We start from the raw sequence: 288,358 nt of genomic DNA on the forward strand, positions 1-288,358 counted from the left end.
GCTTCCCATCTGTTTCATTCCCTTGTTGTTATTTAATTTTCTTCTCTTGAATTTGCCACTGGGAAGATTTCCACCTCAGTTATGATTTCGCATCTTGTTAGCTGTTAATATTACTTAGCGTACAGTAGCTCCACTCGATACGCAGTTGACTATAATAGGCAATTCACTTTCACTGAAATATATTTCGTTTTCCGTCACTTTTACTTTCCCCTTGACCCACTCTAATCAGTATGCTGTCGCATATGTCTCACTATCAACTATATATACCTGTCTAAGCTGGAATGTATCCCCATCACAACGGGGTAATGGAACATCCTAGAACATTATCGAACATCCTGGAACGTTGTAGAATATTCTGTAAGATTCTAGAACTTCCTTCTAAGTTCAATAAAATTATCGAATCTTCGAACCTTCCGTAGGAAGTCCATTGGCGCAAAGACATGACAGCCATATATTTGAACCTAACCCCTACACTTCCAATGCGAAAACTTCTTCATGGATTGAGGATGGTATGGTGCCACACGATCCATAAAGCAAATCTTCAAATGAGTGTGAATTCCTAAGGGATCAAACTGCTGTGGTCATCGGTCCCTAGACTTACACACTACTCAAACTAACTTAAACTAACTAATGCTAAGAACAACACTCACACCCATTCCCGAGGGAGGACTCGAACCTCCTGCGGGAGGATCCATAAGGCTGTGACCTTGAGTTGAGAGCTATAGCGGCACTCACAGATAAATACCACGCTATGTATATTATACATATTGGCTTCAATATCAGGTGAAACAAGTGATATGATTACCGGTTTTCTTACAAAGTTACCATAAACTACTTGCTCAAATAACAAGGAAATTGAAACAGAGAACTACCAGGATAGGAAAGTACTGTACAAATTAACTTCCATACATTATCACATGTACTTGGATACGTTAATAGTATCTCGTTAACGGAAAGGTCCAGAGTGGTGGCAACAATGTAAACATTAAATACACATTACTAGTATTGTTTGAACTAAAGACTACAAGATCAACATCATTATATCTGTCACCATGTTCCCTAGCGACGCCACTCACATGCACTCGAACAGTTTGAAAGTTTTCGTGTAAAAAAATTATCTTCATCAGCAGTTAAATGAACAAAGCTGTTTTGGAAGTATTTTTTGATGTTTTATGATGTCTCTTCCCCAAGTTGCTCTCTAGGCATTCGCTAAACCTCGAGACGATACCAGAGAAGGCAGTGGTGTTGAACGCTGCTGTCTGAAGTCGACGTTCTAGCTCATCTCGGAGGTGCCTATTGAGTTATGGGCTGGCCAGTCCATTTCAGGAATATTATTGTCCATAAGCCATTACCCCACAGAACCTACTTTATGGCATAGTGCATTGTCATGCTCATTCAGTTATCATCTACAAACTGTTCCTCATTTGTATGCACTAGAAATTGCTGTGAAAATGTGTACATATCCTTTTGCATTTAGTGTTTCCCTATGGGCAACGAAGGTACCACACCATAACTACAAAAAAGTCATGTCATAACGGTACATTGTACGTCCTATGCCACCAGTGTTAAATTATCGAATTTTGGGACCGATTACCTTGGAAACTTTTTAAGATACCTGCTTAAAATTTTTCATAAATATTAAATGCACCTTTCTAGATACACTTAACAAGAATTATAACTGAGATAGTATTGTGCGGCATGTTATCTTCATTTTTTTTGAAATACTCAATTTTATGACAATTTTGTAAATAAATGAACATAAATACAAAACAACTCAGGATATTTTAATTATTATAGTTCCATATATGTTGAATCTTATACTTGGTATGCTGCGAAAATTTCATGTCTCTATCATCAGCAGTTTTTTAGAAGACATGTCATTTATTGCAAAAAATGTTGTTCAGAGATATTGAGGTTTAAATTTTTTTAATTACAAATTCTAATACAGACTTACATTTCTGCGTCTTTTATGCACTAGAATTGACCTGGCCCATAGTCTGTGTCTTCTTCAATGTCACATCAGCCCAGTGCTTGCCTCCTCCTTTTCTTTCTTGTTTCTTTTGTCATTTACTAAGCAGCTAACTCTGTTTCACGTACACGAAGCTCATCCAGTTCCTGCAGACCTTCAGCTGTGTTCTGTCCAAATCTTACCCTTAACTTCTCCAGAACCTTAAGTCTTTCCTAGTTCCCATCATTAAAAGTTATTACAGTATCAGACACTGCTAACTTTAGAGTCATAAGGCCAACCACTACATTTTTAGGTCCATGGCACCACACAACGTTTTTGAAGGATTCATTCACATTCTGGGTTTTTCCATGTAAACACTTCTTTAGTAGCTCAGGATTTGCCAAATCTCTGTAAATATGTTTGGCTGCCTCCATTCCTGCCAAAGGAAAAGAATGTCACCCGTTTCTAAAGTTATTTTTCTTTTCGATACACTAGGGGGCATGGTCACTTCAGAAACATCATTGTGGTTTCCTTCACTGCTGGCACACGTGTTTTCAAGTACTTTAGAAGACAATGCAGGTCTCACATATCTGTTACACGCAGATTTGCTTTTCTTGAAGCTACTTTTACGTTTAGTCATTTTATTTACATATAAAAGGCAATAGAAGTTAACTTACTAGAAAAATAGCCGATAATCACACTACTTTCAACAAAAACTAGTATCAAAAACTAAGGTCTGATTTGTTTATTCGTAATGCCAACTTCTGAGACGTAGCAGTAGGCACAAAATCAAGCAATTCACAGCCTTCTTGACTGTGTAGTTCCCAAAGATATGACTGCTCAACTGTGGCAGTATATGCGTAGCCACGATATTTGACATTCACACGTCAACATTCAAAATATTATTTGAAGTTCTCACAATTATCTGATTTTAATGTATTGTAAACCCAAATGTTCATAAAAATCCAAAGCATAGTATTGAGTAGAAAACAGAAAACGTAAAATTTCAACGAATTTCAAGTACAATGTCCCCTTAACACCACTTCCATCGTACTTCACTTTTGGCACTACACACGGTGGTTGGTAGCGTCCTCTAGGCGTTAGCCAAATCCTGATTCTTTCATCGGTTTGCAACAGGATACAACATGATTCAGAGATTCAGATCATTTGTGCCCAGTTATCCAATGTCCAGTAAGGTGACTTAGCATTGACTACAGAAATATGTTGCTAATGAGGAGCATCTCGACAATTGTTCCTCATTCTTATTCACACCACATGCACAGTCATTATGCTAGCTACACTGCTAGCAGTACTCTGGAAACCATGCGTGTTTCCTTTCGCTGAGTTAATGAGATATTTTACTACAACCCACCAACTATTATGCTCGATGGTCTGTATCTGTTATTAGATGAGGTCTATCTGGCCTTGGTTTATTGGATTTTCTTTCGCGTTTGCACTTTGCAACCATATCACCAAAAGTCGGCATAGGTGAGTTTAGATGAGTTGAAATGTCCCTGATGACTTTGATACTCTGGTGACATCCACTGACCAGTGCTCGTTCGAAGTGTATGAGCTCTAATGACGAACTCATTCTGTTATTACTGGTTCTCTGCCGGTAACACAATGCTCCCAACCTCCTTTTATACTGACGGATACAGCTCTCTTGACATCTAGTGGTGAGTTCCGCAATAGGGTACCCGGGTTCTTTTGTACGTCCAGCGTACATAATAGTGGGATTCCTCGAGATGATGGTCAGACGATTAAACTCGTTAGAAACTAATGAGAAAGTTAGTGAAGAGTCTGACAAATGGAGGATCTGGATTGGATGTTGGAGACGTAGATACGTACGGTAATCCTTTCCGTAATAGCAACTAGTATAATTACAAGAAAAAATACCGACTTCGCAACCACCAAGAAACTACCGACACTTTCTACGGGTTTCTGCATGTAGTCACTGTTGACAGATGAAAATACCAACGATGACTATGAACTCCCTGAACACACCTGAAGTTCAGAAGTAAATTGCTAATTAGCTTTACACTGCATATATGTCAGACACTCAGTCCAAGAAATTTGCTAATGTTGGTAACTTGTTGATGGCAACACAGCACAAACAAATCGAAACTGCTGAAGGTATATTAACAAAAGGCCTAAGTATTATGGGGCAATATTTTCGCAAATGGGGATTTCCAACGAACGCTGACAAAACCGATAACCCTGCTTTCATCTAAATACACTACTGACCATTATAATTGCTACACAAAGAAGAAATGCGGATGACAAACGGGTTTTCATTGGACAAATACATTGTACTAGAACTGACATGTGATTACATTTTCACTCAATTTGGGCGCATAGATCCTGAGAAATCAGTACCCAGATCAAACCACATCAAACCGTAATAACGGCCTTGATACGCCTGGGCATTGAGTCAAACAGAGCTTGGCTGGCGTGTACAGGTACAGCTGCACATGCAGCTTCAACATAGTTCATCAAGAGTAGTGACTGGCGTATTGTGACGAGCCAGTTGCTCGGCCACCATTGACCAGACGTTTTCAATTCGTGAGAGATCTGGAGAATGTGCTGGCCAGGGCAGCAGTCGAACATTTTACGTATTCAGAAAGGCCCGTACAGGACCTGCAACATGCGTTCTTGCATTATCCTGGTGAAATGTAGGGTTTCACAGGGATCGAGTGAAGGGTAGAGCCACGGGTCGTAACACATCTGAAATGTGACGTCCAATGTTCAAAGTGCCGTCAATGAGAACAATAGGTGACCGAGACGCGTAACCAATGGCACCCCATACCATCACGCCGGGTGATACGCCAGTATGCCGATGACGAATACACGCTTCCAATGTGATTTCACCGCGAGGTCGCCAAACACGGATGCGACCATCATGATGCTGTAAACAGAATCTGGATTCATCCGAAACAATAACGTTTGCCATTCGTGCACCCAGGTTCATCGTTGAGTACACCATCGCAGGCGCTATTGTCTGTGATGCAGCGTCAAGGGTAACCGCAGCCATGGTCTCCGTGCTGATAGTCCATGCTGCTGCAAACGTCGTCGAACTGTTCGTGCAGATGGTTGTTGTGTTGCAAACATCCCCATCTGTTGACTCAGGGATCGTGACGTGGCTGCACGATCCGTTACAGCCATGCGGATAAGATGCCTGTCATCTCGAACGCTAGTGATATGAGGCCGATGGGATCCAGCACGGCGTTCCGTATTACCCTCCTGAAACCACCGATTCCTAATTCTGCTAACAGTCATTGGATCTCGACCAACGCGAGCAGCAATGTCGCGATACGATAAACCGCAATCGCGATAGGCTACAACCGGACCTTTATCAAAGTCGAAAACGTACGCATTTCTCTTCCTTACACGAGGCATCACAACAACGTTTCACCAGGCAACGCCGGTCAACTGCTGTTTGTGTATGACAAATCGGTTGGAAACTTTCCTCATGTCAGTACGTTGTAGGTGTCGCCACCGGCGCCAACCTTGTGTGAGTGCTCTGGAAAGCCAATCATTTGCATATCACCGCATCTTCTTCCTGTCGGTGTAGCAATTTTAATGGCCAGTAGTGTAATACCTGGCCAACCGTGAACAGCATATCATTTGTACTCATGAGATTCAACTGAAATGATTTCCTACCTAGTTATGGCCGCATTATGAGAATTAACAAATTTCGAACGCGGTACGGTAGTTGGAGCTAGACGCGCTAGACATTAAGTTTCGGAAGCATCAATAGTGTACTGAGAATCCCAAATTTTACTCTGTTGCCCTTGGTGTGGAAAACAGCCCCTGAAGGCGAAAGAATCAGCAATGGTCTACGGCGTCGGTGAGGCATGAGGAGGTTCTGCGTAGAATTGGAGAGGAAAGGAGCATATGGAAAACATTGACATGAAGACGGGATGTTAGGACATCTGTTAAGACACCAGGGAGTAGCTTACATGGTGCTAGAAGGAGCTGTGGAGGGTAAATACTGCAGAGGAATACCGAGATTGGAATACACTCAGCAAATTATTGGGGGTTTAGGTTGTAAGTGCAAGGCTGAGAAGAAGAGGTTAACACCGTGAGCCGTGCTGGCCCCAGCTTATGCGTTGGTTTAAACCTTGACTGTTACTCAGCATTTGGTTTCTCGCGGTTATTGTGGTTATTTTTTTCTGTGGTTCTTCCCCTTTCTACGTGTGGCAGCAGCAGTGTGTATCGATATTTGCACCTTGTACTTTCTTTTGTCTGGTGCTAAGGTTTCCACTAGCCAGTGTGCGGAGTCGGTTGGTTTGTGTGGATCGGCCAGGAAATCTCTGCGCGGCACAGTGGGCCAGGCCCGCTGGCAGTCTCTACACAGTGTCGGAGTTTGTGGGAGCTGTTCTCATTGCTACAGGGTTCGTGGCTCACCGACCAAGGACATCAACGTTGAGTGGTGATTTAATTACCGAAGCCAGACTGTTCAAATTGTGCCGTTGGTTTTCATGGTTGGCTGCTGGGGGTGTTCTTGTGAGCAACAGTGACTGTTCGATTTGGCGAAAGTTTGGCCACCATTTGGTGGAGCTTAACTGTATTTTGGTTATTTGAAGTCCAAGTGCACCAGCGGAATTTTCTGCCTTGCGGCCGTTAGCGTTCGTGTTACCTGCCCTGGCCGCTGACGTAAAATTCAGGCATTGTCCTTTGCTCACGATGTTGTCGCTGTCCAACACGTGTGTGTAGTTTTGACGGTTTATGCATACTTGGCTGTGGGCGGCTAGGCCTTTTACGTTTTGGCTTTGGAGTTCCTTGTACATTGGTTGGGTGGAAAGCAAGTCGTCTTATTGGTGGGTCCGTTGGCAGTCTCTTGGTTGAGTTGCCGGTGGATCGGATATAGTTGGGCGGACTACCTGTCTCCCCTAAGCGAACGTTGATATTCCAAGTGCAGACCGACAGCCGGAAACTTCTGAGAGCCGCTGGCTGTACTGCCTTTCTTATTGGTGTGTGATTGTTTATTTTAATGGCTTATAGACGATGATTTGAATTTGTATGCTTTTAGTTGCGTTTTAAGTAATGTGCCTTCAGCGGCTTTGAAATCGGAAGTTCCTTACATGTCAAGTCTTGCACTGTTTGGGCCTTCAGCCTCATTTAAAATATTTTTTTGGATAAAGCCTTGGACCTTCAGCCTTTTGAAAATTTTGTTGTTGTGGTTTTCAATAATGGGCCTTCAGCCGCCTTAAAATTAAAATTCCTTACTTGTTAAATGTTAGATTGTTTGGGCCTTCAGCCTGTGTAAAATATTGTTTAAAGATTAGGCTTTGGGCCTTCTGCCTACTAAAAGTTATTTTAGTTATTTTAAGTAATCGGCCTTCAGCCATTTTTTAATTAAAGTTCTTGTCTCTCAAGTATCAGACTGTGTGGGGCCTTCAGCCTAATTAAAGATAAGGTCTTCTGCCTTGTGTATTTTTTAAAATAATTTTACCTGCAGTCTTAAATCATGGGCCTTCAGCCGTCTATAAATTAAACTTGTTTGCCTTTCAAGTGCTAGGTTAATTGGGCCTTCAGCCAAGTTACAGAACTTACTTACGTGAGGCCTTCTGACTTCTAAATATTCTGTTTTGAATCTGAATTTTAAGTTAATGGCTTTCAGCCGTTTTTAATTTAAATAGTTGTGTTCCTAAGGCATGAGATAGCGTGGACTATTCAGCTGATAACTAAGTTCTAAATTGTTGCTGTATTGTTTGGACAACTAAATAAAGTTATATGCGTTAGAGTAACTGACAGCCCCCTTTTCGCCCCTTTACATAATTCCAGCTACCTGTTCTGTCCTGCGGACTGAAGCATGGCGTTTCACACCGGACGAAAAAATAAATCCTGTCATCACGGAAAAACGGATGGTCCCCACTTGACGTCCAAGAGCAGCGGTGTTTGCGTAGAGTTATCATTGTTATAATACAAGAAACAAACCGTGAAATAACCATAGATACCAATGTCGGATGTACGACGAAAGTATCCATTGGGACAGAGCTTAGAAATTCGGCGTTAGTGGACTGCGGCAGCAGACAGCCGACACCTCCGCCTTACCCAAAAATACGACATCGCCTGCAGCGCGTCTCCTGCGCTCATGAACTTATCAGTTGCACTCTAGGCGACTAAAATCTATCAAAAGTTGATAGTAGGGATCGAGTGTAGCGCAGATCCCTCGGAGCCACGGCCCAATGTTGTCAACAAGGCAATGTAGGAGCCGGTCCGGGTCCATAATGTTGTGGGATTGTTTACATGGAATTGACTAAGCCCTGCGATCTAAATAAAACGATTATTCACTAGAAATGTTTGTGTTCGTCTACTTGGAGACCGTTTGTAGCCATTCATGGTCTTCGTGTTCCGAAAAAATGTTGGAATTTTATGGATGACAATGAGCCACGTTACGAGTCCAGAGCTGTTCGTGATTGGTGTGAAGAACATTCTGGACAGTTCTAGCGAATGATGTGGTCACCCAGATCACCCGACATGAATCCCACCGAAGATTTTTGAGATATAATCGAGAGGTAAGTTCGTACTCAAAACCCTGCACCGTAAACAGTTTTGCTATTATAAACGGATATAGAGACAGCATGGCTCAGTATTTCTGCAGGGGACTTCCAAGGACTTGTTGAGTCCAAGCCACGTCAAGTGATTGCACGATCTCGGGCAAAAGAACGCCCGTTACGATGTAAGGGGAGATGTGGCTCAAGTTCAAGTGGCTCTGAGCACTATGGGACTTAACATCTCAGGTCTTCAGTCCCCTAGAACTTAGAACTACTTAAACCTAACTAACCTAAGGACATCACACACATCCATGCCCGAGGCAGGATTCGAACATGCGACCGTAGCGGTCGCGCGGTTCCAGACTGAAGCGCCTAGAATCGCTCGGCCAAGGGGGAGGTGTCCCATGGCTTTTGTCACCTCAGTCGACTTGAGAGAAAGCTATAATTTAAATACCGTCTAACGAAGTACGCAACTAAGTTGAGGACAAGAACTAATACTGTGCAAAAATTTTGTGGTACGTCAGGAGGCTCATCCTTACAATCATCTGCTGTGGCCTTGTGTACTCATCGGTAGAAAATTGCAGCCACGTGTGGATAAAGTGCAGCAAAACGACGCTGGTAGATACTTGTACAGGCAAAACCACTTGTAAGTAGGCTGTTTAGGTTTTTATGTTGGTAACGCCACGTAGCGCTCTGTATGAAAATCACTGTCTGTGCTGTTTGCAGTCTGTGGCTGTTTGGCATTGTTGGAATATTCGCTTGTGTAGTGTTGGGCATCTGGATGGGAACAGCGCGTAGAGTTGCGCAGTTGGAGGTGAGCCGCCAGCAGTGGTGGATGTGGGGAGAGAGATGCCAGAGTTTTGAGAGCGGACGATATGGACGTGTGTCTGTCAGAAAAAGGAAATTTGTAAGACTGGATGTCATGAACTGATATATATATATATAATGACTTTTGAACTCTATTAAGGTAAATACATTGTTTATTCCTATAAAATTCTTTCATTTGCTAACTATGCCTATCAGTAGTGAGTGCCTTCAGTAGTTACAATCTTTTATTTAGCTGGCAATATTGGTGCTCGCTGTATTGCAGTAGTTCGAGTACGAAGATTTTTGTGAGGTAAGTGATTCATGAAAGGTATAGGTTATTGTTAGCCACGGCCATTCTTTTGTAGGGATTATTGAAAGTCAGACTCCGTTGCGCTAAAAATATTGTGTGTTAGTTTCGTGATGATCAAAATCAGTAAAGAGAAAACTGTGTGAGTACCTTCAGTTTTGCTCAGCTGTTTGAAAATCAAATAAAGTAAGAAGTTTTCCAGCGCTGTAATTTTTAAATTTTTCTAAGGGGACGTTTCACACTACACTATTCTGGTTACCTGCACTAAGCCACTTTCCACCACCTGTCACGAGAAGCAATACTGTCCTTTTGAGGAAACACAAAAAAAATTGCAACGAGCAGCAGGGACATACCTGTTACCCGAATCAACATACTCCTCGCCAAACATTGCTCACTCAGTACAGCTAGGATACCCGTGAACCGTAACTTCAATCCCCACAAAGCTTGGACGAAAGAATGGTATAATAACGTCCAACCAGAACTGCGTAGTTTCCTCCAAACCATCTACAATCCATGGGAACTTTATCTGTGGCGGAAGATATGGAGTACAGGTAACGGGATACGGACTAACGATAGGAGAGGCTGTGACCTGCTATAAAAATGGGCTAAAACTACGATTGCGGTCAGCACATGTGGCTTCCCAGGACAGACTGTCAGAAACACACAAGTTTCGTCAAAATTAACATCCTGGAAACCCCTTGGACTTTTTGTACACTTCAGCATATGTGGTAAATGATATAAGGTATACGCCTCTAAATTCGTAGATGATGCACAAATTCGATTTGTATTTATAAAGTGATATGTCAATGGTATACGAATGCTAATAATAATGAATATCTGGTAGCAGGTCTGAGAAGGCGAAGGTCTCAGACAGGGTCAACCATTGCAACTCTTATTTGGTAAATCACTTGTATTTAACTTGGTGGTAATTTGGATCACTATATCACAGTCTTAAGAAAACACCCCTACGGCTCGTAACACACATTGAACTTAAACTTGATGGGATCCGTAGGGAAAAGAAAATTGGTTATTTTTCATCAGCATATAAGGGGCCTGCAGACGCTTATATATCGAGGAATCGACCAGAGAGACTTTCACTCTTTGCGTTTATGTTCTCATAAGGCGAACGTCCTTCAAAAACGTGAGGCTGGTCGAGCGTCAAAGGCAGTGGAATTCTAGATACTAGTCTCCAAGTCTCCGTGTCTCCGTTCAATGCGATGACCTCAGGCCACCTTATTGAGAGGGCTGCTTGCCCTCACGCTAGCACTCTACTGGTCGACGTCAGAACCTATGTCTTGCTGCATTAATAGCCAAAAACCTCCGTATCTCCCATGCACTACATCCCCCGGAGTGCGTTTTTCATTGGAGCAAACAGATGGAAGTCCGAAGGTGCGAGGCCCGAGCTTTAGGGAGGATAATGAAGAGCTCCTCTTAAGTGCGTAGACCTGCGTGATGCCTTGGATAGTCACGGGGAAGAAGAATTTCGTTAGTACTTTTGTGGCGACGAACACGCTGGAGTCGTTTCTTCAGTTTCCTAAGAGTAGCACAACACAGTTTAGAATTGATCGCTGCACCATCAGGGAGGATAACAAACAGGATAACCCTTTCAGAGTCCCATACGACCGTCGCCATGATTTTACCAGCTGAGGGTGCGACTCTGAACTTTTTCTTCGATGAAGAGCTACTGTGGCGCCTCTCCAAGGATTGACGTTTTGTTTCCAGTTCACTGGTTAAATGAAAATCATCGCTTGCCTCCATTAATACTATTCACTGATGAGGCCATGTTTATACGAAATGGAATCAAAATTAAACAGTTGTAATAGTTATTGATGGTCGTAGGACGCTTCAGAGGAGACCATTTTCCATGTTCGTTTTCTAATCTATATTTCGTGCGGCATGAGGCGTAGCGATTTTAAAGACCCAGTCACTTTAGAAGAGCGACTCGCAGGACGGAATTACCTGCATTCTTTTAAGAATTTCGTTTGTTGGACCCCTTGACGATGTTCTTTTGGCTACGGCATGACTGCATTGTCCCTCCAGCACGAAGAAGACCCTCCAAATTTTACAGGACTTGTGAGGAAAGGTGTCGATGACACTTACCCTAATCGCTGGATTGGTCCTGGTAGTGATTTTTCTTTATCAGGTTGGATGATATCCGAGGTGAACAAACGAAAGGTGAATACGTGAGATGAACTGCTTGGTCGCATATTGGACGCTGTTTCCCCCATTAAATGGTTCAAATGGCTCTGAGCACTATGGGACTCAACATCTTAGGTCATAAGTCCCTAGAACTTAGAACTACTTAAACCTAACTAACCTAAGGACATCACACACACCCATGCCCGAGGCAGGATTCGAACCTGCGACCGTAGCAGTCCTGCGGTTCCGGACTGCAGCGCCGGAACCGCACGGCCACCGCGGCCGGCGTTTCCCTCATTATATAAGGTACAAAGGCGCTCAGACAAGCATAACTAAAGATTCTCCCAAAAGTCATCCAGGAATTAAAGTTATGTGAACAGTACGGCAGCGACAGCTGCAATGTGATGTGTAAGTTAACACTTACAAGTGAATGTGTTAAAACCACAAATTTTTCAACAGATACGTTGTTAAAGACATGTTGTAAAGATTGTACCCGTGAACATATGGAAATCTGACAAAGCCGAAAATAAATAACAATGAACATTAAATGTGTGATGGCTCGAAAAGCATTCGCAATAAGTCGTATGTATGTATTAAGCTTTGTGCTTCAAATAATCGTTCCTGTCATGTTCCTGATTATTGAGCTTTACTCCACGGAAACCTGTGCAGTACACTAGCTTCCATGGAATGCTGGGAGGAATGGATTGCATATACCCACACTCAAATCGGCAGCGATATAACTCATAGTAGTATATCTCGCCGGATGCAATGTGTCTATCCGGATGAAACGTGACATCCAGTTGTCAAACTCTTGTGGTCGTTCTGCGCGCGTTAATGTGTGTGTAGACTGTGTCACAAATACAAATCACTTACCTGTGGTGGTATGGCTACATGGAGAATGTGAAGAAATCGAAATGATGCGGAGAAGGAATGACGCAGCACACAGAAAAGCCTAAACAAACTTGGTTTAAATTAAAATCAGGGGTTCTAACATTCAGAGTGGAATGGGAATTAGACTGTTAAATGCTGAGAAGAGATCAGATGGATGAAAAGATTACATGGAAAACCTCTGTGAGGGGAAAGACTTGTTTGACGTGACATAAGAAACAGCAGAATCAGAATTCGAAAGAGCTTCGGAACACTTAATATCGAATAGGGCAGAAGGGGTGGATCGCATAAGGCAGAAGAGATCGATAACATTCCATGAGAGTTTCTAAAATCATCGGGAGAAGTGAAAACAAAACAACTATTCAAGTTAGTGTGTAGAATGTATGAGTCTGGCGATATACCACCTGACTTTCGGAAAGATATCATGCACACAATCCTAAGACTGCAAGAGCAGATAAGTGCGAGAAATATCGCACAGTTCGCTTATCAGCTCAAGCATCAAAGTTGCTGACAAGAATAATATACAGAAGAATCGAAATGAAAATTGAGGGTTTATTACACGACGGTCAGTTTGGCTACAAGATAGCTGATAATTAAACCAAGAGTAAAGAAAAATCAAGTACACAATATTTGTCGATCTGGCAAAACAGTTCGACAATGTCAAACGGTGCAAGATGTTCGAAATTCTGAGGAAAATAGGGTTACGTTAAAGGGAAAGACGGGTAATATACAATATGCACAAGAACCAAAAGGGGACAATAAGAATGGAAGACAAAGAACGAAGTGCTTGGATTGAAAAGGGTGTAAGACAGGGACGTAGTCGTTCATCCCAATGTTCAGTATGTACACTTAAGAAGCAATGATAGAAACAAAAAAGAGATTCTGGAGTGCGATTAAAATTCAGAGTGAAAGGATATCAATGATACGATTCGCTGATGACATTGCTATCCTGAGTGAAGTGAAGAAAAGTTAAATGATCTACTCAATCGAATATGGAGAATTCTGATCACAGAATATGGATTGAGAATAAATAGAAGGAAGACGAAAGTAATGAGAAGTAGCAGAAATGAGAACAGCGAGAAAATTAACATCAGAACTGAAGGTCACGAAGTAGATAAAGTTAAGGAGTTCTGCTACCTAGGCAACAAAATATCCCATGAAGGACGGAGCAAAGAAGACATCAAAAGCAGACTCGGACTGCCAAAAAAGCATTCCTGGTCAAAAGAAGTCTACTAGTATCAAACATAGGCCTTAATTTGAGAAAGAAATTTCTGAGAGTATGCGTTTAGCGCAGAGCATTGTATGGTAGTGAAACAGGGAGTGTGGGAAAACCGGAACACAAGAGAATCGAAGCACTTGAGATGTGGTGCTACAGAAGAACATTGAAAATTGAGTGGACTGATAAGGTGCGGATTAACGAGCTTCTACGCAGAACCGGAGAAGAAATGAGTATATGAAAAACACTAACAAGAAGGGACAGGAGACAGGATGATAGGACATATACACATACGAAAAACGTTTTGCATCACCGCAGTTCTTTAAAAAGTAGTATGAAACTTCGCTGTTTCTGCCACTTTGAGTTTTCAGGACTTTTTCCTTTTTGTGCTGTTTTGTACTTATTTATCGTACTCTTTTCGATGCCAGCGTTTTCATATGTGTCAAATGAGAACGATTCTCGCTAACGTACTCAAGTAAAGAACCGTAAGACTTTACTACAGTACCAATATCGGTATGAACACTTTGTAATAACTTATTGGTAGCATTAAATCTCTCCAATATCGCTAACCGAAAATTTGTCATTATCCCAGTTTCCAGACTACGGAGACTACGCACCATTCCCATAGCCTACGATCTTAGAGAAGCCTATTTAGTTTCATCATCCTGAATATCTTCCAAAGCTGATATTACTACACTGTTAACATTAAGCCTACAGCAGAGATCGTGGCCTAATGGCCAGAGTGTTTCCGAAGATCGTTTAAAGAAGATTTAATTATTTAATTTTGGGTGCAAAATTTTGCAACGGCTCGCCAAAGGATAGAACAGAGTGTAAATTTGTTGCAACAAACGGAAAAATGAAGCCGTTTGACGACATTCTTCTGCACACCATCCTTCTTAGTTAATGGAGCGTGCTGCATGTGGAATACGCACAGAGCTGATTGGTTTAATTCTACTTTGGAGACCAGAGTAAGAGTCAGCCACATTTCTTGCATTACCGTATGAATAGGTTAGAAAATTTAAAAAGGGAAATGGATGGGTTAAAGTTAGATATAGTGAGAATTAGTAACGTTCGGTGGCAGGAGGAACAACACTTCTGGTCAGGTGCATAGAGGGTTATAAATACAAAATCAAATAGGGGTAATGCAGGAGTAGGTTTAATAATGAATAAAAAAATAGGAGTGCGGGTAAGCTACTACTAACAGCATAGTGAACGTATTACAGTGGCCAAGATAGACACGAAGACCATGCCTACTACACTAGTACAAGTTTACATGCCAACTAGCTCTGCAGATGACGAAGAAATTGAAAAATGTATGTATCATACAAAAGAAATTATTCAGGTAGTGAAGGGAGACGAAAATTTAATAGTCATGGATGACTGGAATTCGACAGTAGGAAAAGGGAGAGAAGGAAACATAGTAGGTGAATATGGATTGGGGCTAAGAAATGAAAGGGGAAGCCGTCTGTTAAAATTTAGCACAGAGCATAACTTAATCTTAACCAACACTTGGTTCAAGAATCATAAAAGAAGGTTGTATACATGGAAGAACCCTGGAGATACTAAAAGGTATCAGATAGATTATATAATGATAAGACAGAGATTTAGGAACCAGGTTTTAGATTGTAGGACATTTCCAGGGGCAGATGTGTACTCTGACCACAATCTATTGGTTATGAACTGTAGATTAAAACTGAAGAAATTGCAAAAAGGTGGGAATTTGAGGAGCTGGGACCTGGATAAACTGATTAAACCAGGGGTTGTACAGAGTTTCAGGGAGAGTATAAGGGAACAATTGACAGGAATGGGGGAAAGAAATACAGAAGAAGATGAATGGGTAGCTCTGAGGCATGAAGTAGTGAAGGAAGCAGAGGATCAAGTAGGTAAAAAGACGAGGGCTAGTAGAAATCCTTGGGTAACAGAAGAAATATTCAATTTAATTGATGAAAGGAGAAAATACAAAAATGCAATAAATGAAGCCGGCAAAAAGGAATATAAACGTCTCAAAAATGAGATCGACAGGAAGTGCAAAACGGCTAAGCAGGAATGGTTAGAGGACAAATGTAAGGATGTGGAGGCTTATCTCACTAGGGGTAAGATAGATTCTGCCTACAGGAATATTAAAGAGAACTTTGGAGGAAAGAGAGCCACTTGCATGAATATCAAGAGCTCAGATGGAAACCCAGTTCTAAGCAAAGAGGGGAAAGCAGAAAGGTGGAAGGAGTATATAGAGGGTCTATGCAAGGGCGATGTACTTGAGGACAATATTATGGAAATGGAAGAGGATGCAGATGAAGATGAAATGGGAGATACGATACCGCGTGATAAGTTTGACAGAGCACTGAAAGACCTGAGTCGAAACAAGGCCCCGGGAGTAGACAACATTCCATTAGAACTACTGACGGCCTTGGGAGAGCCAGTCCTGACAAAACTCTACCATCTGGTGAGCAAGATGTACGAGACAGGTGAAATACCCTCAGACTTCAAGAAGAATATAATAATTCCAATCCCAAGGAAATCAGATGTTGACAGATGCGAAAATTACCGAACTATCAGTCTAACAAGTCACAGCTGCAAAATACTAACACGAATTATTTACGGACGAATGGAAAAACTGGTAGAAGCCGACCTCGGGGAAGATCAGTTTGGATTTCGTAGAAATGTTGGAACACGTGAGGCAATACTGGCCTTACGACTTATCTTAGAAGAAATATTAAGGAAAAGCAAACCTACGTTTCTAGCATTTGTAGACTTAGAGAAAGCTTGTGACTAGGTTGACTGGAATACTTTCTTTCAAATTCTAAAGTTGGCAGGGATAAAATACAGGGGGCGAAAGGCTATTTACAATTGTACAGAAACCAGATGGCAGTTATAAGAGTCAAGGGACATCAGATCGATGCAGTGGTTGGGAAGGGAGTGAGACAGGGTTGTAGCCTGTCCCCGATGTTATTCAATCTGTATATTGAGCAAGCAGTAAAGGAAACAAAAGAAAAATTTGGAGTAGGTATTAAAATCCAGGGAGAAGAAATAAAACCGCTGAGGTTCGCCGATGACATTGTAATTCTGTCAGAGACAGCAAAGGACTTGGAAGAGCAGTTGAATGGAATGGACAGTGTCTTGAAAGGAGGATATAAGATGAACATCAACAAAAGCAAAACAAGGAGAATGGAATATAGTCGAATTAAATCGGGTGATGCTGAGGGAATTAGTTTAGGAAATGAGACACTTAAATTAGTAAAGGAGTTTTGCTATTTGGGGAGCAAAATTACTGATGATGGTCGAAGTAGAGAGGATATAAAATCCAGACTGGCAATGGCAAGGAAAGCGTTTCTGAAGAAGTGAAATTTGTTAACATGGAGTATAGATTTAAGTGTCAGGAAGTCGTTTCTGAAAGTATTTGTATGGAGTGTAGCCATGTATGGAAGTGAAACATGGACGATAGATAGTTTGGACAAGAAGAGAATAGAAGCTTTCGAAATGTGTTGCTACAGAAGAGTGTTGAAGATTAGGTGGGTAGATCACATAACAAACGAGGAGATATTGAATAGGATTGGGGAGAAGAGAAGTTTGTGGCACAACTTAACTAGAAGAAGGGATCGGTTGGTAGGACATGTCCTGAGGCATCAAGGGATCACAAATTTAGCATTGGAGGGCAGCGTGGAGGGTAAAAATCGCAGAGGGAGACCAAGAGATTAATACACTAAGCAGATTCACACAACAACAACAACCACATGAATGACCCCGGGATAAAGAAGTGTCCAAATCACATTTACTTAATACATTTATTAATGGATCATCCAATCTTTCGATTTTGTGCCCTGAATTTGGGGCATAATGGATATTGTTTCAACAGGTAACCCATCTTTTGATAAACACCTTACAACAAAAGACAGTTAATCCACATGTGTAATATCAGAGTGTAATATGATGAAAAAATATTTAGTTTCCTTTCCTTTACATACAATATACTGCACCATCCTTTCTTCCGGAATTGATATAAACTCTTCACACACTTGGAAAGAAAGATATGATGTGATTCCCTTTACTTTGTTCCCATAGATTTAAATAAATTTAGCTACAAAAGAACTGAATACATCAGCTCTAGTGCCATCTCTAAATTTGAACAATGTGCCGACTCAAACCCACAGTTGTAACGCCTGAAAGATAGGCCTTCTGTGTAAGAGTTTCTGATCACAGATACAACTCGTAGACGTTAGTTTCTTGTTGGTTCTCCTCGTCTTTTGTAATCTAGCTTTTAAAGTTATCACAGTTCTCCAATGTTGATCTAAACTTCCAGGGGTAGTTAATTAACACTGTCAATTTCTCCAGTCATTAAATCCTTCATTAGGTTTTGCAGACTGTAGTGTTCCATTAAGCAACAAACATGGGATCAACATACACTACCCTTGCTTTGACAATGTAGGAAAAATATTCTTGTTGGTTTCTCGCAACTCCTCATAATTCCGAAAAACTAAACTTTATTTATCTCGGAAAGTCAGTATACTGCCTGCATGAATTACTCAAACCACTATCCTCTTTCTGTGCCACATGACCGTGTTTAGCGATATAATCGCAAAGAATTTGATTTATTACGCATTTCGCACAGTCCTCAGAAGCTTAATCGCTATCATTATATACTTCGTATGTGTCATCTGGACTAATGAAGTGATTGATTCCGCGCAGTTATCGCTTCTCATATTGGAAAAACCAGGCTCTGATAAACGTCACGCTACAGCATTTTAGAATCTGTTCACCACATTATTACATTCCACGTTATTACGCTCTGATGTTTCTAGACTCGAGTTCGGGCTTAAAGTAGCCGACAGTGTCCTATTTTAAAGTAGAGCATGGATTTTAGCAGTGTTTCTCACAATTTCCCCTTTCTCTGCTGCCTTATCTTTCGTGAGTTTCTGGTATCGAGCACCACTTACTCTTCCCCAACTGTCACTCGCTTTAATTAATGGTAAAATGAAAATCGCACACACTAAACAAGTGCACTCTCTACAGTTTCAAACTAAGCTGAACGACCAGCTAATCAGCCGGCTGTTGTAATGACTGCATTTAGAGTTCAAATGGACATTCCTGAGTGTTGACATTGGCTACTCCTAGCCACTACTGTGATAATGTTAGCGGCGTCTCCCAATGAGAGCGACGAGCAACGAGATTTGTCTTCCTAAGGTATACCACGCGAGAACGCACGACACTGAATAAAGTGAACAATGGTCACATAGTCAAGAGGTAACGACATACTGAAACAAAACCTGCCACTTTTCTGTTTCCTTACCAGACCGTTCATGATATTTCAGCTGATCCTTGCCACTGTTGTTCATATCCATTTCATTCTGAGTTAAGTTCGCAATCTTTTTTCAAGAACCGCGAAGAAAAGTTTAAAAAGATAACATCTAAGCTTTTCCTTAAAATCTGCCGCCCTCGGCAGCTGCCTAGTCTGCCTAGGTCTAAATACGTCTCTGCAGAAGACGTAATGAAACACTGACTGTACAGAGAGGTATGTAAGTTAAATTTCTATGTTTTTCACCTTTTAACTTTATTTTCATGAACAATATTTGCTGTTGCGAATATGCGCAACAATCAGCTGCATAATAGGATCATGAAAATCTGTGCCTGATCGCGACTCCAACCCGGGTTTCCATTTGGCTATCCGTGCACTACTCACGGCGAGACCAAAAATTCCACATGTTACCAGTCATGTATCAACAACCAGCACTCATACATCTATCATCTACATTCCTAAACAGAAGAGCTATTTTAATCGAAAGTCGCCTGCCCAGTTTCGACGGATAAATACGATATTGCAGTGCTTGTGTTATTCCGAATTACATTTCATGTATTTCATAACGACTGTAGACGCTGCAGCGCCTGTTCCTCGGACATGAATGCATGTCCGAAGGAACATTACATCGTCATTCGGAATAACATAGGCACTGCAATATAGAATTTTATTTTCATAATAATACATATCCCTACAGGCATTTTCGCCAGTTATAACATCCATGGGACATAAAAACATAGTACTTTCTTCGGAAGGCCTCCTGAGGCTCGTGATGAACACGAATACACATATAGTTCACGTATAGTTCACGTACGTACGAAAATGTGAAGCTTCATCCCATAAAATAGGTTTAGAATCCTCAATAGAGCAAATGTTGTGGAAGCTATTGACAATTACGAGTATATTCCCAGAAACTCTGCCCCAACTAACCAACTGATACGCTTCGGTGTAATGTGATGTTACGGAAGAATTCAATACTCAGGAAGATCAAAGAGCCAATGAAGACATACTGAATCCAATCAGGGAGATAAGTGCTTTGTGACATAACAATTAAGTGCTGACCTGCCCTCTACTTCAACTGGATATTTCAGTGGGCTTCATTGCTGTTATTCCTGCGATCAACCCATCACAGTTGCCTCTAGTAGCATTTTAATTCATTTTACATCGAAATCTACATTTGTATCTATCTCTGTATTCCAAAAACCACCTTATTTGGTTGGGGGGGGGGGGGGAGGTATTTCTGGTATCACTATCTTTTCTCCCCTTTCCTGTTTCCTTCACAGGTGCCAAGATTGATGCCATCTTCCTGCTTTTTAGGAAGGCGTTCGATACAGTTTCGCACTGCCACCAAGTGAACAGAATACGAGTGTAATGAATACCAGACCAACTGTCTGACTGGACTGAAGAGTTTATAACAAACAGAACACAGCATGTCATTCAGCTCGGAGACAAGACTTCTAACGTAAAAGTAACTCCGGGCGTTCCCTAAGGGAATGTTATAGGGTAATTAATTACACAACATATATAAATGATGTAGTCTATGATGACGGAATCTGCATGAGATCTTCTTCGCACAAAGCTGATTACAATAGTAAGAATGCAACGCCACAGGACTTTAACGGCTGGAAGACCTTCAGAGTGTAATCTCCTCCTTCTTCCATCTATTGTTCATATTAAACAATGTCTACTTCAAATAAATAATAAGAAATGACCTTTATGAAGATTTAAGAGGAGCGAAGACTACAATAAACTTTCGAGTTTAATTAGCTTGTCATGTCGACATGGCTCCAGTTCTTCTTGTCTAACGGTCTCATTCTTAAAGCTGAAAATCTCTCCTCAGGTCCTCGCGACTGGTTTGGACTAATAAATTTCAAGATTGTTCTTGCAGCATTTTTTTGCGTATATATATTTTCTCACATTTTAGTATATCATACTATATTTTGATTTTTCACATTAACAAAGTCGAAATTACATTGTTCGCACAAAAATAGAAAAATACGTTCGATCACATTGAACAGGCAATCTTACGACTCACACACTCTGCGGGAATAACAATATTCCATAGGATTTACAATTTTTCTTAACAGATGAATTTCTTCTAGTTTCCGATACATTATTATTTCATAAATGAATTCCGAAATAAATGTAGTAAACAGTGCCGGTTTGCATGATTAATAATAGAAAGTTCAAGTGTGCCAATAATTCGTAATTCCAAATGTTTCTAAATATAAGAACGTGTCTAACAAGTGTTTCGAGTGTTTTATAAGCCTCTCATTTCGTAGATGAATAATGAGGGGTCTTCAGTAAGTAACGCAGCACTTTTTTTTTCGCAATGAAAGTTGCTGTTATTCAGAATTCTCCAGTCTTTTGGTTACAGAACTCATTTCCGTTCAATGAGACGGCCTTACGCCAGTGTACTGGGAGGGCTTATACGACCATATAGCACCGCTCTTCTGGTAGCCGCCTGGCTGCATCAATAACGTCGCTATCATCTCAATAACGTCCGTATCATCCACGTACTGCTTCCCGCTGACTGCATTCTAAACTGGGCTGAAAAAAGTCGGAAAGTGCGAGATATGGACTGTAAGGTAGATGAGGAACAACAGTCCAATGTAGTTTTGTGAGCTCCTCTCGAGTGCGCAGACTTGTAGGAGGTATTGCTTTGTCTTGTAGAAGGAAAAGTTCGTTTGTATTTTTGTGGCGATGAAGACGCCGAAGTCGTTTCTTCAGTTTCCTGAGGGTGACACGACACACTTCCGAGTTTGTCGTTACACGATGAGGGATGACATCAAATGGAATAACAACTTCAGAGTCCCTGAAGGATGATTGAAGGGCTTTGAACTTTTTCTTCGGCGGAGGGGTGATATGTCGCGCTCGATGGCTTGCCATTTTATTTCCCGTACTAACTGATGAACTCATGTTTCATCGCGTGACGATGTTCAACAAAAAATTGTCACGATCAGCCTCCCAAAGCGCAAGAAATTCTACACAGATGGTCCTCCGTTGCTGTCTATGGTCTCGTGTAGGTGGACAGGAACCCAGACGTCACAAATCTTAGAGTACCCACGTTGGTGGGCCAATGTGTCAGCACCTCGAACAAAACGTCCAGCTTTGCAGCTATGTGTCTGATTGTGCTCCGTCGACCACCTAGAGTGAAAGTGTCATCACGTTCTAACAATGTAGGAGTCGTAGGGTACGCTAGAGATCGGACAGTTTATCTCGACCTTGCTGCGATGACACAGAATCCTCGCCCAACGACTCACCGAATTTTTGTTCATTACCAGGTCTCCGTACACATTCAGCAAGTTCTTCTGAATATCTACTACGCTCTGGTCTACACCAAAAGAAACACAATGACAGCTCTCTTCTTGGAGCGCACCTCCGTTGTAGTTCTTGGAACTTCATGAAGATATATGGGCTGCTGTGACAATGTTCCACCATATCCCGCAAGAAATTCTGCTTCTTTTCAAACGGAAATAAACTAGAAGAAAAGTGTTACCTTACTTACTGAACGACACTCGTACATTGCCCTAAGATTCTCCCTCTCAATCTCAGTCTGGCATCTGCTTTTCCTACAATTTATAAAGTGCTTTTCCCACTTTAGGTCTCTTACGAATAGTCACTCTTAGGTCTTTTACGGTACCCACTGTTCCCAGTGATTTGTTGCCTATCGTCCGTAGCGTAGTCGAACAGTGTCAGATCATTTTGCCTAACTTGAAATACATTACAATTATTTACCGAACTTTTAGTTCCAACTACAGTAATTGCCTACTGCTTACTTACGTTTGTTTGTCTGTGTGGTTAAGTTTGTGTGTGGGTGTGTGTGTGTGTGTGTGTGTGTGTGTGTGTGTGTGTGTGTGCGTGTGTGTACATGTTTTAAGGCATGACCCATGACACCTGTCGTGAATGAGAGCGTTTTCGTTCTTCAATAAACTCTTTACCACTGTCAGTTTCATTTACGCGCACGTGTGGCAGACTCGTCTGGGTGGAACGAGAAGAAAGCTTTACAGCCAGGAACACTCTGTGATTCCCTGTTATCAGGTTTTATCTATAGACGTTGATTCCAGCGGTTGTGGAAACTCCGCTTCACATCTAGAGGTACGAGAAGTGTACAGAAATTATAGATTTAATTAATTCATGACCCATTACATAGGGACATTTCTTTCGGTAGTTTATTTATGACAAACGATACAGCCTTTCGCCAAGACATTATCTACTCACACTCTTTAACATAGCTACCCATGTTTATACCGCTGAACAGTATATGCTAACACTATATGGAATGAAGAGTGTGGAAGGAACATTAGTTGTGGTTTCGGAATGTTTTGAATTAACTTTAATGCCATAGTAACGTATCAATACGCCCGTCACGTAATGACTATGAAATGATACTTATACTGTTGTTTTCATCCAGATAAAGGAGCGTGAGTGAAATTTTGCATGTACTGCAAATTCAGAGGTAATGTCCGAATGCATACGAAAACTGTACTTATAATCGTTGTTAACGATGAAAACAAATTTCTTACTCCACCATGTGGCTAGTACTGTGCAACAAGCTTATTTAATAATATCACATATGTCAGGCCGATAAAAGTGTACAAACTATTGGCATGATACGGGAATATCGAGGCAGTTGCTGTATGCTCTGCGTACATCTTAAACGCAACGCTGACTTTACTATGGAACTAGGAAAATGCGGTGTTTAGATAAATTCTTTCACCAGCCAACGCAACTACAACATGTGAAGTTCTGCAGGCAATATTGCGATTACAGGAGTATGAATGTATATTGAGGTAGCCGAAGGTGGAAGAAAATTGGAAAATTGTCATGGAACAAATAAAGTTTAGAAAAGCTGTTAGCATATTCATCCAGTGACTTTTCCTTCTTTTTGATAAACTGAGACAAATGGAATGGCAGTCGGCCAGGAATGAACTGTTGGCATTACCACAGACCGGAAACGAGACAGAAGAGTATAATTAGAAATCGCAGGTTTCATAAAAAGTAAACTGAAAAATTTGGTTCACACCAGTGTATAAACAGTTCTCCAAAGTCAAAGACGGCTAATATTTTGAATTCAGTCTTCTTTCATTTCTGTAGAAATTATTAAATTCAGGAACATTTGGGACACTGAAAATAAAGAGTGAAACAATACAGACCACTTTAAGATATGATACTTTCCTTTGTTGTTTGATTTTGGTCCGTATTGTTTTATGTTTTTATAATTTTGGCTTTTTTATTTGGATTATGGTTTTTTAAAGAAACGAGCAACTATAGCTTAAATTATGTCACATATGGTAAGATACTGGAAAGGTAGGAACTGTGTCTACACACGTCATGACACAGGTTCCCAACATACGAGGTAATTTACTAGTGCAGGAGGAGTGTGTTATACCTGAAAGATGGAGTACGTGGCAACACATGCTTTTTCCTGGTCGATGTTTCAATCTACTGACCTATTTTAGAAGCACATGAATGAATGAATGAGCGCTAGAAATTTCAGTAGCAGTTACAGGCGTTTTCTATGGTTTTTCGTGCTGTGAGACGTGAGGTTGTGTTCTGACAAGCATTTACAAATATTTTTACTTCTACACGATTAAGCGCTGTATAACGTGTTATAGCACGTGGACGATATTGGTAATTCTTCACCTGTAGAATTAATTATACGAGAGGCGTTCTACAGTTAATGTAAGTTGGGTTTATTCAGAACCCCAATACACCGTATCAATCCCCCCCTTTTTTAGCTACGAGACGCTATTTTTCAACATAATCTCCACTCAGTGCGACACACTAACGCCATCTTACTGGGACGAGCCTGTCAGGCCGGCATGGTAGTATTCTACTGGTCGTCATCGGAGCCGTCATACTACTTCAATAACCTCTTCATCACTCTCGTATTGTTTCCACGGAGTGCATCCTTCATTGGGGCAAAGAGATCGGAAGTTGCGTGATCCGGGATGTAGGGTGAATGAGAGGTAGAACAGTTTAATGAAGTTTTATGAGATCGACTCGGATTCGCAGACTTGTATGAGGTCTTGCGTTGTCATGGAAAAGGAGAAGTTCGTTTGCGTTTTTGCAGCGACCTACACGTCGAAGTTGTTTCTACAATATCCTGAGGGTTTCGCAGTACAGAGTTCATCGTTGGACCATGAGGGAGGATATCAGAATAACCTTTTCAGAGTCGCAGAAGACCGGATGAGCATGCGGCTTCGAACTTTTTCTTCGGAGGAGAGTTTGTGTGGTGCCATTGCAAGGAATGCCGTTTTGATTCCGGTTCGAAGTTCAAAAATGTTCTAATGTGTGTGAAATCTTATGGGACTTAACTGCTAAGGTCACCAGTCGCTAAGCTTACACATTACTCAACATAAAGTATCCTAAGGACAAGCACACACAGCCATGCCTGAAGGAGGACTCGAACCTCCGCCGGGACCAGCCGGACCGGTTCGAAGTGATGAACCAAAGTTTCATCGCCCGTGTCGACGTACGAAACCAATTGTAACGGCCAGCCTTGCAACAGGTCGGTGATTTCGTTCAGATGGTCCTTCGTTGCTCATACAGTTTTCTGTTCGGCGGCGACGAACAGAGCAGGCACACGCCTTTGAGTGCCCCAATTGTGGGGCGGGGAGGGGGGGGGGGGGAGTGATTCGGCACTACCAACAGAGACTTGAGAGCTGAGCAGTTAAGTGTTTGTTTGTAATCCGCCGATCTCTTCGAATAAGAGTATCCGGGAGTTCCAACATTGCAGGAGTCACAGCAGTGTACGGTCGGCCGACATGCGATAGATCTGGACAGGTTTGAGCGACCTTCTTACGATGATGACAGACGCCTCAGCGTGCATTTGTTCAGCCAAGTCTCTGAAGCATCCATGAATAGCTCAGATGCTCGGGTCCCCCCCCCCCCCCCAAAAAAAAAGCTATGTACAGCACCCCCACCTGTCGGAACTTCGTGAAACAACAGGGGTTGAAGCGGGAGTATAGCACGATGTTCCACAACAAGTTCCGCATTTTATCAACCGAAATCGGTCGAGAATGAAAGTGTTGTGTTACCTATTGAAGGCCCCTCATATGTAGTGCTGATATTTAAGCCGTTATTCGTCGTTCATCCACCTGCGTCTAGCTTGAAACAGAATGTCGTCTTCTATCAGGGATAATGTGGTATTTGCAAATAAACTGAGTGTTTTAGTATCGTATCGTTTCACCTTTATCGAAAATGAAAATTTACTTTAGTTTCCAATAGCTTCTCTTTCAAACTTGTAACTGGTTTTCAATAATACCTGCATTTAATTTGATTTAACTTACTGATTATTGATGTCTATTAGAGTAATAATGCAAGAAATTATTAAATACAGCATTGGAAACGTTTTTCTCAATTGCAACACTTTCAACTTTCATTAAAATTTCGTTGCCAAGTACATTATCAATTGTACCTTGCATCATTGTTTTCCCATGCGGAAAAATCGTATTTTTATGTTGTAATTTTTGTAATGTCAGAAAAAGGTTGCAGCTCACAAGAACTGGAAAGTGTTATTTGAAAATGGAATAAGATTATACACTCCTGGAAATGGAAAAAAGAACACATTGACACCGGTGTGTCAGACCCACCATACTTGCTCCGGACACTGCGAGAGGGCTGTACAAGCAATGATCACACGCACGGCACAGCGGACACACCAGGAACCGCGGTGTTGGCCGTCGAATGGCGCTAGCTGCGCAGCATTTGTGCACCGCCGCCGTCAGTGTCAGCCAGTTTGCCGTTGCATACGGAGCTACATCGCAGTCTTTAACACTGGTAGCATGCCGCGACAGCGTGGACGTGAACAATATGTGCAGTTGACGGACTTTGAGCGAGGGCGTATAGTGGGCATGCGGGAGGCCGGGTGGACGTACCGCCGAATTGCTCAACACGTGGGGCGTGAGGTCTCCACAGTACATCGATGTTGTCGCCAGTGTTCGGCGGAAGGTGCACGTGCCCGTCGACCTGGGACCGGACCGCAGCGACGCACGGATGCACGCCAAGACCGTAGGATCCTACGCAGTGCCGTAGGGGACCGCAACGCCACTTCCCAGCAAATTAGGGACACTGTTGCTCCTGGGGTATGGGCGAGGACCATTCGCAACCGTCTCCATGAAGCTGGGCTACGGTCCCGCACACCGTTAGGCCGTCTTCCGCTCACGCCCCAACATCGTGCAGCCCGCCTCCAGTGGTGTCGCGACAGGCGTGAATGGAGGGACGAATAGAGACGTGTCGTCTTCAGCGATGAGAGTCGCTTCTGCCTTGGTGCCAATGATGGTCGTATGCGTGTTTGGCGCTGTGCAGGTGAGCGCCACAATCAGGACTGCATACGACCGAGGCACACAGGGCCAACACCCGGCATCATGGTGTGGGGAGCGATCTCCTACACTGGCCGTACACCACTGGTGATCGTCGAGGGGACACTGAATAGTGCACGGTACATCCAAACCGTCATCGAACCCATCGTTCTACCATTCCTAGACCGGCAAGGGAACTTGCTGTTCCAACAGGACAATGTACGTTCGCATGTATCCCGTGCCACCCAACGTGCTCTAGAAGGTGTAAGTCAACTACCCTGGCCAGCAAGATCTCCGGATCCGTCCCCCATTGAGCATGTTTGGGACTGGATGAAGCGTCGTCTCACGCGGTCTGCACGTCCAGCACGAACGCTGGTCCAACTGAGGCGCCAGGTGGAAATGGCATGGCAAGCCGTTCCACAGGACTACATCCAGCATCTCTACGATCGTCTCCATGGGAGAATAGCAGCCTGCATTGCTGCGAAAGGTGGATATACACTGTACTAGTGCCGACATTGTGCATGCTCTGTTTCCTGTGTCTATGTACCTGTGGTTCTGTCAGTGTGATCATGTGATGTATCTGACCCCAGGAATGTGTCAATAAAGTTTCCCCTTCCTGGGACAATGAATTCACGGTGTTCTTATTTCAATTTCCAGGAGTGTATATACTGCTTCTATCACATAACTTATTGGTGGTGAAAGTCTGATGTTATAATGTAAAACGCTTTCTCCCAATATCAACATTTAACAAAAAAATAAAATTTCTAATATACAGGATGAGTAATTAACTATTGCCACCAAGAATAGCTCCGAAAGTATGATAGGAGGCAAAACGTTTGTGGGACAAAAGTTGCATGGGACAACGGGGGCCATAATATGAGGTTAGTTTTTTGTTGCTAGGTGGTGTCGCGTCAGAGAGATCGTCAACTGTGTTTTTAAATGGGATGCTATACTTTGGTACTTATTTTCTGATAGCGGCTGTCGAGAAGAATCCAATGATGTGTCACACTAAGGTCTTAGAAAGCCAACGGAGGTCACGAAGGTGGCATGAACGTACATATCCACAAGGTGTTCGAAGTGATGACCATTGATATCTTGCAATGATTTTATCACATCAGCGCTTATCGAAGCACATGCTCTGACAGTTCTCTCTCGCATATCCTCAGCTGCAGTTGGAAAGTCTTTATAAACAATGTCTTTTACGAATCCCCACATTAAAAAGTCCAGAGGCGTCAAGTCTGGCGAACGAGCCGGCTACGACAAATCTCTTGTGCATCCAATCCAACGATTCGGAATTGTCTCTGCAACTTATTTCTAGCCATCAGCCAAAATGTGCCGGACACCCACCGTGTTGATACCACGTTCTGTTCCTTGTCAAGAAAGGTATTTTTTTTCCAATAACGGACTTAATGTTTCTTGCAGGAACGAGGTGTACTTCTAGCCATTATAATTTCCTTCGATGAAATAGGGACCTATAATTCTGTCCTCCAGAATCCTACAGCATGCATTAACCGACCACGGGTTTTGGAATGCGACTTGCCGCGGGCAACATGGATATTCAGTTGCCCAATAATGCATGTTATGTAAATAAACATTTCCATGGTTCGTCAGCAAATCAAATTAATAAATGTGTCATCCCTCTGTATGTGAAGTTGAGCCCATCGGCAGAATTCAATCTGACGCATATGATCCGTACCAGTTAATTCTTGGTGGAGACTGGTATGGTAAGGATAATATGTATGGCGTTGCAGAACACAAAGAACACTACTCTGATTCATGACAGATTCCCTTGCGATCTGACGCGAACTAACACAGGGACTCGAACCACAGTGGGAAGAGCACCAATTTCCGTTTCCTCGTTAGTAACTTTCCTTTGTCGGATATGTTTCAGATGCGTTAAAGATCCAGTTGTTCCCAATTTATTACACACATATTTAAGTGTACGACGTGTAGGGTGAGTATGTTGAGGATATCTTTCAGCGTATAAGTCTCCAGCTCTCACCGAATTTCGTAGGCATCCTCTGTAAATGAGAAGTATGTCGACTCGTTCTTCGAAGGAATACACCATTCACATTTGCTTGATTCGATGATACTAGTCTTACCGTTAATGTTAAGTGTTGTATTGAGAAACGATCGAATGGTGTTTACATGTCAATGGCACGTTAGATGGATACGCCGTATTTGGCGAATAATTACTATTTGCACGATATAGGAGAGAGAATTGTCAGAGCATGTGCTTCGATAAGAGCCGAAGTGATACGGTATACCACTCAATCCAAGATAAAAACATCGCAGCACTGCAACTTTACCAATGGTCATCACTTGTAACACCTTCTGTAAATGGACGCTCATGATACCTTTCTGACCTTCGTTGACATTCAAAGACCTTACTGTTACACATAATTGGATTCATCTCGATAGCCGTTAGCGGAAAATAAGTACCAAACTATAGCATCCCATTTAATGAAACGAAGTTCACTGTTATATCTCTGACGCAACCGAACCTGGAAACAAAGAACCAACGTCATATTATGGCCCCCGTTGTCCCATGCAACATTTGTCCCACAAAATTTTAGCTACTATCATACTTTCTGAGTTATTCTGGGTGGCAACAGTTAGTGATTCACGCTGTGTAGCAGCAAACTACAACCAGCTGACTGTTGCCAGTAACCAATACTGGAGAATTAGTCGTCGAATTTGAAGATGGTGCTCGATATATTTATGTGAACACTGGCCTGAAAAAGTAAAATAATACTCGTATATTGTATTCGGCTTCATCAGATGTTATGGTTGTTTACCTTCAGTTTAATAGCCTTGCCTCTTAATCACCAAGAAGCTACGTTTCACGTAGAGTAAAAGATGTGTGACGGCTCATTCATTGCCTCTTTACACCCCAGACAAGGACGACTACCATAAATAACTCCTTATTTTTCGAGCACTGTACATAATAGAAGGGTGACTTCATGGCTTCATCTAGCGTGTATTGAATATTCATAAGCCCACGATCCTAACGACCCTCGGCATTTATATTACTTATGTCTTAGTCTCGCATAGAAAGAGGTGCCAACATCTGTGTTCCAGATGACCTGCTGGGTCAAAGATTCTCTCGGCTGGCAGGCCTTTCACTGCTAATGCAGCCGACAGCTCGCGAGAAGTGGCACCTCTCTTGTGGACGCGGCTCGATTCAGTTTTGTTCCTTCTGCTCTCTTACGAGCTCTTTCGTTGAAATGACCTCTAGTTTCATTTATTTCAAGTACTGAAGTAGGTCGCTGGCCTTCCGAGTTAATTCTCAGCGTGTCTTTCGGTGACACAGGGCATCTAGAGTTCTGATTTTTCTTAAAATGTTTAGACGCGATACCCTACCATGTGGATAGCAGTTATGCTATAATGTTGGCCTAAGGACAACAAATATCTTCGTGATATATCATAATTTGCTTTTAAAATCTACCTATATGTTTAAATAGTTTACACAAATGAAACTAAAAATTTTTAAACCTATTTAGAAGGCCATTGTATTGCATGTTAGCCTATAATTCATTATTCAGTGCCGACTGTATTACAATTATGAGAACACTACATAATTCACTGGATTTTTCACTTAACTCACACTGTAGTACATCAACTGTAATAATTCGCAAGCAAGTTTTGCCAGTGATACCTACGCGATTACAACCATTTAGTCGCATCACAACAAGTCTCTGTTTCCATTCCGTTAAATTTCGCCAATCGCTTCCACATCTTCATCTACATCATACTCTTGAAGCCACTTAATGGTGTGTGGTGGAGGGTACTTCGGTACCACTATCTGATCCCTCCATCCCTGTGGGAAGAATGATTGTCAGTAAGCCTCTGTATATGCTCTAATTTCTCGAATTTTCTCCTCATGGCCAATGCCCGAGATGTATGTGGGAGGAAGTAATATGTTGCCCAACACCTCCTGAGAAGTGCTATCCCGGAATTTCAATAGTAAATCTCTCCGTGATGCACAACGTCTCTCTTGTAATGTCTGCCAGTGGAATTTGTGTAGCATCTCCGTAACGCTCTCTCGCCAGTTAAACGATCCCGTGACAAAACGTGACGCTCTTTGCTGGATCTCCTCTATCTCCTCGATCAGTCCTACCTGACAAGGATCCCAGATAGACGAACAATACTCAAGAATCGAGCGAACAAGCACCTTATAAGCGACTTCTTTTGTAGATGAGCTACATTTCCTTAAGATTCTTCCGATGGTGTCTGCTTTTCCCAGTATCTGTTTAATATGGTCATTCCACTTACGGTCGCTCTGGATAGTTACGCCTAGATATTTTACGCCAGACGCTGTCTCCAGCTGTTTGTCATCAATAGTGTAGCTGCACAGAAGTGAATTTCTTTTCCTATGTATGCGCAAGATGTTACATTTATTTACGTTCAGGGTCAACTTCCAGAGTCTGCACTATTCATCAATTCTCTGCAGGTCGTTCTGCCAATTCTTACTATGTTCTGGCTTTGCTACTTTGGTATAGACAACTGCATCATCTGCGAATAGCCATGAAGACCATCTTACGCCTTCCACTACATCATTTATATATGTGTTGTAGACTGCAACGGTCTTATAACAGTTCCCAGTGGTACTCCGGATATTTAGCTTTACATCTATCGCTTTAGTTCCGTTATCATGTAAGTTTACCCTTTCTCTCTTCCTGTCTCCCTCTCTCTCCCTTCAGATTACACACTTTCTAGAAATTTGTAACATTTCGTCAAAGGGCATACACATATTGGCTTTATTCACCCCTCTTTTGCCGAAAGTGTTGCTAAGGAGTGTGAGGAACAATGGATTCTTAACGTTCAATATCTATTTGCCAGTCTGCCTTTGTGCTGATATTACCCGTGAGCTTGAGCCAATTTAAAAAAAAATTTTTTTTTTACTGTTTAGTGGATTTTATTGCTAGCAAGAAAGCCGTTTTATGAGTGCATTAACTACACTGCCCTACAAAAGGCCGCATAAGGTATTATTAAATGAATGATAATGACGGGAGGGGGAGGGGGGGCCATGCTGCCAGAGATCTTCCAGTCGTGCACAGAAAGTTGAACGTCACCTGCCGTAGGACAGTGTGGCAATAGCGCCGTGTGGCGCTGACCCCCCCCCCCCCCCCCCCCCCTCCTCCCCTAAGATGAGGCAGTTGAAAGAAAGCACCTGGGTTGTGTTCTGAACGACAATGCCTGTGAACAATATCTGGATGACTTCTCACGGAGAAGAATCATCGGGAAACTGAAAGAAGGACGAAGTGTGACGAGTGTATCCCTGGAGTTTAGTATTGCTCAGAGCATCGTTTGACGCGCATCGGAAATGTTCCGAACCAGAAGCACTGTACCCCGGAGGAGAGGAGATGGTCTACTACCGTCGGCTGCGGCTCCACATGACCACTGCACTGTGCAGCAGGCAAGAAGCGAACGGCGTCAAACACTCAAAGGAACGTTGTCCTACGTGTCTGCTGCAAACACAATTAAATAGTTGACCACTCTATGGCGATATGGTACAGCAACTAGTACGCGGCTCCATATGACCACTGCACTGTGCAGCAAGCAAGAAGCGAACGGCGTCAAACACTCAAAGGAACGTTGTCCTACGTGACTGCTGCAAACACAATTAAATAGTTGACCACTCTATGGCGATATGGTACAGCAACTACTAGCAACTACTAGAATGAGAAGAACAAAATAGTCTTACTTGCGATCTTCCGGTTACTGTTTATTTATTCACTGACGAATAAATAAACAGTAATTTCAATATCGCAATTTCTTCTCCTGAGAATTAAATAGATATCAAGGCACGTAGTCTCACGTTCCGCAGTGGCACGACAAAAGCATGGAGGAGGTCTCTTTCCTCGAAGACCAGAATGTTGTGGTCCGTTGACAACCCCACACCGGCCGCACCGTATTCGACTGTGTGAAGAGCATAGCGACTGTGCGCCTCATTTGGCGGAAGTGCACTAAGGAACATTGTCCTTCATGATTGTTTTGGCGGGCTACTTATTATACACTGAAGCACAAAAGCAACTCCTGTAGGTATGTATACTCAAATACAGAGATATGTAAACAGGCAGAACAAGGCGCTACGGTCGGCAACGCCTATATAAGACAACAAGTACTGGCGCAAGTGTTCTACATCTACATCTACATCCATACTAAACAAGCCACCTGATGGTGTGTGGCGGAGGGTACTTTGAGTACCTCTATCATTCTCCTATTCCAGTCTCGTATTGTTCGTGGAAAGAAGGATTGTCGGTATGCCTCTGTGTGGGCTCTAATTTCTCCGATTTTATCCTCATGGTCCCTTCGCGAGATATACGCAGGAGGGAGCAATATACTGCTTGACTCCTAGGTGAAAGTATGTTCTCGAAACTTCAACAAAAGCCCGTACCGAGCTACTGAGCGTCTCTCCTGCAGAGTCTTCCACTGGAGCTTATCTGTCTCCTCCGTAACGCTTTCGCGATTACTAAATGATCCTGTAACGAAGTGCGCTGCTCTCCGTTGGATCTTCTCTATCTCTTCTATCAACCCTATCAGGTACGGATCTCACACCGGTGAGCATTATTCAAGCAGTGGACGAACAAGTGTACTGTAACCTGCTTCCTTTGTTTTCGGATTGCATTTCCTTAGGATTCTTCCAATGAATCTCAGTCTGGTATCTGCTTTACCGACGATCAACTTTACATGGTCATTCCTTTTTAAATCACTCCTAATGCCTACTCCCAGATAATTTACGGACAGAACTGCTTCCAGTTGCTGACCTGCCATATTGTAGCTAAAGGATAAAGGGTCTTTCTTTCTATGTATTCGCAGCACATTACACTTGTCTACATTGAGATTCAATTGCCATACCCTGCACCATTCGTCAATTAGTTGCAGATCCTCCTGAATTTCGGTACAATTTTCCATTGTTACAACCTCTCGATATACTACAGCATCATCCGCAAAAAGCCTCAGTGAACTGCCGATGTTATCCAGAAGGTCATTTATGTATATTGTGAATAGCAACGGTCCTATGACACTCCCCTGCGGCACACCTGATATCACTCTTACTTCGGAGGTCTTCTCTCCATTGAGAATGACATGCTACGTTCTGTTATCTAGGAACTCTTTAATCCAATCACACAATTGGCCTGTTAGCCCATATGCTCTTACTTTGTTCATTAAACGACTGTGGGGAGCTGTATCAAACGCCTTGCGGAAGTCAAGAAACACGGCATCTACCTAGGAACACGTGTCTATGGCCCTCTGAGTCTCGTGGACGAATAGCGCGAGCTGGGTTTCACACGAGTGTCTTTTTCGGAACCCATGCTGATTCCTACAGAGTAGATTTCTAGTCTCCAGAAAAGTCATTATACTCGAACATAATACGTGTTCCCAAATTCTACTACTGATCGACGTTAGAGATATAGCTCTATAGTTTTGCACATCTGTTCGACGTCCCTTCTTGAAAACGGGGATGACCTGTGCCCTTTTCCAATCTTTTGGAACGCTACGCTGTTCTAGAGACCTACGGTACACTGCTGCAAGAAGGGGGGCAAGTTCATTCGCGTGTTGCATCGGTTAATGCTGTTAAAATGGCAGGTTATCAAGATTTATGTGTGTTTCAACGTGGTATTGCAGAGGATGCAGGAGCGATGGGACACAGTATTTCTAAGGTAGCATTGAAGTGGGGATTTTCCAGTACGACCGTTTCACGACTGTACCGCAAATACCAGAAAGCGGATAAAACATCAAATCTCCGATATCGCTGCCGCCGGAAAAAGATCCTGGAAGAACGGGACCAACGACGACTGAAAATAATCATTTTATGTGTCAGAAGTGTAATCCTTCCGCAAATTGCTGCAGATTTCAATACTGGGCGATTAATAAGTATCAGCGTGTGAACCATTCAACGAAACATCATCAATATGGGCTTTCGGAGCCGAAGGACCACTTATGTACGCTTGATGACTGCACGAAACAAAGCTTTACGCCTCGCCTGGGTCCATCAACAAGCACTGACATTGGACTGTTGATGAATCGAAATATGTTCCCTGGTAGGGCGACTCTCTTTTCAAATTGTATGGAGCGAATGGACATGTACGGGTATGGAAATAACCTCGTGAATCCATGGACTCTGCATGTGAGCCGAGTACTGTTCAGTCTGCTGGAGGCTCTGTAATGGTGTGGGGTATGTACAGTTGGAGTGATATGGGACCCGTGATGCTTCTAGATGAGATTCTGGTAGTTGACATCTACGTAAGCACCCTGCCTGATTACCAGCATCCATTCATGTCCATTGTGCTTTCCGACGGACAGAGCGACATCCGACATGTACAGAATTGCTGCATAGTGGTTCCAGGAACACTCTTCTGAGTTTAAACACTTCCACGAACCACCAGACTCCCCAGACATGAACATTATTGAGCATATCTGGGATGCCTTGCAACGTACTGTTCAGAATAGATCTCCAACCCTTCATACTCTTGTGGATTAATGGATAACCATGCAGAATTCATGGTGTCAGTTCCCTCCAGCACTACTTCAGACGTCAGTTGCGTTCTCGCAGAGACCCTATATGATATTAGGCAGGTGTACCAGTTCCTCTGGCTCTTCAGTGTAGTTTTAGGTGACATAATATTGCATGAGCTTACTAACCTCCGAATCTTTAAAGACAGTACACTCACCGATCAACGCTATCGTGACAGAGCACTCTTTTTCCAGTTACGACTTTTCAGTGTTGCATTCGCCCCCGGCTCGACTTTTACGTATGACAATGTGCGGTCGCAATAACAGTGCAAGTGGAGGAGGTCTTGGAAGGAGCAGATATTCGAAGAACTGACTTGTCTTCCCGTTCCCGCGACATATATGCCACTCTGCACATGTGGGAGTGTTGCACCGAAGACCATTCAGCAGCTGTCAAGCGCGCTGGTATAGGAATGGAGTCCTCTGCCATAAGAACTCCTTGCCAATCTTGGGGCAATCATGAGAGCACGTTACAGAGCATGCATGCCGTCTGTGGTGATCATACATGCTATTAAGAAACATGTCCAGGGAAGAACAAACCGCGGTAAATTTAGTGCCGTTATTGTCTTTGAATAAAAGTGTCTTGTTTGTTCGTCTCATGCGTATTTCTTTCAATTACTTTATCTGCTATACGGTATTAATGGGGCATTGTACGTGAAATTCGTTGAAATTTGGCATTTTCTGTTTTCTACTCCATAATGTACTTTGGGACTTTCCTGAACATTTTCGTATAACAATACATTAAAATCATACAACTGTGAGACCTTCAAATAATATTTTGGATGTTGACGTGTGACTGTCAAAATTCGCCGCTACACATATACTGCCACAGTTGAGCAGTCATAGCTTGGAAACTACACTGCCTAGAAGGCTGTGAATTGCTTTGTTTTGTGCCTACGGCAACGTCGCAGAAGTTGGCATTACGAATAAACGTATCAGTCCTTTGTTTCTGATACTAGTTTTCGTTGAAGGTAGTGTGATTATCGGCTACTTTTGTAATAAGCTAACTTCTATTGCTTTTTATACGTAAATGAAATGACTAAGCCTAAAAGTAACATCAAGAAACGCAAATTTGCGGGTAACAGATATGCGAGCCCTGAATTTTCTTCTGAAGTACTTGAAAACACGTGTGCTATCAGTGAATGAAACCACGATAGCGTTTCTGAACTGACAACGCTCCCTAGCGCATCGAAAATGAAAGTAACTTTAGAAACGTGTGACAGCGATAAACATTCTCTTCCTTTACAGTAATGGAGGCAATCAAACCTATTTACGGAGATTTAGCAAATCCTAAGGTACTAAAGAAGTGCTTACATGGGAAGACCCAGAATGTGAATGAGTCCTTCAATAACGTTGCGTGGTGCCGTGTGCCTAAAAATGTATTTGTTGGCCTTATGACTCTAAAGTTTGCAGTGTCTGATGCTCTAACAATTTTTAATGGTGTGAAATATGAAGTTAGGGGTAAGATTTGGATAGAACGCAGCTAAGGTACTGCAGGAACTGGATGAGCGCCTCGTACGTGAAGCAGAGCTAGCTGCTTAGCAAATGACAAAAGAAGTAAGAAAGAAAAGGAGGAGACAAGCACTGGGCTGTTGTGATGCTGAAGAAGACAAGGAATATGGGCCAGGGCAATTCTACAGCATAAAAGACGCAGAAATGTAAGTCTGTATAAGAATTTGTAATAACAAAAATTGTAACACTCAATAAATCTGAAGCACATTTTTTGCACTAAATGACCCATTTTCTAAAAACGTACTGATGTTAGAGACATGAAATTTTCACAATATGCCAAATGTGGAATTCAACACATATGGACCTAGAATAATTGAAATATCCTGAGTCTTTTTTTATGTTCATTTATTTACAAAATTCTGTTAAAATTGAGTGTTTGCAAAAGGAAAGAATAATAACATGCCCCAGAATACAATTTTAGTAATAATTCTAGTTCAGTGTATGTAGAAAGGTTCATTCAATAATTATGGAAAATTTTAAGTTGGTGTCTTAAAAAGTTTCCATAATCTAACATTGGCGGCATAGGACATAAAATGTCCCCTTAATTAATTCTATGTGTGGTCCAATTGTCATCGAGCTACATTAGTTTGCAGTGAGACATGACGCGAAAGTTATTTCAGTCCTTAAATTTTGCACACCAGTGCATATCCAGAAAAAGGTAAAGTAGTTATCGAAAATCACATTGTACCACTGTCAACTATTAAAACCTTTATTACTGCTACCAGTTTCGACTGCTACAAACTATCGTTAAACATATGAAATTTTTCAAACACAGTACTTGTGTAAGGGCGGCCAGAGTGGCCGAGCGGCTCTAGGCGAGAAAGTCTGGAACTGCGCGACCGCTGCGGTCGGATGTTCGAATCCTGCCTCGGGCATGGATGTGTGTGATGTCCTTAGGTTAGTTAGGTTCAAGTAGTTCTTAGTTCTAGGGGACTGATGACCTCAGAAGTTAAGTCCCATAGTGCTCAGAGCCATTTGAACCAATATTCGTGTAAATACATAAGTGACATTTCAGCCCCTGATGCAAAACGTTAAAATAAGAGCTGAACAACAGAACTCAAAGTTTTGACGTTATTTAGAGTGGAATGGAACAATATCCCTGCATATTCAGAACACGTTGGTTGAAAAACTTCTTATACGTGGTGAATTGTAAGAATCAAAATTGTTTGTGATAATAAAGGATTTGATAACGGCTGGTGGTGATACAAAATGATTGTTGGCATATATCTGCAAGTTCTGTGAAAAATAGCATTGTTTACCGTAGCAAAAAAATGGTGACTGTAAAACAAAACCCATTTACTTATCAGGCAAAATCAGTGATAGTTATCGAAGTATTCCATTATATTCTGCTTGTCTTGAGGGAACTGTACTTTCGCCGGATGTTTATTATTACTGCAAATTGAGAAACAGTCGAGCCAGTGTATTACGTTTGCAGTTGGTTGTCCAAGAATGACGATTTGTAGTAAAAATATAGTTTCTGAATCTCATCAGTTTCCGACGCTCAGTTTAAAATACTTTATCTGAAGTTCTACGAATTGTTAGATTTGAAGTCAAGTGGTATTAATCTGTTTCGCTGTGTAAGAGTAGCCAGATTGATCAAAATCCAGAATTACTTGTATGGAGTCAGTGCTGCATCGATGTGACACCTTATTCACGTGTAATTAAAAAAATGTTATTCCAGTATTTTATGATAGAAATAATACCATCTTTTGTATCACAGTTTCCATTCAAGTGAAAGTATTTGTCAAGATTCAGCTATCCTGCATGCCATATTGCAACTTAAAATATGTAGTGAACTTTTCAGCTTGTAAGAACTTTTCAGTATAAATAAAACTATTTTTTTCGAAACGATAAAAAGTAGCTGAGCTATGAGAATATCTTATTGTCATTCAGAGGGTCGAGATTCAGCTCCTGACAGGGATTTGTTCTTGTGAGATGACTTTGGAACTGAATGCACTCAGCTCCTGAGTCCAACTGGGGCGCAGCTTCAAAGAGAAGCAGCGTCTCTTCTTCGTTCGGAAATGCGGCAATGGGAGATCGGCGTGCTGAGCTCAGGATCCTTCATACAGGATACAAATGACACCGCTTAGGAGATGAGTAAGATAGCAATAAGATTCTAACCTCATTAGTTTCCCATTCTACTAATAATTACAATAAACTAGTATATTTGTCACTTATACATTGAAGAAGAAAGTGTATTACTGGTGTCTAGAGCGACATGTTTTTCATCATGCCTCTTCAAGTCTTCGAAAGCACGACTACTTGACAAAAACAGCGAGGAATTTATCAACGAATAAGGACACAATCCTCCACAATTCTGCTTGTTGCACACTGTATCAGTACAGATATACAGGGTGTTACAAAAAGGTACGGCCAAACTTTCAGGAAACAGTCCTCACACACAAATAAAGAAAAGATGTTATGTGGACATGTGTCCGGAAACGCTTAATTTCCATGTTAGAGCTCATTTTAGTTTCGTCAGTATGTACTGTACTTCCTCGATTCACCGCCAGTTGGCCCAAATGAAAGAAGGTAATGTTGACCTCGGTGCTTGTGTTGACATGCGACTCATTGCTCTACAGTACTAGCATCAAGAACATCAGTACGTAGCATCAACAGGTTAGTGTTCATCACGAGCGTGGTTTTGCAGTCAGTGCAATGTTTACAAATGCGGAGTTGGCAGATGCCCATTTGATGTATGGATTAGCACGGGACAATAGCCGTGGCGCGGTACGTTTGTATCGAGACAGATTTCCAGAACGAAGGTGTCCCGACAGGAAGACGTTCGAAGCAATTGATCGGCGTCTTAGGGAGCACGGAACATTCCAGCCTATGACTCGCGACTGGGGAAGACCTAGAACGACGAGGACGCCTGCAATGGACGAGGCAATTCTTCGTGTAGTTGACGATAACCCTAATGTGAGCGTCAGAGGAGTTGCTGCTGTACAAGGTAACGTTGACCACGTCATTGTATGGAGATTTCTACGGGAGAAACAGTTGTTTCCGTACCATGTACAGCGTGTGCAGACACTATCAGCAGCTGATTGGCCTCCACGCGTACACTTCTGCGAATGGTTCATCCAACAATGTGTCAATCCTCATTTCAGTGCAAATGTACTCTTTACGGATGTGGCTTCATTCCAACGTGATCGAATTGTAAATTTTCACAATCAACATGTGTGGGCTGACGAGAATCCGCACGCAATTGTGCAATCACGTCATCAACACAGATTTCCTGTGAACGTTTGTGCAGGCACTGTTGGTGATGTCTTGATTGGGCCCCATGTTCTTCCACCTACGCTCAATGGAGCACGTTATCATGATTTCATACGGGATACTCTACCTGTGCTGCTAGAACATGTGCCTTTACAAGTACGACACAACATGTGGTTCATGTACGATGGAGCTCCTGCACATTTCAGTCGAAGTGTTCTCAACAACAGATTCGGTGACCGATGGATTTGTAGAGGCGGACCAATTCCATGGCCTCCACGCTCTCCTGACCTCAACCCTCTTGACTTTATGGGAGCATTTGAAACTCTTCTCTACGCAACCCCTGTACCAAATGTAGAGACTTTTCGTGCTCGTATTGTGGACGGCTGTGATACAATACGCCATTCTCCAGGGCTGCATCAGCGCATCAGGGATTCCATGCGACCGAGGGTGGATACATGTATCCTCGATAACGGAGGACATTTTGAATATTTCCTGTAACAAAGTGTTTGAAGTCACGCTGGTACGTTCTGTTGCTCTGTGTTTCCATTCCATGATTAATGTGATTTGAAGAGATGTAACAAAATGAGCTCTAACATGGCAAGTAAGCGTTTCCGGATACATGTCCACATAACATATTTTCTTTCTTTGTGTGTGACGAATGTTTCCTGAAAGTTAGGTCATACCTTTTTGTAACACCCTGTATTCCGAGCAGTGGATTAAGAGAATCTGAATATACGTATTGCGATTTTTGAACATGGACAAAAACACGCTGAGAACCTACCTACAGAAAACGTATGACAGCATTTTCGCAACGCCATTCACACAACGAAGATTGTGACATTTTGTAAACAAGAATTGCACTTCTTATGCACCATTCATGAGCAGGCGGCTGTTGGTAAGAACCAAATTCTCCGATGCGAAGATCACTAACACACAGACGTATTTGTATGAAAAAATTCTTGTCATGAATGGCTCAAATTGTGGTACTGAGAATGAATACTTCTTTTGCAGAAGTCAGTGGTGTGACCAATAAAAAAACGTTTTTTTGGATACTAAAGGTGTCTCGTCAATCAATTTCTTGAATTAGTGCGATGAGAAGACTTTACATCATGTATTTTCGTAAGTGCAGATGGACTTTATAGCCGAGAGGCATCTTTCGCCATAAGAGGACGGTATTCGCTAGGGACGACCCGACTTTCCTTGACACGCATATGTCTGCCGGAGAGCGACATGCGGTAACTGTTACTATTCTCTGCGGTCATTGCTCAATGCGCCAGCCAGCATTCACTCGGGGTGACTAGCAGTGAGGCTTCAGCAGCTGTCTGGCAAGCGCTGCGGGTGATGGAGCGATGTCTTCGCTCGCATTGGCGGAATAGCGCCGGCCGCAGGTGTGGTGAAGGAGAGCGCTGGCTGGCGGCCTTCGCGTCTTCTCGGCTGAAGAGACGTGGGAGCACGATCCGCCGTTTAGGACTGAATAAGGCACTTTGCTGACACAGATGAAAGGAGCCGGACCGCCGCCTCCCACGCTAAATTCCAGTGCCTACACAGGCGGCGCTCTAACACTCACCCTGCTGGCACACGGGCGTTCTCGTCGGCCGAATCATCTGCCTGAGTACGACTCATTTTGACTCACTTAGCACAGTCCACATTGCACAATAGGTGGTCTTCTCTCGCAACAGCGTGCAAAGTGCACTGCTGGCGGCAGTCTTTAATGTATGCCTCTTCCCATATCGACAGTGTAGTCCTTGTGTTACGCCGGAGAGCAATTCCTGTGTTGCGAGGCGAAACAGGATGTACCGCCTACGAAACGGATTAACACTGTTGCTCCTTGGAATGTGAAGGTGGCTGGGATGTGCTAATCGGACGCCTCATTTACACTGCTAGGACTGTAATGTGAACGGAGTGAGATTCATTACTTGGCACAAAAAAAAAGGACAGAAGAAGCAACACCTTTTACCATTTTATTGTTATGCTGTTGGCGCACGTACGAATACAAGAACTGAGTGTGTCTCAAAATAGTCCAGTGGAAACGAGACATGTAAAAAGTACGTGACAGTTTATCATTTCAGCAATAACGCCATAACTTTTAAGATAAGGCGAGCGGAGTGGCCGCATGGTTTGATGCGCCATATCAAGGTGTGCGCGGCCCCTCCCTCGGGAATGGGTGTCTGTGTTGTTCTTAGCATAAGTTAGTTTAAATTAGCTTAAGTAGTGTGTAAGTTTAGGGACCGATGACCTAGGCAGTTTGGTCTCTTAGGAATTCACACACGTTCGAACATTTTTTTAAGACAAGACGCACAATACCTTTATAGAATAATGTTTGGGTTTGCATACGGAACCATGATTGTAGCCAGGTGCCGGAAATAATTTTTTCTTGAGGGGTCAAAAATCATACAAATTGCGTTTGGTGAGATCGTGACTGTATAGAAGGCGTGTAACGACTCCCAGAAGACTACAAAAACTGACGAGTGAGAGAATTATCATACACTCGGTTTAACAGCTCATGCAGCCAGGTTGCTGACAAGAGTAATACACTGAAGAATGCGAAAGACAATTGAGAACATGTTTGGTTTTAGGAAGGCACTAGAGAGACAGTTCCCACGTTTAAATTGATAATGGAATCAATACTGAAGAAAAATCAAGACACGTTTATACGATTTGTCGACCTGGAAAAAGTGTTCGAAAGTATCCAGTAGTGCAAGATTTTCGGAATCCTGGGGAAAATAGGCGTAAGCTATAGGGAGAGGCGGGGAATATGCAATATGTACAAGAGGTGACAGGGAATGGCAAGACTGGAATACCAAGAACGAAACGTTAGAATTAAAAAGCGTGTAAGACGTAGACGTGGTCTCTGCCCTTTTGCTCAATCTGTACGTCGAGGAAGCAATGATGTGAACAGAAGAAAGGTGGAGAGGTGGATTTAAAATTCTAGGTGAAAGGATATTAGTGATATGATTTGCTGATGACATTGTTATACAAGTTAAAGTGAGGAAGAGCTACAGGATCTGAAGAATGGAATACACAGGCTACTGAGTATAGAATATAGGCTGATAATAAATCGAAGCCAAACGAATGTAATGAGAAGTAGCTCTGCCACCGCGGCCGGCGGTTATTAATACCCAAGATGAATAAAATAAATGTTTCAGAACAAAATCAGTTTCGGTTGGAAAATTACTTTATGTCAATAACGCGTTTCACCCTTTCGAAGCATCATCAGATTCTGCAAAAATAGCTGGATACGCAACCTGATGATGCCCCAAATGGGTGAAACGCGTCATTTACATTACATAATTTCGCAGCCGAGCCTCTTTTTCGTTTGTAACACTTTTAAACTGATTACTGTTACAACCTGCCACGATCAAATGGGATTTTTTTTAACTGCAGAGTAATAAGAATAACTGCAGAGTACTAGGAGCAACACTACAGACGTTCCTCTGGAAGCCCTTACATTATCCTCCACGAAGTATCGATCCCTCAATATGCGATTTCCATAGCTTTGGAGCCCTAAAGAAAGACATTCGTGGTCATCGACTGGCTTCAGACGAAGTGGCGCTCGTCGGGGTACGACTATAATTCCGTAGGCAGCCGTAAACATTTTTCCATGAAGGCACTGACCGTCATGTCTCACAGTGGGATACGTGTATTAACTGCTATGGCGATGACTTTTGAAATAATAAACAGTTCACTCGTTTTCCTTTTAGTGTCCGTTGAACAATGGTTTCGATGTATCGGACAAACTGTAGCAACTTTGTAAAAGCAAATACCTGGCACACGAAACGTTTCATTTGTAAAACCTAAGTGGATAGTAATGTACTAAATGAAAGCAAACTATATGAGCCGGATTCAACTAAGATGGAGAGTTGAATTGGGAACACAACCAGATACTGTTTAGAGGATTGTATATTTGAAGTCTACAGAACATTTCACTTTCCCTCAACACTTTTTGTTCTTATAGCTCTACTGTTACAAGTCATTTCATTTCCATGATGACGAAATGTGAAATACTTCGTCGCTCTCTTTCGGCTATTCTGGTGTAGCGATAGAGGTTTGGGATCTATCAATCGTAAATGAATAGCGCGACGCACATTTAGATCATTCTTCTATGTAGTCTCGTAACGAAGTTGTGATACCTTGTTCTGTAAAATGGCTACCCACACTCTCCCAAAAGTCCACGCAAAAATATTTGGCTTATCTCAAACATTTTACATTTTCTCTGAAGCCAGATGGAAGCACGATTAACAAGCATGAAACCAAATAGATCTATAAAAAAACTAGCGCATTAAGGCAAAACAACACCAAAATATAGGCTATAGGACTTCAGCGGGACTCAACATGGATTAAGACGAAACGAAACGAGGAGAGGGACATACTAGAAGGAATACTGCGTCGCGAAAAAAAAAGAGTGCAGCGGACAATAGACCAGTAACTGTATTGGTTCAAACTATCACATATTCTCCAGCGACGTCGGAGAGGAAAATTTCCTGCGATGTATGGATCGACGGACTAACTATTTAAAGAACAGAATGACGCAGAGATATAAACTTCACATTCTGGGTTCCCTATGCTCGAATCGAAGATTACCCAGAGGGGAGGGAAAGACCTCTAAAACATACATGAAGTGAAATACTGATTTTAATGAGTTCTTTAAACTGTTTGTACTGGACTAGCGCAATCACTAACAGAACTGGAAAGAGTGCTGCCCGTTTCCCAGAAACTATATCGAACATAACTTCCTTGAACGGACCGTAGCAGATGTCTCCTCCCCATGAAATCTTGCTTTTGTTCACCTGCTACCCTTAACGAATTTTAACAAAGAAGACTGCTGCTCCCAACAGGATTGGTGCCGCATCACTTTCACGTAGACGTGAAGACATTTCTGAGCCGCATGTTCCCTGGATACGTCAAGTGGACCATCTGAGACGTCATACTGATCTCCGGATTTACCCTTTCCTAGAATTTCTGATTTTGGAAAAGAGTAAAGAAAATAGTGTGCACCAATAAACCTCGAACACATTACGAGAGAGCTAACCCTTTAGGGTTATGATACTATTCGTTTAGAAACGATATAGTCTGTGTCTTGATTTTTTTTACGCATCCTCGTCTATGATGCAGTGTAATGGAAGGAAGACATTTAAACATGTCATGTCCTGTGGTATATAAAGCCAGTAAAGTGAAAGTGCTGAAGGATAAGGCCCGCGAATTTTTATGTGAAAACAGTTAAAGCTTAATACTCAGCATCTGAATTCTTCTTGTAAGTAAAATATGTCTGCAACCCTCGGCAGCCAGAGGGCTCCGAAATGTAGCATGTAACGTGGCAATGTGGAAGCGTATATGGACAGAATACACGAGAATATGCTGAAAAGTAGTGCCTCCGAATTTTTAAAGATTAATCTCTCAAAACGCTTTAAATAAAGCACGTGTTATTATCATTCTGCACCTTTATTCTTTTTGTCTGAAGGCAAGTCGCTCTTCTAATTCGTAACTCCATTACAAGGCGCTGTTTCTCACGCACCGACAAAGTTACGTTACTGTATAATTCGGAGATGTCTAACGGCAGAGGGATGCAGAAATGTAGATACGAAGAATAAAGACGTAGAATGTTATTTATAAAGCTTGAAGAGTTTTCACATAAAAATTTCGGAGACCTTACTTTTCAGTATGCCCTTGAGTTCCGGACGTCCATCCTAAGAATCGTCATATGCATTTTCTCTTACGTTTCGGCAGATATTTCGTTTTTATAATGTGTAACTGGAGACATTGCAGAGAAATACGAGTGTTGCTCATCGTATTTTTTTCACACGATGCCAGCTGTCGACGGAAAGCATCGGTTCGTTTCCCTTTGCAAGCAAAATCATTTTTAAAGGGCAATTTTACGCGGTCATTCTATAAAGTGGTCCCCAGTTAGTCTAGTTGATATTCGCTTCAGCGATATCTGGTAACAGGAGCGATAAAACACGAGGAATAACTATTCCTCCAGCAGAGATTGAGCAGCAATTCTGCATTACGGTAGCAGTCAGCGCAGTCCAGGACGCTGCTCAGTGGGTGCTGGGGGTATTTTTATTCTACGTATTGAGTGTGGTATCGTGCGCTATCGATACCACGCCACGCTAATGCACGATTAGATGTTGACAGGTTGGCAATAACCAGAGTGAATGGCGATGCAGTCTGTAGCCGGCTGCGAGACATATCCTCTTGACCAGCGCCGCCATGGAGTAGTCTGAAAAGGAAGCCGCGCAGACCTATAATCATAGTTTAGTTCTTCCTCTGTAGTCGAGGCGTCAACATTTAGTCTCTGTTGTTATTGCGGATATCGGACCGATTTCAAGGACCTGCTTTGACTGTGCTCTGGACTTGCTGCCTCTCAAAAAGTTATCATGCTCTATCAATACATCTCATTATTTTGCTCTTAAAACCTACCGACTACTTGTCATCCGTAACCAGGATGACCAAAAAGTCTACTGCCCCCGTTAACATCATACTAGTCTGTTTTGGGGCTCCTTTATTAATATTATTAACTGTGTGGAAATTATACATCACTTTGGAAATATAAGTAAGATATGTAAATAACTTACAGATTTACATTTATGTCAGTCATGTAATTTATGAAGAAGTACGAGACCTTCCCAGAATAAGAATTCTGAGAGAACTTTTCAGTAGTATGTCTAATTTTGGAGATCTAAGGTGCATTCCTAGTGGCAGTCTTACCCCATCTGTATACCACTTCACTACGTCTCCCATGGCTTGTCCGGATCCTGTTGAATATACCGCTGTGTAAAATAGGTACGTGATATTCCGCTTTAAAAAACTTTTTGTTTCTAACAGGAAACAAAACTACGCCTTCCATCACCAGCAGGCGTTGCATGCAAGACTTGATGCGCATTGGAAAACGGCATTGCGAACATCTGCCGAAACACCAGAGAGAGAATGCATCTGACGCCTCTAGGAGGAACCCCTTGTATCTGTCCTGTAATTAGCGAGATATTCTGTGCCTAAGAGCGGATGCATAATTTCTTGAGACTATGTACAGCGAAAACCTCCAAATCAACTAAAAATTGTTCGACTGTAGTTCAAGGATACTTTATGAATATTTTGGTACGATGACTTTTGATTTCCGACGGTTCATTACCAGGTAACAAAGTCATTACGCTTTTTTTTCTTTTGTTACCTCAGTTGTCGTTATGTATGCGAAAATATCTCCACGAAAATGAGGAAAGAACTGACACACATTCCACACACAGATGTAAAATTGCAGGGACAGGCTCGCTGTCGCTGCGAGAGCGTTGGTGTGCCGCTTGTGTAAAACTCATGACGGAAATATATCGAGAAAGCTACCTCTTCTTGATGTTTTTGTTGAGAGTAGATGGATCCCGGGAACACAGTGTCTACGGGTTGTTCACACAAGCCTCAAGCCATAACCATCCACCACAAAGTAGTTTTAGCAATACAACGATGAAAGCCCTGCAGGCATACTGAGTGGAATGACATAATTCGAACCATAATTTTTATGTATTGAAGTGACTATCCGTGAAAAACCTGAACAACAACCTTATGCAGAGTGGACCACTGGGAGACTTGGGTGAAGAGAATCAGTGCCGTTTCTGACGGAACCGACTGGAATGTGCAGTCATTCCGACTCCTCTGCCATGGTCAATTGCACTACGTTTCCCGGTTGAGGATCCATGCGGGAACAGTCCGATCGATGTGATTCGACAGGGTCTCGATTGCGTTTAAATATAGGGTGTTTGGTGGCGAAGGGAATACCGTGAACTCATCCTGACGCTCTCTGAAATGCACACGTACACCTGTAAGCCGAGTGATACGTTGTACGGTGCTGCTGGTAGACGCTTTCATGCCGAAGTAAGCAAATTGGATACAGGAATAGAAAAGGTCCACAAAGAGAAATGCATTCTTTTGAATGCGCCTTCCAGAATGACGACAGAACCAAGGGAATGCCAAGACAACAATCCCCAGAGCTTAATGATCGCTTCTCGTTGCAGGTTATTTGCTTTCAGACGTTTAACACCGTACACTCCAACGCTTATCTGTCCAGTAGAGCATAAAAGATTCACCATCAGCCCCCACTCAGTGGTCGTCCAGTTTCTGTATTGACGTGGAAGTTCGAAGCTTCGTCGCCGATGCATAGCAGCATGGGAGTGTGAAACAGGCGTCTACTGTGGAGGCCCTTACGCAGCAGCGTTCGGTGAACAGTTCTTGATGAGACACTGTTGGTATCCCCTTGAATCACCTGGGCGCTCAGATGCTCAACAATTGCAAGTATGAAACTTCCTGGCAGATTAAAACTGTGTGCTCGACCGAGACTCGAACTCGGGACCTTTGCCTTTCACGGGCTCGGTAGCTCAGATGGTAGAGCACTTGCCCGCGAAAGGCAAAGGTCCCGAGTTCGAGTCTCGGTCGGGCACACAGTTTTAATCTGCCAGGGAGTTTCATATCAGCGCACACTCCGCTGCAGAGTGAAAATCTCATTCTGGAAACATCCCCCAGGCTGTGGCTAAGCCATGTCTCCGCTATATCCTTTCTTTCAGGAGTACTAGTTCTGCAAGGTTCGCAAAATAGCTTCTGTAAAGTTTGGAAGGTAGGAGACGAGATACTGGCAGAAGTAAATCTGTGAGTACCGGGCCTGAGTCGTGCTTCGGTAACTCAGATGGTAGAGCACTTGCCCGCGAAAGGCAAAGGTCCCGAGTTCGAGTCTCGGTCGGGCACACAGTTTTAATCTGCCAGGAAGTTTCATATCAGCGCACACTCTGCTGCAGAGTGAAAATCTCATTCTGAATTGCAAGTATGTTCGTCCGTTAATATTTCCGTAGCGTCGTTCAGCCCTCTCATCAATGGCCCACGGTGCACCACAGTTGCCTCTGCGCCGGTTTTTGACAACGTCAATTTACCTTTCACGGTATGCTTTAACTAGGTCGGCTCGCGAACAATTTACAAACTTAGCCATTTCAGAAATGCTTCCACCCTTGGCCCGAAAGCCAATGATCGTGCCCTCTTGGACGTGAGATAAATCGCTCCGTTTCCGCATTACGAGAACGACTGCACTGTTTTTCCTCATCCCCGGACACACTTTATATACCCTCCACGGCTACTTCTACCGTCTGCCTTCTGTGATTGGTTATTACACGCCGACGTCGTACATAATGTAAATGAACTGTGTGTACTGATTGCTGAGTACCCAGCGTGGCCCAAGTTTGTATTTATTCCACTTTTCTTTTAGTCCATCTCCTGCTTCCCTCCCTCTCTGTCCACCTTCCCCTTACCGATGTCGCCATCCATCTCCTCAGCCTCATTTCTGTTCATCTGCCCCACCTCCTTCACTCCCTGTCCATCTCCTCCTACCTCTTCATCTCCTGTTACTGCTCTCTGTGTTTATCTCCTCCTCCTCCACACCTTATCCATCTCCTCCTCCCCCTCTCACTGTCTACGTCCTCCTCTCACCTCTCGCTATTCAATTCCCATTTCTCTCTTTGTCCATCTGTTCCTCCCATTTGTCCATCTGCTCCTTCCCCCACTGTCCATCTCCTCGTGCTCCTCGTTCCCCGCTAATTCCATCAAATGACTCTTCCTTTCTCCATCTCTCCCTCCAATTTCTCTCTGTTCATTTACTTCCCCCTCCTTTCTCTGCCCATATCCAAATTTTTCTTTTCTCTGTCCATTTCCCCATCGCTGTCTCTTTGTCCACAACCTCTTCCCCATCTGTGTCCATCTCCTCATTCCCCGACTCTATCTGCCCATCTCCTCCTCCCCATTCTCTTCACATTATCACCCTTAACCCAAAAGACATTGATGGTTCTTCCCCCACAGTATGTCTTTTTATATAGTAACTAATAGGTGTACCAACTTTGGTAGAAATCATTTTACAGGTTTAGGACGAACTTTTTACCCATGCATTTGCCAATGTAGGCACATATGAAATATATTTCGCATATATATAACATATTCCACACATATTTGTACATATATTTCATAGTACCTCCAGCGAATTTCACCCTGCGGTTTTATATTCAAGCGGCTCATTATTTATGATATCGTATCTCCTAAAACATGCGTCGTAGAATAATGTAATTCGGCAAGTACATCTAGTGTCCTTAGTGGATACTGTCTGCGAAATGTGTTGCCAATAGAATTAGTAGAAAAGACGTGAAATATTTAAATGTATTTTATGACGTGGCTGTTTTCATCTCGCTGTTTATTGCATCATATCTCTTGCACAATGTGTCGTAGAGTGATATAATTTTACTGGTACATTTGGTGCTATATGTGAATGCTGTCTGCAAAATGGGTCTTGAATACCGTTGACAGTAAAGAAGCAATAAATGAAAATGTTTACCTGACCAATTAAAGCGTCATGCTTGGTGCGGCAGTTTTACTGCTTCAGCAGCAAAGTAATTGATAAACTTCTCCCTTTCCATCACTTTGTGAGGTGCGTGAATGAGAAACGGTCATATAGGTTTGAAATTATGTATAAAGATTCTTGCAAATCATCACACACGTTCTTAAATCCAAGATGATTAAATTGGGGGTATCCGTACGTCATGGGCTACATTATTCTCCATTCGCACTCCCAACCACTTTGATAGGTATGTGGCTCGTACCCGCTCAGCGATTATTTCTTGACAGTGATATATGATCAAGTCTGATTAGAATTGGTCGAAAACTTTAGGAGGAGATGTCGAACATACATACGTAGATACGCATAAAAGGGTGACCAAAAGGTTTCCGTTTGAGGGCGTTGCTGCGGCGTGTATGTAACGTAGCACGACTCCGATGCGTATACACAGGGTGAGTCACCAACTATTGCCAATCTCAATAACTCCGGAAGTATGATAGACAGTAGCTAAAAAGTTTGTGGGAAAAATGTTGCATGAGACAACGGGGGCCATAATATGACGTTGGTTTTATGTTGCTAGGTGGTGGGCAGGTGGTGGGGTCGCGTGAGACATATGAGGGTCAACTTCCCTTTTTTTTTTTTTTTTAAATATTAGGTGCTGCATTTCGGTACTTATTTTGTGATAATGGCTATCGAGACGAATCCAATAATGCGTAACAGTAAGGTCTTTGAAAGTCAGCGAAGGCCAAAAACCTGGCATAAACGTCCATTTACAGAAGGTGTTTGAAGTGAGGAGCATTGGTGTCAATGCAGAGCTGCAGTCTTCTTATCATGGGTTGAATGGTATTTCCTATTACTTCAGCACTTATCGAAGCACATGATCTGACAATTCTCTCTCGTATATCGTGCAAATAGTAAATATTCGCCGAATACGCCATATACATCTAACGTGCCATTGACTTGTAGACTCCATTCGGCCGTCTCGCAATACAAAAGTAATAGCAACGGTAGGACTAGTATCGTCGAATCAAGCTGATGTGAATGATGTATTCCTCGAAGAACTAGTCGATATGCTTCTCATTTACGGAGAATGCCTACGAATTTCAGTGAGAGCTAGAGACTTATATGCCGAAAGATATCCTCGACGTACTTACACTATACGTCGTGCATTTAAATATGTGTGTGATAAATTGAGAACAACCGGATCTTTAACCCATCGGAAACATATCCGGCAAACGAAAATTACTAACGGGGAAACGAAAAATTAGTACTCTGGCCACTGTGGTTCGAGATCCTTGTGTTAGTTCACGTCAAATCGCAAGGGAATCTGGCATGAGCCAGAGAAGTATTGTTCGTCTTCTGCATCACCATAAATACCATCCTTACAATATCAGTCTACTCCAAGAAGTAACTGGTCCGGATTGAATGCGTCGCATTGAATGCTGCTCAACTTCAGATTGAGAGGAAGGACACATTTATTAATTTGATTTTATTTACTGACGAGGCTACATTCACGAACCATGGAAACGTTAATTTGCATAACATGCATTAGTGGGCAACTGAAAAGCGATGTTGATTGCGGCATGATGCACACCAATAAATGTATGGTGTGAGATTCTGGAGGACAGAATTATAGGCCCCTATTTAATCGAAAGAAATATTAATTGTAGGAAGTACACCACATTCCTGTGGGAAACATTAGGTCTGTTATTGGAAGAAATACGTTTAGGAACAAGCAATAGAGTATGGTATCAACACGATGGGTGTCCGACGCATATTTTGCTGATGGCTAGAAACGAGTGGCAGAGGCAATTCCCAAATCGTTGGAGTGGACGCGGAAGAGATGTGTCGTGGCCGGGTCGTTCGCCAGACTGGACGCCTCTGGAATTTTTCTTGTGGGGATTGGTAAAAGATATTGTTCATTAAGACGTTCCAACTACAGCTGAAGATACGCGAGATAGCATTGTTTGAGCATGTGCTTCGACCAGTGCGAATATCAATCAATCCACGATAAGAAGATTGCAGCTCTGCATTGATCCAAAGGTGATCACTTCGAACACGTTCTGTAAATGGACGTTCATGCCGTCTTTGTGACCTTCGTTGACCTTCAAAGTCCGTACAGTTACACATCATTGGATTCCTCTCGATAGAGCTGTCAGAAAATAAGTACCAAACTACAGCAACCAATTTAAAAAAACGAAGTTGTCTTTCATATCTCTGACTCGACCCCACCTAGCAACAAAAAACCACCGTCATATTATGGCCTCCGTTGTCCCATGCAACTTTTGTCCCACATACTTTTCAGCTGCTATCACACTTTCGGAGTTATTCTTCGTGGCAATAGTTAGTGACTCATCCTGTATAAGCCCCGACATGTTGGCAAATGAAAAGCGTGGCGTTTGCGCCCGACCGCCGCGCACGTGGTAAATACGGAAGCGTCAACTATGGCGACGTTATTACTAAATGCCTCCGAACAGGACCGACGTGCTGTTATTCCTATCTTGCTGAAATACTGGTAGACATCCATCAAAGAACGAAGAATGTGTACGGGGCAGCAAACCTGTCGAAAACCAAAGTCATGGAACGGTGTGCCAAGATCCGTGCTGTTGCTTCACGATTAGAAACGTTCCCATATCGCAACTGCTACAACGCAGTAGTTACGCCAGCTCAAGTGGCAGGCACTTTATCCCTGCTGTATAGTGCCGATCGCTCTTCATATGATTTCGTGCCTTTGGTCCCTTAAAAAGGTCCTAGAAGGAACAACGATTCCTGTAGGACGAGGATCTGCAGCAGGCAGTATTGGACTTCTTCACGCGGCTGCATACTGTAATTAACCAAACTTGTACACCATTCTGATTCTGTAGTCGAATGCCGGGAAGGTATTTAGGTGGCCGCTGACACTTATCAAAACTTACTTTTAATTTATTTTAACAAAGCATTTGGCATGGTCAGTCACAGTTTCTTGATACAAGTTCTCAATGCGACTGCTTTCAGTCACACTGCTAGTCAGTAACTATTCAATTTTTTTACTGATATTAAAATATCTATCGTAGTGAATGGGCAACTTTGTCTCCAGATAACCATCCGATGGCGATTACCGCTTTCTGTTTTGCCCCTAGATTCTCTGCTCCGCCGTATCGCTGAAAAATACCATATCCTTCCTTAATGACATATTATTTTCCTTTTGTTCTCTCACTGAGGCCCGCATTAGTGATCGGAAATGCACCTTGCTACCATAGCGGATTTTTTATCAAGCTGTCATTCCATGGGCGACTGTGGTTGCTCGCCACAAATCGTTACTGACTGCCGTGGATCGCTGCCCAAGTAAGACCGGTGCACTCAATTGGCGGAAGGTGACAGACTGAATTAAAGTAGCTATCCTTGAACAAGAGCGTCGTTCCTTTAACCTGCTTCATAAAGTACCCATCTTAGTTTCCTACCTTTTCAGTGGAGTGTGTTTGATGCACAGATATTCCCGTTCCCGGTGATGATGTTGCGCAAAATGACGCAATTATCCGACACTTTCGTATCGAGAAGTCATTTTTTTCGACTCCGATATGAACTGGTTGCGAGGTCGCGTCCCGTTTGAAAACTGGGAGTTCCCATTATCAAAGTAAAGGCCTCAGCACTATTTATATGGAGTAAAAAATGGTTCAAATGGCTCTGAGCACTATGGGACTTAACATCTGAGGTCATCAGTCCCCTAGAACTTAGAACCACTTAAACCTAACTAACCTAAGGACATCACACACATCCATGCCCGAGGCAGGATTCGAACCTGCGACGGTAGCGGTCGTGCGGTTCCAGACTGAAGCGCCTAGAAACGCTCGGCCACACCGGCCGGCCTATACGGAGTAACGCTTCAACATGTACTCGAGCAACACAATCCGTTACATTTCGCTTATTTTCGTGTCTTCGAGCGGCCAGTTCGACTTCCCTTGCAGATGTTGACCGGATCAAATCTAAATTGGCGTACGTTTTATCTGTAACTCCCCTTAGGACCAGGTCTTCGCTTTCTCATTGGCGAGTACAGTCACCCCTCTTCCCGGTTGATGGGCCGTTGATATCCCGGAAAACAGTGTGGCTTACGTGCGACAGATGTCGTCAACTTGATACAGTAACACACAGGCTTGTCTTTTGCGCACAAGAACATAGGCATTGGATTCGCCGACAACTGGCTTTCCTTACCCGATCACCTGATGCTGCTTTCTCGGCTGAAATTCTTCTCTGTTCGGACTTTTTCGCATACCCTCGGACGAAAACTAGTTCGATTGTATTGCTCCTCGGACACTACACCCACTATGATGTCGGTTGTGGCAACAAGACTGAGACCCCCCCCGGCGGGTATTCGAGTCCTTCCTCGGGCGTGCGCGCCTGTGTTATTCTCAGCTTAAGATAGTTTAAATAGTGTGTAAGTCTAGGGACCGATGACCGCAGAAGTTTGGTCCCTTAGGAGTTCACACCCATTTGAACATTTTTGAACAAGCCTGACTCCCGTGTTTTTCGCCAATATACGGCGAGCGCGCATTGTAAATCGCAAGGGCATGCTACTATGCTTCATTTACAAATGAAATGCATCTTTTGTTTCATCTTAAAAGTAATGGGTGGTTATTTTATCCTTGCTCTGGAGCCATCTCTCATTTTGTTCTTCCTAGAGATAAAATTTCTTTTCTTTTGAGTACCGAAATTGTAGAATTTATGTCCATCAAGCTATATTTTCACAATAAAGGAAGTAGAAAATAAAAAAAATAAAATAAAAAACAGGCCAGTACCAAGGTACCATCATACCATCTGAGGGACCATCACAGTCACAGTGAGATGCGGGATAGTGGTTGGAAAGGGGGGAGGGGGGAGGGAGCAGGCCTCGGGAGTCTGCCCTGCCCACCATGTTTCCATCCCTGAATGTCTATTCTTTCCTGAAATACGACATAAAATTGAAACATAGCTCTAGTTTTGTAGTTAATCTATTACTACGTTTTGTGACCAACAATCTATTTATTTGTAACATAGAAAAAATGTGGTAAGCATCATACATTATAGAAATAGTCTCTAGTTCGAGTCTACGCAATTCGTTTGTTTTTGTAAAACAAAGAAAGAAAAATTCCTGCTGCTGTTAATATTACCCTATACCCGCCTGACCAGAAACCGTTCTTTCCATTTCACTACAATGCCCCCAGCTATATCTAGAGTTGAGCATTTGTATTTCTGTTTTCAAAGTTTCTAGTTTCCCTACCAGCTCTTGGTCGGTGAGCATATGAGTTTCTATTGGACACGCAATTAGATTACGTCGAGGTGCGTCTAGTGAGTTAGGAAGTCAGTAAACTCGAAAGCATCAGCGTTACCTTATCGCCCTCTAAATTCTTTCCGTATTTTCACGCTCATTTCGTGTGAAATTCTCTGAGCTTAGAGCTGCATTGAACTTTGGGTTAGAGCTTTGTCCTTTGGTCACCTTTCATACATGTACCATACATGGCACCCACGTTAAGTAACGCCTATCACGTCTATTTTGACAGTTTTGTCCCTGTCTGTTCTCCACCCTTCTCTGTAATACGTGTGCTAACTGCATATTTCCAAGTTAAAATTTTTAATGTGACAGAATCTTGTCGCTTTGTGCGTGAAAGCCTGAGATCACGTGGCGAGTGGTTGTCTCTTTGCGATAGCAACAGTAATTGTGCATTTAAATAATCCTAGAATCGTGCGATGAATTTTCTTTTACGTAAGATGATGACGGGTGGCCGTTTTGTCCTTTCGTCCGTTGGCTAGCTAGTTATTCGTCAGGCTATCAGTGTACTACGCAAGCCAATACACTTTAAGAATATAAACGATGCATTACGAAGAAATTATCCGAATGGGACGGAAATCGGTGAATGTGATGTACATTAGAGATAAATGCATGATTACAGTTTCAGAAGAAAATGGGATAATTTATGTAAGGCAGATTCACAAACTGACCGAGTCAGTAACGCTTTAGTTCACCTATAGCCTTACACAAGCAGTGAAACTTCTTTATTTAAATTTTTGTACTTGGACTGAACTAACTCTGAAGGTGAAACTTCTAAATATGATTTTACTTAAACTGCTGAAGGCTTACTCAATGTTTTTAAGCTGTTGAGTGAAACTGAACATACTGTCTCTTTGCTATTCTATCAATTCAACACTGACCCACAACTTTATAGCGCAGTGCAATCTGACTGTTTTAAAAAAATTTTAATCTTACTTCAAATAATTAATACAAAAGAATGATCCTGAATTAGTAGAAATCCTAACAATAACCAATACGTTTCATAAGTCAATTACCTCACCAAAATCTTCATTACCCGAACTACAGCAATTCCGCAAGCACCAATACTGCCAGCTTAATAAAAGATTCTAACTACTGAAGGCTCTAACTACTGATAGGCATGTTGTTAGTAAAGGAAAGATTTTGTTGCAGAGCAAACAATTTATTTATCTTAATAATGTAACAACCAGTTCAAAAATTATGCAATCATCCGTGACATCCAATTCCCAAAATTAGATAATCATTGACAAAATTAAATTTCCATGAAGGACACACGTCTAGACCGTCCACTCGCGATAACACTTCACATCTCCAACCTCCAATACTGCCAACTGTTAACATTCAACCTCCATCATATTGGCCAGTACATAAAATACATAACTAGACGAGTAGGTCAGAAGCATAACTCAAATGCTCCAAAAACATAAATTTTCACAAATGACTAAAAACGTGTTTTACATGGGCCGTGCGCATGTCCCATACATTGACATCAGTATGTGCAAGAACAATGGCTATATATCATTATGTATATCTTTGCTTATTGAGAATTTACAATTATTTAAGGTTATATTATGGATCATGTCAGTTTTGTTAATGAGCTATGGAAAATGTAAGTTTTGACAATCCCCATTTTTGATCTGGTGAGTTTTGGTACTGGGCTGCTTGGACGATGTAGGTTTCGTGGGAACTATCGTGTTGCGACTCGATATGCAACACTTTTTGGTTCCAGCTGCAAGCCACGTTCTCTTCTACAGTGTATATATAATATTACATTCCGATGTTAATCGTGATAAATACCAATGAATCATATTTTATGGACTTTGCTTGTGTTAGTTTACAAAAGATATTCTGTAGTTTGGAATACCGTTTGCAATTTCATAAAAGAAATGTCTACCGTGCACATTTCTTCAATTTAATGATCAAATAAATTTACAAATTTTCCATTCAGGGGAACTAATTATTGATCATAAAGAAAGGTAGAATATTATAATCAGGAAAATAATTCAAACTTGTTAAGCATTTTTTGAGAAGAAAGAAACTATCAAATACCAAAAGAAAATAAGCTACCAAGATAAAACTGAAGATTTGAAGGGGATTCACTTCTAAGACTGAAAATAATTTTACTCTTCTATGTCTATATTACAACATTAAATTCCTCTTGAATCATGTCACACATACACTCATGATCAGTTTGACCCTATTTATTCTCATCAATGACATGCTTATAAAACTTGAGCTCCTCAATTTCTCTGCAGTTTTCCCCATAATGGGCAGTCAAAAGTTTTTCAACATCCCTCCTTTTCTCTAAAGAGATTGAATTCTTTGGTTGGATGAGTTTGGGATGTGTAAGTGTATTTACTCCAGTTTTAAACACAGATCTAAACATTCCAAGGTCATTTTGTACGTTTGTTCACCACGCACAAGAATTTTATTTCCCACTCCGCGTTTTATGTAAATGCGCTTACATTTTGAAATTGAAAAATGTCATGATCCTGGATTTCGTAATGCAATTCTCACACAATTCTTGAAGTCGGCAACACTGGAGTCTCTTCCTACCAGTTTCAATGTTGACTGACTCGAAATTATCTCATACACTTGTTCGGGCTGTACTATTACTTCCATTGTTTTCATTTTCCTTTCTATATTTCCAAACACACGGTCTGGAGGAATGTAACTGTGACCGGTGACTGGAAAAATCATTTTAATTCCATCGATATGTGGGGGGGGGGGGGGGACTTTACGGAAAGCCCAAACATACTCATCACAACCAAAGTAGAATTCTTATTTTGTTCAGCACACCCATCACATACCAATCGAGTTTGTTTGTAATGGGACATGTCTACGGAGTTTAATGTATCAAACGCACATGAGGCTATAGTGTTTAAATCTCGACTGAATTCATTTTCTGTCGAACAATAAGAAGTGGCAGTGGAACGGTTTAACTCAGATTTACTGTGACCTTGAACAATGGTAAAATTTTGGACATAAATTTGTCTGCTATAGTAGCATGACTGATCTGGAACTATAGGGCAGTGGAATATTCTTCTCACAATCAAATGAAAGAATTAACCTTTCAACGTCTTTGTTCTTCAACGTTTTAAAAATGCCATATATTTTAACTTGTGACCCTTTTTTCAGTAATTAATTAAGTTTTCTTGTTAGGGTCTCTCTCATGTTTTAAGTGTTCAGCTAGGCTTAAGCATGTAGAACATACATCAGTTCTCGGTGTACCAAAGCCTACGTTGTATTTTGTGTTAAAGATGTACCTGAAGTAATATAGCTTCACAGGAATGTTTTTGGGCTTGGAAGAATAAATCCTCCATAACATTTTACAGTTCATATTCGCAGGCAGATACCGTCTTTCTGATCGTCCTCTACAGTAGTTTGTCTCTACACACTTTAGACTATTGATAAACTTCATGACACAGTCTCTCTTGGGTTCATATTCCGCCGCCCTCCTGAAGCCGCCTCTCCGGTCTTGTACAAAACCTTGCTGATGAAACTGCTTAGTGATATTACTTATTCTGAATCGTGACACTCCCAATACATTTATAAAGGTTGACATGCTTCGTATAAAATATTTCGTCGTTTTAAGCAGCTGCGACTTTTGGTTTTGACTTGATTTGTCTTTTCTAGGTCGACGTCTGATGACGTTGCGAATTTCCACATACTTCAATATGAACTGATTTTGATAATCTCTTTCCGGTGTTTTATAAAACATATAATGAAAGTTTTTAATATCGTTCATAGAAAGTGAACAGCAATTACATGCTCCTCCACGGTGTTGACATGTTGGATACTGGGGCAGCACTGAAGGTTTGTACCTAAAATGATAGAACAAACTACACTGTGAGGTTCGGTTTATTTTTGAAGAATGCACTTAAAATATTGAATTTGCGATTCCTCACTGTAAAGTTCCAAAGAAATAGTCCTATACATTCTTACGTGAAGGAACAAATCAAGCCAAGAACAAGAATCAGTTTCATTTGAAAACAATGAAGAAAACACGATATTCTAACCTCATTCGTTTGGCTTCCTGACTTTTCCACATTTCTGGATACTGTGAACGTTTCCTTGGACTTCCTCTATCTCCAACGGGTGAAACGTTTTCCTCCATGACTTGTGCCTCAAATCAGTTTTATTCCAACCACTATATTGAATTATATTCCCCAAAATAACTGAACAGAACAGAAAACACACTCCACTGGCATCAATATTTACTACTACACAAGAAAATGGCGCCGAGTGAGCTAATCGCTGATTGGTCAAGATGAGGTACGGGACAAAACTCACAAGTTCCCGCGGATCATGAGACTTTTGAAACTAACCATGAAGTTTAACACCGGTTTTCTCAGGGATCTTGTGCCACATGGGAATAACTGTTTCGTGAATTATGTTCTATGTATAATGCTATATGAGAATATGCCGGCATCTCACTTTTCATTATTTTGGAGCATGTGAGTTATAACTCTAACCTACACAGTTGTCCGTCAATAATTGACTACGCGCGGGACATTTACACTGTCGCGCTATGTGAATATTGACTTATGTTCTATGTATAAAGCCATATGAGAATACGCCGGCATCTCAATTTTCATTAATTTGGAGCATGTGAGTTATAACTCTAACCTACACAGTTGTCCGTCAATAACTGACTACACGCGGGACCTTTACACTGTCGCGCAATGTGAAAATTGACTTAGAAGAGATCTGTTGTACTTGTAGAAGAAGACAAGACAAGAAAATTCGATCTCCGGTTACTGGCGTAGTACCAAATGTTCTAGTCAGTGTAATGCTACCAAATTCTGATGAGCTACAAAGAGATTACTGTTAATAGTTATCGGTAGGATACAGTGTCAAACTCCTTGAAGTAAATCCAGTTATTATCTGAATGAATTATTATTGAACTAATGAAACAACACTAGTGGATTAAAGCGGATGCTTACATGCTTGGCTCTAGATACTGAAGAAAAGAGAACAACAGTCGGTAGTCGCCTTTTATCGTCCTTCAAAGATATTATCCATCACTGATATTAGAACAATCACATCCTTCCTTTGATTTTTATAGACTTACTTGTTTGGGAAAAACGATAAAACTTATAATTATCCTTTACTGCTTGAGCAAGCAGTAAAGGAAATAAAAGAAAGATACGGAGTAGGTATTAAAATCCATGGAGAAGATATAAAAACTTTGAGGTTCGCCGATGACATTATAATTCTGTCAGAGACAGCAAAGGACTCGGACGAGCAGTTGAACGGAATGGACAGTGTCATGAAAGGAGGGTATAAGATGAACATCAACAAAAGCAAAACGAGGATAATGGAATGTAGTCGAATTAAATCGGGTGATGCTGAGGGATTAGGTTAGGAAATGAGACACTTAAAGTAGTAAAGGAGTATTGCTATTTGGGGAGGAAAGTAACTGATGATGGTCGAAGTAGAGAAGATATAAAATGTAGAGTGGCAATGGCAAGGAACGTGTTTCTGAAGAAGAGAAATTTGTTAACATCGAGTATAGATTTAAGTGTCAGGAAGTCGTTTCTGAAAGTATTTGTATGGAAGTGAAACATGGACGATAAATAGTTTGGACAAGAAGAGAATAAAAGCTTTCGAATGTGGTGCTACAGAAGAATGCTGAAGATTAGATGGGTAGATCACATAACTAATGAGGAGATATTGAATAGAATTGGGGAGATGAGGAGTTTGCGGCACAACTTGACAAGAAGAAGGGACCGGTTGGGAGGGCATGTTCTGAAGCTTCAAGGGATCACAAATTTAGCATTGGAGGGCAGCGTGGAGGGTAAGAATCGTAGAGGGGGACCAAGAGATGAATACACTAAACAGATTCAGAAGGATGTAGGTTGCAGTAAATACTGGGAGATGAAGAAGCTTGCACAGGGTAGGGTAGCATGGAGAGCTGCATCAAACCAGTCTCAGGACTGAAGACCACAACAACAACAATTATCACTGACCAATGCAGTACTCATGAACTATGCTTCTGTAGACAAATTTTTTATTCCATCTGGTGACGTTAACAGATCCCGGCTATGAAATGAATTGGCCCCCCAGGTCAACAGTACTGTTTGTAGGGCCTTATGGCAGGGTGCAGTCATGTTGGCAGCCCACCACTGTCCGAGACGTCTCCAGATACGTTTATGTTGGTCATCGGGACTTACTTAGATGCGGGACTCGTCACTGAAGACACTTTAGTCCAATCGATGAGATGTACAATAGAATGTAGAGAGAGAACCGCTGGTCAGTTTGACATCAAGCCCGAACAGCATATTATTGACCCAGGGGGAAACGCCATGGAACAAATAATTATAATCATAATTTTACCAACTGCTGGCGACCCAGAGGCACAACAAGATTGTTTCCATGAAGGGTCGCGCACTGCTGGTGAAACTCTTTAACGGTGACTGTGCGCCACTGGCCCTGCAGTAGCTCAGGATAGTCGAGGGATGAGTCAAGGCATTAGTCCATTGCCTGATGAGGATCTGGTGAAAATGGTTGCAAAATAGGAAAGTACAGATTCTTTAAGAGTGCAGTGTGATAGAGGGAAGAAAGCAGTTGAACCGCCAACTGTCAAATATGTGGCCACAGCATCGCAGTGGCGGGTGGGGGGGGGGGGGGGGGGGGCGAGCAGTGACGCCCTAACATGCCTGCGAGCACGGTGCACAAAATCCTACGAAGCATCATGCATTGTCCATTCAAAAATCACACATGTTCAGGAGCTGATTCCTGTTAATCTGCCAGCATGATAAACGCTCGTCCTGGTATTTCTTGCATGGATGTGGACGATGAATAGCCATGAAACATATTAGAACAAATAAGCCCTCGGTCGCAAATATTAAGTCAAAATTGTCCAGGTTTCGACGTTACTATTAGCGTCGTCTTCAGAATTAAACCAACTGTTCTAAAACATAATAGGTATATAAGACATTAATAAACTAAAGTGTGTACTGAGTGAACACGGGTTGCAACAAAACTGAGGTGCCCACGTTAGAAAGTGTGGGCAAGTAAACATTGTGTTGCAAGGAGCGCCATCTAGTAGCCGCAGAAACAACTAGGCTACTGTACATTCAAAATTAAACACATGAAATTGTAATGAAGCTGATTCAGGCATAACGTAAGCACTAATAATAATAAGATAAAGTTACATATTTATCTGCTTTAAACAGAGATATATTTTGTAACGTAAAAAAAACGCCAGTTATGACATACAAGAAAACAGCAAAGACGCAGCAGGAAAATAACATTCCGGCAAACCGCATGAGGAAATCTGAATCAAAGATCAAGCAACGGCTTTATAGAGTCGAAAAACTTTTTATCTCGCAGCTGCAGCTGTTCGTTGAGAACGAGGCCATCATGACGAGATAGATGTTTGAATATCTCCAATTCCTCTAAAACATCTAACCTACGCCCCTTCTTTTCGGTAGCCGTGAAACATACTGGGCACAGACAAAGCTCATTTTCATCGCCAAAGACATGTGAATATGCATAATTGCAGAATATGAGCAACGGAAAATTGTCACTCACATTAACCGGTACCACTTCATTCTGCAAAGGTGACTGTGTGATAATGGTTGCCGGCATCGTTTACCGTAAGGCCGTATTTTTCCGAGGAGAAAAGTCCTGCGGATATTGGTACCTGTACCACCACTGGTAAACGCTGTGGTAGTCTTTTGCACACCCACGTCATTCCAACCCTTCAACAGCGTGCATGTGTGTGTAGGTCCATTTTTATGTTAGATGGCGCTTCTCTAGACATTGCGCAGCCAGTGAAGCAGTTGCTGCAGAGGAATTTCAGAAAAGGCTACGTTATCAGCCGTCATTTTCCTACAGCCCAGCCGTACAGATCACGTAATATTAAACCGTGTGACTTCTGGCTGCGGAGTTATCTGAAGTTGTGTTCAGTGCTCCAATTACGAACGTAGAGGAATTTAAGGCAAGCATTGCGCAAAAACGCATTCTGACCGTGATCCCTGAGAAATTCCCATCTGTCGCGGAACAAGCTGTTTCTCAGTTTCAACTGGTGTCTCAAAACGGTGGACTACTTGTTCAATATGTTTTGAACAAATGGACACCGCCGTCATTTTATTGTTAATGTGGTTTTTGGCGAGCAGTTGAACGGAATAGTGTCTTGAAAGGAGGATATAAGATGAACATCAACAAAAGCAAAACGAGGATAATGGAATGTAGTAGAATTAAGTCGGGTGATGCTGAGGGAATTAGATTAAGAAATGAGACACGTAAAGGAGTTTTGCTATTTAGGGAGCAAAGTAGCTGATGATGGTCAAAGTAGAGAAGATGTAAAATGTAGACTGGCAATGGCAAGGAAAGCGTTTCTGAAGAAGAGAAATTTGTTAACATCGAGTATAGATTTAAGTGTCAGGAAGTCGTTTCTGAAAATATTTGCATGGAGTGTAACCTTGTATGGAAGTGAAACATGGATGATAAATAGTTTGGACAGGAAGAGAATAGAAGTTTTTGAAATGTAGTGCTACAGAAGAATGCTGAAGATTAGAGAGGTAGATTCCGTAACTAATGAGGAGGTACTGAGTAGAACTGGGAAGAAGAGGAATCTGTGGCACAACTTGACTAGAAGAAGGGATCGGTTGGTATGACGTGTTCTGAGGCATCAAGGGATCACCAATTTAGTATTGGAGGGTAGCATGGAAGGTAAAAATCGTAGAGGGAGACCAAGAGATGAATACACTAATCAGATTCAGAAGGATGTAGGTTGTAGTAGGTACTGGGAGATGAAGAAGCTTGCACAGGATAGAGCAGCATGGAGAACTGCATCATACCATTCTTAGGACTGAAGACCACAACAACAACAACAATAAAAACTCTATGACATTTTGCTTTTTACGTGGCTTTCGGCCTCTGGACAATTAACACCCGAGTTTTACCATCCGATGTGGTATGACCTTACCGTAGTGGATGGGCTTACCTAACAGTGCCACAACTGTTGACGGCCAAACTTGTGCGGTCACGCACATTGAACAGTACGGATGACACAACGTACAACTAAGACCATAGCAGTCGCATTGCGATTCGTCTGCCATTTGTAGCCGAACCCATTTACATTAGAACTCCAACAGCATCATATATTGGTATAATTTTCTTTAAACTTTTTTATTCCATGATGTTTCCCCCTGCTTCAAGGATTTGCTTAGCGCTTTGAAATTGGCACTTGAATTATGAACACCCTGTATCCATACAACCCATTTTATATACACTTTTTATTTACTAAAAAGTTCGAGTAATGTGCAGTGTGGACTCAAGCAGACGGCGTCCTAATTGGGAAGATCTTCGACGGGATTTTTATTTTGGCATTTGCCTCGCAAGACACCTCCCGGTGACCTCGTTCAGAAGTACGCTATTGGAGCTCATATTATTTTATTTCTGTTGAAATGCGTCCTACACAAAAATGAAAGCCCATTATATGTTACATACTTGCTGATGAATATACGGAGTAAAGTTGACTTGCCAAGTGTGTATAGTGTATCTATGTGTACGTGTCCATCATTGTTTCATCAAGGAACTACTAGCTGTGACAGAATGGTTACGCACGTGAAAAACACAGCAAAATTTTTTTCTCAACTTCTTCGATACTGTGAGATTTCATGTAAACTTAACGGAAAATGACAAAAATAGGACCAATAGGGTGATGAAAAATCTAATACTTCTATATAACACGATTACTTTGTCATTTCAGAGCTCCTCGACTAATGTTTGCCCAAATCGTTTAAGGCAAATACCCAGATGCTTCACTTCAAAGGACACGATCGATTTCTTTCCCTCTCCTTGGAACAGTACTAGTTTTTCTCCGTCCATAATGACCTCGTTGTAGACTTGGCGTTAAACCCTAAGCTTCCTCCCTTCCTCACCTGTTCTTAGCTTAATGTATATCAGCAATGAAATAATCGTTATACTCTGCTCAGTTAAATAGATGGCACTATTACGTGTTGTAAAATCTTCCAACGGATTAAATGTTCCCTTCGTAAGGAAGGAAAAGTCAGACAGACAGCAGATCTCTAACGGCAGCACATCCTTGAGATAATAATCTGTCGATGCCAGCCTCAATTCTGAGACCCCACAGTACTTAAAGAGGTCAGCAGATGGGTTTCCTTCCCCTCCTTCGGGTCTCGTTAAGTGTTCTTCAAGTATACTCGTCTTCATCGCCCAACTGCGCCTCTAAAGCGCCCTGTGTTCCTTCCCAAGGCGAGTGAGGTGAAGGAGCTCCACTGCTGATTGTTTCGAAGAACCACAACCACAATTACGGCAATGCTATTGCTACACTGTGTCTTTGTCAGAATGAACTGGCGCCAAAGCCAGCTCTTCTGATAGCCATCACCGCAATAACACTGCGGCGGAACAACACGGACGCTCCTTTCGCCACAAACCGCAAGGTTGGCTGGTAATTTTTTGTTGCGTCCGGTGGAATAGTTTAAACATGACAGTCCATCTGTTTCATATGGTGAAACGCCGTTAGCACTGTCTGACGAATGCAGTGAAGTATGCAAAACTGATTCATTATTTTAACTAAACCTTACCCTTATTTTGTTGTTCGAGGAATGCTTCATAAATTCAACTAATGTCTGTACGACAAATAAGGTAAATTTCCTCGTTCCGTTAATTTTTTTCGCTTTGAGATAAACTTCTATATTTTACTGCAGATGTAACAATACTTCGTTTATTAAACTACTGTCATTGCGATATTTTAAAAACAACGTTCACCTCATCTGTTCACCGTTTCCGTCGTCAATTCTGGATAACATTTGACACCGTCCGGCACTGCCGTTTAGTAAAATAAAGAAATACGAGCATATAGTGCATCGGACCAGATTTGTGACTGGATTAAGGACTCCCTCGCAGACACAACTGAACACAATTTCCACACATGATTTCGGGAGTACCCCTAAGGAACTGTTTACAGCATATATAAATGACGTAGTGGAACGTGTGGAAACCATAGGTGGAAGCATAAGCTACCAAAGACACTGCTAGCTATGGCATAACCACCTATGGCCGGCCACTGTGGCCTAGCTGTTCTAGGCGCTTCAGTCCGGAACCGCTACGTTGCTGCGGTCGCAGGTTCGAAACCTTCCTCGGGTATGGCTGTGTGTGATGTCCTTAGGTCAGTTAGGTTTAAGTACGCTACTGGCCATTAAAATTGCGACACCACGAAGATGTGCTACAGAAGCGAAATTTAACCGACAGGAAGAAGATGCTGTGATATGCAAATGATTAGCTTTTCAGAGAATTCACACAAGTTTGGCGCCCTTTGGTGACACCTTCAACGTGCTGAAAAGTTTCCAACCGATTTCTCATACACAAACAGCAGTTGACCGGCGTTGCCTGGAGAAACGTTGTCGTGATGCCTCGTGTAAGGAGGAGAAATGGGTACCATCACGTTTCCGACTTTGATAAAGGTCGGATTGTAGCCTATCGCGATTGCGGTTTATCGTATCGCGACATTGCTGCTCCCGTTGGTCGAGATCCAATGAATGTTAGCAGAATATGGAATCGGTGGGTTCAGGAGGGTAATACGGAACGTCGTACTCGATCCCAACGGCCTGGTATCACTAGCAGTCGAGATGACAGGCATGGCTGTAGCGGATCGGACAGCCACGTCTCGATCCCTGAGTCAACAGAGGGAGACAACAACCATCTGCACGAACAGTTCGACGACGTTTGCAGCAGCATGGACTATCAGCTCGGAGACCATGCCTGCGGTTACCCTTGACGCTGCATCACAGACAGGAGCGCCTGCGATGGTGTACTCAACGACGAACCTGGGTGCACGAGTGGCGAAACGTCATTTTTTCAGATGAATCCAGGTTCTGTTTACAGCATCATGATGGTCGCATTCGTGTTTGGCGACATCGCGGTGAACGCACATTTGAAGCGTGTATTCGTCATCGCCATACTGGCGTATCACGCAGCGTGATGGTATGGGGTGCCATTGGTTACACGTCTCGGTCAGATTTTGTTCGTACTGACGGCACTTTGAACAGTGGAAATTACATTTCAGATGTATTACGAGCCTTGGCTCTACCCTTCATTCGATCCCTGCGAAACCCTACATTTCAGCAGGATAATGGACTACCGCATGTTGCAGGTCCTGTACGGGCCTTACTGGATACAGAAAATGTTCGACTGCTGCCATGGCCAGCACATTCTCCAGGTCTCTCACCAATTGAAAACGAGTGGTCAATGATGGTCGAGCAAGTGGCTCGTCACAATACGCCAGTCACTACTCTTTATAAGATGTGGTATCATGTTGAAGCTGCATGGGCAGCTAGCTTTACCTGGACACGCCATCCAAGCTATGTTTGACTCAAATGCCCAGGCGTATGAAGGCCGCTATTACGGCCAGAGGTGGTTGCTCTGGGTACTGATTTCTCAGGATCTACGTACCCAAATTGCGTGAAAATATAATCACATGTCAGTGCTAGTATAATATATTTGTCCAATGAATACCCGTTTATCATCTGCATTTCTTCTTGGTGTAGCATTTTTAATGGCCAGTAGTGTAGTTCTGAGTCTAGGGGACTCATGACCTCCGATGTTAAGTCCCTTACTGCTTAGAGCCCTTTGAAACCATAACCACCTACGGCACGATAACAACACCAACAAGCGACAAACGTCGGCAAGCCCTAGTATATCAGCCACGCTGTCTGGAAATACCAGCTGCTACTAAAGCCGACCAACAGGCTACAACAGGGGAATCGATGAGCTCGCCCACTTACGCACAACCAAATTACCAACGTCACTCTACACTATGCATCCGATATATGACCTATCGGACACAAAACGATGATGAACCGAACTATTACAGTTTTGCTGACGCTGACCGAGAGATCAACACCGGCACCCAGCGGCAGGCGCTGGGTAACAGCACCGCACAACGTCAGAGGTATCGACATGCATGATACCCATTACTAACAAAGCCTACCCTCGCATGACCTGTCGCAGGCAGTGAGACATCCGCTACTGCTTTTTCCACCCTACCTTACTATGAGGTTTTTCCTCCTTGGCTCTTGCCTCGGCGCTTTTTTTCCTCTGCCCTTGAAACGTCTACCCTTCGTTCGACTTTCGACCCAATCTACCTCCAGATGAGCGCGTATTAATGGTTACCCTTAACCAGACGTACGCAAACATCGCAGCACCCACACCCTGCGACACCTCACTTTAGTGATCACTAACCCTTATGCAGAGATGGCAATCGAACTTTTGAGTTGGCCATCATGCCGGTGTGGGCTTGGAGGAGCTCCAACTCCTGTGAAAAAAAGCGTCGAAACTCTTTAGGATTGTTCACAAATGAAGAGGTTGTTTGTTGGTTGGTTGGTTGGTTGGTTTGGGGAAGGAGACCAGACAGCGTGGTCATCGGTCTCATCGGATTAGGGAAGGATTGGGAAGGAAGTCGGCCGTGCCCTTTCAGAGGAACCATCCCGGCATTTGCCTGGAGTGATTTAGGGAAATCACGGAAAACCTAAATCAGGATGGCCGGACGCGGGATTGAACCGTCGTCCTCCCGAATGCGGGTTGTTTGTAGCAGCGCCAGAAAACAGTACAGATTTGCAAACTGTTCTATAGAGGGTTCATGAATGGTGCAGGCTCTGGCAGTTGCCTTGGACTTTAATAAATGTAATATATTGCGCATACATAGGGAAAGAAATCCAGTACTGTGCATCTACAAAACAGATGACAAATTGATAGAAACAATATCTACCGCAAAATATCTAGTAGTAACTGCCCAGAGTGACCTTAAGAGGAATGACCATAGAAAACTAGTAGTACGAAAAGCAGATGCCAAACTGAGATTCATAGAAGGCACCTTAAGGAAATTTAACTCACCCACGAAGGAAGTGACATACGAGCTTGTTCGGCCTATCCTTGAGTACTGTTCATCAATATGGGATCCTTAGCAGGTAGGACTGACAAATTTTTAGAGAACATAGTTGTATGGAGATAAACAGCGATTAATTTACTTATAATCAATTACTCAAAATGACAGTCACAATCTCATTGTTTATTTTGCCGCCAACCGGTTTTAACACGCGACGGAGTCATCATCAGGGCAATTTACACCATTTGGTCGCTCTCTACACAGGCAGGGTGAAGACTCCAGCTAGGGACCAAATGTGTAGCTTTCCCTGAGGATGACCCCATCGCGGGTTGAAACCGGTTGGCGGCAAAATAAATAGTGCGATTGTCACTGTCATTTTTAATAATTGATTATAGGACTGATAGAAGAGATAGAAAAGATCCGCCGACAAAAGATGCGTTTCGCCATGGGATCGCTTAGTCCGTGTGAGAATGTTACAGAGGTGAGACTTCCTGGCAGATTAAAACTGTGTGCCCGACCGAGACTCGAACTCGGGACCTTTGCCTTTCGCGGGCAAGTGCCAGGAAGTTTCATATCACCGCACACTCCGCTGCAGAGTGAAAATCTCATTCTGGAAACATCCCCCAGGCTGTGGCTAAGCCATGTCTCCGCAATATCCTTTCTTTCAGAAGTGCTAGTTCTGCAAGATTCGCAGGAGAACTTCTGTAAAGTTTGGAAGGTAGGAGACGAGATACTGGCAGAAGTACCGTGCGTGAGTCGTGCTTCGGTAGCTCAGATGGTAGAGCACTTGCCCGCGAAAGGCAAAGGTCCCGAGTTCGAGTATCGGTCGGGCACACAGTTTTAATCTGCCAGTAAGATTCATATCAGCGCACACCCCGCTGCAGAGTGAAAATCTCTTCTGGGAACATCCCCCAGGCTGCGGCTTAGCCATGTCTCCGCAATATCCTTTCTTTTCAGGAGTGCTAGTTCTGCAAGGTTCGCAGGAGAACTTCTGCAAAGTTTGGAAGGTAGGAGTCGAGATACTGGCAGAAATAAAGCTGTGAGTACCGGGCGTGAGTCGTGTTTCGGTAGCTCAGATGCCAGAGTCGGCCCTCGGCGGCCGTAGCGAGCGGACGCGCGCTGGTGTTTACGTCACCGCTGCTGCCGGCTGAGCGCTGTTTACGGTGAGTTGACGCTCTTGTAGCGTACACAAATAAGTGTTATTGTGTGAAAAATGACACGAATTGACTATGAATGAACTAGCTCGAAAAGATACTTTGAAATTACGTTTCGATCCGAAATATGCACGTCCTAAAGCTTACGAACTCGAAGCATGGATTGAGAATGTTTTGAAACGATCTTTTGAAGAAATAATTGGTGTACATCTTTCGATCGTTAACAGTACTGCGCACATGAAATTTATAACTGTAGAAATATGCGATCAAATTGTTCAATCATGTGGTGGTAGCCTTAAATTTACTCACAGGGATGGGAATATTGGTGAAGTTCTGGTATTTCGTGCAGGATTTAGTGTCCACACAGTTAGAATTTTCGAACTACCTTTGGAAGTTCCTGCCGACGAAATAAATGTAGTGTTGAAAAATTATGGCACGGTGTTCAGCAATAATGTGGAAAAGAGGATGTCTTTCAAAGTTCCTGTCTTGAAAGGTGTTCGACAGGTGAAAACAGAATTGGAGAAACACATTCCATCATATATTACGATCTGTGGATATAGGGCCATTGTTATATACGATGGTCAGCCTCGCACTTGCTCTGGGTGTGGTGCAACTGATCATGTTCGCCCACAATGCGTACAGAAGCGAGTGACGCAGTTGCCACCAGGCGAAAGTATTCCTAGTAACAACATGTCATCAATGCCTCTAACTTACGTGGCGGCAGTCCGTTCGATCATGGCAGCGACGGAGGTCACTCACATGGACACCACTGTCAACACCACCGAAGCTGACCAGACACCAGTGGAGATTGCCACCCCAGAGGTCAACGCTGACACCACCCCCGACGTGACGATGAAACTGAACGATCCGGAGGCTACGTGTTTGGTTAGCGCCCAGGTTGGCGAGAAAACCCAACATGTCGAGAATGATCCACGCAACGACAATGGAGTGGATTCTAAATCAATGGGAAGCGACGACAACACCGGATTACCAGTCTGCAGCTCTTCCTTAGTGCCTGTGGCAAATGAAAGGACGGATGTTTCTCCTAAAAAACACAAAAAGTGACGGATCGCTCACAAGGATGCCGAGAAAACAGCTCCACTGCTGCGCGAAAAAGGTGCGCAAATTGCCCGTGAATTAACTGATGCAACTCTTGGGAGGACCGGTGCGAAGCAATCGAGTAGCCACGACCAGGCGATAACAGTGACCACGCCGAACTCTGGGGTTGGAAATCATGCTGCAGCAGACGAGGATCGGGTCTCTCAGCAGCTTCTGAGAGAGGGGCGAAAAGAACAGTGTCCAACGGGAAAGGGTTCAGATCAGAAGATGGGCATGTCCAATGCAGGCAGCTGGGCTGATGATATCGAGGACATGTCGGTGGATCGAGGACTGGCTACGTCTGAACCACCAAAGGAGGCTATGCCAGGGAGAGCGGAATTAATTGTGACACGACAGCTTTCAACGAATCTGAGAAAAGATGATGATTCGGATACGTATTAATTTCCTCACCGACATAATGCTTGTGCTAACTGCTCAGCGACTTTTAACATAGAGAACTTCATGCCTCCTTTTCAGGACTACAAGATAGTCACTGTAAACATCAACAAAATAACTTCAGAGCAGAAGATACACAGTCTCCGCAATTATTTGTATAGCTGTGATGCGGACATCGCGACGCTGCAAGAGGTGGCACACCATTTTCTACCTGACTTTCCTGGGTATGACGTACTGACAAATACCATCCCAGATAGCTCCTCAGGCACAGCTCTGTTATTTAAAGATGGAATTATTGTATCGGACGTGGAAAGACTAGAGTCTGGCAGAGGAATCTCGTGCCTTATTAATGGAGTTCGATTGATAAACATCTATGCTCCCTCGGGGAATCAAAATAGAGCTGCCAGAGCACATTTTTACGCTACTAACTTATTGTATCTTTTACGGAGGAATGAGGAGGACGTGGTCGTCGGCGGGGATTTTAATTGTGTTTTAAAGCCTAAAGACCAATGGCCGAATTTTAACGGTTGTGCGACACTTGCCGAAACTGTCCGACTGATGGACCTAGAAGACACCTGGGAAATCCTGAATGGGGACCGTCAGTGTCTTACGTATTTTACCGCTCAAACTTCCAGCCGATTAGACAGAATTTATGTAGGAAAACACCTGAGGGACAAGATCACAGCAACGGAGACATGGCCGTTGTATTTCTCCGACCACGAGGCATATCACTGTAGAATCCGAATGGTACGGCAGGGAACGTACCGTGGCAGTGCAGGTTGGAAGCTGAATGTTTCAGTACTGAATGATCAAGGTCTAGGAGAACGGGTGCAGGAAGTATGGGACCTCTGCTCGCGGCGCCAACAAAATTTCCCGTCGGTCACGCTGTGGTGGTGCCGCTGCGCAAAGCCTACACTTATTAATTACCTGAGAGGTTACAGCTATGAAAGGAGCCAGCAGCAGAAAGAGCTTTTCGAATTTTATTTTCGATGTCTCCGTGAGCTGTATTCTGCTACTCATGTCACACAGGAGAACTTTGTACAGATCAAAAGGATTAAGGCGAAGCTGATACTATTGAAACGAAGACGGACTTAAAATACGTTCTCGCGATGGTAACAGCGCCTATGACGAAAGCCCATCCTCCTTCCATCTTGACAAAGAGAAACGCCGCGCAAGACAGAAATTGGTTCACAGATTAAAAAAAGAAGATGGCAGTGTCGCCACAACCCAGAATAAGATAAAGGAATATATAACCGCATATTACCGACGGCTATACATGTCAGAGCCCACGAATGACGACGCAATTACGACCATGAAAAACTACCTTACAGCGACCCTCGACGAGACGGACAGACAACTATTAGTGAGTGATGTCACTGAGGAAGAACTTCAGGAGGCTTTGAGGAAGGCTCAGGGTAATAAATCGCCCGGGGAAGATGGACTACCCACTGAATATCTACAAACAATTTTGGTACTTACTCGGACATTGTTTTCTGAACATATATAATGAAATTAAAGCAGGTCGGCCACTACCAGCAGGCTTCAGTGATAGTCTAATTGTACTCGTCCCCAAAGAATACCCACCAGATGATGTCAATAAATTTCGTCCCATTTCCCTCCTCAACTCCGATTATAAAATTGTGGCCCGCGTTCTAGGAGCGAGAATTAAACATGTTTTACAGAAAATCATACATGACAGCCAGACAGCCGCCGTCCCTGGTCGAACGATCTTTAAAGGTCTCGCAGATTATAGAGAGATCATCTCCTTTAGTGCTATTACCCAACCGGAAGCAGCAATTTTAGCTCTAGATCAATGCAAAGCCTTTGACAGGATCTCGCACAGCTACCTTTTTCAAATTATGAACTTTAGGTTTTGGTGACGGTTTTGTTACGATAGTCAAAAATATGTACACCTCTGCTTGTTCTAGGATCGTCGTCAATGGGCAACTCTCCCGGCAAATAACTACTGAGCGATCTGTACGGCATGGGTGCCCCATGTCAATGCCTCTTTTTGTCACTGCCATTGAGCCACTTGTCCGTTTGCTGAACCGTACACTTGAGGACTTAACCTTGTGTACACTTGAGGGCTTAACCTTGTATACGACGACTGTAAAATGTGTGGCATACACGGATGACGTAAGTGTCATCGTACGTTCGGAGCGAGACCTACAAGAAGTCACTAATAGTGTACGGGAGTATGAACGAGCCTCATGCTCAAAGCTCAACTATGGAAAGACTAAACTAATGCCGATCGGCAGAGGGTTTAGAATCGATGACAGCTGCCCATATGTAGTACACGACAGTAAAAAGCTGTTGGGAATACGAATGAGTCGCTGCCATCTGAAAACTACTACGGACAACTGGCAGGAGCTTCTATGACGAGAGGTTGTCTCCAGCAAAATAAAGGCAGGGAACAGGACCTCATACAAAGAGTACAGTTTATCAATAAAATGATACTTTCTAAAATATGGTATGTAGGGCAGACAATCCCTGTGGTCAACAGCATTTCCAAGCAAATAATGACGGCAATTGGTTGGTATATTTGGAGGGGCGAAATATTCAAAGTGGGAATTAATGTTATTACTCTCCCACCAGAGAAAGGCGGCCTAGGGCTAATAGATGTTGACATTAAATGCAAGGCTCTTCTTATACGGAGAACTATTCAGCTGTGTCAAGACTACCCAGACAGCGCGCTCTATATGGCCCTACGGACATATACACCCACTAATATGGCAATACCGATAAACCCGGGGGAAAACCCACTACAAAGTCAACCACATCCGGATGTTTCTGCTCGAAGTTAGTTACCTCCGAGCGAAACTGAGCGCACCACTACAGGACCTTAAACCGCTCAACTCTGCCGGATAATGAATACTGGTGGAAGAGTAAACCGCATGGAAACGAAATATCCCCTATGGGATTGGGATCAAATCTGGAAGAACATCCACAACAAAGTGCTCGGAACAAATATCAGATCAACGTGGTATAAAGTGGAGACCATACCTACGAAAGAAATATTACACATAATACGATTGTCGGCAACTGACAGATGTGGGGAGTGTGCCCTCATAGACAACTTACAACACAGATGTGTCTGCGGAGAAAATAAATTGGTCTGGGAATGGTGCAGAATGAACCTTGCCTCTATCTGCAGGATAGCTAGACAGACATCGGTGTTGCATCCTGATGGTACTTACAATCCCATCACGAAGAAAAATACATGGACATGGCTGAGAGGACATACTCTGCCGAAGATGCGCCATCTTACCGGGGCCACACAGTATATCTATCCACACAAGCACAACTGCTGACGAAGGATGACAAATACAGACAAAAGTTCGCGAACTATATACCAGCATTGAGAATAACGACACTATGAAAGACAAAGACGATGAAAAAAAACGAACAAGGAACGACGAGGTAGATGTTGGCACTGCGTCCGACTGTTCATAACGTTGATGGCAGTATGTTATATATTTTTTTTCCTTCATTTCCATATACTCCACATCACAACCAGTGTGTGGCATCCGGCAATTGGGCACTCAGTGCTAAGAGAAGACAACTGCTGACATAGGAGATAACATACAAATGCGGAAAATGGAACGAGAGCAAGCATATGCTTTGGGTATACTATAATAGGCAACCCTCGAGAAGACGAGCGTTGAGTGCCGTCAATAAGCCGAGATATCTCACGCAAAGAATAGTGGAAACAAAAAATTAAAAAAACCTTTTTTGTATATTAAAAAAGTTAAAAAAACAAAAAAACAAAGAAAAGAAAAAAAGATGAAAATAAAAGCTTTGCAGCAAAGAATCATCGACAGAAATGAAACTCTTCCTTTGCTGCAGAAGCAATGCACCTTGAAATTTCCACTTCAGTGACAACAGTGTTACTTTCCTTGATGCAGAAGAAACATCCTTTGTATTAAACGTTCTTTTAACGGCATAGAAGCCAGGCCGAGAAGGCAGAGATTGGCGAGCGTAAGGATGGGTTGTCGGGAGGAATCAGACCCCCCAAAAAAAAAGATGGTAGAGCACTTGCCCGCGAAAGGCAAAGGGCAAAGGTCCCGAGTTCGAGTCTCGGTCTGGTACACAGTTTTAATCTGCCAGGAAGTTTCGTATCAGCGCACACTCCGCTGCAGAGTGAAAATCTCATTCTGGAAACATCCCCCAGGCTGTGGCTAAGCCATGTCTCCGCAATATCCTTTCTTTCAGGAGTGCTAGTTCTGCAAGGTTCGCAGGAGAACTTCTGTAAAGTTTGGAAGGTAGGAGACGAGATACTGGCAGGAGTAAAGCTGTGAGTACCGTGCGTGAGTCGTGCTTCGGTAGCACAGATGGTAGAGCACTTGCCCGCGAAAGGCAAAGGTCCCGAGTTTGAGTCTCGGTCGGGCACACAGTTTTAATCTGCCAGGAAGTTTTATATCAGCGCACACTCCGCTGCAGAGTGAAATCTCATTCTGCTACAGAGTTGCTCAACAAACTGCAGTGGTAGACGTTGCAAGAGAGGCATTGTGCACCACGGAGAGGAGAGGTTTAGTATTGAAATCTCAGGGAATACTTTGCTGGAAGAGTCAGAAAACATTTTGCTTCATCCTACGTACATCTCGCGAAACGCCCACGAGAAAATTAGATAAATTAGAGCTAATACAGAGATTAACCGACAGTCGTTCTCCCACGCACCATTAGGGAAGGGGATCAGTTAGTGACATCAGAAATACCCTCCGCTACCCACCGTTAGATGGCATGCGGAATACTGATGTAGCTGTAGGTACCTTGCTTGTGTCCATATTTTTTAGTTGTGGCACTGAATTTGCAGTTAGTTCTGCATTCGCAATGTTACACACTTGCCAGAACTCTTTCCAGGGTTACATGAAGATAAACATCTGTACACAGCAGTGTTCAGCAATTCATTTCTTATGCTAACTATGGCATTCATAATGCTACCAACTTACCGGCTAGATCTCAGTACGCAATCTCTCAAGTGGGACGTGTACAAAAGTGACAAAAAATGTCATGTGTCGATTTTGTTTGTATTCAATAGTAACATTTATTGACTACTATTTCTCGAAGGTTGATTTTCGAAATTGTGTGGGAAGAGGTGAAAAAACATCTATGTTTTTTGATGTTTTCCGGCCATGTTCCCTTTATCAACCGTCTGTGGAGTAATAGCTAATACACCCACACGAAACGCACTCCTGAATGCGTAGTGAATGTTGCCTAGCCCAGATTTAGGTTCCTGCAAATCCTGACCTTCTAAGGACATGTTCGTGGCAGTAACCATAACTTAAAATCCAAATGAGTCTCTGATTGCGCTTACCTGTAAACTGTTGCCCAGACAACATTTTCTGATCTACAGTTCTAAAACTTGCAACGTATCGTTACATAACTGGTCTCAGATGGGGAGATGTGAGAGAGTAAAAGTGTTACAGAGTTCGAGTTTCAGGTTTGGTGCATTCACTCTTGAGGAAATAGATCGTCGTCGCGTGCCAAGAGATGAAATATCTATTGAGGATCTAGGCAGCAAAGGAATCAAGACAAAAGACAAGAAGTTGCAAGTCTCGATCAGAAAGAGGATGTTGAATACAGTTGTGGGGCATTCTCAGAAGCTATAACTAAAGAAAATATATTTAATTTTGAAATTCATTTTTCCAGAAGCTACCTTTTGTCACACTTATGTACCTTTTCCTCACGGCATCACAGGTTCCCGAAAAGGAGTGAAATAGAAATATCTGCTCTAGGCGACAGAACGACCGCAGAAGCCGTTTCGCGGCTAGTAACGCCATAGCAGTATTTCTATATGCGAAACTGTATAGAGCACTACAGTGCTTGACTAGACATGACCCAATCGAAGGCATAGTTATAACCATAAAACTTGTTCGAAACTGGAATCCCTGAGCATTAAATTTACGATTCTTTGTGTATTTTGTTACTTCAGATTATATCTTTTCACTACCTATTCTTTTCAGCTACAGGTCTAAATTATATGCAGTGTACCTTCCAGAACAAGAAATTTTCACGCAATATTTATATCAGGAGTTACACTACGTGATGAAAGGTATCCGGACACCTGGCTGAAAATGGGTTACAAGTTTGAGGCGTCATCCATCGGTAATGTTGGAATTCAATACGATGTTGGCTCATCCTTAGCCTTGAAGACAGCTTCGACTCTCGCAGGCATACGTTCAGTCAGGTGCTGGAAGGTTTCTTGGGGAATGGCAGCCCATTCTTCACGCAGTGCTCCACTGAAGAGAGGTTTCTATGTCGGTCGGTGAGGCCTGGCACGAAGTTGGCGTTGTAAAACATCCCAAAGGTGTTCTATAGGATTAGGTCAGGACTCTGTGCAGGCCAGTCCATTACAGGGATGTTGTTGTAGGGTAACCACTCCCCCACAGGCCGTGCATTCTGAACAGGTGATCGATCGTGTTGAAAGATGAAACCGCCATCCCCGAATTGTTAATCAATAGGGGGAAGCTAGAAGGTGCTTAAAACATCAGTGAAAGCCCGTGCTGTGACAATGCCACGCAATACAACAAGGGGTGCAAGCCGCCTCCATGAAAGACACGACTACACCATAGCACCACCGCCTCCGAATTTTACTGTTAGCACTACACACGCTGGCAGACGACGTTCATCGGACTTTCGCCATACCTACACCCCGCCATCGGATCGCCACTTTGTGTACCGTGATTCGTCACTCCACACAACGTTTTTCCACTGTTCAGTCGTCCAACGTTTACGCTGCTTACACAAACGAAGGGTTGTTTGGCATTTACCGGCGTGATGTGTGGCTTATGAGCAGCCGCTCGACCATGAAATCCAAGTTTTCTCGCCAGGGAACAACAGAAACTAAAAATGTTCACCGTGTGGAGTACCGTAATATTAACCACTGATAAAAGTAATGTCCACATATTTCAATTACATACATTTTCTATAGTTACATCTTCATAAAAATTCGACATGTGAGCTGAAGTATGAATGGGAATACAAACGTTTCCGTTGTTATGGACAAAAAAGGCTGTTCTGTTTTAGTACAGCCATTGATGTGATATGCTGACAAGTCTTATGGTTACATGAGAGGAAGCCGGAGTACGTGACAACGTAATAACCTGTAGTGTTACAGTGGCTTCTGACATGGACCACATAGCCATATTGCCTGAAGATTAACTCATAACTGTTTGACATCAATAGCAAATAAATTAGATCCAATAACACAGCCGAGTGGGAGAAAAGCATTAACAGAATAGCCCATATTCCCCATAGCAAAATATTCCCCAAGTGAAGTCTCCAATTTCTAGCGCTGTTGTAGCAACAAGATCAACATATAACTGTGTTACTGCAAAAAAACTTACCCTGTTAAGAGTGTTTTCTCTCATATACGGTAACATAGTTTGATATCCATAATGACTGTAAAATTATAATCATTGTGTACGTTTTAATAGACAATTCACTGAATGCCTGTCTCCTTTTTGTTTAAGTTACTTATTTTGGATTTTCTGTTTAAATTTTAACCTAAGTTCTAACTCAATAATGAGTACTTTGTGCAGCGGCGACGTATTTTGAGATCACATAATCGATTACTATCGCATGAAAGAGGATGAAATTCGTGATAATTAAAAAATGTCTTTTTGGAGCCGAAGGAATTTCAGAAAAATCAAGTTACACCGTTTGTATTTATAATATTTTTATTATAATCGTGGAGACAATGGAGAAATGTTTGCAAAACTTCAGCGTTGCCTCATTATCAAATAAATAATTTAGAAGCACAATCCAGAGCAGAAAATTACGAAGCTATGAAGTATGCATGCGTTTTAATATTCATTACTTGTTCCAAATATGAACGATGAGTTGATATTTGTATACGGGCATTGCTTAGTTTTTTGCTACTGTCACGCTGAATAATCCATGCATATGTCATTCGATTTTCTGCAATTTAGGCTATAGAAAATCTTTTTGGGTAGAAGTGAGCCTTTTTTCCAGTTCTTGTTCGTGGCAATTCAAAGTAATTTTCTACGATTTCTTTGACTGTTAGTGGTGTTTTACTTTAATTTTCTCTCATTTTTATCACGTGACTAGAAGTGTCATCAGCCTGACAGAGTCACTCAAACTCCACGCAAACTGAGGGGTTTAGAAAGACACGCTTGTCAGGTACGCTAGACAGACGAGACATGCTGCACTGCACAGCTTTTTGCGGGAAACGAGTTTGAGTCTGAATGAATTATGGCAGGAGATTACACGACGCGCTGCTATGACGTGAAAGCACAAATAATACTGAGGCTTTACGTTGCAGGTATTACTAACCTTTCGACGTGACCATAATTTCGTCTGTTGCATCAGTACTGCGTCGAGTGTCGTATGGACGAGCAGTTTTCGTCATTTACTTCTTTACATTCACCCACTTAGTTTTGCGTCAATTCCTAACATTCGCTCTTAATGCCGACCGTTAAATTTTATGTTCAGTTGAAAGTAAAAATAAAAAACTAAAAGAAGATGCTCCACTCAGGACTTTTGTAACTTATTTTGAAATATTGAGTACCCCAAGGATCACAAGATGTAGCAAATGCAGCTGGAAACCGGTACACGTCTCACCACAATTATTTTATTCGAGAGGTACTAAAATGCGTACAAACACGGCAGCCGGCTGCACTTGAATGTCTCGATACTATAAATTACAAATTTTGAGCCGAATTAACAGGTATCTGAACTAATACAGGACGTTTACAAAATGTATAGAGCAATGTGCGTTTTCATAATTCACTTTCGTTCACCTATTGTTTATTAAACGCAGACCAGTAAACTCGAATGTAAACTGTACCTGAACGATACTAGTTAATAGCATAATATGAGGATTTGCTTGATGCCAGATGATTAACTCAAATTCGATCGTCAAGGCGATAGACAACAAAGCTACACTCCATAGAAATATCGTCAAGCAACAAGTTTTTGAAAAAGGCCCCTTGATCGTATAAGTGCTTGAGGTATAATCTTCGGAAGTTTTGCAAAGCTGTGGATGGGCGAATAAATTTAGTAGTCTGAAGTTCGTGAGTAGTCGTAGAATGCAATGCGAACATAACAAAAACCTAAGTGTTACGGATTTTTCAGCGATATGTACTAGATAGATCAATTACAAAATTAGTGTCGAATTCACGTAACCCTTTAAAGTTATTATTAAAACGGGGTACAAAGAAGCTTCGAGACAGACTGACTTAACAAACATGTATAGATATCATGTTTTGAACCTGTGTGGTAATTTATTTCTACTTACAGAGGTCTGAAAATCCGAACTAGTAAAAAAAAAGTAGTACATCTGTCAGTTGGTTTGTCTATACGCTATAAATTTTATACATTTAATTTGTTTTCGGTTTGGTTCACATGACACAAATTTAATTCTTCATTCTCCCTACTACGGTGTATACTCGCTGTAAGTAAAATTTCGTTATTTCCTATCCTTCCTAGTATTGCAGTTTTAATTACCAGCGGAGTACGTCTTTGAGACTAAAACCTCAGTTAGTATTTATGAATGAGAAATGACGTAATTTCTGTGAGGGTCAGGCGACATCTAACCACGTTCCAGAGGGTGGAAGGGCAATCACCAGATTGGTGGGGTACTGAGCTCCAACCTGTCACAGAGGCAGGGACACCAAAATAATTGATAATTACTGATATACACTCTGAGGAATAGGATCACAGTCGCATTCCAGCAGTTGACTGCCTTGGTGCTGTTATGGGAAGGATGTACTTCATTTCACGAAGGTGATACCTTCAATGTAACCGAGGGGTAGATGTGAGCGCGTAATCTGAAGTACCAGCAGTGTTACTCAGATGGTACACTGATGCTTATATATGTATGATTAGTTGTAAAAGCGAGGGTGATTGAAACAATTATCACTTCTTGACAAGCAAAATACGGAATATCCCTCAAGCCAAACAAATACTAGGTAACATCCCCTTCCTGTTTCCTAGGATTCCTGGAAAACGCACTTAATTCGATGGTGTGAAGATGGGGGTGCCAACAGTTATGCGAATTAGCTTTAACTGGAGGCAGCCTGCGTGATGTATTGATATGTCTGTGGTTAGTTCCACAGGAGCCAAAATTTAGAGCGGCCGTAATCCTTCCGTCCTGGTGATTCAATGTGCTGTTCCTCAGTGCTCTGGTAATTAGCTTAAACTGGACTCGATGGCCCAGAATACTCGACTACCCCACAGTTCTAAGAATGCTCCATGTAAAGAACTTGTTTAATGGTAGCTGTTATTATTTTTATTGTATTTTGCTTTTATTTGACCATATACAATGTTCAAACCTTATTTGCAACTACGTAAAAAACTATTTACAGTTCATAATCGTATTTTCATATGGTACTGCTTACATTGAATATGTCGCTACTTTGCTTCATATTCCTAGTTGTGAGTGCTTTGGTCTCTCATCTTTTATATCTCAGCTGTTTGTGTCCTGATTACATACTTATAGTTGCTCGGTTGCTACTTAATGGGCCACAGGTTCATATTTATGAATTTTCACTTTGCTAGATGTACACAAATGTATTTAATGTAATAGTGCAAAATTGTGTGACATGTGAGGACTATTGTTCAGCCTTTCTTAAGTATTACTGTACAGTCTGTTATTTACTTGATGATCTGTGTCTTTCGCAGGTTCTACAGTTGATTTCTTTCTTCGCGTTGCCACAGACAGCGAGGTAACGGCTTATGGTTGTATGCATGGCGTTTTCCAAGCACATAACCGTCTGAAGGAAACATTTAGTTTTAAGAGCGATGGAACATCATTTTTAAATTCGCTTGGTAACTGCTGATGTAAAAAAAAATTAAAAAAAAATTACTGAAACAGCAATCTTATGAACCTTACGAACCTATGGAGTTCCTAACTTTGATTCGTTTGCATTCCACATATGACGGTATATGCCTGTGGCAACCAAAACGGACACAATTTTGGCTTTCTAAATGGCTGTTCACCTTTATGTGGTCTTACGTCTTGTGAGCTTATATTACTATGCAATGATTGCTTTCTATTTTCTTCAATGGACATTCGGAACCATCCATTTCCACCCAAATGTCACGGTGCACAGCTTTATTATATATTTTTTCCTTTTTTTGTTGGTTTGGGGGGGGGGGGGGGGGAAATTGAGGGAAGTATCAACGTGATTCAGAGAGTGGACGTTTTTGCTGGATGTAACGGAAAACATAAATTTGTTTACCTGTAAATAAAATTATGTGTTGTTCAACGAGTATTCATTTCCTGCAAACTAAATGAGAATAGGTAATATATATCACATAACATTTGAGCAATATTTTAATTCATAAGTCATAAAGAAAAGTAGGATATTTGTAATCTCGAAAACCGATCAAAAGAAAACAGCTAGTCGAACAGTTATGTTCCCTTTCTCCCTCTTACGATAAAAGATGTTTGCTCTTACGAAGTGGAAATATTTTTGTTTTTATGACATTGCAGCTGAGTTTACTGATAGTACACAAGTAAACAACGAAGTAGCGAAACATTAATATCAGAAATTAAAACCAGCCAAGGATTTCAAATAGGATGTGATCTTAAGCAAATGCGATTACTCGTTGATATTTTCTTGCTACGTATTTTTTGGCTGAGACGATAAAGTACCGCGTTGCACCGAACACAGTCTGAGCGGCAGTCCTTTAAATTAACAGTAAATTTAAGCACTGTGCATCGCCAGCTCGTAGGGAATGCGCTTCTAGGAACAGTGATGTGCTGCTGAATAATGTAATATCGTTCTTGCCTGTGGCATGCCAAGCCTCTTGCCGGTTACGGATTCAAAATTTTCTGCAACGAAATGAAAGTCATTTTCTGCAGTCTCAACATCTTGGTAATGTTTGTAATTGCGGCGGGGCTCGTTTCCAATTAACGGGTTCTGACAGCGTGAAACACTATCGAACGTGTGGAAAATGTTTAATCGACAAAAGTAACCTGCAGGCGTAAAGTGAAGAGCTGTGCGAAATGTTTACGGTTCGGAAATTTCATATCGCGTCGTCATCGGACATCTCCCTTTCTCTATGAGAACAACTTTTGTAAATGATAGAAACGGCTGTTAAGACTGAGCAGTGTGTAAAGGCGACAAGATTTAGTAGGATCATCGATGAGTAATAACATCGAATTACCCTGACGGTAAGTCAGTTCTTACAGTGACAAATGACTCTCACAAACGGGTGGGTCACCAGACGGTGTCCCTCTAAACATGCAAAATGGATCACAAACACTTGTAGAAAATAATTTGTGGACCCTATACAATATATAATAGAAAATTTATTTGTTTAGAAACAATTTTGATTGTTGCATCATCACCAGATTCGTCTGCATCCTTAAAATAGTAAGCATGACATATAAAACTAGTGTCTTAGGTTGACACCATTACGATATGTAAAAATAAGAACTCTTTCGACGGCGCGTCTTTCCTACAATTTTTATTTATTTTGTTCACTAGTTTAAGAAGACTTATTAATTTGATGATGAACTAAACAATCACTAAAAAAAAAATTCGTTCGAAGACTTCTTTGGGTTTCTTCACTGTGATCACACACTGCCCAGTCACATTAATGTAACCACCTGTCAATAGAGTGAATAATCACTTTTGCAGAAAACCGCTGTGAGACGTGCAGGAAGAGAGTCAATGAGGTTCTGGAAGGTACCGACAGAAATGTGGAGCCACGCCGACTCCAGTGCAGTGGTCAGTTACGCTAGGTTTCTCCGTTGAGGATCCATACCGCGAACAGCCCAATGGTGTTGGTCCCCCAGAATTAAATCTAATCGAGTGATTAGGCTTATTTCTGGGGAGTTTCGTGGTCAGAGTAGTATGGTAACCTCTTCCTGGTGCTCTTCAAACTCTGCAAGTACACTGTGAGTTGTTTGGTATGCTACATTGTCCTAGTAGTAGATGCCATCGTACCGTAGATAAACAAACTGCACGTAGGTGCAGCACACATGGCCCCAAAATATAGATGCATACATGTATTGATCCATTGAGCCTTCCTGAATCACGAGGTTTCCCATAGAATACCACGAAAACATTCCCCGGACCAGTTTTTTTTCCGAATGTCATCTGTCTGAAAGAGCAAAACGGACAAATGGGATATCTGATTGACCAGCGTCATGTCTACATTTGCTAAAAAGAAACAAAAGTAAATTGCTTGAATGTGATCGGGGTAATTACGAGCTTAAAAATTACATGGGTGTGATATTTAACTGTCAAAATCGATTTCTTTTACTAATTTCAGGACATTTCGAGAACAGAAAACGATTATGAAGCCAGTTTGGTTGCCTTAAGATCACGCTTTCTGAACGAAAGTTGAATAAAGAACTGAAAATATCGCAAAAGACTTTCCTCGCCATTGCAGCTCCTAGCGCTTCTAGTAAGTTTCAAACAGATTTTCATGAGTTGCTGGCATTTGGTGGAACACTTTCTCTCTGAAGAGAAGGCTGGGAAAGAAGATCGGTGGTGTAAGTTTCGATGATCTAGCAGGCCAGTTTACTCTGTCTTCCGATCCGGCAAACATTGTAACTGCAATATTTCACCAGCAACGCTCCTCGTGAATAATGTGATGGTCAACCGTCACGCTAGGTGCACATAGTTCGATATTGCTGGTGTCAAACTGAATATCTGTCAGATACCATTAACCCCTGTCAACTGACGTATTACTGTAATAGACGTCTATCAACGTCACCTTACGATGCTCATTGATATGAACATTACAGAACTTTTGGTGACAATTTATAGAAGCAGATGTAGAATTAACCTGGAATCTCTTGTAATACCGCATCGCAAGGAATCCTCCTGTATCAACGACTGTGACCGTGCTGGATATGATTGTATGGTTTTCTTTATTTCATGATGAATGAAATATGAAAGATGCACTGGTATTGGACAATCTCCATGCAAGGCAAAAACGTGTGACGTCGAAGAATGTGCCGTAATTTTAAAAAAAGTTAAGCATAAGAATGAAAGTATCAAAACGGAACAGAACAGAACTACTTTCACAGGGTGTGTGCATTAAAATTTTCTCCCAAACAGCAATCTGACCTGTAGAAAAGAAATGTGAACTGCTTGTTCTCTTGATTTGGCCTTGTCTTGCAACTTAGAATCCTAGAACCCCAGAGTATCTTCGGCAGCAATTTTGTACCTGATTCCACCGTTCAGAGGCTTAGGCGAGGTTTTCAAGAAACAGGAGGTAAGTGTAAGGTCGACAAAGGCTGCGGGTGTGTGGCCTTAATGGCCTTAGTTGCGAAATCTCGTTCGGTTATCTCAGCGGAAATCTACGATAGAAACAATTTGTCCAAGTGCCAGAGCCCGTCCACGATAGCGCTTAGGCACGTTCATTTTTAATTCTATCAGCAGCAACATGATTTGCTTCGCATATGACTTCTTTTCTTTTCAGAATATTTCTCATCAACGTTAGTCTGAGGGGGATACAAATGGGTACCATTAGAGGCACATTGTGGTGATGAAAATTACTCTGTTTGTTCGTACTGAGCGTTAAGTCAGTGTTAGTGGTAGGAGGAATGCTGTTAACCCTTTACGTGTGGATGCCTGGTGCATCCGAACTCGCCCAGCTGGTTCTTTGTGAATTCGACGAATATATTCGTTCGGAGCATTCTGTCGCTTCCAGCTAATGAGAACTACAAGTTGAACGACAAGGGTTGGTGTTAGAGTTTTATTAGTTAATGTTTCCTCCCTTAGATAGTAGAGGAAAGGTGCCTAATATGAGACACACTTTTGTAAACCCATTTGAAAGACGTAAAAGTAAGTGCAATTGTATTTTTTATGATGGTAATAATATCTTGCATTATTTAATTTTATCATACAATTATCGTATTTGGAATAATAAACAATCTTTCAGAGTAGTTACTAAATCTTCAGAAACAAGGAATTTCGTAGAAATGAGATCAAGGTTTCTTAATATGAGTCAGTAACAATATTTTGCTTTAATTATTTTATTACAGAATAATGACATATGAATATACAATTTTTACATGTTCATTCACTTCTGTTATCCTTCACTCATATCACAGTACTAAGATTTATATTTACGACATCCGGGGCAAACAAAATTGTCTTCTATGACACCGCTATCTTCATGAGCCCAGCGATAACATTTGGTGCACTGTGCCCACTCCTCCCCGTGCTTGTCTTAAAAAAAACGCCCAGTACAGAACAGACACTCTGCACCATCGTCATCAATGCTGTCTGAATACTCACTGTCATCAAGAGAGGACATCGGATGTCGGGTCACTAGACGATTCTTCTTCTTTAGGTCCACGATTTGAAGATTTTCCACTCTCCTCCCCAATTAACTTTCTGGCTGCTTTCTTAGCTTCAGCCTCTGATTTCTTTTGTTTAGATTCTTGCAACTGCTTCACATAATGAGTTGAAATTAATAACGCAGCAGAGCACGAACTCGATGTTCGGCCTGTTTGACTATCTCCAGGTGGTTTTGCTATGTGTTGGAGAGATCTGATGTCTGCCGGGCTGACAGCTTGACCATCACCATCAGTAGTTTTATTTTCGTGTTTGGCATCTCTTTATCGAAGAGCGTCAGCATGACGATGAATTGACAATTCATGTCCCCTAAAGATGTTCCTGTTGCATGGGATGAGACCTGTTTTTCTGAAGGCATTCACAGATGCTTCCATTGTTGCTGCTCGGTTGTAAGCCGCCCCAAATAACCGGGCTATTAATAATGGGGTGATAACACGACCTGGGTTACTTGCCAACCACGTTTCTATCTCTTGGGCATAGTAGGTTTTCAAAGGCCCCATTAATCCGACGTCAAGTGGCTTCATTTTATGCGTTGAGTCAGGTGGCAAACATACAATTAGCATGACAAGCTGATATTTATCCTGCAGGTACACCGTCTACCAATTCCTGCTTCATATTCTTCCTTGGGAAGATGATTAGTGGTGGAACATAAGTACCAACTGCGTTCATACACGCTACAACTGTGATGAGATTCCCCCTTTCTACTGAAGTCAAGGCAGTCTCTTCCCTTTCATAGCAATAACCTTGCTGTGTTAGTGCTGCACAGACGTCACCCCAGATTCGTCAACATTGAAGACTCGATGCGGGTTATGGTTAGATAGCACAGATTCGTAAATATCAAAAAATCTCCCCACATTTTCTGGAGCGAGAGCTTTCACTCTTGCTGCTGCAAGACCCTGAGGAGTTCTCATTGGTAAAATGGGATGTCTCTTAAAGGAAGCTCGGAGCCATTTCTTTCCTGCTGAAGCCTTTTCTGAATTGAAGGGATTCTTCAGCCTATTCCTGACAGCTAATTGGAGGGCCATGCTTCGTATGTCCTGGCATTAAAGAGCATAAAATCTCTCATCCATTGCGAGGCAGTCTTTCACTAGTTCATCTTCCAGTTCAGATCAGAGAACAGGCCTACTGCCAAGATTAACAACGACCAGCTTCTCGGGTGTACGAGTTCTATCTTTCACATACATTTTGGTACAGGAAAAACTTTTGAGGCTTCTAAGTACCCATCTCGGCATTTCTCACACATATAATGGCACGAACCATGGCGTCTTTATCCTACGTTTTCCTTTTAGGTGCGAATCCCATCTACAAAAAATAAATACAATAATCAGACATACTTCTTAAATGACTTCAACTGCTACGATTTTATTTGTCAGATTATTTTTTATAAGTACTGTGAACGGAGTACTTTCAATCTGGAGTAATATTGATCAACTTCTGAGCAAAAACTGCCTTGAAAGAAAGTTCCAGCAAATATTCCAATATCTGATCATAAGACCAGTCAAAGTAATCCCTATTATGATAATTTAATCGAATTAAAATAAACGCAGTTGGCAAAATTTTACTGCAATAAATGATAAAATATTGTTATCTCATGATATTATTGCTTAAGTTACATATAACAAATTGTGAGAGAACGAGTTCCCCAATATGCGATAGGTATCGTAATATGCGACACTGTCGCGTATTTGGATCCCCATACTATCGCGTATTAGGAATTTCGCCATCTTACTCAAAGAATCACAAACATGCTAACAACGTTCGTTGGAAAATGAACCTAATTGTCCATAATTATAGGTAATACCGTCACAAATAACAACAATAAATGAGTGCAGTAATATCAACTGACCTTTAAGCTGAAATATTGGCTTAACACTGATGTCGCAAAAACTCCAAACACAAGATATTTTGTATCAAACTCTAAGAACTGTGTCCGGCTCAACTACTGCGTCGTTGTCTGGCACGCAATAGACGTGTTTAAGAAACTGTCCACCGGAGTGCAACCCCTAACATGAGCACAGTTAGGTGTCTCCTATTAGGGAACAATCGCATAATAGGCACCTTTCCTCCTCCCTTTTTCAGTTAAAGTAATAAATTATCGGCCAATTGAAGCGTTATTCATTGTTTATCCAGTAAGAATTAGGAGTTTGTTCATAATATTTTGGGAAAGGGTTACTAAATTTACTTCTACAACTGTACATTAGTCAAGATTACGTTGACAAACTAACGAGCAAGAACAGAGACGTCAGCAAAATGAGATAAACATAAAGGAGGTCCGTGACTCGATGAAAAATGAAACACTGAAGAAGGAGAAATATGTAACGTTTTACGGAAACAAGCAGATGATGTTGAAATGGAAGGACAAGAGAGACATCGTGATTGTCAGAACTTTCCACGATGAAGCATCTCTAGATTTAAATTCACAGAATGATACTACGTAAAAGCCACGTCATATCATGGATTACAACAAGCCTATGGGACCCTTGGATAGGGCCGACAAACGACTGCTAAGCTACAAAATTTCCAGCAGCAGACATAATAGATATCAACACAATATTTTCGTCAGGTTTGGACGTTTCGTGCTGCCATGCACATATTCTCTACATCAATGTGACGCCCACTTCCAATAAGAAAAGCTACTCGTCTTACGACCGGCATCATCTTCTAGTATTTTTGTCGAACACAGTACAGAAAAGACCAACAAGTAAGTGCGGTGTATACACGTAAAACGTCTTTCGAAACAAGACATGCTAGATGTGTGCAGAATTTTAAGTCCCTCTTTTTAAAACGCCAAGTTTTAAAGCATTTCACGCAGGGAATGACGACAAATTACGTGGAAATAATATTTTTAATATCTTTTAATACATTGTTTCCAGTAATAATGCGCGTTATTTTTGGTCCATAAACCCGAATTCATAAAAAAATGTTCTAATGGGTCAGTAAGATACGTGGCACAACTGCGTCAGCCATTGCTAGGGGAAATTACTCCCTGAGGCAGTGGAGTGCGCACGGAAAGTACCCACTTAAGGTGTTGACGCTTGTAGGTGCACAGATGAGATATTGTCCGGAGGGTGTTTTTATAGGTTCAGTTGCTGCAGACCTCCTATTAACAAACGACATTGTGGGTCTGCTTTGACGTCCAATGATGCAAGATGAAGATGTTCTACATACCGAAACAAAAGGGACTTCCACGAGAAAAAGCAATCTCTTAGCGTGCTAAAGTATGTTGTTGTTGTGGTCTTCAGTTCTGAGACTGGTTTGATGCAGCTCTCCATGCTACTCTATCCTGTGCAAGCTTCTTCATCTCCCAGTACCTACTGCAACCTACATCTTTCTGTATCTATTTAGTGTATTCATCTCTTGGTCTCCCTCTTCGATTTTTACCCTCCACGCTGCCCTCCAATACTAAATTGGTGATCCCTTGATGCCTCAGAATATGTCATACCAACCGATCCCTTCTTCTAGTCAAGTTGTGCCACAAACTCCTCTTCTCCCCAGTTCTGTTCAATACCTCCTCATTAGTTATATGATCTACCCATCTAATCTTCAGCATTCTTGTGTAGCACCACATTTCGAAAACTTCTATTCTCTTCTTATCCAAACTAGTTATCGTCCATGTTTCACTTCCATACATGGCTACACTCCATAAAAATACTTTCAGAAACGACTTCCTGACACTTAAATCTGTACTCGATGTTAACAAATTTCTCTTCTTCAGAAACTCTTTCCTTGCCATTGCCAGTCTACATTTTATATCCTCTCTACTTCGACCATCATCAGTTATTTTGCTCCCCAAACAGCAGAACTCCTTTACTGCTTTAAGTGTGTTATTTCCTAATCTAATTCCCACAGCGTCACCCGACATAATTTGACTACATTCCATTATCCTTGCTTTCCTCTTGTTGATGTTCATCTTACATCCTCCTGTCAAGACACTATCCATTCCGTTCAACTGCTCTTCTAAGTCCTTTGCTGTCTCTGACAGAATTACAATGTCATCGGCGAACCTCAAAGTTTTTATTTCTTCTCCATGGGTTTTAATACTTACTCCGAATTTTTCTTTTGTTTCCTTCACTGCTTGCTCAATTTACAGATTGAATAACATCGGGGAGAGGCTACAACCCTGTCTCACTCCGTTCCCAACCACTGCTTCCCTTTCATATCCCACGACTCTTATAACTGCCATCTGTTTTCTGAACAAATTGTAAATAGCCTTTCGTTCCCTGTATTTTACCCCTGCCACCCTCAGAATTTGAAAGTGAGTATTCCAGTCAACATTGTCAAAAGCTTTCTCTACGTCTACAAATGCTAGAAACGTAGGTTTGCCTTTCGTTAATCTAGCTTCTAAGATAAGTCGTAGGGTCAGAATTGCCCCACGTGTTGCAATGTTTCTACGAAATCCAAACTGATCTTCCCCGAGAGCGGCTTCTACCACTTTTTCCATTCGTCTGTAAAGAATTCGCGTTAGTATTATGCATCCGTGACTTATTAAACTGATAGTTCGGTAATTTTCACATCTGTCAGCGCCTGCTTTCTTTGGGATTGGAATTATTATATTCTTCTTGAAGTCTGAGGGTATTTCGCCTGTCTCGTACATCTTGCTCACCAAATGGTAGAGTTTTGACATGACTGGTTCTCCCAAGGCTGTCAGTAGTTCTAATGGAATGTTGTCTACTCCGGGGCCTTGTTTCGACTTAGGTCTTTCAGTGCTCTATCAAACTCTTCACGCAGTATCGTATCTCCCATTTCATCTTCTTCTACATTCTGTTCCAATTCCATAATACTGCCCTCTAGTGCATCGCCCTTGTATAGACCCTTTATGTACTCCTTCCACCTTTCTGCTTTCCCTTCTTTGCTTAGAACTGGGTTTCTATCTGAGCTCTTGATGTTCGTACAAGTGGTTCTCTTTTCTCCAAAGGTCTCTTTAATTTTCCTGTAGGCAGTATCTATCTTACCCCTAGTGAGATAAGCCTCTACATCCTTACATTTGTCCTCTAGCCATCCCTTCTCTCCCTTTTCCTACTACCGAATTCCAGTCACCCATGACTACTACATTTTCGTCTCCCTTCACTATCTGAATAATTTCTTTCATCTCATCATACATTTCTTCAATTTCTTCGTCATCTGCAGATCTAGTTGGCATTCAACTTAAAGTTGTACTACTGTAGTGGGCGTGGGCTTCGTGTCTAGCTTGGCCATAATAAGACGTTCACTATGCTGTTTGTAGTAGCTTACCCGCACTCCTAATTTTTTATTCATTACTAAACCGACTCCTGCATTAGCCCTATTTGATTTTGTATTTATAACTCTGTATTCGCCTGACCAAAAGTCTTGCTCCTCCTGCTACCGAACTTCACTAATTCCCACTATATCTAACTTTAACCTATCCATTTCCCTTTTTAAATTTTCTAACCTACCTGCTCGATTAAGGGATCTGACATTCCACGCTCTGATCTGTAGAACGCCAGTTTTCTTTCTCCTGTTAACGACGTCCTCTGAGTAGTCCCCACCCGGAGATCCGAATGGGGCACTATTTTACCTCCGGAATATTTTACCCAAGAGGACGCCATCATCATTTAATTACACAGTAAAGCTGCAGGCCCTCGGGAAAAATTACGGCTGTAGTTTCCCCTTGCTTTCAGCCGTTCGCAGTACCACAATAGCAAGGCCGTTTTGGTTAGTCAATCAGTCAATCATCCAGACTGTAGCCCCTGAAACTACTGAAAAGGTTGCTACCCCTCTTCAGGAACCACAGGTTTGTCTGGTCTCTCAACAGACACCCCTCCGTTGTGGTTGCATCTACGGTACGGCTATCTGTATCACTGAGGCACGCAAGCCTCCCCACCAACGGCAAGGTCCATGGTTCATGGGGGGGCCCTACACGATATTAGGCCGGTGTACTACTTTCTTTGGCTCTTCAGTGTAGAATAGGCACGAACGTCAAACATGTTTAGTGATAATTCGGAAGGACTAGAAGATACGGCAAGGTTCATGGTTCTTGGGGAGGCTAAAGTATACCTGGATGATAAATATATAGAGTGAAAAGAAGTAAAGATTTTCCCTTATCTTATCGATGTCTCATTAAGTCACAATGTTAGGATTACACTGGTTGATAAAGGAAGTGAAGTACCTAGTAGGCTTGAGGGAATGAAATGAAACTTCACGGCATGAGCGGGTACCTTAAGTTATTTCAGTTATTGCGAAATAGAGTCTCATTTACAAAGGACTTAGCAGTATGAACCTACATATCGGTATGATGTTCCATCCTTCTGGCCTGGATGCATTCGCCGATTCGGTTTGGAAAGGTGTAATTACCTCATTGTATCCTATCCTGACGTAAACTGGCCCACGTAAGTGGTCTTTCAAATCCTGGATACGAAGCTGATGCCCGAATCGCTCCCACACGTGTCTTGGCTACGTGTGTGTCTGCCTTCACGTGGCCATGCAGTCCAACATCAGCCACTGTCGCATTCAGTTGCCTAGTACGTCTGGATGTTTCACGATTCGTCCAAAGGGTCAAACGGAGACGCACAGTGCGGCCCCTTCCAAACTCTGTCAGCTGCTGATAAAGCTGACTCATACGAGTACCTGGCATCTCCGTGTTCTTCAAAGTGATCATTCAACATTTTCGACCCCTCCTTATATACCCCACCAGAGATCGTAACAGAACTAAAAACGAAAAACGTTAATGAAACTGAGTGGCCATTGTAACTGACACTAAATGTTGATGTATGGAGCAGCATTGACACTCTACCATCATTCTCGGTGGTTCACTTTCATTGTCAGGCATTGTATTTCCGACATACCAAAATGAACAACGAAACGGAATCATTAATCATAATCATTATCACCATTTGACATTAATAAATATATGCCTACTGTAGACTTTTAAATGGGTTGTTATGCAGGATTTGGGTGGAGTGAGTTACGGGGCGCGGGCAGTGCTGGGGTGCGTTCAGTTTTACTAAGATGTTATTAGACATAGAATTTTCTTCTTGACACACAGCAATGTTAAGCAAATAAAATTGATTTACAACCCAGTACAGTTCTTGGAGGCAGGGCTCAACAAGAGAAACAAAATTGAAATCAATTTTCCTCAGCATATCGAATCTGGTGAATTATAATTTGCTGTAATAGTTTACAGTCCTTGCAATTAACTTCAGGACAACAAACTACAAGACTACTCTCCGATTTTATTTAGGTTACTTACATTAGCGGTAAACTAAATATAGATCTACAAAAATAACAAGATCACCTTCTGTGCGATTGCAAATACATAATCAATATCACAGAGAGCAGATAAATAGCAAATTCTAAATGGATGTCACTCGTAGACAAAATATCCGCATGCCCTACGTGCCACCGTACAACAACCATAGTAAACGGCACTGTGGTTACGGATCGTCTGCGAGTAATATGGCTGACCACACAATACACTCAATGCACAGTCTGTTCTTTTCAATGTACACTGTGCTCCATCACTCGACTGACGAAAATACTGCATTCATTAGTACAGCAGAGTCAGTGATCCTCTTGTAATCAGGTGGTCTTTGGAATCCACTGGAATCGCCGCCCTGTAAACCCACAGGTTGTTTGTATGGACAGAGCAGCCATAACCCAGGACGACAGTGAGGTCCGGTAGATAGTTGCTTGGCATAACAACTTGGAGAAGACTCAACTCGTTCTGATCCTTCTTGAGATCCATAGTTCTGTAGACAACCACGCTCAGACTGATGCCGTGTTCCTTGAATTTAGGAAGGCATTTTGACACCGTCCCACGTTGCCATCTAGTGGCAAAACTACGAGCTCACCGAGAATCAGACCAAATTTGCGACTGGATTCAGGATTTCCATGCAGATAGAACTCAACATGTCGCTCTTAAAGAAACAAAATCAAAACATGTAAACGTAATTTCCGGAGTATCCCAAAGAAGTGTGATAGGACTGTTACTGTTTACATTTTAAACTAATGTGATATGGCAATAATGAATAGCTTACTATGCAGCTCTGTTTAGTAGCTATGGGCATCTCTAGAATAGGCACTCACAGAAGTCAGACAGAAAAACTTAGGCCCGAGGGAGGGAACTGCAAACAAACCATGGACAACAGAAGAAATATTTCAGCGTATCGACGAAAGAATAAAGTACAAAAAACGTTCAGACAAATTCAGAAATGCAAGTCACTTAGGAATGAAACAAATAGGAACTGCAAAGAAGCTAAGGCGAAGTGGCCACCTGAGAAATGTGAAGAAATCGAACAAGAAATGAGTGTCGGAAGGACTGACTCAACGTGTACTACAGTCAAATGAGTTTCCGAGAAATTAAAACAAATGGCGGTAATATTAAGACTGCGATTGGAATTGCACTGTTAAATGCAGAGGAGAGAGCGGATAAGAGGAAAAACTACATTGAAGGCCACTAAGTGGGGGAAGAAGAAACACGAGTCGACATGGAAGAGATTGAGGATCCAGTGTGAGAATCAGAATTTAGAAGAGCTTCTGAAGACTTAAAATTAAATAAGACACGAGGGATGGATAACATTCCATTGGAATTTCTAAAACCATTGGGTAAGGGACAACAAAACGACTATTCACTTTGATGAGGAGGGTACAATAAGAATGGAAAATCAAGAAAGAAGCGCACGGAATAAAAAGAGTGTCAGACAGGAATGTCTACTTCCACCCTCATCTTCACTTTATACTTGGAAGAAGCAATTCAGTCTATACTTTGAGGAAGAAACGATGGAATTAAAACAAAGTTTGTAGAGTGCGATTAATATTAAACTTTAAGATTTGCTGATAACATGGCTATTCTCATCGAAAGTGAGGAAGAATCACAGGATGTGTTGAACTAAATGAGTAGGCTAAAGAGCGAATGGACTGAGAGTAAATCAAAGAAAGATTAATGTATTCATAAGTAGCAAAAATCAGAAAAGCGACGGACTTAACATCATAATGGATGATCAAGAAGTAGATGAAGTTAAGGTATTCTGCTACCTAGGCAGCCAAATGACCAATGAGGGACGGAGAAATGAGGACATCAAAAACAGACTAATATTTCCGGAATGTATCAAACATAGGTTTCAGTTTGAGGAAGGAATTTCCGATGATGTATGTTTGAAGCACAGAATCTCATGGCAGTGAGAGATCGACTGTGGGAAAACCGGAACCGAAGAGAACAGAGGCATTTGAGATGTCGTGCTGCTGAAGAATGTTGAAAATTAAGTCGACTAATACAGTTGAGGACGTGAGTTGTAAATTTAACTCACACGAGAGGAATTCGTGGTGGGCCGATTCAAGCCACTCAGAAGACGGATGTCTCAAAACAAAAAGAGAGAGTGAGAAAAAGAAAGAGAGAAAGATCAGTGCAAAGCACTGGCAGCTTTTTAAGACTCTCCGAAGATCATGTGGTTGTCTATAAGAAAGTAGGAACGCCAGATCGCAGTACAGGTTTCTAGACTGACAGAATACTGATGAATGGTGCAGTCCACGGCATAAGACCGAGAACTGAAGTAAATTTAATGTATTGCACATACGTAGAAAAAGGAAGCCACTGTTGTACAACTACACTAATCATGACAAATTGCTGTAAACATTATATACCGCATGAAATCTAGGAATTACCATTAACAGCGGCCTTATGTGTTGTGACAACATAAAACAAGAGGCCAATCTGAAATTCATAGGTGAAATCTTAAGGAAATGTAACTCATCCACGATAGAAGTGGATTACAAGGCGCTTGGTCATCGATTCATTTGTTCATAAGTCAGGGAGCATTACGAAGTAACACCTATAGAAGTGAGAGAAGGTTCAACGAAGAGCGGCGCGTTTCGTCACGGGATCGTTTAGTTGGCGCGAGAGCAGTACAAAAATGCTCAATTAACTCAAGCGGAAGGGGGTTCCAAGGAGACGTTGTGTACCACGGACAGACTTATCGCTGAAATTTCGAGAGAGTACTTTCCGGGACAGTATATTATTTCCTCTCGATCACGTCTCGCGAAATGGCTACGAAATAAAAGCTAATACAAAGGCGTACTGACAGTCGTTCTTCCCAAGTGCCATTCGCAAGCGGAAAGGGATGGCAATGGGGAGGGGGGAGGGAGGGGGAAATCAGTGGTACCAGAAGTAACCTCCGTCACACACCGTAAGGTGGCTTGCGAATTATTGATGTAGATGGAGACTTCCCATTCTTGGTTCTCCGTCAACTGACTGCCTCCAACAGCTCCATATGCGAACATCGGACAGCATGAACGGCCCTACTTAAGTTATGACATGCGCGGCATCATGAACAGCTCCTACTGCCCACGAGATAGCTGCGGCCTGCTGACCCTTGCCACTAACAGAATGAAGTCCAACGGGCACCGATTTTTACCATGTTGGGCCTGACTGCTTGGTGCGCCTCACCTATTGGTCAATCCGAGACTGACTTGAGTGCTGGTCCACCCAAGACTGCCTGCTACCCGTCTCGCGCTGCCCCACCCAGTTTCGGAGCAGCGCCACAAACGTCGCCAAACACACACCCTATCCAAGCACTAGTGTGAGAGCACCGTCTACGCTGGTTACTGGTGAAGGAATCAAGCCGTGCCGGTAATTTCAAAGTCGCGGCACAGAGTTAAGATATACATCTACATAAATCTGTGAAACTCCTCCTACATATTTCCAACTTCACTTTAAGGGAATCTAATTGACTGGAGTAGATTTGTCCAGCTTCTAGTTGAGCCCAGTGACCAGTGAAGACGTGTTTGGAGATGTGCCGGACAGCGGTGGGATACCGACCTGACTGTCGCCCACAGTACGCCCCAACAACCAAGAGTGATGTCATGGGGAGCCATTTCTTTTCATAGCAGCAGCCTTTAATTGTTACCCGCGCACTCTTACAGCACAGCAGTACGTCTACGATGTTCTACGCCCCGTTTTGATGCCCTTTATGGTAAGCCATTCTGGGATTGAATTCAGAAAGATAACGGCCGTTCGCACATGGCAAGAGTTTCTACTGCTCGTCTTAGAGTTTACAAAACCGTACCTTGGACAACAAGGTCGTCGGTTATTTCTCCAGTTGAGAATGTTTGGAAAATTGTGTGCTGGAACCTCCAACCAGCTTGGAGTTTTGACGACCTGACGCACCAATTGGATACAATTTGGCAAGATATCCCTCCAACAAGTATATTAATCAGTACCAAGCCGAACTATTGTTTGCATGTGGGCCAGATGTAGACCAACATGTTATTGATTTGCTCAATTTGAGAAGGTCTTTCTTTTCAACAAATCATCGATTTTTCTGAATTTGTTTCTTTGCATATGTTCAATCATGCTCAAAAGTATCCGAACGACCTAAATTGCATTTCGCCTTATTCGCATGCAACGCACATAACGCAGCTGTCTAGCAGGTCCTCTAATCGCTCCTCGGTACAGTCGTTTGACTATTGAAAATTGTTCCAACAAGTCACCACTAGAAAGTTCTGCTCTGTATCGCAATATCTCAAGATGTAAAGATATACCACGATACTACAATTATCAGGGAACACCTTATCACAGATAAGACTGTCCTTAAGGCTTGTAAGCCCACTTTTACTACAATAAATGACATACCTGAAATGTTACCACTCTCATTATTACGTCAGATAGCTAATGCAAGTAGTAAGTTCGTCGTATTCATGATTTCCTCTTCAAAGTAACATACCGTACTTATTTTTTAACTGACATTAAAAATTTAATTATTCACGAGCAGCTAGTTCAGAATATGTATGAACTTCAACTTGCACGACGAACCGTCCCGTTCTGCATATGGATTCAAACCCAGGTCATGCAGACTAAGAAAAGATTTCGTGACTGACGGAAACTAACAGTCATTCATGACTATGCATACAGACAGTGATACACCTCGATATCAGACAGTATCAGTTGGCAAATATCAACTTTAAATTACATAACGTAAACATTTTTAATGGATAGGAATCCCTACCCAGCATTTATTGTCCCTGTTAACGAACTACGAGAGATGTTAAATATTGCTTCTTCACAAGTAACCTACTTGAAATGTCTTGAGGTAAAGCTTTGTGTTGGACAGGGATTCGAACCCAGAACCTAATCAGATTGTTATCGAAGCACAATCAACTGTGCATATCGGATTTTCTCGGCAGTAGCTAGATGTTTTAACTGAAATGACGAGACGAAACATTAATTTTTTTCTTCCCAGAACTCCAACCCGACACCTATCGCTGTTATATTCTAGAGAAAATGAACGTTAAATATGGGTTTGTTACACCAGCAGCGGAATGTGAGCATGTTTGAACTAGAAATAATATGACGAAGAGTTCAGTGCTGACTGGAAACCAAACCCCACACATATCGTTATTGACTACACACAAAGAGACGTCAGCTACCGAATTTTTCTCCACCAGCATCCTCCCAAATATTTCTGTGTCTCACTGGGAGTCAAAAACGTCAGATATCGTTAGTGGTGACTTTATAACAGTCTGACAAGCACGTGCAGTTTATTGATTATGTGCATGTAGAAAACTTGTTCTGAGTTGAAGCTGTCAACAAGGTTTGACGAAGAATAAAATGCCACTACCACACGACAGCTGATGTAGAAAATACTTTTCTGGCGTATTTTGGCACGATGAGCTCTCCTCATACATAATAAAAAAGTTTCGAGATGCATCTGCTGCCTGGTCGTCTATTAAACCTGAAAAGAACAAAATGTCGCCGAAGTTAGCCCTTATTCCACATGCTACTATTTTGGGTTGAGAACTGAAGGGGATTTAGTTCCACTTCCAACTTCCATTAGACCGATAACTTCAGCAGACAGCAGAATTGCGTTTTAAAAAATGTAGTAATGATGGTATTCGTACTCGCGACATCTTACCCACGGTGCGCGACACGTACCATTACACTACTAGCCAACACGTAGCTTTGGTACCTCCAGAGTTCAATAACAACTCCTCCAGAACTTCCGCTTTCCACAGTGCTGTGAGATAATACATATGGCTGGATCTAGACTTGTGAGAGACAGACAGTTACAACTTTTCTTTTGCACTGCACGATGTTTTCAACAAACAGATAGCGCAATAGTGTAGCTGAAATGGAGAGGAACACTACCTATTTAAATTTCTGCATCCTACACTGTTGGCAGTTCTGTGTAGGTGGCAATTAAGTGATTTCATTTCGGTGATTACAAAATACAGTCGAATGTATGCACTGGGTAACTGCGGCAGCTAGTTCATGGCCATTTGGTCAGCCAAGTAAATTAATGTACTGAACATGCTGCAAACAGCTACAGGTAGCCTATGTATGAGAATTCCGACCCAGTGTGGCAATATCAGGCGAGTACTCGGTGGTCTGTTGGATTGATAATCGGTTCATATACTTATGGTCCGGGTTCGATTCCTGCTTCTGCTGATTATTTTTGATAGGGAGAGACAGATTCTATTCTCTTCTGGCTACGCCAAGTAAAGAAGGTGTAATGTCATTGCAGTCTGAGGTTCACATTAATCGTGGTATTCCTTCTCTACCAAGTAAACGTTAGGTTGAACCACAATAAAGTCAAGAGTGGCGACATGTAGAAACTCTAACAACAGTAACACTTATTTTACTAGTTATTTATTTCTATTGATGAAACAAACGCTATGTAGGGTCACAGGGCGCTTATTCCCTCCTCTGTTTGAGCTTCTGTATGTCGATAAAATTGGTTCTGAACTGGGAATGCAACTCAGACCACCCTTAACGCGGAATTTGATCCCTTCGTGACGATACAGCTCGACTACAATTTGTTGTTTGTTCAAAACTGCAGATTCTTCAACATCTCCACATATTGCGCGTGAATGGGCTCGAATCCTGGCCCAAAACTAAAGTTTTCATTATGTATTATCAATGTCTAGCATGAGAACACCTAGCTGCTGGTGGATAATAATTTTGATTTTTAATGTATATTCTTTCGTTGTCAACACTAACGATATCTGACGTTTTTGACTCCCAGTGAGACACAGAAATATTTGGGAGATAACTCTAAGTTCAAGGATGCTGGTGGAGAAAAATTCGGTAGCTGACGTCTCTTTGTGTGTAGTCAACAACGATATGTGTGGGGTTCGGTTTCCAGTCAGCACTGAACTCTTCGTCATATTATTTCTAGTGCAAACTTGCTCACATTTCGCTGCTGGTGTAACAAACCCACATTTATCGTTCGTTTTCTCTAGAATATAACAGCGATAGGTGTCGGGTTGGAGTCCTGGGAAGGAAAAATTTAATGTTTCGTCTCGTCATTTCAGTTGAAACATCTAGCTACTGCCGAGAAAATCCGATATGCACAGTTGATTGTGCTTCGATAACAATCTGATTAGGTTCTGGGTTCGAATCCCTGTCCAACACAAAGCTTTACCTCAAGACATTTCAAGTAGGTTACTTGTGAAGAAGCAATATTTAACATCTCTCGTAGTTCGTTAACAGGGACAATAGATGCTGGGTAGGGATTCCTGTCCGTTAAGAATGTTTACGTTATGTAATTTAAAGTTGATATTTGCCAACTGATACTGTCTGAAATCGAGGTGTATCACTGTCTGTATGCATAGTCAGGAATGACTGTTTCCGTCAGTAACGAAATCTTTGCTTTGTCTGCATGACCTGGGTTTGAATCCATATGCAGAACGAGACGGTTCGTCGTGGAAGTTGAAGTTCATACACATTCTGAACTAGCTGCTCGTGAATAATTAAATTTTTAATGTCACTTTGTGTTAAAAAATAAGTACGGTATGTTACTTCGAAGAGGAAATCATGAATACGACGAACTTACTACGTGCATTAGCTGTCTGACGTAATAATGAGAGTGGTAACATTTCAGGTATGTCATTTGTTGTAGTAAATGTGAGCTTACAAGCCTTAAGGACAGTCTTATCTGTGATAAGGTGTTCCCTGATAATTGTAGTATCGTGGTATATCTTTACATCTTGAGATATTGTGACACAGAGCAGTACTTTCTAGTGGTGACTTGTTGGAACAATTTTCAATAGTCAAACGACTGTACCGAGGAGCGATTAGAGGACCTGCTAGACAGCTGCGTTATGTGGGTTGCATGCGAATCAGGCGAAATGCAATTTAGGTCGTTCGGATACTTTTGAGCATGACTGTAAGTTACATCTACCGATCTCTGTCCCATTCAGATAATTCGTTTGTGGTGCGTCATTTCCGTTTTCTTCTTAGAGGGTATATGCCTGAAGATATATTTGGTGTCATACAGATAAACAGAATGTATGGTCTCCAGTTAAACTAAAAGGAGATATTGACTACCATGACTTACAGCTAAGCACGAACTATGTATCGTCTTGGGACCTTGACACTCTACCACTTCTTCCTCATAATTAATGAAAAGTGTCCTATGAAGTCCTACCTACAATAGCACAAAGAAGTTGCTCCCTTGCCTCAGAAAACAAACCCTCACAAATTTGCACTTCAATACAGCACTCCTCCGCGAGGAAGACGTACGCCACCAATTCTGTGTTCAACATTACTGTGAATATTTTGTCAGGAAGGATTGATGGAGAAGTCTTCTCTGTTCTAAGCACTTAATTTTGAAGCATGACACCGGGTGGTTATAACTAAAGCGCAGTTACACACGGAGATCCAGTGTGGGCTGCTACTCACATAAAGCAGCGAAACTTCGTGGATGTGCTAATGCGGAACCGATTTGCGTTGGAAAAATATTAGTTCCAATTTCGGTCACCAGGTAGTGCACACGGTTTGTTTGACGGTATGAATCCAAGCTGTTCTTTGAGAAGCCGTAACACGAGTCAACAGTATGACTACTGAGAAGAGATACCATGCACTGTTAGTGAAACTATTTCATGTAAACGGCTAGAATTACAGCTCTGCACTGTGATTCGCCGACTCAAAGTTCTGAGGAGAGGCCTGACGTCATTAAATGATTTATGGTTTGTAAGAGACGCTAATGAAATGCGAAAACACGGGTGAGCCTGGTGTAGCACCGGGAAGGGAAAGGCGTCCTATTAACGTGGAAGTTCGTAACGAGGTAGCTGCTGATGCTATAACTGACCATGCAGCACGTGCGCAAGATAGTGCCAGTGCTCGTGCAGTGTCAAGAGAACTGTCCATCCCATGACCAACGATAGGAAAGATTTGTGGTTTGTATTACACTGGCTCCCACAATAGCTCCAAATGATGCGGCAACTGAAACCTTATGATCCGTAGCAAAATTTTGAATTTTCTCTTGGGTTTCCGGCACGGATCATAATTGCCGGGAGATATTCTATGAAGCGACGAGGCGCATTTTAGACTACATGGTGCAATGAATACACAGTCCTGCCGCATTTGCGGTACTGTTAAACCCCGTGTTGTGTCTGAAGAGGCTTGGTTCACATGGCTCTGAGCACTATGGGACTGAACATCTGAGGTCATCAGTCCCCTAGAACTTAGAACTACTTAAACCTAACTAACCTGAAGACATCACACAACACCCATGCGCGAGGCAGGATTCGAACCTGCGACCGTAGCAGCAGCGCGGTTCCGGACTGAAGGGCCTAGAACTGCACGGCCACAACGGCAGGCTCTGAAGAGGCATTACACTCGCCGTATGTGACTGTGTGGTGTAAGGGGTCCGTTCTTTTTCGAAGAGAATACACCCAGAGGGTTGGTCTTGTGAATCGTGACGTCTGCAGTTTATCGAGACCTTCTTGTACGGCATGCGATTCCTGCATTGGAAGAGTGCAATTGTATGGAAACCACCTATTTATTCATTTACTTAGCGTATGGCGCTACACACATGGTTTACACTTATTAAATTATGAAATTATATGATGAAATACATATTAAAATACATAAGTGAAGGATACATATTCAGATAAAATGTAATACATAGACACAATAAAAAGTAAGTTCACAGCAGATATTTTGTGTTACACAAGTGTTCAAATTCTGACGTCCAAATTGGCGATCCATTCGAGGCAGGGCGGTGTGGCGTTGAAGAAGTCAGCCAGACTACACTGGTAGGTTCTTAATTCACAGTCCTGGGCGATGTGCTGTATTCTTTGATTAGGTGCCCCACAGTCACAGTTAGGGCTGGGAAGCTTTCCCCACTTGTGTAGATTGTGTGCACATAGTCCATGTCCTGTTCGGATTCTGTTTAGGTTTCTCCATAGCTGTCGTGGAAGTTCAAAGCCCTTAGGTTTCTCTGATGGACAGATAAGTTCGCGGTTGTCAGGGAAGGCACTATCACTCCATTTAGTATCCATGCTGAAGTTGGCAGCTGACAGTTGTTGGGCCAGTCTTAAAGGGGGATTTCTGGAGCGGAGTCATGTGCTTTCCAAAGATGGGACATCTTCATGGATAGGAAGTAGGGGGTTATTCATTATTTTCCTTCATCAGAGCTTCCTGTCTTCGCAGGGAGGGTGGATCTATATGACTAAGTGTTGGAAGCCAATATAGTGGGGTAGTCTTTATGCATCCAGTTATGGTTCTCGTAGCAGCGTTGAGTTGGGTGTCCACCCTGTTTATATGCTTGCTGATTAGCCACGCTGGTGCACAGTACTCGGCTGCAGAGTACACTAAGGCGAGTGCAGATGTTCGTAGTGTGTCTGCTGCTGCTCCCCAGTTACTGCTGCAGAGCCTCTAAATGAGGCTGTTCCGTGAGCTTATTTTATTGGATACGTTTTCCAGGTGTCTTTTGAAGGATAATGTCCTATCTAGAGTGACCCCAAGGTACTTTGGATACAGCTGACATCACTGTTGAGTAGAACGATAGTTCGTGCCAGCCAGACTTATCTTTTCTAGAGGATCTCCTGGCCATGCGCACATGGAAGCATGACTTTTCATAGCATTTTCCAGAAACATTTTCTTGTCCAACTTCTTTCTTATTTTTGAAACTATGACTAAGTGTTGGAAGCCAATATAGTGAGGTAGTCTTTATGCATCCAGTTATGGTTCTCGTAGCAGCGTTGAGATGGGTCTCCACCTTGTTTACATGCTTGCTGATTAGCCACGCTGGTGCACAGTACTCGGCTGCAGAGTTCACTAAGGCGAGTGCAGATGTTCGTAGTGTGTCTGCTGCTGCTCCCCAGTTAGTGCTGCAGAGTCTCTGAATGAGGCTGTTCCGTGAGCTTATTTTATTGGATACAGTTTCCAGGTGTCTTTTGAAGGATAATGTCCTATCTAGAGTGACCCCAAGGTACTTCGGATATGGCTGACATCGCAGTTGAATTGAACGATAGTTGGTGCCAGCCAGACTTATCTTTTCTAGAGGATCTCCTGGCCATGCGAACATGGAAGCATTACTTTTCATAGCATTTTCCAGAAACATTTTCTTGTCCAACTTCTTTCTTATTTTTGAAGCCCAATTTAGCTCCACCCATTACAGTTTTGTTGATACAAGCACAAAACTACGAGCACTCTGCTTACAACACAAACTGTGTATCAGCTGAATGAAGGAGACCTTAACCCATCGCACTTGGAGCTCCATAGTGAAGCGCTGCTTGGCACAAAGATCATGCACGATCTGATAATGAGTTTTTAAAAAAATTCTGCTTGATTTCACATTTGGGACTAGTGTGGGGACAGGCAGCAGAGAACCTAGAGCGCAACAGTACTGAAAACACGTTTTGTGAAAAAAAAAGACTTAACACTTGTCATATATTTCGCAGGATCGTAACTTCATAAATAACATATTAACTCATTCATACGTTGCTTCTTAGTGAAATACCTTCATCATAATAAATGAAATACACAAATCTGTGTTTGTTCTACATGTAATACAAAACGAATAACACGAGTAGCACTGAATTATCTCACTGCTGCAGTGGAGCCATCTTCCCCTTAGGCAAAAGCAATACAGTGCCATCTTGAAAACATACACATCTGTAGCTGCCAAAGCATCTGCTGGCTACATTCGCCAATATCGTGACAAGACTTGTCATCGCGACTGCGCAAGAACTGCTCTTCAGCTGACGCTACTGCTTTTATGATAGTGGATTGTGACGTCGTTCCCATGACGTCAAGAATCCCCACGTCAGAATTACGTAGTACTAAGTTTAAGTTGATGGATAACTATACACATAATTCAATCCCGTCAAATGTCATTGAGAGTCTCTCACAAACTACCCATTCACGTCTCAAGAAAACCGTGTTTATAATTCAATGACAAACTCGTTTAAAGAGTTGGAAGCCCTAAAAAGATATAAAACAAAAATCAACAGAAAAATACCAAAATAAAAATTAAATAGAATGTTACCATGATGCACCCTGTTACTCCAAAATTATCGAGACTGGACCAGTAAAAAAGTAGGGAAACGTAAAAATGGTGATTTTAAAGCTTCATGGGTTCTACACAGTCCTCCCCGACCTGAGTACAATGCACAAACCTTTACATAGCCTTATTAAACTGTTAGAAAACTGCATCTTTGAGATGGGAAACACTGGTTTGAACGTCGGTTATGTTCTCAAAGCATTGACCCTTCGTGTGGATTTCTGCTCTTTTCTTTTTGTGGTAGGTTCGTACTGATAAACCCAAATCTCGTAACGTGTGAAGGTTTTTTCCAGAGAAGAAATATCAGTGATTTGAATTTCGTCAAATCGCGACAGGGTTGTGTGGTTGCTTTTAAGAGGTGTGCGGAAAAACTTTTCACACACTTTTCTCCTCTTCAGAACATTTTGGAGAATGTCTTCAACACTTAATTTCGAGATATTCCTCCTATGCTATTTCTGACACAACAAGGTTGCCACACCACTGTCGTACGTCCACTACTCACAACTGCTTACAACTGACTAGTCGAATTCACATCTTTTTTTATTTATAGTTGTTAGTTCAAGCTACTACAGAAGTTAAAGATTTGGCGTCGCTTTTACGGCAGTAATTAAGTGCGAGGACCATTGAATTGTAAACGGATTTTGTGTAGCCAAAGTTTAACGACAGTGTAATTTTGGGGATATTTTAGATAACTAGTAGCAATTTAAGCATAATATTTTAATTAAAACAGATTATCAGAATCGATGTGTTTTGACCAGCTGCTTCGTAATGCTTGCAGTACAATAATGGCTTCAAGAGAGTTTTCCAAAAAAAGTGTCAGAACTGAGATTGGTAGTGCCCTCACACCGGGCTTTGCAAAATTTCTGTATGGATGCTGTCTCATACAAAAACTACTAAACCTCTGCGAGTAAGTGGTGGTTCAAATTTCCATTGCTTCTTACTAAAACTGGATATAATTTCTAAAACAGGAACGAAATACGGGAGCTTCATTCACACGAAAAAAAAAATTAAATACATGACAAAAGATAGACATAAACGGTAAAGTCACATTGTTGGTTATGCGCTATACAGTCACTTTAAGTGACCACCGCCTAAGTTCGACACCAACACGCGGCAACCACTCACTGACGACAGGTAGCAGCAGTTCCAGTGAAGCGCATATAAAGCGCGTCGGGGCAACTCTCGGAAGATCGCAGTTATTACCTTATTGCGGAAAGGGGGCCATTTATCTGGTTTCCAAAAGGGCACGATCATTGGCTTCCGATCCAAGAGTGGAAGCATTTCCAAAATGGCTAACTCTGTAAATTGGTGTCGTGCCGCCGTGGTTAAGGTAAATCATACGTGGCATAATAGCGCTAAACAAAACCGCCACCGAGGCAACTATGGTGAACCGTGGGCCATAGATTACGGGGGTGAACGACAGCTGCTGAGATATGTATCGGCGAGTAGGTGTGCAACTGTTCAGGAACTGTCCGCCCAGACTAACCAAGGGGCTACCAACATTGCCTCTTAACCGACCGTTCAGCGAACGTTGCGTATGGACCTCTGGAGAAGGTGCCTGATTCACCATGCTGATTGCTGCTGTTCATCGGCGATGAATGCTCGAATTTACACACTAGAACCGCATTTCAACATCCACTGATTGACGGACGACAGGTGGTTGTTTCAAATGAATCACGTTTTATGCTCTACTCGGACTGAAAGCAAACACCCTGCCACAATCGTCGCAAGGACCAGGCCGGGTGAAGGAGCGTTATGGTCTGGGGAATGCTTTCGTGGTATTTCCTGAGTGGTATCTTGATTCTGGAAAGCACAGTGGATCAGCACAAGCATAGATCTACCCTTGGGGAACATGTTCACCACTGTATGCAGCTTGTATTTCCTCAGCACGTTGGCTTCTATCAGAAGAATAATGCAACGTATCACACAGCTCGCACTATACATCCATAGTTCGAAGCGAACCAGCATGAGTTTACCGTAGTCTCGCGACTACCAAAGTCCCCGGATTTAAAGCCAGTCGCCAGTCTGTGGTACGACCTCAACCGGGCTGTTCTCGCCATGGATCCTTAACCGACAAATCTAGTACAAATGGACCCGGCACGGCAGCCGGCACGCCTCCGCATTCCTATCGGTACCTTCCAGACTGACTCTTTTCCTGAACGTCTCGCAGCGGCCCGCTCAGCAAAAGATCGTTATTTAAGCTTTTGACAGATCGACTGTGTAGATTTATGTTTATCAATATTTCAATTTAGTAGTTGTAATTATAACATACCATTTATACAATATTTTATTAGAATCGAGCGGTTTTGACTTTATGTTTCGTTTGTGGTATCGTAATGGCTTCGAAAGGCATTTATAAAGAAGTGTCAAAATTAAGATTAGCAAGGATCTCGTACAGTGCTGTGCAGAATTTGTGAGTGGAAACTTTGTCATTCTAGGTCTCTGCGAATGAGAGCTAGTTCTGATATCAAACACATCTTAATGAAGCTGGGATGAATTTCTAAAAGAGAAACCAAATATGAAAACACGAAGAAAGCTAATACAGTACGTTCAAGATAGAAGACAGATATGGAAAGGCATGGATAACTTCACGCAATTTTATGTAGTGGTTCAAATGGTTCTGAGCACTACGGGACTTAACATCTGATGTCATCAGTCCCCTTGAACTTAGAACTACTTAAACCTAACTAACCTAAGGACATCACACACATCCATGCCCAAGGCAGGATTCGAACCTGCGACCGTAGCGGTCGCGTGGTTCCAGACTGAAGCGCTCAGCCACTCCGGCCGGCTTTTATGTAGTGGCCGAAAGTACCTGTAGCGTTACATCACAACCTGCTTTTCATACGCAGTTTGAAGTTCTTATTTTTAATTTCTCTATTATTTAATGAGCGTTTCATTAATGTGATTGCGTATTATTATTAATTGATTTTTTTTATTTTTTAGGATAATTTGTCGCTCTACGGAAATCGATCGGTACAGCCAAGTGCTATGCTGTGTCTGTGTATCCAATGTGGCGTCCATCTTCAGTTCGTGAAATTATTTAGGTCTTCGGAGAAATATTCTCGTCGAATCCCAAAACCGTGTAAAACTGCAGGTTCGCACCATCAAACTACAAAACATCTCCGAATGACTTGCGTCTTTAGAATCAGTGAATATTTCTTTTGAAATGATTGAGGCTTATGAACTCTACCCACCTGATATTCCTTTTGTACTTTTATATTTACGTTCTTCAATAGAATTAAACATAGATTACTGCCCTAATGGCGGCTTCCAACAATCTCCTCTCAATCCAATATAGAACATCTCTCTTCCATTGTCCAACATGGAATAATTATCTCTTTGCCGTAGCTTAATACAGTCTGTATATCTTTGTTATCGCGTTCGCACGGAGATGGAAATGAAATGATCGTTTGGCATTGTTGGCTGGGAAGCCTTATTCTGGGCAGTTCGGCCGCTGTATCGCAAGTTCTTTTTAGGTGACGCCACATCGGCGACTTGAGAGTCAATGATGATGATGTACACACAACACCCAGTTCCCACTGGGAATCGAACCCGGGCCCCCTGATGGTAAGCGGTGACGCTGCCGCTACGCTACGGAGGCTGACCGCACGGAGATGCTTAAATTCCCATAGAGTATTAATCTCTCTCACAGATATTTTATATTTATCGTCATATTAATAGTCCGTGGCACTTCCATTATAGGAATATGTATCAGAAAACGCTATAGCAGCATTAGAAGTTAAAAGTTATAATGCGAAGCAATTGGTATGGATATTAGATCGAGTGATCGCGACCGATCTCGAGGTACGAAAAGAGCGGTGAGTTCTGTGGAAGTCTATCACAGTAAGCAGTAGAGCGAAGCATCAGTAGGTCAGGCCAGCATGGTGTAGTAGCCTGCGGCTACTAATGATTACATCTCGTTACGTCCCGGGCCTTCCTTTCAGCCATAAACTCTCGGAGGAGTGTCAGCCGAAGAAGTGGCGCAACTGCGCAGACGACCTAACGCATCAGGCGCACGCGCGAGTGCCCCTGCTTTGCGCCCGTTGGGCAACGTGCTGAATATTAATCTCTGCGGAGCTAGGGTGGGCAGTAAATTCGCGAGAGTGGGCAGAGGGCGCCTCCTGGTCGAGCGTTATTCTACGCCAGGAGGCTCTCCTCTCGTGACGCCATACCATACGAGATGCGGGCCACGCACCGCGTGCAGGGCGATCTGGCGCGAAAGGAGGAAACTGGAGATGAGCGTCGCGCAGCTTTCACAGGCGGCTGCTGACCAACGCGAGCGGCATTCCGCAAAGGGCACGCCGCGGCTAGGGGGCGCAGCTTCTGATGGACTGCCGAGCTCGGCGGGCTCCCTTCCTCTTGGGCGGCGCATTCTTCGCAGACGATCGTTTTCATTTATGTTTCTGTTCATCATGGGGAAGAACATGACGTCTCGTAGTAGCCAGCAGGACTTATGAATGTGTGCCAATGACCACTACTTGACAATAGCTAAGGAGCAGGTGACAGTTGCTAAGGGACAACTGCCAATTTCTACGGAACAACCACCCATTGATACTAAAAGGAAATGAAAAGCGCGGGAGGTGCTAGCTTCAGCGAAGCATGTGCACAGTTCAAGCCGTACGGTGTCTGACGAAGGTTGTTGTGGAAAGATTAGTTCGAATTTCCATGTGGTTCGACACCATGTCTGCCAGCCATCATTTAGGTTCCTACGATAGTGAACGAGCAGGTTGGTGCCTCGAAGACGGTCCAAAGGTCACCGCTGTCGCCACAGTAATGGTTCTGTCCAAAATTGTCACCATAAAAAGGCCGCCGAAGCAAAGCGAAGGCGTGCCAGTCATCGTGGGTGCAACATAGCACATAGCCTGGTGGCCAAAAGGTATGGATTTTGTGGTAAGTTCTATGGAACCCCACTTCTGCGGTCATCAGTCCCTAGGCTTACACACTACTTATCCTAACTTAAACTGACTTACGCTATGGACAACACAAACATCCATTCTCGAGGGAGGACTCGAACCTCCGACGGATGGAACCGCGCGAGCCACGGCAAGGGGCCTTAGACTGCATGGCCACCCAGTGCGGCAGGCTGGTTTGTACACCCTGAAATGAAATGCAACCTATTTAAACAACACATTCCTCGAGAAAGAGTTTGTTGGTAGCAGGAAGAATGTATGTTGGGGTCAGCAACAGTGGTTGACTGTGATTTTCGACAACGAATCCCGCTTCCTCTGGCTAGCAGTTCTGGCCACCAGTCAGTGTGGAGAGAGAGTCACAAACGCGTTACAAACCACACACCACAGAATGTTCACGAGCGGTATACGCAGAGCCTAGGCGTTATGGTGTGGCAGGCATTAAGCAGAATGGCCAAACGCCTCAGCAGATCTTTGCCAACGTACTGTTACAGCACATCAGTACTGCGTGGACATCATTGTGGATCATGTCCGTCTGTTTATGGTTGCCGTAGATCACGATGTTCTTTTCATGGACGACACTGTCCCACAACAGGACCACTGAGGTGCCGGACACATTACAAAGTGAAGACATTGAACGTGAGGAACAACCTGCCTACTCCCCCGACCTAAACCATTTAGAAAATCCCTGAGGTGCTTTTCACTGACGTGTTTCTTAATGAACGCCCCCTTGTCGATCCTTGATAGGTCTGACAACCGCTTTCAGAGGGGTGTGGGACAGTATCCCTCAAGGACTGCTCCAAAATTATTACCCAGCATGAAAAATGTGCATTAATGCCTGACATGGGCGTATTCCTTAGTAAGGACATGTGAGATTCTGACATGTGTGAAATTTGAAAGTTACGTATATCTCTCATCCTGCTTTCCCATGTAATGAAATTTGTACCATTTTTCGTCACAAATATACCACTCCACCTCTGTTATCTAGGTACTGTGTTTCATGCGGTCCATCATTGCCTACGATTATTCTTGTCCACAATGTCACTGTTCCTTAGCAGTTGCTCCATACTTAATTAGTCATCAGCAAGCGGGCGATTAATCACGCTTCCATACAGTTGAGTCCAAGCCCAATTTCCCAAGGCTACATCCTCTTGGTAGTCTCCACCAGAAATCCTCCTAGTCAGAAATCTTTTTCCAATGGAGAAACCAACAAGATACTTTCCCAATTACAGGCCACATGTCATGTGGATGCATATTATGGTCTTCGATGCAGTGGTTTCCATTGCCTTCTGCATCCTCATGCTTTTGACCACTGCTGATCATTCAACCTTTAGGGGCAGTTTCCCAGCCCTAGGGCAAGAGAAAGCGCTGAACGTTTGTCCGATCGTCCATCCTCTTTAAGAAGGCCGTTGGCAAAATGACGTTGACTTCTGATGCCTGAATTCTTTGGTCGCCACTGCTGATGATTTTTATTAAAAATTTTATTGGTGGCGTGCTTCGAACGCAGGACCGAGATTGTTTTGATTATTAACCACAATCTACCTCTAAACCAAGGGAGGAATGGAGTGAACGGTCTAACGAGCACAGGATATGAAGTGAGAGTAAATAGAAGAAAGACGAAAGCAATAAGATTTTTTTTTTTTGTCATCAGTATTCTGACTGGTTTGATGCAGCCCGCCACGAATTCCTCTCCTGTGTTAACCTCTTCATCTCAGGGTAGCACTTGCAACCTACGTCCTCTACTATTTGCTGGATGCATTCCAATCTTTGTCTTCCACTACAGTTCTTGCCTTCTAGAGCTCCCCTCTCTTCTAAATCGACTCCTGTTGCTTCTTCTATCACATCGGACAAATCTTTCCCCTCATAGGGGCTTTCAATGTATTCTTTCCACCTATCTGCTCTCACCTCTGCTTTGAACAGTGGAATTCCCGTTGCAAGCTTAATGTTATCACCCCTACTTTTAATGTCACCGAAGGTTGTTTCGACTTTTCTGTATTCTGAGTCGGTCCTACCGACTTATGTTTTTCGATTTCTTCACATTTTTCATGCAGCCCTTTCGTCTTAGCTTCCGTGCACTTCCTGTTTGTTTCATTCCTCAGTTACCTGTATTTCTGTATTCCTGAGTCTCTCAGAACATTTATTTTTACTTCCTCCTTTCATTGACCAACTACTGTTATCGCCCTTTATAAGGATAATATTCCTTTTCAACTGTACTGCCTACTGAGCTGTTCCTTATTTCTCTATCTACAGCCTTAGATAACTTCAAGCGTATCTCGTCATCCCTCAGTGCTTCCATATCCCACTTCTTTGCGTATTGATTCTTCCTGACCAATGTCTTAAACTTCAGCCTACTTTTCATTACTACATGTTGTGATATGAGTCTATATCTACTCGTGGGTACGTCTTATAATCCAGTACCTGATTTCGGAATCTCTGTCTGACCATGATGTAATCTAACGGAAATCTTCCTGCGTCACGCGGCCTTTTCCTGGTATACCTCCTCCTATAGTCATTCCAGAACAATTAGCTGTTACTAGCTGAAGTTTATTACAGAACTCTGTTAGTCCTTCTCCTCTCTCATTCCTCGTCCCAAGCCCATATTCTCCTGTAACATTTTCTTCTAATCCTTCCCCTACAACGGCATTCCATTTCCCCATGACTATTAGATTTTCTTCCCCCTTTAGATACTCTGTTACCTTTTCAACATCCTCATACACTTTCGCTATCTCTTCATCTTCAGCCTGAGATGTCGGCATGTATACCTGAACTATCTTTGTCGGTGCTGGTTTGCTGTAGATTCTGATAAGAATAACCCTGTCTCTGAACTGTTTACAATAACACACTTATTGCCCTGCCTTCCTATTCATAACGGATTCTACTCCTGTTATACCATTTTCTGCTGCTTACCCTATACTCATCTGACCTGAAATCCTTCTCTTTTCCACTTCACTTCACTGACCCCTACTATATCTAGATTGGGCTTTTGCGTTTCCCTTTTCAGATTTTCTAATTTCCCTACTACGTTCAAGCATCTGACATTGCACGCCCCGACTCGTAGAATCTTACTATTTCCTTCACTATTCAATCTTTTTCTCATGGTAACCTCCCCCTTGGCAGTCCCCTCCCGCAAATCCGAAGGGGGGCTGTTCCAGGATCTTTTGCTCAAGGAGAGATCATCATGACACTTCTTTATTCACAGGCCACATGTCCTGTGGGTACACGTTACGTGTCTTCAGTGCAGTGGTTTCCATTGCCTTCTGCATCTTCATGCCGTTGATCTTTGTTGATTCTTCCGCCTTCAGGTACTTTCCCGCCTCTATGACAAGAGAGTGCCCTGAACCTCTGTCCACTCCTACGCCCTCTTTGACAAGGCCGTTGGCAGAATGAGGCTGACTTCTTATGCAGGAAGTCTTCGGGCACCAATGCTGCTTATTAATGAAAATTTAAGCAGCGGCGAGATTCGAACCAGCAATCGAAGACGTTGAATTGTGAATGAAAGACGCTACCCCAAGACCAAGAATCAACCAGCGCAAAGCTTGACCTGAGGAGTGATGGTCGCGAAGTTAAGGAATTCTGCTGCGTAGGTAACAGAACAAACCATCACGGACCGAGTAATGAAGACCTACAAATCAGAATAGAAAAGGGGCATTCATGGCCAACGGAAGTGTATTAGTATCAATCACAGGCTTTAGTGTGGGGAAGAAATTTGTGAGAATGTACGATTGGAAAACAGCACTGTACGGTGGCAAGACTTGGATTGGGAGAAAATAGGAAAAGAGAATCGAAGCATTTGAGATGTGGTGTTAAGGCAGAATGTTGAAAATTCGGTGGACTGATAACGTAAGAAATGAGGTTCTCTGTAGAGTCGGCGAGGAAAGGAATAAACGATAAATGGTTCAAATGGCTCTGAGCACTATGGGACTTAACATCTTAGGTCATCAGTCCCCTAGAACTTAGAACTACTTAAACCTAACTAACCTAAGGACATCACACACTCATCCATGCCCGAGGCAGGATTCGAACCTGCGACCGTAGCAGTCCCGCGGTTCCGGACTGCAGCTCCTAGAACCGCACGGCCACCTCGGCCGGCGGAATATACGAAAAACACTGATAACAAGAAGGGTAAGATGGTAGGACATCTGGTAAAATACCAGGGAAAAACTTCCATGGTACTATAGGGAAATGTGGAGGGTAAAAACCATTGAGGAAAAAACAGATTGATATTTCCAGCACGTAATTAAGAACGTAGGCTGCAAGTGGTACTCTAAGATAAAAAAGTTGGCACAAGCGAGAAATTCGTGGCCATCCGCATCAAACAAGTCATAAAATATATGACGCAAAAAAAGACGAGAATAAAAAATAAAATAAAAGATAAACAGCTGATTAACTATCTACCCCCCTCCGTACTCCTTTCTTTCTGTACTTTCTTCATTTATGAGATTAACTTCACACCTGCAGTCTGGAGTCTAGAGGTGACATGATATTACCTCGATGGGATCTCGAAAAAGATGTAAAAGTAACTAACTCCTATTTCTACACTGTTCCCGAGATACCTTTCAGAAAATACGCTGTCAACTCCTGATTGCAGCTAATTTTGGGCGTGATCTGGTTTTAATAAATACAGAAACCAGTAAGAAAATAAATAACTTGAGCTGAAGTAGCTCGCCGTCATCATCGTCAAAGATCAGTCATTTTGCCAGTTAAACAGCTACTAAAATTTACCCTGTAAGTGATGCACATCAGAGCAGCAGCGTACTGAAGGGATACTGCGCCTCTTGCAGATCTGCGAAAGCTGCAACCGACCGCTCTTTCCTCTGCGACAAGTTTTCTGCGTTTCTTCCGACACATCCTTCGTGATTTAGTAAATAGTGTAACAAAAAGGAAACATTGTTGCTAATATGGACTCTGGTGAAGAAACACACACAGCGAGTTAATTGTATCGTTGCAGTCAATAAACGAGAATCTGTACACACCTTTAAAAATGTTTCGTAGCAGCTGAAACTGGGGAACATCAAAATTACTGGTTCCACCTTCTCCAACTACTATCATTTCCGCTTTGAAGAAAGGTAGTCGATCATACGCTCAATACTATTGGCTTACATCCCTGACGTCGGTCTGTTGTAGAATTCTGAACCATGTTTTATGCTCGCGTATTATGACATTACTGTAGGGACCAAGATGGTTTCCGAAAACCATAATCGCGTAAAACCCATCTCTCTCTGTCCATGAGACACAGATAGCAATAGATATAGGCGCCCAGGTAGACAGCGTGTTTCCTGACTTCCGAAAGGGATTAAATACAGTTTCTCACTGCCGCTTACTAAACAAAATACGAGTGTATGGAATATTATAATAAATTTGTGACTAGACTGAACAGTTTGTAGCAAACAGAACATACACCGTCATTATGAACGGATAGAATTTCTCAGACATAAATGTAACTTCGGGAGTGTCCCGAGGAAGTGTTACAGGACCATTGGTTTCACAATATGAACAAACGACCTAGAAGATAAAGTAAGTTCCAGAGGCTTTTCGCGGATGATGCCGTCGAGTAAAGAGGATCAAAGTTCCGAGCAGCGAGTGGCAATTTATCTTCGATATAAACAAATGTAACGTATTGCGAATATATAGGTAGAAAGACTTATTGTATGATTACAAAATCGCAGAAGAATCATTGCAAGTAGTTACTTCCAAAAATTTCTCCAAAATGGAACGACCACACAAAATTAACCATAAAGCACATGCCACACCGAGATTCAATGGAAAAATCCTCATAAAACGTCCGTCGACTTACAGAACACTCGTTCGACCAATACTTGAATTTTGCTCATCAGTATGGGATCCGTACCAGGTATCACATACCGTGTATCCAAAGGACATGTGGACTGTAATTGAAAAGGTTCATGATGATCTCTCTATTGGCAAAAGCTTCCGAAATAGCCCCCAGAAAATCTGAAAAGGGAAATATAAAGGCCCAGTATGGATATAGTAGGGGTCAGTGAAGTGAAATGGAAGGAAGACAGGGATTTCTGGTCAGATGAGTATAGAGCAATATCAACAACAACGGAAAATTGTATAACGCACGTAGGATTTGTTATGAATGCGAAGGTACGGCAGAGAGTGTGTTATTGTCAACATTTCAGTGACAGGGTTGTTCTTATCAGAATCAACAACAAACCAACACCGACAACGATAGTTCAGGTATACATGCCGACGTCGCAAGCTGAAGAGACAGAAGAACGTATATGAGGATACCGAAAGGCTAATACAGTACGTAAGGGGAGATGAAAATCTAATAGTCATGGGGGAGTGGAATGCAGTTGTAGAGGAAGGAGTAGAAGAAAACGTTACAGGAGAATATCGGCTTCGTACAAGGAATGAGAGAGGAGAAAGACTAATTGAGTTCTGTAATGAAATTCAGCTATAATAACGAATACTCTGTTCAAGATTCCCAAGAGGAGGTACACTACGAAAAGAGGAGAAAGGACTAATTGAGTTCTGTAATGAAATTCAGCTATATTAAGGAATACTCTGTTCAAGATTCCCAAGAGAAGGTACACTAATGTGAGAGGAGAAAGACTGTCTGAATTCTGTAATTTCGTGTGACGAGGGCCTCCCGGCGGGCAGACCGCTCGCCTGGTGCTTTAGATTTGACGCCACTCCGGCGACTTGCGCGTCGATGGGGGTGAAATGACGATGATTAGGACAACACAACACCCTGTCCCTGAGGGAAGAAAATCTCCGACCGAGCCGAGAACCGAACTCGAGCCCTTAGGATTGACAGTCTGTCGCGCTGACCACTCAGCTACCGGGGGCGGACAAGTTCTGTAATGAAATTCAGCTACAATAGCGAATACTCAGTTCAAGATTCCCAAGAGGAGGTATACTACGAAATGACCGGGTGATACGGGAACATTTCAATTAGATTACGTTAAGCTCAGACAGACATTCCGACATCAAAAACTGGGTTGTGAGACGTACTTAGGAGCATATATGGACACAGATCACAATGTAGCCTAGGCAGAAGTTTAAGAGATTAGTCAGGATGAAACAATACGCAAAGAAGTGGGATACGGAAGTACTAAGGAATGACGAGATAAGCAATAAGGAATAGCTCAGTAGGCAGTACAGTTGAAGAGGAATGGACATCCCTAAAAAGGGCGATAACGGAAGTTGGGAAGGAAAACATAGGTACAAAGAAGGTAACTGTGAAGAAACCATGGGTTACAGAAGAAATACTTCAATTGATCTTTAAGAGGAGGAAATTCAAAAATGTCCGGGCGACTGAGGAATATAGAAATACAAGTCCTGAGGAATGAAACAAATGGGAAGTCAGGGTAGCTAAGACGAAATGGCTGCATGAAAAATGCGAAGAAATCGATAAAGAAATTTGAACCCATTTTGACTAGTTGATATGAAATAATTTGAAGCCATTTTGACTATTTTTCAACCGTGACTGTCTCAAGAAATACGTAAAGGTTTTTTTTTTTTTTTTTAAATTACCGCTACCAGTCACAAACTTTGTCAACTATTGTACTACTCATTTATTTAACGACATGTTTCGAGGGTTAAAATGATTGTCGGTAGGAGTGACTCAGCATACAGGAAAGTCATAATAACCTTCGGTGACATTAAAAGTAAGGATGATAAAATTAAGAGTACAACGGGAATTCCACTGTTGAATGCAGACGAGGGAGCGGATAGGCGGAAAGAATACATTGAAAACCTCTATGAGGTGGAAGATTTGTCTGATGTGATAGAAGAAGAGACAGGAGTCGATTTAGAAGAGGTAGGGGATCCAGTATGCCATCAGAATTTCTAAAATCGTTGGGGGAAGTCTCAACAAAGCTAATATTCACGTTGGTGTGTAGAATGTATGAGTCTGACGACACACCATCTGAACTTCGGAAAAATATCATCCACAGAATTCCGAAGATTGCAAGTGCTGACAAGTAAGAGAATTATCTATAATCTGCCTTACTGCTCATGCAGCCAAGTTGCTTACATGAATAATATACGGGAGAATGGAAATGAAAATTGTGAATGTTTTAGAAGACTAACAGTTTAGTTTTAGGAAAGGTAAAGACAACAGAGAGGCAATTCTGACGCTGCGATTGACAATGGAGGCAAGGCTAAAGAAAAATGAAGAGACACTCAGAAGATTTGTCGACCTGGAAAAAACGTTCGACAATGTAAACTCGTGCAAGGTGTTCGAAATTCTGAGGAAAATAAGGGTAAGCTATAAGATGAGGTGGATAATATAGAATATGTGCAAGAGCCAAGTGGGAATAATAAGAGTCTACGACGAAGAACGATGTGCTCAAGTTAAGAAGGATGTAAGACAGGGATGTAGTATTTCGCCCCTACTGTTGAATCTGTAAATCGAAGAGGCAATGATGGAAATAGAAAGCTTCATGGGTGGAATTAAAATTTAAGGTGAAGGTATGTCTCTGGTACGATTTGCTGATGAACTCTATGAGATGTAGAAGAAATGAGAGCACCGAGAAGCTTAACATCAGAATTAACGGCCACGAAGTAGATGAATTTAAGGAATTCTACTACCTATAAGCCGTTCATCATTAAAATAAAATTCATGTAAACAAACAGAACCTCGATGATTGGTCACAAGCCGTAGCACACGTACACCGTTGTTGTTACTCTCTCGGAAGTAAGTCCTACTAATGTATTAGATATCTTATTACCAAGTTACGTTAAATGAAACTTTAAGATATTCAAATGTATTAACAGCCATCAAAGTTTTTCTTAATCATGCTTTAGCTACGTAGTTTTTATTTCAAAAATCGTGTACAGTCGCAGCCTCTGCATCGTTGTGCTCTGATTGTCGGGCTGTTCATACGCAGTATAAAAATGGCTGAGGTTGCGTTCTGTTCCGTAGTGAAACACGCGCATGGAACACTGTAAAAAAGTGGCGTGAAATAACGTCTTCTTAATGTTTTTAGTAAATTTACGGAGATAATCGGCTTTGAAGTTTTCGCATGTTGTACACAATGCAGTTGAAAATTAATTCCAGGTTGAAAGAGTAGCGCAGTCTGTAGCGTTATGGAATGTGAACAATATGCCTTTATTCGTGCTTAGGTATAAATCTCCGCATTATCACTTTCTTCTTGTCGTTCAATTTGAAATACCTACATCTCGTAATTATAAAACTCATCATCATATCTTATGAATAATGCACGTCTTCTTGTTTCTAATTACAGATTGGACGAGAAATTCCTGTTTCCATTTTAAATACAAATTCTTAATTATCGATGTGTCATGAAAGACTGTTAATAAAAGTTGTTTAAATCAAGAAAATGTAACAACTTAACTTTAAAAGAAATAAACTAAATTCTCTTTATTGGAATACGTGCATCGTTTTATACCACATAGGTAGATAATTATCGTATAAACATGAAACACAATCATTTTCACAGCATCGAGCACATCATACAAATGCTGCCTTTTTTACATTTGCTACTGTACCAAGACAATATGAACCCAACAGAACTGACCTGGTGCCAAGCTGTGGGATTTGGCCCGAGAAGTAACAAGGCTGTTAAGCTGCCAGACGTACTGGAATTAACGCACGCAGCGTTTTCACACGTCACTGCCGAACGCTGGCGGGTTATAGAATGGCTCGTCCTAAAAGAAGAGAAAATCCTACGCCTGGTTGGCTTCGTGGACTCTGTTGTTAATAGGCACTTTATGAACGTAGCAGGTGACACTTCCAGAACAGAGATGTATTTCTCGTATTCGGGCAAGGAAGGAACTAAGAGATTACCGGACTCCTTACTACAATACCTTCAGTGGCTTCAGTATTTAACTATACGGTGAAATCCTTCGGTACTCTCTTACGTTACACACAGCTTGTGCAGAAAAATTACCCTGTGGTTAAGTCAGGAACTTTCATCATTCTTGTTTTTAATTACAATAGTACGTTAGCTGAAAACGATAACGTGTTGCGGTTTCCGTCTAGACGTCTAAGGAGCATATTGTGGGAGATTTTCACTGTATTGGTTTATACTGCTTAAAAATTAAATGACATTTGAAGCTTGATTGCTTCTCTGCTCGTCTCTTTTTACGTGTGAACTGCAGCTGGCCACGTCATTGCAGGCTAGCTGTACCAGCTGACGGGACAGTGCAGTCCAAGTTAAATGCGCCGGTTAAGCTGTTGTCCCGTATTATCGCAAATCGATGCGCGCGTAACGCACAGCACAAAACGTACCATTATTATCGTACGTGACGGTACTCGAGACCGCTTGGCTGCAGTCCCACGTGAACAGAAATCCAATGAGGTTCCAGCAAACGCAGAAGAATACATAGTGCAACGTTTACGTAAGATTTATTTTGCTTACAGTAAAAAAATGTTCATCATAAGACGGCTCAACGAAAACATCAGAAGCAGACTAGCACTGGCAAGAAGGGTATTAATGGCCAAGAAAACCCTCTACCACACACCGTAAGGTGGCTTACCGAGTAAAGATGGGCATGTAGTTAAAGGTGTACATCCGTATATACAGGGTGGTCCGTTGATATTGACCGGGCCAAATATCTCACGAAATAAGGGTTTAACGAAAAAAACTACAAAGAACGAAAATTGTCCAGCTAGAAGGCGGAAACCAGATGGCGCTATGGTTGGCACGCTAGATGGCGCTGCCATAGGTTATGTGGATATCAACTGCGTTTTTAAAAATAGGAACCCCCATTTTTTATTACATGTTCGTGTAGTACGTAAAGAAATATCAATGTTTTAGTTGGACCACTTTTTTAGCTTTGTGATAGATCGCGCGGTAATAGTCACAAATATATAGCTCACAATTTTAGACGAACAGTTGGTAACAGGTAGGTTTTTCAAATTAAAATACAGAACGTAGGTACGTTTGAACTTATTATTTCTGAGAACGCATGCTGTTACAGCGTGATTACCTGTAAATACCACATTAATGCAATATATGCTCAAAAAGATGTCCGTCAACCTCAATGCATTTGGCAATACGTGCAACAACATTCCTCTCAACCGCGAGTAGTTCGCCTTCCGTAATGTTCGCACATGCGTTGACAATGCGCTGACGCATGTCGTCAGGCGTTGTCGGTACATCACGATAGCAAACATCCTTCTTGTTTCCCCACAGAAAGAAATCCAGGGCGTCAGGTCCGGTGAACGTCTGCTACTGATGTGCGGATTAGCCGCGACAGCAGCTAAAACACCTACTTGGGCATCATCATTTGTTGCAGGTCGTGGTTAACGTTTCACATGTGGCTGAACACTTCCTGTTTCCTGTCCTGCGAACGGTCCGGACACTTGGATCATGTCGCCCAGGATACCGAGCAGCATGCATAGCACACGCCCCATGGGCATTTTGATCACAATAGCTATACATCAACACGATATCGATCTTTCCCGCAAATGGTAAACGGTCCGTTTTAACACGGATAATGTATCACGAAGCAAATACCGTCCGCATTGGCGGAATGTTACGTGATACCACGTACTTATACGTTTGTGACTATTACAGCGCCATCTATCTCAAAACGAAAAACGTGGTCCAGCTAAAACATTCATATTTCTTTACATCTACCTTTGTGAACTTATTATTTCTGAGAACGCATGCTGTACAGCGTGATTACCTGTAAATACCACATTAATGCAATAAATGCTCAAAATGATGTCCGTCAACCTCAATGCATTTGGCAATACGTGCAACGACATTCCTCTCAACCGCCAGTAGTTCGCCTTCCGTAATGTTAGCACATGCATTGACAATGCGCTGACGCATGTCGTCAGGCGTTGTCGGTACATCACGATAGCAAACATCCTTCATGTTTCCCGACAGAAAGAAATCCGGGGCGTCAGGTCTGGTGAACGTGCGGGCCATGGTATGGTGCTTCGCAGACCAATCCACCTGTCATGAAATATGCTATTCAATACCGCTTCAACCGCACGCGAGCTATGTGCCGGACATCCATCATGTTGGAAGTACTGCACGAATATGTAATAAAAAATTGGGGGTCCTATTTTAAAAAACGCAGTTCATATCCGTTTGGCAGCGCCATCTAGCGGGCCAACCATAGCGCCATCTGGTTTTCCCCTTCAAACTAGACGAATTGCGTTCTTTGTAATTTTTTCGTTTGATGCTTATTTCGTGAAATATTTGGCCCGGTCACTATCAATGGACCACCCTGTACATTCTGCATAATTCATACAATCTTTTCTTCACGATCCCTAAGGGAATGATACGTTGGGGTTATAGTACATTCACAGAGTCATAATCTGAAGCCGATTCTTGGAACTTTGTGCGTAGGCTTTCTAGGGATGGTTCGCGTCTATCTTCTTTGCTTGGTTCTTCCTAGCTCCAGTTTTCTATCCATAGACATCGGCAATAAATTGGAAGCCTTCAATCAAACAGCTTTGACATCCGGTCCCTGAATACGTACGGAAGTAGCAGCAAGAGCTACATTCTTCCACATGAGCAAGGTGTGAAGGCGACATCTGCGAAGTGTAGTGTTGCCACAGAAACCGTCTTGGGCAAAATACACTGTGAATATGACATTATGACGAAAGTGTAGTGTACAGTCGCAGGGCATGGTACAGACTTCTCTTCTTAAGCTGAATAGCGGAACACGAAGGATGGAGAACTTACGTGCGTTTGGTTAATTATGAAATCGTCGTTTCTTCTTATATTTTCGTGGTCAGTTTTTGAGCAGCCTCTATGCCCGTGATCCTGCATTTGGCTCGTCTCGTCATCCCATCGATGCTATCCTGCATCTACTTTTGTTAGAGGCAAAATCCTCTCTGACGCTTCCTGCCGACGCTGAACGTCGTTTCATAAAGAGTTATTTCCATGAGAGGTGGAGGGTGCAGGCACCTGCCATTCATACGGAAGGTATTTTGCCTATAATTCAGTTATCTTCTCCATGTGAAAGGAGGCAGACGAGTAAATGATCCACTCCTAAATATTCTCCGCTTAGACAAAATAATTCTTAGGGTTTTCTTTTTGATGATCGCCCTATTAATTTACTGTGGTTGACAGCACGCGAAAGCAGCACGTCTGGTTAGTAGCCACTGCTATTTAGGTGAAATTTCGTAGTACCAGAGCCGGCAAATTCAATATACGCACATGTAATGTAATATAAAGGCGTCGTGTGGAAAGTAACTGTCTCAGAAAGTTTACTGACATTTATCGTAACCAATTCTCACAAATCGGGGGAAATGTGTTTGTATCATGGCTAAAAATGTCTTAATATTGCTAATCATTACTTTTGTCCCAAGTACGTTTCTGACATTATGTAGATCGAGGTGGGAAGCAACAAAAATACTGACATTGAAAAATTTGTTATGCCAAACTGTGTGCGACGTGATTTACGACAAATATCTGCGAATTCTCGAGCACCAGTTTCTGAAAATGTTTAATCTTCTTTTTTAAAAAATTGTTTTTCGAGTCACAGTTTATTCGATTGGACTGATGCTGTCCGACATATATTGCTATACTGTATTAATCTCATTATCTCCACGTTGTTACTACGTCAAAAATGCCCCCTGATCTGGTTTACGCGTTACAGTGATTGACTGGCCCATCAACATTTTTCTTCATGTTCTTCCCAACACCAAGTGAAACATTTTTGGACGCTCCAGTACTTGTACAGCAAATTTGTGCCATTCTCTGATTAGGATTTTGTATAAGTTCTAAACCTTGCCTAGTCTTTCTGCCAGTTCTTTAATTAGTACATAATTGTTGTTGTTGTTGTGGTCTTCAGTCCTGAGACTGGTTTGATGCAGCTCTCCATGCTACTCTATCCTGTGCAAGTTTCTTCATCTCCCAGTACCTACTGCAACCTACATCCTTCTGAATCTGCTTAGTGTATAGATCTCTTGGTCTCCCTCTACGATTTTTACCCTCCACGCTGCCCTCCAATGCTAAATTTGTGATCCCTTGATGCCTCAAAACATGTCCTACCAACCGATCCCTTCTTCTAGTCAAGTTGTGCCACAAACTTCTCTTCTCCCCAATCATATTCAATACTTCCTCATTAGTTACGTGATCTACCCACTTTATCTTCAGCATTCTTCTGTAGCACCACATTTCGAAAGCTTCTATTCTCTTCTTGTCCAAACTGGTTATCGTCCATGTTTCACTTCCATACATGGCTACACTCCATACAAATAATTTCAGAAACGACGTCCTGACACTTAAATCTATACTCGATGTTAACAAATTTCTCTTCTTCAGAAACGATTTCCTTGCCATTGCCAGTCTACATTTTATATCCTCTCTACTTCGACCATCATCAGTTACTTTACTCCCTAAATAGCAAAACTCCTTTACTACTTTAAGTGTCTCATTTCCTAATCTAATCCCCTCAGCATCACCCGATTTAATTTGACTACATTCCATTATCCTCGTTTTGCTTTTGTTGATGTTCATCTTATATCCTCCTTTCAAGACACTGTCCATTCCGTTCAGCTGCTCTTCCAAGTCCTTTGCTGTCTCTGACAGAATTACAATGTCATCGGCGAACCTCAAAGTTTTTATTTCTTCTCCATGGATTTTAATACCTACTCCGAATTTTTCTTTTGTTTCCTTTACTGCATGCTCAATATACAGATTGAATAACATCGGGGAGAGGCTACAACCCTGTCTCACTCCTTTCCCAACCACTGCTTCCCTTTCATGCCCCTCGACTCTTATAACTGCCATCTGGTTTCTGTACAAATTGTAAATAGCCTTTCGCTCCCTGTATTTTACCCGTGCCACCTTCAGAATTTCAGAGAGAGTATTCCAGTTAACGTTGTCAAAAGCTTTCTCTAAGTCTACAAGTGCTAGAAACGTAGGTTTGCCTTTTCTTAATCTTTCTTCTAAGGTAAGTCGTAAGGTTAGTATTGCCTCACGTGTTCCAACATTTCTACGGAATCCAAACTGATATTCCCCGAGGTCCGCTTCTATCAGTTTTTCCATTCGTCTGTAAAGAATTCGCGTTAGTATTTTGCAACTGTGACTTATTAAACTGATAGTTCGGTAATTTTCACATCTGTCAACACCTGCTTTCTTTGGGATTGGAATTATTATATTCTTCTTGAAGTCTGTGGGTATTTCGCCTGTCTCATACATCTTGCTCACCAGATGGTAGAGTTTTGTCATGACTGGCTCTCCCAAGGGCATCAGTAGTTCTAATGGAATGTTGTCTACTCCCGGGGCCTTGTTTCGACTCAGGTCTTTCAGTGCTCTGTCAAACTCTTCACGCAGTATCTTATCTCCCATTTCATCTTCAACTACATCCTCTTCCATTTCCATAATATTGTCCTCAAGTACATCACACTTTTATAAACCCTCTATATACTCCTTCCACCTTTCTGCCTTCCCTTCTCTGCTTAGAACTGGGTTGCCATCTGATCTCTTGATATTGATACAATTGGTTCTCTTCTGTCCAAAGGTCTCTTTAATTTTCCTGTAGGCAGTATCTATCTTACCCCTAGTGAGACAAGCCTCTACATCCTTACATTTGTCCTCTAGCCATCCGTGCTTAGCCATTTTGCACTTCCTGTCGATCTCATTTTTGAGACTTTTGTATTCCTTTTTGCCTGCTTCATTTACTGCATTTTTATATTTTCTCCTTTCATCAATTAAATTCAATATTTCCTCTGTTACCCAAGGATTTCTATTAGCCCTCGTCTTTTTACCTACTTGATCCTCTGCTGCCTTCACTACTTCATCCCTCAAAGCTACCCATTCTTCTTCTACTGTATTTCTTTCCCCCATTCCTGTCAATTGTTCCCTTATGCTCTCCCTGAAACTCTGTACAACCTCTGGTTCTTTCAGTTTATCCAGGTCCCATCTCCCTACATTCCCGCCTTTTTGCAGTTTCTTCAGTTTCAATCTGCAGTTCATAACCAATAAATTGTGGTCAGAATCCACATCTGCCCCTGGAAATGCCTTACAATTTAAAACCTGGTTCCTAAATCTCTGTCTTACCATTATGTAATCTATCTGATACCTTTTAGTATCTCCAGGATTCTTCCAGGTATACAACCTTCTTTCATGATTCTTGAACCAAGTGTTAGCTATGATTAAGTTATGCTCTGTGCAAAATTCTACAAGGCGGCTTCCTCTTTCATTTCTTCCCCCCAATCCATATTCACCTACTATGTTTCTTTCTCTCCCATTTCCTACTGACGAATTCCAGTCACCCATGACTATTAAATTTCCGTCTTATTTCACTACCTGAATAATTTCTTTTATCTCGTCATACAATTCATCAATTTCTTCATCATCTGCAGAGCAAGTTGGCATATAAACTTGTACTACTGTAGTAGGCATGGGCTTTGTGTCTATCTTGGCCACAATAATGCGTTCACTATGCTGTTTGTGGTAGCTAACCCGCACTCCTATTTTTAAATTCATTATTAAACCTACTCCTGCATTACCCCTATTTGATTTTCTATTTAAAATCCTGTAATCACCTGACCAAAAGTCTTGTTCCTCCTGCCAACGAACTTCACTAATTCCCACTTTAACCTATCCATTTCCCATTTTAATTACATTTTTAAAATTCTTCGGTGAGTCTGCACTTCAAATGCTTAAAGTTCTTTCAACGCCCTGCTCTAGGCCAACACATTCGCAAACTACTTCCTCAATTGCACATCGATGCATAGTGTGACTTTTCGATGAATACGAAAATCATGCCTGCAGATGAAACATTCTCTTATATGTTTTTGTTTGTGTAGTCAACAATTACCGCCAACGTTTTTTTTTTTTTTTTTTTTGATAAAAATACGCGTCAGAATCTGAACTAAAGAGACAGCTCTGCACGAATGTCAGCCCAAGCAGTTGTAGGAGAACGCCTCCTGCTTCACGTTAACAAATTTGCGACCGTTACATACGAGAAAAAGTATGCCACAGTCATTAGGTCACAACTGCTAAGTATGCCCACCAAGCCCTAACAGAGTACAGTTTTCTCAAAGTTGTGGCTCCCTTTCGTTTGCTTCACTACCGGAACTTCGTTCATTTAGCGAGCAATGTAGATTATTTTGACGAAGCAGCTGCATGATACCTTTACAATTGGATGATTTTTCCTCTGAATCGTTTGTATATTCCACAAACCTGATCTACGGAAAAGTAGCAATAGATACAACTTCTGAATTCCATTCAGCACTGTCTGTAAGTTACTTCATGTACACATCGAAAGGTAACCTTGTCTATTATTAGTACGGACATATTTATTGAACACAGTTTTAATTTCATATAATTATATGCTTATGGTGTCTTCCTCAATTATTAGTATTTTTATTCAGCAAGTACACAATTCCATTACTGTAGTATTTACTACTCTTCTACCTCTCAACATTGCGTCAGTCTTTAGTTGGTCCATTCCATTCAACTAGTCCCATTATTCCAAACATTTATCAATAACAACTATGAGATCTGCGAACTTTAAAATTACTGCAGTATGCCGATTCTCGCTGTAATTTTATTCGTAACATTTCTTTCGTTGTTCTTCGGCGTAGTAGCTGCGCAGTTGTGAAGTTAAGTTGCATGTTGTATTGGCCTCTTACGAATAAAAAATACTATTCATAAATTGGTGAAAAAAACTTTCACTCATTTTTTGGAAACGGTATAGTATTCGTTTCTATAGTCATTCTCTCATCACGATTTCTTGTAACGCACACCATTCCACATTGTCTAAGATTTCCTCGTGTTAAGAAAGTATTCTGATGTCCCCAGAACCAGATTTTCACTCTGCAGCGGAGTGTGCGCTGATATGAAACTTCCTGGCAGATAAAAACTGTGAGCCGGACCGAGAGTCGAACTCGGGACTTTTGCCTTCCGCGGGAAAGTGCTCTACCGACTTTTTTTTTTTTTGTTGAACCGAGACTCGAGGCCAGGACCTTTGCCTTTCGCGGGCAAGTGCTCTACCGACTTTTTTTTATATGAAGGAAGGCAGGAGAAACAGAAACCTTTACTATTCACAAAATAAACATAGTACGTCCTGACACATGATGACTATTCTGGAAGGAACCTCGCTGCCGTCCTACCATGCAGCATGAAATAACAACAAAATCGAAGTGGGGCCACCTCCGGCACCCTAAAGAAAAGTATTTTGGATATGAAAACAAAATTTGAAGTACATCCATTTGCTAACTGTTCAAGCGTGAGTTTTTCGTAGGTCGCATACTCGCATAGTGTTCTTAGTCGATCACATTGCTTGGTCGGTTTCACAACGAAAGCATCGCCGCTCATCTTTGCGCACCCGGCACACCCCAGGTATATGGCGGGTCTGCAAATACCGTTACCAGGAAACTGGCATACCAATCCTTGTACTTTTGTAGCCGTAATAGTTTTTTGCGTCCATCTTGCAAGTATTGCCAGTAATATACGACGTTCAGCAAGTTCGTACGTGTGTCTCTATAGATGTAATGGACCGTCATACCTGTGATCCACGCCACTGCGTTCGTCTTATGACGCGGAAAATACGTTTCCTCTGGAAAAAATACTATGTCAGAACAGACTGCTGTATAGATAGTGCGCCGCATGAACGCTATTATCTTTCTTGCGAGAGTCCAGACAGCCAATGCCTCGCCGCAGATCAGCCGATCGTCATCCGTATCCAGCAAGCCGCATTGCTGACACAAGGGCGAATCCGCCAAACGTATTGCGTACTCTTTATCATTTGTAGGGTATTTTCGGTTGACGACAATGTACCATATTGAACTGACTGATGTAGGTAGGAGGGGGTGGTGGACCGTGCGGCGCCACACCACGTGCCAATTAACAGCTGGATGTTTGAGTTCCACCCTATTCCGGGCGATCTGTCGAAGAAGCAGATGGTACACGTCCTTCGATGCCAACTGTCGGGTCGTCGGTAAACGCTCTCGAACGTAACCGTGTTCCACGATGAACGTGCGCCCATACGTTAAAGGGGGCGATATATGGCCGACACTGACTGAGGGAAGATGCGATGTTGGTACGAGTTCTTCGATGATCGTCCCCGTAAGCGAGTTTTCTTGTTGCGCCACCGTTTGAGCATAGTATTAATATACATGGCACACGCCTTCTCGTACACGTTCACTAAACCAACGCCCCCCCCCCTCTCGCGCTGGGAGGGTAAGCGTGTTGTACTGTACCTTAAAGAGTTGTCCCAGGCACACGTAGTAGCCAAAAGCCGCCTGAATCCTCATAGCCATCGTTCGCGTCAAGGCGAGAAGGTGTGTCAGGTGGCACATCATGGGCGCGAGATAAAGGTTGACGACTAACACTCGCTGCAGCATATCCATCGACCGTAGGGCGTTTAGTCGTACTGCCGTGGGGACTCTGAGTAACAGTCTTCGGTAGTTGTCCGCAGCCGTTCTCGCTGTCTCTTTATGAAAGGTGATACCCAAACAGCGGAGGGTTTCCACCGCAGGTAAGGGTCCTTCGGTTCCTGGTTCTAGTCCACGCCCCACATGCATGAATTGTGATTTTCGGTAGTTGACCACGCTTTCAGCTGCCATCCCATACGTCTGTAGCCAATCCAGTGCTGTTTGAGTCTCCCTATCATTCCGTACGAGGAACACAATATCATCCGCGTATGCTCTGCATTTGAATGACAAAGGCCGTAGAGAGATCCCGGTAAGACGGCGGCGAAGGCCTGCGAGACACGGTTCTAAGGCGATCGCATAAAGGAGGATCGACGAGGGGCAACCCTGTCTCGCTGATCTTAAGATCTTAAAATACTCAGTTCTCCCTCCGTTGACCACCACCTCTGATCTGGCGCCGTACAATAGCCGCATCACAGCATTGGTCAATAATGGCGAGACACCTATCCTGTTCATCACCGCCGCGAGGTACACATGATCCACGCGATCAAAAGCATGATCGAAATCTACTGCAACCATCGCCCCCCGGAGGCGGTATGCAGCCGCGAGGGCGACGACGTCACGATAGGCTCCCAAGGCTGTGTGGATATTACTGATGCCGCCAAGACAAGTCTGATCGGCATGTATTCGACTCCCCAGCGACTTTTTTATACGACTTCCCAGGATGCACATGAAGATCTTGTAGTCACTATTAAGGAGGGTTAAGGGGCGATAATCACAAGGCCGTTTGCCACCACGGGGCTTCGGTATGGGGATCATGAGCCCTTCCGTGAATTGAATGTGAACCTGTACTTCTTGCCGCAGAAGCTCATTAAACATACATAGCCACATCGGTGTCATAATGGTCACAAAGGCACGGTAAAATTCCAACGGGAGTCCAAAAACCATCTGGACCTGGGGACGTATTGCAAGCACCTCGTGTAATCGCATCCTCCAGCTATTCACACGTAATTTCAGATAACCCGTATGCTTCCCCGTTCACACTCGTCGCGTCTGGGATCTCTTCCAGAACGTTCCCCAGCTCCCTCTGACCCTCCCCGTTGCTCGCATAGAATCTGCTAAAATGATCCGTTAACGCCTGTGCGATGCCCCTTTGTGTTGTAAAACGACGGCCATCGCCGAGATCGATCTCATGTATTAAATTCCTGCGTCTTCTTCGTCTTTGGTTTATCACGTAATGCATCGAGGGAACCTCGTGGGCAGGAAATCCTGCGACCTCGCGCGTACCATCGTACCTGCCCTCTGCGTTGCAAGTTGTACCAGCTTCGCCTTAACTCGGTGGACGGCCGTCTGGCGTTCTGGTGTAGGTTGTTGAGCTAACAGTTCCCGGAGAGCCGTAAAGTAAAACTCAGTGGTCATGCGCTGCCATTGAGAAACCTCCTTCCCGTAACCTATTAACGTCCTCCGTAAAGATGGCTGCGCGCACTCGATCCACCACTGCAGGACAGAACCGAAAGAATTTCGTCGACGGAGGCAGCCATGCCACGCGTCCTCCACCATGCATCGGCATTCTGCATCTCGCAAGTGGGAGACGTTCACCTTCCAATTACCCCTCCGTCTCCATACCTGCTGTCTATCAAGGATAACCGTACAAATATATGCCTCGTGGTCTGTAAACGCTGTCGGCCATATTTCTGCGTCCACCGTCGACATTGCTAACGCCCTTGAAACGTAGATTCGGTCCAAACGGCCCGCGGAGTGCCTAGTAAAAAATGTATATCCTGGTTGGTTGCGATACTTCAGGTCCCATGTCTCGACTAATTCCATCCCGTTGACCAGCTACCTAAGTTCTTGGCTAGTAGTATAGTTAGGTTGTTGGTCCTTTCTGTCGAGCACACAATTAAAATCTCCGCCGAGTAAGCAACCATCGTATCGTCCCTGGACCAACGGTGCAACTTCATGGGCGTAAAAATCTGCTCTGTCCCTTCTCTTATCCGGGCCTGACGGTGCGTATATGTTGATCAAGCGTATTCCTCCTATGGTCACGGCCGTACCACGGGCAGAAGGCAAATACTTTACTTCGTCTGCACGTATCCCTTCCTTTAATAGTATAGCTGTGCCAACGCCTCTCTCGTCACACGGGGAACAGTAAATGTCGTAACCGTAAAAGTCGGAGGGGGGAAGTACCCGAACTTCTTGCAATAGTGCGATGTCTAAATCCGCAGCCTTTATCATGTCACTGAGCATCTTGATTTTTACCGGCATCCCAATGCTATTGATGTTAACAGACCCTATCCGATAAGCTTGTTGCATGGCGGTTAACGTAGATAGGGTACCGTACGGTCGCTAATTTTGCCGTACATAGGCTGCTGTCGGCCTAACGTCACCCGCCGTCCCCTCATATGGTCTGCCATTATTCTGTGCACTCTGCCGGTCTTACACCGGGAGAGTGCGTGGGAGCAGTTCCTCCGGCATCATCTGTTCCCCACGGGGGTGGCTCTTCTGACCAGCCCCCTAGTGTCCCATCGTTGTCGTGCGGTGCAGGTGCCGTAGCCTCCTCAGTAGCCTGTTGCCGTCTATCGAGCTCATTCGCTGTGTCTGGAGCATCGTCAGCGGTAGGTCGTGCCGTCGTCCCGCTGGTCACCGTTGCATCCACGCTAGGCAGGTCTTCTGTATCCATGGTCGTCTGTTCTGTAGCCGTAATCTTCTCAGAATTACCTGCTAGATCAGAATGGTCGTTCTCCACCGTGAGGTGGCGCTTCTTCCGGCGTTTTGGTAAGCGCTGTTTACGTTGCCGGGCCTCGGAATCAGAGGTCAGCATGGTCTCCAGTTGTTCGTGGGGGACGTCGGAATCGTGCGCCGTCGTATTATCGACGTCTCCAAGTGCCTTATCTGAAGGGGCCGCAAGCGGAACCGAAGAGAGGGCGTCCTGTGACTGCTGCTGGCGGTCCGGCGCAACGTCGTCTTTTTGTGGCTCGCCAGGATCCGCCGCTGTCTGTGTGTTCTGGTACGCGTCTGTCTCGCGGCCCACGTCATCGCGTAATGCGGCGACGTAAGTCATGGGGAGCACAGTGGGATGCGGCGTGAGGGGTGAATCATCCCGTGGCAGCTGTAATAACCTTCGTTGAGCACACTCAGAACGTATGTGTCCCTCCTTCCCACATCCAGAGCACGTCCTTGGTTGGCCGTCGTAAATGACAATCGCCCTACAACCGGCGATGTACAAGTATGACGGGACGTGTTTTCGGAGTTCGATCCGTATTTGTCTGACGCCACTGAGGACAGTATACGTCTTGAAACTAGCCCATTTTTCAGCCACGTGGGATAGGACCGTTCCGTAAGGACGCAGGGCGTCTGGCACCAATTCTTCCGGCACTTCGAATGGAAGCTAAAAGACGCGGATCGATCGGAGGCCCATGCCGACGTGTTCAACTGTTACCGCTCCAACGTTCCCGTCCGAATGACAGAAACGAAGTCCTTGTCGGTGTCGAAGTAGTAGTTCGTCACATGCCGCTGCATTTATGAGCTTGACATAAACCACGCTGCTGACTATAGATAAGTGTATTCCAACTGGAACGTCAGGTTCGATTTTCACCTCGTCCCGTAAAGAACGTTCGATCTCGTAAGCCTTCGGTCGATTATATTCGTTAACTAAATTTCAGTGTCGATTTGCGGAACGACAAAGCCATGATTCGTTCTATGTATACCGCGACACACCGCTACACACTTAACGTAAACACCTCTGGCGCAGACGTGCGGCAGGGACGTAAACACCGTCCGAACCGCTGCTCTGAGCTACCCAAGCACGACTCAGGCCCCGTCCTCACAACTTTACTTCTGCCAGTACCTCGTCTCCTACCTTCAAAACTTTACAGAAGCTCTCCTGCGAACCTTGCAGTACTAGCACTCCTGAAAGAAAGGATATAGCGGAGACATGGCTTAGCCACAGCCTTGCGGATGTTTCCACAATGAGATTTTCACTCTGCAGCGAAGTATGCTTCCTTTCTACATCTACATCTACATTTATACTCCGCAAGCCTCCAAACGGTGTGTGGCGGAGGGCACTTTACGTGCCACTGTCATTACCTCCCTTTTCTGTTCCAGTCGCGTATGGTTCGCGGGAAGAACGACTGTCTGAAAGCCTCCGTGCGCGCTCGAATCTCTCTAATTTTACATTCGTGATCTCCTCGGGAGGTATAAGTAGGGGGAAGCAATATATTCGATACCTCATCCAGAAACGCACCCTCTCGAAACCTGGACAACAAGCTACACCGCGATGCAGAGCGCCTCTCTTGCAGAGTCCGCCACTTGAGTTTGCTAAACGTCTCCGTAACGCTATCACGGTTACCAAATAACTCTGTGACGAAACACGCCGCTCTTCTTTAGATCTTCTCTATCTCCTCCGTCAACCCGATCTGGTACGGATCCCACACTGAAGAGCAATACTCAAGTATAGGTCGAACGAGTGTTTTGTAAGCCACCTCCTTTGTTGATGGACTACATTTTCTAAGGACTCTCCCAATGAATCTCAATCTGGTACCCGCCTTACCAACAATTAATATTATATGATCATTCCACTTCAAATCGTTCCGCACGCATACTCCCAGATATTTTACAGAAGTAACTGCTACCAGTGTTTGTTCCGCTATCATATAATCATACAACATAGGATCCTTCTTTCTATGTATCCGCAATACATTACATTTGTCTATGTTAAGGGTCAGTTGCCACTCCCTGCACCAAGTGTCTATCCGCTGCAGATCTTCCTGCATTTCGCTACAATATTCTAATGCTGCAGCTTCTCTGTATACTACAGCATCATCCGCGAAAAGCCGCATGGAACTTCCGACACTATCTACTAGGTCATTTATATATATTGTGAAAAACAATGGTCCCGTAACACTCCCCTGTGGCACGCCAGAGGTTACTTTAACGTCTGTAGACGTCTCTCCATTGATAACAACATGCTGTGTTCTGTTTGCTAAAAACTCTTCAATCCAGCCACACAGCTGGTCTGATACGTAGGCTCTTACTTTGTTTATCAGGCGACAGTGCGGAACTGTATCGAACGCCTTCCGGAAGTCAAGGAAAATAGCATCTACCTGGGAGCCTGTATCTAATATTTTCTGGGTCTCATGAGCAAATAAAGTGAGTTGGGTCTCACACGATCGCTGTTTCCGGAATCCATGTTGATTCCTACAGAGTAGATTCTGGGTTTCCAAAAACGACATGATACTCGAGCAGAAAACCTGTTCTAAAATTCTACAACAGATCGACGTCAGGGATATAGGTCTATAGTTTTGCGCATCTGCTCGACGACCCTTCTTGAAGACTGGGACTACCTGTGCTCTTTTCCAATCATTTGGAACCTTCCGCTCCTCTAGAGACTTGCGGTACACGGCTGTTAGAAGGGGGGCAAGTTCTTTCGCGTACTCTGTGTAGAATCGAATTGGTATTCCGTCAGGTCCAGTAGACTTTTACTCTGTTGAGTGATTCCAGTTGCTTCTCTATTCCTTGGACACTTATTTCGATGTCAGCCATTTTTTCGTTTGTGCGAGGATTTAGAGAAGGAACTGCAGTGCGGTCTTCCTCTGTGAACAGCTTTGGAAAAAGGTGTTTAGTATTTCAGTATTACGCGTGTCCTCCTCCGTTTCAATGCCATCATCATCCCGGAGTGTCTGGATATGCTGTTTCGAGCCACTTACTGATATAACGTAAGACCAGAACTTCCTAGGATTTTCTGTCAAGTCGATACATAGAATTTTACTTTCGAATTCACTGAACCCTTCACGCATAGCCCTCCTTACGATAACTTTGACGTCGTTTAGGTTCTGTTTGTCTGAGAGGTTTTGGCTGCGTTTAAACTTGGAGTGAAGCTCTCCTTGCTTTCGCAGTGGTTTCCTTACTTTGTTGTTGAACCACGGTGGGTTTTTCCCGTCCCTCACAGTTTTACGCTGCACGTACCTGTCTAAAACGCATTTTACGATTGCCTTGAACTTTTTCCATAAAAACTCAACATTGCCAGTGTCGGAACAGAAATTTTCGCTTTGATCTGTTAGGCAGTCTGATATCTGCCTTCTATTACTCTTGCTAAACAGATAAACCTTCCTCCCTTTCTTTATATTCCTATTTATTTCCATAATCAGGGATGCTGCAACGGCCTTATGATCACTGATTCCCTGTTCTGCACTTACAGAGTTGAAAAGTTCGGGTCTGTTTGTTATCAGTAGGTCCAAGATGTTATCTCCACGAGTCGGTTCTCTGTTTAATTGATCGAGGTAATTTTCGGATAGTGCACTCAGTATAATGTCACTCGATGCTCTGTCCCTACCACCCGTCCTAAACATCTGAGTGTCCTAGTCTATATCTGGTAAATTGAAATCTCCACCTAAGACTATAATATGCTGAGAAAATGTATGTGAAATGTATTCCAAATTTTCTCTCAGTTGTTCTGCCACTAATGCTGCTGTGTCGGGAGGTCGGTAAAAGGAGCCAATTAATAACCTAGCTCGGTTGTTGAGTGTAGCCTCCACCCATAATATTTCACAGGAACTATCCACTTCTACTTCACTACTGGATAAACTACTACTAACAGCGACAAACACGCCACCAGCGGTTGCATTCAATGTATCCTTTCTAAACACCGTCTGTGCCTTTGTAAAAATTTCGGCTGAATATATCTCTAGCTTCAGCCAGCTTTCTGTACATATAACGATTTGAGCTTCGGTGCTTTCTATCAGCGCTTGAAGTTCCGGTACTTTACCAATGCAGCTTCGACAGTTTACAATTACAATACCGATTGCTGCTTCGTCCCCGCTAGTGCTAGTTTTGCAAGGTTCGCAGGAGAGCTTCTGTAAAGTTTGGAAGGTAGGCGACGAGGTACTGGCAGGAGTAAAATTGTGAGGACGGGGCTTGAGTCGTGGTTGGGAGCTCAGTTTATTAGAGCACTTGCCCGCGAAAGGCAAAGGTCACGAGTTCGAGTCTCGGTCCGGCACACAGTTTTAATCTGCCAGGAAGTTTCATATTGTGATGTCCTTTCTTTCTGACAGCGGACAGCAGGCACATTACTATTTTTAAACATGTAGATAACGCTAGCGATCGAGTTATTTTAAATACAGGGTGTAACGGGTGTAAGTGCAAACATTTGTATAGGTGACTAAGAACCGTGGACAGAACAACATTCCATCAGTACTTACGTACGTCATTTGCAATCTAATTCCGGCCAAGTAAGCATTAATGAACTGCTCTTGCCACGTGTATTTGGAGGTACTTAACAGACCTAAAGACATACGACTTGTAACAGCAATATTTATTAGTTTGCAAAAAAATTGTTCAAATGTCTCTGAGCACTATGGGACTTATCAGCTGAAGTCATCAGTCCCCTAGACTTAGAACTACCGAAACCTAACTAACGTAAGGACATCACACACATCCATGCCCGAGGCAAGATTCGAACTTGCGACCGTAGCAGCAGCACGGTTCCGGACTGAAGAGCCTAGAACCGCTCGGCCACATCGGCCGGCTCCATTCGGTGAAACCGACCTGACTTTCGTTGTGTGTTGCTTTTGTCTAAATTATCTTTTGCGGAGAGTCCACTCTATAAAATTATGGTAACTCATATGCGGGAAATTTTTGTTTTTAATCAGCACAAAACAATTGAATGCTGTACTTATTCCAGACCAATATTACTTTCTATTATCAATTACACTATTGGTTGAAGTTAACATTTTCTACTGCCTGCAGAGCACTTCTTTTCTGGCCTGACGCTGTGGCTGAGCGGTTCTAGGCGCTTCAGTCCGGAACCGCGCTGCTGCTACTGTCGCAGGTTGGAATCCTGCCTCGGGCATGGATGTGTGTGATGTCCTTAGGTTAGTTAGGTTTAAGTAGTTCGAAGTCTTGGGTTCTGATGACCTCAGATGTTAAGTCCCAAAGTGCTTAGAGTCTTTTGAACCATTTTTGAAATTCTTTTCTCACCACCTTTCTTTGAATCGTAAGTTCATTCACTTATCTTCAACCACGTAGTTTCTCTTCTGTACGCTCTGTTAACTACATACTTAGTTTCATTTGGGTTAAGTATTTAGCTGAGTGTGTTCGCAATAGGTCAACAATTTTATTCACTATGTACGACGAATGCGCAACTGCGAAATGTCTCATGCGCCTCCTGCACTAAGTATTCAAGTGCGGCATCCTAAAAGAAAGCACACTTGCTCACCATTTACGACAAGATGTTTGCAAAGGAAAGCAGTTTAAAGTGGAGCTATATGCGGATGGTAGTGCTGGTGAAGGAGCTTAACAAGACCCACTCACAGAAACATTATACGTTTGGACAGACGTGTTTGCTACGGGTAATCAATGCACTGTGCTGTAATAAACTCTCTCCCTCTTGTCGTCTAGAAACTGCTGTAAAATACTCGTGGTAATAACTTTGCCTAAGCAGTCGAGCGTATGACCACACTTAAGCGTCTTGAGGCTGGCTATTTCTTTCCCACGCATCATAGTGCGTGTGGCCACAGGTCACACCCGTAGGGCTCCAAGGACTATGTGGGTGGTGCCTGGGTCTTCGTTACGTTGCGCAAACGGCCCTGGGAATGGCCGGATGAGCCCACGTATGGTAATCACTGGCAGCAGGTTCGCCGAGCGGAGAGCACAATCAATCAGCACGATTTGAGTTGCCTTAATAGCAGGACTGCTCTTCTTTTTTGGATCTCGTGATCTCGCACAAGAGGAAACAAGGTAGTCCACGCTTCCCAGTTGTGCTTCCAAAACGTCTCTTTCGTTTATAACCTCCGTAAAAGTCCTGGACGTAATTAATGTTCAAATTACTCGTGACTTTCTGTGCCACAGCTCATACGTGTCCATAAATCACGCACAGGACGTTAATATGTAATTAAAATTTCTTATTCTAATGAGAATGGTTGGTCATAAATTTCCATCCGGCCTCGGACCTTTCTCTGTATGTTAAATACGGTGATGAAGAGAATGTCTTAGATGGCGACAGCTCTAACAGCAGTTCGTCTGTCCTGCTTGCAGAGCAGCAAACTGGCCAGATAGATGCTCCAACATTTTTTTTTTTTCACTTTGCTGAAGTAACATATTTACCTTACACCAATCACATTGCTCCGCACAGTAGATACGTCTGAAACCTTAGGAGGTACTTATTTTAGCCTTGTAGTTATTGTATATTTCTTTTCATCTGTCCAATTGGTTTTGAAATAATGAAAACGTTTGCTTGCTATCGGTACTGCCTATGAACTCAAGCCATATGCATTGTAATGACTTAACCCAATCTGCACCAAACCATTAGATTATACATGGTTGCAGGTTCTACACAATATAAAAATAGTTACTTCAAATATCAGGCAGATGTGAATTTAAAAGTTGTACGTAATGTGACGTTGCTTGAACTATCGGAGGATTTCTTAAATTTTCGATTTCAGTGAGTATGCTCATTAATGTATTATATACTCGCATAACAGGCTTTTTAAAAGCATTGTGTGACCTATGTTTGTTACGAAAGAGAAAAGAAACACATACTCACTCAACTGTGGGGGCATACGGATCAGAATGATTCAAATACAGTATGTTGTGCAAGCAGTACGTCTATAGTTCCAAATAACAGATGACTCACACGGAATAAAAACTGGTTGTTGTTGTGGTCTTCAGTTCGAAAAGAGGTTTGGTGAAGCTCACCATCCTACTCTATCCAGTGGAAGTCTCTTTATCTCAGAAAAACTACTACAACCTACATCTTTCTCAATCTGCTTACTGTATTCATCTCTTGGTCTCTCTCCACAATTTTTACCTACTACACTTCCGTCCAATACTACATTGGTCATACCCTGACGTCACAGAACGTGTATCACCAGTCGATCTCTTGCTTTAGTCAGTTTGTGTCACATTTCTCCCCCCCCCCCCCCCCTCCAATTACATTCAATATCTCTTGGTTATTCACGTGATAAACCTAGCCAATCTTGAGCATTCTTCTGTAGCACCGCAATTCATAATCTTCTGCTCTCTCTATGTCTAAACTGTTTAACATCCGTGTTTCATTTCCATACATGGCTACACTCCATTCAAATGCTTTCAGAAAAGATTTTGTAGCACTTCAATCTGTATTAGATATTAGTAAACTTCTCTTCTTCAGAAATGCTTTTCTTCCGACTGTCAGTCTACGTTTTACGTCCTCTCTACTTCGGCCATCATCAGTTATTTTGCTGCCCAGGTAACGAAACTCATCTACTACTTTAAATGTCTTGTTTCGCAATTAAATTCCCTCAGTATCACCTCATTTAATTCGACTAAATTCCGTTATCCTTGTTTTGCTTTTGTTGCTGTTCATCTTACATCCTCCTTTCAAAAAGCTGTCCATTCCGTTCAATAGATCATCCAAGTCGTTTACTGTATCTTATAGAATTACAGTGTCATCGCCAATCTCAAAACTGTTGCATCTTCTCCCTAATCTTTAACTCGCACTTCCAACTTTTCTTTGGTTTCCTTTAGTGCTTGTTCAAAGCAGAGATTCAGTAGCATCGACGATAGGCTACAACCCCGTCGCTTTCCCTTCGAAACCACTGCTTTCCTTTCATGCCCCTCGACTCTTATAACTGCCGTATTTATACGGTACAAGTTGTAAATATCCTTTAGTTCCTTGTAAATTACCGCTACTACATTCAGAGATTTAAAGTGTGTATTCGAGTCATTATTGTCAAAAGCTTTATCGAAATAAACAAACGCTGCAAACATAGTTTTACTTTTCCTTAATTAATCTTCTAATAAAAGTGATTATTTCCTCGTGTGTTCCAACATTTCTCCGGAACCCAAACTAATCTTACTCAAGGTCGGTTTATACCAGTTTTTCCACTCTTGCCTAGATAACCGCCGGCCGGGGTGGCCGAGCTCTTCTAGGCGCTACAGTCTGGAACCGCGAGACCGCTACGGTCGCCGGTTCGAATCCTGCCTCGGGCGTGGATGTGTGTGATGTCCATAGGTTAGTTAGGTTGAAGTAGTTCTTAGTTCTAGGGGACTGATGACCTGAGAAGTTAAGTCCCATAGTGCTCAGAGCCATTTGAACCTCAATACCCATGTTGTTGTTGTTGTTGTTGTTGTTGTTGTTGTTGTTATCAAATCGATAGTTTGGTAATATTCGGGTCTGTACGTCTGGGACACGGCATTGAAACATGGACTGTAAGAAGACCATTATAGAAGAGAATCAAAGTTTTTGAAATGTGGCGCTACGTACCGGAAATTAAATGGACTGATAAGGAATGAGGAGGTTCTCTGAAGAATCGGCGAGGAAAGAAACGTATGGAAAACATTTGCAAGAAGTACGGGGAGGATGGCATGACATCTATTAAGACCTCGAGGAATAACTACCTTGCTATTAGAAGGAGCTTTAGAGGGTAAAAGCTGTAGCACAGGAGACGAATTCAAGACAGGCCTCATCAAACCAGTCAGATAGCTGATGACTCAGAAAGGTATAATGCTAATTTCTCTACCATGCTTGAGAAGATGGTCTGGGTTGTGATGGGCAAGCGCCGCTTGTGATTAGCCGAGCGGTCTGAGGCGCTGCAGCCATGGACTGTGCGGCTGATCCCGGCGGAGGTTCGAGTCCTCCCTCGGGCATGGGTGTGTGTGTCTGTCCTTAGGATAATTTAGGTCCAGTAGTGTGTAAGCTTAGGGACTGATGACCTTAGCATTTTAAGTCCCATAAGATTTCACACACATTTGAACATTTGTTGGGCAAGCACGTGGAGTTCTCTCGTTCACCTTATGATCTCCAGTGGTGGCTGTCGCCATTCGAGGATATCCATATCTTAACAGCATCTCTATTGGTTCACTCGACCAGCCAATGGTGGGGAGAGGTGGGGAGGGGGGAGGGGGGGGAGGGGGAATTTCTTGTAATCTAATCTAGGAGCAATCTTTGATATTTCCACTCAAGTAATCTGATGAGCATTATTAAGGCTGGTGCGAGATCCATTGACCAGAAGTGTGCCTTTTGGGTTAGCCACCAGGCCACAGAAGATTATGAGACATCTCGGCCATTGCTAGCTCGGTGATAGTGAATATACTTTACACATCGGCGTCTGAGGGGTGTGCTATCCTCGTGATGACTGGGTGTTGTGTGATGTCCTTAGGTTAGTTAGGTTTAAGTAGTTCTAAGTTCTAGGGGACTGATGACCATAGATGTTAAGTCCCATAGTGCTCTGAGCTATTTGAACCATTTTTTGTGCTATCCTTCAGACGGCGGTTTTTTTTTTGTTGGGGTTGTTACTGATGATGCCCGCATCTCTATAGGTGGATTCTGTAACGCTGTGCTACACATACAGAATCTTTGTTTGGAAGCAGCAGAATTTTACTGTGAAGACAACCAATTTGGGAATGTAGGGGTGATTTAGTAAGGGTCTTATTATTGTGACGTGGAATATCTATTATAGAAGCTAACCGTGGTTAGAAATCGATAGTGCTTAGAGAATTTGATATGAGTCAGTTATATGACGTGACGTCGTTATTTCTACCAATGGGATCGTTTCTAACGCAGAAATGTGACGACACACACTGGTAATGTAGTTGTGGCTTAACAACGATACCTAAATTGGGAATATGCTACTTCATGAGGACGACGTGATAGGAGCAAATTGGGAGTATGCTACTTCATGAGGTCGACGTGATAGGAGGCAACACGAAGCGACTCAGCGGCTCGACGAGACGCAACGCACATGCTACACGACGTCGAGACGCTACATCGTGACGTGGTGGGACGTGTTTTTGGTATGACGTCGGGGCAGAACTCGAGTAATTAAATTGTGGAATATACGGGAGAAATACGAAAATATGTAAAATTTTGGGACAATGATAGTACTTACGTACCTACTTGGTTGCGGTCTTCTCTGGTGACTGAATGAGGAAATATTAAATTGTTATTAACAGTTTGGCCTCCAGTTACATAATTTGTTTGAAACAACAGACACAGCCTGCCACCTCTCCCTGTGGAGCCTATAAAAGATGAGAAGGAAGTCTATTTAGGTTGGCAACAGGTTTCGGTCTGTGACTTAGACCATCTTAAGGGTATAAGCGCTATGATAGCTGCTGGTGGTGATGGTGGACGGGGCAATATGCGTAAGAACTCTAACTTCAGCCACTCACAGCCACAACCTCTTAAGGATATTACGCTGTCCACCACCACCAACCGCTATCGTAGCGCTTGCGGCCTGGAGATGATCAAAAATATACCGAAACCGGTTGCCTAAATAAATAAACTTCTGTTGCGATTCAACCTGTTTCATTCAATTTTAACATTTTTTATCGATTGTTAGAATGCTTTCTAAATTTTCAAATGAAATGTGAAGGTAGGGAGGGATTTGATCCGGTAGCAATGATAAATAATTTGGACACATGCTGCACTGGGATTGACTGGGGGCATCATGACGTCAACGCAACGTCAGGAACAGTGGAATGGATTTTGCGTGATTGGATAAAATAAAGAGAAACGCGTAAAAATAAGTATAGTTGTGAACAACCTGGTTAAAATACGAAAATGGGTGAAAAATACTTAAAATTGAGGGAAATATAAAATAAAATGCGGAAAATAAGCACAAAAAAGTAAAATTGTGTAAGAATGAGAGAACTTAACATATTGTTGGTTTAAGAAGAGCAAAACTGGGAGAGCATGCAGCTTGAAATACGACTTCCAACTGCTACACGAAAGCCAAAACATTGACAATGACCGTTAAATAAATACGGAATCCCCCAAAACACAAGACAAGCTGGGAAGACATGCAATTTAAATGTGATTATTAGTACTGCCTCACAACTAGACTTGGAATACCTTAAGGGGAAAATATGGAAGGTGGATCCATATATTTGTCTTTTGTTGTTTCGTGCTATACACTTTATTACTTAATGACAATATTAGCTTTCAACTTACAAACTTATTAAAGGAACCATAATTCTGAGCAGAGGTTGAAGAGGATCCAGTCATTCAAAAGAAGAAAACTTTGACAATAATACCGTTAAAAGCATGGCAATGAAATCGGAAACACGGAGTTCTCAAAAACTGGAAAAGCCACATCAACTGGGCGTAGGTGAAAGCAGGTCCAATAAACGAATGAAACGTAGGAGCAGCTGTGAAATGTGCTCACAAATTGCGAGTCTAGCTGACTGTTACACGCTAGGACAACATTCAACCAAATACCGGGATACTCACAAGAAACGCCACTGATTGTAGCTGTTGGAAGACGGCTTAACAATGTACAGCCCTTAATAAAAGTCCCCTAAACAATGAAAGACACAGTCCCTTAAACAGACTGTCTGGAATGGTATAAAATTTAAACATAAATGGCCGCCGATATATTGCTACCAAACTTCAACAATGCTTAATAAATGTACAACTGCCCAAGTCTCAAGATAAGTTGACATATATACAACTGATATATACCTCAACTGGTACAGTTCAGCAAAAACTTCTACACAACCTTTAATAACTATATAATGGCCGAAAACTTAAAGTAAGCAGAGATCTACAGCAGACAGATATCACAGCCAAGAAAGAACGAGCAGCCAAATTCCGCAGCAAGTGCAGTAGCTGTTGACTGAGGATCAAGGCAAGGTTCGACAGTTTATCCTGATACGTAACAGGTCTTAAACTGTGCATACTTAGAAGCAGTAGTAAGGGTGCCAGCTTTAAAAGAACGGTTACAGAAGTATAATGAGGAAAAACAGGCTTGGTGAACACGCCTTAACCTCCAGAGCTCTTTAAATTAACCAAACAGATCTAACTACTGGTTCCCGCATGAACGGCGACACTTCGCAGTGGCACACATGAAACGATGAACTTTACTTAACGTGAGCCACCACGATGCGGCTGGTAGGGGCGACAGAACGCCGACGAACCCAGACACTGTGCAAGGACGGGATGCAATCCAACAAACAAACACACCTCTGCCCGGGGCCCAGGGAACAGGAACGCGTCATTTGCCTCCAACGCTGCCCTGCCAACACACATGAAAAGGGAATAGTAATCTACGCAAATAAAGCGTCACACAAGGATGGACAGGGAGTAAAAGAAATGACAAATTAATAGCAAGGGGGTACCAACAGGTTAAATTTACCGGTCCTTAAAATTATAAGTATTCACTAAGCGCCCATGATGCAATAACACAAACATGCGCATATACCACCTTGCCTCCCACACAGATCGAGCCACATTTTATTCCATTTACGGAACCTACCACAGGGAATACTCTCGCACTTGCACGAGATATGGCCTAGAACACGAGTTCGAATTAGTAACAATGACCGATGGTCATGCGCTCAAACACTGGCAGGCGTGTTAATATAACAGGTCCAATTCCAAACAACAGGCATATAAAGTACTCAAAATAAGAAAACAGCGCTTCACTCCATTTGGGTGAGACGGAGCCGCGATTTGCAGGATTCCAACCAAGGTGTTATTGCTTCCAACCCACACAGGCGATCGTCGATGTGCCGTAAACCTTAAGTTTGCAGAGTAAGCCGGGAACTTCTCGACCGGGTTGAACGCGGCGTCCGTCTGTCTTCGCGCCGCCCGCCGCTACTAATTCTTAAGCGAGCCGGCCAAGCTACCCACCGACCGATTTAACCTTACGCCGTTTCTCGCGACCTGCGCCGGACAGCCGGAGTCCCCCAAAAGCCGCAACTGGCCAGCCACGTGCTCCCCAGCCAACTAATTTCTGCAGGCCGTACCAAACCAACAGCACACGCACCTCGACCAAAGATCTATCTCGCGACACACGATCGAACCGATATTGGCAAGTAATTGGTGGTGCCAGTGGAGTGCCATACCACTCATATTAGAGCCGCCATGACTCAATTAACTTATTCCGGAAGTGAATACACATACAAATTACAAGCTTAACACTCTTTAAAATTACTTAGAAATTAACAAGGTGAAATATCAGCGCCTGTAAATCCAATCAGTAGGCCATACTTATCTATAAAAACAGACTTGCCTTCGACACACACTATGCTACAATTCCAGTTTCATCAATTCAATTCACAACAGGGAATGCTCGTATACTTCCACGTAATATGGCCTGGAACAACGAATTATTATCAGTAACAATGAAAGATGACCTTACAATGACTTGGAGACGCCCTAATACACCAGGTCTAATTTCACATCAATGATAACAATTACCAGTAAGAAACAACACGTAACTTCACTCAGATGTGAAGGAGCAGTGACTGCCAGGATTATTGCCTCCAGTTCATACAGGTAATCTTCCAGGTACCGTAAAATCTGGCCGCTGTTCTTCCCGCTATTCGCCGCGTTCAGTCCTTAATCCAGGTGGCAAAGCTTGCCTCCGACCGATTTAACCACTCGAGGCTTCTCGAGGTCTTTACTGGATAGCAGAAGTCCTCCAAAACCAACAACTTACCAACTACATGGCCCTCTCTTAACTACCATACCACGGCCCGCCAAAACCCACAACACATGCACGACCAAAAGCCGTAGCTCCAGACTTAGAAATGATCTCTGCTGGTGCCTCGAATATTATTAATAAGTAACCATAGCTTAGAACTCAAATGAGGTGGCCTAACGCAATTTGTTATTAACAAATAGTCACAGCTTGGCTCTCTCCCTACACTGCCCAGTTCCTAAGTGAACCTTACCTACCCACCCTCCCCCCCACCCCCCCACCCCAAGCCAAATGTTGTAGACATAAAAGTTGAAAGACAGGAGGGAGAGAGTGAGAATGTGGTTGATCCCCATTGGTCGAGGCTTACCTAAGGCATATGATGATTACCCTGGGTGACCTTGATCATTCCCAGTTGTTCCTGGGGTGGGGGGGCGGGAGAGGGAGTGCGGACATCAAGGACCTCAAGTAACTTGACATCATTGTGATAAGATTATTATCTGTTTCCAAAACGGCAGTGCCAACCTACTGCTTATCACATTCGTGGAAGTAACTCATCGCCTGATGTTCATCTGTCTTCATACTGATACTGCTGTCCTACTAACAGTCTTTCGACTGGTGTCACCGCATAGATTTATATCTCCACAGTTGAAACCGTAATGATTAGTAAACCACACAATGCTGTAATACCTTTAGGCCGAAGTGGTATTATCAAAAAGAAAAACGAAAGATAAAATATCAAATTACCGCTGGGCACTTTCACAAATGAAGAATATTGAAGAGACCTCATCTTTGGTAATGGAAAGCCCTTATCCAAAGCGAACAAGTCTTGAAAGAATTCTTTATATTTTACACTGAATATTGAATACACTGCTATATTTGTGCCTTTCGTCGCCCATATCCGTCGTCAACGAGTAAACTGGTAATCATCACAAATAACGAAGAGGAAATGCAAGTAAAATGGATGGCGAAGTAAGAGGTGAGAGACAATGAACAGAAATAGTTTTGACCGTATCCCAATTAGGTGATACACAGTAATGTGTACCTCTATCAAGAATCAATTGATTTCTACGTCTATTAATGAAACATATAGTTTCATGACTCTGTATCAGTTTATGTTAATTTCATAAATAAAAGTGAGCATTACAATCTTTTGCTATGAGCCTTAAGATATGCGATCCCTACTTAAATGCTGCGAATTTTCGGTGCACTCTGAGTAACTGTCGAGTATCAGCACAAAACCTTTCACAAAGCCTCGAGACAATGGGAATGTCCTCGCGAATATAAGATAACCACAAAGAATGTATTATTGCTAGAATTACATTGCACTATACTACAATAGTTTAATAAGAAGTAACATCAGGTGAGCCTCAGGAAAACGTAAAAGGATCTTTAATGTTCTAAATATATGTAAACTGATAGCCGACAATGATGTCTAAAGGGAAAATATCCCTGCTAAATGTTGATAATTAAAGGCAAACGTCAGAGAATCTATTTGACCTTGGTGTACTGAATGAAAACACAAATCTCAAAGTGGAGTAATGTAACATAATCTCCATAAACATCACCATTAACCCTTAACTGCCCGAATTTTTCCAAATTGTATATTTAAATTTATTTTCAATTTTTTGACTTCTTGTGCATCTAAGTAGTGCATAGAAGCTATAATTTGACTCTTGTCTGTCTTAGTTTGTCTGTAACATAACGTGTCCATATGGATACGCTGGGCACTCAGATGCATATCTGAAATATTTTCTGTGATATTGAAATACATTTGAAGATACGTTTTATTGATCACATTTTTAATACAAGTAAGGCAAAATTTGAAGAAAATAATTCTTACTAACCAATTTATAACACCACACACAAAATAATTCACAATCAGTTGTTTTACTGACTTTCATGGTACACTTCAAAGAATTCTAGACACAGTCCTACATCACATTTCTCACATTTTGAGCGAACAGCTGATGATTTCTTGATATAGTGCTTTATACAATCTGATATCACTTGGATCACACTATTTGTATCCACACATAGGACTGATAGACGGCCTGCCTGCTCCTTTTACGGGATTCGTATATCTTTTTAGGTAAACTTGCACAATTTCTCTTCTGAATTTAGGTTGAGTAGTCCCAGCTCCCGTTCCTTTCTTCAGCTGCCACGCATTATGTACATATATGTCAATCAGTCAAGAAAGTAAAGCCCAGTACCACTTCTTGTTTCGAATGTTTATTCTGCACATGTCAATGCTTTCATACATCCTATTCATTCCTCCCATGTGTTTATTATAGGCTGTGATAATTTGAGGACGTTTACTTCAACTGTCTTCTTCTCCTTCGCGGAAAATCTTTTTACAAATGATACAGGTTCAACTCCTTCACAGGTAGAAGCTACAGTAACCACTGAATTGTCCACCCATTTTGTGACTATAAGACCATCATCCTTGCAAAGTGAGGATTCAAATTACCCCCTTTCCTTTTTAACTAGCGCTTTCTTTGAGGAAATTGGGCACGATTTGGGAACTCTGTTTTCTCTGATTGTGCCTGTTGCTCCATAGCCCTTTTCTTTCAGGTATGACAGAACAGAAAAACCTGTAAATAGGTTGTCAAAGAAATATTGGAATGGCAGTAGCTTTACATCCAGTGTCAAATCATCTATAATCTGAACGAGTGGGGCAGTAGCGTTACCAAACTGTGTTTCATATGCTGTATTTGGATTGGGTGATTTTCGTTGATAAAAGGAAAAATTTACCAGATATCCAGAAGTAATGCATAAACATCATGCTTTATATACAAATCGTATCGGTTTCCCCCTGATAAATTGCTTGCAAGAGTGTCTCCCAAAATATTTTATCATTGATTCATCATAAGACATGTTGCTGAGGAACAAACAGTTTATTACATTTGTCTCTAACTATTTCAATAAAGGGTCTAATTTTCCAGATCTTGTCCTTTTCATCAAATCTGTTATTGTCGTTACAGTGCAGAAATCTAAGAATTAGTTCAAAACGATTTCTCCTCATGGTATTTCATACAGATTCGTTTCGTGTGTCTAAATTGGAATCCCAGTATAACCTCTTATTAGGGAGAGAGTTATATCTACTTAGAATGAGGATCCCCAGAAAACACCTCATTTCTTCAAAAGTTAAATTAGGGTTTGGAAAGTTCTTGAAAAGTGCGTAGTTGTTTGACTCATCAACTGGGAATTGTATCAGATTGTCATCAAAGAATAATTCGAAAATGAGATTTTCACTCTGCAGCGGAGTGTGCGCTGATATGAAACGTCCTGGCAGATTAAAACTGTGTGCACGACCTTTGCCTTTCGCGGGCAAGTGCTCTACCATCTGAGCTACCGAAGCACGACTCACGGCCGGTCCTAACAGCTTTACTTCTGCCAGTATCTCGTCTCAGATGGTAGAGCACTTGCCCGCGAAAGGCAAAGGTCCCGAGTTCGAGTCTCGGTCGGGCACACAGTTTTAATCTGCCAGTGCGTGTCGTTGTGTGGTCGGCCAAACGATCCAACACCATCTCCTCAAAGCCTAGTTGGTGATCAGACACGTATTTGGCGGGAAACGTGACCGGCTCTCTGTGGTGTGAACGACCCCTTCTCTCGTAAGTTGGTATCCACAGAGATAATATCTTCCAATGCCTTTTGGGTAGCGTTCTCTGCACATTCGTGCTGCTTTAGGGGCAACACATCACCAAAGTAGTGACACACATCGTCAAAGACACATCACAATTTGTGTAATGCAATTGGTATTTGACACCAGGGATAGTGGTGTGCGTATGGTACAGATAACTGCACCTGTGCGATGCAGTTAATCGTCACATGACACATATGTTACGAGCTGAGCTCTATAGGGTATGTCTGTTTGGTGGTCATGGACAAACGGTATTTGTCACCCATGGACTGTTCCAGCGCCCAACTGACACTCAGAATCTTTGCAGGGTTGTCATGAAATTTCATGTGACGTTGCCGTATTTATAATGACACTGGCGGTCATCTCTTTGAACAGTTACCATGAACTACGTTATTGTTATATGGTTACAATGAGTATGTCCATAACACCATAAATATGCATTTCCGATCACTTGCTTCCTATCTCACCATAATCAGTTGTAGACCGCTATCACTTGTTTCAATTTCACCCAAAAAGTTTGAGATCCCCTATATTTATATTTATGCGTAATACTTGTTACTTTTTCTTTTCAAGATATTTTAAGCATATAATCCATTTTGGCTCCATTCATGATCATCCGTTTTTAGGTATTTTAATACCCCTCCTACTCAAAATGTTGCAGTGCTAAACCATTTATAGAATTCTCCTTCATCTTATGCTATTAAACACTGTTTCGACGTTCTTCTGTCGCATTTTGTTTCATCATTGCTTTATTTAGTCATCTGTCTCCTGACTGGTCTGATGCGACCCGCCATGAATTCCTCTTCTGTACCAAACCTCTTAATCTCAGAATAGCATTTGCAACCTACGTCCTCAATTATTTGCTGGATGTATTCCAACCTCTGTCCTCCTCTACAGTTTTTGCCCCTTACACCTCCATTTTTTTCTGTATCATGGAAGTCATTGACTGATATCTTAACAGATATCCTATCATCCTGTCCCTTCTCCATGTTGCTCTTTACCACACATTGCTTTCCTCTCTCATTCTGCACAGAACCTTCAAATTCCTTACCTTACCAGTACACTTCATTTTCAAAATTAGTCTTTAGCACCAAATCTCAAATATTAGGGATTCTCTTCTGTTCCTGTTACCCCACAGTGCACGTTTCACTAAGATACAATCCTCTACTTCAAATGTACATTCTCAGAAATTTCTTCCTCAAATCAGGGACAATGTTTAACACTTGTCTTGGCCAGGAATACACTTTTGAGAGTGCTATTCTGCTTTTGATGTCCTACTTGCTCCGCCCGTCATTGGTTATTTTGCTGCAGAAGTAGCAGAATTCCATAAATTCAACTACTTCGTGAATATCAATCCTGATGTTAAGTTTCTCGTTGTTCTCATTTATGATAATTCTCATTACTTAAGGTTTTCTTCGATTTACTGTCTGTCCATATTCTGTGCCCATTAGATTGTTCATTCCATTCAGCAGATCGTGGAATTCGTCTTCACTTTTACTGGGCATAGCAATCTCATCAGTGAATCGTATGATTGATATATTTTTATCTTGAATTTTAATTCACCTCCTGAACCTTTATTTTATTTCCATTGTTGCTTCTTCGATGTACATATTGAACACTAGGCGCGAAAGATTACATTCCTGTCTTACACCTTCCTTAATTCGAGCACTTCGTTCTTGGTCGTCAACTCCTATTATTCCCTCTTGTACATATTGTATATTACGTTTCCCTGCCTATACCTTACCCCTATTTTTCTGAGAATTTCGAACATCTTCTACCATTTTACATTGTCGAATGCTTTTTCCAGGCCGTCAAATTCCATGAAAGTTTCTTGATTTTCCTCTGGTCTTATTTCTACTATCAATCTCAACGTTAAAACTGCCTCTCTGGTGCCTTTACCATTCTTACAGCCAAACTGGTCGTAGTCTAACACATCTTAAATTTTCTTTTCCATTCTTCTGTATATTATTTTCGTCAGTAACTTGGATACATGAGCTGTTAAACTGACTGTGCGATAATTCTCGCACTTATCAGCTTTTACAGTCTCCGGAATTGTGTGGATGATATTTTTCCGAGAGTCAGATGGTATTTCGCCGGACTCATACATCTCACACGACAAAGGCAGTAGTCGTTTTGTTGCCTCTTCCCACAATGATTTTAGAAATTATGATGGAGTTTTATCTATCGCTTCTGCTTTATTTGATAAAGTCGTTCAAAGTTATCTTAAATTTTGGTTCTAATACTGAATCCCCTATCGCTTCTGAATCACCTGTATCTTATTCTATCACATTGGACATATCTTTCCCCGCAAAAGGCACCTCAGCGTAGTCTTTTCATCTGACTTCACTCTCCTCTGCATTAACAGTGAAATTCCCGTTCCACTCTTAAAAAGTTACCACTGTTGCTTTTAATTTCACCGGAGGTTCTTTTGATTTTCCTATATGCTCAACCCATCTGATAATCATTTCTTTTTCGATTTCTATACATTTTTCATGCAGCCATTTTATCTTAGCTTCCCTGGAATTCATGCTTCTTTTATTCCTATGCGACTTGTGTTCCTGAATTTCCCAGAGCAATTTTGTCCTTCCATCTTTCATCGATCAGCTGAAGTATTTCTTCTGTTACCCACGATTTCGTCTCAGTTATCTTCTTTGAACCTATGTTTTATTTCCCAACTTCTGTGATTGCCCTTTGTAGAAATTTCCATTCCTCTTCAACTGTAATGCCTACTGAACTATTCCTTATTGTTGTATCTGTAGCCTTAGAGAGCTTCAAGCTTATCACGTCGTTTCTCAGTACTTCCATATCCTACTTATTTGCGTAATGATTCTTCCTAACTAATCTCTTGAACTCTTCTACACTACTACATTGCGATCAGAATCTATATCTGTTCGTGGGTACGCCTCACTACCCAATATCTGATTTCGGAATCTCTGTCTGGTCGTGATATAATCTAACTGAAATCTTCCCGTACCTCTTGGCCTTTTCCAAGTGTAACTCCTCCTCCTGTGATTCCTGAACAGAGTATTCGCTATCACTATCTGGAATTTATTATAAAACTCAATTAATCTTCTGCTCTCTCATTCCTGGTCCCAAGCCCACATTGTCCTGTAAACTCTTCTTCTACTTCTTCCTCTAAAACTGCATTCCATTCTTCCATGACTATTAGATTTTTATTCTCTATTACGTGCTGTATTGCCCGTTCCTCTTATACTTTCTCTACCTCTTCATCTTCAGCTTGCGACGTCGGCGTTTATAGCGGAACTACTATTGTTGGTGTTGGTTTGCTGTAGACCCTCGTAAGAACAACCCTATCACTAGTCTGTTCATAGTAACACACTTTCTGTCCTATCTTGCTACTCAGGACGAATCTTACTCCCTTTATACTACTTTCTGTTGATGTTGATATCTGACCATAAATCTTTGTCTTCTTTCCGGGTCACTTCACTGACCCCTACCATATCTAGATTGAACCTCTGCATTGTCCTTTTCCGATTTTCTAGCTTCCCTACCACGGTCAAGTTCCTGACATTGCACACTCCGACTCGCAGGACGTTTCCCTTTCGTCTGTTATTCAATCATTTTTCATAGTCACCTCCCCCTTGGCAGTCCCCTCCCGGAGATTCGATTAGGGAATTATTCCGGAATGTTTTGCCAATGGAGAGGTCATCGTGTCACTTTTTCAATTACTGGTCACATTTTCTGTGGATACACTTTCTGTGTCTTTAGTATAGTGGTTTCCATTGCCTTCTGCATCGTCATTGCCGTTGATTGTTCCTGGATATTCTGCCTTTAGGGACAGTTTGCAGTGATTGAGGAATATGTGAGAGTCGAGAGTCCGCGAGTAATCGCTTTCGGGCGAGTAAGTGGTGACTATTCGTGTCTCGTCGTTGGAGAGTCGCTGTTCCGTACCTGGCTTAAGCTTGGTGCTTCTTTAGCTGTTTTGGAATAAGTGTCACGTACGATATTAGCATCGCTCTCAATGTGCGAGTCTGTCTGTCAAAATTTGATTACTTTTCGTCGGTAGTTCTCTGTCATAATGGGCTCTATCCAGTATATGCACCTTCTGCGAGTCACTCAAACTGTGGAAAGTGATTTGTATCTCAATTTACAGCCTAACAGAGAGCTTAAAGTGCCTTCTGCACAGATACGCTATTTCTGAATTTGAGGAGTATGACGCTAGTGGTTCGAAAAAGGAAAAAAGTTTATATTGTATGCGTACTGATACTTAACTTTTGATGCAAGTAATTGTAAATTGGCCCAACCTCCACTTGAGCAATATTGAATGATGGGAAATAAGTTAATAATTTGAAAATTTCCATTATAATAAATATCGTCAGATTATAATAAACTTCGTCGGTAGATTCTAGCTAACTGAACTACGATAATGTTTCCAGTGTAATACAGGTTCCATTGTAACTAACTTATTCTTTTCTTATAATTAGTGAAGGTATCTGGGAGTTTCTCTGTTATAAGAATTTAATATTATTTTCTTGAGAATGGAACATCAGCTGCATTATCATTTTTGAACGACCGCGCGGGGTATCTGCGTGGTCTAGGGCGCCTTGTCACTGTTCGTGCGGTTCCCCCAGTCGGAGGTTCGAGTCCTCCCTCGGGCACGGGTGTGTGTGTTGTCCTTAGCGTACGTTAGTTTAAGTTAGATTAAGTAGTGTGTAAATCTAGGACCCGATGACCTCAGCAGTTTGGTCCCATAGAATGTTACCCTAAATTTCAAATTTCACTTGGCAGTGTGAGTAATTATCATTCTAGCAGCTGGACGTTTTTGTTGTATTCTGTCAAAGCGTGGCATTGCTTGTTTGGTCGTTTATGTATTGAGCTTGTGAGTGTGACAGGCAGCTAGTAAGAACAACTGCAGAATCCTGGTCCACTCACACAACATACAATTCAAAATGTAAGGAAGAGACAAAACCATTCCAACACGAGTCGAGTGCTGGTTTGTTAGAAAAAATAGTTCTCTTCTACAAACCAAGGTAAACTGGTATGCTACTTCTTTAAGGAGAATCGTTACTGGAATAGCGACATTATACCTTGCAGAGGATGAGCAACTAACCTGCAGCGAGCGGAGGGAACGAAATAAGTGTTCTCGCGGCAGTTGCTCCTAAACTACTCGTTAAGTGCAGAGATACTAGAAGCGCCTCTGCAATAAGTCAGCCCAGAGTTGTTTGCATATTGCGTACCAACAGCTTCCTTCGTGATCAAGCGCTACTTCATTTTATTAACACGGATAGATGAATGGCACAAACACACATCATCGTGCCACTGAGAGACCTACTGGGTGAAAACAGGTCGAACATCAGTCAGTGGATTCTGAAAGTTTAGTACGGGATTATTATCCACTTTTGGTACAGAAAGGAGTTCAGAAGCAGCATATCATCGTTCGTACACAAATTGTACACATCATGCAGTTTGATGGTATTTTTACGTGCTTCTGAGTAGAAACGAACAGCAGCTGTTTTTAGTAGTTCTAATTATTTTGCAGTAAGTGTTACAATTTTTTTCGATATTTTGTGTCGAGTGAGTTATCTCTGTAGTATAGTTTGCCTCCTTAGTAGTCTTAAGGTGCTGGTAAAGGCATGTACCATTCTAGCAACAATTTACTAACATTAACAGTCATCAAATAAACAAATAGTAAATTCCTAGTGTGGAAGCTCTAATGGTTCTCGATAGAGCACTTTGCAAGGCGAAATAAATAAATATTAGAAATCTCCAAAGAGAAAACATCACACACAAATAAAAGGATAGTAACAACTTGAACACCCTACAGCAATATTAAGGAAAATGAAATTCCAAAATGTTAAAACACATCGAGCCTTATGGCAAAAGAATAAATAATAATAAATATTTACAGCCAAGGGCAAATTATAAGTTTACAGAAAGTGAGGCGGCTCAAAATTGTACTTAACATACACAAAATGTTAGACGGGAAAATATGCGAACCTCAGTGAGGATAAGGAAAATAATTTTAAGTGAGGTTCGCCGACAACGGTCAGTTACAGGTTAGAGACTTAAAATCGCCTCACGACAGTACTAGCAAAACTTATTTTCAGTTTTTTCAACCTAAATGAATCTTCTTTTCAGTTGCTTTAACCTAAATGAATCGCCAAAACGACCAGTTACAATTAAGCTTAGAACAAGTTCCTTAGAGCAGTACTAAGCAAAATAGGAGCAGCAATTACACGCCACCAACGGTATCTTAAATCCAACAAATGTAAATATAACGCCCCCTGACACCAAATTAGTATGTCAGGTAATCGCCTTACAGCAACAAATAAATTAAATTAGGAAAAATATATTTAGTGATAGCCAAAGTTTTAAAAAAGAGATTAAGAGTTAACACCATGAAACGCTCAGAAGATCCCCAAATTAACTTCCTCCCATTGGTGGAGCAGAAGGAGGGGCAACGACAGGTAACAACAGAAAATGGCGGCAGCGTCACAAAAGGTCGTACTCGCACGAAATGTGGATCAAGCGTTCAAAAATTGCAATAGAACCACTCACGTTTAACTAGCTTGCCAGTTGCTTTAATAAAGGAGGCAAATGTCTGTATTTCCACCCCGCCCCTTCTTCTTGTCAGTGTTTTCCGTGTATTCCTTTCCTCGCCGATTATGCGGAGAACTTTCTCATTGCATTCCTTATCTATCTACCCAGTTTTCCTCACTCTTCTGCAGCACAACGTCTCAAATGCTTCGACTCTCTTCTATTCCGGTTCCCCATACAGTAACGTGGTCCAATGACGTGCCCCAAACGTACACTCTCAGAAATTTCTTGGTCAAATTAAGGCCTATGTCTGATGTTAGTTGACTTCTTTTGGCTAGGAATGCCCATTTTGCCAGAGCTACTCCGCTTTTTATGTCCTCTCTGCCCCTTCCGTTGTGGGTTATTCTGCTGCCTAGGTAGTACAATTCCTTAACTTCATCAACCCGTCTTTCCTTATAGCTTACCTCCATTTTGCTCAGAATGTCGAACATGTTCACCATTTTACATTGTCGAATGCTCTCCATGTCGAGATATTCTATGAACGTGTCTTGGTGTTTCTTCAGTATTGCTTCCACCATCAGCTGTAACGTGAGATCTGCCTCTCTGGAGTCTTTACCATTCTTGAAGCCAAACTGTTTGTCATCCAGTACATTCTCAATTTTTTCTCATTCTTCTGTATATTACACTTGTCAGCAACTTGGATGCATGAGCTATTAAGCTGATTGTGCGACAATTCTCTTACTTCCCAACTCTTGTAGACTTAGGAATTGTGTGGATGATGTTTTCCCGAAAGTATAATGACATATCGCCAGACTTATGCATTCTACACACCAAAATCAATAGTCATTTTCTCGTCTTTCTCCGACGATTCTAGCAATTCTGATGAAATGTGTAAGATGGTATTTTTTGATGATGTTGTTCGATGTGTTAGTATTTGTAAAAATAACTATCTATTTGAAGAATTATGGTCAGAGAAACAGTTTCTAGGCAAAAGTACCTGTGTCTACGATGGTAGCACTGCGGACTCGTACAAGCTTTGTCAGCCAGTAGTGGGTAGCTGCGGTGTGCAGCAGATGGTATTTTTTCTATGATTGTACAGTGTAATGCATGGACGCATTTTTGGAACTATGTGAGTTGCAGATTGCCGGCCGAAGAGGCCGAGCGGTTCTAGGCGCTACAGTCTGGAGCTGCGCGCCCGCTACGGTCGCAGGTTCGAATCCTGCCCCGGGCATGGATGTGTGTGATGTCGTTAGGTTAGTTAGGTTTAAGTAGTTCTGAGTTCTAGGGGACTGATGACCACAGATGTTAAGTCCCATAGTGCTCAGAGCCATTTGATATTGGTTTTCACAAACATGTGATTCTTTTCCATTTCATGTAAGTCATGTGGCTTTTAGCTCAGTATACGTAATACGTAATCGTTGTTATTTTCAATAAGTTTAAGGCTGTTCCACTGGCTATACTGTCTTCATAATGTTTTGTAGCGTTGTACTCACCCGTTATCCGATAAATCCATTACTTTATATGTCTTCTATCTACGTCAATAGCATGACATACAGCCTACTGGTTTTCTTATGTACTAATTGCTGCTCACATACTGTATATCTAACCGCTAACGTGTATGAGACAATTGTTCTTATTATAATTCACAGGCTTTATATCTTAGATAAGTGCCACATATTTCAGGCACTGTTAACCTTCACTTGTGGCCTTTTATTATTAAAAGGTTCCTTTATGCTATATAATGTCATTGCATCTCATAAAAATTTAACTTCTGTTATTATGGTTCATTTGCCAGTAACACTTTTAGCTGTTGTAATAACTAATGTTTATTCATACTTATGTACAATACACTTTTATATGTCTTTTGCCTTTTATGGATCGGCAATTGCAGTGACTTATGGTTTTAATGACATTAATACTACGAAATTTTTTTTGTTATGGTTTTAGGGCACAAAACTGCTACGGTCATTAGCGCCCGGTCTGTGACATAGGAAAAGGTAAAAAAACGAATCTGGAAACCAGCAGCAATGGGAGCGAAACTCAAAAAAGTGGGGAAACAAAACGGAAGGGAACCTTAAAAAACCACTATAGAAGGGGGGTTGTTTGTCCCCTAAAAGCGCTTCAAATGACTGACGTCGTCTCACTGGCACTAATAAACGCGAGAACGCGATCGGCTGAGCGCGTGTCATCTGCTAAAATGGAAGATATATCAGGCGACAGCTGTAGATGGGCGCGTAACGGAGTAAAATAGGAGCACTCAAGTAAAAGGTGTCGGGAGGAAGAGGTCCAAGCACAGGCAAGAGCTTTTACGTCCCGCAATTTATTATTGGGCAGTGTCGACCAATGTGCCTGCCATAAAAGAGCAACACGACGACAGCACGCCGAAGGGAATCATGCGAATAGCAGGCTGAAGAAGAGAGACTGCAGCCTTGGCCGCTATATGGACCGCCTCATTTCCACAGATACCAACATGTCCTGGGATCCAGAGGAACGTCACAGAGACGCCCCCCAAGAGGAGCAAGTGGAGGCAGTCCTCAATCCGGTGGACCAGAGGGTGGACAGGGTAGAGAGCTTGGAGACTGAGGAAAGAGCTGAGCGAATCTGAGCAGATTACGTACTGTATCCGCTGGTGGCGGCGGATGTATTGGACAGCCTGGAGAACAGCGTAAAGCTCCGCAGTATAAATCGAACACTGGTCGGGAAGCCGAAATCGATTTGGGGTGTCGCCAACAGTAGAGGCACTCCCAACACCAAACGATGTTTTTGAGCCATCAGTGTAAACAAATGTGGCATCCTTCATTTGCGCGCATAGAGCAGCAAATGCCCGACGATAAACAAGAGAAGGGGTACCATCCTTGGGAAACTGACAAAGGTCACGGAGCAGGCAGGACCGGGGCCGGAGCCAAGGCGGTGATGTACCCCAAGCTGTCAACAAAGTTTTAGGAAAGTGGAAGGAAAGAGAATGGTGCAGTTGACGGAAGCGGACTCCCGGTGGTAGTAGGTAGGAAGGGCGGCCTGCATACCCTAAATCCAAGGAGGCATCGAAAAGATGTCTTGGGCTGGATTAGCAGGCATGGAAGACAGATGGCTAGCTTAACGACTCAGAAGGACAGCTCGCCGATTAGACAGCGGAGGTTCAGCAGTCTCAGTATAAAGGCTTTCCACAGGGCTGCTGTAATAAGCTCCAGACACTAAACATAATCCACGGTGGTGGACAAAGTCGAGACGCCAAAGGAATAGACGGCCGAGCAGAGGAGTAAACTATGTTTCCATAGTCCAATTTCGAGCGCACTAAGGCTAAGGCTAAGTGTTATGATGATCTCTCCATCGGCAAAAGATTCCGGAGTAGTCCCCCATTCTGATCTCCGGGAGGGGACTGCCAAGGGGGAGGTTACCATGAATAATCAACGAAAGGATAACGTTCTACGAGTCGGGACGTGGAATGTCAGAAGCTTGAACGTGGTAGGGAAACTAGAAAATCTGAAAAGGGAAATGCAAAGGCTCAATCTAGATATCGTAGGGGTCAGTGAAGTGAAGTGGAAGGAAGACAAGGATTTCTGGTTAGATGAGTATCGGGTAATATCAACAGCAGCTGAAAATGGTATAACAGGTGTAGGATTCGTTATGAATAGGAAGGTAGGGCAGAGGGTGTGTAACTGTGAACAGTTCAGTGACCGGGTTGTTCTAATCAGAATCGACAGCAGACCAACACCGACAACGATAGTTCAGGTGTACATGCCGACGTCGCAAGCTGAAGATGAACAGATAGAGAAAGTGTATGAGGATATTGAAAGGGTAATGCAGTATGTAAAGGCGGACGAAAATCTAATAGTCATGGGCGACTGGAATGCAGTTGTAGGGGAAGGAGTAGAAGAAAAGGTTACAGGAGAATATGGGCTTGGGACAGGGAATGAAAGAGGAGAAAGACTAATTGAGTTCTGTAACAAGTTTCAGCTAGTAATAGCGAATACCCTGTTCAAGAATCACAAGAGGTAGAGGTATACTAGGAAAAGGCCGGGAGATACGGGAAGATTTCAATTAGATTACATCATGGTCTGACAGAGATTCCGAAATCAGATACTGGACTGTAAGGCGTACCCAGGAGCAGATATAGACTCAGATCACAATATAGTAGTGATGAAGAGTAGGCTGAAGTTCAAGGCATTAGTCAGGAAGAATCAATACGCAAAGAAGTGGGATACGGAAGTACTAAGGAATGACGAGATACGTTTGAAGTTCTCTAACGCTATAGATACAGCAATAAGGAATAGCGCAGTAGGCAGTACAGTTGAAGAGGAATGGACATCTCTAAAAAGGGCCATCACAGAAGTTGGGAAGGAAAACATAGGTACAAAGACGGTAGCTGCGAAGAAACCATGGTTAACAGAAGAAATACTTCTGTTTATTGATGAAAGGAGGAAGTACAAACATGTTCCGGGAAAATCAGGAATACAGGAATACAGGTCGCTGAGGAATGAAATAAATAGGAAGTGCAGGGAAGCTAAGACGAAATGGCTGCAGGAAAAATGTGAAGACATCGAAATATATATGATTGTCGGAAGGACAGAATCAGCATACAGGAAAGTCAAAACAATCTTTGGTGACATTAAAAGCAGCGGTGGTAACATTAAGAGTGCAACGCGAATTCCACTGTTAAATGCAGAGGAGAGAGCAGATAGGTGGAAAGAATACATTGAAAGCCTCTATGAGGGTGAAGATTTGTCTGATGTGATAGAAGAAGAAACAGGAGTCGATTTAGAAGACATAGGGGATCCAGTATTAGAATCGGAATTTAAAAGAGCTTTGGAGGACTTACGGTCAAATAAGGCAGAAGGGTTAGATAACATTCCATCAGAATTTCTAAAATCATTGGGGGAAGTGGCAACAAAATGACTATTCACGTTGGTGTGTACAATATATGAGTCTGGCGACATACCATCTGACTTTCGGAAAAGCATCATCCACACAATTCCGAAGACGGCAAGAACTGAAAAGTGCGAGAATTATCGCACAATCAGCTTAACAGCTCATGCATCGAAGCTGCTTACAAGAATAATATACAGAAGAATGGAAAAGAAAATTGAGAATGCGCTAGGTGACGATCAGTTTGGCTTTAGGAAAAGTTAAGGGACGAGAGGGGCAATTCTGACGTTACGGCTAATAATGAAAGCAAGGCTAAAGAAAAATCAAGACACTTTCATAGGATTTGTCGACCTGGAAAAAGCGTTCGACAATATAAAATGGTGCAAGCTGTTCAAGATTCTGAAAAAAAGTAGGGGTAAGCTATAGGGAGAGACGGGTCATATACGATATGTTCAACAACCAAGAGGGAATAATAAGAGTGGACGGTCAAGAACGAAGTGCTCGTATTAAGAAGGGTGTAAGACTGCCCCTACTCTTCAATCTGTACATCGAGGAAGCAATGATGGAAATAAAAGAAAAGTTCAGTTGACCTGTACCTGATTTCTCCGAAACTACTAATACAAATTTGAATAGTGAAACTTATGATGTGTCATGTAATAAGATTGCTATGCATGAATGTGACATTACGAGAGAGAGAGAGAAAGAGAGAGAGAGAGAGGGAGAGACGAAGATATTCATTATTTCTCTGTGGCGTAGTTCACTTAGATAATTATTCTTATATGGTAAGCTTTTGTTCTTGTTAAGCTTTAATTTCCTGACAGAGGAGTCTGTTCTGCATTGTGTAATACAAATCTACGCCATTGCGAGATTTTGAACGAAATTTATATATACATTTGCATATGTGATAGAGAATCGTTAATTCATTTGCGAGAAGAATTTCATTGACACTAAGGTCAATAAAAGCCCTCCCGGTTGGCCGTGCGGTCTAACGCACGGCTTTCCCGGCGGGAAGGAGCGCCTGGTCCCCGGCACGAATCCGCCCGGCGGATTTGTGTCGAGGTCCGGTGAACCGGCGAGTCTGTGGATCGTTTTTAGGCGGTTTTCCATCTGCCTCGGCGAATGCGGGCTGGTTCCCCTTATTCCGCCTCAGTTACACTATGTCGGTGATTCCTGCGCAAACAAGTTCTCTACGTACGCGTACACCACCATTACTCTACCACCCAAACTTGTGGATTACACTCGTCTGGCGTGAGACTTCCCTGGGGGATCCACCGGGGGCCGAACCGCACAATAACCCTGGGTTCAGTGTGGGGTGGCGGAGGGGTGAAGTGGACTGCAGTAGTCGTCGTGGGGTTGTGGACCACAGCGGCGGGGACGGAGCCTCTTCGCCGTTTCTATTCCCCGGTTAACATACAATACAATACATACAAAGATCAATAAAAACTTCGTTCCTTTCATAAAGGTACGTGTTATTTCTACAAACGGCGTATACTTAAGTGTAAGTTATTAATGAATACCAGCTCGAGAACAGTTCCGACGAGAGCGTTCAGTTCTCATTAAATAATCTGATACATTGTTCGGAAAGGAAGTGATTGCACGGATCTTTTTTTTTTGCCACCAGTGTTTCTAAAAACTGAAGCCAAATCTGATTGCTATGCAACAGAGCCACGTCGAATATTTCTCCGCAACTTTGATTAACACTTTCAGCTTCAATGCAGCATTTGCAGCAGCTGGAGCAGTTCGCCATTAACAACGGAAGCGTATAGTGTGAAAGCTGTTTCAACCATCGCCCTATGTCCCACCAACGGTGTATGTATTCACTACAATAGAACACACACACAGGCAATCACTCATACATATAAAGACACAACACAAGGTGGTGTGGGATACATCTCAGTATAAAAGGCTCAGTATAGGCAAAATACAAATAACAGTAAGTGAAAATAGCTGAGTGATTTTATAAACTCCATTGAATTCGTCTCGTTTGGAACTACTTATTAGCAGCTGGATTTAGTATAGTTTCATTGGAAACAGGGGGTAACAATATATCTGTGATTTATATACAGTACCTGTGCAAGAGAGTATACGTCGTCGGAAATCTGTACATCGAGGAACAATTGAACAGATATTTTGATGTGTTCCGTCGGAAAACTGCTAAATCTGTATTGTGCAGGAACTGGTTATTTAATTTGTATGTGTCTATTTTATCAGTGTGTCTTACATCCAACTAGGCATCCACAGTGTAATGCCTGAGCAGCACGCAGAGATAACAATAACGACAAATAACAATATCAATAATAATGATCGTAATAAGAATAATGGCACTAAAATCGATATACCATGCTAACCATAATAATGTAAGTACTACAAAATCAATAAGTAATAATAATATATAGTAATAAATACACGTTATTTCACAAATGGCAGACATAGTTAACAATGTGTCAAGTAATTTAACCAGGCTGACATTCCTCAGATACACTATCCAGTCACATTAATGGGACCACCTGCCAAAAGCCTGAATAACCACTTTTTGCAGCTCAGACTGATGCAAGACGTGTGGCGCCGTCAGAGATGAAGAGCCATGCCCTCGGGTGCCGTGGCCAGCTGCGCAAGGTTTCTCGGTTGAAAATCGATGTGGCGAACAGCCCGATCAAGAAGACCAAACAGTTTCTCCGTTAGGTTTAAATCCAGGGAGTTTGGCGGCCAGGGAGTGCGGTGGAATCGTCATGGTGCTCTTAGACACTTGTACGTACACTGCAAGCTGTGCGACATGTTGCATTGCCTCCTGGTAGACGGCATCGTGCCGAGGAAAAAAACCAAACTACATATAGGGTTGGATAAGATCCCCAAATGTGAATCCATCATTGTTTTAGTTCATTGTGCCTTCCTGAATGACGAGATCCCCCAGGAAATGCCACGGAAACATTCTCCAGACTGTAACGCTCCCTCCTCCCCATGAACCCTTTGCTTTCAGATGTTTCAGGTCGCACACGCGAACGGCCATCCGTCCGAGAAAGCATAAAACGCGATCTACCGGGAAAGGTCACATGAAGCCACTCAGTGGACCTCCAGTTGTGGTATTCGCATGCAAATCCCAGCTTTGGTCGCTGACGGTGCATGCTGTGGAGGCCCGTACGCAGCAACGTCCGTTGAACGGTCGTTGAGGAGGCGTTCTTGGTATCCCCTTGTTTCATCTGCGTGGTTAGTTGCTCAACAGTTGCACGTGTGTTCGCCTGTACACATTTCGCAGCCGCTGTGTACCCTTCCCATGGCTGGCCCGTGGTGCACCACATTTGCCTCGGCGTCGGTTTTATATAGCTCCATTTTGCCACGCGCGGTATGCTTTAAACACGGCAGCACGCGAACAGTTTACAAACTCAGCCGTTTCGGAAATGCTTCTCCCTTTGTCCCGAGAGCTCATGATTATGCCCTTTTGGACGTCAGATACATCGCTCCATTTTCGTGTTACGACAACGACTACATTGTTTTCCGCGTCCCCCCAACAATGTTTACGTGCGCTCCTCTGCTACTGCTGCCATCCGCCGTCTGTCATGTTGACGCCGAACGTAAGCAGTGGCCTCATTAATGTGTTAGACTGTGTATGTATTCTTTACTATACATTATTCATAATATGTACTGACAAGGCACTACGAGGGTTGCCCAGAAAGTAATCCACCGCATTTTCTTTTTCTTCACCAATTCTTCATTTAACATAATGAGAATCACAAACACGGAAGAATGGTGTTTTATCTACACACTTATTTTTCCACGTAATCTCAATCCCGTTCTATGGCCTTCCTCCAGCGCGAAACATGTACGAATCCTTGCTCTGGAGGGAGAGCCAGTGCTTCGCTACGTGAATCACATCATCGTCCTCAAAATGTCTTCCACGAATGGAATTCTTTAATGGCACAGATAAATATTAGTCCGAGGGTTCAACACCAGGTGTGTCAGGTGTGACAGCCGTGGATGGTCTCCCCGACCGCTGCAAATCGTGGAGCTCCGCCCAATCGCCTTCTGATGGCCTCACCCTGCGTACCCGGCAACTAACTTTACTTCTGTCGTCAGCAAATGCTCCATTGACTTTGTACCAGCGTTTCTCTGCAGTGAGAAATTCAATGATGGCACATTGCTTGTGACGTACGTTACCTACAGTCGCCAATTTGAAACTGCCTTGCAGCTACGCTGTCTGTCGGAAGTGACCACAACTTGCCACGCTCACTCATGAGACGTCAAATAATGTATACCTAACGTCTCGCATTCATAGCATTGCTTTCGGCTGAGAAGAAAAAATGCGGCGCATTAATTTCTGGGCAACCTTCGTACAAATAGTGCAATGATTACGACATCCATTAACATTACTAAAACTTGCCTCATCATCGGACAGACTTGTAGTTTACAAAAAGAAGTCTTTTATGAATGCTGTACTGCATAACATAAATAAAATTTACTTAATTTTTCTACCGTCTTCTCGACTTTATGTACTTCAGTATTAAATATATACACACCGATACACTGCTCTCCAAGCGAACAGATCGTACCGCAAAGTACTGTCCAACAAAGGTCATACACGCAGGTGTCAGTAAAGCCTCCTCTAAGTCCCTTCATCAAAAAGCCTTTGTACACTGCCATGATTTCTGTTGTACTTTGTCCCCTAAGTACATTTATATAACTAATGCTCAAATGCAATTCACATTCATTAATTCCAAGCTGGCCTGGGTGGCCGAGCGGTTATAGGCGCTACAGTCTGGAACCGCGCGACCGCTACGGTCGAATCCTGCCTCGGACATGGATGTGTGTGATGTCCTTAGGTTAGTTAGGTTTAAGTAGTTCTAAGTTCTAAGGGACTGATGATCTCAGAAGTTTAGTCCCATAGTGCTCAGAGCCATTCGAACCAGCCATTAATTCCAATTGCTAGTTTGCCCATCATCACATGAGGATTGCTGTGGATATCCATAATCAGATGGGTAGAAAACGCACAACCGACTTCGTGAACCTGATACTGTACGCAACAAAACTAATGTTCCAGACGGAGATGACGTGAGTGGTATGTTACTACAAAGTAAAAATGTAGGTCAACGTAATTTTAACGGCAAGTTGCCCAACGCAGGCAGAAGGTAAAGCGTCGTACATGATGGCTTTAACGCATATGCAAATCAACGCCCAAGGACGTGTGAAAGCTGATCTGGCACAGATTTACGCACCGGGGCTATTTCGCTCATCTTCCAGTCAGTCCCGGGTAATCAAAGAGAAATTACGTGCAGATAATGGACGTAATCGTTAGAAGTTCTTGATCACATTGACGTACGATGCTTTCAACTGAACGTAATAGTCATACACGAAAATTTAAAAATAATTACGTGGTTTGCTTAAAAAAGCTTGTCGTATATCTATGCATATCACCTGACTCACTTCTGCCATGATACAGTTATGAAAATTTTGGCACCTACTAGCTGACCATTACATGGAAGGACTCGGTCCAAAGCAGCGTGGAGTTTCAACCGATAAGCACTGCTGGAAGCAGGGGTAGAGATTGTAAACCACGTAGTAGCGTTTATTTTCTTAATGCTATGAACACATTGATGTTGAGATGTCTTTTTTACTTCGTTCAAATTTTTATCAAGACTCTGAGCTGTGAGTACATTTTTGTGTTGTAAATATGGAAGAGGGTAAAGAGAGCAGCTAAATATGGTGCTACACTGAAGCACCAAAGAGACTGGTATACGCATGTGTATTTAATTACGGAGATTTGTAAACAGGCCGAATTCGGCGCGGTGGTCGGCAACGCCTATGTAAGACAAGTGCCTGGAGCAACTGTTTGATCGGTTACCGCTGCTACAATGGAAGGTTATCAAGATTTAAGCGATATAATTACGTTGGCTTCCGCGGCCAGAGCCAGTCGACATAAAAGTTTTCTGGGTATGGTACCACGTCATGACGCATAAAACAACTGCTTTTGGAGAAAAACCAACGTTTCGGCCACGGCTACAGAGACCTTCTTCGGAAGATTTAAGTGAGTTTGAACATGGTTATGAAGTCAGCGCATGAGCGAAGGGACAGAGCGTCTCCGAGGTAGCGATGAAGTGGGGATTTTCCCGTACGACCATTGTATTAATCGTGAATACCAAGTATCCAGCAAAGCATCAAATCTCCGAAAGTGGTGCGGCCGGAAAAAGATCCTGCAACAACGGAACAAACGACGACTGAAGAGAACAGTTCATCGTGACAGAAATGCAATCCTTCCACAAATTACTGAGATTTCTTTGCTGGGCTATCAACGAACGAACAGTTCGTCGAAACACCATCGATATGGGCTTTCAGAGCCGAAGGCCCACTCGTCTACCCTTGATGACTGCGCAGGACAATGCTTTACCCTCGCCTGGGCCCTTCAACGCCGACATAGGACTGTTGATGACTGGAAATATGTTGCCTGATCGGACGAGTCTCGTTTGAAATTGTATCGAGAGGATGAACGTGTACGGGTATAAAGACAGCCTCATGAACCTATGAACTCTATATGTAAGCAGGGGACTGTTCAAGCTGGTGGAGGATCTGAAATGGTGTGGGGCGTGTGCAGTTGGAGCAATATGGGCCGCCTCGCTTGTCTAGTCACGACTCAGACCGGTGACATGTGCGTAAGCATGCTGTTTCATCACATGCAGCCATTCATGTCCATTGTGCATTCCGATGGACTTGGGAAATTCAAATGGCTCTGAGCACTATGGGACTTAACATCTGAGGTCATCAGTCCCCCTTGGGAAATTACATCAGGACAGTGTGATATCCCACACATTCAGAATTTCTACAGAGTGGCGCCAGGTATATTCTTCTGAAATTAAAAACTTCCGCTGACCACCAGACTCCCCAGAAAAGAAAACTAATCAGAATATCTAGAATGCCTTGTAAAGTGCTGTTCAGAAGAGGTCTCCACCCCCTCGTACTCTTATGGATTTATGGACAGCCCTGTGCCATTTCCATCCAGCATTACTTCAGACGTTAGTCGAATCCATGCCACGTTGTGTTGGGGCACTTCTGCGTACACTCTGGGGTCCTACACCATATTAGGCAGGGGTAATAGTTTCTTGGGCTCTTCAGTGTAGATAAAGCTGATACTGTAAGACTTGACATTCTCATGTACGTGATAAAATTATAACAAATTGGTGAGATGAATGGACTGGTTTTATAAGCAGACGATTTAAAGTTGTCAAGATTTGCATTAAAGGCTCAGAGAAACACATGTGACCGTAGCTGTGCACGGGTTTCAGATGTCACACGTTGAGGGTGGTACATAAATTAAACGCTTTAATTAGGAATGCTTTATTTCAGCAGACGTTTGGCAGCGTCGTACTGGATGAAACATGGTCGTGATAGTGTATAGTCTATAATCGCGACTGCTCGTATTTGACTGTACACTCAAACTCAGACTTTAATTATTTAGGAGTTGTGGCTAACGATTTGTCATCCCGCAAGGACGTTATAGGGGCTCTTTTTGAGAAAAGTGATGAATGACGACGTATATTCTACATTTTTTTCCTGCAGCTAGATTTTCATACCACGCTACAGACAAGGCATGTTGCTTAATGGAAATAGGCTGAACGTCATGTTATGAAGATATTTTGTATGGTCACTCACATAGCAATATTCAGCATAAGTAGCAGATAATCGTCTGATGTAAAAAAGTTGTCTGAGAAACAGCATAAAACTAAATTATAAACGAACTTATCTTCGATACGCAATTACAACCAGCTGATTACGTTACACTGTATCGCGTCAACTGAACGGGCCAGGGGGGGATTCGCCAAACGTGAAAAGTCTCCACTTTCATTGATGAAACTGAAATGAAACATGCAGTGCATGAACGAAAAGTATATAAATAGTACGTTTTAATTCGCATACTTGTATTACAAAATTATATCTCATAAAAACTGACTGTAAGAAAACGGCTGGTTGTTGTTGTTGTCTTTGTTATTGTTAGTCCACCCTTTTCAAAATTCTTGAGCTTTGCAAAACTGCTGCACCCTACATCCATTTGAAGCTGTCTATTGTATTGGAGTTTTTGTCTTCCACTACAATGTTTACCCCCGCCACCTTATTTCACTCCATTGTAAAACTGATGATTCCTTGCTGTCTCCGTATGTGTCCTGTCACCAAATCCTTTAATCGAAATGAACCATATATTTACTTCTTTCCCCATTTAGATTCAGTGCCTTTTAATTATTTATTTAATCTACCTGCCTTATCTTCAGCATTCTTCTGTAGCGATAAACTTAACAAGTTTGTTCTCTTCTTGTCTCAACTGTTTATAGCTTTAGAGAACACTTCCCAACGTCTAATTTTATATTAGATGTTAATAAATAACTCTCTCTCAGAAACGATTTTCTTGCTATTGCTTTAAGGCATATGTAAATCCAAGTCCAAGGGCGTCTGAAAGCTAATCCGGCACAGATTTACGTAGTGTGATAATTTCGTTCATCTTCCAGTCAGTCCCGGGTAATTAGAGAGAACTTACGAGTAGATATAACGTCTATTTCTGCCATCATTACATATTTTGAACTAGAAATGTACATCGACGACACTTAATAATTTTAGAGTCTCGTTCTCTCCGCGTAATCTGAATTAATTCGATCAGATAAATTGTGATCATCCTGCTTTTGGTTTCTTCACACAATCTACCCAACCTAGAGGTAGTGCCATTGATTAGTAATCAAAACATTATCAATCCCGAGTTTTAACATCTTTACCGCTTAAATTTTGAAAAAATTCGTCAGAAATGGCGGCCGAGGACTTCCAGCATAGGATCGCACACTTGTTCTGAAATAGTCTTGTCAAAGAGGGCAAACCGGCCGCGGTGGCCGTGCGGTTCTAGGCGCTCCAGTCCGGAGCCGCGCTGTTGCTACGGTCGCAGGTTCGAATCCTGTCTCGGGCTTGGTTGTATGTGATGTCCTTAGATTAGTTAGATTTAAGTAGTTCTAAGTTCTAGGGGACTGATGACCACAGCAGTTGAGTCCCATAGTGCTCAGAGCCAATCAAAGAGGGCAGAGGAGCGAACACAGTTTCAGGACACTCTCGTTCCCATGGATCAGAAAACTGCCCCTAAAGGTAAAAGAAACGGCAATGATCAACAACATGAGGATGCAGAAGGCAATGGAAACCACTGCATTAAGTAAAAAGTGTCGTGATGACTATCTATTGACAAAAGATTCACAAATAGTCCCCGATTCGGATCTCCCGGAGGGGACTGCCAAGGAGGATGTGCCCATGAGGGAAATATTAACCAATGAAATAAAAAATTCTACGAGTCGGGTCGCAGAATGTCAGACGCTTGAACGTCGTAGGGAAACCAGTCAGTCTGAAAAATGAAATGCAAAGGCTCAATCTAGTTACAGTAGGGGTCAGTGAAGTGAAATGGAAAGAAGAGAAAGGTTTATGGCCAGATATCAACATCAGCAGAAAGTGGTATAAAGGGAGTAGGATTCGTTCTGAATAACAAGATAGGGCAGAAATTGTGTTACTGTGAATAGTTCAGTGATAGGGTTTTTCTTACGAGAATCGACAGAAACCAACATCAACAAGGATATTTCAGGCATACACGCCGACGTCGCCAGCTGAAGATGAAGAGGCAGAGAAAGTATTAGGGGATATTGGACTGTTTATAAAGCAAGTAATGAGGGATAAAAATCTAATAGTCATGGGAGACTGGAATGCAGTTTTAGGGGAAGGAGTAGAAGAAAATGATACGGAGGATATGGGCTTGGGAAGAGGAATGAGAGAACAGAAGACTAATTGAGTTCTGTAATAAATTCCCGCAAATAATAGCGAATACTCTGTTCAAGAATCAGAGGAAGAGGCGGTATACTTGGAAAACACATTGCGCTCCGGGAAGATTTCGAAAATTGCTCTGAGCACTATGGGACTTAACTTCTGAGGTCATCAGTCGCCTAGAACTTAGAACTAATTAAACCTAACTAACCTCCGCACATCACACACATCCATGCCCGAGGCAGGATTCGAACCTGCGACCGGGGCGGTCGCTCGGTTCCAGACTGTAGCGCCTAGAACCACACGGCCACTCCGGCCGGCTCGGGAAGATTTCAACTGGGTTACATCGTGGTCTGACAGGGATACTGAAATCAAATACTGGATTGTAAGTCGTACCTAGGATCAGATATAGACACTGTTCGCAATATAGTTGCGATGAAGAGTAGGCTGAAGTTTAAGAGATTAGTCATACAGAAGTAGGATATGGAAGTACTAAGGAATGAAGATATACGCTTGAAGTTCTCTAAGGCTACAGACATTGCACTATGGAATAGCCGAGTACGCAATGAAGTTAAAGAGGAATGAACAAATTTAAAACAGGGAATCACAGATGTTGAGAAGAAGAACGTAGATACCAATAAAGTATCTGCGAAGAAATCATTGGTAACACACGAAATACTTAATTTGATCGATGAAACAAGGTACAACAAAAATGTTTTGGGAAGTTCAGGATTACAGAAATACAAGCCCCTGAGGAATAAATTAAATATGCAGTGCAGGGAAGCTAAGACGAAATGGTTACAAGACATGAAGAAATCGAAAAAGATACGATTATCGGAAGGGCTGACTCAGCATATAGAATAGCCAAACGAACTTCGGCGGAATCAAAAGGAAGGGTGGAAATATTTAGAGTGCGTGAGGAGTTCCACTGTCGAACTCAGAGGAGAGAGCAGGCTGTGGAGAGAGTACCATGAAGGCCTCTGTGATGGGGAAGATCTATCCGATGTGATAGAAGAAAAAATAGGAGCGAATATAACTTATCACAATCTCTGGCATACGTAAGTTTTTGGGATTTTTTTATTAGATTCAACAAACGCTGTGCAAGATGCCCTTAAAACACAAGCAACTGAGTTAACTTATTTTAAGTGCACTGATATCGATCGCAGCAAACTGCGGTCGAGCCGAGCACGTACTCCTCGCTACTCATCTGAGACTGAAGGATACACGAGCATACAATAATACTAGCTGCAGTTATCTGCTTATATTTTATGTCAAAAGTCATGGGTATGAAAGCAGTCTTGTGATGGTAGCTAGGAGAATAGATCTTGTGTGGATTAGAGCGAGGTAAAAAAACCAAGCCGACCGTGGGCAAAAATAAGTACTGCGTAAAGGTATTACCTAGCACGCTGCGTACCAAGCTGAGCACATAGTAAAACAATGATGTGGAACAATAAACTGTACGATTAGTAGTGACTGTACGAATTTAGACCACCCAATCAGTATCACTAAATATCTGACAAGGAACACGAGCATAGGTGCGCTTAGGGAATCGCATTTCACTATCAATCATGTTACCGGTGCGTGATCTGGGTGAGCCAACATTCTCTGTTACAATCGTCGCATTGCCATGGTAGATTTTAACCAATTTTACAGTCACTTAGAATAAATTTAAAAGTAAAAAGCAGTGTGGTATACTTAAGAATTTACACCCCACTAATGCAGCTTCTTCATGACAGCGAGATGTTCAGAACGGTGTAGGTGTACACCGTTCTCTCCAGTCCTACATGAATGTTTTCACGTATATAACCATGGAAAATGTACAAATTAGAAACGTGTGAACGGAACATTTCTGAAGCAATTTAGCTACTGACGTTCTAATGTTTGATTAAAGTGCAGATGAACGACAGCTAAGAGTAGAACTTATAAGGCCATTTCGACAGTACACCTGAAGAGTAATTTAAATATGGTTAAAATACCACACACATAACACATAAAAGCTAAATTAGAAAACAAAAATGAAGTCATAGAGCCACCAGAAATCTCTTGTACTTCCAACCGTTTTGAAAATGCAGGGTTGGTTAAAAAAATGAAAAAACGTAAACACCCAAGACAAATCCACGGTTGAATATAAGCCTGCAGTTGCACTCTTGTATCTGACTACTAACTCCAACTGCGCAGTGTCCTCAGTACATTTCAAGAGCCAACCGTAGTCAGAACAGCGTTCTGTGTAGTTGTGAATGTGTTATGTCGGATCTAAGTGAATTCCAACGAGTGCAGATTGTTGGAGATCGTATGGTGGCTGCTTCCGTAGACACGATGATTGAAGTTAACCAGGTAAGTCCCGGGCAAAGCTGCTGGTAAACCTTTCGGGATGTGAGGTCGTGCTCCAAGAAACTCTTCTGTTCCTGACGTTTCGTCCAGGACTGCGCTGGACTTCCTCAGCGGCGCTCCTCAGCTGAGTCATGCCGACTCTAGGTCGGACATCTGAGAGCGACATAAATACTGTAGGAAAGGGGGTGTAGTCGAAGTAACACGTGATGAGCAGAGATAATCCTTGTCAGAGAAAAAACTTAACTGTCGATTGTCGTCTTGTCAAAGGTAAAACTGTCTAGCGATTCTGCAGAGCTATTGTCCATATGTCCATAAGTTTCATTGCCTCCTCTTTCCTATTTAAATTATCATGATGCTTGTAAATTTCAGTGGCTTCTCTACATAATCGTCGATAATAATCTGAGGCTGTAGGTAAAATTTCTGTTTCAGAAAACTTCACTTCGTTGTTTCCTGACTGAACAGCATGTTCTACTACAGGTGGTTTCTCAATTTTTCCTAGTCTGAAAAGACTTTGTGCTCTTTTAGCCGTGTATTTACACTCCTCTTGGTTGTTCGAATATAAATTTTACCACACTTACACGGAATGTTGTACATGTCACCTGCCAAATACGATTTTAGGATGAACTAGTTTTACGTAGGTCAAACTCGTTCATCCTGTTACCGATAGGATAAAACAGTTTAGCCTAGGTCGAATCGGTTTAACCTAGTTAGAATTTACATGCTTTTGGAAAAACTGCTCCGCCCTAGTCTGAACTAATTTCACCTAGCGCGTATCTTCTATAAGCTTTTCAAAGTAAACTGAATAAAGGAAAAGAATTAAAATAGTCAACATGATTCATTAAAGTTACTTATTAACAAATCAGTAATTTCACACCTCTCACTAGATCAGCTTACATACGACGGTTGGAACTTTAATAGTGGCAACTATTTATTAACAACTCATACAAAGTAGATATGTGTTTCAAAGTTTTACTGACCTTCAAAGTAGTTACCAGCATTGTGTATAACCCGTTGTCAGAGATGTGGAAGTCGTAGGATACCCTTAGTAGTGCTAGCTGTTTTGACAGTTCGAGCGGCGTAGTCTATTTCCCGACGAATTTGTAGCAGTTCTGAAGCGACTGCCATGAAGTGTTCCCTTAAGTTTAGAAATCGAGTTGAACTCACGAGGGCCTAAGTCGGGTGAGTGCAGTAGATGGTATAGCACTTAGCAGCCCCATCAGTCAAACAAATCAGTAACAGCTTGCACTGTACGTGCTTGAGCATTGTCCTGCAAAATGATGGTCAAGTCCTGCAGAAAGTGTCATTACTTCTGTCTCTATGCTGTTCATTTCTGGAACACAACTTATGACCGGTCCTAAATGGTAAGGATTCCCAACTGCGCAGCAGTAGTCTAAAAGAGGACGGACAAGCGTAGCGTAGACAATCCCTTCAATAGATCTGTTTACATTTTCTAAGTGTCCTGCCAACAAAACGCTGTCTTTGGTTAGCCTTTCCCACAACATTTTCTGTGTGTTCCTTCCAATTTAAGTTGTTAGTAATTGTAATTCCTAGACATTTAGTTGGATTTACGGCCTTTAGATTTGGCTGATTTATCGTATATTCAGAGTTTAACGGATTCCTTTTAGCACTCATGTGGATGACCTCACAGTTTTCGTTACTTACGGTCAATTACCAATTATGGCACCATACAGATACCTTTCCTAAATCTATTTACAATATGATTCGATCTTCTGATGACTTTACTAGTCGATAAATGAAAGCATCAGCTTCAGACAACCTAAGACGGTTGCTCCGATTGTGTCCTAAATCGTTTATATAGATACGAAACAACAGAGAGCCTATAACACTACCTTGTGGAACGCAAGAAATCACTTCTGTTTTACTAGATGAGTTTCCATTAGTTACTACAAACTGTGACCTCTCTGGCAGGAAATGACGATTCCAGTCGCATAACTGATACGATAGTCCATAAGCACGCCAATTTCCCTATAAGCCGCTTGTGTGGTACAGTTCAAAAGCCTTCTGTAAATCTAGAAATACGGAATCAATTTAAAATCCCTTGTCAATAGCACCCAACATTTCGTGTGAGTATAGAGCTAGTTGTGTTTAACAAGAACGATGTTCTCTAAATCTGTGTTTTCTGTGTGTCAATAGACCGTTCTCTTAGGGGTAATGCATAATGTTCAGTGAAATACACGTTCCAAAATTCTGCTGCATATCAACGTTAATGATATGGGCGTGTAATGTAGTGGAATACTCCTACAACCTTTCTTGAATACTGCTGTCACTTGTGTAACTTTCTTGTCTTTAGGCACGGATCTATCGTCGAGCGAACGGTTGTATATGATTGTTAATTATGGAGCTAATGTATCAGCATACTCTGAAAAGAACTTAACTGCTATTCAGTCTGGACCGGAAGACTATCTTTTGTAAAGTGATTTAAATTGCTTCGCTGCTCCGAGGGTATCTATTTCTAGATTACTCATGTTTGCAGCTGCTCTTGATACGAATTCTGGAATGTTTACTTCGTCTTCTTTGATGAAGGAATTTCGGAAGGCTGTGTTTAGTAACTCTGCTTTGGCAGCACTGTTGTTGGTAATATTTGCATTGCTAGCACGCAGAGAAGACATTGATTGTGTCTTGCCGCTATCATACTTCACATACAACCAGAGTCTCTTTGAATTTTCTGCCAGTTTTATTGTGGAAACTGTTATAAGCATCTCGCATTTAAGTCCGCGCTAAATTTCGAGCTTCTGTAAGAGACCGCCAATCTTGGAGATTTTGTGTTCGTTTAAATAGGCATTTTGCTGTTGTTGTTGTCTCTGCAACGGCGTCCTGACCCATTTAATGTGCCAAGAAGGATCAGCTCTTCGTTTGGAACTCCATTACACAAACTGATGTCCGGCACCTGTACAACGCAATGGATGCACCTTTGCATACTTGCATTCCGCATTCTGAAGGTTAAACCAGTTATTAATGTTTCAGTATAATACTATTACCGTTATTACCTACAATAGTCTTATCTAACTGCATTGCCTGTTTTACTTAATATGACATTGGTAGAACCATGCTCTTTGATGTAACATACATGTAAATGTTTTATTAATTATTTATGATAATTTATGTAATCGTAATTAATATATGAATGTAATTTCAAAATTGTTATGCTGTAAAATAACGTAAAAGATAAAACGTTAATTGCAATACTGGTTCATGCATAAGGAAAGTAGGTTTGTAATCATGCAAAACTTGCAGGGAAGTACCTCCACTACAAAACTGGCTAGGCGGCAATAGAAAAGGTGGATTTGGCAGTCGAACTACAAAGCTCCTGTGTGGCAAGAGCCAGTCTGTGCGTATCTTCTGAACTGAAAGAGGCGAGAAGAACTGCATTATTATATAACATAGCCTCGAATGAGCCAGTATTTCATCTTTTATTCATGACATACTTTAGTTAGCTTTGAACTATGAAAACCCGACATTAAGAAGATAATTTTCGTAGATTGTTATACAGGAAGAGCCATGGATACTTTTGCCGCCGTTTTTTTGAATAGCACAGGAGATCGACACTGCTATCATCTTCAACTAAAATTATCAGTTGACTGCTGCATAACTGCAGTGACCAGTTCTGTGGGCCGGCCGAGGTGGTCGAGAGGTTCTAGGCGCTACAATCTGGAACCGCGCGACCACTACGGTCGCAGATTCGAATCCTGCCTCGGGCATGGATGTGTGTGATGTCCTTAGGTTGGTTAGGTTTAAGTAGTTCTAAGTTCTAGGGGACTAATGACCTCAGAAGTTAAGTCTTATCAGAGCCATTTGAACCAGTTATGTGGTTTCGTTTTCAGTAATAATTCTGTGTTCTGTAAACTTCGTGTTGTGCCACCATTTTTTATCTTTTGTCGTTTACCTAGACAGGGTCGTATCCCAAGTGCTACGACAAATCGGAGTATACTTATTTACTGAACTGAAAAACAGTTATTTTCTTTAATAGAAGTTAATAAACTTTGTAGAGTTTTAAAGTACATCATTATTTAATGAACATAAGTTTTGAAACACCCCACGTAGTTTCCGTAAATTAACAGTTTATGTTTCTTCGAAGTACAAGTGCTAAGAGAAGATTTGGAGTATTCAATTCAAAGACTCTTCTTATTTAAGTAATATTGTTTACAATTTTATGTGTTGTGTAGTTAACAGTGTTTCCCATATTGTGTTGTAACTAAAAAGTTGAGCCTCAATCTGAGTCTACCGAGAGGTTAGTTCCTGGGTCCCCATGCTAAGAGTTGATCCAGATTTAAATGTCATATTACAAGAACAGCAGTCAAAAATAAGCAGCTGACTACAAATGTTCAAACTATACTAGATCCAGGTATCACATGTTCCACTTGAACTAAACAGCAAAAGGTAGTGAAGGTTCCTTGAGAGTGCAAATTATAATCTGTACGGAAGGTACAGTTGCTTCATAACTATTTCAATAGTGGTGATTTCATATAATTAAACTGTCAAAAGATCTTCATTCATCAATAAAAACAATAACAATCGCCGTTGTATAGGTTTATTTCAAGGCAACCAGTGCCGATGTTACACTACGTCATCTTCAGGCCTAAACTGCTCCTATCCAGTAACCTTCATCTTACAAATATAGCAGTGCCTTCAACTCGTCTCGTAATAGCTATTACGTATGCCCATAATAGCTATTACGAGACCCGTTAAAGACACTCTTATATTTATAACACGAAGGTTACTGGATTGGAGCAGTTTAGGTCTGAAGAAGAAGTAGTGTAATGTCGAAACTGGTTGCCTAGAAATAAACCTATACAACGGCGATTGGTATAGTTTTTATTGAACACCGAACAGCCGTAGTCCCATACCCCACCAGAAGATGGAGTTACATTCAAAGATCTTCATGTCCAAGTCATCCTGCTCCACCATTAGTAATCATTTATGTATATCATCATCCTTCTACTGTAATATATAGATAGTAAGTGTTATTGCGAAGGAGGTGTTGCATAAACGTGTTAATACACACCCTATGTACAACAGTTCAAGTCAGATCACTGGTACATTAATTGCAAAATTGTGCTGCTGTCTTGTATCTTATCAGCAAAACAAAAGATCAGTATAAAATAAAGTCAACAAGAACAGCTTACTTTCTTTATGAACCTTGCTAGTGCTGGGTGCAACTTTGTCAGACTAGGCTGGCGACCGTTTCCTTTTACGTAATTACAGTTTACTTGATTACTAATAGAATCTTGGTTCGATTCCTGTTTGCCTTCGTACTCCTTCCTTTCAATAGAAATCCTTAGGGAAATAAAATTAGTCCGATACCTTTCCATTACACACCATCACCTACTGAGGAGTGTCATTTAACGGGAGTAACAGTTAGTTAGTTACTTAGATAGTTACGTGCTCCATTGATCAATAGCACGGAAAACCGTTATGACGTGGAATTTGTCAAATTCACAAAAAATGCGCACAGGAAACAAGATCTTTTTTTTCATTTTCTTTTTTTTTTGTTTACATTATAGTGTTATACCTAAACATTTCTCTTATCTATCCCATTCCCTTAAATGGCACAAAATGTATGTATTATATCTCCAGATTTATTTACTCGTTTCCAAGAATTCATCTATGGTATAGATGGAGTTGTCAAGGAGGTATGATTTCAATTGGTTTTTGAAACTATTACTGCTGTCTGTCAGACATTTTATTTCATCTGGTAATTTATCAAAAAGTTTTATAGCAGCATATTTTACCCCATCCTGTACCAAGGATAGTGTAGGTCTTTCCTTTTTCTGGTATTGTAAACATGAATTTCGCTGTTGATTTTAAACTGGTCCTTGTTGCTGAGAAAAAATTTCATTACTGAGTAAATGTACTGTGAAGCTGTTGTAAGAATTCCTAACCTTTTAAACAAATGCTTACAAGATGTGCGACTATGAACCCCACGTATTATTCTAACTACTTTCTTTTGAGCAGTGAATACCTTTTGCCTAAGTGTTGAGTTGCCCCAGAATATTATTCCGTATGGCATCAGACAGTGGAAGTATGGAAAGTATGTTAGCTTACTAATTTCAAGATCCTCAAAACTGACAATTATTCTGATTGCAAAAGCTACAGAACCTAGTCGCTTTAGGAGATCCAAAATATGAATTCTCCAATTAAGATTCTCATCTATACATACATCCCAAAACTTAGTATGCTCTACCCTGGCAACTGACTTCTTTTGATGTCTTACGTTTATTGAAGGAATTATACTTTTTTCAGCAGAAAATTGGAACTACTGTGTTTTTTCGGAATTCAGAGCAAGCCCATTCGCAGAAAACCAATTAATAACCTTTCCAAAGACCTTATTTGTATCATTTTCTATCGGACTTTCTTTTACTGGATTAATAATTATGATTGTAACATCAGCAAACAGTGTCAGTTCAGTATCTTGTTTCACATAAGAAGGGAGGTCATTCACATATATCAAGAACAGGAGGAGGTCCATGATAGAATCTTAAGTAATGCCTGATGTAATTTCACCCCAGTTAGATGAAGTGGCAAACTCCTTTGAATCACTTGAAGCATATAAAAACACTTTTTGCTTCCTGTTCTATAGATATGACTTAACCACTCATATGCTGTTCAATTTATACCATAGAATTGTAATTTCTCTAACATAGTGTCATAGTTCACACAATCAAATCCTTGGATAAGGCACAGAATATTCCTAATGGTGACATTTTACCATTTAAAGACTCTCTTATGTGGACAGTGAAATTGTATATTGCTGTCTCAGTGGAACAGCATTATCGGCATGCTACTAATTTAACAGTAGCCGGAAGTTTAATGCGTGGCTTTTGCCATAACAGGACTAGTTGTGCTGTTGGGGCAAGAGTGTTATACCAGCATTTCACATTTTCAATGGCTTATCTCGCACTTACCTTAACGTGTGATCTTGGAATGTCAATCACATTTGTTAGCTAGATAACTGTATTCCCGAATTTCATTAGCCTACACTAATTATTATTTTTTGTGTTATGGATTTTTTCGTCAGTGTATATTCATCGTAAGACTATGATCGCCACAGGAGTTGTGATAAAGCTTGAGGTTTCTAGTTGCACTGAACAGCCGTCGACCACATGGGTATTGTAGCCGGTGACGTTTTAACTTGTGCCTAGGGAAGTGTACCCTTCTGCGTCCACTCGATCCCTGTACCGCACATGTAACAAGTAAAAACAAACAAAACACTTCGTAGTTTGCATCAAACAAAGATATTGTTGTAATAAACTCATCAGGTTAATTATAAACAGTGCCATCTCACACTAACGTGCAGGCGACAAAGTTCTCTGTGATATTGCACAACTTGTGGTATACCACACAGTACGATCCCAGTATTATCCATAAGTGTTTAAGAGACACGAGGGAGTACATAAACTAATCTGTTTGGGGTAGATCTTAACACATCTTCTCAGTAAGAAACATACATACCTGTAGAGTTGAAAACGATGTAAGGCCGTGTTTGACTTGTGCAAAGTACTGTCTCTCTATTCATTAACAAGCTGCTTTTGTGACTACCTAGAAGATGGCAGTACAGCTGTCTGTCCTTTTTCGGAATAAGGTCGTCTGCGTTGTATACTAGCGGAAAAACACCAGCGGCCGGAGCACGGTCGTACAGTGAATTGGCTCCCATTACGTCTCCCGTCCCTCGTCACCGCTCTCGAAAACGTTTACGGCTCTTAGGCGAAGCTGGTTAAGAACGGGGACGCCGCGCAATTTGGTACTACATTAACTGCCGCTTTTCTTGTGTTGACCGTGTGGGAAGTCGTTGCACAAGGTCCTGCACCCTCTTTGAAGAAAACTAAGTTGCGCCAAAGAGATGGCAGTCACCGTCAACCCGCATCACTTGTGACATCACTGCTACATTAATAACAGCACCCAGCCGCCGTAAGGGATTCTGCAGTGCTGTCTAACAAGGAATAGAGCTACTTCTTTTGTGTGTGTATAGAGGGTATCACGGGTTTAGTGCTGAAATTTTTGTATGTGGTACCTTAACATGTACATACAACAATGGATTGGTTGTTTTTTCTCGGTGTCGAAAAGTCTTCCCATCAAACAGGTCACAAACTTTACGACCTGATTTTTTTCTGCACGGTAGTACTGCATCAATAAGTGGACTACACCTGTCAGAATAGACTATTAATTTTGCGTCCACGTGTCCACATTTCATCACCTGACCAGCGCGCAGAGGAAAAATTGGCATTAATGGCTTTCCCTTGCCATATGTACTTAGTGACACTAAACTACCTAAAAATATATGACTTTAAATGGCTATAATTATTAGGCTTCATACCTATATGTTATGTTTTCTAATGTTTTTTTCTCTTGTTTTCAGAGCCAACTACAAAAGTTGCTTCTAATCTGATATTCAAATTGCTCTAAGCACTATGGGACTTAACATATGAGGTTACCAGTCCCCTACATTTAGAACTACTTAAACTTGACTAAGGACATCACACACATCCACACCCGAGGCAGGTTTCGAACCTGCGACAGTGGCGGCCGCGTGGTTCCAGACTGAAGCGCCTAGAACCGCTCTGCCACAGCGGCCGGCTCCTAATCTGAAAAACAAGACAAAAACATGAGGAAACATAACATAATAACATATTTTTAACCATCACATAATGCAATTATTGTATACACAAACACAAACTTGTATTACACGCTACTGAAAATGCTTCGTAATTAAAATAAGCGGAACGCTTGTGGCGACAAACTAACAGCCTTTCACTTTGTTGCAAAGACGGAACATACCTCCAGTACCTTCCGGAACTGCCACATCAGATTCTGCTGTACCTGTGGTTATCTGAGCTGCCTTATTCTTTCCTTACTGCACTTCACTCTTACTAAAATGCTCTCTATACACTTAGTTAGCTCGCTCTCTGCTGTAGAATAACAATTTCCCCTTCATGTCGATATATTGTGATTTTACTATGTTCACCTACTTTCGGACTTAAATGAGTCTTGCGAAATGAGGTTACGTATTGGTAAAAGTACGATAACACCTGATAACTTTGATAATTCTGAATGACATTGCAGCTTATACATTAAGTGATTATTTATTAGACCGTGATTCCTGCTTCATCGAAAGTGATAGTTATAATATTTAATTTGCAGTCACTTCAAAGTAGACTGCTTACAACGGCCACTGTACGGACTCTCTGTGAGAGACAGGCTACTATTTACTGCCCCGTCACTACATCCACAGAACGTTATTATTCTATTGGTCGCTCATCTACTTCATTGTGCTGTCTGCTGACAAGATGACTTCATCCCACAAACGCACACTGCTTACTGGCAGTTTGTGGCAGCAGATATTTAACAGCATAAAATGTGAGAACCAAGACGTTTGTCAGCAAAGATGCTCATTAAGATGACGTTTCCCAATTTCATAGAGTGACTCGGCGTTCCTATTCGATCTTCAGTCGTTCCATTCCTTCTAAAAATTATCAAGTGACATTGATTTTTATAAAAGAATTAAGGCTTTGTGTTTAAATGAAGCTTCTGACACCAGCACACATTCTCCTTCGACTACCCTCCAGAGACAGTGTTAGAAGCTGATGTTGTGTGAGAATATTTTACGTTTTTTTGGAAGGGGAAAGTTTATCGTTGCATGGAGAGTCCTTGCACTCAAACAAAATATCCAAATCAGGTATTAAAAAGAATTTATACAGGGAAAATATGTAGTTGTTCAAGTACAGATGAGATAAATCAATTTGTAACACCACAGCTTAGACACTATATACCTTTTGTTGATTCATTTAGCTTTCTATTTTGTTCAACATCCCACTGTTGAACTTCTGTAATTAGTGTGCGATTAATTCGATACTGTTGAAGTATAATCTCTGTAATGATCTTTTGTCTTCCTCATATAATCTCTTTGGTTATCTTTAAAAGTAAATAATTTATTTAAATAATTTTGTGTAGAACTACCAACATATGTAAATGTTCTGTTTTATTTAAAATGTTTGTTCGGTGTTATGTAAACTGCTGACCTTCACTTAGGGTTCTTAGTTATTTTGTATGTAAAAGGTGTGTAGGGCGCGCAAATTGTGGTTAGCCTAGGTAGAAAAGGTGGAACCAAGAGTCAGTCGGGGACGAGCCACCAAACTGTCAACTGCCCAAGTAAAAGTTGTATATGGTGCGTGTTCCGAGAGAGGCTTTTCCTGATGCTTTCCAATGCCTCGGATGGATGGATTAAGAGCTGGAACTATTCTGAAATTGGTATCTATCATAGCCACCAAGAAATGACAGAGTCCAGAAATTCTACCTGAAAATTCACTTACCAATATGCATTCGCCACCGAGTTGCGCAATCACTAGAAAGGAAGCAAGAATTGTAAATACGTAAAGTGAAGGATCAGCTCATTGGATGTTTTAGTGTGCGCCAATATAAGATAACTTATACTCGAACTCTTATACCTACTTTGATTTTTCATCCCTTTGTCACATTTATACTTAGGGTACTTCCCATGCAAAAGTGATTACTGAGTGTCGTTATTGAAAGAACGTTAAAGCTTAGTGTTTTAACTAATTAAGGCCTCTTGAACATAGTAAAAAGAAAGTTGAAGATAATGTGGCAAGAGAGTGAACTAAAGTAAATGATGCTTACTGAAAATAATTTTTCTATTAAAACTGCTTATTAGTATGTTGTTGACAACTTCAAAATTGAAAGTTCTTAAAACTGAGGCGTATGAAATTTTGCTTGGCAAATGATCACATTGCTGTCTGTTGTAAATCGCAAAAGGTGAGTCAGTATCTTACAAATATGTTAATTCTGTGTCTAACTGTAGTAAAAGTTGAATAGTACAACTGTCGAAAGTTATATGCTCATGCTTGTTAAGCACTTGTTTCTCTTGTGTATTGAAAGTACATATTAACAGTGTAATAGGATCCATAGTTTATCCTTTATACTCTTGATAAATAACAGTTAATAGAAAGACCACTATCTATGAAAACAGTAACTTCTTTTATTCAAAAGACAGTAAGAAGTAACCTGTTAGTGAATTCCATTTAACTTTCATTCTAAATAGAAAAGTATTTAGCTGAGAGAGACTTAAACTGCGACCAGTTCACAGCTTTGCAGTGAACTACATTTACAATTTTATGTCAGCTAGGAAAATGTTTGAAAAGTAATACTGAAACTATGTCCAATTTATGATTCTACAGTAAATATTAATAGTAATGTTATAAAGACCATTCAGTTTGAATAAGCCCTGAAAGTAGTAGTGTGTAGTGTTATAAGGCTATATTTATGCAAATAGTTTGTTCTGATCTGGTAACTCCAACCTTAACGTGAACATACTGTATTCAGGTGCCAGAGTTCATTGCACTCGCGTGTGGCAAAGTATAGATTGTGTTTGTCCGTTAAAGTTACTCATACCAGTTTTCATCAACATTCTCTTGCCTAATTAGGCTGGCGACCGTTTTCTTTATTCTTTGAACAGTGTAAATAGGTAAAATATTGTTTGTTACCGTTTAAATATATACGTAATTCTGTCTTCCGATAAGCTACCTCCGGCAGGCATTTCACGGTCGACGCAAACAAAATTCCTCTCAGAGCGTAACACTGCTCTGTTCTTTTATACCATAATTACTCTAAGAAAATAGTTACATTTTACGATCTGCTTCCCACTTAAGGTTATGGTATACCAATAGCAGACGGTAGTGTTATAAATTAACATGGAAAGAAGTAATATAAATAAATCTCACGGGGCTAAATGACGTTAGTGGGGAACAGTTCGAATGTTAAATGACGCATTTTTGCAGGGTGACCGCTGCTACATTGTTTCTTTCGTTCTTGTAGTTAAACAATTCTTTCTTGTTTGCCAGATTTTTGTTGATATTTTTATCAGTTCCTATTTGAAACAATCCAACAACGAAAAATTGCTGGAACAAACTTCAGTCCCGGTTTTTTCGACTAACTGTGAGGAATATCCCTGAAAATACTACAAACTAGTGAACAGGTATCATAGTTTTTCTTTCCATTGGAAGTACACGAACTCTTTCATATGTGGCGGTCTCTGAGTACCCTGTATAATGCTCTTCATTCCGCTAATGCTGTTGAGAGTGTAGCTGTACCGCAAATATTTTACTTGGCGTAGCTGAATAAAACAAAGACGTCCCCACTGTAAATGCAAGACCAGGTCACACCAGGGCCAGACAAGCGAAGTTACATCAGGAGCCGTCTGCTGATACGACTACTGCGTCAGCAGCGTCTTGCAGTTACCACACCGCCTGGAACCGCAGAGCGGCTAGAGTCTTTGTACACTGATGTGACAATGTTGTAGGATTCCTCCTACTATCGTGTAAATTATGTCCCATAAATGTTCAATCAGATCCATGTCGAGCAATCTTGGTGGTGCCCAAATCATTCGCTCGGATGTCCAGGACGTTTTTAAACCAAACGTGAACAATTGTGCCCCAGTGACATGTTTGGGAACATGTAGTCCACGAATGGCTCGCTGCAAATGGTCTCCAAGTAGCCGATCATATACATTTCCAGTCAATGATCGCCTCATTTGTTCATTCCATGTACTCGCAGTTCACACCATTATGGAGCCACCACCAGCTTCCACAGTCCTTTGTTGACAACTTGGGTCCAAGATTTCGTGGTGTTTTTGCCGCTCTCGAACCCTACGATCAGCTCTTAGCAAGTGAAATCGGGACACTTCTGAGCAGGCCACGGTTTTCCAGGCCAGTCGTTTAGAGTCCTATCCATATGGTCATGAGCCCAGAAGAGGAGCTACAGACGACGTCGTGCTACGTCCGTCGTCTGCTGCTATAACCCATTAACGCCAGATATCGCCGCACTGTGCTAACAAATTCGTCAATTGCACTTCTCACAATTTCTGTGGTCATTTCATGCAGAGTTGTTTGTCTCGGACGTTAAGTAAAGGCCGCCGGCCACCGTGTTGACCGTGGTGAGAGGTAATGCCTGAAAAATTTGGTGTTCTAGGTTCACTCTTGACACTGTGGATCTCGAAATACTGAATTCTCTAACGATTTCCGAAACGGAATGTACCACGTGTCTACCTCTAGCTAGCATTCTGCGTTCAAAGTCTGTTAGTTACCATCGTGCGTCTACATTCACATAGGACAACTTTCCACATGAATCGTGTAACGGAACCTATTAAAGGCTTTACTTTACCGAAGTATGCGATACCCTCCAAATTCAACCACTTTAACGAGTATTTATGATTATAGAAAAGTTATTGTGTATGTTAATATTGATTGCATAACATGTCTCCATAAATTATACTGAATAACTGACCCACACAAAAGTTAATATCACTTGATCACTGATACAGCAAATGTCATCATGTAAAAACACTAAGTTCAACTTAAATAATTAATATGAAGTACGAAAAATAGTGGCCAACTTACGTATTTTGGATCTCCTTCAATAAAAATCACCCAGTGAAACCTATTTGTTCACTAGGACCGTTTTCACTCAATATTCACGTAAACACTCCTATTTTCGACGAAAATCAATGTAATTATTAATAATTCATGTTATGTACTTATTTATGCAAATTAGAGAAGTCAATTGACAAACTTCTAAAAAACGACCTTTTTGTAACAAGGAATTATTCTGTCAAGTCAACAAATTTGTCATTTTAATAACCTGTTAAATTATGTCACTCGATATAAATTAATAACTTTTCTGCACAAATTACGATAACAGATGTACACGTGACTTATAAACTATATCTCTTTTTAGTAGTTCTTTGACAAGGTTATAAATACAAGCAGCAAGAAGGGTCGGGAGCGGAGTCTGAATGTCACTTTGGTAAAGTGTATGTGTGTTATTGTTCGAGGTGGGTAAACATTGCAAAGAACATGTAAAAGAAGTGCTACTTTGTATTGTCCCATTGTCTTTGGTGGACAGTGGAATTAAGATGGCCACCAGAGTAATAAATATTTGAAGTTTAAATATTTGTTGGTTTCGCTCATTATTTATCATCAAAAGCACATCAAAAACACGGGACCTCATCTCTTTACCCCTAGACAACCAGATTTAGAGCCAGAATTAGCATCGAGACACAGCAGCCGCCCAGCAAGCAGCAGCGATCACCACAATGAATTTTAATGGCGCCAACCTAAAAGCTAGTGCTAACAAGCTCCGTAAATGGGAGTGCAATAGTGCGATTATAGCAATATCTACGACTAGGTGACCATTATAATCGCAACAATACATATGACAGCTGTGCCATTTTACTTCCCTGTCATATCTTCTTTACGTGATAGTACCGTCATCTCTAATGTGCACATCGCTATCCCAGTGTATCATAGAGGCAGCAGAAAGGCAGAGCTCTGTGACGTTGCTGACCTGATTGCTGCATCCCTGAGCTGTGGTACTTATGTGTCTTCTACGATGGGAAGCGAAGCCTTAGCAAAGCAGGGACGAGCCAAGACAGTATAAATTACTCAATTCTATACCGAAATATGCAGTCCAACAGCCAGCAGCTGACAGGAGGAACCTTCACGTGTTTACAAATCTGCATGGCTCATCCTCTGGATTCTGCCACTGCTAGCAGTGTCTGCAGTTCACGCTGAGTCTGATGCTACTGATTTCGCGCCCTCCTTCCGATGGGGCCCCTGCGGGCGTACTTCTGCGGCTGCCAGCCTCCAATCCTGGATGTCTACAGTGCGAGCCTCGGGCCTTACAGCCACTCAGCTATCATTACACGTGCGGGCCAACTACTAGCTGCTCGCCTCCGATGAAAACATGACTCTATATCAGCGGTCTCACAGATTTCGAACAACTACAATCGTTATTCGGTTGCCACTTTGCCCACTGATTGTAGAAATCTGACAGAATGTTAAATTCTGGCTCTAATACTGGATCACTCTAATATATTCTTTCAGCGCGTCATCAGACAAGTCCTCCTCGTAGAAGCCTCCTGTGTGCTCTTTCTTCGCCGTTTAACACTGAATTTTCCCTTATTACTTTCTTTGACTTTACTTTCAGCGACTGTGGTTTTAACTTTTGTACGTGCTGAGTCAGTCCTCCTGAACAACGTCCGCAGCTCGTGGTCGTGCGGTAGCGTTCTCGCATCGTGTGCCCAGGTTCCCGGGTTCGATTCTCGGCGGGGTCAGGGATTTTCTCTGCCTCGTAATGACTGGGTGTTGTGTGATGTCGTTAGTTAGGTTTAAGTAGTTCTAAGTTCTAGGGGGACTGATGACCATAGATGTTAAGTCCCATAGTGCTCAGAGCCGAGCCTGAACGTCATTTCTTTTTCGACTTTTTTAACATGTTTCCTGCTGCAATGAAGCCTTGGCTGCCGTGTGCTTTATATTTTTGTAATTTCTCTGGATTTACATTGCTGAATTTCTGCCTTTCCCTGAACCCTTTTGTACATCCTTCCTTCATTGATCAATAAAAGTATTTCCTCTGTTATTAATGATTTCTTCGCAGTTAGCTTCCCTGTACGGCTTTTTGTCCGTGTAACACCTGTGAATTCACTTTGTAGAAATGTCATCTGCTCATCAGCTGAATTTTCTACCGTGATATTCCTCATCGCAGCGTCGACATTTTTACCGAACTCCAAATGCGTGTCGTTCCTCTTCTTTACTTCAGTGTTACACTTCCTTCCATTCTGACTATACCGTTCCATTCTTTTAAATGTCATGAGTACATCATGAACTAAGTCTACATTTGATCCTGGTTACGTCTTACAATCCAGTACCTAATTTCCGAAACTCTGTCTGACGGTGATGTAACCCTGCTGGAATCTCCTCACGTCTGTAGGCATTTTCCAAGTTTACGTGCTCCTCTTGTCATTCTTGTACAGAGTGTTTGTTATTACTTGCTGAAATTTGTTGCAGAACTCAGTTGTTATTTCTCTTATTTCTCTTCTCTCATTCTGACGACCAAGAACACATTCTCCAGTAACCCATTCTTCTACTCCTTCCACTATAACCATATTTTAGACCATACAATTTATTATATTTTCGTATCCCTTTGTGTACTTAATTATCCTTTCAGTAGCCTATATACTCTCCCTATCTTTTGACCCATTTGCAACATCAGCATTTATACTTGCACTATTGTTGTCTGCGTTGACTTTCTGTCGAATCTGATGAAAAAAATCGTGTTGCGGAACTTTTAACAGTAACTAACTCTCTGCCCTACCTTCCTATTTACAATAAATCGTATTCCCATCATACTGATTCGTGTTTCTGTGGCTACTACGTTATATTGGCTTGGCAAGAATACTTATCTACTTTCATTTCACTTCACTGACCACACACCATAATTAGACTGAGCTTTTGCAGTTCCCTTTTCAAATTCTCTAGCCTCTCCACCACGTGGCATTCCATGCTACGACTCGTAAAACGCTATCCGTTCGTCAGTTATTCCATCTTTTTGTCTCCCTGGGCAGACCCCTTCCGGAGATCTGAACCTAGGACTAATCCGGAATCTTTTATTGATGGGAAGACCATCATGATACTGTTTTCATCATGTAGATACGCTTCATGTGTCTTTGCCGGGTTTACATTGGCTTGTGCATTCCTGTGGTGTTGATCATTGTTGATTCTTCCGCATTTTAGGGGGAGTTTTCCACACAACGGGCAAGAGACTTTCTTAAGCCTCTGTTTTCTCCTCCACCGTTTTTGACACGTACGTTGCCTTGTCGCTTCGGACGTCTTCCGCGCTGCTGCTAATGATTTTTATCCAAATGGTTTAGCAGTAAATAGGTTCCAACCATGGACACAGAGCATTTTGATTCCCACTCAAAGACGCTTTTCATAGAGCAGGCATTATTAATTTCTGATTATTTAAAAAGGTCGTCGAAAAAGTTGCAAACAATAAATTTGAAATATATGATTATGATGCCTCTTACTATAGGAAACAATGTAAAATTTGTCAGATCTGAAATATAAAAGTCTTTCCACCGACTGAGTGCTTTACTATTGTGAGATTTCGATAAGATGACATAATAGGATGAATCTTTGTACAAACAACGAGGAAATGTCGACAAAGGTCACTGGTACCAATAACTGACTATGCATAAAGTTTTTATCAGTAGTTGTGATATTTTATTAAAAGGGTTCCCTACATACGCAGACAAAAATGAAAGGTACACCTTGAAGTATAAGACCATTGTGGAGATTTTCATCGTGTAACTGGTATCCAACGACTAAACTTTCATTCCATATGCAACAAACGTGGATCAGAAACGCTAATATGAGATGTGAACAATAAGGGCATGAATACACTTTTGTATTAATCATATACAGTTGATATTTCTGAGTCATACTTAGTCCCACATTTTGAAGAGCTTCCGCAGTAGTGATACGCGTTTAGAAGTGGAACAGCAATGGATTTGTATTGCGGAGGGAGACATACTATGGCACTCCTAGTAGGTATAATAACTGAAATGCCGGTGTGGCGCTGTGGTTAGTGATTACGCTTCGTAAATGGGAGACTTGGGTTCGAATCCTGGTGTTCATACTAATTTTTCTTCATTGTTTCAGCCTCCATCCTTACTTTTGTATTAGTTATGGCGTGGATTCAGGGAGCTTACGAATGTTAGCCTCAGCACTTTTTATGTTGTAAGTGCATGAAGTTTTCCGTCTTGAGACTGATGTGCTATTATACGTCTTCCCATCGCATTGGTCGTGAAGGGTACGACAGCAGGGTTTACCACTCTTGCCACATGTTGGAGAGCAATCAGTGTCTCTTCAACAACAACCAGATCAGTGTTGTTGTCAAATCCAACAGCTCTCCGACACCTTAGGTCACAAAAACCACTGTTTCCTGTCACTTTCGCCGAGCCGTCTACGGACACATTCGCATCCATTGAGCACCAAACAGAAGCATGAGTTGTTGCTGACTGTGATAAAAATTGTTTTACGATTGACACACTGCAGTGGTAGATGGGCAATATTTCCGGCGCTGAGTCGTTGCTGAATGCGATTAAAATAGTTTTATGATTAACACATTGCAGTGGTAGATAGGCAATACTGCTGGCTGTCAGCCAGCCACGCTTTACAAGGCGCTGCGTGGAAATTACAAAACAGGCAACGCACATGGAGCTCGAGTGACGACTGCAATTGAACAATCGAATGCCTCTACCCCTCGACTCGCTGAAACGCCAATCACAAGGTAATTTTAATCGTAGTGTAGTTTTTTCTTGAATAAATTATCGTATAAGTGATGTTTTAATTCCCAAAGAATAAAAAATCTTCGCTTTAGATTCTCCACACTTAGAAAGCTACTAGCCCATTGACCCAACCCCAGCCGGAAGGACGAGCATTTGACATCAGGGCTTACCCCCCTAGTAAACATAAAGAGATTCCTTCCCCCCCCCCCCCCGCCCCCTTTTCCGTAAGATAAGACTAAAGAATGAAAATTAAAGACATCGACTTCTCAACGTAGTACTGTCTGGAAGACCTGGACAACAGAGGCTGTCAGGAAAGAAAACAGAATTCCGACAGAAATAACTGAAGCAATGTCACAGCTGCTATGTTGGGCTGCTGGTATAGTACCTCAAGCTCTTGGTTGTATCTGATCCTCCATCACCCTGTATCTGCATCCAGAACAAGTGGCCCGGATGGAGGATCACAGATGGCCTCTGAAGCTCCTGGATTTCACACCCACAGAAAAGAGACCGCCAGGGAGACACAAGAAGCCTTGGAGGGATGGAGTGCATCCTAGTTCAATAGATGTGAACTGATGGCGGATAGCAGCAACGCACAGAATAAAGAGGAGGAGGAAACTTGTAAATGCGTGCGGTCCACTGGGCCTGATCACGTAGTAGTAGTAGTAGTAGTAGTAGTAGTAGTAGTAATGTCACAGCTGGGGGCCTATACTCCGAAGATGGGAGCCACCACATGTTACTGATTCGTATCCTCGTTTCTAGTCTTTGTCTGGCCTGTCAACAGCACACCAGTTTGGCTTGAGCAAGCAGGAGCATGTAGATCACTGAGATACACAGAACTCCTCGTCAGAAGAGTAATACGACGTGTGAATTCTTCTTTGAGGGACGAGAACATTTCTTACAACAAGAAAAGAGTGAGTAGGCTAATGTCAGAATCGATCTTATGCTATTGATCGGAACTAAGGATTTTAAATGCTAACCTCAAAAGAAGACTAATGCCTGTGGAAATGATTACTTACGAAGGAGCGCCAGAGTATCAAGAAATGAGAAAAGTGCTATTAGGCTGGCCCATAAGTTCGTAGCGTTTATCCTTAAGTTTAATGAACACAAAGGATAAACACGACAGATACTCTAGGCACAGAGAATTACTATTTACAAAAGTGTGCGAACACTGGACTAACTTTTCGATTACACGCTTGTAGAAATCGCCAATGGCTGGTTTCCCTCAGATTACTGAAGTTAAGCGCTGTCGGGCTGAGATAGCACTTGGATAGGTTACCATCAGGTCTCACGAGCGCTGTTGGCAAGCGGGATGTTCTCAGCTGCTGTGAAACAAACTGAGGAGCTACTTAACTCAGGAGTAGCGGCTTCGATCTCGTAAAATGACACACGGCCGAGAGAGTGGTGTGCTACCCACACGTCCCTCCATATCATGTGGACTGAGGATGACAAGGTGGTCGGTCGGTACCGTTGAGCCTTCATGGCCTGTTCGGGCTGAGTTTAGTTTTTTGAGAGTGTAGAAATCATGTGCTTTTGAGGCGGAGAATTCGTCGAGCCCTATTCGTAGCGCATTTTCATCCGCAAGCTACATGAAGGTAGTTCGGTAGAGAGCGGAAAAGAAGAAAATCTGACCGAGCAAGATCAGGTGAATAAGATAGGAGAGTAATGATTTCCTAACCCAGCTACTGTGTGATGTCTTTGTCAGTCTAGCAGAAAGCGGGCTGACGTCATCGTGGAACAGCATCATTTCACATACTCTTCCTGGGCGTTGTTCGTTGGACTGCGCCTGCAAGACGTCTCAGTTGTTGACAATAAATATCAGCAATGATGGTTACACCTCGGGGAAGCCATTCGTATACACCACACCGTCGCTGTTCCACCAGATGCGTAACATTATCTCTTGTGGATGCGCGCAGGTCTTTGTACGAGGAGTAGCTGAATTGTTCGGGCTCAGCCATTCCTTTAATTACCTGATGTTAGCTTAAACACACCATTCCTGTCACTAGTAACGATGCAGGGTAGGAATGTTTGATGTTGTTCACGAGCCAATTGATGACGAACAATCATAGATTGTCAACCGCTGATTTTTTTAGGTCTTGGCTTAGAGCATGGAGTACCCGCACACCAGATTTTGTGACCATCCCCATTTCATGAAAATGTCGCACAGTCAGGAAATGTCCATTTCATCACATTTGCCGGTTCTCGAGAAAACAGACGAAGATAATTCCGGATTAATGTGCTTAAACGATCTTTATCGAAACCCGAAGGTCTTCCTGAAGGTGGGCGTGACTAATGTCAAAACGATTCCCCTTGAAACGATAAAATTATTTACTTTCTCTTTTCTATGCAATGGCATTATCTCCATGCGTGCCGAAAGTATTTCTAGCTGCCTCCGCTATTGTCACCCCATTACTGAACTCAAACAGAAGAATATATCGGAAACGTTCCGACTTCTCCACTTGGCACCCCTTTTCTAGCCTCCACAGCTCCGCTCTATCTCAAATGCCAAAATGACAGTATGTAAAGTCGAATAGCAACACTGAACTACAAATAAAAAAAAACGGCAACTCATAAATAAAGCCATAGAAACAGGAATACCAACACGCAAAACAAAAACGCTACGAACTTGTGCATCAAACTTATAACAACGAAGTAAGAGCTAGAATGAGGACAAATTGAACAGAAGTAATTGAAAGAGCCGGCCGCGGGGGCCGAGCGGTTCTAGGAGCTTCAGTCCGGAACCGCGCGACTGTTGCGGTCGCAGGTTCGAATCCTGTCTCGGGCATGGATGTGTGGGATGTCCTTATATTAGTTAGGGTTAAGTAGTTCTAAGTTCTAGGGGACTGATGACCTCAGATGTTAAGTCCCATAGTGCTCAGAGCCATTTGAACCATCTGCAATTGAAAGAAACGACTGGTGGGGGAATTTGTTGATAACACCAGATCATCGGTGGCCAGAGAAAATCTTCGTACACAAACCTCCTGGCAAACGCATGGACCACGACTGTCTTAGAATACCCACATAAACTAAATAACCGAGAATCGTGTTGTACACAAGGAGGATACCCTGAATTGACGAGCATAACATAATAAAACGAATAAAGCAGAATGTTGTCAAGATCGATTGATTGATATTTGTATTCATTAAGCTTGTAATACTAATTTTAATAATAATAATAATAAAACGAACAATCATGTCCAAGAACTAGTTCTGTTTGACACCCTAGCGAACAGGGACAGTCGGAATCATAGTAAATGCGATGGTATTGTCTACTTCACCTGCACACCTTGGAGAGATAGTCTCAAGCAAGAGGCACGACAACGGAAATAATCCTAGAAATGCAACGAATGTGTCTTTCAGTTTACGTGGAGGCAATGTAACAGCTGCTTCACGCCTCTATACCCGTGCGAACCTCCAATTCGCTTATAAGATTACCGCACATTACGCTACTGAGTGAAAGGTGCTTTATTCCCGCCAGTCATTTTCCAGTGGCGTGAATTGTGTCCCCGACATTCTTGAATTGTCGCCGCTTAAAGCGTGCAGGAAGAAGACTGGAGAAAGGAAACAGCTTAAAGAGTGAAGCGGCAAGGATCCTTCTGTCTGTCGCCTTTCTCTGAAGGAATTCCTTGACACCCAGTGGGTTTGGCGATGGACATTGCTTCAATCTCACAAGCGGGCAAACTACTTCCGCGAAAAAGAATAGATAGCACATGTGATATTTTGTGGAATGCTTATGTCTTGCTTCTACTTGCGGGAACTTTCAGTTACTTTCCCTCAAGTTGCCTATTTTTCATCGTTACAACCTCAAAATATATTTATAACCGACTGCTTGCTACGTGAGTGATAGTTTATGAATGAATACCATATTTTAGCTTTAGTTTTTAGTGCAAGACTGCTGTGCTGTCAACTAAACATGTCCGCTGGTATTTTTGTGACTCTACGCTGCTCCTCTGACCCCAAGTCATTTCCAAAATTCATAATTTTGACAAATGTTTAAAAGTTTTCTCTTGTCGTATGGTACTTGTTCACAGAGGTTTTTCAGAAAATTAAGGTCTTTCTCAGGTGCAACAGTCACGAATGTCAATAATCAATAAAGTTATCATTGGATAATAGATCTTGTATAGACACTTGCGAACTACAATTAGTTTTGGAAAAGGTAAGTACGTATAACATGTAGTTATAGTTTCAAATCACGAAGCTCATGCCGCCTGGAACAGGTTATGAATGCCTCCGTTTGTTATATTAGTGATGTTCGACAATTTTACCACATTTCACCATCACATGCACAGTTGTTCTAGCTGCGTGCAGACAAAAGCAGATATTTCCATACGCTCTGTCTTCTCTACTGTCGTATTAATAGTGTCCCTCATTCTCCTTCACCTTAACGCCCTTTTCTGAACAACACGGCAGAAATACCCGCTCCCGTTGGAAAAATCTATGTCTGTTCCACTGTGTCGTTCATCCACTTTCTTCAGTAGTAGGAATAGGACTTGGAATAACCTCCTGCATTTTGTTACAGAAACGAATAACATATCCAGCTTCAGAAGATAGTTAGTGACATATTCACTAAAGCAACAACAAGGTTAACCATTCTACTTGTACGCGCCCGTTACCCTAGTAAATCCATCTCAACAACCTAATCCTCCTCATTTGCCAGTATTCTAAGCGGATGCAGTACCCTTAAATTTCCTTTCCCCAAAACTCGCCGTATCAGAAAACATCTATTTTCTACACCTATAAGTTCTTCTTTTACCTGCCATTATTATTATTATTATTATTTCTTTCTTTTCTCAGACGTTATGTCTGGTCAAAAATGGAAAGTGACGCGGTCCTTGATCAAGCGTGACTTCCTTTTAACTGTACGGTATATGTTATATCGCATTTAGGAACTTTCGGGTAATTGAACATGTATCAATAATTACGGATTTCTGTAGTTGTATATATAAGTTTGGATGTAGCTGTATTGCATTGATGTACTGGTGGATATTGTGTGGTATGACTCCTGTAGCTGATAGTATAATTGGTATAATGCCAACTTTATCCTGATGCCACATATCCTTGACTTCCTCAGCCAGTTGGAAGTATTTTTCAATTTTTTCTCCTGTTTTCTTTTGTATATTTGTTGTATTGGGTATGGATATTTCGATTAGTTGTGTTAATTTCTTCTTTTTATTGGTGAGTATGATGTCAGGTTTGTTATGTGGTGTTGTTTTATCTGTTATAATGGTTCTGTTCCAGTATAATTTGTATTCATCATTCTCCAGTACATTTTGTGGTGGATACTTGTATGTGGGAACGTGTTGTTTTATAAGTTTATGTTGTAAAGCAAGCTGCTGATGTATTATTTTTGCTACATTGTCATGTCTTCTGGGGTATTCTGTATTTGCTAGTATTCTGCACCCGCTTGTGATGTGATCTACTGTTTCTATTTATTGTTTGCAAAGTCTGCATTTATCTGTTGTGGTATTGGGATCTGTAATAATATGCTTACTGTAATATCTGGTGTTTATTGTTTGATCCTGTATTGCAATCATGAATCCTTCCGTCTCACTGTATATATTGCCTTTTCTTAGCCATGTGTTGGATGCGTCTTGATCGATGTGTGGCTGTGTTAGATTATACGGGTGCTTGCCATGTAGTGTTTTCTTTTTCCAATTTACTTTCTTCGTATCTGTTGATGTTATGTGATCTAAAGGGTTGTAGAAGTGGTTATGAAATTGCAGTGGTGTAGCCGATGTATTTATATGAGTGATTGCTTTGTGTAGTTTGCTAGTTTCTGCTCGTTCCAGAAAGAATTTTCTTAAATTGTCTACCTGTCCATAATGTAGGTTTTTTATGTCGATCAATCCCCTTCCTCCTTTCTTTCTGCTGAATGTGAATCTTTCAGTTGCTGAATGTATGTGATGTATTCTACATTTGCGGCATTGTGATCATGTAAGTGTATTGAGTGCTTCTAGGTCTGTGTTACTCCATTTCACTACTCCAAATGAGTAGGTCAATATTGGTATAGCATAAGTATTTATAGCTTTTGTCTTGTTTCTTGCTGTCAATTCTTTTTTCAGTATTTTTGTTAGTCTTCGTCTATATTTTTCTTTTAGTTCTTCTTTAATATTTGTATTATCTATTCCTATTTTTTGTCTGTATCCTATATATTTATAGGCATCTGTTTTTTCCATCGCTTCTATGCAGTCACTGTGGTTATCCAATATGTAATCTTCCTGTTTAGTGTGTTTTCCATTGACTATTCTATTTTTCTTACATTTGTCTGTTCCAAAAGCCGTATTTATATCATTGCTGAATACTTCTGTTATCTTTGGTAATTGGTTGAGTTGTTGATTTGTTGCTGCCAGTTGTTTTAGATCATCCATATATAGCAAATGTGTGATTTTGTGTGGGTATGTTCCAGTAATATTCTATCCATAATTCGTATTATTTAGCATGTTGGATAGTGGGTTCAGAGCAAGGCAGAACCAGAAAGGACTTAATGAGTCTCCTTGGTATATTCCACACTTAATCTGTATTGGCTGTGATGTGATATTATTTGAATTTGTTTGGATATTAAGTGTGGTTTTCTAATTTTTCATTACTATGTTTAGGAACTGTATCAATTTAGGATCTACTTTGTATATTTCCAATATTTGTAGTAACCATGAGTGGGGTACACTATCAAAAGCTTTTTGGTATTCAATGTATGCGTAGTGTAGCGACCTTTGTTTAGTTTTAGCTTGATATATCACCTCTGCATCTATTATCAGTTGCTCTTTACATCCTCGTGCTCCTTTGCAACAGCCTTTTTGTTCCTCATTTATAATTTTGTTCTGTGTTGTATGTGTCATTATTTTCTGTGTAATGACTGAAGTTAATATTTTGTATATTGTTGGTAGGCAGGTTATGGGGCGATATTTAGCTGGGTTTGCTGTGTCTGCTTGATCTTTAGGTTTCAGATAAATTATTCCATGTGTAAGTGTATCAGGGAATGTGTATGGGTCTGCAATGTAACTGTTAAATAATTTAGTTAGATGTGAATGTGTTGAGGTGAACTTCTTTAGCCAGAAATTTGCTATTTTATCTTATCCAGGGGCTTTCCAATTGTGAGTAGAATTAATTGCTTGGGTGACTTCATGTTGCAAAATTATCACTTCAAGCACTTGTGGTATCATCTTGTATGTATCTGTTTCTGCTTGTATCCACCATGCGTGCCTGTTATGTTGTACTGGGTTTCACCATATGTTGCTCCAGAAGTGTTCCATGTCTGTTATGTTTGGTGGATTGTCTATTTTAACGTGTGTGTTATCTATTGTCTGGTAAAATTTCTTTTGGTTTGTGTTGAATGTTTGGTTTTGTTTCCTTCTATTTTCACTTTTTTGTATCTTCTAAGTCGTTTGGCCAATGCTTGTAATTTCTGGTTCTTTTCATCTAACTGCTCTATCACTTCTTGTTGTGAGATTTTACATAACCTTTTTCGTTTTTTTTCTGACATTTCATTTCCTAAAAATTGTGTTAGCTCTCTGATGTCTTTTCTCAGTTTTTGTATTCTGATCTGTAGCCTGTGTTGCCATGCTGGTTTTGTGGGTTTCTTCTGTGTGTTGGTTGGTTCTGATCTCTGCCTAGTGTGTATATTTAGTGTAGTGAGTGCTCCTATATAAACCAGTAGTTGTAACTCTTCCATAGTTGTGTTTTCATTTATTTTGTTGTGTATGATTGTGTTGATAGTTTTTATTGTTGTTTCGACTTGTGGGTTATTTGGCGGTCCAGGCAAGAATGGTCTAATGTCTGTATTTGTGTTTTTGTATTCTATATATGCCAGATGAAATTTTTCTTCTATATCTAACTTGTGTGTTACTTCGAGTTCTATTTGTGCTTGTTCTGGTGGCTGTCTTAAGATTTCGTTTTCCTCTGATTGTTTAATTGATGCGTGTTGTTCTTTGTTTGTTTGCTCTGGGATGTTTGAGTCCATTACTGTATTTTCTTCTTCTTCTGATTGCACATTATTTTGTTCCAGTATTTGCTGTACTTGTTGTTTGATGTTTTCTAATTCTGACTGGGGTATCTTGTTATTTTTTAATATTACACAGATCTGATCAGCTAGCGTTGTTCTGTTCAAAATTTTAATTCTTGGTATCTGATAATAAATGTTGTGTATACTTGTGATCTGTATCCAGTTGTGTTGTTTCCTAGGTTTGCTGCTTGGTAATAACAGAACATGAGGTGTTGATTAACTTCATCTGACCATCTCATCCTCTGCCTTTGTTTTCCTTCTAAGGTGGTTGCAGGAAGCATATACTGCAAAACACCTCTCTTTGGATTTAAATCATTTTCCACTTGGGTAGCAGTATCATTACCATTGTGGGCGGGCATAGGGTTCAAACGTCGTCCCCGACCATGACGGCGCTTGTCCGAGGCTTCTTTAGTTCTGTCCTGAACCAACCAATCACACTAAAAGGGGGCTTAGCCCTATTAGTGGTTTGTTCTTTTCGTCGCCTTTTACGACTGGCAGAACATACGGGAGGCCTATTCTTTTCCCGGGCCTCCACGGGTGTTATTATTATTATTATTATTGTTACTGTCATTATTTTTATTATTACTATTATGACTATTAATGGCATCAGCAGCAGTACTAAAAGTACTGCCACTCTTAACTTCGTTAATTCGTAGTCAGTATATTTTACTCACGCTACCACTATTGACTCTCAGATCATTTTAATACTACTTATCACATTAAAATTGTTATTTGTGAGGTAACTATGATGTAATAAAGTTACTCTCTCTCTCTATGCGTGTGTGTGTGTGTGTGTGTGTGTGTGTGTGTGTGAAACTCGGGTCAGACGTGAGAGAGGGCCTGATAGCAGCAATTACAATTGGTCACATGAATAAATAAATTTAATTTCATACATGTGTTATTAGAAAGGATTGTTACAATGACTTGTTTAGATGTTTGTCTAATGGTATGTTCATACATAGTTACTTTTTTATGTATGTCAATGCAAAAGTAATACCTTTTACGGACATCTATTATTACTGTGTTGCTATTGACAGTTCCTTAATTATTGAAAAACATGTCGCTGTTTTTACATACATCTTCAGACCTCCCCTCAGTGTGTAACCTCCCCACTATAATTCTTTCTGTCTGAGATTTAGCCGTGATATACCTTTCACTCTATAAAAGTCTACGTATTACCATTACTACGTACCCTCAATCTGTTATCCAGCTTAAACTCTTAAGCTAACTTTTGAATAAACAAGACCTAATTTTAACTGAAATGTAACTGATATGAATGCAATTTGTCTTTATATTAAATGCGCAGTGGAAGTAAAAGAATTATCTGGCTCTAATCAAAATTTCCACTTAATTCGCATTTGACAACATTGTCACCGATTTCTCGATAGCACGACAGCAAACGAGCAGCCGCTAAACTAGATTTCTATTTCTAAATACATATTCAAACTCTTGCATGTGGTAATGAGTGTCGGGCATGGATGTGTGTGATGTCCTTAGGTTAGTTAGGTTTAAGTAGTTCTAAGTTCTAGGGGACTGATGACCTCAGAAGTTAAGTCCCATAGTCCTCAGAGCCATTTGAACCATTTTTTTGGTAATGAGTGGTGTTAAATACTAGGGTGGGGGCAGTAACCGTTGCGTTGAAATGATATTAGTAGAAAACGACTTTAGAATGAAGTATGTATTCAAAATGACAGAATAAAATTTCGCATGATCTTCATACATAACATGGGTCTTAACAATACTGCACTTAACATAGTGAACACTCATTTTAAAAGGATACAAAGTTAACACAGACTTTCTATAAAATCCAAACAGCTTAATCGGTTAAAATGTTAATGCATGGCTCAGGGAAGTAGAGTGATGTCTCTTTCAGCTCTAAGTTAACTAGCTGACAGTAATCATTCCTACAAATTAGGCGCGCAGCACTACAGTCTTACCTCGAACTTGTTCTCTACAAAAATTATGACATTATTGAAAATACGTATTCTCTTCGCTTTCTAATATATGGATCTTATTCATCCTTGCTGTCCTTTACAATCAATCTTTCTTCATCTAACATATATAATGGCTAGTGAACGCAACACTAATAAATAAATCCATCACCTACCACACTTCAACTAAGAATGTATCTGACTGCGCAGAAGCAAAGTCTGTGCCACGACAAGACCAAAGACTGTTTAACAGTTACGTAACTTGCTCTCTCTCTCTCTCTCTCTGATGTGCACATCGATAACATATAAAAAGTAAAATGAGATGATCATTTTATAAGCGTTAGGTTCTTTTCTTTTTTGAAGGAGTGGATGAGTTTGATATTTCCTTATAAGAATATTGTAAAATCTAATTTATGAGCCTGAACTAGATGAATTCTCCCCATATGAACCGGAAAACTGTTCCAGGTCCATTCTCAACCACTGCATGTAATTTTGTATGCTCCTTACTGGTTAAGTCCTTGAACAATATACACTGATGCGACAAAAGTCGTGGGACAGCGATATGCACGTGTACAGATGTATACAATGTATAAAAGGGCATTTCATTGGTTGATCTGTAGTCTGTTCTCAGGTGACTCATGTGGGAAGGCTTCCGACGTGATTATAATTGCGTGACGAGAATTAACATTCAATTACGGAAATCATCAGGAAATTCAGTATTCCGAGATCCACAGTGTTGCGAGAGTACTACATTTCAGACATTACCTCTCGCTACGGACAACGCAGTTGCTGGCGGCCTTCGCTAAACAACCGAGGGCAGCGGCGTTTGTGTAGAGTAGTCAGCGCTAACGGACAGGCAGTATTGCGTCAGATAACCGCAGAAATCAATGTGGGACGTACGGCGAAGGTATGCGCTAGGAAAGCGCGGCGAAGTTTGTGTTAATGGGCTTTGGCGGCAGATTACCGACGCGAGTGCCTTTGCTAACAGCACGGCATCGCCTACACCGGCTCTCCTAGGCTCATGACAAAGCTAGTAGGCCCTGGACGACTGGAAAACAGTGGCCTGGTCAGATGAATCCCAATTTCAATAAGAGTCGATGGTAGGTTTCGATTGTGATGCAGACACCACGAAGCCATGGACTGAAGTTGTCTCAAGGCACTGTGAAAGCTGTTGGTGGCTCCATAATAGTGTAGTCTGTGTGTACATGGTCGCAATGAACCCATTATTGCCAGAATTTGCTATGTTCGGGTACTTGGAGACCATTTGCAGTTATTAGTGGACTTAATGTTCCCAAACTACGATGGAATTTTTATGAATGACCATGCGTCATGCATAACATTCTGCACAGTTCGAGCGGATGATTTGCCTGTCAGCACTGCCCAACTTAAATCCCGTCGAACGTTAACGGGACATAATCTAAAGATGGTCTGGCACAGATTCGTGCACCAACAATATTTTCTCAATTATGGACGGCTATGGAGGCAGCATGGCTCACATTTCTGCAGGAGACTCCCACCGACTTGTTGCCTCCACGCCACTTCGAGGTGCACCTCAATATAACGGAGCCTGTTTTCTGATAGGATGATGAAAGTAATGCTACTCGATGACCTGTATTGTCTCTCGTGATGACTGATGATGGCAAAGATGTTCTGTTCAGATTCTGATTCAGATCTTTGGAAAAATAGCGCCTCTAAAGAAGAAGTTACGCGTCTGAAAAACGTAATTGATAGTTACGAATATTACGAATTACTTGTGACGTGTTTGCGGTCACGGAGCGCGGAAATCCAAATGAAGTTGAGATGATAACTAAGGAAAGCTTTTTACACTACAAGCCATTAAAATTGATACAACACGAAGATGACGTCCTACGGACGCGAAATTTAACCGACAGGAAGAAAATGCTGTGATATGCAAATGATTAGGTTTTCAGAGCATTCACACAAGGTTGGCGCCGGTGGCGACACCTACGACGTGCTGACATGAGGAAAGTTTCCAACCGAGTTCTCATACACAAACCGCAGTTGACCGGAGTTGCCTAGTGAAACGTTGTTGTTATGCCTCGTGTAAGGAGGAGAAATGCGTACCATCACGTTTCCGACTTTTATAAAGGTCAGATTGTAGCCTATCGCGATTGCAGTTTATAGTATCGCGACATTGCTGCTCGCGTTGGTCGAGATCCAATGACTGTTAGCGGAATATGGAATCTGTGGGTTCAGGAGGGTAATACGAAACGCCGTGCTGGATCCCAACGGCCTCGTATTACTAGCAGTCGAGATGACAGGCATCTTATCCACATGGCTGTAACGGACAGTGCAGCCACGTCTCGATCCCTGAGTCAAAGATAGGGACGTTTGCAAGTAAGACAACAACCATCTGCACGAACAGTTCTACGAAGTTTGCAGCAGCATGGACAATCAGCTCAGAGACCATGGCTGCAGTTACCCTTGACGCTGCATCACAGAGAGGAACGCCTGCGATGGTGTACTCAACGACGAACCTGGGTGCACGAATGGCAGAACTTCATTTTTTCGGATGAATCAAGGTTCTGTTTACAACATCATGATGGTCGCATCCGTGTTTGGCGACATCGTGGTGAACGCACATTGGAAACGTGTATTCGACATCGCCATACTGGCGTTCACCCAGCGTGATGGTATGGGGTGCCATTGCTTACACGTCTCGGTCATCTCTTATTCACATTGACGGCACTTTAAACAGTGGACGTTACATTTCAGATGTATTACGACCTGTGGCTCTACCCTTAATTTGATCCCTTTGAAACCCTACATTTCAGCAGGATAATGCACGACCGCAAGTTGCAGGTCCTGTACGGGCCTTTCTGGATACAGAAAATGTTCGACTGCTGCCCTGGCCAGCAAATTCTCCAGATCTCTCACCAATTGAAAACGTCTTGTCAATGGTGGCCGAGCAACTGGCTCGTAACAATACGCCAGTCACTACTGTTGATGAACCGTGGTATCGTGGTGAAGCTGCATGGGCAGCTGTACCTTACACGGCATCCAAGCTCTATTTTACTCAATCCCCAGGCGTATCAAGGCCGTTATTACGGCCAGAGATGGTTGTTCTGAGTACTGATTTCTCAGGATCTATGCACCCAAATTGGGTGAAAATGTAATCAAATGTCGGTTCTATTATAATATATTTGTCCAATGAATACCCGTTTATCATCTGCATTTCTTCTTTGTGTAGCAATTTTAATGGCCAGTAATGTATCTGCTTCTGTCGTAAGTATCTAATAATGTAGTACAAAATCGAAAAAGTTTACCGAACGTGCCTTCGTTCTCCCTTAGCATATGAGAATCTTCAGCAGCTGTGGGTAACCCTAAAATTTCTTACAGTTAATACAACATAAACAAATAGTTTCAAACTTTTTGGAAGGATATGTAACATAAAAGTAGTAGTTGCTCTTGTTCAAGATACCGGTATTATCATTAGAAGCAAGCTGGAAATGAATTTGTTATTGCTACCTGCCTAACGTTTGATTCTTGTGAAATAGTACCCAAGAAATGATGCATTGAAAGCAAGATTTACTTCCATTCCTTCTAAAGCATAGCGATTAGTTGGTAGTTTTGTATGTCTTTATTTGGCATAATATCTGTTTCGTGCTACATATGATTCAATCGGAGATTTGAGGAGTCAACTCGAGCAAATCCATGTCGCGCTGAAGACGATTGAAAAATTCATAATATGATTTACTTATCGTTGTGCGTAGCTTGGAAGGAGCTTATCTTTCACGTCGCCAGGCAAGTGAGCGAAATCTGTGTATAGACGTGTGGGTATGCGTATTTGTTCTGCCACTGATTGCAACAGCGACATCAGGACACATCGTATTATTATGCATTTGAATTCAGACAGGCTGTTGACGTTTGGAAACAGTTGCTTTTGTCATTTATTACTGAATCCGTAGACCACCAAGGCAATCAACAGTTGATCTCTTGCTTGTACGGGCAAGTGCCTATGATTTTGTGAAGAAGCCTATCGAATCTGAATCCATCAGAGTCAAATCTGAGCACATCGACAGCTCATTGCCAAGAATACTAAGGACAGCATCCCCAACCGTGAACGTTTTACTATGAAGGTTTTCTTGGTTGATTGGTTAATTGTGGATCTGCAAATGAATCAGAATCGAATTGACGTCCTCGCTAGAATTTAATGTCGAACATGAACAGTCATGAAACAAACGAGTCGTTATTCCAATTGGAATCCTAGATTCATAATTTTCATTTTCCTATTGCTTGACAAATAACCAATATCCTAACTTGTGGTTTCCTTGTCATTTTTCTGAGTGAATCAATGCCACTTACATTCTGTGCCCTCAATTATTTGTTGGCTATATTCCAGACTCTGTCCTTTTCAGCAGTTTCACCCCTTCGTGTCGTCTTTAATGCCGTGAAAGTGATTTCTTCATGCTCTGCCAGCCGGCCCCTTCTACTACTCAGTGTTTCCCACTAACTCCTTTCTTCACAGATACTGCTGAGAACCTCCCACTTTCTTAAAGGTCCACATGAAGCAAAAAATCTTAGAGGCTGGCAACAAATGTCCGGTGAAGATCCCGAAACAACAGGAAACAAGTGAACAAGCGGCCACGTAACTCTTAAAGACTTTGAATTTGATGAGAATCCAGTAAAGTTTACAACTGATATACAGCTTATCTACTAACTTACACTCGTGTTTTAGTCTGAGGTGACAGTGGAATAGTGCAGCTATGATTGCAGGAAGTTGTGACAACCCGGTTATTTCCGTCTAGCTTTATCTAATAGTGGACAGAACCATCTGTTCGTCCTCCTAGATAACGACCACACAACTGCTCCTCGTTGTCCAACCAAAGAGTAGTAGGCGGAATGTGTTACTCATGCCGCTAGCAGTTCACACCAACATGCTTTCTTTCCATTCACTGTATCGAAAGAACGTTACACCTGCCTTTATACAAAACCAGACATTTTTATCAACCATATCCGAGTGAGAACTCCACACATATTTCTGAAACATTATTGAAAACTAAAAATGGATAATAATCTAATCACACAGTAATATTTTTGAAATGAATTTCCACAAAATACGCGTGGACAATTTATCAGAGCATCAATTTTTGCTTTAAATTTGATAGAAAAGTTATGTAAAACCGAATTTCCACCTATACTGGAATGTTACGATTTTTCGCTTGAGGTGTACGCAAGAACTGTCTTTCATATTCCGTAGTAGTAAATACTACTTTGCTATCTGTTATTTCTAAAGTTAGTAATATGCAGGGAAGAGGATGAGCGTGATGAAATGGAAGAAGTGCTACTGCGAGAAGAATTTGAAACAGACTGAAACTCCGTAGTGGAATCAAGGCTCTTGAGTAGACGACATTCCTTCAAAAATAATGAGATCTTGCGATAGCCATGCGTGACAAAACTGGTGTGCGAGATATACGAGACAGGCAATGGCTTGAGTTTATGGAGTGAAAAAAAGATAAGAGAACGTAGTTGAATCAAATGATGCGATTGTGAGTGAATAATCCTTAAAAATGAGATACTAAAAGCAGTGATGAGTTATTTAGGCAAAAAAACAACAGATTATAAGGAGCTAGAGAAGATACAAAATGCGGAACTGCTAAAGCAAGGACACTGTTTTTGAAAAGGAGAAATTTCTTTATATGTAATATGGATTTAAGGGTCGGGAAACCGTATCTAAATGTGAGACGTGGAACATGAAGAGGTCACACAAGGGATGAATGCAAGCAACTGAAATACAGAATGAGATTTTCACTCTGCAGCGGAGTGTGCGCTGATATGAAACTTCCTGGCAGATTAAAACTGTGTGCCCGACCGAGACTCGAACTCGGGACCTTTGCCTTTCCCGGGCAAGTGCTGTACCAACTGTAAGCAGTTGGTACAGCACTTGCCCGCGAAAGGCAAAGGTCCCGAGTTCGAGTCTTGGTCGGGCACACAGTTTTAATCTGCCAGGAAGTTTCATTACTGAAATACACATTACGGATGAATAACGTAGGATAGGTGAATAAGACAAGTAAAGAAGTACTGAATGGAATCGGAGGAAAGAGAAATAATTAACGCTACTTGACTAAAAAACTGAATCGGCTGATAAAACACGTTGTATCAAGATTCGTCAGTTTGGTAATGAAAGGAAGGGGGGAGGAGGGAGAATGGTTCAAATGGCTCTGAGCACTATGGGACTTAACTTCTAAGGTCATCGGTCCCCTATAACTTAGAACTTCTTAAACCTAACTAACCTAAGGACATCACACACATCCATGCTCGAGGCAGGATTCGAACCTGCGACCATAGCGGTCGCTTGGTTCCAGACTGTAGCGCCTAGAACCGCACGGCCACTCCGGCCGGCGAGGAGGCAGAAGAGTGGCGAGGGCGCATGGGGAGATGTAGAGGAAGACCAATGCTTAACCGTACCGAAAATGACCAGGTGGATGTAGCTTTCAGTAGTTATGCAGAAATAACGCAGCTTGCAAGGGCCAGACTCTTGCAGAGAGCTGCATCAGCTGATTATAACCAGTACCCAATTCATAACAACTCAACGTGTTTGAAACAGCTTTGAATGTGTATGTGTGTAGGGACTTTTTTTGATCCTTTGTCGTTAACTTTAAAATCAATTGAGTACCAGACTTTTTCTTCTCGAATCTGTGAACCTAACAGCTGAGAGCTAAACGTGTGACAGAAACGAAAGTGGGGCGCGATTTGTAAGTAACTCGTCGCACAAGTTCATGAACTAGGTACTAGCAAAACTGCTTCTAACGTAGCCCTCTCATCGTAAATATTAGCGCTTCTCCAACTCGCCATAAGAAGTCATGCATTCCGCTAGAGACAGATACTGATGTCTTCAGTGTAGCTCATCTGCTTCTCCGGGTAATAAATAATGCGGGTCGTCGCTCGTGCCCTAGATGGAAAGCTACTGGTGTGCGCAATAAGCGCACCACCAATTAATCGGATTTACGTGTGACCTGGCAGACGACTTTCACTTGTCTGCCGCTGGCTAAACTCGGCGCAATCACACTAGCTGGCCACATCTGATGTCAGATAGCGTTTCAACACGGGTTCTTCATTCAGACGACCTGTTATACCGCTACGCCGTTCGAGAGAGCGCAAGGCACGGAATGTGCTGGGTTCACATCGGCGACGCAGAAGATTTTTTTTTTTTTTGCTCTATGTGCAGTTAAACGCCTAGATGGAATAGTATACTAAGAAAGACCACCATCAAACATAATCATTTCACAGACTGTGGACAGGTACCTAATCATGTTCTAAGACGGTCTGCAAAAGTAGCCTGTATCCTCAGTTGAAGTTACCCAAGGAAGTGTTGTAGGCCCTTTATTCTTCCTGATCTGTATTACCGGCACAGGATTATGTGCAAATGATGGTGTCATTGACCGTCTTGTAAAGTCATCAGATGACCAAAACGAATTGAAAAATGATACAGATATCTGTATGGTGCGAAAAGTGGCAGATGACCTTGAATAAAGAAAAGAGTGAAGTTATTCACGTGCGTACTAAAAGATATCCGCTAAATTTCGATTACGCGATAAGTCACACACATCTGAAGGCTGTAAATTCAGCTAAATACTTAGGGATTAAGAATTTTTAGCATATTGCAGCCCCGTCAGCAACTGTGATAGACTAATATATTCAAAAATCCGCCTCAGTTGCGAAACTTTTCTGGTCTTTACCCAGGTTTCAAATGGTTCAAATGGCTCTGAGCACTAAGGGACTCAACATGTTAGGTCATAAGTCCCCTAGAACTTAGAACTACTTAAACCTAACTAACCTAAGGACGTCACACACACCCATGCCCGAGGCGGGATTCGAATCTGCGACAGTAGCAGTCCCGCGGTTCCGGATTGCAGCGCCAGAACCGCACGGCCACCGCGGCCGGCTACCCAGGTTTCGGCCAGAATAATCTAGCCTTCTTGAGAAGCATAAAATTACTATAACATGCCAGAGTAAGGCACAGTTAACATTAAAAAATTAAAACCTATAGCACCGTGGTATCATGTCGAATTAAAGCTACTTAACTGGAGTCCAGCCCCGGCATCACTTCACCACGCGGTCGGTTGGCAGCGGCAACTATGTAGGGTGCCAACGTAGTTAATGCAACATGGTACCACGGTACTATAGGTTTTAATTTTTGATGTTGACTGTGCCTTATTCCGGCATGTTATAGTAATTATATGCTTCAGACGAAGGCTAGATTATTCTAGCCGAAACCTGGGTGAAGACCAGAAAATTTTCGCAACCCAGACGGATTTTTCAGTATGTTACTTAGGGACTACAATTACAAATAACCTAAAGTGGAACAATCCCATAGATAATGCTGTGGGTAGAGCAAACCAAACACTGCGATGCATTGTGCATTGGCAGAACACGTAGAAGGTGCAACAGATCTACTAAAGAGACTGCGTACACTACACTTGTCAGCTCTAATGTGGAATATTGCAATCATTAAAACAAATGTGTTTTTCGTTGGGACTGGATCTTCTCACGAAATTTCAGTCAACAGTCTTCTCCTCCGATTGCGAAAACATTCTGTTGGCACCCACCTACATAGGGAGAAATGATCATCAAGATAAAATATGAGAAACAGGGCTCGCGCAGAAAAATTTAAGTGCCCCGTTTTTTCCCACGCGCCGTTCGACAGTGGAACGGTAGAGAGACAGCTTGAAGATGCTTCATTGAAACCTCTGCCCCCTCCCCCCCAAAAAAAGCACTCCCTCTTCAATCCACGAGTGGCCAGCCGGGACCATCCGATCGCCGTGTAATCCTCGGTGGAGGATGCGGATAGGAAGTGCGTGGAGTCTGTACACCGCTCTCCCGGTCGTAAGGTGGTATTCTTTACCGAAGCCGCTACTATCCGATCGAGTAGCTCCTCAATTGGCATCACGAGGCTGAGCGCACCCCGAAAAATGGCAACGGCGCATGGCGGCCTGGATGGTCACCAATCCAAGGGCCGACCACGCCCGACAGCCCTTAACTTCGGTGTATCCATTGCGGCAAGGCCGTTGCCTATTGAACCCTCTGCCAGACACTTAGTTGTGAATCGCAGAGTAACCAAGTAGATGTAGATGTAGATCAAGTAATATAAGACGCAACATAGGGTCTTTGTTCTGCTGACCAACCGTGACGATCTACAGCCCAGTCACATGGAAGTTGCATGGGGTGGACAAGAATATGGAAGCACCAAGAACGCATTAGCATGTCTAATACGGTGAAGGAAACCAGTTAGCATTCCAACCAGATTCCACTCGTCTCGGTACTGATAAATACAGGCCATGCACGGCTTTCTTATACAACTATACCTGCCAGATAGTGGCAACTTCAGGTAAGGGTGCTGGAGGCTGATAGCGATGACACACCCTTCTCTCTACAGCAGAACACAAAGGTACAATATTATTGAGATTTGGTGATTGTGGTGGGCAGAGGAGATGGCAACATTCATCTTCGTGCTCTCAAAATAGACCTGAACAGGGTTCCCTGTCGTTTATGAACACAGTATCACCACCAGGGAACAAAATTTGTACCATGGGACGGATCTGAACGGCCAAAATGGTCACATAATTCTTGGCAATAATGTGCCCTTTGCAGACTAACCATTAGTCTCATGGGATACCACGATATGGCTGGCCAAACCAGCACCGAAACCCCACCACGTTTCGCTCTTGGGACGTAAATTCAGGCATAAGTTTTAACCGCGTGAAACAAGTCTCATCCTACCAAATTACTTTCTTCTATCGTTCCATAGTCCAGATATTGTGTCTACGGTAGCACGTTTTCCTAACACGGGCATTTTTGTCACTGATCTCGTAATTCCAGATCGCCCTCAAGTTCCCTGCTTATGCAGCTCCTTTTGTGTTGTTTAGGTGCAGACATAGTTCTTAAGTGCAGCATTCTGTCGTACAGTCACTTACACCGCCGTCCTCTTAGTTTTCGGCACAGTCCGCAAGACCATCTGTCACGATCACTAAATACACACTTTCGTCCGCGTTGGGACTTAGCGGATGATGTTTTTCCGTTTTCCTCGTATATGGTATAAGCGCTTCTTGAAACACCCAACACTTCGGCTCCGTTAGGTACAAAAGTACGCACCGTATGAGCACCGACAGTCAACCCATGTTCTAATTCACTTAGCTCCAACATAATGCAGTCTCAGCTACACACACTATTCTGACCACGACTGCACAGGTGCCATTCGTGATTAAATACAACAGTGCAACCTGTACATTTGGCCAGGATCTGTATTTGTCGCAGCGTTTCCATATATTTGTCCAACTCCGGTACTTCTTATTTTCGGCATCGATGCCTAGATGAGGAGTAAAATGCGAACCTGGGAACTAGGAGGTCGCGGAATCGAAGCCTGGATGAAACACGAATATTTTTTCTGTCTTTAATCTAGCTCCAGGACGCCTCTCCCTAGTTGGACAGTTGAAATAGATTAGGGACACGAAAGTAGTCGAACTGGCGTCCAACTTCACATATGATCCTCACAAATACACACAAAAACAAACAAACCCGCACACTAATACACGCATGCACACACACAACGGAAAATATAATAATAAAATCTTTCTACTAGTTTTCGAGCAGTTTCTCTACCCTAGTGAACATCTGGAAGTCACATTCTTATTATCAGGGCTTTTTGTTGTGTGACGACCTCCATTGCGGTGTCACGACTCCAGGATCTGCATGACTGCCACTTTTGTTGATTTCTTTTCTATCTGACATCTTAGTAATGAAATTTCCAAATGTTAAACATATACACTCATTACAGGAACTTGCATATGTTGGACGTAACATGAGTAAGCCATGATGGTGAAACTATGACCTCGAAATGTAGAGTGGTATAGTATAAATATTCTGAAACAGTAAACGAATTTTACTATGAAGTTTTCTGTAACAATTGTGTCCTATCTTACCAGTAATTCGCCTTCCACGGTCATACATAGGCCGAATTAAAAGGAGGCCGCGCCGATCAAGTTGCAACAATGTTGAACTCCTGACTGATAAAACAATCACGGAGTAGGTCAGCGTTGGCAAGAATCTAAAACTGGTTTATAGGCTAAGTTCTGGTACAAAATCTGAAGAAGGGACTCAGCAGAATGACGAGAAATTCAAGAGATAACAAAAGTGTATACGTAGTGGGCCAGGCTTTCATTCTAAGAATGCCTAAGAGAGAATATTCTCACTAGCATCGTTGGTGTTGTTGCTGAATTTGTGACCTTCAGTTCATGGTCTTCAGTTCATGGTCTTCAATCCATGTTGACCCAGCTTTTACCTCTCTGCAATACTACCATAGCCTACGCACATTACTGCGCACCACAGTCAAGGCAAGGTCTCCCTCTAGAATTAGTTTCTTCCATTATCAAATTAACTACTCCTTGAAATCTCAGGAAGTGTTCTTTTAACGGACCCTTTCTTTCAGTCAAATTATTTGCGTCTCGAATTCAGTTAAGTACTTCCTTATTATTTACCTCTTAAATTCCATTCAGTACCTCCTTATTAATTATGTATCTCTTTCTGAAACCCATTTCTCGCTATTTACAGGCTCTGTTTTATAACCTCTACTTTAGCCATTGTCTGTTACATTTCTGAACATGCAACAAAACTCATCTTCTACTCTTGTGTTTCATTTCCTAACAAAGCTCCGTCAGCCATACCTAATTTAACTCGACAACATTCGATTATCCCTGTTTCAATGTTGTTGACGTCGGCATTATAACCTCTATTCTAAATATTATCCATTCCTTTCAACTGCCCTTCGAAGTAATTTTCTATCTCTGCTAGATCACGAAAGTTGTAAACAAATATAATTCATTTAATTTCTTCTCAATCAACGTTGTCTTCCCAAAGTTCCTGTTGCTTTCCTTTATTACTTACGAAATGCACAGATTCTATTACACGGTGGAAAGACTACAAATCTGTCTCACTCCCTCCTCAACCACCTCCTCTCATTCGCGTCCTTCTACTTTCACAATTGCAGTCTAGTCTCTGTACGGATCGTAGATACCTTTTCCCCTTCTGTAGTTTTATTTTTCGTTTACGTTCTTATTACTCTAAAACTCCATAAATGAAGCGGACTTCCGGTCTAAGCAATATCATTCTCATTTACCGTTGTTGTTCGAATTATACTTTGCGTCCTTGTTACAGCTAACACAAGTTCCAATTCATTAACCGCCTGACTCAATTCTTCTTCGCTTACAGCGACCATTGCTGCGTCATCCACGAAACGTGTCGTGCTGAAGTTATATCCCCGGCAAAAGAACTATACTTTTCATAACACAAGTTCATACAGAGTGGCCTCTTATAACTTTGTTTTAGTCCTCTTATGCCATTCCATTTGCGATGAATTTTCCAGTCTACTTCACATGCAGAGAACATGTTTCCACTGTTTCATTGTAGATGATACGACATGGCCCAAAAATGAAAAAAAATTATACCATTGCATATTATCACAGGTCTCCTCCCAATATACAAATGCAACATATGTTTCCTTCTTTCATCTAATTCTTCTTTTCACTATTAGTCGCAGTGCTGAAATCATGTCTTAAGTGCCCCCTAATCTTTTCCCACTCGAAATTTAACCTTTAGTCATTCATTAAAGTAACCTGAGCTCAGAAGCTGAGGAGTGAAAATTCATTCTCGTCTTCTGTAATCTTGCGTCACGCTCGTTTTATGAAACCCAACCCGCAGACCAGTATTACACTCAAGTGCCAGGTTCTTCGCAGCTGTCATTTTATCAGGAGCAAAAGTTCTGTATAAGCATTTTTCAATATCAGCAGGTTTACCGTATTTACCAGGCAACATTTCACAAACCACAGTTTCAAGAGGACGGAACGATGGTTAATAACACAACAGTACAGTCGTATACCTTCTGCTGTAGATAGCTTTCTTCCGTATATTTTCGTTACTTATTGTGTTACTGTGTGCCTCGTACCTTTAATAGATTTACGCAGCATCTCAGCATCTTAGCAGTCGATTATTTGGCGTCTATAACGATGCTAGACCAACAACAAGAAAAGGCAAACAATTTTATGTCACAAGCAAAACCGCAACGTCTGTGACAGTAAAAAATGTTGTTAAACACTTTCGGAAGTTAAGTCTGTTTCAATGCAGCTTGTTTCGGATAAGAAGCAATCCATCTTCACATCTCTCCTTTTCACAAAGTAGTTTTTCTATTTAGAAGCTAAGCAGCCTTCACAAGTTTGTCTGAAATTCCGAACGTAGGCGGGGTAGACAAGCCCATGAAGATGGATTTTAAAATTTTAAACGCCGCTGTCCTTCAGTAACGGTACACGTAGACACTTGATAGCTTTGGAAAATAGCAGATTACCATTTACAGAATTAAAGGTTTACTAACCCTTTAGTGCGGTTTCACCATAAATTTGTCGATACCTCGTAATGGGTTAGTGAACCTTTAAATCTGGAACTGATTGACTGTTATTTTACAATCCTACGGAAATGTATTGCTTGAAAATCGGAAGCTGGTAAATTATAAAAGTCACTCTGATCCCAGGTTGCTATATAAAAGTCAGTTATCGATACTGCAACTGTCTCAGATGTACTGGCGCAACACAACGTTTATATACATTGAAGGTGTTATAACACAACGGAAAACTATAACGCAACGTCAAGTCGTGACGTTTAAGTCAGAAAATAAACTTTGTAAAAAAAGGCATTTCTACCAAGTATAAAAATTAGTTCGTTCGATGATTTTCTCTATTATTGTTACTATGAAATTTTGATAGACTTTCATAGACAGATGTTCTACCAAGTGAAATATGCGAGCACGTCTCATGGCCCTTCGTGACAGACCTTGGGGATGGGTCATCAGTTGTACTCGTGTAGCTCAATTGGTAGAGCAACTGCCCATGAAATTCAAAAGGAGGAGGTTTGAGTACCCGGTCGGCACACAGTTCTGATTTGGCATAATATTTCATACACGTGCACTATGTTGAATAGTGAAACTTCATTCTGCTGTTTTGTAAATTACATAATATGCTACACTTTACATTTGAAAGCCCATTACACAGTTTACACGTTTCTAGCCTGAAACAACCACTTATTCATAAAAATACATTTTAGGAGCATTGTGTTTCGACTCACTTGTTTATCATGTATCTTGTTTTCTGTCCAGTAAAACTCACTTATAATAAAAATAATTTCTGTCTGCCGTACTGTAATAACAGTTCGTCGCGCTTCAGTATTAACGAGTTCCTAGCCCACCTCCTCTTCGCTCTCGCCCACTAACGACCATACATTTTTCCGCTTTGCTGCGCAAGCATCGCTGTTTCAGCTCTTGCGGATATTTTCGTCATCTACATCCTCGATATCACAAAATTGTATCCAAACAAATGCATTTGTTCACTATGAAAAATTTGTACCCAAACAAAAGAATTTGTTCTAATTGTACCAGAATACTTTCAGGGCTTCCTTTCCTCGTATTTCCAAAGTCTCCAAAGCACTGGGTTGGGGCATAAGTCATAGATTTATTCCGTAAGTTTAATAAACACAGCAGATACACATAACACAGACTTTAGTCATCAATAATATATTCTCCTTCACTATTTACAACAGTCCGCCAATGCTGTGATAGCTTTTCGATTCAGTGGCTGTAGAGATCACGACTGAGGCCAAGAACTCGTCGAGCTGTATTCGGAGCTCATTTCCAACCAGAAACGTTCCTTTAAGGTTGTCGGATAGCGACCGCACAAGGTGAAAATCTGAGGGTGTAAGATGAGGTAAATAAGGTGGATGTGGAATGTCTTACCAATCCAACACATGTATAGTGCTTTTTGTCAGCCTAGGAGAATGCGCATGGGCGTTATCATAGAGCAGCATCAGTTCACGCAATCTTCCCGGTCGTTGTTCTTGGATTGCGCCTACAAGACATCTCAGTTGTTGACTATAAACGTTGTTCTTCGATTGCGCCTACAAGATATGTCAGTTATTGACTATAGATCACAGCAGTGATGGTAACATCTCGGGAGACCAATTCGTAGTACAGTATGCCGTCACCGTTCCATCAGATTATCTTTCGGGGACGTGCACAGGCCTTTGTATGGGGACTTGCTGCTTGGTTATGTGTAGTCCATTCTTTACTTTCCTTAGGTCAGTATAAAAACACCATATCTCTTAACGAGTAACGATAGAGCCCAGGAATGGTTGGTGTTGTTCACGACCCACTTGATGACCAGAAAAATGAGGCCACAGGCCATCCGCTGACTTTTATGATTTCGGCTTAGAGAATACGTCCCATTTTTGAGCCTGCATCATTGTATGCAAATGACGCACGATAGCGCAATAATCACAGTTAATCACATTTGCCAGTTTCAGAGTACACTGACGTGAATCACTGCGGATGAATGCGTTTCAAGGATCATCACTGAACGTACCACAGCACTTACCATGCTATAACCAGTTGCCTAATACTGTGCTCCATTGTGGCAACATACACCATGTGATCAAAAATATTCGGATACCCCAACAAATACGTTTTTCATTTTAGGTGAATTGTTGTGCTGCCAGCGAGCTCAGTAGTCATTATATATCGTGAGAGAGCAGAATGGGGCACACCGCGCGACACACGGACTTCGAACGTGGTCAGGTGATTGGGTATCACTTGTGTCATAGGTCTGTACGCGAGGTTTCCACGCTTTTAAACATCCCTAGGTTCACTATTTCCGAAGTGATAGTGAAGTGGAAACGTGAAGGGACACGTACATCACAAAAGCGTTGAGGCCGACCGTATCTGTTGACTGACAGAGACTAAATTGGCAGTTGAAGGGGGTCGAAATGTGTAATAGGCAGACAAATATTCAGACCGTCACACAGGAATTCCAAAGTGGAAGTACTATAAGCGTTAGGCGGGAGGTGAGAGAACTTGAATTTAATGGTCGAGCGGCTGCCCATAAGCCGGACATCACTTCGATAAATGCCATACGACTCTTCGCTTGATGTAAGGATCGTAAACATTGTATGATTCAACAGTGGGAAGAGTTGTGTGGAGTGGCGAATCACGATACACAACATGGTGACCCGATGACAGGGTGTGGGTATGGCGAATGCCCAGTGAATATCATCTGCCACCGTGTGGAGTGCCAACAGTAAAATTCGGTGGCGGTGGTGTTATGGTGTGGCCATTTTTTTCATGGAGGGGGCTTGCACCCCTTGTTGTTTTGCGTGGAATTATCACAGCACAGGCCTACATTGATGTTTTAAGCACCTACTTGCTTCCCACTGTTCAAGAGTAATTCTGGGATGACGATTGCATCTCTCAGCACGATCGAGCACCTGTTCGTAATGCACAGCGTGTGACGAAGTGGTTACACGACATTAACATCCATTTAATGGGCAGGCCTGCACGGAGTCCTGGCCTGAGTCCTGCAGAACACCTTTGGGCTGTCTTGGAACGCCGACTTCGTGCCAGGCCTCACAGACCGACATCGATAACCCTCCTCAGTGCAGCACTCCGTGAAGAAAGGGCTGCCATTCCCCAAGAAACCTTCCAGCACCTGATTAAACGTATGTCTGCGAGAGTGGAAATTGTTATCAAGGCTAAGGGTGGGCCAGCACCATACAGAATTCCAGCATTACCGATGGAGGGCGCCAGGAACATTTAAGACATTTTCAGTCAAGTGTCCGGATACTTTTGATCACATAGTGTAGTGCCCACATCAGGAAGCTGTACATCTGAACGAGTCAATGACACATTAAAATCCACCCTATACCCTGGCTGCACACTATCAGCAACATCCTACCACCTGAATTACGACGCCAAGAAGCAATCAATCGAGGATGGAGGAAACGTACCACCCCGACTACCCACAAGACCACCCAATTCATACAGTCTTAAGCAACCCTCCCGCAGACCGCTTAAATATCGCAGTCTACTGCGCATAATGGAAGGAACGACAAGAAGAGTGGCGCAAGAGGCTGAATGCTGCAAAAATAGCACATCAAGGTGTCCAGGAAGGAACTGCCGGCCTAGCAGGATTTCATCTGAGTGGAAGTGAGTGGACAAGCCTGAACAGAATAAGAACTGGCCACGGCAGGTGCAAAACTATGATGCACAAATGGGGACTGCGAGATTCTCCAGCTTGTGACAGTGGGGCCCAAGAATAAATAGTTCAACATATTGTTTGAGACTGTCCTCAGAGGAAGTATCCTGGACCATATAGTGACTTTATTAGCGCTACTCCGTCTGCTGTTAGTTGGGTTCAATCATTATATATTGAACTATGATGAAATGTACCGTCGGCCGCGGTAGTCAGGCGGTTCTAGGCTCTTCAGTCCGGAACCACGCGACTGCTACGTCGCAGGTTCCAATCCTGCCTCTCGCATGGATTTTGTATGTCCTTAGGTTAGTTACGTCTACGTAGTTCTGCGTTCTAGGGGACTGATGACCTCAGATGTTAAGTCCCGTAGTGCTCAGAGCCATTTGAACCATTTGACTTAAATGTATCTGTATTGTTTTAAACTTGCAATTGTATCAGTTGAAGTAGTCAGTAATATTACGTTAGTAATTTTCACAATTTAAAAACGTGTATAAAATTTGTGCCAAAAAGTAAAACTAAACTATATGAAAATGTGTAACTGGATATACGTGTAAAATTAAACTTTATGTTCCTGTCAAGGTCTGCTGTTGTAGCCATACGATAAATAAATAAATAATTAACTCTGAATGTCTCCCTGGACGTGGAAGAGTCACTAATGTCAGGACGATCCTCCTTAAAACGAGAGAAACATTTTGCTGACGTGCTCCGTCCAGTGGCATTGCCCTAAAAATGGTGTAAATGTTGCTGACTGCCTCCACTGGTGTCACCGCTCTTTTGATCTCAAATAGAAGGATAGGTTGGAAATGTTCCGATTTCTCCCCTTGGCACTCCATTTTCAGGCGTTCACAGCTCCACTCACTATCTCCAAGTCACAAAATGTTAACTCAAATAACAACAGTGAGCTACAAATAAAAAATGATAATCGATAAATAAACCCATAGCAACTGGAACACCAACATGCAAAACAAAAACGCCACGAAATTATGCACCAAACTAATGCTACGCACGAATAATCGGCAGATGAATATTCTGCACGCTGATGATCGGGGTTTTCCTTGTATTACCCAGTAGTGTTGAGGCCCTGATAGTGCATCTTTCTGTAAAAAATTTTAAACCTTTTACTTTCACTACGTCTTCACCTGCAACTGAACAGCCTCCAAATGCCAGACTCGCATCATGACAAGCGTATGCATGGGCACAGCGCAGCTCACACAAAGGGAGCGCTCTTTCCAAAGCGAGGCGAAAGGGAAGATCACAGGCAGGCAAACTGTCTCGTCTCGAAACGGCACAGGTGCGTCAGAAACTCTTATTGCCCCATAAGGCATCGCCAGCACCGACAGCGCAAAGTGATCTTCTTCTTCCTCGCACTCTTTTCCGAGCGCTGACTATTGCGTCCGACCTCGATGAGAAGTTGACATTTAACGTTTCACGGCCGCTTTCTAAGCAAAGACTGACCGTCTCGGCAGGAATTGGTCGAGTTCCCATTTGCGTCAGACGCCAGGAGAGGCGACTATTGCAGTAACGCGGCCGCACTGGCGTCGGAGGCGTCCTTGCCCGGATCACACGATTCGCCATCCTTCAGCACATCCTGCCGACGGCTGGTGCCCCCGGCGTGCCCTGGTCTCTCAGGCGGCAAAAAAAGTACGAATTAAACGTCCAGAGGAGTGGCCTAATTGCAGTACGCTACGAGCGCATCGATCAGAGCCACTTCAGGCGGTGCAAGAAGAACCGTATCGTCCTCAGAGGCTGAACAGGGGGCGTCTTTATTGCAGTACGTGCTTCGAAGAACGATAAGCCCCGACAGGCGGCGCTACGCCAGGACAGGAAATGGCAAACCTAACTCGCGAAACAGGTCAAGTGGGTAGCGAGATGGGCGATTCCGGCCGAGTGGCAGCTCAGCTACACGTACCGTTTAGATAGCGTGCTGGACACAAGGACGCGCCGCTGGCCAAGCTTGTAATTCTGCGGTCACGCAGCTCCACAATCTCGCACCTGCATCGCAGTGCCCTTAGCCCGCGTTCCGTGCTTTAATAACAGCCTACTACTTTGATTCGGGCATCTGGGTGGCTCTTAAAACTGGGATAATGTTGGCGAGGACCGTCTGTGGACGTAATTCAAGATGATATCAGCGCAGGTGTCAGGAGATGGTACAGTCCTTGAGGCACCCCTGCTGCCTGTGTGTGTGTGTGTGTGTGTGTGTGTGTGTGTGTGTATGTGTGTGTTTGAGAGCATGAGTCCAGCTGACCTGACCCGGCAGTTCATCTAATGAGCAGGACCCTGATTACCTAACTTACGCATCCGGTAGCTAATACGCTATTGCGGTTTGGCGTAATTGCTTTCGCACTGAAGGTGATGTGGAGAAATTAGCTGCTTGTGCATTTACTTCGGAATTGGTGTGCAATTAGCTTGTCGGTAGTCCTCCGGGTAATTTCGTGATCCTGAGCAGTTTTGTTGTTACATTTGCTATAAGTTCCCGGGTGAAGCATTGCTTAGTTTACGCAATGTACTTATTCTCCAGCAGACTATACACTGTAGTGAAACGTTTACTTGAGATTAAACTGTGCGTCGCTATGGAACTCGAAAGCAGACAACGGCCTTTTGTGGACTAGCGTTTTAGGGCTGATCTGTGCAATCAGGCTTCACGCACACTACTGAAAAATCCAACTAGAAGAAACTTCCTGCTATTTGATTTCATTTCTCTTTCATCAGTTTATCACGAACGCCACAGTTACGTGGTCATCGGACTAGCTACTACATACATAACAGGATGCTGATTAGAAAACCTATAGGCAAAAGTAACTATAGAATTAAGAAAACTCAAAAAAAGTTCGACATATTGTATGAATAACTTACTCTGGATGGGCTCCACAGGCTCGGCAAATTTAATGATCGGAATTGTTTCCACCTGGCAGTTATTTTAAACTAGAACTTTAGTAAGTGCTACAGGATGGTTCTTTTCAAGTGCTTAATGGACATGGATACATCCTCTTCCTAAGTCACATAAGACCAAAGTCATACGCCGTCCACAGTTATGCGTAGCATGGATGTCAGTGTACAATACCTCAGAATAGCCATTGTAATGTGATTTCATCCACGCTGCACAACTAAATTTTTAAGCATTGTTAAAGCTATCTACCATTGTAAAATTTAAACTACAAAGCAGAATCTCTCTGAATGGGTATAATTTAAGTATTGATGCACTTCAAGTTCAGGCAAACAAAGAATAGATAGTATGTTCTTTACCTTAGAACGTAGTGCAGATATCGTATTCTCAATAATGATACGGTTAGCCAATTCCGCTTCTTATATAGTTTTCCTTTTTCTACGTTTTCTAGTTAACTTATTCTCGTGATGTTTTCCATACGTAAATTTAAAAAAAAGGAATGAAGTAAGGTTATTACAATGTGATAATACAACTATTGTACATACGAGTAAACACTCACTGATAAGCGAACACACTATGACCACTGCCCACCGTGTCGCTGGATCACGCCTGGTGCGTACGTGACGCAGTAAAAAATTACGTAAGCGGAGCAGACACCGACGGTTGATCACCGTAGCGAAGATATTGGCTGGAAATGGGGAAATACACTGAGATAAGCGACTTTGATAAAGGGCGGATTATTGTTACGCAGAGCCTTTGGACGAGTATCTCGAAAACGGTGAAATTGGTCGAATGTCCCCGGGCTGCTGTCGTGAGCATCTAGGGAAGAGGTAGAAGGACAGTGAAGTAACCACTAGGCAGTAAATGCTTGGATATCCGCTACTCTTCGCAGAATATGGGGTTTGGAGGCTTGTCTGCTTTGTAAAGTAGGATAGATGGTGATGCGTGGCATCTCTAACACAATTCTGGTGTAGGCACAAGTGTTCGGAGCACACTGTTCGTAGTACATTGTTGAATCTGGAGCTCCATGGCAGACCACCACTAAGTGTTCACATGCTGACCCAACGATATCGTCAATTGCGATTGCAGTGTGCTCAGTACCATCGGGATTCGACCATCAATCAATGGAAACGTTTCGGTACTTCGGTTGATTCTCCACGAACGCCGTCATCGAGGTGAAGGGTGGCTCGAAACATGCAACACGCCTCGGACACAGGCTGGTGGGAACAGTATAATCCTATGGGAGACATTCTTCGGCGCTTGCATGAGACCTGTGGTAGTCGAAGACACGCTGACAGCTGAGACCCACCTGTATCTTCTGATTCTTGATGTCTTTTTCACTGGCGATTTCGTTTTTCATCAGTATAACTGTCCGTGTCTCGGAGCCATAACCTTGCTACAATGGTATGAGGAGAATTATAGTGAATTCACGGTGATGTCTCGGCGACCAAAGTCGCCTTATGTAAATCCTATGGTCCCCATCTGGATCGCTGTCGGGAGCCACCGCAACGTACGCATATCAGCGACCCGCTATCTACACGAGTTTCATGACCTGTGGTAGACACCTAACGGCACTTACCTCCACAAGGCTACCAACAAGCTTCGGATTCCTGATACGTAGAATCAGTGATGTACACTCCTGGAAATGGAAAAAAGAACACATTGACACCGGTGTGTCAGACCCACCATACTTGCTCCGGACACTGCGAGAGGGCTGTACAAGAAACGATCACACGCACGGCACAGCGGACACACCAGGAACCGCGGTGTTGGCCGTCGAATGGCGCTAGCTGCGCAGCATTTGTGCACCGCCGCTGTCAGTGTCAGCCAGTTTGCCGTGGCATACGGAGCTCCATCGCAGTCTTTAACACTGGTAGCATGCCGCGACAGCGTGGACGTGAACCGTATGTGCAGTTGCCGGACTTTGAGCGAGGGCGTATAGTGGGCATGCGGGAGGACGGGTGGACGTACCGCCGAATTGCTCAACACGTGGGGCGTGAGGTCTCCACAGTACATCGATGTTGTCGCCAGTGGTCGGCGGAAGGTGCACGTGCCCGTCGACCTGGGACCGGACCGCAGCGACGCACGGATGCACGCCAAGACCGTAGGATCCTACGCAGTGCCGTAGGGGACCGCACCGCCACTTCCCAGCAAATTAGGGACACTGTTGCTCCTGGGGTATCGGCGAGGACCATTCGCAACCGTCTCCATGAAGCTGGGCTACGGTCCCGCACACCGTTAGGCCGTCTTCCGCTCACGCCCCAACATCGTGCAGCCCGCCTCCAGTGGTGTCGCGACAGGCGTGAATGGAGGGACGAATGGAGACGTGTCATCTTCAGCGATGAGAGTCGCTTCTGCCTTGGTGCCAATGATGGTCGTATGCGTGTTTGGCGCCGTGCAGGTGAGCGCCACAATCAGGACTGCATACGACCGAGGCACACAGGGCCAACACCCGGCATCATGGTGTGGGGAGCGATCTCCTACACTGGCCGTACACCACTGGTGATCGTCGAGGGGACACTGAATAGTGCACGGTACATCCAAACCGTCATCGAACCCATCGTTCTACCATTCCTAGACCGGCAAGGGAACTTGCTGTTCCAACAGGACAATGCACGTCCGCATGTATCCCGTGCCACCCAACGTGCTCTAGAAGGTGTAAGTCAACTAACCTGGCCAGCAAGATCTCCGGATCTATCCCCCATTGAGCATGTTTGGGACTGGATGAAGCGTCGTCTCACGCGGTCTGCACGTCCAGCACGAACGCTGGTCCAACTGAGGCGCCAGGTGGAAATGGCATGGCAAGCCGTTCCACAGGACTACATCCAGCATCTCTACGATCGTCTCCATGGGAGAATAGCAGCCTGCATTGCTGCGAAAGGTGGATATACACTGTACTAGTGCCGACATTGTGCATGCTCTGTTGCCTGTGTCTATGTGCCTGTGGTTCTGTCAGTGTGATCATGTGATGTATCTGACCCCAGGAATGTGTCAATAAAGTTTCCCCTTCCTGGGACAATGAATTCACGGTGTTCTTATTTCAATTTCCAGGAGTGTATTTCGTTTCGGAGGCGGAAAAACAAGTTATTAAGCCAGTGGTCTCAATGTTTTGGCTCATCATGGTGTATAAAATATTAGCACATCAAGTTAATTACGTTTTCTTCTCCTTTTCATTTTATTGGGGACACATTGCACTGGCGACACGATTACACGAACTCATACAGTCATACAGTATGTGTATTGTAAGAATAAAAGTCTGCACACAATGGAGCGCAAATCGACACGTCAACATACATTTTCCAGCACGATTTAAGGTCTGATGCATTAATTTTAATTTTACATTCCATTAATAAAGGATCGTGGTATCGTTTCCATTAAATAAACATACGTAACGACAGACAGAACTATATTGTCCCCAATTTACAAGCAAATAAAATGGCGCGCTTACAGTATGCAAGCTGTCAGAATACAGATAAAAGTCAGGAGGCGATGCATGACTTAGTTATTTCTTTTAAACTGACTATCGAAAATATATGTACATAATTAAGATCTTAGGGTCAAGCAGCATGAATTAATTTATTGCAGCATCCACAAATTAGCCGTACATACACCTGTTTACAGCTCCGAACCGTCTGCTGACACAATGACTTCCGATGTAAAATGCTAATTGTGCATCAAAGGCCTAACTCCAAGGGGAAGTGATATTTATTTCTGAGTGCTAAACGGCGTGCACGTCAGCTCCCTTTCGGTATCATTTAAAATATTAACTTAGAAAATTTCTGGAAACTGGTTGACACAGATCGTTGACAGAAGCAGTCCCTAACGCGTGTGCAACTGATTGTAATTGACAGGGAGTGAGTATCGTGTCGGTGTCAGTCGGTTAGGATATTAGTCTTACATTGTGCTACGTGGCTCTGAGTGGTATGGTAGTCCTGACACCGTTGCGAAGGAAGTGTCTGCTCAGCAGCACAAGGTCGAATATTTCTCTTACTGATAAATCAGATATTTGTCCAGTATTTAACAATCATTTTTTGAGCATTGCTGGTGAATTTAATAAAAATTTAGTTTCTACAGGGAATCATATAACTCTCTGGGAAAATGACTTTCTGAGATTGATGTCCGAAATGTGCCTCTGTGATACAGACAAGGTGGAGATTGAGCCAATAATTATAGCACTACAGACTAAGAACTCACATGGATATGATGGAGTGACTAACAGAATGTCAGAGTAGTGTACTGCGCATGTTAGCCCTATATTTAACCATATTTGAATTTTCCCTTTAGAAATGGTCAGTTACCTGAACGATTAAAGTACTCAGCAGTAAAGCCGCTTTATAAAAATGGAGAAGGGGATAATGTAGACAAGTTCAGACCTATATTTATGCCATCAGTATTTGCTAAAGTTATTGAAAAGGCTGTGTATGTAAGGATAATTGATCATTTTATATCACACGATTTGCTATCAAATGAACAGTTCGGCTTTAGAAGTCGGTTAACAACTGACAATGCTATATTCTCTTTTCTCTGTGAGGTACTGGATAGGTGAAGCAAAAGGTTTCGAAGGCTAGCCATATTTTTTTATTTAACTACGTCGTCTGATTGTGTTGATCACAAAGTAGTGCTCCAGAAGTTGGACCATTAAGGAATACAGGGGGTAGCTCACAATTGGTTCACCTCCTACGTTAGCAACAGACAGCAAAAGGTCATTATTCACAATGTTGAGAATGGCTGTAATGTGGGGTCTGCGTGGGGTACAGTCAAGTGGGGTACTCCTGGGATCAGTGTTGGGGCAACTTCTGTTCCTTATTTATAGAAATGATATGCCCCTTAATATAACTGTAAAATATTTCTGTTTGCTGATGACAGTAGCTTGGTAGTAAAGAATCTTGTGTCCAACATTAGCTCGGTTGCAAATAGTGCAGTTCATGACATAAGTTCATGGCTTGTAGAAAATAAACGGATTATAGATCCCAGTAAGACTCGATTTTTACAGTTTCTATGACAAAATTCAACAAAACCTGAAGTTCTAATGTCACAGACTGGGCATTAGTGAAACTGATCAGTTCAAATTTCTAGGTGTTCAGTTAGATAGCAAACTGTCGTGGAAAGCCCACGTGGAAAGCATTAGTGGTATCTACGCTTGAGTTTACAAACAACGTCAGATGTGATCTTCCGATCAGTACATGGGCAGTCACAACAATAACACACCTGCGCGAAATACAGGGGTGCCGCAAAATTTTTGAATCTGTTGTGTGTCTAGGTTCCAATGGATTTTCCTTCAGAGCGCAAGATAATGGCGATGGATTTTGTAAGTATAAAATCTTTAAACATTTTTGGCCTTTCTCTGTAAATGTTTCCAGAAGTTACAGTATAAAATGTCAAGTACTCACTAATGAGCGTTGGGTGCAATGAAGACCCACATTCTGTTACTAAACAACAATATCTCACATTGTGAAATGTAGAAGGAAATATGTCAGTTACGATCTCCGTTGACAATCGTTTATCTGTTTATTTTATAGCTTACTCGAGGTTCACTAACGCTATCATCCTCCGAGACGAGAATACCGTGTGAATGAGGTGGCGACTACCTCTTAAATGCAGATGCTTATAGCCTCTTCTCGGAGGTGAAAGGGTGAAATCAGCGCTGATGAAGAGTCTATTCATGGGGATAGTGAAGCATATGCTCATTGTATCATCGATGGATCATCACTATAACTCGTGCCCAGACTCCACAAGGTACTGTGGTGTCGTCTATAAAATAATTCAGCAAACTCGACACACACAATTCAATTATTCTGAAGCAAATGCTGCTTTCTCTTTTTTCCTTAGAGGTCTAATTCGGACAATCAAACTTCCGCATGAAATTGGCGCCAGAAGTCAAGTCGACGGTTTCATTCGCGTTTTAACTCGATATGGCTTTAGTATGAGAGACTCAGGTAACTGGAGCTAGGTAACTGGTAAGTGTGGTATGACTGCTTGGAAAAGAATGTAGGCTTTAAGTAAGCGCCCAGAACGAAGAGGGGCAGCTGTAGTATCGGCGAGAGATCACGTATGTCGCCACTGTGAATGAAATATGGTGACGTATCGCGAGAGTGAGTAGTATCTAGGCCTAATACTAGTGTTATCGACCGCAACATGTGACCGACGTAAGGGATGTTTCATCTCTTACATGAGTAGGACGTGCTTTCTGTATGTTGGATTAACCTCTCGTAGATGGTCGTGTAAAACTTTGTTGAGGATATCGTGCGCGCCTGTCGACTGTAATATGCTTTATTTGAACAACCTAGTACTGCAATTTTTCTCGTGTGGCCATTATCAATTCCAACTACGGCAAAATACAAAGCGTATACATAAAATGTCATTCATACCATACCAAGCATACAAATTTTTCTCGTATAGCCATTATCAAGTGCAAATATTGGAAAATACAAAATTTGTACGTGAAATGTCATTCACATCATACTATGCATACGACAAAAATAAAAATGGTAAAAATTATACTATATTACTTACATTGTAAACCTAAACATCATCTGACATACATGCATATCGTTGTCACACTCGACGTTATCGTTAACAGCAGTACTCTGTCTACATTATACGAGAAAAAAGCTAAGTAAATAGTGAAAATGGAAAAAATAGTACATACTTTCATCGATGTTGACATCTTTTACATGAGTAATATTAAATCGTTAGTATTGTACACGGTATACATTAGAGATTAGATTAGATTACATTATATTAGTACTTGAAGCATAGATAATGAATACGACACTTCGTAATGATGTGCAACGTGTCAGGTTAGTAAAAGGTGTCTATACAAGATATTACATTACACAAAATATTACATGACACTTAATATTTATAATTTTTTTCTTTTTGCGTTGGGGATGGGGAAATTGCCCACTTACTATATCCAAAAATTCATCTAATGAGTAGAAAGAGTTGCCAATAAGAAATTCTTTTAATTTTCTTTTAAACGCTATATGGCTCTCTGTCAGACTTTTGATGCTATTAGGTAAGTGACCAAAGACTTTTGTGGCAGCATAATTTACCCCCTTCTGAGCCAAAGTTAGATTTAACCTTGAGTAGTGAAGATCATCCTTTCTCCTAGTGTTGTAGCCATGTACACTGCTATTACTTTTGAATTCGTTCGGATTGTGAAATAATCACATTCACATTGCGAATATTTTGCTATAACCAGGTATCTTACATTACAGGGTAATCATTTGCCATATCGTAACTTAAAATAAGTTCCTGTTAAGCTGACGGAAAGTCGGCGTTCTATATTATAAAGTTATATTATATTGTATAATGTCATATATAATTTAATCATACATTATAATACAATCATCCAGTTTATAAAATCAAATGATTATTGTATAATATAAGGCGCGAAATTTTTTTCAACTGCTTTGGAGGTCATTTTAAATTACTCTGAAGGCATGTGTTTAATGTGCAATGTATGATATTTGCCTCCAACTACCTCAGTTGTCACGTATACGGTGTACATGAGCAGTGATTTGATGTTGTTCATGTAAAAATGTTAACAGTGATAATAGCATGTATGATTTCAGCAATTTTCACGATGTACCTATCTTCGTTATCTTTTAATGTAGACGCTATCTTTCAGTTAAACACATAACATACGAATGTGACAACGACGTGCATATATGTCAGATGATGTTCGGGTTCTGACAAGTGCTGAAACACGATGTAAGTTATATATTATTAGATTTTTAATTTTTTTATTTATGTATTTATCGTGATATGATGTGAATGCCATTTGACGTACAAGCTGTGTGTTCTGCATTTTCCAGTATTTCCACTGAAACTGCAATGAAACGGCTTTAAAAAGAGTTTTACAATCAAAGGCGCCCGCAAAGTTTATTAGGAAATTATGCAAAGGAGATGATCTGAACTGTTGTGTCCGTCTGTTGTATGCTACTAGCACAGAATGACGGTTTGACGTCTAAGAAAGGTGGAAAGCCGGAATCGTATTTGGACTTCCATATAACCACACAGTGCTCAAATTTTGCAGATAGATTGGTGTACTAAAGCGGACTGTCCTACACTTATTTTATTTTATTTACATGGCAAGTTCTGTAGGCTCAAATTGAGGAGCAAATCTCGAAGGTGATGGAACGTGTCAGTACATGAAATTACAACATAAAAGTAATAAGAGATAATAATTGAATCTTTATGGACCCGAAAAAAGTCAGACCATACGTTTAAGTAAACGCAATCAACAATACAACGAGAATCAGTTTAATTTTTCAAGGAACTCCTCGACAGTATAAAATGAGTGACCCCTGAGGAAACTCCTCAGTTTCGATCTGAAAGCGCGTGGATTTCTGCTAACATTTATGAATTGTTGTGGTAGCTAGTTGAAAATGGATGCAGCAGTATACCGCACACCTTTCTGCACAAGAGTTAAGGAAGCCCGACTCAAGCGCAGATTTGATTTCTCCCGGACCGCGCTGCTGCTACAGTCGCAGGTTCGAAGCCGGCCTCTGGCATGGATGTGTGTGATGTCCTTAGGCTAGTTAGGTTTAAGTAGTTCAAAGTCTAGGGGACGGATGACCTCAGATATTGAGTCGCATAGTGCTTAGAGCCATTTTAACCATTTTGAACCATTTATGCCGAGTATTAAATGAGTGAAAGCTCTTCTTGTTTGGAATAAGCTAATATTGTTAACCAGAAATGACAGTAAAGAATATATATATTGAGAGTTCAATGTCAAAATACCCAGACTCATGAACAAGAGGCGACAAGAAGATCGTGAACTTACACCACTTATTGCCCTAACCAACCGTTTCTGACCCAAAAATATCCTTTTAGAATGGGAAATGTTACCCCAAAATATAATACCATGCGACATAAGCGAATGAAAATAAGCAAAGTACACTAATTTCCTTGTCGAACGATCTCACATTTGTCAGCCGTTGTGACCGAGCGGTTCTAGGCGCTTCAGTCCGGAACTGAACTGCTGCTACGTCTCAGGTTCGAATCCTGCCTCGAGCATGGATGTGTATGATATCCTTAGGTTGGTTAGGTTTAAGTAGTTCTACGTCTAGGGGACTGATGCCCTCAGATGTTAAGTCCCATAGTACTCACTCACTTCAGATACCGTTCGACTAGTAAAAATGGCAGTTTTAAGTCTTTGAATAAGATCCCGGACGTGGGCTTTCCATGACAGTTTACTATCTATTTGAACAGCTATAAATTTGAACTGTTCAATTTAACTAATGCCCTGTCTGTGACATCAAAACTTCAGATTTTGTTGAATTTTGTCTTAGAAACTGTAAAAATTGAGTCTTACTGTGATTTAGGATCAGTTTATTTTGTACAAGCGATGAACTTATGTACTGAACCGAAACAAGCTGTTTTTTCGACGTCGACCAGATCACGTACTCTGTGCGACTTACACTGTATCGCCATTGAAGAGTGGGACAGTTTGGACGAGGGCTGAGTTGATGATCTAATCGGTGGTTTGCAACACGGATTCAAACCTTTAATATCTATCTACTTGCTTGGTAACAAACATTGAATTGACATTGTTACACACCTCCGCTGATAATTTTGAACCACTTCTGTCTATGTTCAAATCACCGCGACTCCAAGTCGTGGGTCTAGCGGCAGGTGCCTGGACGATCACGACACAGATAAGAATCTCGGCAACCGCTTCGGCATGTGGCTTCTGAGAGCTCAGGAAGATGAGCGCCGCGAGTGTTTACTTTCTAAAGCACAAGTGGAGCGCATCTGGGTCACAGAGTTCATCAAATGATACCACTCGGGCAGCAGGCTGTCGACGCAGCGGTTGGTCGCAGAGCCCACTGCATGCCAAACAAACTCTACTAATGCGAATCTCCCGCAGCCTTCAATCCTGGCGGTGTCTAACTGCGCAGCCTCTCATTAACTTCGTTGGCCCATGTGCGATTCCCACTCCGTCTGTTCTGTTTAATCCCCATCAGTATGTGCTGATGGCAACAGAGGCAATAGAAATTATTTGAGTATACCTTCTGTACGGAGAAAAGTAATTCCTTAGAAGATTATAATTTTATATGCTGATCCTAATTGGCCACAAGTAAAGTAAAAGGTCCGTCGGAGTCCCCGGGAAGCTCAATTGGAAATACTAATAACTTCCTACACAGGATCAGCTTTTTTTTGGAAGAGCAATACTAAACTAACACTCGCTATTTATGGGACAATAACACGCCGCTCACGCAAGTGAATGTAAACTCTAATACTTCTCCAGCGTTGATCAGCCGTAGCAAAGGCAGTCTATCAGCGGTGAGGAAACTATTACCTGCCACAAGGTATTACCTTCCCCGTTAATTACATTCCGTTGTCTTGCATAAAGTGGCACGAGTAACGCTCAACTACACAGTCTTCAGTAAAAAACGGGAAAAATTAGACACCTATAGCACGTTCACAGTAAGGATCCTAAAGACGTCTACGTCTTCATCTATAAAATGCGCAACTCTATAAAGTATGTGAGAGAGGATACTTTTTACTGCACAGCCTATTAAGATTTCTTTAGATTCCATTAGGACGTAGAGTGTAGGATGAGTGACTAATTGCACGTCCCCGTTATTAATATAATTTTATATCCATATTTTCAGCTGAAAGGATGTACAGAAAGCTGAAGTGTATTCACAGATTCCTTCCTATTAATAAGCTTTCTAGCCGCGAAGGATTAGCCGAGCGGTCTCAGGCGCTGCAGTCATGGACTGTGCGGTTGGTCCCGGCGGAGGTTCGAGTCCTCCCTTGGGCATGGGTGTGTGTGTTTGTCCTTAGGATAATTTAGGTTAAATAGTGTGTAAGCTTATGGACTGATGACCTTAGCTGTTAAGTGGCATAAGATTTCACACACATTTGAAGATTTGAATAAACTTTCTAGATATGTTAGAGCGGAGTATTCCTGGTTTTTGTTCAGCTGTCCACCAGACGGGATTTTCCTCAATTTCAGGAACGTTGACTCGGTTGTGAAACTAGCCTGAGACCACTGTAACTCATTTTATCATACACGTTCTATGTTGGGTATAGTGTGAAACGATATGGAACCCAAACACATCAGCAGTATTTCATTGTTAGTGGCAGAAACATATTGTAAGCAAAGAAAAGGTCAATGGAATCTGCAAAAGGATACATATGATGGCTCGACGACATAACTTCTCGTGTTATCCATCCAGATACATCTATTACATTTGTGACTAAGGTATTTCTTCCCAAAAACCAGAATATCTGCATTTTCCTGAAGTGGACATTTCATTAACAGAAGCTCGTTATTTTGTAAATTTGTCAGAGGACCAAATATTAGCCACCCTATTGAAAGAGCACGCTGGTAGCTTTGGAGCGCTCTAAATGGTATATAACTCGTACCAGGCCATCACGTGATCCTACACCTCCACACTCCTCTCTGAACTTAGTTACAGTGTTTGGTCTACCTATTACCGCACTCCGAACTAGGGGTTCGGTTTTCTGGTACGACCAAGACTTCGTGTTCAAAATACAGTCACAGATATTCTTCTCACAACTCAACCAAAGAGTGACTTCTCTAAAATATGACAGAGTAAACTATGGAGTTTTTGGGCCATGTGGGTGACTAGCAACTTGAGTCTTGATACAAAATACGAATGAAGTTTCTAAAAAAACAGCTTTCAGTTTCACTATACGAACCTTTATTCATTTCCATATTCAGACATAATTGTCTTTAGGACTGTGACTAAATATCAGTTAAATGCTTATTTGGCACTACAATAGTGAAGCCATAGTCACTGTACATAAACTTTTTCTTTAAAAGAAGGGGGTTACATTAGCGGTTTCAACGAACTACACTCTTGGAAATGGAAAAAAAAAACACATTGACACCGGTGTGTCAGACCCACCATACTTGTTCCGGACACTGCGAGAGGGCTGTACAAGCAATGATCACACGCACGGCACAGCGGACACACCAGGAACCGCGGTGTTGGCCGTCGAATGGCGCTAGCTGCGCAGCATTTGTGCACCGCCGCCGTCAGTGTCAGCCAGTTTGCCGTGGCATACGGAGCTCCATCGCAGTCTTTAACACTGGTAGCATGCTGCGACAGCGTGGACGTGAACCGTATGTGCAGTTGACAGACATTGAGCGAGGGCGTATAGTGGGCATGCGGGAGGCCAGGTGGACGTACCGCCGAATTGCTCAACACGTGGGACGTGAGGTCTCCACAGTACATCGATGTTGTCGCCAGTGGTCGGCGGAAGGTGCACGTGTCCGTCGACCTGGGACCGGACCGCAGCGACGCACGGATGCACGCCAAGACCGTAGGATCCTACGCAGTGCCGTAGGGGACCGCACCGCCACTTCCCAGCAAATTAGGGACACTGTTGCTCCTGGGGTATCGGCGAGGACCATTCGCAACCGTCTCCATGAAGCTGGGCTACGGTCCCGCACACCGTTAGGCCGTCTTCCGCTCACGCCCCAACATCGTGCAGCCCGCCTCCAGTGGTGTCGCGACAGGCGTGAATGGAGGGACGAATGGAGACGTGTCGTCTTCAGCGATGAGAGTCGCTTCTGCCTTGGTGCCAATGATGGTCGTATGCGTGTTTGGCGCCGTGCAGGTGAGCGCCACAATCAGGACTGCATACGACCGAGGCACACAGGGCCAACACCCGGCATCATGGTGTGGGGAGCGATCTCCTACACTGGCCGTACACCACTGGTGATCGTCGAGTGGACACTGAATAGTGCACGGTACATCCAAACCGTCATCGAACCCATCGTTCTACCATTCCTAGACCGGCAAGGGAACTTGCTGTTCCAACAGGACAATGCACGTCCGCATGTATCCCGTGCCACCCAACGTGCTCTAGAAGGTGTAAGTCAACTACCCTGGCCAGCAAGATCTCCGGATCTGTCCCCCATTGAGCATGTTTGGGACTGGATGAAGCGTCGTCTCACGCGGTCTGCACGTCCAGCACGAACGCTGGTCCAACTGAGGCGCCAGGTGGAAATGGCTTGGCAAGCCGTTCCACAGGACTACATCCAGCATCTCTACGATCGTCGCCATGGGAGAATAGCAGCCTGCATTGCTGCGAAAGGTGGATATACACTGTACTAGTACCGACATTGTGCATGCTCTGTTGCCTGTGTCTATGTGCCTGTGGTTCTGTCAGTGATGTATCTGACCCCAGGAATGTGTCAATAAAGTTTCCCCTTCCTGGGACAATGAATTCACGGTGTTCTTATTTCAATTTCCAGGAGTGTATGTCGTCATTTTCAAATGTAAGACATCACTTGCAGAATATATAATATGAATTATGACCATACATCTGAAAATAATTACGAGAAATAATGAGACGAGGCAGCCGAGGGAATGGCGGCACAACCAAGTCACTACGAGTCATGCCGATGCTTGCACAACTGTTCCTTCCATGTCCTAATGTAGAATAGATAAAAGCTACAACAGGGTAAGGTTTTTTCTAGGGTTCTTGCAGTGTGTCCTGCTGAGACGCAACGATCGTGTGGCTGATATTAACTCACAAGTCGTAAGTGTATCAAGCACCTCAAGCTTCCATATGGAACACAGCACATAATTTTACTATGTTCCGCAAAAAAGAATCTCAAACCACTCTGTACTCTTTTTTCGGAGTAAGCCATTGCAAAAATTAACTGCTGGCACATCAATAACCGGTGTAACCGCTAGAATGTTATATGCAAATATGCATACATTATGGCCAGCCGGAGTGGCCGAGAGGTTCTAGGCGCTGGAGTCTTGAACCGCGCGACTGCTACGGTCGCAGGTTCGAATCCTGCCTCGGGCATTAATGTGTGTGATGTCCTTAGGTTAGTTAGGTTTAAGTAGTTCTAAGTTCTAGGGACTGATGACCTCAGAAGTTAAGTCCCATAGTGCTCAGAGCCATCTGAATCATGCATTGTGTTGTGCAGCTGCGGGATGTCATTCTGTGTCATGGAGTTCCCCGTTTGTTACACTTGTTCGTCAATACAGGGAAGGTTAATGCTGTTTGTGGATGACTCTGCACTTGTAATTCGATAATGTGTCATATGGATTCGATTGGAGAGAGATCTGGTGATCAGTCAGCATGTCGACACTCTGTATAGTATGTTGGGTTACAACTGCGGTATGTGGGCGTGGGTTAACCTGTTAGAAAACACACCCGGAAATGCTGCACCCGGAAATGCTGTTCGTGAATGGCAGCACAACAAGTCGCATCATAAATTTGAACTCAGGGTGCGTGCGATAACCACGAGAATGCTTTTGCTGTCATACGAAATGACACGCCAGACCGTAACTCCAGATATACACCCAGTACGTCTAACATGCAGAGCAGGTCGATTGCAGGCCCGTAACTGGCCTCCTAACCAAGACACAAACATCACTGGCACCGAAGCAGAACCACCTTTCATCAGAAAACGCAGCAGACCTCCAATGAGCTCTCGCTTGACACCTCCAAAAGTCGCAAATGGCGCTGGTTTGGAGCTAGTGGAATTCATGTTACAAGGTGTCTGGCTTGAAGCTGTCCTTGTAGTAACGGTTTGTAATAGTTTGTCGTGTCACTGTGGTGCCAACTGCAGCTCACATTGCTGCTGCAGACGCACTACGGCGCACCAGAATCATAAACTCTATGGTCTCCCCTCTCGGCAGTCAGGAGCCCGGTTTTCTTGTGATCGTTAATTCTCATGGTTACCGCTGCCAGCAGTCATATACAGTGGCTGTATTCCTGCCAAGTCTTCCTCGAGTACTGTAGAGGTAACATCGAGCTTCTCGTAGCCCTATTAGATGACGTCGTTAAAAATGGTTCAAATGGCTCTGAGCACTATGGGACTTAACATCTGTGGTCATCAGTCCCCTAGAACTTAGAACTACTTAAACCTAACTAACCTAAGGACATCACACACATCCATGCCCGAGGCAGGATTCGAACCTGCGACCGTAGCAGTCGCGCGGTTCCGGACTGCTCGCCTAGAACCGCTAGACCACCGCGGCCGGCACCTCGTTAAAACTCAGTGAGGTGTTGATAAAGGAGTCTTTGTCGCCTTAAAGGCATTCTTGACTAACATTAGCTCACCAATCTCAAAGGCAACTGACACTCCATCCAGTTACAGCGTGTATTTAAATCAAAGCTGATTCCCAACTTCATAGAGGCACTATTCGCGCCACACTTATCCAACTCGTGAACAGAGAAGGAAATAGAAGAGGTGAGACAGTACTGCTCATAACAATACGCCAGCAATATTAAGTCTTTTTAAAATAAGGCCTATTGTTGAAATACGGAGTACCAGTTAAAATATTTTTCCGTTACCAGGTCGCTTACAAATCTGAGCAACTGCTTACATTTAAAAAATAATATTGGAGTGGAGCTATGTGGTGCAGTTTTCGTCAGGCGTTTTGAATCGTAGTATGCATTATTTATTCTTTTTGAAGTATATATGTAACCAGTTCCACTGTGGGAAATGCCTGTAACAACTACTGGAACAGTTTAAAATTGTAATATTCCGTATTACGTATAACTGTATGACAGTTTACAATGAGTCACGTAGCCCTAGTCAGAACTGCAATAGCCCCACAAATTTTTAATGTTTCCTATGTTTCAAAATTTTAAAATTTACTATTTGCAGTGGAGAAGAATAGATACTGAAATGTACCTGTATCACAAAAATCTTATAACTGAGATGTATTCACCATTACAAATATTTTTTACCTTTTTCAGATCCAAAAAGTTGAAATGGTTCATTTAGCCCCACCTTATCCTACTACCCTAGGTCACCTGTATCGGCTATAAAATGCAACTAGATAACCGTCTTGGAACAACGGGCGCTCTTTGACTGGGTAGTTGTTATTTGCTGATGAATCTGTAGATAGCGAGCAAGAGCCGAGTCAGGAGAGAGTTTCGCCTGAGAGATAACCCCGCACGGTTCTCGTGAAGATGGTCGGCCTCAACTTGTAGTCTTGAAACTCTCGGTTTCTGAATCACGGAAGCCGCTCCGAATGATCGCTATCTGGCTGCTCCTGCTGAACAGTTAGCAGAGTAATTGTTGCGCACGGCGTGTCGTGACGGCTATGAAGGACGGATTTCAACCGAGGAAATGTTGCGATTAAATCTACGTTTCACGCTGCGTTACAAGACCTTTTACAATCAAACTACTCTCTCGTAAAGAGATGCTATGAGCCTATAGCCTAGGTAACCGTGGCGAATGATTATAAGTCTATGTCTTGCTATTAATTCGAAAATCGGTATTCAAAGTTCAAAACAGTTGCAATGAATAATCTGCAGAAAGAAATCTTCTTTCCAGTTTGACTTGTAAGCGTAATTACTCTGATATTTGGATTATTTCACAAGATTCACAGACAGCAACGAGTGGTTTTGTAAAGAGATTTGAATAAAGAACAAAAGTATCATTACCTTCAAATGTATTTGTGTATGAATCTTCAAATGTACGCCAGCAACTATAAAAGAAATTATGTGAAGAGGATCACTAGCAAAATAAACTAATGTGTATGATAATAATTTCTTTCCCCCTCCCCCCCCCCTTAGCCATAACAGATTTCTGGTTGGAGAGTTCGACCACTACCTAAGTAGACTGGTCTCCATTTGAGAGTCATTTGCCCAGTAATGACAAAGTAATACATTTTAAAGTTTCACAAAATGACTCTTTTTGTGCCTGATATCATCATCGGGATGATATATTACTACGGTTTATAGCAAACAGAGCATCAACCTAGGTGTATGGTTGCATATAATGGTATCGTTAAAAATTTCAATCAAAGAACAGTCCTGGTAGCGTAGAATACTTTTTTACGGACCTGCAGCATGCTGCTGGTGAAACTACTGAGCGTGCCTCATGCAACTGTGGCGTCTTCTGCAGGTGACGTCATGTCGTGTCGTAATGCATATCAGTCCGGTGTAATTCAACCCACCGGAGACCAAGGAGTGTCTTATAAAAACTTACCTTGCTGGGTTTTTAATTTTATATTAAGAAAATAAAAAGGATTGCGTTGTTGGGCCTGTAAAACATTTTATTTTCGAAGTACCAACTGACAGCGGCAACCACTAGTTATCCAATGTCTCTCCCATATGGTCTATTTACTGTTGTTGAGTGGGCTACAGTACCGCTTTGATCGTCACTGGAGGGGCACTTTTTGTACGTAGGCTTTCGCCTATACTGCCTCACTCACGATATAGCATGCAGCTAGTAAGGCAACTCATAAAACTGCTTAACCATGACAAATTTGTATAGCTTAGACGTATTTTAGTGTAATGTAATTGTATGTAGGATGGTTCGAAACTGAGGGTAAGTGTCCGAAACTAGTCATTATCACCAAATAAAAAAGATACTTCTTAATGCAGCTTATAACAGAACATTAACTATTTGTTTCAACTTTTATTCTAAACGATTAATGGTTTTAATCAGTGTGATATCGTATTCAGGCCAGTTACTTCATGATGACTGTTGATCACGGTGAGACGGAGGAGGAACCGCTCAGGGAAGGCGCGAAGACTTTAATTAAAATTTTAATAGTGATTTTTGAGCACATTGCTTCGATGGACTGTGTTTCAAAAAATTATAATGCTATCAGTCTGGTGTAAAAATTTGTAACAGCAACGATCAAATATCACTAGTCGAGACAACGTTCCGGTCACAAAGTAGCTGTGTTGGACGAAACAGGCGGAAGTTAGGAGAAAACAGATCTGAGCTGCACGGGTTTATGCAGAACAAGATGGCGATCATATGATTTGTTGTCGAACAGATGTACAGCTGCAGTTGTCGCGACGGATTTTTATTTTTGAACAGCGTCATCTTCTCAGTTGTTTCTGTCAGCTTGCTCGCAGTTATAATATCCCAAACCATTTATGAAATATGAGGAATGTAGTGGATATTTCATCTTGGTTTTATCGCTGGTGCACGCGATCACAAGTGAGTTTCCGACATAAGGTTAATTTCCGTGAGACTGGTGACGGAGATGTCCACCCAAGTCTAAAGAAAAATTCAGTAGTTTACTAAATTTCAAAAGCAGCTATAAATTACGCAGTATGCACCAAATGCAAAATTATAGCTACCTCTATTTTTCATTGAAATATTTTTCGCATTTCGCATAATGTGTAACTTCAAAAGCAAATGTAACAATAACTACAACCAGTAACGAAATGATGGGCCTGTCATAATGAAGATGACATATGAAGCTTGTTGTTGTTGCTGTAGTCTTCAGTCCAAAGACTGGTTTGACGCACCTCTCCATGCTACTCGATCCTGTGCAAGATTCTTCATCTCCGAGTAACTACTGCAGCTTACATCCATCTGAATCTGATTAGTGTATTCACGCCTTGGTCTCATGATTTTTACCCTCCGCGCTTCCATCCAGTGCTAAACTGATAATCCCTTGACGCCTCAGAACGTGTCCTACAGACCGATCCATTCTTCTAGGACTCTTCTCAAAAATTCAATCCAGTACCTCCTTATGTGATCTAACCTTCAGCATTCTTCTGTAGCACTGCATTTCGAAAGTTTCTATTCTCTTCTTGTCTAAACTATTTATCGTCCATGTTTCAGTTCCATACATGGCTACACTCCATTACAAATGCTTTCATGAAAGGCTTTCTGATATTTAAATCTACATTCAATGTTAACAAATTTCTCTTCTTCAGAAACGCTTTCCTCGCCATTGCCAGTCTACATTTTATATCCTCTCCGACCTTCACCACTTATTTTGCTCCCCAAATAGCACAACTCATCTGCTACTTTAATGGTCCCATTTCCTAATCTAATTCCCTCAGCATCACCCGATTTAATTCGACTACATTCCACTACCCTCGTTTTGCCTTTGTTGATGTTCAACTTATATCCTCTTCTCAAGACACTGTCCTTTCCATTGAACTGCTCCTCCAGGTCCTTTGTTGTCTCTGACAGAATTACAGTTTCGCCGGAAAACCTCAAAATTTTTATTTCTTCTCCGTGGATTTTAATTGCTACTCCAAACTTTTCTTTTGTTTTCTATACTGCTTGCTCAGTATGTAGATTGAATAACGTCGGAGATAGGCTACAACCCCGTCTCCATTCCTTCTCAAGCACTGCTTTCCTTTTGTACCCCTCAGCTCTTATAATTGCCATCTGGTTTCTGTACAAAATGTAAATAGCCTTTCGTTCCCTGTATTTGCCCCTTCCATCCTCAGAATTTGAGAGTATTCCATTCAACATTGTCATAACCTTTCTCTATGTCTACAAATGCTATAAACGTAGATATGCCTTTCCTTAATCTAATTTCCATGATAAATCGTAGTGTGACTCTTCAAGCTTCCACGGCGGATGTGTTGCAAATAGTCTTCACGGGTTTGCCCCGGCGGCAAACCCGTGAAGACTATTGCCAGTATTGCCTCACGTGTTCCAACATTTCTATAGAATTCAAACTGATCTGTCCAGAGGCTGGCTTCTACCACTTTTTCCATTCGTCTGTAAAGAATTCGTGTTAGTATTTTCAGACGTGGCTTATTAAACTGACAGTTCGGTTGCTTTTTTGGGATTGGGATTATTATATTCTTCTTGAAGTCTGAAGGTATTTCGCGTGTCTCATACATCTTGCTCATCAGACGGTAGAGTTTTGTCAGGGCTGACTCTTCCAAGGCTATAAGTAGTTCTAGTGGAATGTTGTCTACTCCCGGGGCCTTGTTTCGACTTAGGTCTTTCAGTGCTATATAAAGCTATAAGTAACGCAAAAAAGATTTTCTTTCGATATATATTTTATGTAAAAACATGGAAAGACTGCAAGGAGTCACCTCGATTCTGTCCTTGCAGTGTGTATCCATCTGGCAGAAAGTGGGCGACAAATGTCGGCGTCTCCTTCTGAGCAAAAGACTAAACTCCCCCAGGATTTAGTCCGAGAATTGAGCATTACGCATTGGCCACCATTTCCTGTTCAGACTCTACATGCCGTGTCTCTGATTTTGCAGCTTGACAACTCGAAAAAACCGTTAGTCCCAGAAGCACGACATCCAGAGGTAAAAATTTCTTCACGGCACCTGAACCCATCGCGCAAAATGAATTTTAGAAAATACAACGTCTATGTGAGGAAACCGTGAATGAAACGTGTGTCAAAATTTAAGCTCAACACATCGTGTCGCAGAGAAGTAATTGACAATCTTTGTTGGACTTTGGCCCTTTAGATGATGAAGGTATCAGATGTAAACAACGGATAGTAACGGAAGAAAAAACAAACTTCAGTACCATTGTTTACAAAGGAGTAGGAAGTGTAACACAGAAAGCGATTGTATAATAATAAAGCATAAAAGTGTAAAGTACTTTTGTTTTGTCCAGTTCGGATTCACGAAAATAAGTCATCTCCCTTGCAGTCAGGAGACCATAACTTGACATCCAATACCAGCCAATGCAGACGATCTGGACGAGTATGAAGGCGGAAACAGCTACCAGACCATAGGCGCCCATGATGCCGAGCTTCAGGGAGATGTCACCTGCAATGAACAATCGCACTGGCATTGTCAGCCTTCCTTCACAAAATCACATTGCACCGGCATGACGCCAACGGCCTACATCCTATGCACTACATATCCTAGCAATCACATTACTAACTACTGAGTCATGACTCTGTCCAATAAAAAAGGCCTTGCCGGCCGGGGTGGCAGAGCGGTTGTAGGCGCTACAGTCTGGAACCGCGCGACCGCTACGGTCGCAGGTTCGAATCCTGCCTCGGGCACGGATGTGTGTGATGTCTTTAGGTTAGTTAGGTTTGAGTAGTTCTAAGTTCTAGGGGACTGATGACCTCAGAAGTTAAGTCCCATACTGCTCAGAGCTATTGGAACCAAAAATGGCCTTGAGAATTCCGTGTTCATAATAAATATGCCACAATGAAAATAATCCACTTTTAGGGTTCAAAACCTCAATCGTTAAAATCAGAACCCTTGCAAGATCACTTTGTTGTCCGTCTGTCAGTTCGTCTCTTAAGCCACCTTTGTTTCAGGAACGGGTAGACGTATCAGGCTTTTTATGTCAAATACTGAAGTCTAGGGTCTCTAGAATGTGTAAAATATTTTAAGCTTCTAAATCAGTGTGATCAAAAGATAGTGACATTTTCGTCACAAGCTTGATTCTAGAAAATATTCATCAGAGTCTATAAACGAAATACTTATACTAATTCAATTCGTATGGAACCCCCACAGAGCAAGTCTTACTCACACTTTACTGTTTTTTTTTCTTTCACTTAATTTGGAATGAATAATGAATTGTTACAGCGTTTTAGCGATCAGTGTGTGTGTGTGTGTGTGGCGGGGGAGGGGGGGGGGGGAACTTTAATTCAATTTCAATATCATTACCGTTGTGTCTTCTGTTTTTAGGACCAGTGCTTAAATAGCTTCTCGAGTAACACCGTCTACCATAAAGCCTATCTGAGAGTATCTTAACCCACTTTCAATTTTGTCTTCCATTACGTATGACGTACTCAGCTTCGCAGTACTTGAAGCTGCTGTCAGTAACAGTGGTGGGAAGCTTAGTGGAGATAACGAGCATAAGACTATGGCGCAAAACAGTGCTAGAGTTGACCTATGGAAAGCCATTACCACAATTTGTGTGTCAAAGTACACTGCTGTCCACCGTAAATGCAACACCCTGAAGGAAGCATCCGAATCAAGTGAAATTTACACCATGGGTTTGCAGCGATGAGATATGCAACTGATTAGAATTTCAGCGCAGACGCACATCACGCGCGCCTGTGGCGCCACCTCATAGCGCCATTTAAGACTTGGCGATTTCGACGAGTGTACGTTCGGCACGTGTGTTTACCTTGTGGTTGTTTCACAAGACGATCAGTTATGCCTCGTAGACAACAGCGAACATCGTTTGATCAAGTATCCGAGTTCGACAGAGGAAGGATAGTGGCTTACCGAGATTGTGGATTATCGTACAGAGAAATCGCTAGTCGTGTTGGACGAAACCAAACAACTGTAATGCGGATATGTGACCGTTGGATGCAGGAGGGTACGACGGACCGACGTGGTCGATCGCATTCACCTCGGTGCACCACTGCACGTGCTGATAGGCAAATAGTGCGCATGGCAATGACGGATCGCTCAGTGACATCCCGAACCATAGCACAGCACATTGCGTCTGTAACGCATCATCCAGCGTCTGCGCGTACCATTCGACGCCGTTTACAGCAGAGTGGTCTGTCTGTAAGACGTCCATTGCTTCATCTGCCACTGACGCAGAACCACAGACATCTCCGTCGCCAATGGTGTGATGACAGACGGATGTGGACGGCAGAATGGAATGACGTTGTCTTTACTGTCGAGGCACGCTTCTGTCTGCAGCACCACGATGGTCGATTCGAGTGTGGAGACACCGTGGAGTGAGGATGCTGGACAGCTGCATTATGCACCGCCACACAGGTCTTGCACCGGGTATTATGGTATGGGGCGGTATTGGATATTACTCTCGCACGCCTCTAGTACGCATTGCCGAGGTGCTGGAGCCAGTTGTCCTTCCTTACCTTCAGGGCTTGGCCACAGCCATATTTCAACAGGATAATGCGCGACCACACGTGGCACGCATTGTCCAAAGGGTCTTCGTCAATAACCAGATTGAATTGCTTCCCTAGCCTGCTCGCTCTCTGGATCTTTCGCCGATAGAAAACATGCGGTCCATGGTTGCTCAACGAGTGACCCAGATTACATCCCCAGCTGCCACACCAGATGATCTTTGGCAACGTGTGGAAGCTGCTTGGGCTTTACCCCAGGAACACATCCAACGTCTCTTTGACTCAATGCCGAGACGTGTGACAGCGGTGATCTCCAACAATGGCGGCTACTCTGGCTACTGATTCTGGCACGAACCACATGTCACAGACGTCCGTAAAGGTAATCATTTGATACTTGGTCAACATGTTATCTTCAAAATAAATTTTCTTGTGCTACCTCTTGTCTTTCTTGGTGTTGCATTTACGGTGGCCAGCAGTGTAAAATATGTCTTCACGGGAGTTACCCATTTCTAACTACAATCGCCTAACTTCAAATGCCTACAGTTCTCAGTCTTTTGGGTAGCAGGTTGCTCGTAGGTAGGATTAACCAACATTTATAGACAATTTTACGTAATAGGTTCAAGACACTTGTAAATTCAGACCCTCCACTAAAACGTAACGGATACCACGTCTCACACTTTCAGTGCTAATGATGGACGATACAATATAAATGTAATCGTCGTGCATCCGAAGAAACCCACCTAATCACTTACATTTATACACGTTACAAGTAATTAACACCTATAACGAAACTCATCTACTTAAGCATTGGTACTAGGACAGTTATTCATCATACACTAAGATACACACTAAAATCACAAATATTTCATAACTTTAACATATGTATTTCAACAATAATGATTAGCTGTGACAATGCAATGTTAACAGCTGCTTTTTCCATCCATACCGCTGTAAAGTAGAATGCGACACAAAAGTCTTTAGACACTTCACAAATTTTACTAGTAAATTAATCATGTGTATTCTTTCCTACCTGTTTTTAATTTTTCAGTGACTCATCACGTCAGAGAAACCATTATCAGTAATCCAAAATCAATTGCACAAAATTTAGTCCATAGAAATTACGTGATTGCAGTTTTTACACATCAAATCCGATCTCTGTGATAGAAATAATACGGAGTATATCATTACCGGAACGTTACAATCTACGCACGCAGCTGTGTGTTTATGAATGTACCTCCCCCTAGTTGCATATAGTCACCTATTGGGCTGGACTCTTTTCTCATTTAGCGGTGAGATGTCCCCATCGCAAGTTCCGTCTATGCTACATTACATGACTACTGCTAATGGTGAGCGTGACCACAACGCTTCTTTCATCTTGTACCGTGCGATTTCTCGCGTCTGATTCTCACTAGCGCGCAGTATTTTCAAACTAAAACCACTAAAAATTCTAGTAATATACAGCGTGTAAATTTTAAGTTGACAAACCAGAATAACTCGAAAAATAAGCTTTACACGAAAAAACTGTAGAATCCAAAAAAGATTAATTTCCAAGGAGACTTCTGCTGATGCTAAACTTAGCCCGCCACCCCAGCCTCCTGGGGGTGAGGCGGGAGGCAACTTTAAAATTTCACTTTTTGTTGCAGAATCAGAGTCTACACAAAGACTACGTACATTTTGTCTTAAACATTTGTTTTGATTCCTGGTAGGTGTCACTGTATTACAAAAATATTCATGTTCTCATTTTTGCTTGAAAAATGGTTACGGATAAATAAAAAATACTTATTTAATTCGTAAATTTTGCTTCGGTAAAACTAAAACTCTCCCTCTCTCCCCATAGGGTGGGGTTTGGGAGAGAGGAATTAGAGTTCCACAGATGTTGCTCCAAATATTAATTTCTAGCGCAGATTCGGATAAGTTTTGTTTGCGAAACTCTAATTTCTCTCCCTCGAACCCCACACTATGGGGAGAGAGAGAGAGTTTTAGTTTTAGCGAATCAAAAGTTACGAAGCAAATAAGAATTTTTTATTTATCCGTAACCATATTTCACGCAAAATGAGAACATGGATTTTCTTGAATTACAGCGCCAACTACGAAGAATCAAAACAAATGTCTAAGACAAAACGTACGTAGTTTTTTATATAGAATCTGATTCGGCAATAAAAAATGGTGGTTCCCATCTGAAATTTTAAGGTTGTCTCCCGCCCCATCCTCTTGGGGCTGGAGTGGCGGGCTAATTTTAGCACTATCAGATGGCCCCTCGAAATAATCAACTTTGGATTCTACACAGCCGGCCGGTGTGGCCGAGCGGTTCTAGGCGCTTCAATCTGAAACCGCGCGACCGCTACGGCCGCAGGTTCGAATCCTGCCTCGGGCAGTTAGGTTAGTTAGGTTTATGTAGTTCTAAGTTCTAGGGGACTCATGACCTCAGATGTTAAGTCCCACAGTGCTCAGAGCCATTTGATTCTACACATTTTTTCGTGTGATGCTTATTTTTCTAGTTATTCTGATTTGTCAACTTAAAATTTACACGCTGTATACACACAAGTGATTGTTCTCAACCTTATAACCATTCATATTGATATAATTTGTAACAACAATAGAAACAGTTAACCATCTCATTATTAAGCAAATTATTATTTACTAAAAAATAGAAAAAAATGCGAAATACATTGCCAGAAAAATGATGACACCCTTTCAGAGGTTTCCAGTTCACTCAAGAATATGGAGTACATGAAATGATTACGTTGACAGAACAATAGCGCCAGCGGTTCTGATGTATTAGTTATAGACCCGTGCTGAGACACCCATATCAGTACGTGTTATAGAATCCACGGGCAGCAACGCAGGCGCTGACGCTGGTGTCCAGTCGATCTTACAGACGGCGATTACTGCCCCGGGATAGGTTTTGCCACGCCTGCTCGACCTCTTCGGCAACGGCCTTGCCGCAGTGGATACACCGGTTCCCGTGAGATCACATAAGTTAGGCGCTGTCGGGCGTGGTCGGCACTTGGATGGATGACCATCCAGGTCTCCATGTGCTGTTGCCATTTTTCTGGGTGCTCTCAGTCACGTGATACCAATTGAGGAGCTACTCGAGCGAATAGTAGTGGCTTCGGTCAAGAATACCATCATGACGACCGGGAGAGCGGTGTACTGACCCCCACGCCCCTCCTATCCGCATCCTTCACCGAGGATGACACGACGGTCGTATGGTCCCGGTAGGCCACTCGTGGCCTGAAGACGGAGTGAGAACTGCTCGACCTCTTCACTAGCTGTTGGTTGACGAGTCGCCCTAGTAACACCTAGTTCTGTACGAGTTGCTGGTCCATAAGTCGCACGAGTCATTTCTCATCCCATCACATCCCACACGTGCTCGATTGGAGACAAGCTTTGACATTGTGCTGGCCAGGGCAGTTACAGCACGTCTTGCAGTGCACATTGAGTTTCACTGGCATTGTGTGGGAAAGCATTACCCTGTTGGAATAATACATCACCTTCGTGTAGCAAGAACGGGCCTAATAACATTCTGCACGTACCGAGCGCTGGTTACAGTCCCGTCCAGAAACACGGAAGATGAACGAGAACTGTAGCTTATCGCGTGTTTGTTGGATGAGTGCACTCTAAGAGCCAGTACTCACCAGGTCTACGTCCCACGCACAAAGGACCGTCATCTGTGTGTAGACAGAATCCACCTCCATCGCTGAAGAAACAGCGCGCCGTTCTACCTTCCATGTGATGCTCTGACGGCACCAATCGAGTCCTGCACGTCGATGCTATGGCGTAAGTGGAAGGCGTAGTAGATGTGTGCATGCCCGTAGTAGCCGGTTCGCAACAGCTCGTGTTGACACGTCTGGGCTCACAAGACCTTCTATCTGTGCTGTGGTACCTGTTCGATCTGCCAATGCGCCCTTAGAATACGGTGATCCTGTTAGGTATCAGTGCTGCGCGGACGTCCAGAACCTCCTCTATAGTGTGAGAATGGTCTTCGGCCACTGATACCACTAACGTGTACAACTGACGCAAGTGTCCGACTTGTGTGGCATTTCTCCGCAAGCACCACCGCGTCACTCGGAAGGTCACAATTTGATCCTTATAAACTCACTCCTTAGGCTGTAGAAAGAACGAATACGTCTCTGTGGCATGGGTGCCTGCTTGGTTAACGTTTGCACCGCACTGAGCGTTCTGGCTGTGAGTATTCCCTTTTAAGTGATAGACGGAGATGGCGCTCTGGTAGCTATGAAACTACGCTATCTGTTGCCGGACAATGTTGAAACGATTATCTCTAGCCGGCCGTTATGACCGAGCGGTTCTAGGCGCTTCAGTCCGGAACCGCGCTGTTGCTACGGTCGCAGGTTCGAATCCTGCCTAGGGCATGGCTGTGACTGATGTACTTAGGTTAGTAAGGTTTAAGTAGTTCTAAGTCTAGGGGACTGATGACGTCAGATGTTAAGTCCGATTGTGCTTAGAGCCAATTTTGATTATCTCTACTAACCCCCAGGTAATATATGCCGTCATCCCATCAAAACCAACTTCGTCTTTCCAGGTGTACAATTTTTTTCCGGCGTTGTGTTATACAAATTCAAGAATGAGAAATTAAAAACAATACGCCAATTACAAAACTGAAAGAAAATAAATACATCTGTAGATCTTCTTATTGTGACTTTTCCGCTGCCTTCTAAATGTTTGGCATTGTTATATGGGTTAAGGCAATGTTTATGGTAGCTGGTAGGGCGATGACCTGGCTAGCCCACCATTCTCCATGCGACGGAATATGTGTCCTACATCTGCCTGCGTCTAGAGTAAAGCGACAGTCAAGCGTGAGAACGTTTTCTATATGTTTTCGAGGCTTGTATCTGAAGCGGGACGTGGGTACCAGCCCAGTATTCATCGATTAAGATGTGGGAAGCCGCCTAAAAAGCACGTCCAGGCTGACCAGCTCACCAGCTCTCGTCGTTAATCTCCAGGTGGATTCTATCCGGACCTTCCCGTATCTCGGAAACGACTATATAGCGCGCTCGGGTCTCCGGGTGGGTCACGTCTAGACGTTATGATATACAAGCCTTTTTACTTTATTCGGATGCGTACCATTTACAAAAATGGCTCTGAGCACTATGGGACTTAACTTCTAAGGTCATCAGTCCACTAGAACTTAGAACTACTTAAACCTAACTAACCTAAGGACATCACACACATCCATGCCCGAGGCAGCATTCGAACCTGCGACCGTAGCGGTCACGCAGTTACAGACTGAAGCGCCTAGAACCGCACAGCCACACCGGCCGGCATACCATTTACATTCGTTTCGAAATCTACTATGGTTGATTTAATACACGAGCTTGTATATCTCTTGCTTCGCTCTTTGGTTTGAGTTCCCGTGATGTTTCATCAGTGCCACACATTTGCACATTTGTTACATCGAAGTTCTGGGCAGAGACAAAATCTCCCATTTCATCTTCTTGCACTGTGTCCTCATTCTAATAACCTAATTGCTTCTCCACAACTAAGAATTTCTCCAACTAATGCTTCCGACTTCTCGTCATATTTCCTGCCTCTATTACCCAATTGCCTGTATCACATTCTGAAAGTGTCCTCCCTGACGTTATAATTTCTTCCCTTAAACTATGTAATTCTATTTCATGATTTCGATGCTCCTTATCTAGCTTTATTTCTGAGTGACATATTTTCTTGTTCATTTACAATATTTTTTTATGTTTTTACCGTATTTTGTTAATCTTAGTATCTCGCCTGCTATCTATACCTGTACTTTTTGGTGTTCTTAAATTTTTAAGCAGTTTCTATAGCATTCACTACACCTCTTCCATTATCGCCCCTTCGGTTTTCCACGCAAGTTATACTTGAAGACTCATTAGTGCTTTTGTCATATATTTTTCCGTGATAGCCTGAATCTTTTGTCCTTTAATTCGTCAGGGCTCCAATGATTATACTGCTCCTTTCGTGACTTATTCAAATTCAACAGCCCTTTCATTAGCAGTAAGTCATAGGCACAATTAATGTCACGACGACTACTTTTGCAGCTGCTAACGTGGTCCATCCTCCACTGCTTCAGATTAGTCGATATAGATTCTTGAAGGATGTCATCCACCAAGCACAGGGTTTCTCGGTAAAGAATACTTGCAATGACTAATACGTGATCGTTAAAGAATTCTATAAATTATATTTCTGTATTAATTTCAGTAATGCCATCGTATCACATGAAATGCACATTTAAAAAGTCTTCATGAAGGTGGCATTATTCAAGTCACTCAACAAAGAAAGCAACAGTAGATTATGATGAAAACAGTATGTCTTTCGAAACGTTTCGTTGTGAATCCACTAATGTACACATTCCTAATAGCTGAGTGAACTCACAGCGGGACGAAGTAATTTCACGACAATTATCCCAGTTATATGCTGCGTGTATTAGACACAGTGACTCACAGCTCATAATTTCGGGGTCAAACACATTTTGCGACTTCTTACGCAAACGCATTACTTGACTAAAAAGAAAGTCTACAAAGAGATATTACCATACCTCATAACATCTTTATTTTTATTTTTAGTCTTGGTCGCAGGACATAAATAGCAATTACCACTTTCGGTGCCGACATAAAATCAACACGTCTGAGGAATACATGAAAATAAAATGCGGATGACAGGGTTGCAATTTTTCTCTTGATGCTCTAATTTTATCACAGACATCGATCTTTGTCATAGTTTTTTTTTCAGTTCCTTCATCAAGGCAGAAAGATGAACAAAGTTCAACCAGTGTGATACCTGCGGTTTAGTCCTCGTTGTCTTTCGTTACTCGTCATAACCTGTAAGACGAACAGTTCTTCAACAGCACAAATATCCGCGTACGTTGACCGGTGTAATCTTGTGGTATTAATGACATTGAGTGTAGAAATTACGGATCTATCTTTGCCTATTTTACGATGGATGTGACAAGTGTGTAACTCAGTTGCGTTTTAACAACGTTTTTGCTTGCTGGGAGGGGGAGTAAGGATACATACGTTCATTAGGAAGTGGTGGCACGAAGGTGACAGAAAAACACAAAAATTGTTATACATCTGCAGCGAAAATGCCCAATGAACGACTTGTAGGTCCTACCATGTAAAGCAACCGATGGGAAACAGCAGATACATCGACATCTACATGATTACTTTGCTATTCACAATAAAGTGCCTGGCAGAGGGTTCAATGAGCCACCTTCAAACTGTCTCTGTATCGTTCCACTCTCGACCGTTACCCGGGAAAAATGAGCAGTTAAATTTTTCTGTACGAGCCCTGATTTCTCTTATTTTATCGTGATGATCATTTGTCGCTATGTAGGTGGGTGCCACAGAATGTTTTCGCAATTGTTTTAATGATTACCACTCCAATTGACGTAGGATGTCTGGAACACCTGATGCGGATCCCACACCGCACAGCATTGCTCCTGAATAGGGTGGACAAGCGTGGCGTAAGCAGTCTCTTTAGTAGACGTGTTACACCTTCTAAGTGTTCTGCCAATGAATCGCAATCTTTGGTTTGCTCTACCCACAATATTATCTATGTGATCGTTCCAATATAGGTTATTTGTAATTGTAATCCCTAAGTATTTAGCTGAATTTACAGCCTTCATATTTGTGTGACTCATCGAGTGATCGAAATTTGATAAAGGTGAGACTGTATTGTCGTTGATACAGGTTTATTCATAAGTACCTCTGGGATTTTATAATTGTGCGAAATCTAGAAAGCAGACAGAAAAAAGGCTGCATAGGGCAGCTCTTCTAGTTCTTAATTAGCATTACGGATGCTTAGTATGGATACGCAACAGATTTCCAGCTCTTGCCGTATACGACCCATCTCGTCATGGTCGATATCAGCGAACATATTAATTATCATTCCTTGTAACTCTTCCAGATTAATTGCCAGTGGAGGCAGGAACACATCATTTTCGATATAACCACGTAAGTTTAAATCACATTAAGTCAGTTGACCACAGCAGGTACTGAAGAAAAGCACATTCAGTCTAACGCTGAGCAGTCATGAATGTCCGAAAGAAAGTGTGGTGGAGTATAATCTTGTCGCAAGTTTAAGTCTCCACTGTGTGAGGTTACTAGCTTATTTTTGGTATTCGAAGAGAGTGATGCGACTACCCGTTTTATTCGATAAGTCATACATCAGACTTGTACATTGGACACTTTTTCAGACAGAAGGTTTTGGTAGTCGACATGTTACGCCACGGAGGTTCTGAGAAAATCAATGTGATATTTGTTTGTCGGTAGTATAGTTGTTGCCTGTCCCTACGTTTGCTTGCGACACATCTCCCCGAAGACGAAAATAGAATTTCGAAAATCCTTTTTCGCTATCATGTTTATATGTTGAGGTCTGCAGCGGATTTTCTACTCCAGCCAAATATGGCGACTAGAAAACAAATGTTAAAGTTTCTGATTTAGTCAGCACAATCGCGATTTCTCTTAAGTACTAGAGGTGGGGAGTTTCATACTCAGTCTAATATTTCTGCTGCTTCTACACTGTACAGCAAGACGACCCGTCCGTATTAGTGGAAAATTTTGAAAACAAGAAATAACATGTCAATCCAAGTACGTCACAAAACCGGTTGTGTGTTTACTTGTGGTGCAAAATCGGTAGCGAAGGTGGAAAAGTAGCAGCTAAAAATGGATTTCCAGAACCGATTTTTAAGCGTTTGCATGACCAACGAGAAACGGTATTGCAAAATCGGATTACGAAATTCGGTTATGGGTGCCCAAAGCAAACATAGTTTTGGTAGCTTACGAGAGTATTGAGAAAATCTGGTACTGCTGAGCAGTTTGGAGATAGCTAGAGCGCAGAAATGAAAATGCAGAGGACGTTGATTTTGGAAAATATAGGTTTGTAAAGATTGATTTTAGGCATGTGAAGATACTTAGGTAATGCTGTCGCTGCATGAGTTATTCGCGCGTAATATTTGATGAGTTTCTGAAACGCAAGTTTATAGCGTCATTTATCTTTATTAATGCGGGTCGCTTAGTTGGGCTGTCGAAGTGATATTAAACAAAATTTTCTGCTTACATGTCATGGACTCAGAGTTATATATTCGCTACTCCTTTAGCACCTCATTAACGAAATACATGGCAGAATTATATTTTTTTCATAAAAAGTGAGCATTGGAAAGCTTGTTGTAATAGATCAAAGCGAGTTTCACAATGCAGTCTGAAAATGCTAGTCGCTTCTATGTCATTCAGTAAGTTTAGTTCCTTTCACCGTCCCATTAGTAAAATTTAATTTTGTAAGCGTGTGTCACCGAATTGCACTTTGTGGAACACAGCTGTTCAAGCATAAACTACACTGAAGCGTCAAATAAACTGGTATAGGCATGCATATTCAAATACAGAGATATGTAAACAGGCGAAATGCGGCGCTGAGGTCGGCAACGCATATATAAGACAGTAAGTGTCTGTCGGAGATAGATCGGTTACTGCTGCTACAAGGTAGGTTATCAACATTTACGTGAGTTTGAATGTGGTGTTATAATTGGCACACGAGCGATTGGACACAGGATCTCCGAGGTTGCGATAATGTGGGGATTTTCCAGTGCGAATATTTCGCGAGTGTACCGTAAATTTCAGGAATCCGGTAAAACATCAAATCGACATCTCTGCAGCCGAAAAATATCTTGCAAGAACGGGACCAACGACGACTGAAGAGAATCGCTCAATGTGACAAGTGTAGCCCTTCCACAAATTTCTGCAGATCAAGAAACATCATCGATACTTATTTTCGGAGCCGAAGGCCCACTCATATATTCTTGATGACTGCACGACACAAAGCTTAACGCCATCCATGGACCCGTCAATACCAAAATTGGACAATTGATAACTGGAAACATGTTGTCTGCTCGAACGAGTCTCGTTTCAAATTGTATTGAGCGGATGGACGTGTAAGGGCATGGAGACAACCTCATGAATCCATGGACCGTGCATGTCAGCAGGGCTGTTCAAGCTGGTGGAGGCTCTGTAATGGTGTTGGGCGTGTGCAGTTGGAGTGATACGGGAACACTGACACGTCTGGATATGAGTCCGTCAGGTGACACGTGCATAATAATCCTGTCTGATCATCTGCATCCATCCAAGTCCAATGTGCATTCCGACGGACACTTCCAGTAGGACAATGTGACACCCAAAATGTTCAGAATTGCTACAGAGTGGCTGCAGAAACACTGTCCTGAGTTGAAACACTTCCGCTGGCCACCAGACTCCTCAGACATACTGTTGAGCATATCTGGGATGCCTTTGCAATGTGCTGTTCAGAAAAGATCTCCACCCTATTGTACTCCTTCGGATTTATGGACAGCCCCGCAGGATTTATGGTGTCCGTTCCCTCCAGCACTACTTCAGACACTAGTCGAGTCCATCGCACTTCTGCCTGCTCACGGGGGCCGTACACGATATTAGGTAGTTGTACCATTTTCTTTGGCCGGCTGGAGTGGCGTGCGGTCCTAGGCGCTACAGTCTGGAGCCGAGCGACCGCTACGGTCGCAGGTTCGAATCCTGTCTCGGGAATGGATGTGTGTGATATCCTTAGGTTAGTTAGGTTTAATTAGCTCTAAGTTCTAGGCGACTGATGACCTCAGAAGTTAAGTCGCTTAGTGCCCAGAGCCGTTTGAACCATTTTCAACTATTTTCATTGGCTCCTCATTGTATGATGTGCTCAGCATAGTTGCTTTATACTCCATTGGACTTTGAGAAGGTCTTCTTCAGGTGGTTTGCTGTCGCGCTGTGTATAAAACTCTTACGTAACATATGGTCGTATATATGCAATAACGGTATATGTTTTCTTGCTACTTAGTGATACTGACTTTTTCGCGGAAGATCGACATGGAAGTTTGAAATATTAAAGACGTGTAAGCGATGCACCCAGTTTCCTAGGGCGGAATAAATTAGATTTACATAACTACGCACATTTAACATTTTCTTTTTAAGAACTTGACTAACACCCTTGCTTTAAGAAGCCAAAATTTTTTTCTCAGATAATTAGAATATTTAAGTGCAGAATTCAATACGATTTCTTATTAGCTCTTACATTTGACAGATATGGTTTTCACAAGTCACGAAAACGTGAAACTGTGATCAACTCAAGTTTTTGTGATAAAGGTGATCTCTGTAGTCTCCGACAAACGTTATACTAAAGTTAATGGTCACTGTAGTTTCCCTCGAAACACACATTCTGCACCTTGATATTTTATATTTTTTCCAATCCATATGTGCAATGCCGTAAAGCATTTGTCATCGTGACAATGATACTGTACCAGGTATCGTTTCTGTTGGAGGAGGTATGATCTTTCATTCCTCTGATTGGCTAAACCAAACCATTATGTACAGTAACATCCACTTATCGACATTATTCACTTACGAAATATATTAAGAAATTTATAAAACGGGTGTTACGTTTTCTGTTCACCTCGAAACATTCGTTGCACAGTTTGGCACCTCTTACATCACGGTGGAAGAGGCCACAACTGCTCTGAAGTAACGACTCTCAAAGTGCTGCACAAGCAAGATGTTAGACACATTTTATGTTAGCCCGGAATAACACCTTAAGTACACACTTTCACTCTGCCCACTTGCACGGCGAAGACGCAGATAAACGCCTGTTGCTGTCGAAAGAGGCTGCTCATTGTTATGCCTTGTTTATTCGTTCCACTGGACAGGTATATATGAAAGACTCGTATATCTTCGATCCGCACAGTAACATTTGCCAGATCCTGCTCGCACGGTTAAAAGCGTGACAGGGGTTCATTGCCAGTGCGGGAATCTGGTGCTTTTGGAGTTGCCTAATGTAACGGTTGAGGTCTTCAATAGCGAGAGGCGGGAGAGACCCCTCGTCCTGGCTCTGAAACTCTTTATGCTGCGTCCGAGCGACTGTGGCTGCGAACCCCTGACCCCGGTAACCGCAGCCGAACAAGACCTGCCGCTTCCAGTGACGCATAGCTGCCCCAAGCGGATGAGCTCCATTTCGGCACTATTCTGCACAGCCCCTGTGGTAAGATGTCAAAGCCAACGCTGGAGTGCTAGGTGACCTTGGACGAAGCACTTACGCTCGACGAAGGCAGAAGCAACTGTTTTAACACATTCCACATGCATGCTTCAGAACAGTATCCCGATGCTTGCGTTAGCCTAACCTGTTTAGGTTCAAAATGGCTCTGAGCTCTATGGGACTTAACTTCTGAGGTCATCAGTCCCCTAGAACTCAGAACTAGTTAAAACTAACTAACCTAAGGACATGACACACATCCATGCCCGAGGCACGATTCGAACCTGCGACCGTAGCGGTCGCGCGGTTCCCGACTGCAGCGCCTAGAACCACTCGGGCACTTCGGTCGGCACCTGTGTAGGTCTGTAAACGGAACAGAAGAGTGGGAGATAAATCTGACGCAACTGCACATTTTTCAAATCATTTTAATTTTTGTATGTGTTAGTAACAAAATAGTGTTTGGCTGTTTTAAGTCATGTTAATGCCCTTTGTTTTTTTATTCTTTAAAGAGGAGGACATAACGAATTCAGGTCCTTTGCTTGCCATTTTTCCAGTACTCCGTCATCTTCTCACACCTCCCCCCCCCCCCCTCTCCTACTCTCTGTTCTTCTCTTTGCTTCTGATTTATTTTTATCTGGCTTAAAACCTGCTTTAAAACATTCTAATAAAAGTTTCGTTCTTTTATATACGATTCTTTCACATTACTCTTTCTTAGCACTTTTCTTATATCTATAAACTATGCTACCGTTAACTTCCTTTTTCCAGAATTCACGAATATTCCTTTCGATAGCTTGTTTCAAAAATGGTTCAAATGGCTCTGAGCACTTTGGGACTTCAAACGGCTGAGGTCATCAGTCCCCTAGAACTTATAACTACTTAACCTAACTAACCTAAGGACATCACACACATCCATGCCCGAGGCAGGATTCGAACCTGCGACCGTAGCGCTCGCGCGGTTCCAGACTGTAGCGCCTAGAACCGTTCGGCCACCCCGCCGACTGTAGAGATGTCCAAAGAAGATTAAACTTCACATCTCTTCAGTAGTTCTCATTTTCCAACCACTTGTATTTTGTATTGCAAACATTATTTTTTCTACTATTTCATTTTTCCTGTACATTCTGTTCAGCTTGCAGTTCATTATTAAGCATTAACATATATATGAACATTCTGGTCGTACCACAGCAGTATAGTAAATTGGTTTTGTATTAACAGAAATATATAACTAGTTTTATATAATTTTGGTAAATAATGTTCTCCTTCCGTTTTACTAAACCTTACACCTATTGCAAATTTAGTCCAGTCTGCTGCGTGGTTTCTCGAAGGTATTTAAATTTGCGAAGTTGCTCTAATTGATTATTTGTGTTTTTTGTATTTGGTGTACTTTTTTATATTGGTAATTAGTTTAGCTTTCTTAGCTGAGTCTGTAAGACGAATTCTATAGCGTTTATTTTCGAGAACGTTTATTAGAGTAATTGCTTCTGAAAGTTTTCTGAAAACATTGTAAAGTAATATGACAAACCTTGGAATTTTAAAAAATTTGATCCCCTTCACAGAATTATTGGGTCATTTTGTTGATTTTGTAGCTTCAAATGTCAGATACATACAACTGTATCTAAAAAATAAAGGACCATAAATTGTTGCCTTGTCTAACACGAATTTTTGTTTCTAATGGCAGAGATTCGTCCCATAAATTTCGCCTTAGCTACAGTTTTTCTAGAATTTCATGAATTGTTTACTAATCTTACTAGATCACTAAGTTCTATAATTATTTTATCTACTGCTTCTCTGTGTAGGGAAGCAAATGCTTTCTTGAATCCTTTAGACGGTAGTATTTAAAATGGAAAGAAACGTACTAATTAATTTTTTCGAAATGGTAAAGTGGTTGGGAAGAATACGTACTAAATAGTATCAATATTTTCGTAAAAATTCACTTTTCCGTTCACTATTTACGACTGCTATTTTTCTGATAAAAGATGACAATGATTGGGAGCTATAGCTCAAATTTCATGGACTTCGTCATGGTTTTAATAGCTTTAATTTCTTCGCTTTCTCGTGGACCAACTGGCTTTCCTGAATTAAAATTCTAATTTTAAGAATTTTATGAAGAAGAGGCTTTCCACCTGTTTTAAGACTGACACAAAAGAGGAAGAAAGTAAGATAAAAGACTTCGGAAAAGTAGCTGAGTGGTAGGATAAAGGGTAAAATGTTAAAGTTTCGTGAATGGTAATCAGAGAATATTATAGTCCAAAGGGATTTTGTTTGTACATTCAGTCTGATGTGACGAAATATTCTTGTAAATTTAAGATATATTTTGGTGCATTACCACTGGGTGAAAGTTTGAAACTGTTGGAGGAGTTAAAAACAAAATATATTACTAGAAGTGTTAAATTTGAAATGAGTTGCATTTATATAGAAATACGAACCGTACTCATTGCAGCCAATCTATTATTATCGAAACGTCTCTAACTTTAACGTAATAATTTATTATTCGCTATCAAGTCCGAACGTTATTTGAAAATATAGTATAAGTTTCTCTGTGCATGCCTAAGTGTAGTTTCTGAACACAGTAATGTTGCTATGCTGCTATGAGAATGAGCACAGAACTTTCATAAAGGAGCCACTAGACTAACGAAGCCAGAAGGACAGCTGCGTCTTTGTTCTCAAAGGCATACTGGCTATCGCAGAGCGCTATATTTATGTACAGTGAGAGAAGCCTTACTCGATTAAAACCGTGTACTTATCCACAAGAATCATACAACATGTTGATGCTCTATAAAGAAGAACATACTCTCGGGTTCCATGGAAGCAGTGGCCTGTTCACCCAATAATCATTCTGTACAGTTACGTATGTTTGTCACACATATGACTGTTTTACGTTCAAATTAGTAATCCAAATTCCTTTTCACCTCGATCCTAAATTGGTGGGATTGCTCAAATTTCGAGACTTCTTAATGATAATCTCCTGGTGCTATCATACTTCTACCAGCCGAAATTTCATCCATAAACCGTCTCAGTCGTCAGCTCTGTTTCTTCCCACCATCATCTTTTCCAATCAGAATTGTGAATTTGGATGAAACACAAAGATTATAGGTAACGATATTGTTTCTCCTAGCAGTGAATTCTGAAGACTCCTTGTTACTTCTACATTTCGCGGCAATTCTTCATTTTACCCGTCTATGGTATATTCGGCACTATACTCCACGATCACCCTTTATATCAGACATATTCCATAGACGGGCATCAGTTGTGTTTTTTTTTTTATTAGTGGTTCTTTTGACAGGGGTATTCTATCTTTAACATCCATTTTACTTCTACCGTTCGCTGTGATATAACACCCGAGTTTCCTGTGCCAGCCTTCATTTTGCACTTCTTGTCTGTGATTATATACATTTGGTGAAGAACCTGTATAAATCGTTCTCAGTTCGGCCCAATAAGGCAATATCGTCTACAAAACTGATCGTTGTGAACCATTCAGCTTGATGTGTTACACCATTACAACCGTCTCTGAGAATTCATTCACTGTATTCTTTATACACAAATTAAATAAAGGAATCCAATTTTTCTTAAGAGAAGGAAGATGGAATAGAGTTTAACATCTCGTCGATATTGTCGTCAGTATGGCTGGGAAAATGTATTGTGCCCTTTCAAAGGATCTATCCAGGCATATCCCAATTTTTTTGAGAAAAAATTGCAATGAAGTATCACGCTTAAATTCTAGTACAAGGAACGAAGTCTGCAAACCAGTTTCTGTCGTTATCCTCCTCTGTTTTTCTGTAGCATATATGCCAATTGTACTTTATTTTTTTCCTGTCTGAGACAGTTAAATAAACTTGTTGTGCCTGATTGCAAAGTGCATTGCACATCATATGCTTTCGTTTCAGCAAGCCCCCAGTGTGTTCCAGTATCTGATGGAAGTGAGCTATGACAGTCTCAGCACGGCTTCAAGAAATAAACTTAATTTCTGCTTGTCTTTAGTAATTTTGAACAGAATATGTTTAGAGTGTGCTATAATATGCTAATACACTCTACGCTGTCGCGTAAGTGATTATTTCCTCTGTGACGATATATTTTTTCGGCCAGTTGAGGAGCTGTTTGATCAACAAAAAGTGGCTCCTGTCACGAACGCTGAAAATGCCGGTGTGCCGACCACATGCCCATCCATATCAACATACAGTTAAGCGTTTCGGCTGATCACACGGCTGCCGGTCGGTTCCATTGGGACTTCTGGGGCTTGTGCGTGTGTGTGTGTGTGTGTGTGTGTGTGTGTGTGTGTGTGTGTTTGTGTGTGTGTGTGAATGTGTGTGTGTGTGTGTGTTTGATACAATTTTTTTGATTGTAACATTGAGCCAACATTCGTCAGGCATCGACATACTCACATGAGAAAATGCAGGAGGAGGAAAAGATTGAGGTGGAAGAAGAATGTGACGCAAAAGAGGATGCAGTTTCAACGAATGTACACCCCAGAAAACTAAAACGTACGCCATCATCAGCAGCAATGCATCTATCTATCTGATACGAACAAACGCAGAAAAAGCACTTAAGATGAGAGTTTCTTGCATTAAAGGGCTTGATAGTTTTGCAGTGTACTAAATGGGAAATATATGTCCGCTTGCATAAAAAAGGAACTGCGTCTTCTAAAAAAACTAGCTTAGTACGTGGCGCCTTACACAAATGCCCTCGAGTAGTTGCAGAAGAATTTGTACTTTCTTTCACCATATTTTTGTACAGTCCGGATAGCACTTACTGAATACCACCACATCTCAATTTGCTGGACAAATAGTTGTGTTTTTTTATTTTTATTTTTATTTATCTATTTTCTTTTTTTTTTTTTTTTTGTACACAGAAGAAAGATTCCAATAATCTCGTTTTCACGTGCATTAATGATCGCCGCTACAAGGTAATACGTGCTTCACATTCCAGAGTAGAGCACTGGCACCTGTTTCCAACGTTCTAGTTACAATGTACACGTCCCGAAACATATGCTAGTGTTATAGTCCACAGAATGGATTACCTGTGAAGCGATAAAGATTCCATTAGTTTCTTGATGTGTGGGTCCACAGCTTCGGCGCAGTCTCTGAATGATAAAACAGTATTAAATATCCACCACAGGCTGTCCAATTCTTTATACAAGATTACCTTTATTGCATCATCTACAGGTATTACGTTACGTTAGTCACCAGTTTCGGCCTATGCCGTTTTATAATTCAGTTGCGTTGGTGATACATGAGTCTTAGTTAAAATCTGTTAAGCGCTACACACACACACACACACACACAGACACAGGCAGGCACACATATACAAACATAAATATGTGCTCGCACGTCTGAAGTTTGTGTATATACTGTGTGGTCAAAAAGTGAGTATAAATTTGAAAACTTAACAATCCACGGAATAATGTAGATAGAGAGGTAAAAATTGACACACATGCTTGGAATGACATACGGTTTTATTAGAACAAAAAAAAATTAAAAAAACAAAGTTCATAAAATGTCCGACAGATGGCGCTGGACAGTAAAACGTCAGTGACTGCCCATGACAATCGTGTATAAAAGGAGCTGTAATGAGAGAGAGAATCAGATGCGCCAGCAGTCGCAGCATGTTGACGTTACCTGAAAAGGCGCTTTTAGTGAAGCTGTATTATCAGAATGGGAAATGTGCTAGTTCAGCGTTACGATCCAATCGCCATAGGAAGGGGATTCGAACGGGTAAACGTCCGTTGACAAATGCAGCTGTGGCGAGAATGATTTCGAAGATCGAAGCCACGGGTTGTTTAGACGATAGACACCGTAGTGGCCAACCAAGCACTAGACGTAATGCTGCTGAGACAGTTCAGGAAGAAATGGGGACTGTAGCGGGTCAGCGCTCGTGCAGTCGCACAAAATCCATCGGCATCATGAACTGTTACCTGGCGATTTAGTGAAGCGGAGGGCATTAGCGGTGTGGGCGTTTCAAAAGATGGCGGAAGATGACGATTGGTTGAGTAACGTATTGTGGACCGACGAAGCTCATTTCACGCTCCGAGGGTCTGTCAACGTCCACAACTGCAGAATGTGGGCTACCGAAAATCCTAGAACTGTCGTGGAAACTCCATTGCGCGACGAGAAAGTCACGGTATGGGTTGGATTTACCGCATCTACCGTTGTCGGCCCATTTTTCTTCGAGGAAATGCGTGATTCTGGTTTTGTAACTGCTATCGTGACGGGTGAGAGGTACGCCGATACGTTACAGAATCGCATCATCCTCAGCCTGGCTGATAAACACCTGCTGGAACGTACGATGTTTATACGCTCCACCCCATATTGCTAGACGCGTGAAAGATCTCTTGCGTGCGTCGTTTGGTGATGATTGTGTGCTCAGCCGCCACTTTCGTCATGCTTGGCCTCCCAGGTCCCCAGATCTCAGTCCGTGCGATTATTGGCTTTGGGGTTACCTGAAGTCTCAAGTGTATCGTGATCGACCGATATCTCTAGGGATGCTGAAATACAACATCCGACGCCAGTGCCTCACCACAACTCCGGACATGCTTTACAGTGTTGTTCTCAACATTATTCCTCGACTACAGCTATTGTTGAGGACTGATGGTGGACATATTGAGTATTTCCTGTAAAGAACATTATCTTTGCTTTGTCTTAGTTTGTTAAGCTAATTATTGCAGTTCTGGTCAGATGAAGCGCCATCTATCGGACATTTTTTGAACTGTTGTATTTTTTTTATGGTTCTAATAAAACCCCATGTCATTCCAAACAAGGCTGTCAATTTGTACCTCTCTATCTACATTATCCCGTGATTTATTCAATTTTCAAATTTATACTGACTTTTTGATCACCCGGTATATAGCCTAACACATCGGGTATTGCCTACAGGAACACATTTTGCAATACATCATGTAACTAAAATGCAATTAAGAAGTGGCTTCTAAATCTTGGGCTGATGTGTATCGCTGTAAAAAAATCCAGTGCTTTCAATCACAAGTTTATTCTATTGACAAGTGATGTGACTGCTAGTTCATCGTTGTAGGTGAATATAGTAACAAATTCAGATCTAATGAAATACGTATGTCACAGTAAAGAGTGCCCACGCAGTCGCGTCGACACGCAGAGTAGCCCCCTCTGGCAGCATTCTGGTATGGAAAGGAACATAAAGATGACGAATGGTATGGGATTACTCCAGCCATCTTGTGCGTTTTGTTGCAATTCGGCATTGTTTTTGCTAACTCTGAAGAATTAACAACTTCCCGCGTCGTTATGTCCCATATCTATTCACCTGTTCAGAGATATGGATATGTTGGTGGCCAGGGGCGTCCGTGTACATCACGAAAAGCACTTAGAGTCGCATCAGCCGCATATGTCCTGTTGAGGAGATGGCTGTAGCTTGGGGATAACAACCTGCGGAATGTAGCAGATACTAGTTTCTCTACCCTGCATAAGCACCAAATGTGACCACGACTTGTAACTGATGAACCCCACACCTCGAAGCCAGGGTAACGACCTGTGTGTCTTGGGCGAATGCACTACGAAACGCGCTGTTCACCAGGTCTGCGCCATACACTGTACGTCTGTCACTCATATGCAGACAGAACCTACTCTCATCACTGAAGACAAAAGAGTGCCATTCGCCATTCCACTCTCCTGTCGACTCTTTATTAACACCCGAGTAGCCAAGCTTGGCGGTGAAGTGATTTTAGAGGCAGTCTGGCCAGAGGCACACGTAATTTTAGTTCTACTATAAGCAAGCGGCTGCCAATGGTTCCTGGTGATCAGCAGGTGCAACATGTGCCCGGATTTCTACCCTAGATCTTCACTTGTGTCTATGCGGACTTCCAGAACCTTGTATATGGGTGTAGGAATGTAGCACAGACCACTGCAGAAAGCAGCGACACATCACCAATACAATGTGTCCAGATTGTGCAGCAATTCGACGATACGTTCGTCCATCTTCACGCAGGATCACAGTATGACTCCGTTAAGATGGGTGAAGTTGTTCGGCAGAACTTACTCGTCACTAGGGCATTGTTGTATCCTAGCTATTTTCGCGTCAACAGCTCATTATTGAGTCGCGGTTCGATTTGGGCAAATACTTCCTTTCGACTGACTACCAGGAAAAAGCCCCTCCAAAACTATAATGATACCTGCGGACTGCACCTGTACAATGTAATTTTGGGATTTATTTCTAAGCAAACATCTTTTAACTATGAAAATTTGGCACTTATATTTTATAGCATTTCTTTTAGTATATCATCAGATCCCATGCGCCGTCCACGATGGATTTCATTGCTGAGATAAACCCGGTGAAGTTTACGTGGCATCCAGACTACATGGCTCAGAAAATACCGATTTGCTAATGGTACCCTTGTATATGAGAAACACAGGCAACGCTTATCACGCAAACTCCCTCTTCCAGAATTTATTTACTTTCGATATTTGTTTAACCGATCTGGCTCAAATGGCTCTGAGTACTATGGGACTCAACTGCTGTGGTCATAAGTCCCCTAGAACTTAGAACTACTTAAACCTAACTAACCTAAGGACAGCACAGAACACCCAGCCATCACGAGGCAGAGAAAATCCCTGACCCCGCCGGGAATCGAACCCGGGAACCCGGGCGTGGGAAGCGAGAACGCTACCGCACGACCACGAGATGCGGGCTTAACCGATCTGATTAGGGCCTTCAGACGGAGGACGGTTTTACACAGACAATATTCTATTATATCATAGTCACGAAAATGATAATTTTAACATAACAGGATGCTACTAATTTAATGAAAACATATTAATATAATTAATTAGAGTAATGTTACAAATGACTGTATAAAGAATACACTACTGGCTAAGAACGAATAAAATTAATACACGCACCTCTACTGCTACTTCTGACGCTGCCGGAAGTAATAATAATAGTAATAACAAAAATAAGAATAAAAGTAATGTGAATGATAGTGACAATAGTAGATACAATAGTCTTTACAGGTGTACAAAATATATTTTCTTAGTTAGAGATTTCTGACATAGAGAAACTTAGACTGCAAAATACACTCCTGGAAATTGAAATAAGAACACCGTGAATTCATTGTCCCAGGAAGGGGAAACTTTATTGACACATTCCTGGGGTCAGATACATCACATGATCACACTGACAGAACCACAGGCACATAGACACAGGCAACAGAGCATGCACAATGTCGGCACTAGTACAGTGTATATCCACCTTTCGCAGCAATGCAGGCTGCTATTCTCCCATGGAGACGATCGTAGAGATGCTGGATGTAGTCCTGTGGAACGGCTTGCCATGCCATTTCCACCTGGCGCCTCAGTTGGACCAGCGTTCGTGCTGGACGTGCAGACCGCGTGAGACGACGCTTCATCCAGTCCCAAACATGCTCAATGGGGGACAGATCCGGAGATCTTGCTGGCCAGGGTAGTTGACTTACACCTTCTAAAGCACGTTGGGTGGCACGGGATACATGCGGACGTGCATTGTCCTGTTGGAACAGCAAGTTCCCTTGCCGGTCTAGGAATGGTAGAACGATGGGTTCGATGACGGTTTGGATGTACCGTGCACTATTCAGTGTCCCCTCGACGATCACCAGTGGTGTACGGCCAGTGTAGCAGATCGCTCCCCACACCATGATGCCGGGTGTTGGCCCTGTGTGCCTCGGTCGTATGCAGTCCTGATTGTGGCGCTCACCTGCACGGCGCCAAACACGCATACGACCATCATTGGCACCAAGGCAGAAGCGACTCTCATCGCTGAAGACGACACGTCTCCATTCGTCCCTCCATTCACGCCTGTCGCGACACCACTCGAGGCGTGCTGCACGATGTTGGGGCGTGAGCGGAAGACGGCCTAACGGTGTGCGGGACCGTAGCCCAGCTTCATGGAGACGGTTGCGAATGGTCCTCGCCGATACCCCAGGAGCAACAGTGTCCCTAATTTGCTGGGAAGTGGCGGTGCGGTCCCCTACGGCACTGCGTAGGATCCTACGGTCTTGGCGTGCATCCGTGCGTCGCTGCGGTCCGGTCCCAGGTCGACGGGCACGTGCACCTTCCGCCGACCACTGGCGACAACATCGATGTACTGTGGAGACCTCACGCCCCACGTGTTGAGTAATTCGGCGGTACGTCCACCCGGCCTCCCGCATGCCCACTATACGCCCTCGCTCAAAGTCCGTCAACTGCACATACGGTTCACGTCCACGCTGTCGCGGCATGCTACCAGTGTTAAAGACTGCGATGGAGCTCCGTATGCCACGGCAAACTGGCTGACACTGACGGCGGCGGTGCACAAATGCTGTGCAGCTTGCGCCATTCGACGGCCAACACCGCGGTTCCTGGTGTGTCCGCTGTGCCGTGCGTGTGATCATTGCTTGTACAGCCCTCTCGCAGTGTCCGGAGCAAGTATGGTGTGTCTGACACACCGGTGTCAATGTGTTCTTTTTTCCATTTCCAGGAGTGTATAAACTTTCACTGCCGGAATCGTCAAAATTAATTAAATATTCCGGGCTATTATGCCGTGGTCGAATGTATTTCTCTTTAAAGCCCGACGCTTCATCCCCATCTGCGGAGGACATTTTAAAGGTGGATCGTACCTTTGTTGAGTGGACAATTCATACCCTGGCTCGCTACTGACTACAGTAAAATTCCGCTTCCGCGAGCTTCCGTGCAGTGGCGTGGCGTCAATTGGTTAGAGTACGTGAGCGCAAATGGCCGTTGTCACCTGCGTCGTCCGCTGTTACTATCATTCCACGGTGGAAGACTGGTACACATCTTCCTCAGCACCGGAATCCAAATTTCATTCAATTTCCCACCCTCCATCTTCCTATTAAAATTCCTGGGATGTTCTGCAATCTCTATGTACAGCCTTTCGTGGTATCCTTTGGTGGCTGCAAGTAATTGAGTTTGGACAAAATGATTGTTGTGGTCTCCTTGCTGTGAAGCATGTACCGCAACAGCTGATCTGTCATTCTCCCCTCTTCTGCAACTGCCCTTGTCCTCTTCGAATCGTTTTATGACAGCTCATCACCACAATTACAAGGAGTACTATAAGTTCCAGCTTTTTCCAGCGGTTGGCGAGCATCCTTCGCCTATTTTAAGTGCTCTTATATCTTCCGTTTGGGTGTGTAGATTACCGCGATGATCTGCTTTCCTATGCCGTCAGTCACATTCTTAATGAATGGCAGGAAAACTTTCGACTTCACCGACGCTTCAGCATCGGCATGACTTCTACGCGGTAGTCTTAACGCTCTTTTCACCTCAGCGAACGAATAAGCTTTCTTGAGCAACGCTGTTTTAATTCTGCGTCAAGCAGCTCTGGATCACAGATTTTCGTTGCTGTATCCGCCAACGTTTTTATGACGCCTCGCTTTTGTTATGGGTGGTGGTTCGTATCCCTGTGTAGGTAACGGTCTGTTTGCGTAGGTTTTCGGCAAACTGTGTGGTCCAAGCTACCATCTTCTTTCTTGGAAACCGACACATCAGTAAAATTTAATCTTCTACCTGCCTCCTCCTCCTTGGTAAACTGAGTCTTCGGATCGATCCCGTACAGATGTTTAGGAAAACGATCTAGTTTCTCCCTGCCAGGCCACCACAAAACAAACGTATTATCCACTTAACGAAATCCAATATTCGGTTACTGGTTCTCAGTTTCCAATGCCTGCTCCTCGGTCTTTTCCACCAAGAAGTTCTCTATAACCGGGCTTAAGTGACTTCCCATAGCGCCACCATCCGTCTGCTGATATAACTCTTTGTTCCATTTGAAATACAAGGTTGTCAGCCAATATTTAAGCAGTTCTGCAACATCTGGAGGAAAAATCTGATTCAGCTGTTGCAACGCTTCATTGAGTGAAACCATAGTGAACATCGACACCATATCAGAACTACCTAATATGTCCTCTGGCTGTACCACTATGCCATTTAAATTACTAATAAAATGTGCCGATTATTACACATATGGGTGTAATAATGTTGTCAAGAACTTGGCAATCCAATAGGAGGGCAAACCAATAGCACTCATAATATACCTTAGAGGAACATGTTCTCTGTACACCTTCGGTAGTCCATAAAGTCTTGGTGCTAGCGCAACTGAATTGAACAGACATTTCTGAACGCTCTGTTCTACAGAGTACTTCTTTGTTATTCGCATAACAGTAGTAGAAGCTTTGTCAGGGGGTCTTTACTTAATTTCCTATATGTTTGCGGATGTTATAAGTCGTTAATCTTACTGTAATATAATAGTCGGTGACAGTCAAAATAATCTTTGCATTTCTCTCTTCAGCGGGCAGAGTGATAACACTATCGTCCTCGTTGAGGCGTTTAACGCATTCCTCTCACCCACAGTTAAATTACTTTTCTGAGGCTTTGCGCGAGGCAATACTCATACAGCTTCTAAACGGATTTCTTCAGGAGTAACCTTGTCTACACTTCGAATGCCTGCTTCTACATTGGCTATTATTTCTTCCGTGGGCACAACTCGCGGGCTAATGGCAAAATTTCCACCCATGGCAACCACAGATGTCTCGTCGTCAGGTAACGAACGTCCGGATACATTGGTAACGGTGCGGGAAGCGTCTGAATGGTGGATCCTCTAATATGTTTCTGTCTATTAGACGTTGCCAACATATGCTTCGTAATAGAATCGTTCAAAAAGATGTCAATTCTATCCCACATACCACTACACAATTTATTAATGACAATAATATGGAGAGGCATTAACTTACTGTCTGTGCTTGCCAGCCGCGCGGGATAGCCGAGCGGTCTTAGGCGCTGCAGTCATGGACTGTGCGGCTGGTCCCGGCAGAGGTTCGAGTCCTCCTTCGGGCATGGGTGTGTGTGTTTGTCCTTAGGATAATTTAGGTTAAGTAGTGTGTAAGCTTAGGGACTGATGACCTTAGTTGTTAAGTCCCACAAGGTTTCACACACGTTTGCTTTTTTTTTGTGCTTGCCACGTTCCGACGGGTCTGTTCAATCCACTCTCGTAGTAGAGCCTCTACTGCCGTTTGGAAATCCGCTACGACTTGGCCGAGCTGCGTAGTCGCTTAATCCTTAAAAACTTGGGAGTTCACTTCTTCTAGGGACCTCCGATCCGTCGCACATTTCTAGACATCTCCTCCCCGTAGTGGCGTCTCATTGTATAACGTAAACATTCACTGCCGGAATTGTCACAATTAATAAAATATTCCGGGCTCACCGTTTTTATGACAAGACCTTTAAGCCCGGTAATAGCGAACTTCTTTATGGAGAAATACGATGAGCAGGCACAGGAAACTGCGAACAAGATACCGAAAATATGGTTTCGTTAGGTGGATGATACGTTTGTTCTGTGGCGGTGTGGCAGGAAGGAACTGGATCGTTCTCTGAAACATCTGTGAGGGATCAGTCTGAAGATTCATTTTACCAAGGAGGAGGAGGAGACAGGCGGAAGGTTAAATTTTCTTGATTTACTAGTTTTCAAGAAAGAAGGTGGTAGCCTGGGCCACACAGTTTACCGAAAACCCACGCTCGCAGACCGTTAACTACGCAGGGACTCGAACCACCACCCACAACAAAAGCGAGGCGTCATAAAATCGTTGGCGGGTAGAGCAAGGAAAATCTGTGAACCAGGGCTGCTTGACGCGGAATTAAAACATCTCACCAGCCCAAGAATGCTATTCGTTCCGGTTCAACACAAATTTTCAGCTTTCACCATTGCATTACCACGATGGCCTATGCGGCCGGCTGGCACAATTTCCCCCTTCTTATATTTCATGTTTCAGGCATTAAGATGCCACTGGAGGTCAGCAGCATATATATATGATATTTACATTAGGACACAACTGATAACACATCATTGACATAGAATGAAAAGAGTATGAGACCAGTTCCCTGAGGGACTCTTGATGGAACCTGTCTCTACTGCGAATTTTATTCAAATGGTTCAAATGGCTCTGAGCACTATGGGACTTAACAGCTATGGTCATCAGTCCCCTAGAACTTAGAACTACTTAAACCTAACTAACCTAAGGACAGCACACAACACCCGGCCATCACGAGACAGAGAAAATCCCTGACCCCGCCGAGAATCGAACCCGGGAACCCGGGCGTGGGAAGCGAGAACGCTACCGCACGACCACGAGATGCGGGCGCGAATTTTATTGTGCCGGACATGATGCACAGTTGGGGAGACGTCAGGTATGTGGTAAGACCATTGCACAGGATTCGGAGATCTAATTAGGGTACTATGTTGCGGAAGTCAAATATTGATGTCGAAAGTGTCAATGGCTTTGCTGGTGTCTAAGAAGGATATGACAGTCGTTTCTTGTCCATTCATGGCAAGTTTTACCTACTCTGTTCTTTTCATGAAGTAGATGTCTTGCTGCGATCTTTGCAGAAAGCTGATTAGTATTCGTCTAATTAATTTGAGTCTAATAGTTTGTTAGTAGTTATGTAATTAGTTAACTTGTCGTGGACGACCTACAGGGCATCCCACATACCTCTGCCAACCATTTATATTTCCGAAATGAAACAACAAAATGGGACAAATACAATTGGCCAGGGATGCACCTATGTCAGGGGCCTGCTACATTGTCAGGAATGGACAATCGATAAATGTAGCCAAAAATCACTTTCAACACAAAGTTACAGTTTTTAAGTGGCCCAAGTATGTTTTTATACGCAAATGAAAACTAGAGTTACAATTAGTGACGCAGACTTCTTTTCAGTGTTTTAAACTTTACGCCTTCTGAAATACGTAGTCGTTGAGAGGATGGCAACGCCGCCAAAGTTTCTCCTGTAATGCGAAGAACAGGACAGTACAACAACCCGCATCACGGCATTACAGCATTGTTGCAGAAATTGTGGCATCGTTTCCATTATTTAAAGTCTAAGTATTCCAGAAGGTAAAAGGTTGAAAACAGTGAAACCATGACTGCCATCATTAATTGCACCTCTAGTGTTCATTTCTGTAGAAAAAACACACATGTGCCATTTAGAAAAAAGTGTTGAAAGCGATGTTTGTTTAACAGTAGGGATTGTGCATTCTTACCTATTGTGTGACTCCTTACATAGGAGCATACCTGGTCAATCACATTTTCCACATTTTAATCATTTCGGAATTATATGAGGTGGCGAAATTAGGTGGGACACCCCATGTACAGGGCCTGGACTTAGACCGGTAATTATATAGTGATGTAGAACTGTTGCTTTTGGGTAGTTACTTGAGAAGCTCCTGTTTCCAGGCCTAGGGGATATCCCATGTGGTCAAGTCGTAGATGAAGATATCTGTTATTGTTGTAATGAAGGAACTGAAGTAGGACGCTTGTAGGCCATATGCCAGGCGGAGTGGCCACACGGTTTGAGGAACCGTAACACAGATTGCGCGGACTAGGGACTGATGACCTCAGCAGTTTGGTCCCTTAGGAATTCACAAACATTCGACCATCGGCGATATTTGAAATCACTCTGCCAAGAAATAATTGTCATTGATTGGACCTATATGACGGCGGATAACGCTACCACATTGTGATGTAGCTCTCGCTAACAATACTACTCAGCGTAAGAACTCTTATAATACTGTCCCTCACCAAACACTTGAAGTATTATGGTGGCATTCGCTTATATTTATCAGTGATGCATGTAATAAGAAGTGTAATGGCATCGCAACTGAGCTTGTGAAACTGAGGCATTTTCTTTTCTCCTTCCGCGTATTTCTCTGTATGCTATAGTGAGTCACGGCTGTACACCCACGGTTATTGCATTAGTACCTGATGGAATTTTGTATGAATTATTAGCGGTAATATTATCTACGTTAGGTCGGTGTATCAATTACAATTTGTAGTGTTGTAACTGTGTGGCGCCTTTATTTCAAAACAATATTGAAAATAATTTTATTCGCAATAATTTTTATAAATTCTCTCTTCATAAGAAGGGGTTGTATTCAAATTTCAAAAATCGTACGGGAAAATAGCACTTATTTCCAGTTTCAGACCAAAGTGAACAACCAAAGTACAGACAGTCACTGTCCCGACAGCGCAAAGGTGTACTTACTCACGAAGAATTTAATATTATCTTTAGTTCACACTTTTCACTAAACATTTACTAAGCGTTTGAAGTTGTTACAGGAGAATAATAACACAAGGAAAGTTAATGCAATTACAGCCCTCGGTCACAAAATTTAAGTCTTTTGACCAGTTTTCGACACTTGTAAGAGTGCCTTCATCAGAAATTATATACTCACATTGGCATATAAAATAAGTACAAAATTATGGGAAAATTAGTTATATAAAACTGTAAATACTAAAAGTACAAGAAAGAAACAGTACTGACATGTCACTTATAATATAAATATCAAGCGACAAAGCTTTGGTCATTATTTTGAACTATAATGCGTGGAAAGCAAGCCACTACGGGCTGTTCGCATATGTCGAGCTATGGGTAACATCAGACTGAGGCGTCCACGTTAACAACTGCGGGAAGGTGAACGTTGCACCAAGCGTGCCATCTAGGAGCCACAGGTACAAACTGACTACTTAACAACCAAATAAGGACAGATGAATATTATGATGAACATTATTCAGTACATGACGTAAAAGGCAATATTTTATTTGACAGCAGCAGATAAGGTAACATTTTGTCTACATAGAGCTTAGAAGTACAGTTTAAAGGATGAAAACACCATTATAGAATATTATATTAGAAAAACGATATAACATGAAATGCGGCCAATATAAACCATATAATAAACGAAAAATGAAGAATTGACTTAGATAGAAAAAACATTTCGGTAACTGCATGAGGAAACTCGATTCAAATATCAATATATTTGCACCGTTGAAGAGTACGCCCCAATAGATGAGTGGTGCCGGCACGGTAGCTCACCGTGTTCGGTCAGAGGATTTTAGCTACAAACAATATAGAACAAAATGAGATTAAAAAAAAAGTGGTCAGCGTGACGGATTGTCGTTCTACCGGCCAGGGTTCGATTCCTGGTTGGGTCGGGGATTTCCTCCGCTCAGGGTTGTCTTCATCATCATTCCATCCCCATCCGGCGCGCAGGTCGCCCAACGTAGCGTCGAATGCAATAAGACCCGCACCAAGGCGGCCGGACCTGCGCCGTGAGGGGCCTCCTGGCCAATGACGCCAAACGCTCATTTCCATTACCGCTGAAGATGTTTTTACTACGTAATAGTAGCTGTTCATTGAGAATAAGGCTATCATTTCCAGAAAAATGTTTAAAAATTTCTAATTCTTAGACGATGCCTAATCTACACCCTTCTTCTCGGTGTGCAAAATGTTGATATCGTGAACAGTTTTATTCGCGTGATCTGTAATCAGAAGGTGGTCGGCTAAAGACGGATTTTGGGTACTAGTGCCATTTTTTCTTAAAATATGTTCTTTATATCTGGTTGTAAAGGCACGTCCTGTTTTTCCTATGTAGTAAGAACATCAGGTGTCGCATAAAGTCTTGAAGATGCCAGAATTTTCCAAAGGGGAACGGGTCGATTTTAAATTATGAGTGAATTTTTTCATCAAATTATTATTGGTAGAAAAGGGGACTTTTCAGTTGTGTTTATTACGAAGAAGGCGTTGAATATGATAGGATATGGGCCCCAAGGAAGGAATAGAAAAATACTTTTTTGGGTTATATTCGATGACAAAGGTGCCGGGAGTAGTAACTCTCAACAGTTTTCCTTTTAAGGATGTGATCCACTATGCCGCGTTCATATACGTTATTAACTGCTATAGTTTGTAGTAAATTAATTTATTCATTGAATTTTTCTTTCGAGAGTGCGATAGAAGTAGCTCTATGAATTTCAGTGTGAGAGAAAGCTTCTTTATGAGATTGTGGGTGCATGGAAGATCTGATCTGTGAATGTTTATTTACTAACAACATTGAATAAGACTTTATTTTTTTCTACTGTAAGCGTCAAGTCAAGAAAGTTTAATTGGCGTGCCTCGATTTCGAGTTCGATGGTGAAAGATATTTTCTCGTGAAGTTCAGTAAAGAGATTGAAAATACGGTCAATGCCATCAGCACGTCTCTTGCGCATGACGAAAATTTCATCGACGTATCTGAAATAAGAGAGAATGCCTACTGCTGGAGCTGAAAAACAGCTAAAAAACTTTTCTTCTAGACAGTTAATGAAAATATCAGCAATAATACCAGGTACGGATTTCGCATAGCGAGACCGTCGGATTGCTGGAACAATTGTTTATTAAATTCAAGATAGTTGTATTTGACTACGACTATAATGAGATTCATGTAGTGAATTATTCGTTCGTCTGAAAGATCTTTCTTGAAATGACGTATATTTTTCTCTAGGGTCGTTAGCGTTTCTTGTGCGGGAACGATAGTATGAAAATATTTGATGTCTACTGAAAACAACTTGGTATATGAATTGCATTCTGAGTCATTTATTTTATGGAGTAAGGCTTGACTATTGGGGATGGAATAATTGTTCTCCAACAAGAATGATTTTTCCAGAGTTTCGTGCAGAAATTTGGTTAAATCATGGTACGCGCTATTCATACTAAAATTGACCGTGTCAGATGGTTAGGTTTGTGAATATTAGATTGAGATCGAAGTTTTGGGGTCTGAGGGTTCATGTTGATAAGCATTTTTTTTGGAAAAGGTTTGATTAGAAATTTTGCGTTATTGATAGCTGACCTGACTTCTTTTTGTAATTCTGAAGTTGGATCCTCATGCAGTTCCGAAATATTATTCTCCTTTAAAAAATCTAAGGTTTCGGAAATATATTCAGAATTGTAGGCAATAACTAAAGAGCAGCCTTTGTCAGACTTACGTCATGTCCTGAATAATGTTCATCATGATATTCTTCTGCTCTTATTTGATTGTCGAGTAGTCAGTTTGTACTTGAGGCTACTGGATGGTACGCTTGGTGCAATGTTCACCTGCACGCAGTTGTTAACGCGGGCGCCTCTGTCTGATGTTACCTGTAGCTCGACACATGCGTACAGGCCGTAGTGGCTTGCTTTCCACGCTTTATACTTCAAAATTGTGGCAAAAGCTCTATCGCTTGATATTTATTTTATACGTCAAATATAAGTACATTCTTTTGGCACTGTTATTCAGTTTTCAGTGTTCAAACTCTACTGCTAAGCTTTTACGTAAACAAGAAGTTACTAAGTCTGCTGCTGTCAAATAAAACTTTGCCTGTTAGTTCATGTGCTAAATACTGTTCATCTTACTATTCATCTGTCTATATTTTAAATGTTAAGTAGCCTACTTGTATTTACGGCTACTAGATGGCACTCTTGGTGTAATGCTCAGCTGCCCGCAGAGGTTCGCGCGCGCGCCTGTCTGTTGCTACCTGTGACACCCCGTAGTGGCTCGTCTTCCATGTATTTTTTTTTTTAATTTTTGACTAAAGCCTTATCGCTTGATTTTTATATAAAACTGTTAGTCAGTGCTTACACTCTTATACAAAAAAACTCACATAATTTTCTACTTACGTTAAATGCCGATTTGGATATTTAATTTCTGATGAAGGCACTTATAGAAGTGTCCAAAACTGGTCAAAACACTTAACTTTCGTAAGCGAGGGCTGTAATTGCTTTAACTTTAATTTGTAAATGGTTACTGACTATGTAGCCATGTTTAAAACTTTATAACACAAGAAAGGAAATGCGTGAAACAAACACATCAAAACAGGTTTTGCATCACCCCTTTATTTTGAAATTCACGTCACAGAAAACAAAATTTGGCTGGGAGGCACAAAAAACTTAACTTTTGTAACCGAGGGCTGTAATTGCATTTAATTTGTGAACGGTTACTGACTACGTAGCCATGTTTAAAACTTTATAACACAAGAAAGGAAATACGTGAAACAAACACATCAAAACAGGTTTTGCATCACCCCTTTATTTTGAAATTCACGTCACAGAAAACAAAATTTGGCTGGGAGGCACATTTATATATTAATTTGCGTTGTGTTCGGATCATCAAATAAAAAAAATTAATGATTCATCCGTTTTCCTCGGGGAGTTTTTCACAGCACACCTGAGCGAAGTCGGTATGTGGTGGAACGTCCTCTCGTTCCAATGCAGGCCGGAATCCGTCGTGGCATGCCATCGATTAGACCGTCAAGCCATCTCCAATCCAAATTATTTTATTCATCAGTAGCGTTTCTTCTTAAGTGGCTCAGAGTACGTGGTTGTTGTCGACTTCCTAAGATTAATCATAGTTTTCTTATTTAAGCAAATAAATTTATTCTTCATAAATGAAATTTATTCAGGTAGAAATATAAGAACGGAAATTAATTTTATAGAGCTCATTTCAATAGATCCCTCGTATCTTTGAATCATTCATATCCGCGGAACAAGCAGGTCATTCCATTCTGGTGAACCTAGCATGCTGTATGAATGCGTTCACGGAAGCAGCACGATGAATAAGCAAGCTTTCATCCATCAACATGAAACTGTCATTGCAATGTAGACGACACCGTCAGACTATTAGTTGCAGAATCTCATATCTGTGGCACAGTGCAGTGAGACTGCCCTCAACAACTACGAGAGGTCTAAGGTGGCCCCCGTAATGCCACTCGAGAAAATCACTCGGCCACATACTCGTTGCATATGAGGGACGATGTGGGAGACATCCATTATTACCGTGTGGCCTCCAGCCACGTTCTCTACGATCTTCAGGGTACAAACAGATTCGAGCTTCGTCCATAAGGAACACCCAATGCAACATCTCAGGCGCCGATCTACGTTATTCGTTGCCCATCTGTAACGGATCTGTAATATTGTGATGTACGACATGATGTTCTCTATGGTCGTCGAGAAAGAAGATTCGTATCATGAAATCAGTTCCTAACATTTTTATGCGATTCATGACATCATGTATCCTCCTCGAATGCTTAATTCAGTTCTGGAGCACTCGGACCATTATTACTGTGACACAAAAGTCGTAGACATCGATCATCCAGAGCAGTTGTCGAACGTGGATTGGCTGTGCGGTATAAGTCCTCATTACTGTACTTCCTGTCATTTGAAACCGAATACATTACGGCACCGCATCACTTTGCTACAGTGCACATGTCGAGAAACTCCTCTGGTTGACAAGCCTTCTTCGCGTAACGTAATGAAGGGGACGCACATTTATTTTGACTTTTATTTCATTTTTCAACTCAAATTTCATGAAAACAGAATCTTCAGAATCGACGTCAACTTGGAACAGCCAAGCCCTAGGAATGAGGTGGGCGCCGGAAGTGAGAACCCTTCCATCTCAATAAGGGTTGCTTCGATAGTAACGACTGCGCGAACTCCTCAGCTTGAGTGGGAGACGGAAGCACTCCTATTACGAAACAGAGATCTGAGTGAACAATTCAATCAGACTTCATTTAACAACGTCTCTGGCTGACGACACTTAAACTCACACCAAACATTCAGTTGTGCATTATCCTAAAACTAAATCAAAATTGCATTCAGTGATATTAAACGTTATAGCAACATGCACAGTGGTTCGAAAACTAGCATTCACGATAGGGAATGTACACTACGCGATCAAAAATATCCGGAGACCCCCAATAACATATGTTTTTCATATTAGGTGCATTGTACTGCCACCTACTGCCAGGTACTCCATAACAGGGACCTCAGTGGTCATTAGACATCGTGAGAGAGCAGAATGGGACGCTCCGAGGAACTCACGGACTTCGAACGTGGACAGGTGATTGAGCGTCACTTGTGTCATACGTCTGTACGCGACATTTCCACACTCCTAAACATCCCTAGGTCTTCTTTTGCCTATCTGATAGTTATGTGGAAAGATGAAGGGGCACGTTCAGCACAAAAACGTACAGGTCGACCTCGTCTGTTGACTGACAGAGCCCGCCAACAGTTGATGAGGGTCGTACTATGTAATAGGCAGACATCTATCCAGACCATCACACGGAAATTCTAAACTGTGTCAGGACCCATTGCAAGTACTATGACACTTAGGCGGGACGTGAGAAAACTTGGATTTCATGGTCGAGCGGCTGCTCATAAGCCACAGATCACGCCGGTAAATGCCAATCTACGCCTCGCATAGTCTAAGGAGCGCAAACATAGGACGACTGAACAGCGGAAAAACGTTGTGTGGAGTACACAATATGGGGATCCGTTGGCAGGGTGTGGGTATGGCGAATGTCCGGTGAACACCATCTGCCAAAAGTAAAATTCGGTGGCGGTGGTGTTATGGTGTGGTCATGTTTTTCATGAAGGGGGGCTTGCACCCCTTGTTGTTTTGAGTGGCGCTTTCACAGGACAGGCCTACATTGATGTTTTAAACACCTTCTTGCTTCCCACTGTTGAACAGCAACCTGGGGATGGCGATCGCATCTTTCAGGACGATCGAGCACCTGTTCTTAATGCACGGCCTGTAGCGGAATGGTAACTCGACAATAACATCCCTGTAGTGGACTAGCCTGCACAGAGTCCTGACCTGAATCCTACAGAACACCTTTGTGATGTTTTAGAACACCGACTTCGTGCCAGGCCTCACCGACCGACATCGATACCACTCCTCAGTGCAGCACTCCGTGAAGAATGGGCTGCCATTCCCCAAGAAACCTTCCAGCACCAAACTGAAAGTATGCCTGCGAGAGTGGAAGCTGTCATCAGCATTACCGATGGAGGGCCTCACGAACTTGTAAGTCATTTTCAGTTAAGTGTCCGCGTACTTTTGATCACATAGTGTACGTACTTAAGCTTTCCACGTGGCCATTTAGACACATAAAGGCCGGCCGGTGTGGCCGAGCGGTTCTTGGCGCTACAGTCTGAGGCCGCGCGACAGCTACGGTCGCAGGTTGGAATCCTGCCTCTGGCATGGATGTGTGTGATGTCCTTAGGTTAGTTAGGTTTAAGTAGTTCTAAGTTCTAGGGGACTGATGACCTCAGAAGTTAAGTGCCACAGTGCTCAGAGTCATTTTTTGAACACACACAAAAAAAAAAAATGTTTTGCATCACCCCGGTTCCCAGAACTCCTGAAAATAGACGTTGACTGTGCATATTGTATCACAGACATAGTCCCGTTGGCTGTTCAGAGGTGCCACTAAACCAGCCCAATGGTTTAAACAACTAGGCATCAGCAGCGCCTATCAGACGGAGGGGGTCCAAAAGCCGATCATTTCCAGTCATTCCACCAGGAAAGAAGTAGACGGCTCGTGTTGTCTGTACAACCATGCCTAGACGGTCAATACCGCGTTTCGATCGCATTCGCATTGTTAGTTGATGCCAGGAAAGACTCTCAAGAAGGGAAGTGTCCAGGCGTCTCGGTGTGAACCAAAGCGATGTTTTTCGGACATGGAGGAGATAGTGACAGGAACTGTCGATGACATGCCTCTCTCAGGCCGCCCAAGGGCTACTACTGCAGTGGATTGCCGCTACCTGAGGATTACGCCTCGGAGAAACCCTGACAGCAACGCCACCATGATCAGTAATGTTTTTTGTGCAGTCACAGGAAGTCGTGTTACGACTCACACTGTGTGCAATAGGCTGCATGATGCGCAACTCCATTCCGGACGTCCATGGCGAGGTCCATCTTTGCAACCACGACACCATGCAGAGCGGCAAAGATGGGTCCAACAACACGCCGAATGGACTTCTCAGGACTAGCATCACATTCTCTTCATCGAAGTCTGACGACATCGCTCGACTAGTGTGGCCAGCATGTTTTCCAGACATGAGCCATATCGAATATGCCTGGGATAGATTGAAAAGGGCTGTTTATGGACGACGTGACCCACCAACCACTCTGAGGGATCGACGCCGAATCGCAGTCGAGGAGTGGGACAATCTGTACCAAAAGTGCCTTGATTAACTTGTGGATAGTATGCCACAGCGAATACAGGCATACATCAATGGAAGAGGACGTTCTACTGGGTATTGGTGGTACCGGTGTGTACAGTAATCTGGACCACCACCTCCGAAGGTGTCGCTGTATAGTGGTACAACATACAATGTGTGGTTTTCATGAGCAATAAAAAGGGGGAAATGATGTTTATGTTGATCTCCATTCCAGTTTTCTGTACAGGTTCCGGAACTCTCGGAACCGAGATGATATCAAACTTTTTTTGATGTTTGTAGTAACAACAGTTCCTAGACGTTACCACACAGATTATCGGTCGCTCTCTAAGCTACTCCTACAGTGACTTAAGTTAGAGCGCTTATTTGTTAATTCTACTGAGCTTAACGTCACTCAAAATTATGCCGGTAGGCACTTAAGGTAAATTGTGGCTGAAGTGGGCGTTATTAGCTGTAGATTAAACTAGGTTTTCAGTTTAGACAGGAGACTTAACCTCTTTATAAATAAACAGGCACTAGCCTGATCAAGTAACTAAACAGACACTAACCTGATCAAATAACTGAACAGGCACTAATCTGGTCGACAATAATAAATCCCAGCAAACGCAGTAGGCTTTAGCATTAACCAGTGCTCTACACCAATTTGTCACTAAAGTATTTGACCAGACCTCGCTGCAGGACTTTGCAGATGAGGGCTGAAGAGAGCCACCGAAGAAAGTGAATGAGAACGACAACGAACACACACCGGCAGTTCCTAAAGCAACTTAACGAATGTGCGGTCGTGTTTAAAATTAGCATCACGAAAAAGTATACCAAATGTTCACGTAACATAACCAACAAGGATATCTTTCCCAAGAATCAGATTAAACACACAACGACAATCCTCAAGCCACACGCAGATCAGGACACGTCTTCGGTTTAACATAAAAGCGCAAGCAATATAAAAATGATGACGAGAATACTTAAGGCAAACACAGAGCAAGTAAACACGCCCAATTCGTCCTACAACCGATCAATGTACGTGATCATGACAAAACAATGTAACGCAACCAGTTAAATTTAATACTCTGTGGCACGTCGCAGTCGCAATTCACACCTCATTGAACAACACCACAGCGTGATAATTTAAGGCTCACTAGTGAGTCCAGTCTTAATTTAGCTGCAGAAATGCATTCGTAATTGTGAATATGGACAACCATTAGCTGAATAATGGAATTATGACAATGAGTATTTGTGCCGGTTCGGACTCGAACAGATTGGTTCAAATGGCTCTGAGCACTTTGCGACTTAACTTCTGAGGTAATCAGTCGCCTAGAACTTAGAACTACTTAAACCTAACCAACCTAAGGACATCACACACATCCATGCCCGAGGCAGGATTTGAACCTGCGACCGTAGCGGTCGCTCGGCTCCAGACTGCAGCGCCTAGAACCGCTCGGCCACACTGGCCGCCACTCGAACAGGGATTTCCCGCTTATCAGTTTTCATTGTCTTCATTCCATTATACAGCTGACAGTTGACTATATTCGCAACTGTAAATACATTTCGTATATTTCTCAACGACTGTAGGGGCAGCAGTACCTCTTCTTTTGAATATGTGTGCATGTCCGAAGTAACGTTGCCTCGTATTTGAGAACAACACAGTCACTGCAATATCATATTAATACAGTTGCTCAAGGCTCCACATAATACACACGTGAGACTTTGTGGCCGTTCTTCCCAAATGACATGCAGATTCACTGAGATACAGATTCAGATTTCAGATAGATGCAAAAGACTCTAGAGTCACCAGACAAACTGCAAAGCACTGATCTCTCATGTTTCTAAACTACGAAAATACACGGCTTTGAATAATAGAAGGCGTCTGTCTTCCAGCATCCACCAGGCAGGGTTTGCAATATCTCCGAGAAGTTTTCCTGTGAGCAAACAAATGTGCGACCATACGTACTAGCCTCGTTTCTCTACGTTACATTTATGCTCATGTATCTGGTTAGAGTCGGATACACTTGAGAAGTAGGCTATTCTAAGATGAGCCGTACGACCATATTGTGAGCAATCTCATTAGTAGACTTATTGCATTTTCGCAGTGTCCTACCATTTAGTCGAAGTCTGCCAGCATCTTTACCTACAATCACTGCAAGTCATATCACTACGAATTGTTTTACCTGCATATTGTTTAGAGTTGAATGATTACAATACTGACTCACTGATACTGTTTTTCTCGTATTCTGAAATGTATCATTTTACACAAGAGAATGAATATTTGATCTAAAGGTTCTCGTTAATTTGAAACTTCCCACGAAATCAAAATAGTGTGTGTGTGTGATCGGGACCCCCAGTTACCTTTAAAGGGCAATAGACCTACCGACTGCGTCATCCAGGCACAACTCACGACACACCGTCACAGTTTCATTTTTACCAGTACCCTTTTCCTTCCGGAAGGAAAAACGTCTCCTGTATACCTTGCGGAAATACGGATCCTGTAAGAAACAATATTTCGAAAAAGAATACTGTCTGAAGAGTACATTTTGATTCTGCATCGGTATGTACTCCACTCTGAAAAATTTTCGCAGAGTGAAACCAAGTGATACGTTAGCACAAAAACTTTGCCTTTAGCAGGTAATTGTTTTATATCCAACCATAACCGTCTTCATAAAGACCCAAGTTCAAGCCCCAGTTAGGCACACCATTTTAATCTGCTGAGAAGTTTCACAATTGTACACTTTTGAACGCTTAAAGTGATTTGTCATTGTTCCAGTAATTACATCGCACTGATTATCACGCTGATCGACGCCGAAAAAAAATGAATTAGCCAGGAGGCATGGACAGATGTCAATGTAACCCCGTACGCGTATTCATATGAGCGGTATGTAAATTGTAGGGGCTGTAATGTAAGAGTTGCAACTTTCTGTCGCAGCTAGAATAACCACAAGAGTGTGTTAGTGTGCTTCGTGTCTAGCGTTGTCACCAGGCGTGGAAGGATGTATGAGTTGCGTGATCAGCGTCATATTTTGAGTAATCATTGGAAAGGACACGGAGATGCCGCGTTCTGAGAGCATTATTAGCACATGACAGAGTATGAAAGGGATCTCGCCATGACATTCCATTTGCCCGGATGGTCGAGTATGCAGTATCTACATTTATGGGACATTCGGATGCGACAGTGGCCCGATGCTTTACATCATGAACACGTCTCACATGGAGGATGACCGAAATGAGCACCAAGTACACCGCCGCCCCTTTAACATTAGCGACTGCCATCCGGGAACAAGTAACAGCCTCCCTGCATTAGTCAGTGTCATCCCACACTACTGATCGGAGACTATCAGTAGCCAAAGTACGGAATTTTCATCCGATGCGTAGGCTGTTAACACCACAACCACAAAAACCGCGTTTTGAGATGTGTCGTGACTGGTAATGCGGATGAATGGCGATGCATTGTGTTCAACGATTAATCGTGATTCTGCACTAGCCCCGAGGCGATCATCGTCAGCTACTATGGCGGCGACTTAGAGAAAGGTCGCAATGTTGCGTCGTTTTGGAGATTAGCAGCGATGTTACTCCAAGCGTCATGGTGCAGGAAGCCCTCTGGTAACCCTCGTAACTTTGACGGCATAGCGGTATTTAACGAATCACCTTCATCTTCATGTGCTATCTCTTTCGCTAACGCATCGTGGTGTCAGTTTTCAACAGGACAATGCTAGTTCACACATGACACTTTTCTCTATGAAATAGTCTATGAGGCAGAATCCCCGGCTCAGGCCCCTACTGAACATGCGTAGTACCAGCTCAGGCGTCAGATCTGTCCCACTGCCAGTACCCAGAATGTCGAGGACCAATTACAACAGTTGCCGGCTACATGACCTCAGGAGAGGCCTTGCGGAACCCTTCCCAACCAAATCAGTGTAGGCATCCAAGTCAGTGGGCCTGCACTGTCATACTAGTAAGACGGCCCATACTGCCAAGTTCTTTATAAATGCGACTTTGATTTATAGTCATCGAAATAACATTGCTATCAAGATAGTGAAGTGAAATGGAGAGAAGACAATGATTTCTGGTCAAATGAGTACAGGGTAATATCTACAGGAGGGGAGAATGGTATGACGGGAGTAGGATTCGTTATGAATAGGAGGTAGGGAAGAGAGTGTATTACTATTCGGGCAAGGCATGAGAGGAGAGAACAAATAATTGAGTTTTGTAATAATTTTCAGCGAGTAATAACGAAAAATCTGTTCAAGAATCACAAAAGTGGGAGGTATACATGGAAAAGGCCGCGTGATACGGGAAGACTTAAGTTAGATTACATCATGATCAGACCGAGAGTCCGAAATCAGATACTGGATTGTAAGGGGTACCCAGGAGCAGATACAGTCTCAGGACACAACGCAGTAGCGATGAAGGCTGGAGATTAAGAGATTAGTCAGGAAGAAGCAAAAAGCCAAGAAGTGGGATAAGGAGGTACTAAGGAATGTCGAGATAGGCTTTAAGTTTTCTAATGCTATATATACAGCAATAAAGAATAGCGCAGTAGGCAGTACAGTTGAAGAGGAATGGACGTCTCTGAAAAGGGTACACACAGAAATTGGAAAGAAAAAACATAGGTAAACAGACGGTAACTGCGAAGGACGCATGGGTAACAGAAGAAATACTTAAGTTGACCTATGAGAGAAGGAAGTACAAAATAGTTGAGGGGAAATTCAGAAGTACAGAAATACTAGTCACTGAGGAATGAATTAAGTAGGAAGTGCAGGGAAGCTAAAAAATTTGCATGAAAAATGTGAATAAATCGAAAAAGAAATGACTGTCGGAACCACTTAGCGTATAGGAAAGTCGAAATAACCTTCAATGAATTTAAAAGCAAGAGTGGTAACATTAAGAGTGCAACGGGAATTCCACTGTTAAATGCAGAGGAGATAGTGGATAGATGCAAGGAGTACACAGATGGCCTCTATGGGGTGGAAGAATGGACTGAGGTGGTAGAAAAAGAAGCAGGAATCGGCTTGGAAGAGATAGGGGATTCAGTACTAGAATGAGGACTTAAGAGAGTTTCGGAGGACTTAACATCAAATAAGGTAGAAGGGGTACATAACTTTCCCTCAGAATTTCTAAACTCATTGGGGGAAGTGGCAACAAATTAATTGATCACGTAGGGTTGTAGAACGTATGAGTCTGGTGGCATACCTTCTGACTCTCGGACAAATATCATCCACACAATCCCGAAGGCTGCAAGAGTTGACAACTGCGAGAATTATCGCACAATCAGCTTAACGGCTAATGCATGCAAGTTGCTGACAGTAATATTTACTGAAGAATGGAAAAGAAAATTGAAGATGTATTAGATGACGATCAGTTTGGCTTTACAAAAGGCAAAGGCACTAGAGAGGCAATTCTGACGTTGCGGTTAATAATGGAAGCAAGACTGAAGGAAAATCAGGACAGGTCCATAGGATCTGTCGACTTGTAAAAAAGCGTTCGACAATGTAAAATAGGGCAAGGTGTTCGAAATTCTCAGAACAATAGAGGTAAAAAATATGGGGAAGCGGGTAATATACAATACATACAAGAGCCAAGAGGGAATAATAAGAGTGGACGACGTAGAAAGAAGGGTTCAGATTATTTCGGGTGTTAGACAGGGATGTAGTCTTTCGTTCCTACTGTTCAATCTGCACGTGGAAGAAGCAATGATGAAAGTAATAGAAAGATTCAGGAGTGGAATTAAAATTTATGGTGACAGGATATCATTGACACAATTCGCTGATGACATTGTTATCCAGCGTGAAAATGAAGAAATAATGGCTCTGAGCACTATGGGACGTAACGGCTGAGGTCATTAGTCCCCTGGAACTTAGAACTACTTAAACCTAACTAACCTAAGGACACCACACACATCCATGCCCGAGGCAGGATTCGAACCTGCGCCCGTAGCGGTCGCACGGTTCCTGACTGGAGCGCCTAGAACCGCTCGGCAACATCGGTCGACTAAAAGTGAAGAAGAATTACATGATCTGCAGAATGGAATGAACAGTCTAATGAGTATAGGATTGAGAGCAAATCGAAGAAAAAGGAAGGTAATGGGAAGTAGCAGAAATGAGAACAGCATGAAACCTAAAATCATGCTTGATGGTCAACAAGCAGAAGAAGGAATTGTGCTACGAAGGCAACAAAATAACCAATGACGGGAGGAACAAGGTGGACATCAAAAGCAGACTGTCACTGGTATACAGGGTATTACTGGCCAAGAGAGATCAAACATAGGCCTGAATTTGAGGCAGAAAACGCTGCGAATATCCGTTTGGAGCACAGGATAGTATGATAGAGAAACATGTCCTGTGGGAAAACTGGAACGGAAGAGAATCGAAGCATTTTACATGTGGTTCTCAGACGATGATGATAGGGTGTCCGTTAAGACATCAGGGAATGACTTCCATGGTACGAGAGCGAGCTGTGGTGGCGAAAACAGTAGACCAAGAGGACTGAAAACGTATGTAGAACGTGATACTTCGTGATGAAGAGATTGGCACGGGAAAGGTATTCGTGGCGAGCCGCATCAAACCAGTCCGAAGGCTGTTGACACACAAAAAAAGCCAGTCGTCTTCCATTCCGTTTCACTCGCCTATTTTTTTTTTGTCAGGTGGCATATATAGCCACGTGATATGATTTGAAAATGCTTGTTATGTTACTTACGGTAGTGTAGAGCCTGTGGCGATATCGAAAAACAGTTTGCGGCGATGCAACGCCCTCTCAGACACGGTGTTTCTCCCTGTGGGGCAGGACGCCCGTCTAGGAGTGTAGGCGGTCGCCGTGACGGTTCAGCGACCGCGGCTCTCAGCCGGTGCGTGGGTGGAAGCCCCAGAGCCCAGGCCCTGTACGCCAGCACGTGCCGCACCCAGCGCCGGTGTCTGGTGTCTGCGGAGCGTGACCAGCCGCGAGCCTCTACCCGCCTGGTGCCGGCGGCCCTTCGCAACTGCCAGCGCCTGTACCAATTAACCGTCCCTCTCGTCTATCAGCACACGAGCTGCTTTGTTTCCTAACTGCTGTATC

General features: G+C 42.4%; 1 non-coding gene across 1 annotated transcript; it reads left to right on the plus strand.

Annotated features, from left to right (window-relative positions):
* The first annotated feature begins 48,992 nt into the window (after positions 1-48,992).
* Positions 48,993-49,067, plus strand: Trnas-cga. Its single transcript has one exon. It is a non-coding gene; the product is annotated as a tRNA-Ser (tRNA).
* Positions 49,068-288,358: the final 239,291 nt, after the last annotated feature.

This window comes from Schistocerca piceifrons, chromosome 8 (genome assembly GCF_021461385.2).
Source record: "Schistocerca piceifrons isolate TAMUIC-IGC-003096 chromosome 8, iqSchPice1.1, whole genome shotgun sequence".
NCBI lineage: Eukaryota > Metazoa > Arthropoda > Insecta > Orthoptera > Acrididae > Schistocerca > Schistocerca piceifrons.